General features: G+C 43.3%; 2 protein-coding genes, 1 long non-coding RNA gene and 2 pseudogenes across 6 annotated transcripts; 1 reads left to right on the top strand and 4 right to left on the bottom strand.

Annotated features, from left to right (window-relative positions):
* Positions 1-53116: 53116 nt before the first annotated feature.
* On the bottom strand, positions 53117-190419 carry LOC147634028 (glutathione S-transferase 2-like). The gene is made up of 9 exons (XM_086805122.1): positions 190155-190419; positions 189745-189817; positions 151297-151353; positions 151118-151203; positions 136205-136276; positions 70031-70084; positions 69789-69926; positions 69612-69668; positions 53117-53602 (listed from the first exon to the last, which is right to left on the bottom strand). The coding sequence occupies exons 1-9, from the start codon at positions 190167-190169 to the stop codon at positions 53504-53506; spliced, it is 651 nt and encodes a 216-aa protein (XP_086661248.1). The 5' UTR covers positions 190170-190419; the 3' UTR covers positions 53117-53503.
* On the bottom strand, positions 70216-109432 carry LOC147634029 (uncharacterized). The gene is made up of 2 exons (XR_015266965.1): positions 109177-109432; positions 70216-70731 (listed from the first exon to the last, which is right to left on the bottom strand). It is a non-coding gene; the product is annotated as an uncharacterized LOC147634029 (long non-coding RNA).
* Positions 71143-79082, top strand: LOC147634031 (uncharacterized). Its single transcript, XM_086804593.1, has 2 exons — positions 71143-71347; positions 77056-79082. The coding sequence occupies exons 1-2, from the start codon at positions 71143-71145 to the stop codon at positions 77838-77840; spliced, it is 990 nt and encodes a 329-aa protein (XP_086660719.1). The 3' UTR covers positions 77841-79082.
* LOC147634030 (uncharacterized) lies at positions 93081-94023 on the bottom strand (annotated as a pseudogene).
* A 41476-nt stretch (positions 190420-231895) lies between the features above and the next one.
* LOC147634027 (transmembrane 9 superfamily member 12 pseudogene) lies at positions 231896-235326 on the bottom strand (annotated as a pseudogene). 3 transcript variants are annotated; one of them, XR_015266962.1, is made up of 2 exons: positions 235146-235326; positions 231896-234435 (listed from the first exon to the last, which is right to left on the bottom strand). The product of XR_015266962.1 is annotated as a transmembrane 9 superfamily member 12 pseudogene, transcript variant X1 (transcript). The 3 variants fall into 3 exon arrangements; XR_015266963.1 differs by having other exon boundaries at positions 231896-234440; positions 235146-235322; XR_015266964.1 differs by having other exon boundaries at positions 235137-235284.
* Positions 235327-286926: the final 51600 nt, after the last annotated feature.

The following is a 286926-nucleotide window of genomic DNA, read 5'->3' as shown; positions in this document are numbered from 1 at the left end:
CTTGAAAGTGCTCATACATTTACACCACTTGCAAGTGCTTGTTTCACTTGCAAGTGCTTAGAGGTCATCGAGTTCATAGACCACTCATAAGTATTGAGACCACTTACAAGTGCTGTGACCACTTACAAGTGTTGTGACCACTGTAAGTGCTTACATCACTAGCAAGTGCATAGATATCTTGCAAGTTCTTAGAAGTTTAACAAGTGCTTAGACAACTTGAAGGTGCTAAGACCACTTGCAAGTGGTCATACCTTTTGCAAGTGGTCATATCACTTGCAAGTGGTCATATCACTTGCAAGTGCTAAGGCCACTTGTAAGTGTTCATGCCTTTTACAAGTTCTAAGACCACTTGCAAGTGTTCATACCACTTGCAAGTGCCTAGGCCACTAGCGAAGTTCAAGACCACTTGCAAGTGTTCATACCGCTTTCAAGTGCTCATACCACTTGCAAGTGCTTAGACCACTTGCAAGTGCTTAGACCACTTGAAGGTGCTAAGACCACTTTTGCAAATGGTCATACCACTTGCAAGTGCTAAGGCCACTTGTAAGTGTTTATGCCTTTTGCAAGTTCTAAGACTACTTGTGCAAGTGTTCATACTACTTGCAAGTGCCTAGGCCACTAGCAAAGTGTTCATACCACTTGCAAGTGCCTAGGCCAAGCAAAGTTCAAGACCACTTGCAAGTGTTCATACCGCTTTCAAGTGCTCATACCACTTGCAAGTGCTTAGACCACTTGAAGGTGCTAAGACCACTTGCAAGTGGTCATACCACTTGCAAGTGCTAAGGCCACTTGTAAGTGTTCATGCCTTTTGCAAGTTCTAAGACCACTTGCAAGTGCGTAGACCACTAGCGAAGTTTAAGACCACCTGCAAAGTGTTCATACCACTTGCAAGTGCCTAGGCCACTTGCAAGTGTTCATACCGCTTTCAAGTGCTCATACCACTTGCAAGTGCTTAGACCACTTGAAGGTGCTAAGACCACTTTTGCAAGTGGTCATAGTGGTCATACCACTTGCAAGTGCTAAGGCCACTTGTAAGTATTTATGCCTTTTGCAAGTTCTAAGACCACTTGCAAGTATTCATACCACTTGCAAGTGCCTAGGCCACTAGCAAAGTTCAAGACCACTTGCAAGTGTTCATACCGCTTTCAAGTGCTCATACCACTTGTAAGTGCTTAGACCACTTGAAGGTGCTAAGACCACTTGTAAGTGGTCATACCACTTGCAAGTGCTAAGGCCACTTGTAAGTGTTCATGGCTTTTGCAAGTTCTAAGACCACTTGCAAGTGTTCATACCACTTGCAAGTGCGTAGACCACTAGCGAAGTTCAAGACCACTTACAAGTGTTCATACCGCTTTCAAGTGCTCATACCACTTGCAAGTGCTTAAAACACTAGCAAAAGCACAAAGCACATACAATTTTTAAGACCTTTAATAACAGGTGCTTAGAACACTTGGAAGAGCCACTTGCAAGTGGTTGCATCATTTGCAAGTGCTTAGACCACTCACTAGTGCTTAGATCTTAGGGCACTACACAAACCACTAGACAAGTGCTCAAACCACTTACACATGCTTGAAAGTTCTGATGGCTGGTTGTTTTTCATTATGTGTAGGCTTCAGTTGAGGAAATGGAGCATGTGTTATGTGAGCTGAGGAGACAGGCCTCCTTCGTGAAGGAGGCATGCACTTTCTTGAAGACAGAGGGGAGAGCCCTTCTAGTGCCTATCCTGCCTGCCAAGTCCGTCCTAGGTGCTGACACTGTCCTCATTGGTGGATCTTGTGTGGCCTGTGGCCAGCTGCTATCAAGCAAACATGCGGTTGGCATTGATTATGTGCCCACAAGTACCACCCCTTTTGCTTTTCCATTGTCTGTGCGACTGAGCCCAAGTGCATTATTCCGGACTGTTCGTGGGAGATATCATAGCATAGCGGAGGCTACACTCCAACCCACACACTTTGTCAATCCGTGAATGCAACCCGGTTAGCGCATAGAGGCTATCCCGAATGGGAGAAGATTAGTTAACCACACACTAATGACTTCTAGTCCTACTCAATCCTTCTTCAACACTCAAGCAATCAATCTAACATAATCAAAGCGTCAAGATTAGGCTACACTTAAGCATAAAAATGCAACTTATGCAAAGAATCTAACATGCAAAGAGCTATCACACAAGCCTCAACTACACATCATTTCATGCACAAGCTTCATCACATGCATTTTACAATTCACAAATCAGATTTTAGCAAACATCATTAAGAAATCTAGATTAGCAAGTGTGTAGACCATAACCTCATATCATTGAAAATGTAGAGAATAGAGAGTACAAGATTAAAGTAAGAATGGAGATGGAGAGCCTTGGGAGAGCACATGAGAAGGAGCTATAGAGCAAGCTCTCTCTATGAGCCTCTCAACCAAATGACCAAAGAGTGTTCTCTAGCTCTCAAATGAGCCACTTTTTATACAAAAACTCTAAAACTCCCAAAAGTTCCCATGTGGGATTATTGTCAAGCCCTCTCCCACATTCATCTACAACTTGGAACTCTTTACAAGAGCCCTAAGTGTCTTTTTTGTTGCATCCTTGCATTGATCTTCATTCATGCAACACTCTCCCCTTCCTATTTTGCGCACGTCCTCGAGCGCGGTAGGAGCACGAGCTGCAAAAAACAATGGATACAAGTAAAGCCTTTTATTGAAAAAAAGAAAAGAAAAAAACCAGCAATGATAATTTCACACGTGAGCATACAAGTGCAAGGCTGATTAAAGTTTTAAAGAGTACTAAAATAGGTGAGTAAAGACTAGTCAAAGTGAGACTAAGATAGTGCTATGCAAAGGCAAGTGTGCTTGTACACCGCCGGTTATGACCGCATTCTCAATGTCCTACAAGTATTTAAGTTATTCCTAAGTGGCAAACCTACTCCTAAATATGAGCAAAGGTGATTGGGATTTTTTTTTTTGATGTGTGTGTAGAAGTTGATAAAGATTAAGGTTCCATCCCAATGAGACCCAAGCAATGGCCAAGAGACCTCCGCCAAGAGAGTCTAAAAACCGCTAAGTATCTCAAGGGCGACAGACCCTTTTTCTTTCTTTTATGACATAAGGAGTACCCCATGAAGATGAGGGCATCGGTCTCGAGGGTCCATAATGTACCCCAGAGTCCTACCAACATCTATCAAGGCGATAGAATCCTTGAAGGTCTTTTTCTGAAGCTTTTAGACATCAGTGTTCACCCCATGGAAACCAAGGCATCGGCCCCAAGGTGCTAAGACAACCCCAGGTCCTACCAAGCATTCCTCATAGATGTAGACACATCATGTCTCAATTCACTTTGTATATATTTTTTTAGGGTATATTTTCATAGAATTTTTTATTAATCCTAGCACCTAGCTCATATCTAAGAGGTAGCTACCACTAGGGATAACTAATATACCTTGAAAGCATAAGAACTTATCATACTCCATTGGTATATATCCTACACTGTCTTTAAATAGAAATATCTTTTACTAAGTTCTCTAAGAATCTAGAATTCACTCACCATATTTTAACAACTAATCAAAAACTTAAACCAGCCAACATTGTGTGAACATGCAAACCATGTATCCAAAAGATAAAAGCACATAAAGAACAAAAGATTATGATTTGAATACACCTGTTGTAGTGCCCGTTGATGTTGTTCGTTTGCATTGATGCATTGCTGATTTTGTGCAGATTGCTCCTCCTTGATCTTTGTAGGCGTAGCATGTCTCCCCCCTTCCTAATTTGTGTGCACGGTAGGTGGACTATAGGGGCGTGTTTGATGCTCTTGTTAAGCTGAGATCTCTGCAAAATGGTTATTAACAAACAAGAAAAGAAAAGAAAAGAATAAAATTTGCTATTGGTGCCAATCACCGAATATAGCCGAGGGGAAAAACCCAATGGGAGAAAAGTGCCCTGGCTTGTCGATCTTATTGTGGAGTCACTGAGCTTACCTTTGCGCTGGTGGTGGATCCGTGTCCTCGTCTGCTGGAAAGATGGTATCGATTTCTTCAGGATGCAGCGACAACCCCTCACAAAAACCGGCCCTCTGGAGAAGGTGGTAGAGGAAGGAGTGCTTCCTCACTAAAATATGGCATTGGTTCTATGGGAAGGTTAAGGAGACAATTTCGATTTTGGAACTGCGCAATATAGGTACTCATATTGATCCAATATTGACATGTCGAGGCTTGGGAAAGGAGGGCTTGCAAGATCGGTGGTTGCAAGTCATTTAAGCTTGTATCCCTCCATTGTTGTGCTTGAATCTCCTCAGGTAATCTACGTTGATTTGGTCCTCTCTCTGGTATTCTCACATTAAGAAGATTATGGCGTTGGGGTGTAATTCCCACAATTTGCTTCATTAAGCCCGTGCCATATCGTCTAAAGTAAGAGCGGCATATCCAACAAATATGTGAAGCTTCTCCTAATACGAGTCGTGCACACTCTTGACAATGTGGAAATGGGTGATGCTGTTGATAGAATAACGTAACAAAGTGATGCCCACAGCAATTTTCACCTAAGGGAGCATAGAAGTACCTAGAATGAGTTTGAAACGGAGGAGCACTATATCCCCCGCGATGATCAGGTCGAGTATTATCAGGGTCAATGCATGGTGGACATGTATCTTGCCAAATATCCATCAGGAGTTATCTGGACGTAGAACAATGAAATTTAGAACACTCATATCCATCATTACAATTCCAATCAGAAACAAGATTATCTCAAAAAGAACACAATCCTCTAAAGGCATAAGGAACCACATTATTCAAACATTGATCTACCAAAGAGCTTCAATTGTAGTGTTAATGCCTTATCTTTGGTTTTAGGTATATCCTTTTTAAGAGGTGGAAATTTTAGCAATTGTCTTGGAATTTGAGCAAGATAAGAGGATTTAGGCATTGAAATGCTAGAATCTATGCTCAAATGAGACTCATTTGGACTTGTTTTAGGTACACAAGTTGATTGTGGGATGGTGTAACAAGGAGAAATTGGGACAACCGGTGTTTCAATACATGTTTTAAGAAGATTAACACAAGTAGATTTGTAGGTGCTATCACAGCCACCTATCCTTTCTTGAAGAGTTTGTGTTGATTTCTTTTGCACCCACTGATATGGAAAATCAAGGGTGGCTTTTGGAATCTTTCTGAAACACTCTTTTACCCCTAGCAAACCATGGTATTTTGGAAGCCAAATTGCTGTTGCCCCCTCATAATAGCCTTGTGCTTTAAGAACATGTTTTGGGACCCATCGAGTAACAATCCGAGGTTTAGGCTTGGAAATGATGTGCTTTTTAGGAGGCTTGGCAACTGGACTAGATGGTACAAGTTTGTACGCATCTTTGGGTAGCCAAATTGATAATTCCTTCTTGCCTGGCCTTCTTTGAGCAGCAACTAGAGTAGTTGGAACATGCCAGCCATGGCCCTCACTTGAGTACTCCACATCATTTGTTTTGGAGCTTCAAGAGCAGATTTTGAGAGTGGGTTGTGTAAGGTAGAAACATTACCCTTTTGACACGATACAGCTCGTGGAGTAGCAGATCCCAAGATGCAATCAGAATCAATTTGCAACTTGTATTGTCTATTCTTCCAATCTAATGAGCAATTGGTAGCACTTAACCACGATCTACCGAGAACAGCCTCTACTACTGCCTTGGACTTACGTGCCACATAAAAGGGCACTGACATCTGGTTATCCTGGATGGACATCATAATGACACATTTTCCCTCTATAGGGTTATCTTCACCTGAGAAGCTTCGTAAGTCAACAGGAATTTGCATGTGTTGGTTGACCCAAGGCTATCCATGTGTCAAACGAGAGAACATTATAATCTGCACCAGAGTCAATTAAGGCAGAGACAAAGTAGGTAGTCTCATGAAGATGGAGGCACACTTGAATATTGAATGGATCGACATATGGTTCATCAGTAGCCAACTGTATGGCCAACATAGAAGCTTTGCGACGCTCCTTGGCTTTTGCAACTCTAGCTTTAGCCTCTTCTTGAGCCTGACGTTTAAGTAGGTCAAGTGCTTCTTTCCGTGTTTGTGCAGCATGCATCTGTTGAAGCATGGCTTCAGTTAATGGTTCATTGTATTTCTTGAGACGACTTCCATTAATGAAGTTAGGCATTTGCTCACCTTCTAGTGTCTCTAAACGCACTGCACCACTTGGAGTAAGCTCATTAATCACAAACGGTCCTAGGCCACGTTTCTTGAGCTTTCTCTTATGCTTCTTAAGTGTATACAAGAGCACAAGGTCTCCTTTTTTGAATCGGCCAGTTGTTACATTTCTATCATACCATTGCTTTTGTCTCCTCTTCTCAGCATACATCCCCATTACCGCCAATAAGCGGGTCTCATCAAGCTTTTCCAATTCGTCAACGCGTTGTGAAAGCTCATGACCAGTCCAATCCAATTGTTTAGCTACTCGTAGAGTAGGTACAAGAAATTCAATGGGAAGAATTGCATCTAGCCCAAAAGCAAGTTCAAATGGGGTTGTGCCCACAGATGTTTTATATGCTGTCCTATATGCCCAAAGAACTGAGTGCAACTTTTGCTCCCAATCAGTCCTAGGTCCCTCAACAATCTTTGTGAGTGCTGTGCAGAGAATCTTGTTAGTACTCTCGGCTTGTCCATTGGTCTGGGGATGATAGGGTGCAGAACGCTTGTGAATTACCATGAATTCTTGAAGCAAAAACTCTATGACCTCATTCACAAAGTGCACACCTTGATCACTAACGATCTCAATAGGTAAGCCATAGCGTGTAAACACGTACTCATACGAGAACTTGGCTGTGGTTCTGGCATCATTTTTGACTGTAGTCTTTGCCTCAACCCATTTGGTCAAATAGTCTGTTGCGACTATAATATATTCCACATGCGTGTGACGAGCTGGAGGTTTAATGGGACCGACAAAATCAATACCCCATTTTGCAAAAGCACGTGTGCTTAACATAGGCCGCAATGGCATATTGTCCTTTGTGATGGGAGGTTTGGTCCTTTGACAATCCTCACAACGTTTTACATATTCTTCGGCATCCATTTGTAAGGTTGGCCACCAAAGCCCAGACCACCTAATCAACTTAGCTGTGGTATTGCCCGAAAAGTGTCCACCCCCGACACCTGCATGTGCATGAGTTAAGATTTTCAAATAGTCAGCTTCACATACACACATGCGTAAGTTGCCATCCTTGCCCCTCTTGTAGAGTTGGCCCTCTATCAGCATATAGTTTGCAGCTTCAACTTTAATAGCATACTTTCGATGTTTAGGAATTTTTTGATCCGTATGACCATGCTGAAGATAGTCCACAATATACTTACTCCAACTTGGTGTAGTTGAAATTTGGAATAATGTGACATTATGAATTGGCTGTTGAATTTGACATGAAGCACAGTTACGAACAAATTTTTCAGCATCCGCATGCATGGTAGGCCACCATTGCCCATCCTGAGATATACGTCGCACACAAGTAGTAGCTGATGCATGGATTCCATCGATACCTGCATGTGCCCATTCCAAGATCTCCTCATATTGGTCGGGGTTAGGTATAAGCCACAACACTCCATCATTACCCTGACGATATAATCTTCCTGAGATTAACTTGAATGGTCGCCATAGGTCCACATTAGGACCCGCTAGTTGTATCTGCCCACTTGTCAAAATTTCTAAAATGGATTCAGACCATTTAGGAGCTGTCTCTACAAGGAAAAGTGTTGAATCTAACATATCATCATCCACACCCACAGGAGCTTTGCCAGAGGTGATTCGAGACAAATGATCTGCCCTAAGATGAGTTGTTCCTTTTCGAACTGCCACTTCAAAATCAAACTCAAGAAGGATGATAAACCACCTCACAATCCTTCCAGTTGCACAAGGCTTATTTACCAAATATAGCAATGCTTGATGGTCCACAAAAAATATGAATTTGTTTGCCAAAAGGTAATGGCGAAACTTTTTCACTGCATATATCATGGACAAACCTTCTCTTTCTGTTGTGGTGTAATTCTTCTCAGCATTGTTCAACTGTCGACTAGCATATGAGATTGGGAAATCCTTATTATGTTCTCCTGATTGAGCCAAAATACATCCAATTGCAAAGTTTGAAGCATCAATATGGACATGAAAGATTTGGTTCCAATCTGGTGCCCGTAAGATGGGTGCCGTCACTAATGCTTGCTTCAACTTTTCAAAGGATTCCTCACACTCATCAGTCCAATTAAACTTTACAAGAAGAGCATATAATGGTCTGGCTAGGACAACGTACATGTAGATGAATCTACGGTAATAGCCACAATGTCCCATGAATGTTTGTACCCCTTTAGGGTTGATAGGCCGAGGTAATGAGACAATGACATCAATTTTATCCATATCTGTTGAAATCCCATTGCGAGACACAATATGGCCCAAAATTTTCCCTTGTCTTACCATGAATTTGCACTTGTCAGGATTCAAGCATATACGATAAAGTTGACACTTTTGAAACACAAGTCTGAGGTGTTCTATATGATTATCACGCTCTTGTGAATGAACACATAAATCATCCATGAAGATCTCAAGAAATTGCCGAAGGTACTCCTTGAATACATGACTCATTAACCGCTGAAAGGTTGCTGGTGCATTTGTTAGACCAAATGGCATAACACGATAGGCAAAGATGCCATCTTCAGTAGCAAAGGCTGTCTTGTGTTGATCCTTTGGATCAATTGACACTTGATTGTAACCGGAGAATCCATCCAAGAAACTATATGCCTTTTTCCCTGCAACTCGTTCCAGAACATGATCCGTGATTGGAAGTGGGTAATGATCACGTACAGTTGCTGCATTTACCTTCTTGAGGTTTACACATACTCGAAGTTTTCCATTTTTCTTGGGCACCACTATAATAGGGGAGACCCATTCAGTGTGTTCAATCTCATAGATAAATTCTACCTCTAAGAGCTTGTCTATTTCTTCCTTTATCTTCCGTGCGAAATTTTCATTGTAAGTATAAGGACGTTGCTTGGAGGGCTTTGCATCCTCTCGCAATGGAATTGTATGCTGACATATGCTTGGATCAACTCCTTTTAGGTCTTTATAACTCCAAGCAAAAACATCGCGATACTCCTTTATTGTTTGTATTAATAACTTCTCCACATCTAAGGACAAGTCTGTGGCAATCCACACATAGCGAGGCTCTTCTCCGGGCTTAGCAATATCAATCTTTTTTGCATCTTCTGGACCATCGTATGAAACCCCTGGCATGCTTGGTTTTTGTCGCATGGGCTGTTGAAGAACAATCTTCCGATCTTGAAGAGTGTACTGTGTGAAATTGGGAGGAACATTGAGACCTTGTTCTTGTCCACTTGAGTCTTCACTCATTGAAGACCATTTTAGACTTGAGTTTTGGTTTTTGTTTCTTCGTTTTTTTACGATTTTTGCTAACATTTTTTAGCTTTTCTCCTGCTTGGAATCCATCTGATCTTTTTACCTGGTCTTTGATACTATCTTGTGCTTGGACATAGTATAGAAATTCGTTCTTTCCTGAGAAGTGAGGTGGTGGTCGAGAGTGTTCACTCTTACACTCCTCCTTTTCTTTTTGTAGTCTCTCACGTTGTTCCCGCTCATCTTGTTTACGGATTCTTTTATGGCTCTTACAGCATTTACGTTTGGGTCGGCTTCGAGGGATCTCTACTTGAACCTCCCTTCCTCTCAAGAGTAAGCGTGCCTTTCCTAACTCATCCTTAGGGATTATCACATTATTATCAAAATCAGAGTCCCATTCATCTTCCTTATCAACATCATTAGCAGATTCGAGTGTTAAATCCTCCACTGAGACTTCCTCGACATGCATAGCTGTTGTGGATGTATCCCTATAGTACAAATCATCTAGAAGGGCACGTGGTTGTACCATTCGTATAGGAATAATATCATATCCATCTGAGTCACAAAATTGAATTGGCTTCGGTAAAGCACATGTTGATAATGTTGCAAGGACATGACTCCATTCTAGTGGATCAATTAAATGCTCAGGGAAGGGTTGTGGAATGTATGCCTCATCTGATACACTTCGATTACCCTTAAGTCTCTCAGTGTTGAAATCCCTACATGAGGCTCCACACATCCACAGATCTTCTCGCCCGTCTGACAATGTAACTCTTGAGCCCTCAGATGAAGCAAAATCAAACTCATCTATTGGAGACCTTGTTACATCACGATAAGAGTGATTCCTTAGGTTGACTCTTGTGATGACAGAATCATGTCGGAGGTACAAATAATTGTATCCCCAATCTTGAATCATTTGAAATTGTCGCATGAATGGTCTACCCAATATCACTTCATAGTTTGGATGTTTTCCAAAATCCACTACTGCAAAGGTGTGCTCATATTCAATCCCGCATGTGGTGACCAATATGTTCTCAAGCAGCCCAAGGGGATGTTCTAAGCTTCCATCTGCTAGCTGCAAGTGCATCCTGGTACTCCTAATAGCTGGTTTGCCCCACTTTTCCCAAATGGACCTTGTCACAATGCCCACTCCTGCACCACTATCAAGTATTGCAGTTGAAACTACTTTTCGCACTTCTAATGGGAGGGTAGCATTTCCCTGATCGTCCTCACAAAATTTTCCTACTTTGTTAATAGGAACTGGCATAACATGCTTTGTCTCAGGGTGTATAGTACACTCATGGTGACCCTTTTGTAGTAATACCTGCTCTGACAAACATGTGGCAATATCATTCCACAACTCAGGTCGAATTTTTATCAAATCAAGCAATGGTAAGGTACAAGCCACTGGTGTTGACAAAATAGCTTGCACGATACTCATATCCTTCTCCTTTGTCAACCTTTTATGCATGGAGGGTATCCTCAAGGTTTGAGAACAGTTCTCATATTCTCCCAGATATGATGGTAAGGTTTTCATTGTATGCTTACTTCTAGGAGAAACAATTGTTTGAACTTCCTCCTGGATGCTTGGACGTCCAAAGTTGTTTTCCGTGCCCCTGGTAAAATCCACCTTAGAGAATGGAGGCGAACTAATAGAAGACATGTTCTCATTAACTTTCTCATGAACTGCGGCCCACATCTCATTTGCCATGTCCTCATTAGTATCAATAACTTCATCATTGCATGGGAAGACAAGGCTAGGTGGGCAGAATACCTCCTTTCAATTGGGTGTCAATTGGTGCAGACCTTTCGCTATGAGCTTGTGAAATGAGCTCACTTTTCATTTCCCAACTTGATGACACTTCTGGTATGGTTTCTAATATTGGCTTAAGAGAGGTTGGGCCCCGAGGAATAGGTGGTGGTGGTCCCTCAAGTATTGACTGAGCTTCCCTAATGAGTTGCTGATGTACAGCTAGATTGATCTTCTCCTCACGAGGGTTTGGGTATTCTTGAAGCTTCTTGGGTAGCTCAGATAAAGCTGCAATGCGACTTCTATGAGCATCAATGATGGCATCTAGAGTCTCATTCACTTTATCCACAAAAACAGAACCCCCAGAACTATCCTTGGTCGTACTAGTCTCATCTTGTTTAGCACTAGGCCTAGGTTGAGGTTGATGTTCTTCATGCACTTCTTGGGATGTAAAAGTTTTATCCCTCATGTTTTGTTTAGAGGCTTCTTGAGAACTAGTGGATGCACTTTTAGTTCGCTTGTTTCGGTTCTTTTTCCTCCTAGTGGTCTTTTTTCTATTGTCCACTAGATTTGTCTTTGCATCCCTAGTTCGAGGTGTCTCATCAGTCTGTATTTCAGCATTTCGTGTCTGTGATCTAGTCATGACTCTAAGTGGCACGACATCCTCATTCTCAGATGAAGGTGGTGATGGAACTGCCCCTACAAGGTTGAGTGAGACCTTTGGTTGAGAGGTGCCTTCCTCATGTGGTTTCAGCAGACAATCCTTTGGAAAGTGTTCTACACAACACCCTAGACAATATCTTTCAATTGGTGGAAACTGTTGTACTGTTGTATTGGATCGAGATGCTTGCCTTGAGTGATGTGGACAATCACGAGCCCAATGGAGTTCTCCGCACTCATAACAGGGGCCCATTGGTTTGGCTTCTACTTTCCTTTGCTGCCATTGACCTGAGGGGCCTGGAGTCCTAGGTTGGTAGCCGCCTAGCAACATCAAAGAGCTTTGTTCCCCTGGTTGAGCCCAGTGCTTGGCTTGGGTATGCGGGACTTTCAAAGAGTTTTGTTCCCCAGTGCTTGGCTTGGGTATGCGGGACTTTCAAAGAGATTTTCTTTGGATGAATATGATGCGTAATCCTCTTCCACATAGCCTGGGTTTACCAAGTCTCTACACATATTTGAATTGTCGTAGTCAACAACCCTCACAGGAGCAGTCCCTGGAGCAGGAGGTTGAGCACCAAGAACAGGTCGTGCTTGCTCTTGTGCCATTGGTGGCTTACGTTCAAAATTAGTATACTGTTGATACATTTGTGGAGCCACTCTACCCCTTGGCTGCTCACGCTCCTGTCTCATTCTTGCAATGCGAGTACATTCCTGTGTGGTGTGGGTAAAGTTCCAAGCACAGGCTTGGCACCACTTCTTTGTGGGTTGGTTTGTGACTAGAGGAGAAAAGGTATTACATTCCTCTGTTTTATGGTTACCGCCACATGCTCCACAAAGATGAGGACCTGTATGGAGTACACTCCTCATTCGTTGCTGCTGTTGTTGTAGCTGCATGGGTGGATGATAGGTCTGTCCCAATCTCCTTAGTACTAGGTTAGCTATCTGGTCTGGATTTACTAGCGCGCTAGACCCTGAACTTTGGTCATCACCCCACTGATCTCTAGGTTTCACCTCTGGGCCAGAACCATCTTGGAATTTGAAGTTATCGGTGAAATCCATAGCATCATGGCAACACTCATTGAAATTTGTATGCTTCTTTGCATAGAGATGTGTATGCAGTGTTGAATTTTTGAGTCCTTTTAAGAAGAGAGAAATTAATCGACTTTGGGCGGGCTTCTCATCTTCTGGGCAACGATTAATGTACTGCTTCATTCTATTTACACAGTCTCTAACACTCTCATTCTCGCCTTGCTTGAAAGAGTAGATGTGTGCTACCGTGTCATGTTGAATTCCCATCAAGGAAAAAGCAGCAATGAATCTCTCTTCCAAAACTCGTAAAGAAGATTTGTCTGAAGCCTCTAGTGCCTGAAACCAAGCAAGGGCTTTTCCCTCAAGAGTGAGTCCAAATCCTTCAATTTGAGTATGCTTGTCAGCTTGCTCAGCTCGAACTGCTTGCCTAAATGTTGCTACATGGTCATATGGATCTCCCGACCCTTCATACTTCTTTACTAGTTTCTGAAGAGTTGATGGCCTTACTTGTCTTGAATACTCATCATAGGGCCTACGGCCTCTCACTCTCAGTGGGAATTGTTCCTCTCTTTGGTAAGATGGTCCACATGCATCCAAAATTGGTGTGGGTCCCCTATTACCAGCCTCACCAAATCCCTCCAAAGATCTTGTCACCCGCATTTTAGGGGGTGCATTTATGGGAGGCCGAGTTGGCTCTCCTACCCTCTGAGTTGGCTCTCCTACCCTCCGATTGTTATAGTGAGAAAGATGTTGTGGTGTGACCGGTGGTCGCACATTTGGTGTAGGACTATATCTTGGTGCTAGAGTTGGGCTACTAGCAGTGGTCCACTTAGATGTTGAAGGTCCCTCTCTAGTGAACTCTCGTAGGGGAGGGGCAATAGTTTCTCCAAGAAAGGATGTCTCTCCTGGTTTGGCTGTATTTGTTGAGAACACTTCCATGAATAATGGATGTCCCTTCCACGTGAGCTCCCGAATCTCTTTCCAATCTAACGTTCGGTATTCATTGGCCCATTTATCAATTATTCGGTTCATGTGTCCTGTAAGCTTCTCAACTACCACCACCAGTGCTAGAGGAAGATCTAGCTCCGGCAATTTAGTTGTGGCATAATATCCCTCTAACGAGTCCTTATAGACCTCTTGAAGTGGGTCATCCTGTAAGACCTTTGTTACTGGAATTTGTCGTACAAACTCCCATTGGTTCTCCGCCCCCTGATCCATTTTGCTCTTGCCTTTCCTATCCCTTTCCAAATTTAGATCTACAAGAAGTAAATCATCAATGGATGGCTTTGAGGATTGGGCATTGGAGGGTCCAGGCATGTCCGGCTCAATGAGCCAATCATCTCTAGACTCCCTTGCTCTGGAAAGTTTTGATAAGTCTAAGAACTTGGTTTTAGAGAGCTCCCCTAATTTGTCTACATTCTCTGGATGGTAGGTGACTTCGTAGCGAACACCATCTCCACCCATGTACATGTTACCCTGGTCATTGACTAGAGGTGCTCTATCAAGTTCTGAGAAAATGTCTGCGATCTTAACAAGATACCGTTGTTGTGGATCCCTAAAGATCTCAGCTCCTTGAGCATTCGTGTAGACATATTGGAGTCTCACATTGAGTGTTAACCCCATGGTGTCGGCTTCAAATGGATTAAAAGATCTTGTGGGTGTCCTATTTGGGGCTACGGAATGACTATTTGACGGCCCTAGATTGTCCATGGACAGTGAGCTAGTTGTTCTGGAGGAAAGGGTATCGAATTGGGATTCGAAAAGGGTTTCAGCAATATCTGCCAAATTTCCTACCGATTGGGTCCCACTTTCCTGCGTAGGTACTTTAGAAGGTGCCCTAGGCCCTATGGCAGAATCTATAAGACGTCCCGACCGCAAGTGCATAAGGTCAAATTTTTTTTGGTTTTTTATGTGTTTTTTTTGTTTTTTTGTTTTGTCTTTGTTTTTATTTTTTTGTTTTTGTTTTTGTTATATATATATATATATGTATATATATATATATATGTATATATATATATATATATTTTACCCTACCTAACCACTAAATGCAACTAAAATGAGTATGTGTGGTGTAACTATCTATCCTCTTTTTTTATTATTTTTTTAAAATGATTTTTTTAAATGATATTATGTTTTTACTTTTTTTTAATTACAAAAATTATGAATCACGCTAAAAAAATACTAATTATACACAAAGTTACAAAAATTTAAAAAAAATGCAAGTTACACTAATTATGCAAAAAATTTTAAAAAAAATAAAGAATTACAAAATATGCAAAAAAGTAGACTCCTAAAAAACACTTAATTTATAGAATTTTTTTTTATTTTTTTTATTTTTTTAAATCTCTATTTCTTTTCTTTTGTTTTCTTCTCCTTTTGTTGTTTTTTTAACTTTAATTATGCAAAATTTACAAAAAATTAAGAAATGAAAAATTAGACTCAAAATACGAAAATAAAAAATTGTTTTTCTTTTTTTTTAAAAATATTTTTTTAAATATTTTTTTTCCTTTCTTTCTATTCTCTCTTTTTTCGCTTTTCTCTTTTTTTTTCTCTTTTTTTTCTTCTTCTTTTTTTTCTTTTAAAAAAATTATATATATATTTTTTTATTGTTTTGTTATTTTTTATTCATTATTATTATTTTTTATTTTAAAAAATATAAAAACATGAAAAATTAATTAAAAAATAAAAAAAATAAAAAAAAAAGAAATGCACCAACCTTATCAGTTCGCTCTGGATTTCTCGCCGCCGCACCCACTCGCCTTCTGCAACGCTGGCCGCCTCACGACTTCAATGCTTCCACCGGCCCGATTCCTTCGCCTTCTTGCCCGCCAGCAGCCACTTCGCCGGCAGCCCCTCTACGTCCGTCGCTTCCCCTCGCCTCTGCTGCAGTAGACGTTGTTTGCTTGCACTGATTCGCCTTCGTTTGCTACTTCTTGCTTGCCAGCCGACGTCTTGTTCAAGCTCCTTGCCAGTCGTCTCCACACCGTCCACTTCTCCTGGACCTCCACGCTGCGCCTTCCCTCTTCACAGCTCGACGTCACACAGCCCTTCGCCGGCTTCTGCCGCCTATGGCCTCACTCCACGCTACGCTTCAGCTCTTCTCTTGCAGTTACCGGCGCTTCAGCCGCCTCCCACAGCTCTTCGTCTTCCGCCTCACACAGCTACACAGCCCGCCTTAGCTTTCAGCCGGCCACCCGACACCTTCGCCTTCACTTCCACTTCGCTTTCTGTCGACGCCTTCCACTGCGCTTTCTGCCGACGCCTAACACTCCGTGCTGCCGACGCCTTCCACTGCAGCGCTCGATGCAGACGACGCCCCCCACTGCAACTTTCTACAGGCTGCTGCCACGTCAGACGACGCCACCCACTGCGCTCGATGCAGGCTGCTGCCACGTCAGACGACGCCACCCACTGCGCTCGATGCAGGCTGCTGCCATGTCAATATATAAATATAAATATATATATATATATAAAGCCGCCTTCTCCTCGCTTTCAGCTGGCCGCCCAACAGCCACGCTTCAATGCTTATATAAATATATATATTTCCTTGCTACGCCTCCAACAGTGTATATATATATATATATATATATATATATAAAGTCGCCTCCAAAGATCTTGTCAGATGATGGAAGGAAAGATGAGGGCCGCGTCACAAAGCCCTCCCAACCGCAACACAAAAACACAAATGTTAGTGTTTTAGTTGATTAGTGACAAAAGGTATGCCAAAAAATACAAAAACAGAAAGCACTTAAACCTAATTAATGGCGGGATTTCTCTACCGTAATGGGGTTTTAATTTTTTTTTTAACTTCTAATCAAAAAACAGAAAACACACAAGGCGCCCTTGAGATCACACACTCAATGCCCTTGCAAACTCTACTCTAATCTACCCTAATCCATGATTTTGCAATCAATGGAGCACTTAGTAAGAAGTAATGGTTAACACCCTTCACTAACTTAGGTGTGCGTTCCCCGGCAGCAGCGGTGCCATTGTTTGGGACATCATAGCATAGCGGAGGCTACACTCCAACCCACACACTTTGTCAATCCGTGAATGCAACCAGGTTAGCGCATAGAGGCTATCTCGAATGGGAGAAGATTAGTTAACCACACACTAATGACTTCTAGTCCTACTCAATCCTTCTTCAACACTCAAGCAATCAATCTAACATAATCAAAGCATCAAGATTAGGCTACACTTAAGCATAAAAATGCAACTTATGCAAAGAATCTAACATGCAAAGAGCTATCACACAAGCCTCAACTACACATCATTTCATGCACAAGCTTCATCACATGCACTCTACAATTCACAAATCAGATTTTAGCAAACATCATTAAGAAATCTAGATTAGCAAGTGTGTAGACCATAACCTCATATCATTGAAAATGTAGAGAATAGAGAGTACAAGATTGAAGCAAGAATGGAGATGGAGAGCCTTGGGAGAGCACATGAGAAGGAGCTATGGAGTAAGCTCTCTCTATGAGCCTCTCAACCAAATGACCAAAGAGTGTTCTCTAGCTCTCAAATGAGCCACTTTTTATACAAAAACTCTAAAACTCCCAAAAGTTCCCATGTGGGATTATTGTCAAGCCCTCTCCCACATTCATCTACAACTTAGGGCTCTTTACAAGAGCCCTAAGTGTCTTTTTTGTTGCATCCTTGCATTGATCTTCATTCGTCATGCAACAATGCGGTTGGCATTGATTATGTGCCCACAAGTACCACCCCTTTTGCATTTCCATTGTCTGTGTGACTGAGCCCAAGTGCATTGTTCCGGACTGTTCGTGGGAGATACCACTTGTAGCAAGATGTTGGGCACTTGGATGCATATGAGGAGTCCATAGGTAAGGCATGCCTCTTTCATAGGACAGGATTCATGCTACTTTTGATATGTACAGTAATTGTCTGTTATGTCTCAAGTGAGCCAGAGGCTGGCGAGGGGGTGGACCCAGCCGCTTCCACCTCGTCCATGCATGATGTGGACGCCCCCTTCGACCTAGACGCCTTGATGATGAAATACAAAAACATGGTGGGTGGTTGTAGTCTGTCTGCTGAAAAAACTGATGTGCTTGGTGATGGAGGCATCCTGGAGGGAGGCACCTGGTTCTGAGATCACACAAGGTAATTTTGGTTGCTGTAACATGTTATCCTCAGACATGATTATCCATGATCATTGTGATCATATTAACTACCTGTTCTCCTAACTTGATTTCCTATTGCTATCCCAGGTACTGATGTCATTAAGACATTAAGTCATGTTAGTGCTCCAACTGGAGAGCCAAGCCGCGTCGACAAAGGTGTACATAATACTGAAGAGGAGTTGGACCCAGATATGGAAGAGACCCTCCAATTTGCTGCAGGAGAGTTGCGGAAGAAGAAGAAAAGGCAGGTGGAGGATGGGCCTCTTCGAGACCCCAAGAAAAGTACTAACCCAATTTTCCCCAAAGCCCGAGCATGCAAGAAGCTTAAGCTTCTTGCAACTTTGTAGCTTTTTGCTCATGCAAGCCGTGTTATTTTGCGGCAATATAATATATAAGTCCTTTGTCTCAGTGTCTATGCGTGTCCTGACCATCTTAATTGTTGTGCATGTAATTAAAATTCAAGTTGTTGGCTCGAAAACCCTACCACCCACTGATGAGGTAGAGCACATTGAGCACTGTCCTCCACGCTATCAGTTTCGATGCTTCAATGACTCTCGAGACCTGGCAGTCATTGTTGACTTCAACAAGGTTCTTTTGTGCGTGCACGATAAGCGTAGGACAGAGATTCCCCCAAATGTCTCACAACGCTGTACTTTTCCAAAGTCCGTGAGGATGAGAACATCACCTATTATGTACGGCAGGATGCAAAGGTGTTCTTACTTGCGTTGAGTCAGGTTGCAGAGGTATTTGTGTGGACCTCCCACAAAGGCACGGAATTGGAGACAACCATGGATAAGTGCCTGCCTCAAGTCAAGAAATGCATGAGTGGATGGCTGTCGCAAACCGCTTGCCATGTTTGCACTTGGCACTTTGATATTCCTCCTAGGCCAATGTTCTTGAAAAACCTGGATACCTTTTGGCATCTTTTCTCGAAATTCAATAAGACAAATACACTTGTGCTAGATGACTCATCGTATAAAATGTACTCTAATGATCCTGCATGCTATGTGATCCTTCCTGAAGTGGAGAAGCAGACTGAGGGGCATGGTTTGAAAGTGCTTGTCTAGGTACTGAGTGCTTGTCAAGTGGTTTTGAAAGTGCTTGTCAAGTGGTTTGAAAGTGCTTGTCTAGGTATTTAAGTGCTTGTCAAGTGGTTTGAAAGTGCTTGTCTAGATACTAAAAGTGCTTGTCCAGGTACTAAAGTGCTTGATAATAATTTCTCAAGTGGTCTGAAAGTACTAAACATGTGCTTGTCTAGGTACTAGAAAGTGCTGGGGTCAGGTAATCTGAAAGTGTTTGTCAAGGTGCTTAAAGCGCTTGTCAAGTGGTCTGGAATGCTTGTCTAGGTACTAAAAGTACCTGACAGGTGCTTACCATGTGGCCTCCAAGTGCTTGTCAAGTGCTTGTGTAGGAACTTCAATTGTTTGGGAAGTACTGGTCAAGTGGTCTGAAAGTGCTTGTCAAGTGCTTGTGTAGGAACTTCAATTGTTTGGGAAGAGTGGTCTGAAAGTGCTTGTCTAGTTACTTAAAGTGCTTGTCTAGTACTTAAAGTGCTTTTCAAGTAATCTGAAAGTGCTACGTACAGAAGCATATGGAATTTGGGTCACCATTATGGTGATACAATTTTTGGACATTTTAATGGCAAAATCACGACTTCTCCCTATGCTACTGCTCTCATTCAAGATTGGAAAACGTTGCTACACCACTTACATTGGTCGGGGACTGGCCCCCAAACTAGGGAAATTCTTTTACTATGAAGAACATTCATTGGAGTTGTTTGAAGTGCCTCTTACATTGTCTCAGCCAAGGAAGGCCTAAAACCTTTTCGTGCTGGTATTAATGAGCATGGTATTGTTTTTTTGTTTCCTCAAGAAGTTAGACATTGTCACTTGGGATTACGTCATAGGTCAATTTGGAGGGTTCATTGTGGAAATGATGCAACCATTACAACCAATGCCCATGCTTCAAGAACAAGGTAGACTTATAGACTAGCTTTTTGATAGGTGGCTTCCTAGATATACACCTCTTCCTTTTCATCAGCTCTCTTAGTTTCTAGGGCATACAAGTTCCTTTTGCCCCCCTTGGATTCATGAGTATGCGAATCATCTTTGGAGGATGTCTAAATACATTGGGAAGGATATGGATGAGCAAATCCCCTTGAAGTAACGATTGTTTCTATGGAGATGTATTATGGGTGTTTTTCTAGTGGGGATTCATTTGGCACATAGACACATCGCTTGTGCCTCATGCAGGTGATGCTCTCACCCATATGAGATAGTGCCCCATCTTCTATGGTACTACTCCCACTTTTGAGCACTCTTGGAAAGATTGTCAAGGGACCTAAGGACAATTTCTAGGTAGACTTTTTGGGAGGCACTTTTGGCTTTTTGGTCAGCTCTCTCCAACCATTGCTAGCTTATGTAGTCTTCTTGGATTGGAGGAGATTCTAGGCATTTTGGCCTATCTACCATGTCCAAAATCAGTTGCTTTTTCATCTGTCCATGTCAACCCTTTCTCCTTCTTCCATATATCACTTTACCAGTCTCTCAGAGATTCTTATGATCTTGGAGAGCTTGCTTTTCTGTAGCTTGAGGTGTTTTCCCACTATTTTTTATCTAGTCCTGGCTGTCCTACTCTAGGACAACTATGACAAAAAAAAAAGTGTGTGTATGTATGCATATCTATATCTATATCTACACAAACATCTATATATCTACATCTATGTATATAGATATAGATATGTATGTGCCTATGTACGTATGTGCGCACGCACGTGCGTGTGTGTGTGTGTGCATATGTGTATCTATATCTACACACACACATGCACACACACACATATTTATATCTATATCTTCACACACACACACACACACACACACACATGTGTGTGTGTGTGTGTATACATATATGTCAAAAATATGTTTTGATCGTGAGGATTCTTACTTTGTTTAATATTAGGTTGACACCCACATATGCATGTTCTTTGGTATACAATGGGTTGACACCCACATATGCATGTTCTTTGGTATACAATGGGTTTCACACATGGTTTCTCGACTAGATAACTTAAAATCCAAATGAGTGAATGCCCTATGACACTATAAGAATATTCTTTTGATCCTACACAAAGCATTAATAGACCAATTTAGACTATTTGGGACCCTTCCACAAATTATGCATGTAAACAAGAATAATGTTTTGTATGAATATCTTATGGATATGTACATTTGATTTGTATGGATATGTACATTTGATTTGAATTCATCCCAGATGTTTAGCCTCGAGACTCCTCAAAATTTCCTTTTGAATCCTTGCATGAATACTCAAGCTAATGACATTCAAATTAGCACCCAATCTACCCTTAGATGAGTTCATGCATGTAAGACTAGCCTCTAATATATATATACATACATACATACATACATGTATGTATGCATATACATACATACATACATACATACATACATACATACATACATATATGTATATGTATGTATGTATATGCATACATACATACATATATATATGTATATATACATACATACATATATACATACATACATACATACATACATACATATATACATACATACATACATACATACACACACACACATATATATATATGTATATATATACATACATACATACATACATACATATGTATGTATGTATGTATGTATGTATGTGTATGTATGTGTATGTATGTATGTATGTATATATACATATATATATATATATATATATATATATATATATGTATATATGTATGTATGTATGTATATATATATATATATATGTACGTATGTATGTATATATACATATATATATATGTGTGTGTATGTGTGTATGTATGTATGTATATATACATACATACACACACACACACACACATACATACATACATACATACATACATACATACATACATACATATATATATATATATATATATATATATATATATATATATATATATATATGTATGTATCTATGTACACACACACACATAATATAATTTCTTTTTGAGTAGTAGATGACACCATCATCCATCTAGGGTTTCACCTAGTGTATTTTCTCACTACTGCATTGGGAACGACTAGCTACCCAGATAATGGGGCAATTTCATCTTCTCATCTTAACCATGTGACTTCCCACATAACATGATTATCAAGAACCTCATATTTATCATTTGAGATATTCCGCATCATATTATATAGCAGTCTTGTGTCAATGTGTTTAGTTTTGACATGACAAGCGAGGTTCTTGGTTAATGCCTATGGTGATATGTCATCAAAAAATAGTGTTCACACTAGTCACTTGTATATACAAGTGACTAGTGTTCACACTAGGTTGACCAAACTTAAAAATGGTATGACCACTATTTTACTCTTAGGCAAGTATGTTTACAAAGTCCTTGGACTTTCCATATTTGACATCAAGATCATGTTAAGGCTGCTTTATATGTTCCAATGCTATCTTTACAAAAAATAGGTGTCCGTTCAAGTAGTAAGATAGCAAAGCACCTAATGGTAGGTTGTGCGGGTGAAACCATGTTAACCTACAAAGTGGCTTAACATACCCCCCCTTCATAATGGCGATGATTGCATCCTCACATCACACCTAGGTCGATGGTGAAGCTACTACCTGGTTGGAGAGGTGTGGAAGGTCCATTATAAAGATGGCATGTGAGGTTAAGTGGTAGATTCAAGACCAATCCGCAACCACATGTAGGACGTATTGGTGATTTGGGTATATTTGGTGGTAGGCAGCTTGCTAAGGCAGCATGAAAGGTATATATGATATGTAGAAATTCTTCATATGAGGTCCTTCTCTTGTTGACATGGCTTGGGCCCTTCAAACTCAAGCAGCTTGGTGGAAAGTAGCTTGCACTTTGTGATTAGCTAAATGAGCTCTAGGACCACCAATGAATGACTTACATGCGTAGATGGTGTTCCGACATGATATTATGCCTAGACCTCACAGTGTGAGTTTGGGATTCTTTATGGTTGATATGTCGGCAAGGGAGAGGTGTGGTTGAGTTGAATTCGAGTTACACAATGGAGGTTACATGCATTGAAGCTATTTGGAGGTACTTTTGTAAGATCAATGGTTATCCAAGTGATGGTGGTACCATGGGCCAGGCTTGCACCCACCGTGGTCTCATCCCCAGAGACTCCCATCTAGATATAGACCTAGAGGGTTGGCATTGATGAGGTGAGTTGCAAGTGCATATGTCTAAGGTGCAAGATGTGGAAAACATATGATCCCCATAGTGAAATAAGCAGGTGGCATGCATGGGCAATGGGTGAAATGTGTGCCCTATGTGTACTCCTCCAACCTCAAAGATTTCTCTAGCTTGAATTTTTTATTTAACTCTTTTTACTTCTTTCCTTGACATTTACTTAGCGTCCCTCTTCTCTTAGGGAGTCAAGATTGGGAGATGTTGATGTGTGGCAGTGGAATTTGGCCAATGGAGCTAGTAGGTGGGCTTTCTTACTCAGCGGATTTAGCATTATCGAGCATTGGGAATATAGACTTTTTGGAGTAATGATTGGTGTGGTTGAAGAAGAGGCCATAGAAAGTTCTTGCTAATGGTAGTATACTTTTCCCATAGACAAATCCCCCCATCTAGAAATGTACCTAGATGGTTGTAATAATGAGGCGAGAGGGGGGACATAGCAAAAAATAGGACTCAATGAATGGGCAGGGGCTAAGTGACAAGAATCAAATAATGGTTACAAGGTTAATGTGGGCTATATGTGAGTGCAAAATGGATTGTGCACTTTATACATGCTCGTGAATGGGTGGGTTAGATACGTTAAGATTGGGGATGGGTGTAGGCTTGGATGTAGGTTCTTAGACTTTTTGGTTAGAAGCTCTTGGAATTTTTGGGGTATGCTTTGGAATTTTTAGGGTATACTTTTGGACTATCTGAGCATGTGCCTGTAAAAGTTCATTGAAACCAACTTGACCCTTTGTGCGGGGAGTGCATCACCTAGTGAGGCATTGATATAAGCATAAAAAGGAGGGTTTAGAAATTTTTACTTCACTTATAAAGCATAGGGTTTACATCAATGTTGCTTCATGCTGTGTATGTTGAATCTGTTTACTTTACTGGTTGGTCTTATCATCTTCTCCTCAGGCTTGCTAATTGCAACTTAGGCTTTGTAGATGGATTGTCATTTCTTTTTTGGCTTGGTGAACTTTTCTGGTCTTCTTTTCCTTGTTACTTTTGGTATTCTTTCTGCTCGTCTAGCTTGCTTGGTGGTGGCTTCGTTGCTTTCTTGTTGTATGTGTGGGTTTCTTTTTGGCTTTGCCTTTGTGTGGGAGAGACTGTAGTAGTTGTAGAAGTGTGAGAATAAGGTTGATGCAAACCTTTAAATTGTGGAGAAGTGAGGTTCTTTTTGGTGATCCGATAATGCAATATCGAGCAGGAAGGGGGGTGTAAGATGCCTCTTTATTATCCTCAATATATAAATATAAAAATTATCAGTAGAAGGGTTAAATTTTAAGAATGTGTGTATAGAGAGAGAAATTGTCTCAAAGATGTGTACTCTAGAGAGAAAGTGTTTCAAAGCTAGGAAATATTGAGAAAAGTGAAGAAAATGGAATAAAACCAAAGATATAAAGAGAAATTACAATAGGAACCTTAGAAAAATATACTTGCCCCCCTCAGGGTGTGCACAAGTGCACATATGCACCCCTTGCACATCCTTAAATCATAAAAATAAGTTAGTGGGAGAAAACTAAATGTATGGCCTTAGCAAAATAAGAAAAAATAAATTAATAAAATATTACATTTGGAGTGAAAAATAATAAAGGATTATTTGTAAAATAATTACACATATATGTATATGTATACAAATCAATTAAATTAGGAAATCTTACGTATAATTGATTTGTGCGCATATATGCATATGTGCACAAATAAATTAAATTAGGAAACCTTACATATAAGGGATACATATTTAGAATTGCAAGGTTGAATGGTTTAAATACTTTTTAGACTAAGGGTTGGAAGGTTAAAAATGGTCCTTATATTAAAAAAGAGTGGTTTATATGAGAAAGGCTAAAAATATGTGGAGTTATGCATATCCAAGCCACTACTACAGGACAATAGATTATCGATGTTTTTTTCGACATAAAACCCTTGTACTTTAAAACCCACGATCGTCTATACTCACGTCATAAAAAACATCGCAAAGAAAGCGTTGGTATATGCATCGGAACCCACGTTTGTATCAAAGTCGGTACACATGTCCCAAAACACATTGAAATGAATGCCGGTATGTTGGGGTGGCTGTTAGCACCTGCACCATTAAAGATCCCTCTGAATTGGAAGCATACGGCCATACCATTTAAAGCATATTCCCGAACCATTTGGAGCATATGACCATTCCTTCCTTAAAGCCATGCACGTTCCATTCCCTTGTCGAGAAGTGTATGCCTGTGTCTTCTTTGCCACACTTGTTCCTTCATCCTTGCCACCCAACAGCTGAGCACACGCTCGTTCCTTCTACTCTACCATGGCCATGTCTTCCATTTTTGCAAGTGTATGGCCATACTGTTTGGAACGTACACCCGTTCCTTCATTTTCCACAAGTGCATGCTCATAACATTCCTGTAGCCATGCCCGTGTCTTCCTGGAAGTGTACGTCCGTGTTATCTTTGCCACACCCATTCCATTCCCTTACTGGGAAGAGTATGCATGTGTCCTCATCTGATTGTATGCCCATACCATCTTGAAGCATGCGATCGTACCATTTCAAAAAAAAAAAAGATAGAGAGACTATCCACCATAGGGGGGTCCAGCATTACTATTCCACACATTCATGCACTTACGCATAGGAAAATTGGTGTGAAAAAACCCTCTATTTGACAATATAAACTCTCCTAATGCTCCCTTGCTCATAAGATCAGACCCATTGGTCAACACAGCTTGGAGCCAAAACGGTGTTAGTCTTTGACACAGCACCAATGAGAGTGAGGATCATCCCAGCATAGGACGTGCTACTCCTGACCTAGAGATAGGAGGAACAGAGGCTCAATACATGGACATACCACTTGTCCTAGAGCAAGACCCTACATCCCTACCCATTCACAAAGAAGCCTTGCTTCGAGGCTCCAAAACTTTATCTTGGGAAAACACCGTCAAACGAGCCACATCCGAGGGATAGTGGTATAAAAAACCAACCTGAAAGAGAGCCCATGTCACCTCTAGATCTTAGAAGGGAGATAGGACAAAGTGAAAGTAACCAAACCCAAACTCATCACCGGTCTCTGGAGAGCCATGTCTGCACCACCATAGGAATGGTCGATTCATACCAAGCCTAGAGACTAGTCCTAAACCCAAGACAAGAACTAGCTCTCCAAGGGCTCGAGACATCCTACCAGAGAGAGAGGTCCTACCCCACCCTGTCATATCATCCTGGGACACCAATATATTAGTAGTACCCGCCTCAAGGAGCATATCCAAGATACCATATGGGGCCATATGAAGCACAACCCAATCCTCCCATGAGACAACGACCCCCAATGATCTATCTATTATCCACTCGACCCAGCTCCTCCACCTATTATTCCCCAACCACCACCCGCTCCAACCATGGTAGGGCTAACCCCTGAAATGTTAAGAATAGTGGCATCACACCCCCAGCACCAATTGAGCCTGTATAAGGGCCCAGAAAAGAGTGGAACAAATCCGCTAACATCTCTAAATTGATCACTAAGTTTGATGGGTCTGGAGACCCCATACCACACTTAGAGATGATTAATCAGATTTGCGAAGCATTCTGCCATGTGGATGACCAAGTTAAGGTGAGTGCCTTTGGCCTCACCCTAGATAGCAAAGCTGGCCAATGGTTTAGGTCCTTGAAGACATAAGATAAGGCCACCTTAGAAGCCTTGAAAGAGGCCTTCAAGGTTGGATACTCCCATCAAGGAACCAGATGGAGTCGCATTGATGAGCAACTACACAATGTCAAACAAAAGGATGGTGAAACCATTTGGGACTGCATCAGCAGGGTAAGATATCTCCACTCATGTTGTAGTGCCAGAGACAAGCTCTTTGATGAGAGGCTAATTGGGAGATTTTTGGAAGGCCTAGATGACATACCCTTACATAATTCTTTGTATGCCCTGGTGTATATCTCCTTCAAGCAATGCTACAAGAGTGCTATGGATTTTGAGGATAACTTTAAGGGAATGCGTTCTCGAGAACTTCACGAGGGTACATCTGAGGCCTCATTCAAAACAACCAGGAATCCTTAGGGTACCAGAGATGCCCTTACAGCCCCCAGTACTCCCACCTCAATCCCCATTACCATGAGTCACACATGTTCGTCAGCTAACCTTGATGGAAATTTTCGAAGAAGGGGATGAGGGGAAGTTGTGCTGAAGGACCCACTTACAAGCCTCTTGAACCAACTAGTCCACCCTCCCAGATTTAAAGCTACTATATGATGGAGGGTGACCAGATGTTCCCTGTATACTTAGCCACCCCAACTCCACGGGGACGGGACATGAATACCATGGCTAAACGACCACCCATGCAATGTTACCATTGTGCAAGACCTCATCGAGTAACTGAGTGTCCAATAAAAAATGGGATGACAAGTACTTCCGTAGGTGCTTTTGCATTAACCCCTTTATTTATCGGGTGAGGGATAGGCCACATGTATAAGGATTGTCCCCACTGAGCAGGCACAACATAAAAAGCTCATGAAGCTAATCCTAGCACCAACATTAACTTGTTGAGTGTAAGATATGGCTTCATGCATATGGTCCCTCTCAATGCAGTGACCAAATTACAGAACAAACAAAGGGCCACAACTCATGCCAAAGGGATCGACCTCGCAAAACGAGGGACACACAAAAGTTCTATCTCAAAAGAATGTCCTGGAACAAGAGCGCACTACTGCATGACTAGACGCTCACTAAAGAAGACCACAAAAATTAGCAAAGGGGATAGCCGGATAGTCATTAAAAGTGGTTCGAAAGATGGGACAACCACCCATGCATCAACCTCTTCATCAGAAGAGGAACAACTGCTACCTTTATCCACCCATGCTACTAAGGAGCCAATTGAACCCTAACTAGCTCCCCAGAAAGCTAGCTGAATACCCTAATCCCATTGAGGAAAAGGAAAGGCTAATGGCAGCCTAAGAATTGGTCTAGGACTGCCAAGCATAGCTAGAAGATGAGCCTCCAACAGCTTACCTAGAGCCATGCCCCTCAGTCTCCAACATGAGACCTACCGAGGAAGCTCAGGTATATAACATAGAGCTCCTAGAATAAACACCCCCTAATAGGCCAACAATAGTAGCGTCACCACCTTCTGCGAGATCTACCCCCCACTAAGGAAACTGGGTAGTTGAATATCTCAAAAACCTAGGGGATGACCACCTCAAAAGGATAGAAACAAAGGTCTGTTGAAATATACAAGTGAATAGGGTGTGTGCGGGAACAAGCCCTTGGTTAGAGGCTGTAAAAGAGAATGTGTAAATGTGAGAGAACCTATGAAAAGGTGAGAAGAATCTACTGGGAGAGAATAAAGGGTAGCATGAGAAGATTTAGGAAGTGTGGAGATATTCTGGGAAAAGTGAAGAGGTGGAGAGAATCAAGCAAAAGAGGTGGAGATATTCTAGGAGAGGTGGAGTGAATCAAGGAGAAATCAGTGGGATTTGATGCTTGGATGTAAACTCTATAAATTGAGGCATTGGCCTAATGAGAATTTGTTGGTTTTTGATTATCCATGCCTACATTAAGCTATTTGTTGATTACTCACTAATCACATCTTAATTATTTGCTAATCACTTATTTAATAATGTTGATTCTAGTATTTGATCCACCATAGCTCATCACATTGCTCTAATTTCAACATGGTATCAGAGCCATGCCTAGAATCCATCAGGTTTATGAGCCCATTATCTAATTAATTAGGATTAGTAGATAATTAAAAATTAATCAAAATTTTAGTTATTTTTCAACTCACCTCTGCACCCCCAGCTAGTGGAGGAGCTCCCTCTCCTTGCACACATCAAATTAGCCCAGACCCTTCTAGCCCTAGCTAGCTATCTCATTGCTACTCAAGCTCATCAAATCAGTGCAGCAAACTGCCAATGGGTTCAAGAGAAATCGCGAATTTAGCAGGTGCATGTTTCTGGGAGAAAAACTCAGATCTCTTCTTCATCAGTTCAAATGGGTCTAATTCCTCTTAGCCCCAAGTTTTTTCAAGCATGCTCTACAAGCTGGTGAAGTCAGAATTCAATTTGATAGTGAGATCCAAGCTCTTCATCAAATCTGGCAGGTGACTTTGGTAAAACAGAGACTAAGCATTCAATATTTGGTCAAATCTTGTGTTTCTTGGCTTAATCCTCTACTAGACTCATTGCTATTGATGTCTTTGAAAGCATTTGAGCTCATTTGAAGTCTAAGGCACCAGATCTAGACTCCTCGTATACTCTGTTTTTTGCACACAAGATTTGGCCAAATCTTGTGTTTCTTGGCTTAATCCTCTACTAGACTCATTGCTATTGATGTCTTTGAAAGCATTTGAGCTCATTTGAAGTCTAAGGCACCAGATCTGGACTCCCCCCGTATACTCTGTTTTCTGCACACAAAATAGTGGATTAATTTGCTAATCAATGATTAATCAGTACTAATCACTATATTTTGGTGCAATTGAGGGTTCAAATTAACCATTAGGTATCTGATATACAGATCCCTATAACTTCAGATTGCAATTCGGAGTTGGTTTGATACTCCAACCATTCCGTACAAATTGGTTACCCTTGATTTAATGTAATTTTTGGTAAAATTATGCTGATAAATTTGTGATAATCATCATTTTGTATTTAACCCTTGGTTAATGCCTATAAATCTCACTCAAATTCAAGATTATTCACAGCCAGAGTTGCATTTGGGAATGTGCATAAGAATGAATGCTATACGCATTATGTATTGGGCACATTACATCAGTGTAAAAATGGGATCAGACACTACCCTTGTCCAGAATAAGGCAAGAGGTAAGACCTCCCACATAAATTTGGGTTTGCATTGCATAATGACACAAGATAAACATCAAAAACCCAAAGGAACTATCAACAAAATGTTTAAACATGTTGCTCACATGGAGCAAGAAGACCTGACGGACAAGCTCATGGCCCCATCCATGAAAGAAGAAGAACATCTCCTTCCAAGAGGAAGATCCACACCAAGAAGATCTAGAAGAAAAGCTGAAGGAAGACATGGACACGAGAAGAGAAGCTGCCACAAGAAGACTGAAAGAAGAGGAAGACACGGACACCTGAAGAGAAGCTGCCACGACAAGAAGACTGAAGACAAGAGAAGATGTGAGGCTCCAAAGAGTGAGGAGCCATGTGAAAATCTCTGAGACCCCACAACCCAATGTAACTTGCCCCAACAAAGTAAAACCACCTCTGAGCCACCGATGATGTAGGCCACGTGGTAGATAGATGCATGTGTGAGCACTTTAGTCAAGGTCGCGGGCACTTGTAGTAAGCCTTGGACACATAGAGAGAGCGAGTGTCAAGGACTATGAGTTTAGGGACTTGAGGCACTGGTCGCGGACTATCAAGTAAGAGAGAAACTTGGTGTACAGGGTCCAGGTGTGCTAAGTTAACTTGAGGGGAGGAGTGTTAGACACTGGCGCGGACTATCAAGTAAGAGGGAAACTTGGTATAGGGTCCAGGTGTGCTAGGAGTATTCACTTGAGGGGAGGTGTTGAAATATACAAGTGAATAGGGTGTGTGTGGAAACAAGCCCTTGGTTAGAGGCTGTAAAAGAGAATGTGTAAATGTGAGAGAACCTGTGAAAAGGTGAGAAGAATCTACTGGGAGAGAATAAAGGGTAGCATAAGAAGATTTAGGAAGTGTGGAGATATTCTGGGAAAAGTGAAGAGGTGGAGAGAATCAAGCAAAAGAGGTGGAGATATTCTAGGAGAGGTGGAGTGAATCAAGGAGAAATCAATGGGATTTGATGCTTGGATGTAAACTCTATAAATTGAGGCATTGGCCTAATGAGAATTTACTGGTTTTTCCTACATTAAGCTATTTGTTAATTACTCACTAATCACATCTTAATTATTTGCTAATCACTTAGTTAATGATGTTGATTCTAGTATTTGATCCACCATAGCTCATCACATTGCTCTAATTTCAACAAGGTCCAAATCCCAATACCCCATACAAATAAGAGCTTGAGGACCAAGGTGACCTTCCTCAAGGAACCGCATCTGCTCCCAGAGACATTGCAGGTCTCTCTTCCTTCCTCTCTTCTCAGATCCAAATCCCCATTGGCGCCTTGCTTTAAGGTAGCCCAAGCTTATTGAAGGATATAAAAGATTGGATGGAGGGATGCCTCGGAGTAGGGATGCAGGAATCCGTACAGCTAGATAGCTCTAATGAGATCGAGGAGGATGAACTCATTGAACCAACATATGGGATCACTGGCACCCCCACGGTTTGAGTCAACAAATTTGGACAATATTTTGAAGGTGATGAACTCAATGCAGCATTACCAATAACCTTCAATGGCCTCTAGGTCACTGCAATCCTAGATGGGGGGGCAAGAGGAGTAAGCATTGTCACCAAACAATGCTGGGAGAAATGGGGGGTGCCAACCATGGATGACATGACCTTGTTGGTAAACTTGCTAATGGAGCCGCTGCTAGACCCATTGGTATTCAGAAGGATTTAAAAATCAGGATCTTTCGAACCTCGCCACACCTTTGTAGTGAGATAAACTTCGGCCATCGATAGCCAGTTTTGTATGATTGCATCCTTGGACAACCCTTTATGAGGGAGACAAAAATGATCCATGACTAGGATATTGACCACATCCATATTTAGAGAAAAGACCAAAAAGTCAAGATCATCCTACTCACTTTTGGAAGGTTCATCCCATGAGCGACGGACCCTTCATAGAGGACGTAGTAACTACCACTCAATTTAATGCAGTCCACATATGCCAAACCTTCCATAAAAAAATTGATGAGGAAAAGGATAGCGAGGAATGCGCACCCCTCCCACATCTGGAAGACTCTGAGAATTGTATGCATATCATTGCTACCTTGGACATACTTCCGAGGTGCACATGAACCACATTCATGAACCAGCCGATGGGTAGGAGATTACGTCTCTCTACATGCTTAGCACTGCATACTTGCTCGAAGTCGCCACTCATGAGCCTAAAAATTTTGATAATGCAGAACCATCGTGGGAAACACGCTCACGTAGAACTCAAAAACCCAATGGATTCCCTAGACAAGAACGTTATATCTTCCCTACCGATTCAGACACCCACTATCTTAAATACATAGGGGAAGTTGAAGCACATGAACACTTCAACCAAGTTTGGCAAAAGGAGTTCACCAATAACTTCCTCCTAGTCCACACGACCACCCCCAAACCAATAGAACCCATTGACCCCCAACTGGAATCGCAAAATCTTTTTCGCTATGTGCACAAAGCACGCAACAAGAAGTTGGCACTTGCAGAAAAAGAAGCCAAAAATTTGATAGAAGAGGAAAGCACTAAAGCAGAAGAGACTAAACAAGTTCCCAAATACCTCAGAACCTTTAAGATGGCTGATAGATTTGTACAATATGACTTGGCCCAAAGGTCTCACAATGGAGAGCCAGGGACTTCGTATGACAGTCTAGCCAATGTGAAGGAAGTTAACTTAGTAGGCCCGGGTGAAGACCCGAGGCCAATTTACATTGGGGATGACCTCTTGACCAAGGAAGAAACCAAATTCATCTCTCTCCTCACTGAATTCCATGATTACTTTGTGTGGAAGTACACAGATATGAAGGGTGTACCTCCCAAAGTGGTTAAACATACCATTCTTATGGTTGATGGAGCAAGACCGGTCAGTTACCCTATGAATCCAAAGTACTCTAAGATGGTTCAGGAAGAAATTGATCGACTTATAGAAGCCGGATTCATCTATGAAATTGAGCACACAGAATGGGTATCACCCATAGTGATAGTGCCCAAAAAGAATGGAAAGGTCCGAGTGTGCAGCATTGACCTCAAAAAGGTCAATGCCGCCACTATACGAGGATCACTATCCCTTACCCTTCATAGGGCACGTGCTCGAAAGAGTCACAAGAAAGGAATCATACAACTTCTTGGACGGATTGCTCGATACATCATTGCATCCACATGCTATTTCATGAAATGGATCAAAGCAAGGGCTACCCACAAGGCTAGTTCACAATCTATTGCAAAATTCTTGCATGAGCTAGTGATCACACGCTTTGGATGCCCTCTTGAAATCATGAATGACAATGGCACACACTTCATTCATGAGGTAATCCAATTACAAGAATTCCTCATCACTCATATAGGAAATCTTCCCCATAGTACCCCCAAGCCAATGGCTAAGTAGAGAGCACCAATTAAAGTTCTTTGTGCCATTTTAACAAAAATAGTTGAAGCCAACCATAATGATTGGGAGGAAAAGTTGCCTACAACATTCATGGCCTATCGAACATCCTACAAGGCTGCTACCATTGTGGCACCCCTTTAGTCTGACCTATGGTACTGAAGAGCGGTTATGTTTATGGAGTTCTTGGTCCCCAAGTTTGCGAATTACAGTAAAGGAAAAACTCACGGGTGCAACGTCCTTGGCTATCGCCTATTTGAGCTTGAAAAGCTTGACGAAACATGCCTCCTCGCTGTCTATAGTATGATTGTCAAAAAAATGAGGCGTAAACAGTGGTTTGATAATAAGCTTAAGGACAAACAAATGAACGAGGGTGACATGGTCCTCCTCTTTAGCACAAAAACCCATAAAAATAAACTTAAGCTCAGAGGCTTAGGACCTTTTCTAGTCACTGAGATAACCCTGCAAGGCGCAGTGCGCATAGAGACACTTGACGGCGTCGAGATGGTGAGATATTTCAATGGTAGCAAATTGAAACGCTACTATGGCCCACTAAAACTAAAACCACCCTTAGGGCCATTCATGATAAAAAAACAATGAAAAACCGAACATGAAGAGATGAAACAAGTAACCCAATAAGGGACTGAAGAGCGGCAAGCCAAACTTCAGGGGAAAAACATTGTGGTCAACATGGCCCAAGTCAGAGACCTTGAAGAAGAAGACTGGGAAGGAAAACCTGCTCGGTTATGGTTAGGAATGACTACCCTGACAAGCTTCACCCAAAAATTGGCACTTGTTGATACAAGGGTTAATTACAACTTGATGTCTTATCACACATGGCTTTCGCTCGAGAGGCCCCCATTAACAGAGACCCTTGCCATAGTCACAACAGTGGCCTCTCAAGCAGTTCAATGTTTAGGCACAATCACAACCTTATTCCACATTGGAAATAATCCCTTGGAAGGAAAGTTTTATGTGATGCCTATAGGAACTATGCGTGAGAAAATTCTTCTTGGACAAGGATGGATGGGACACAACTGCTGCAATAGTCTGGGATGCCAGGATTGCCACCCTACAATTGGCCTCCACCCAAGTCACAGTCCTAATGACAGATGAAGAACCTGTGCCCTCCGATCACTCATGCCAAGATGATAACCCCCATCCTACCTACCCTCACTATTGTTATTCCACCCTCTGATCAACACCGATCCATACTGTTCAAAAAGAGGCCTCTCCCAAATCTGGACACGTAATTGCCTTGCGTATCCTCCTCCCCACTACTCAGCTCTACAACCCAATATGACCTCCCCAACACTACCACTCACTGCTGACCCCCCCGCAAAACTAACCTCACTAACAACACTAACCCTACTAACAAATCTAACCGACGCACACAGGGCAAGCACTCTCGCTAGTGGATACCTAAGAAGCTTCTCACAACCCAAGTGTATTATGAAAGTACCACTACTCTGTGGATCCCTCACCGATCCACTCCTCATACTCATATACCGACAACATCAGCTCCTCGTCCCTCTTGAAGGCAACCCATTCGGTAACCCCAATCCCATAGGGTACAAGACAATCGCCAGACAAATGCTCCCCAAGGCCAAACCATTCTTGCCCACACCCTAAGCCTTTCCCAAAAACAAATTGTTGGTGGATCCCCAAATCTCTGCTTCAAGCTCAAAATTACTATCAAGGTAATCGCCAAATTTGGGTCCCCAAATCACCAAGGTACCAACTTCCTACTCTTGTCATTTCGCAGTTACCAAGCTTCCAATGGAAGGCCAAATTGGCCTCAGCCAATACTACTGCGTAGGAAAAAGGAAACTTCACGAACCCTTATCCCTCTCTTGAGCTCTTGCAAGCACACACACACTCACAAAACCCTAAAAGAGAACACACAAGGTGAGAGGCTGAAAATCTTCTTCTTCTTCATACAGCACTCAACACACCATATACAAAGATAAGAGTACACACAATATGAAAGGTACTCAACAAAATACATACTAGGGTTCTCTATAGTGTGAACCCAACTAAATGAGTTGGCGCTATAACTATGCCAGTCTCTAGAATAGCTGTAACACAGCCTGTCATCCGTCTGGCCGCATATCACCCATGATCTCACCAACCATGCCAGTGGTGTAAGTATGGGGCCTATCCCCCAGGCAGGTCATCATCAGTGTCCACCGCCTCACTAGATGAGCTCGATATCTCAACACTTCCTCTCGAGCTCAACTCCATCTCATGTACACCAAGCGAAGCCCTGAATCTGCGGAGCTTCTCTATACCCAATGCTTTGGTGAAGATGTCAGCGACCTGATCCTGTGTGTGCTGACATAAACAAGGTGAACGTCTCCTGCTGCCAAAACCTTCTCTCTGACAAAATGGTAGTGGACCTCTATATGCTTCGTGCGAGCATGAAAAATTGGGTTCCTGGCCAGCTGTATACTGCTAATGTTGTCACAGAAAATGACAACTTGTCTATCCACTGAAAGACCCAAATCTATAAGTAGCTTTCTCAACCAAGCTACCTCACATGCTGCCATAAAAACAGCACCTCTGTACTCGGCCTCTGTACTGGATAGAGCAACCGTAGGCTGCTTCTTGCTGCTCCAAGTCACAATAGCACTCCCCAAAGAAAACATGAAGCCACTAGTAGATCTTCTATCTGAGATACTACTAGCCCAATCAACATTTGTGTACCCATGTACACATATCTCTGTCCCTGTTTCATAAAATAGTCCACAATGCAAAGTAGACCTCACATACCTCAGTATGCATCTCAATGCATCCAAAAGCGGCTTTCAAGGAACCTGCATAAACTGACTCACCAACCCAACAGCATAGCTCAAATCTGGCCTGGTGATCGACATGTAGATCAAGCTTCACTTTCTACTATGCGCCTATACATAGTAGGATCCTCCAAAATCTCTCCTGAATCTGCACTCAACTTTCCATTATGATCCAATGGCACTGAGATAGGCTTACAACCTGTCATACCATACTTGGACATGTCCAAGCCATACCATACTATCTTTGCAGTAATCCAATACCATGTGGTGACCTAATCACCTCAATGCCCAAGAAATATCTGAGCTCCCCCAGATCCTTCATCTCAAACTTATGTCTAAGCAAGATCTTTACATCAAATATCTCTACATCATGGTCCCCCGTAATGATCAGGTCATCTACGTAGATGACAACAAGCACAACCCCTCTATCACCGTGTCTCACTTACAATGAGAAATCTGCATTGGCTACATGAAAGCCAATAGTGACAAGATATTCAGAAATCTTGTCAAACCATGCTCTTGGTGCTTGTTTTAAGCCATACAAGGCTTTCTTCAACCTGTAAACATGTTCGGGGTGACTCACATCCTCATAACCAGGTGGCTGTAACATATACACCTCTTTCTGCAAATCCCCATGCAAGAATGCATTCTTTACATCCATCTGATGTAAAGACCATTGTTTTGACGTAGCCACTGCTATCACAACTCTCACTGTTGCCATCTTGGCAACTGGGCTGAAAGTTTCCTCATAATCAATGCCATATGTCTGCGCATATCCTTTGGCTACCAATCTAGCCTTATATCTGCTTATGCTTCCATCACTATTATGTTTTACTTTGTACACCCACTTGCATCCAATGGCTTTCTTGCCTTCAGGCAATTGCACACTAAATCCCAAGTCTCATTTCCATATAGTGCATCCATCTCCTCATCCATAGCTTTCTCCCAACACACATTTCCAACAGCCTCATCAATGCATGTGGGCTCTACAACCTGCACAACTTTTGCCACGTATGCATAGTGATGTGCCACATAACCATCATAGGTAAACCTCTACATCAGGATTCTTCACTCTCCTCCCAGATCTTTGCAGCCTTGCATTCATGGCTTCCATAGCCTTCTTTACACTAGGTGTTCTCATAGCTGGTATCCGAAGGTTTTTCATCTCCTTGAACCACTCCCCATGACTTGTCATGTGGTTCGAAGCACTTGAATCAACGTACCATGCATCATCTTTATGTGCTGCTTCAATATTTTCAGACATGGCATTAACAACATGCTGCATAACAAACAACCTTTCATTATCCTCATTGTTTCTGCTCAAGGATGCATAGTTATTTTGCTACAATTTCCCATTTTGCATGTCAGCCTGCTTCTTATAACAATCTGCTTGCACATGTCCAGGCTTACCACAATAAAAGCATCCACGTGTATCATTATACTGTCTTTGCCAATTTCCACGACCTCTTTGACTCCCCCTGCCTCTGAATTGGCCTCTTCCACCTGCGTGTTGTTGTTGTTATTGTGAATTCTGGGACTGTTGTTGTTGCTGCTACTACTGGCCATAATTCTGATTACCTGTTCGGCCATCTCCTTGGCCGCGTCTATGGCCTCCTCTACCTTGTCCTCTTCCTGAACTTGTGTAGACAGCCTGTTGCTCTAAATTATTTTTGTTTTGTGAAGACTGTTGGTCTTTACCCAAGCTCTTCTCTTCTATAATTAACATAGACACCAAATCTGTGAAATTGGGAATATTTTCCCGAGTTTGAATAGACGTCTTGAACGCCTTGTATTGTGGCCCGAGACCACGTAGATAAACTTCCACCTTATCATGATCATCTACTGAAACACCAATAGATACAAGAGATTCCACAATACCCTTGATCTTCAATGCATAGTCATTCACAGACATACTCTTTTTCTCCATAGTATGAAGTTCATTCTTCAACTGTATCTTTTGTGCCTTGGTATTCATTTCATAGAGTTTTACCAAGGTGTCCCATGCCTCCTTGGGGGACTTGGCATCTTGTATGTGCCCAATCATGGTGTCCTGTATACTGATAGAGAGCCAATACATAACTTTTTTGGCTCTTTGGTTCCAATCCTTGAACTCTTTCACATCTGCAGTAGATTGATCTCCGGTATCTCCGCGATGCCTCTTCATGCTCACCTTCTATATAGTCCCAGTAACCCTTTCCCATCTCAGGAAATTTGTCAGCCTAAACCTCCAAGCATGGAAGTTGTTCTTATCAAGCTTCTCAGAGTAACAATCTGGTTTGTGCCATCATTTAACATCTTGCCAGACACACAAATTTACCAAAAACAGCAATTTGGTTTGTCCTGCACAAACTGCTGTATTTTCTGCAGCGGTTTGTAGTACACTCAAATGTCACAACCAGTGACCTCAATGTGCATACATACACTCAAATGTCACAACCAGTGACCTCAATGCGCATACATACACCCAATGGCAACTGTTGACCTCCTTGCAACACACACAATGTCTACACAACCAATCTATCTTCGTGCAGTTCTTAAAATAGAGTTCTGTAGAGAATCGATGACTTATCCGCAGTGCTCGAAATCACCTGCTTTCTGAAAAACAGAGGTCCTAACGCGCCCGAAACGCGTTTTTGGCCCGAAAAATTTTATCCGATAAGACCCTCTAGTTACCCTATAGCTTTACTGCTAACGAAGAAAGCTCCTCAATTAGAGATCGTTTGTCGGTGCCTCCCGTAGAGCTCCCGACAAGGATGTAGTCGCCCAACACAAATAGGGAAGAGTAGTTGAATCTCTTACCCTCGTACCGCTTCCTGTGCTTTTCTTGCTTGCAACTCAGCCCTTAGCATGAGCCAAGCTCTGATACCATGAAAAGATGCAGGGGAGAAGAGAGCTTGAGCTCTTGCAAGCACACACACACTCACAAAACCCTAAAAGAGAACACACAAGGTGAGAGGCTGAAAATCTTGTTCTTCTTCACACAACACTCAACACACCATATACAAAGATAAGAGTACACACAATATGAAAGGTACTCAACCAAATACATACTAGGGTTCTCTATAGTGTGAACCCAACTAAATGAGCTGGCGTTAAAACTATGCTAGTCTCTAGAATGGCTGTCCACAGTCTGTCATCCCTCTGGCCGCATATCACCCATGATCTCACCAACCATGCCAGTGGTATAAGTGTGGGGCCTATCCCCGAGGCGGGTCACCGCCTCACTAGATGAGCTCGATATCTCAACACTAATTGAAGCCCATGGTCCCTAACTATGATATATCCTCGACTTCGGCTACTCCCCCACCCCTCATTATCCGGCTATCTCTCGGAGTAATCCCACTCAGCCCTTGGCCTCTCCACCCTCACCTAGTCCCTCCTTGAAAGCCTCTGAACTCCCAAGGGATATACCAACCTCGCGTCACCCAATTGGAACCGTCTTCTCACTTTGGTGAATTGGGCATGCAGTCAGTAACCTGCAATGGGGTGCTGGCTACATAGCCCGGGGCTACAAAACATGTTTACAAGGTGCCTTAAAAAAACCCCAACTGCCATGATCGTACTACAAAGAAGCCATAGCCGTACCAATCCAAAGCCACAGCCGTACCATTCTTCATCCCACTGTGCCACCCCGCCATACCATTCTATAACTCAAAAGTCCTGGCCATACCATTATATATCTCAAATGCCATGGCCATACCAACTTCAAGCCACGAATGTACCATCCTCACCATCAAAAGTGTACGCCCATTCCATTCACTATGCCACGGCCGTACTAATTTAAAAGCATGGGCCCGTACCCTGGAGATGCCATGCCCATACCAAACTTTGCCACACGGCCGTGTCCTTCTTGCAAACCTATAAATAGGGGCCCACCACTTCATTTTCCTCACTCTTTGCTCTCTCCCTAACCAAACTCTTGCAAATTTTTTTCTTGCACTTGCACCTTCTTGCCTCTTATCCTCCACCCAATGGCCGAACACTTTGACTCCTCCCTAGAGGTCCTCCCCCACACTCCACAGAAGAAGAAACGCCCAGCTAGGGGATGCTTTGAGGAGTATGGCTAGCACCCAACATAGCTGTCCAACCTCGGGGAGAACTTGATGAAGCAGGTCAGTGAACAATCATAAGGTGGAGCACAAGCTCCTTTACTACACATGCCCTTGCTCTACAGAGCTGTTTTGTAGATCCAGCCATAGATGCCCGAGCCTGGAGTAGATTGGGCTCAATGGGGCTGCCCACCTTGGAACCTTGGGGCCCAGATCTCTTTAACTGCCTCTATTTCACCCAAGCCTATGATGTAAATGTCACAACTGGATAGGTGCTAAATGCTACAGCCCCGACCCATATCGTCCACCTAAGTCGTCCACCTAAGTCTTGACATAGTACGTGAAGCCTTGCACCTCCCAAGGATGGAATAGCCTTACGTGCACCTCAACAATGCCACACATCTGATTCACAAAACCTTCTAAGGCACCACCACCAACAAGGATGGGGTGGATTGGGCCAACATCACACAAGAGGAGCTTGTTATGCCGGCTAGGACCCTATGCTTTTTGCTCACAACCCGATGGATAGATAGATTCAGCCGATGTAGCCTCTCCACATTGGCCAGGGTCCACCAAGGCACACCCATTAAACTAGGCCGAGTACTTGTATAAAGAGTTGCACTCCATATGTGACAACCCCCAAGGAAAGCTTGCGGGTGTGTCCCTACTAACCAAGGTGCTGTACCACGCTACTGGATGGGACAGACTTCACTCCATATGTGCCAACCTCCACAAGGAAAGCTTGCAGTTGTGTCCCTACTAACTAAGGTGTTGTGCCACTCTACTGGATGGGACAAACTTCCCAGGGCCATTAAGTTGTAAGGGCCTGATGCCATGCTAGTTTCTGTCCATCCCCCTCAATCCTCTCCCACATCTCCACCCCAAAAACGCCATCACCTGGACCCAAAGCCGCAAGAGAGTAGGTTCCACCCCAATCCGGAAACATAGAGGAAGTTGCCGGCTGAAGCCCATCGTAAGGCTGCTAAGGAGGAAGCATAGTGAAAGGTCTTTTTTTATCAGAACTTATACAAAACCCCACCACTTGAGAGCTCCTCTCCATTCCCTCCTCCAGTACACTCAAAAACTAGCCCATCTTCTCCTACCTCCTCTCACATAAATACCTTGGAAACCCTTCGTTGGGTGTGTAGAAGGAGCTTTTGCTCACATGAGGCGTATTCTAAAGGTGTCCGTTAATCACATGGGGAAGTGTCGGACTTTGCCTAGGGCTTCTCCAATTTGGCTAGCAAGCTTATCAGCCAAATGACAAACTATATGTATCGGTAGCAGTAAGAGCTGGCAATGGTGACACAATAAATAGATGTTGCTTGCAAAAGGCCCAGGAGAAGCAAACCCAAAAAGCTCTATATAATGCCACCATCACCAATATCAACCTCCAACAAGTGCTAGAGGACAGAGAGTGAAAATTGGCCAACACCCTCTCCTCTCTTTTAGAGCTTCAAAGCTAGCTACAGGCGGCATCGGAAGCAGAGCACTGGGCCTAGCATGACCTCTCCCTTGCCTACACTGTAGCATAGGACCTCTGCCAAAGGGTAGCCCACGCCAAAGAAACCCTCACAAAGATAAACCCTCTTCCAGCAATATCGCAAGGTCGTAGAGGAGGCCCTCCATCAAAAAACCACCCAACTAGAAGCCCCTAAAGCTCACTGAGACCAATGCCCACCCACCCCAAAGGGCCCTCTTCCCAGCGCGGTCAAAAGAAAGGTCGATGGGTTGATGTACACACCTCCTATTCCTTATGCCTCGTCAAAGTCTCTCATCACTGTGCTTGCTTAGATAGAGAGGGAGGGGTGGAAGGAAATCCATGAGGCCTACAAAGCACTTCGTCGCTCGTTAGGCACCAGTCATCGTTAGGCATCAGATCCATACTCCCACCCCCATGGCTTATTAGTTTTGTATAGCCGTGTGTCCACCACTAGTTGGAAATCCTCACTACCACTATTATCATGCAAATAGACAACTATCATGTGGCATTTCCCCAGTAGTTCACAATTGAAGAGGGCTGTTAGGCTAAAGCCTTTTTCTTCTCCTCCACCACTATGGCTGTCACCCACAGAGGGTGAGGACAAAGAGGATGATAATGATGATGATGACGATGACAAAAAACCCTCCCAACCCTCAGGTGGTGGCACCTGAAACCTGACACCCTACTCTAGCTCTTAGAGTACACGACCAAAAGGCTCCATTGCACCATAAGCACAGAACCCACCAACCTCTATAACCTAGCAACATCCTCCTAAAACCCCCACAATCCATGCCAAACTTACTTTAGGGTCAACTTGCCATCCGAAGCCTTGTCCTCCCTGACCACCCTTCTTTTGTTTCCTCACCACATGCCACCCCTCCTCACTTATCCTTTCCACATCTTTCTTTGATGCCACCTTTACCACCTCTTTACATTTACACTCTAGCAAGACAAAACCTCATCATCAATGTGCCAACCCTTCTTACACTTAATTCCTCACTCTGTACACAACTCTCTACATTGACAACTCCTTCACTCCAGGAACCCTGAACCTAATAGGAACCCCTTGATATTACCCTCCTTGGAGGAAGGAGAAATCCCCTCACAGCCACCATAGGACTAAGAGGAAGTGGATCCCCCACTTAATCCCTTAACTGGCATGACCCCCTAGATCACACATAGTTTAAGAAATCCATGAGGATCTCGCTTGGTTGTCAACAACTGCAACATGAGCACCTTACTAGAGTAATGGGGATTGTACGGACATCAATGTCCTATGACTCTACATCGATGCCAAGTAGGATGCTTGAAAGAAGCAGCACCTCGGGCGGTAAAAGAAGCGTGGTGGATACAACAGGCTCAAGCCAGACACAACAAGGCCCATCACCTTTGATCTCATGGGAGAACAACCTCTGTGGAGACTCCCCTTGCTTTTGAAACCACACATCTAGTTGGAGTACTACAGGCCCCGTAGCATAGCCTCACACCAACCTAGCATACCTCCCCATATCCAGAGATGATCGGCATGGGACCTGTTTTTGATACAAGAGCAACAACAAAATCTGAAGATACAGTTCAACTTCCCATGGTTTAGTGCCACCCTTTTAGCAACCCTTACATAGAAGATATCATGATTTTTTAAGGATGAAATCCTTGAGTGCCAAATATGAGGGAGCAAGTCCCATATCTGGCCATAATCATCTCACAACCATCAAGTTCTTCAACCTCATCATCACGTTTTGGGCTGAGTTTTTAACTTGACATCTCACTATAATGAAGGTGACCGAGGGTTTGCTTTCGACATCAACAAGGGACCCACCTCAACAAGCAACTCTTTGGGTACTACAAAAGAATCCAAGGATGCTAGCTTGGCGACTCTAAACATTTGAAGATTTGGTGCAGACAATCTTCTGGACTAGCTCTACAAAACCTTCCATTGCTCTCCCTCGATACCCTAGATCATGGTATGACTTCGTCCACACCTACTCCCTATATTACTACTACTAAGAATCTTCATCCTGATTTTTAGGAGACGGAATCCAAATTAGGGAGGGGAGTATGCTAACCACAATTTGGTTAACATTATTCCTACCATTTTTTGATCCAGACTGCCGTTGCACTTCATGTAACACATTTTTATGTAAAACCATGCTAAGAACTTCATGTAAAAGATATGGGATGATCGAGCTTACAACATGTATAATGTTGACCCATGAGCTAGAAAGCCTAAGTGTACATGGAGCTAGATAATTAGTTTTGGGCTACTAATTATCAAATGGGTGCTCAGAAGTGAGCTCTTGTATATAAGTGACTTGAAGAAATATGAAAGGACACAATCCCATTATCACATTTGATTTTTCTCTTCTCTCTTGCTCTCTTGTGTGGTGATGGTTGTGAGCTTGTTTTCTTATGCATGCTTGCTTGCTTGATTATGTGTGTGCTTGTAGGTTATGCTCTCCATCTCCTCCCCATTCCCTTCTCCTCTATCTCTCTCTTTCACCCTTCTTGCACCCCCACGAAGGTATTGAGGTAGAGGTTGAGCTTTCCATAGCTCCTTCCCTCCTAAACCAGGTTTCATTTCCTCCACAATAAGCAAAGAGACCAACTCATCAAAATCTGGGGGATCATCACCTCTAACCTTGATAGAGGTTTTGAATGCCTTGTAGTCTTTGCCTAGACCATTTAATGTAATGGCAACCGAATCATCATCTTTCATACGGGCACCAAGAGATGCAAGTGCATCTGCGCATCCCGAATCATCATCTTTCATATGGGCACCAAGAGATGCAAGTGCATCTGTGCATCCCTTAATCTCCTGCACATAGCCATTTATGTTCCTGTTGTTTCGTATCACACTATGTATCTTTTGCTTTAAGTGCATTTTCTTTGGTTGAATAGTTGTATCATACAATTTTACCAACATATCCCATGCAACCTTAGGATTGTTTGTATCATGAATATAGCATAACATTCCATCTATCACACAAATCAAGAAATAATGTAGCACTTTAAATTCTCTTTCCATCTAGTTTCTATGTGTTCTAAGTTAAGTTGGTGTTGCATAATTGCTGGAACCCTTGGCTCCGTCTCCTCACCCATCACCAAATTCCAAAGTCCTTTGCCTTTCAAAAAGTTTGTTATGTGATACTTCTAAATCTTGAAGTTGTTTCTATTAGATTTTTCCCAACAATCTTATCTGGACCATCACACATCTTGCTGTGCACGATGTTCGCTGAGTATACCAATCAATCAACTCAAATACTCATACATACATGTGCTTGATCACAAATGCTATCCATACATTCCAAATTTTTATAGTGATTGAATGCGGGACTCAAAATCACTATATGCTCAAGTTGAAAACCACTTGGCGCCGCTCACAAGGTCTAAGAAATACATTCAAAATAGTCCTCCACTTTCCAAAACAATCCATAAGTGCATACATGCAACACTTACATCAATTTGTAGAGGCAAGACTCGGTTAATAGACTCACATGAGCTTCACAAATCTTGCTTTACACAACATTTATAGGCATAACTAGTTTCCAATTTGATTGTATCAGCTCTCAAATGCATCAATGCATCTCAAATCACATCCACCTTTGACCAATGAAGTCAAAACATGCTAATTTTAGCTAATCTTAGTTAATTATCATTAAACCTATTTTGCAAAGATTAAAGATAGCTTTGAATCCAAACATTTTTACTTGCTGTGGATGAATCTAGCTCATGGGAACCTTCTCCTTGCTTTGGGCACTGAGATTAGCTAGTATTCAAGTCAATTTGATGATCACATCAACTCATGTGAGCTTATTCACACTATATTGTACTCTATAGAATTTTATGCTAGCTATAAGTGCTTTAATCCCTAGCTTGTTTTTGTTTTTTATAGCCTCCACAAGTTTGCCACAGCTCAATGGGCTCTTTTAGGATTGATATTAAGTACCTAATGATGTTGTATAGTGCTTATATTTACCTCCCATTTGCCTTGTTACTCCACAATAGTCTTTGTAGAAAGTTGTGCTGCTTCTCTAGCTACTAATGGATGCTGTTGATTTGATGACATAGAGACCCCAATTGAATGCTAGCTTCAAAGGGTGTTGTTCGGGCTTCAAGACTTGCCAAAAATGGCTCAAATGTAACCCAACACTTCTAATTTCAACCATACATAGCAATGGTACAATTACCTTCTTGTTGAGCTTCAAAATCTTGATTTTCTTTCCCAAAGTTGATTAATTTGGTGCTAGAAACATAGATCTGAATCCTCAAGCAATTTCTAATGAGATATACATCCCAACATCAAGCTCACAATGCCATACATCCACTCTTGCATCCTCAAAGCTTCCATGAAAAGCTTTAAAAATATGATTTTCCCTTGTACGAGGTAGCCATTTCTTGGCTCCAAACTTGTTTAAATCACCTGCAATCTGCAAAGGAGAGATATTACCACTCACTAATAGGGCCAAGCTCTCAGATTTGATTGATTTGGTGTGCTCCATAGCATCTTGCTTCTCTCCACACAGCTTCTTGGTCCCTTGCAGCTTCTTCTTCCCTCTTTCTCAAAAACCCTAATGCGAGCTTACCTAGGCTCTGATACCATGAAAAGAGAGTAGAGGGGAACACAAGAGACACACCTAAACAATCATAGCTCTCATTTCATCAACACGCACCAAGTACAGAAGCTCTATATCTTTCCTTCATTGTTTACCACAAAATGTAGGACAGTGCATAATGATAAGTTCACATTGAAATAAACCTAATGCTAATGTCCACACACTGGCTAGTTGGGCACGACCATTATTATCCAAGCACGCATGCACGCATACGCGCGCGCGCGTGCACACACACACACTTCTAGGCTAGTGTCCACACACTAATACTATCTAACAATTCTCGATGAGATTGTCAACAAACAAAGGGCTTGTATCATGTTGCAAGGTGGGACACATTGCCTGACCCAATCCATTTTATAGGTGGAGGGAGGTCAGAGTCCCTTATCTAGTGCCCGAACCTCAAGCCTCCCTCAACACTCCCCCTCCCATCAAAACATAAGAAGAAGAAGACTAGTGCAGGGATGCGGAGGAGGAGGAGCTTTGAAAGACATCCCAGTTTCTTGAAGAAACTCTTTTATAGTCATCACCCACCAGCACTCCTAGACACTATCCTTGCCCTTGCTAGCTCGGCATGCGATGGAGGACCTTCTACATCATCCTCCCAAACCGCCACTAACAAGCATACTATGGACACGCTCCATTGGGTCCAGGCTGGATGTTTCCATTCCCAACATTCATACTTAGAAGAAGGCATCTGCACCTCACAAGGAGCCATACCAAACCTCACAAGGAGCCATACCAAACCTCGCACAACTGGTTTCTTGAATTTAGCAAAGGAGTTGATAGAGTATATGTAGAGGAAAAATGAGTAGGTCATGGCTTCTCAGTCTGTGAGCTAGCCTAGTAGAAGCCTTAAATGCAATTAATCAATCGTGAGCTAAATTATAGGAAGTTAAGTAAGAGTGCAAGTCAGAGCTAAGGAAGGATGCTTCATAGCTTCGAGGGAAGCCAATAAAATGCAGCACATTTCTATGTTCATAGCTTCGAGAGGCGGCGTATACAAGCAAGTCAAAGAAGAAACACTAGCAGCACGGAAGGAGGAGCAATTGTGGGCCTCAAAAGAGAGAGTAAGGCAAGAACAGCCAACAGCTCAGGGGTAGACACCAGCCCCAAGGGACTTTTGCTGCCAGTCAAATTTTCTATATTAAAGTATGTGTATTACTTATTTTCATGATAAATCATTAAACATCAAGTATTTCACCACATTCTTTATGATTCTTGACATTGGCACTTGAATCTTGATACAAATCTTCTAATCTTTTATGTCTTTTGTATTGAAATCGTTACTACAGAAATAGATTGAACCTTATACCATTATTCAAGGATAAATATTTATCCAAGTGTGAGAAAGTGTTGTAAGGTTGATGGAATAACTTTTGTCTTTGAAGGGTATCTAAACTTTTAAAGCGGGACAAAAACATCGAAAACAAAAAAAATTTACAAAAAGGATTAGGAATGAGTTATTATTGATGGGAAAATCATGTGGATGATATTTTGATGAGGATTCAATGGAAAAATAAGTATTTTAAAATTATTTGAAATAATTAAAAATACTAAGAAATAATGATGTGGTAAAAGTAATGTATAAGAGTATGTAATGGAAGGGATTTGAATATGTTTGGCTATTAAATAGGATGCAATAGATTGTAAAAATGTGTATTTAAGGGTTCGATATTTTTCCTCCACTTGGATGTGAAGCATCCTCGTGACCCTTGTGAACAACTTTATGAACAAAAATCCTATCATTTCCAAATCATGTACAATGTAGTAATCCACTAGGCTTGAAAGGCTAGAATTGACAAGGATAAATGTCCTAGCATATGACTTATAATTAGAGGAGAGAGTGGCAACAGTGGCACTCCAACTATGCCATATACAACGTATTTTCAATTTTCTTTAGTTTGGCATTGAAGTTGGAATAAGGTTTGGAAAGATTGGATTGTTTTAAAAGAGTGTTAGATGGTTTTTGCGAATTTGAACTATTTGAAGGATGAAGTGAGGTAATCACACTGCTATGATTGGAGGTAAGGAAGAAAATGGAATGGAATGGTATAAGTAGTGCAATCATGTATCGGAAAGGTAATACAAAGGCATGATAATTCTCATTCTATTCTTTAACTATTTATATTTTTGAAAGGTTGAGAGTTTGGAATTGACGAAGGGCTTTATTTAGAATTATATTTCTTTACTCTATCGTTTTACATACATCTCTCTCAATATCTCATTGCAAAATGTTCATTATCTTCCCTTCCTTTATCAACATTTCCTATGACATTGAACATAGACATCCATTAACCAAGTTTCATTATAATAACACCCTAGATTACCTTGTTATGATTTAGAGTTTGAATTGGATTAATTAGATTGTGTTGGATTAATTAGAATTTTCCATTAAGCAAATGAATTCTTGTGTTTGATGAGGATATATTATTTTGTTATCGTCATCCTCGTTCAAAACATTAAAAAGTCATCACAAACATCAACAATTCAATTCCATAACATGTTAAAGCTATGTAACTATAAAACCATGACCACAACTATTGTGAAACACAAAAATGAATGGATCAAAATGTGATAGCACTTCATAAGGCTTAAGTAATTCCGCCTCGCTTTACCTTGCAGTGAGAGGAGTGAGTCCACGGCTAAGGGGGTGGCCAGCCACCCACACATACATGCGCCACCCCCTATGTCCTCCTTTGTGGTTAGGGCCGCCATTGTTCCTCTTCGAGGCCTAAAAGTATACATAAAAATAAATATAAAAAGAGATTTCAAAAAATTTAAAAAAAGTATACATAAAAATAAATATAAAAAGAGATTTCAAAAATTAAAAAAAAATCCAAGAATAAAAATTAAGACTCCGAGAGAGAAGGGGAAAGACGCGAAGATTCTGTGCATGCGTAAGCCCGTCTGCATGAAAGTATGGGTACACGTGTACTTTTCGTACATGTGCAAGTTTGCATGCGTGAATGTGTGGGTGCACATGCGTGTATATTTTTTGCATGTGTACGTGCATTTAGGTGCATGTGCAAATGTGTACTATGCATGTACATGTGGAGGCACATCATATAAGTATGAGCATACATGAATGTGTAAAATGGATAATAATGCTTGGCTATTAAATGGGATGGAAATGAGATAGATTTTGTGCAAAAATGTGTGTAAAAAAAGTATATAAGGGTTCAATATATTTCTCACTTGGATGTAAACCCATTTTGGGGATAACAAGAGTTCACTATAATTCTACATCAAATAATAACAAAGATGGAGACACAGAGAGCATATATGATCAAACTATGAAGCAATGGTGTCCAAACCTCTACAACTTAGATATATACCCAAAAATAGTCTGACAAAGTACTTAATGAATTCCCACTCCAAGAGTATAGTAACAAGCTAGAATGGATTCCTTGTGAATGTACTTCACGCATATATTATGAGATTAAGCATTGTATAAGAAATAGGCCACTTATGAGCCTTGGATGCCTGATCTGCCATAGTTTAAGTGTGTGAATACTTATGACCTTATATATATGTCATTTTCTCTCATAATGTAATATACTCTCCCATTGTGCAATAAAGTCTTGCTCTTACTAATCCTCTTGCTAATTATATTCTATAATGCATGCTAGTGAGTGTGTGTGAGTCATTTGACATGAGAGAAAAGATACAGACAATGAGGCGGTGTGATGACGCTCTTGAGAACAGTGACGAAAATTGCTACCCACAAAGATGTGGAGCTCTTAGAGCAATGTACTTGAGCTCACCTATCGGAAAGATCCCCACAACAGTTGTAGCTTGTGGAGGTAAGCTCTCATGGATGTATTTCTCGAAATGACTAAAGGGCCATAATATATTTGGCACCACTATCAGAGATTGAGCTAACTCATCGGAAAAATCCCACAACGGTTGTAGCTTGCAAAGGTAAGCTCTTGTGGATGCATTTCTCAAAATGACCGAGGAGCCATAATATATTTTACACCGCTATTGGAAAACAATCCCTTTTGTTTTTTCTCTTAACCTATGTGTAACCCATTGTTCACTCTCTAGTAGTGGTTTTCCACAAAAAAAAAGAGAGTTAATTTGATGGAGATTTATGGTGCTCTTCCATGTTTTGAAAAGAAAGTGATTAATCTTAATTTGTTATTGTGCTTAAATTGATTTATTTAGTATCCACATAAGTCAATCTATGCTTAGAATATATCATTTACATCACATTATGCATTAGGAAGCAATTTAGTCAATGTTTAGCTCTCTTGTATTTTTCATAGAGTTTAGATGCTAATTTAATCTATGCTTAGAATACATCATTTGCATTACATTATGCATTAGGAAGCATTTTAATGAATGTTTAGCTCTTTTTTGCATTTTTCTCAAAGTTTAGATACTACTTTTTGTATATTCAATGTGTGTTCTTGTTTGCATAGATAAAAGGGTTAACATGCATTTTAGCTAGCTTAATCATCAATTAAAAAAAAAACCAAATATAAACTTAATTTTTCATTAAAAACACTAATTGGATTTTTTTGTATTAAGAGAGTGATTAGTGAAGATAGTGTAAAAAAACTCAAAATGTATATTTTAGTGGTTTTTGGACTAGTGTGAGCTTATAGTAAATGATTAGAAGTGCATAGAGTGCATTTTAATTCAACAATACACCAAATTAACAAAAAAAAAAAACCCCATGAAATTAAAGAATTTAGCTCTTTTGTATGATTTTGCATAAGAGGGTATTATGCAGTGTTTACTTTTTTGCTTTCTACTTTTCTTTTTGAAAAAACCTCATCTACACACACTAATTTGAAATTCAAAACCACCCCCTCTAGATAAACCCAATAACCACACACAAAACAAAGAACATAGATATTCATGCCATGAGAAAACATGTAAAATATAAAAGATAATCACAGCGCCGTAAAAACCAAAGTAATCATATTGCCCTCAAAAGACTATAATTAGGAGTCTAATTAATCTCTTAATTTAGATTAATTTACACAATTGTTGATGCACAAAGATTAGTGTAAATGAAAAAAAGATTAGTGAAAGAATTAATCTTGAATTAATTTTTAATCACCTTTTTACATAACTCATTAAGACTAATGAGCATTCAATGAGAAGATGTTCATGAGTTGTCAATTTGAAAAATTTCAGTTTTTCATGCTTGAAAAAGTTAACCATGCATGAAAGGCCTGGTAGGAAAAAGAAAAAAGAGAGAAAAAAAGAGAATCATGATATAAAAAAAAACTCACAGTAATGTATAAAAGGTCGGGGGTAGGGATAAAAAAGGATAATCATGCAATGAAAAACTCCAAGTTAGTCATGCCTTGAAGGTCGGGGATAAGAATAAAAAGACAATCATGCCATAAAAAACTCGAAGTTAACCATGCATGAAAGATTGAGGGTAGAAAAAAAGAGGGGAAAAAAGATAATCACGCCATAAAAAACTTCAAGTTCTACCTTTTGAGCTTGTTTTACCTATTATCCAAGTTGTTGGATCCCTTGAACCAAGGGCCTCAATAATGAATCTCTAGTCTCATGAGATTCCTTTGCAATGGTGACACCTGCACCTTCCCTTACTTAGGAGGAGGACTAGATCTTTCCTAGAAAGAATACTTACCAAATGGGTTTAGTGTTCTTACGCCATCTAATGTATCCTAAACCTTGTTCTCCTACAATTAACAAGCTTTCCCCACATGTAAGTTAACTAGGGTGTGTGAGATGGAAAATCAGGAAGCTTTACATTCTCATGTAAGGCTGGCTGAGTTTCAGAGAGAAATCCAAATTGTGCCGACTTTGGCGCATGTGGGATTTGCTTGGCCAAGTTTCTTTTAATGCTTGTTGGCCAAGTTAGTTAGTAGTCTAGTGGTAAGATGCTATAACCAAGGGGTTGTCTCCCCATGTAGGATCATCCGTAATAAACTATGGGGCTCTTGATAGAGCTTATCCTAAGCAAGGGCATGCTAGTTTCCATCTTCTTTCCCTTGTATGAAAGTTGTCTACATAAATTTTCAAATTGGGAAGAAAGCTTTCACAAAGGGTAGAATCCCATGTTCGCCCCTGATATGACTTTTACTTATTTTTAATTATAAAAAAGGATATTAATGTCAGGGGCTAATACATGTGATCCCTTCAGTCAACAGAAGCTTTCGCTCTTGTACGTGAGCCCCAAAATTATCAACCACCATTATCTCAAAACACTTCTAGATGACTCTTGTAGTCACACTTCTGCACATGGATCAAAAGCATGCAGCAGAATACGTGACTCGGAAACCAAAAGGTTGGAGAAGCAGAGTCTTGATGGTATATGCACGAACATCTGCATCACAAGTGTGGACTGTCTTGGAGACCAACCTTGATAGTGTTTTCTTAGAAACCTTTGGTGTTGTACGCAACTTGACTATGAGTAATAGCATTGAAAACAACCAAAAGCAAGGGGGAGACCAGAGAAATCAAGCTTGGACTCGTACCCACAGGACAACCAAAACATCTAATACATGCAAGGGTCATTTGCAGATTGCTTGATTCTTTGAGAGCTTTGCCAGGGAGATTCAAAAAAGGCATGCATCCAATACACATGATGCATGACCTAGAAGGGAAGGCCTACACAGGGATTTCATCACCCACAATCTAATGCAGTTTGTCTCTGCCACAAGATGAATGTGACACTTGTGACACATGGGATGGTTCATCCATATACTCCACAGGCAGTAGTTCCCACATTTTATGTCCTCTAGACACTTGGCTGAGAACAAGACTGCCCATGAACCATTTCCCATCAGGTGTGTGAATAACCTTAGTGTTGACGATGATGGTGTCTCTTACTTTTCACCCTAAAACAAATGTCATATACCAGTACACACGCATCAAAGACATAGAACACCCATTTCTGGAAATTATAAATTTCCAAGAGAGTGCACCAACTCTTACTCACGGTCTTTTTTGTAACACAGGAATCATATGGACCTATGACTCAAGACTTCTGACACAAACACACCATACCTAACAGTGTAACATGGCATATGCCATACAGGAATTCCATGTTACAATTAACACACTGCAACTATGCTGTAGTTCCTAAAGATAGCATTATGTTCTCAATTAATAGAAAGTGGTTAGGTATACAATGCTTGACCCTACAAATGTGTGGTGTGTATTATTATAGAGAGTCCCATATATTAAGGCATATTCACAAGCAGCAATGCCATATGACTAGACTGCAGCATCTGGTTGATTATTTGGTGAAGTTTCTTCCACACAAGGTAAAGCACTTGCAGCCTCGCCAATCCTTTTCAATAGTGGAAACTGGGCCTGCAAAAGGACAAGTGAGCACCCTACTCAAACTGGCAAAGGACCAACATAAATGATTAAAGCAACTCTTAAGCACTCTTTAGTGTTGAGAACGTAAGCTCAAATCCAGACATCAGACATATTTCCACATGAGTGTTAAAAATGATTTGATGATGCTAGACATGATGAGATGACAAGGCGAGACATCAAACTTCATGCTGTTAACCCCATTTTGGGCTTAACAATGGCACTCCTACAAATAGGAGTAGCTTAATAAGTGTTATGTAACGGCACTATAAAGCACTTCGTAAAGTTTCTTCCACACAAGGTAAAGCACTTGCAGCCTCGCCAATCCTTTTCAATAGTGGAAACTGGGTCTGCAAAAGGACAAGTGAGCACCCTACTCAAATTGCCGAAGGATTAAAACAACTCTTAACCACTCTGTAGTGTTGAGAACGTAAGCTCAAATCTAGACATATGCCACATGAGTGTTAAGAAATGATTTGATGATGCTTGACATGATGACATGACAAGGCGATCTTGGGAATCAAGGTCTTACCCGTGTGTGAACCCACTCTTATGAGTGTGGTAGTGTGTTTGTGTGTGAACCACCTCTAAGTGGGGTAAGAATATATCTAGATATTGTGTGCTTTGACATAAGCAATGATGTCAGAAGATGAACCTTTGTACTTGTTTGAAGAAATATAACAGTCACATCATTGAGTTGTGTACTTCACTCACTCTCTCTCTCTCTCTCTCTCGCTAAGAGATTTGTTCTCTCTTCTCTCTATCCTTTTGCGCACACAAAAGACATGAAGATCTTCGACCCTCCATAGCTGCAGCACTATTCTAACAGTTGGTATCAAAGCAAGACAGCCACAGGACAACTGGCGGGTGAGCCACCTGCAGCATTGCTTTGCCTCTCAAAGTTGCGCCTCGAATAGTTCCGCCTAGTGCCTCCCAATGTTGTTGCCACCGTGCGCTACTTAGTCTTCAAAATGAAGCGTATATAGCCCACAAATTGGGGCTTTTTTCCAATTTGATCTTTTTAGTCAGTTGAGGTCTCTAGCCCTACAGTTTTGAGAGTCATGGACTAATTGCCCTAAGCAATTGTTCCCATGGGCTACTTCACCGAAAACATTTAAGAGCAAGAGTGTGCACATGTGTGCAACAACTGTGTAAGGATTTTAATTTATTAAATGCCTATGTTTTTATGTGTTAGTGTTGATAAGGGTTCTCTACCCTGGGTAGTCCCCCAAAAACTTGATTGTACCTATGTTCTTCTATGTGCCTTGTTTTGTAGAAGGCTTCCTATTTACATTATCCCTGTTAGGAGCTAGGGAAATGACTAAGCAATAATCTCAGCTTTGGTCATAAGCTAATTCAGAAAATAGCGTGGCATGGGAGGTGCACATGCCTAGGTCGCCTTTTTGCAATGATATGATGGAGTTGGAGGTTGGTTGCTTCTTTTGCATTCAGGTCTCACTGCCTTCACTCCAAAGAGGGGTTTGTTGGGGTTTCGGAGCTCTCGTGTGTGTATTCACCGTGTATGTGAACAACTGTTTGTGTCCCCATGTAAACCGGCCTTGGTCTTCAGACGAAACCAAAGGGCGGTGCAAAAACAAACTTGCACACAAAACACTTCAACACCTTTGAGAACCAAGAAAAGGAAAACAAACAAGGGGAGCTAGAGTGCTCCTGCAAACAGTACATGGACACCGATTGGCCCCAAAACGCAGTGGCGCTTCTTGCGATATTTCTTTAATTGATTATAAGAGAGCTTCGATTAGAATAAGGTTGGGAATTCAGCCGTCACAGTAGAACTCCTGAAGTCTACAAAACCCTGCATCATGGCTTCTTGTTCACTCGGCATCCACAAACAATTCCAGCTTGCTCACATCAAAAGACTCTTGCACATTGAGTCCTGCATACAGAAGCTTTCTCCCATGATCAGGACTGCCACAACCATCCATAGCCTCTCACCCTATGAACAGCATCACACCCTGACACATCCAATGTTCCTGCATCACAACAACGACTCCAAACTGTTTCCCAAAAGAGAACTCACATCACAGCACAGCATACCATACAGTCGACACACCTGTACCAACCCTCTCTGCCTTCCATGGGTGCTATCCATCTCAGTCATGGATTCCCGAACCCCTGTCCAATCAGTAACAAGGCTGTAAAAAACATGTGTCAATCCTGTTCCCACTGCCTGAATGTCACCTATCTCCTGGAGAAACCAAAAACACATGTTTCCTTGAGAAACCTATGACCTGTTTCTGCATGAAACCCTTAGGCTTGTTTCACCTTGAAACATTTGTCCTGTTTCCACAAAGAACCATACACAACACCATTCAAAGACAATGCCAACAACGGCATACATCCAATGACCTGTTTCCTCATGAAACATCTGGAAACATAGATATGCCCACAACTGTATGTCCCTTTGTTCTTTTCAAGCAGGAAGAAAACATGCACCCATGCGAGCTTGTATCACTTTCATGCCAGGAAACACATCCAAATGACCTGTACTTGCAACCAACCAAAACATCTCATAAACAGTCTCAAAACAATCCTGGCTGTGCGCCTCCTCCAGCCCGCTCCTTCCCTTGGGAGAGAGAGATCAGCTGTGCGCTTCCTGCAGGCCGACCTGCTGGCGAAGAGAGAGAAGATAGGAACCTGCAGTCCTGTGCTTTCCCTCCTACAACCATCTGCAGCTCGACCAACCTGCTAGTCCTCCCAGGAGAAGAGCATGTATATCTGCTGCATCTGCCCAACCAGCCCTCCCTGCAGAGCTGCCCGCTTTTCACCAGAGAGAGAGAGAGAGAGAGAGAGAGAAAGAGCTGCAGCCTGGCTACTCCTTTGTTCAGCCCACCAGAAGTGAGGAGAGGGAGGGGGCTGTGCGCTTCCTGCAGCCCAACTGCTGCTGTGTTCAGCCCACCTCCATCCAGTCCTACCCACGACTGCCCTCCATGGGAGAGAGAGAGAGAGAGAGAGAGAGCAAGCGAAAAAGCACCCTCGGCAAGCAGCCGACCTTGCTTTTTTCCCAATAGAGCAGTGTATCTCTGCAGCCGTCCCCCCTCTATGAGAAAAAGCACGTGTATAGTTTTAGCCCTGCCCGCCAGGAAAAACACCCCCCCCCCCTTTTTTGCTGCAGCCGGACTTTTCCATAAAAAGGGGCTTCTCCCAGAATAGCTTATGAGCCACGATCCCTCCAGAAAGGGGATTGGTTTCTAAATCTTTAAATCCTTTGTCCCCCCCTTTTCACATGGGGTTAAGAAAAAGGTCCTTCAAAATTTTGACCCCAAGTGTGACTGTTTGGCAAAAGTCCTGCTTGCACTAAGGAATGTGAGTAAGCATACGATGAACTTAAGAAGGCCTTGGCAAGTATACCAATCTTAAGACCCCCAAATTGGAACCTGATCTTCCATGTGCATATTGATGCATCAAATTTTGCTATTGGGTGTGTGTTGGCATAACCAACCTACCAGGGGAGAACAAATTGGACTACCTTGTTTGTTTTGCAAGCACGCAACTCAATGAAGCTGAGATGAATCATACCACCATAGAAAGAGAAGCGCTGGCTGAGCTTTATATGGTAAAGAAATACAAACATTATCTTTTGGCCAACAAATTCACATTCTTTATGGACCTACCTCAATCACACCTGTGAGAGCTTTCTCTTCATTCCATCACTCCCGTGAGGACAAAGAATAGACCAAATTAATCAACATAAAATCCAAAATAGGTTAAGGTTAGAAGCAAGACTCCTAAACACCCATATAGCACATACAATCACTGAAAACAACTCAAATCTAACTCTAGAATACATTTCCTCAACATTCTATCACCAAGCATTGTTATATCTTGTTAATAAGCCTTGCATCACGGGTCGAATAACACGATGGTTGCTTCTACTCTTGGAGTTTGACTTCACCATCATTGTAAGAAAAGAAACACAACATGTTTTAGTTGATCATAAGTCACAAACTGTTACGTGTCTCGTGTTAATCCTCTAGATTAGTAGTCTAATCCGATAGGATTAAGAGAGCCCTGGGATTAGGAGATAGATGGCTAACGTTATTATTAATAAATCCATGTGTACTGGCTAGTGGCTATTTATAACACTGTAGTTATTTATAGCAACAGTGGACACTATATAAGTGAAACATGGGTTATTGTTGTCATAACCTCACTATTGGTCACAGTTCGACCGAGACTCCGGGTATGCATGTCCCAGAGCATAGATCGGCATGCTGAAGGACAAGCATGGATCTATGGGATTAGCCCCTGGTTTGGGGGTGGTTCGGAGGTGAGCTAGCCTACATCCCTCTCACGGAGTTTGTACTAGGCACCACCGATAAAGAAGAATTTATTGTAGAGACCATTGACCTATTTCTGCATGAAACCCTTAGGCTTGTTTCACCTTGAAACATTTGTCCTGTTTCCACACAGAACCATACACAACACCATTCAAAGACAATGCCAACAACGGCATACATCCAATGACTTGTTTCCTCATGAAACATCTGGAAACATAGATATGCCCACAACTGTATGTCCCTTTGTTCTTTTCAAGCAGGAAGAAAACAATCTGCTCTATGAACATGCACCCATGCGAGCTTGTATCACTTCCATGCCAGGAAACACATCCAAGTGACCTGTACTTGCAACCAACCAAAACATCCCATAAATAGTCTCAAAACAGTCCTGGCTGTGCGCCTCCTCCAGCCCGCTCCTTCCCTTGGGAGAGAGAGATCAGCTGTGCGCTTCCTGCAGCCCGACCTGGTGGCGAAGAGAGAGAAGATAGGAACCTGCAGTTCTGTGCTTTCCCTCCTACAACCATCTGCAGCTCGACCAACCTGCTAGTCCTCCCAGGAGAAGAGCATGTATATCTGCTGCATCTGCCCAACCAGCCCTCCCTGCAGAGCTGCCCGCTTTTCACGAGAGAGAGAGAGAGAGAGAGCTGCAGCTTGGCTACTCATCACTCCCGTGAGGACAAAGAATAGACCAAATTAATCAACATAAAATCCAAAATAGGTTAAGGTTAGAAGCAAGACTCCTAAACACCCATATAGCACATACAATCACTGAAAACAACTCAAATCTAACTCTAGAATACATTTCCTCAACATTCTATCACCAAGCATTGTTATATCTTGTTAATAAGCCTTGCATCACGGGTCGAATAACACGATGGTTGCTTCTACTCTTGGAGTTTGACTTCACCATCATTGTAAGAAAAGAAACACAACATGTTTTAGTTGATCATAAGTCACAAACTGTTACGTGTCTCGTGTTAATCCTCTAGATTAGTAGTCTAATCCGATAGGATTAAGAGAGCCCTGGGATTAGGAGATAGATGGCTAACGTTATTATTAATAAATCCATGTGTACTGGCTAGTGGCTATTTATAACACTGTAGTTATTTATAGCAACAGTGGACACTATATAAGTGAAACATGGGTTATTGTTGTCATCACCTCACTATTGGTCACAGTTCGACCGAGACTCCGGGTATGCATGTCCCAGAGCATAGATCGACATGCTGAAGGACAAGCATGGATCTATGGGATTAGCCCCTGGTTTGGGGGTGGTTCGGAGGTGAGCTAGCCTACATCCCTCTCACGGAGTTTGTACTAGGCACCACCGATAAAGAAGAATTTATTGTAGAGACCATTGACCAAAGAGAGCCTTCTTTGGCTGGTGTTGCCAAGGTAACCTTGAGTTTGTTTAGATAAACACTTGGATGCAGATGTACTTTAGTGACCAGATTTGTGACTACGTATAGTTACTTGTTACTTTCATGTACGATCATTGATCTTGCCTATTTTGAGTTAGGAATAGTAACCTTAGATCATATTATACGTGAGATGGGGTTCTTGTATAGAACTTGACTATCCAGGGATTTTATCTATTGGATGGGGCTTGAGTTTCTTTTTGGTGTGGTTGTTGCACTGTCTCCTAGAATGGAAGAGTTCTTAAGAGAGTAGAAATAGTCCATAACACATGCCAAGGATGCATTTCACATCCATTGACATATCGGCAGCTCATTAGTTCTAAGGTTCAATCCATTACTTTGGGCAAGTTAATTGGCAAGTTATTAAAGTATTACAAGAGAGAGTCTTAAGTGTGAAAGAGTCTGTGAAGGGAGCCTATGTTCATACCCACCAAACAAGTGCAAGAAGCTTCATGGGTACCATGTAGTGCCAAGGTGCGCCAAGAAGCCAATGCTTGTCATTTTCAAATCCTTTGGGAAATGGAGACTAGCAATAACATGCTAAGAAGCTTCATGGGTACCATGTAGTGCCAAGGCGCAACAAGAAGTCAATGCTTATCATTTTCAAATCCTTTGGGAAATGGAGACTAGCAATACCATGCTTCTTTTAGCAATTGGATAGCATGTGATGGAAACAGGCATTACCATCGTATAAGGGTGTGATTATCATCAAGTACATAAAATCCTTGCATTAGCTTGTAACTCACGAAAACATCCCCGCTAGTCTTGATTGTGGGAATGTCAAATGATAGCGGAGGTAGTTACGGCAATAGGGTACAAAATTTTCCCTCGAACCAGGATCCTTGTCTTAGTAAAAAGAAGAAAACATCTGGAAAGCCCATTACAACCCTCATATAAATGCAATAGCAGAGAAGAAGGGGAGGCATGCCGCACTCCCCCTCCATGCCTGGCTGTTCTCAGAAAGAGACTGAGAGAAGAGGGGAGGGGGATTGGGACCAGGTAGTGCCAAAAGATACCATCCTCACTGCTGGACACACAAATGTTTGGGGCTCCAAGTGTGAACAAAAACAAATCCACTCTCCTGCATGGCCCGGGAGCTTCCTTAAATATGATCCCACTGAGAGTATGGAGGAGCTCAGTTCAAGTGGCTCCAATGACCTCTGCCAGAGGTGTCATTGTGCCCTTGATGGTCTCATGCCAGAATCCTCTCTAGATCTTCCATGCTGCAGTGCAGTCGATCATCAACTCCCAGCTAGGTTGGGGGAGTCATTGGAAGCCAACGGTATGCTAGAACCTGGTGTGTTGCCATGATGGATATTTCCTCTTGCAATAAATGGCAGGACTCACACGCCATCGCACTTCAATTGATAAAGTGCTTGTCCAGGTGGTCCAGGGTGGTCCAGGGTGAGCATGAGTAGGATCCTGCACTAGACCTACTAGGCAACCTGGCAGTCTCATAAGCAATGGTGTTGGGACTCCCTAGGGACTCCAATGCAATGGCAGCCTTGTGGGAGAGGGGCGGGGAAAGGGCACTGGGATCAGGCACTGCTGAAAGATGTGCCCCTCACTGCTGGACACAGAAAGGTCCGGGGCTCCGAATGAAGAAAAACAAATTGCCTCTCCTGCATGGCCCAGGAGCTGCTTTTTTTAATTCACTCCCAGGCCACACAGAGAGTGGTGGAGTTCGGTCCAGATTGCTTGAATCCGCTAGAGGTGTCATTGTGCCCGCGATGGTCCCATACCAGGATCCTCTCCAGATCTGCTATGCTGCAATACTGTGAATCACCAAGTCCCAGCAGAGCAAATATCTGTCATGGTAGACCACCAAGTTCCGGCTTGCCCTTGGCTTCCGATGACAAGTGATAGATGAAGTGCTAGGATCCTGCACCAGACCTACTAGGCAGCCTGGCAGTCTCATAGGCAATGGTGCTGAGACTTCCTTGGGGCTACAGAGAGATGGCAGCAGCCAACCAGGCCATGGTTCGAGTTTCCCCTGCAAGACCCCTATAAGTGGTGAGCCATAGAAAATAGGAGATCATGCGGGGACAAGAACTGTTCCACAGCGTTTCCAGAAGGCCATCATGATAAAAGCATAACATGTGTCCACCAATGTTGCCGGCCCTCCAAACCAATGGTAGCCTTCATCTAGATCTCTACCTCATGCCCCACTGAGTAGCTAGAGAAAGTGTAGCCCATGTCCTGTCATAAAAATTGAACCCTCTGAAGTGGGGCTCCTAGCTCCCCTGTGGCCTCCTGCATGCTAGACATCGGAAGGAGTTCATTGTGAAAGCCTATGACCTATGGGGACATCATAGAGGTGAAGATCACCATCTAAGTCGGGGAAGGGGGGCTCCATGAAGGGATGGCAGAGTTGACGGTGTCTACAATTTCGTGTCCTCCATGCAGATGGGCAATCCTACCGTGCATCCACTTGCCAAAAATCTGGGAGAAAAAGGGCCACAAGCCTAGAGACTAGGCTGGGTTGGCATCCTAGCCTCCCCTAGTAGCCAGAGGAAAGGTGAGATGGCAGTCAAAGTCTCTCCCCCTTGACATTGGGAGGGAGCTAGAAGAGGGCTTTTTTGGACTTCTTATCCAAGCGTAGCAGGGTTGGTTGCCCGGCACACTAAGTAGTGGCTCTTCTCTGGACACTATGTCCGGAGACCTCAATGCTCACAGTGTAGCACACAGCACACGTACCGGTAGATAGGATGGGGCGGAACACAACACAAGTGACAAGATTGCAAGAGGAACAAGAAACTCGATGACACTTGCACTACTCCAAAATATTGTTACATGTCCTTCACTGTACCGTGCACACTCAGCAGAGGTCGTAGTGAAGAGGACGACATACAGCTCAAGGTGATGACAAGTGACTACAGCGCTAGGCTAAGGCTACAATGTAGTATCAAAGATGTAGCATGAAGGCGAAGCATGTGTCGAGGAACCATATAAGCATTCCTGCAAGATGTGGTGGAGTTAGTGGAGTAGGTGGAATCTCCTATCTTTGGAAGATTCCCTCGAAGTTGTAGCCTTTGGTAGAATCTCCTCTCTCTGGCAGATACCCGTTGGAGTGTCATAGCGGTGCATTCACTGCCGGTGTGTGCACCGCTCTTTGTATCCCTTGGTCGTGCGCCTCCGCTTCTGGAAGGTCCACTGAATGCTCCGGGATGGTGCCTCTGGTCTGACCCACTATGGCGGTGTGACGCTGTTACGGTGGTCCCTCCAGTGTGGGCACCCTTGGTGGCTAGAGGTCACCCACCACTAGAGTACTCACCGTCCTCGATGAGGAAAATAGGAAATATTTTGCAGTGAAGATTATTACATATAGAGAGATACATGAAAAGATGTATTATAGGGAGATGCATGAAAATATGCATTATGCACTGTTTACATTATGAAGATGCATTATGCGTTGTTTACATTATGAAAGATGGTGCAAAATTAAAGTGCTGACATCAAAAGATGGTATATACAATGAGAGCATAAAACTGAAAATGTTCCTCATGATAGTGTAATGTTCTAAGTGCTGCCCGATGAAGTACTAGGTGCTCGAGTAGATGAAGTCATCGGAGGACCAAAGAGAGAACTCAAGAGGGCGGAGAGACTCTCAGAGGGCATCCAGGTCGGTTGCTTGGGCCTGTAAAGAGACAAGCTCCCGAGTCTGCTACTCCACCAGATCAAGTAACGCTACCAGCTGTGGGAAGATGAGGAATGGAAGTGGGCAAGCTCTGACTCTACTTCCTGCAGGAGCTACTCCAATGTGGACACCTGAGTTTGAAGACATCAGATGGTATACTCAGCCTAACGAGTGCGATTCCTCTGTCAACGGCGATCACTGGAGAGATCAAAGATATAGTTGGTGAGGTAGGTGGAGTAGATATGGAGATCAACCGAGAGGTTGTCCAGATCCCTACCTATGCGACGAGCTCGACGGGGATGATGCAAAGATAACTCCTCTGGAGGGTTGGAAAACCGTAGGCAAGGAAGATCACTCATTGAGATGTCTGGAGCACTGTAGGAAAATGGGGAGTCTAGAAGCTTGATACACTCGGTGTCCTCCTCCTGATCAACACACTCGATGTGGTCCCTTAGAGCTTGGCTGCATGTAGACCCAAGCTCCAACCCTGAATCTTGTTGGAGCCCATATTACTAAAAAAATGAGATATTTTGGAATAATGATATTGTTGACACCTTGGTAAGGAGAGGGACTCTAGAGAACCCAGAGTAGGTGCAAACAAGGATGGCCCTCCAGGGGTGATTACGGGGATAGTGGTGGTCACCATGGTGGAAGGAGTGTCGGATGAGGATAGCAAGATGTCCCGCGAGCTCCCGATGGAGTGTTGGATGAGGATAGCGAGGATGTCCCACAAGCTCCCAATGGAAGGGGAGAACTGGAGAGGTTACTGCGAATGGTTGGTGAGGTGGAAAGGGGAAATACCGCTGCCATCGAGGAAGGTGGCGAGGTGGAAAGAGGAAATGCTATTGATGTTGAGGAAGGTGGCAAGGTGGAGAGAGGAAATGCTACTGATGTCGAGGATGGTGTGCGGCGGGATGACACGGCGCCGCTGATAGTGGGGGTAGGTGGAATGGCCGGGGAAATTGGGGGAGCAGTGCGTTGACGTGAGGAGGAGGGAAGTTCCCGTTGCACCCGAGGTCGGACGCGGGACGCCGATGGAGTGGACTGGCCAGGTTGGCAAGATGGTGGAGAGGTAAATGGGATAAGAGGCTCCTGTAGAAGATAGGTGAGGAAGCACATAGAGGGCCAAGTAAAGGAGGCAAATTCAGGCTTATTAAGTTGGGGCCGAAATCGGTGGCACAATTGAGGTGGAGGGATCATAGTCACAGGGGACGCCTGTCCCAGGCCTTTGGGATGGGGGAACGCCGTCCCGGCCTCTGTTTCACACGGGGATGCGTCCCTCTTCAAGGGGGACGTCCCATGTCCCGTCCCTCACCAAGGAACGGCCGTCCCTTGTCAAGGGACGTGTTAATCTTGTGGGACGGCTGGCAGCTCTGTTTGGGGACAGGAAGGAAAAAAAAAACAGGATATTTTATCTACGCCTCGTTTTATGTTTTTTTGTCAAAGAAAAGGCCCGTTGTGCGAGCGATCTCTGCTCTCCTCCGTCTCTGTTGTCGTGCGATCGATCTCTGTTGAGTGCTCTCCAGACTCCTCTGTCTCGGTTGTGACCTGCCACCTGTGCAGTGTGCACAGTTGCTCGCCTCCGTCTCTGCTCTCCTCCATCTGTGCTGTTGTGTGAGAAATCTCTGCTGAGTGCTTTCCTCCATCTCTGCTGTCACCTGTGCACACTTGCTCTCAGCCTCTCCTCCGTCTATGCTCCTTCATCTCTGCTCTGCAGTGTGCAGTGACTGCACAGCAGCACAAGTTCTTGAATATGAATCATGAATTGTGTCATTTTGTGTGCTTTCTTTCATAGTACTCAAATGTAATATAAGTACTTAACATTTGATGGATATATTGATGCATTTTTGTGTACCGTCCCACCCCGTCCCCGTTCCCTGCCTCTAGGCATTCCCCAACCCCAAAACCTTCCCCGTCCCCCGACCCATGTGACTATGGGAGGGATATGAGATGATGGAAGGGAAATGGGTGGCCTATGCACAAACAGTGGAATACCTCCATGTAGTAGGTGGAGACGAAGGGTAGTGGAGCAGTGCGGATCTCTCGGAGGAGGAGATAGTAATGGAAGAAGACAGTTGGATGTACAGAGCCCACATCACTTTCAACCATGAGTCATGTGTTTTCAAGTTGGGAGGCTAGCTCTTGGAATTCCAACAATGTAGTTGGTGGGGGCTGACTCTCTCGAATCTTCTTTTGGGTGGACCTGAGCAAGGCTTGTGTCACCCACTGACGCACCATGAAGTCGCCGGGGTAAGTCGGTGTAAGCGGGCCACTAGCACTGTGGTCCATGTCATAAGTTCCAACACTCTCTCCCTTGGTAGCAGTTGTAGCCTCTCTAGCTCCTGGAAAATGCGGTCCTCATAGTTACCAGGACAGAAGGTGCAGAGGAAGGTGTTCTTCAAGATGGTCCAGTTTGCAAGGTGGTCGGTTGGAAATCGACTAAACCACTTATCTGAAGAGCCTTGGAGAGTGGATGGAGAGAGTACCAAGAAGGTATCCTCCCGCTTAAGGCCACAACTCTTGCATATGGAGATGAATCATCGGATGTGGTCATCCATATCTTCGGTGGAGGAACCTTTGAAGATTGGGAGCTTGACATTGACTTGGCCCAGCACCATGGAAAGGGGTTCCTCGCTAGGAGGATTGGTTGGACTAGGAGGGTTGGCTTGGCCTCCAACGTATGCAATTGAACCTCTTTTGACTGTAGCAGCGTATTGAGACAGGACTTTTGGATGGGCTGACTAGACTACCACAGGAGCCTGTATTGGGTATACAAGATGCTTCTATCTTGGATGAAGCATGTTAGTGCTGTAAATAATGTGAGGAGGAAAGCTTGCACATGGAGGATCATGGCTTTCACCAAGATTTTGTAAGTTGTGCAAAGGAGGGTGATGGTGCACCATGCAATCCCATTGATACAAACTTGAATCTCGAGTTCTCTCTTGCTCTCTTGTGTTCACGCTTGCTTTCTCTCTAACGTGCATGGGAGTACGGATTGATGCCTCTAGGAAATACTTTGCCGAGTTGAGCTAGAGCCCCCCACCCCCCCGCGCATGCGCGTGCCCCCTTCTCTTTTTTCTTTCGACACTATTTGTTAGCCTTTCTTCGAGTTGGTGACGGTCCCCAAATATCACTATGGATCATGTCAATGATTCATTTTGCTCTATATGCATTACGCTTTGGAAAATAGAGCTCTTGTGCTTCCCCATCATGCATGGCTCACAAACACCCGAATTCATTTGTTCTCTTTGGGGAAGACCGGGAAGACCAAGAACCATATCTTTGTCATGAAGCAATTGAAGATTTCCATAACTCAAATGTCCGAACCTTTCATGCCACAATTGACTTTTTTCATCTTTTGAGGCTACCAAAGCACAATTGAAAGTAAATTTCTCGCTTAATTTGGAATCAGCAAAGCATCTTTGGCATGTCCTTTCTCACTGGAAAGAAGCTGAATTGGGATATCTCCATATCCCTCAATGCCTTTAGCACTATTATCTCCAAGAATAACACTATTCTTGCAATCCTATTCCACAAAACTTGAAAACCAATTCTTATGAAAAGTCATATGAGAAGATGCAAGAAACCACTCACCATCTTGAGTTGAATTGTTTGTTGCCATGAGTAACATTTCGTCTTTGTGCTCTCTTTGCTCAACAAAGTTTGAAATTAGCCTTCCTCAATTGGGAAAGTTTCTTCCACTTCCCTTTCCTCCATTCCCATTTCGTGCTTGTTGCTTGATGTGGCAATCCCTTTCAACATGCCCTTCTTTTCCACAATAATAACAAGGATCTTTGCTTTCAAGTGCATGATTATTAGATGATCTGAAACTTCCTCTTCCCTTAGAGGTGTAAGATGAATTGTACCTTTGTTGTTGACCTTGATGACCAAAAGAAGTGTTTTCACCTCGACTTTGCATAGGTTGACTAGAAAGAAATTTCAAATTATCTCTTCCACGGCCTCGACCTCCTCTTCTTCTTTGAAAGTTTAATCCCACATTGTATGTTTCTTCACTCCCCCTTGAACCCTTGGGATACATCTCCATAGAGCTCAATTCTTCTTGGAGTAAAATGCATGAAACTTCTTCAAAGGAGGGAGTGTGCTCACAAACCATTACAGCTCTATGCAAACTTTTATAACTGGGAGGTAGCGCATTAAGTGCAGTTGTTATCATGTCCACATCATAAACTTCTTTTGCAATTCCACACAAGTCATCACATACCTCTGTAGGGTTTGTCAAGAACGACGTCACCGTCTTGTGCTCTTTCATCTTCAAATTATGAAGCTTTTGCTTCAAGTAAAGCAACCAAATTATATTCGTTGCTTCATAAATGTATTGGAGGGTATTCCAAGCCTCCAATGGAAACTCGGCCAAATTTATTTGTGAAATGATATGGTCCTGCACAGACATGCTAATCATACATAATCCTCTTTGGGATTTTCGATCAAACTCCAATATCTTTTGTTGAAGCTCAACCTCAAAATTAGCTCGCTCTTCGGGTGTAGACTCATCACCTTCAAGTGAGATCCATTTTTTGATTTAAATCAACCCCTTCTTAGGTGTCTTCCAAATGGGTATCAAAGGTCTTTTCTCTGAACCTGTGGTGATCTCCCAAAGATCCCTCAAAACCAACACGTTTTTCTTTTTGAACTTCCATACTTGATAATTCTTACCATTCAACTTACTATTATCACAAGTAACACTGATGCATCCAATCTTTCACCCATCTTTTTTTCGACTCTCTTCACTAGAGCAAAGGTGCAAACGAAATCATCTTACCAGCAAAGGTCCAATCTTGCCCATCTTTTTTTCGACTCTCTTCACTAGAGCAAAGGTGCAAACTCATCCCACCAGCAAAATACTTCAGAATAGCCACGGTGCTAAACTTGGCACCAATATGGGCGGAATACATAACGATCCACATGTCGATCGAGGTGGGCTTGCTCTTGCAGGATTCTCTTCTCTCTGGTTCCCATCTCTGAGCTCCTCGATTGTACTCGACCAACTTGTAATTCAGGGAGAGCACTCTTGTCGTCACCTCAACTATCCCAGTGTTCAACACCGGGGAGAACTAAGGTAACCGATTACTCAAAAGTCCACATCCTGAGAAAATCCAAATCCGCAACCTTTGAGAAAGCCATTGAAATTTTTGCTAAACAACTAACTTCCATGATATGGCCTTGCTGAAAGATCTCATTTTGCCTTAATTGATTTTACCCAAAATTCGTGACAAACGACGACTATTATACATATGAACAACCCCTTTGCAAGCTTTGAAAGCTATTAAAGAAATAAGGTTAAAACTTAATATTAAAAGATTTAAACCTTTTTTATTTCTCTTTGATAGGTTTGTGCATTCGGGCTGCCTGTATTGCTTCTATGCTTCTCGGCCCATAGTTGTATGCTCATTTGTTCATGCATGCGTCTTTGTCCACAATGATGGCTTCTTTTTCAAGACCAAAATGACGAGCGGGTTCAATCTTGGGTGATTTATCTTCTACTTTGGGAGCTCTACACCGACTGCTAGTTGGAGGCCTTGGGCTTGATGCGCAGAGGGTCACTTTCTCCTTGCCATTGGTTATGCCCACTATGATGCCAGCAACAGGCTATGGATGATTTTGACTTGTTTGACGAGTTGACGAGTTGTTAAAGAGGAGTGATCTGTGCATGCTGGTTTCACAACACTCTTATGCACTCTTGCTCTCTTTGCACAGATGTTTTTATGCACCATTGTTGGTTGCACCACTCAGAGCTTAAGTCTATGCTTTTATGCACCATTGTTGGCTGCACACTGAGAGCTCAAGTCTATGCTTCATAGCCTAATTGTGTTGATCACCTTCTTCTACACCTCTTTGCCTCAAGGGGAATGCGCATGGAATTGCTTCTTTGCTGTTTACATGGCTGGCCAACCTGAGTGCCTACATGTGGCCTTTGTAATGACACTGGATTAAGCTTCTCGCTTGGATGATGCACATCTCGCTCTTGATAGCTGAGCATTGAACACTCCAACTGATGGAATAGTATCACCAAATATGCATCATCACAACAAGCATAGATCACAATTGAGAAGCATCAAACTAGAATGATTGTGTGTGCGTACAATGTACTAAATCAATGACTTGGACTTTGCTAAATAGCCCTCAAATGGAATGTCAAAGGTCTTCACCTTTGGACTAACCACCACAACTGTTCATATCCTTTATCCATTATTATAATCACCATATATGAACGTTAGTTTGCAACCGCACACGATGTATTAACATCTAACAAATGAGTTTGTGTCCTAGGTGCTAAATAAGTGAACATTATCCTTCAGAGGATAAGGGGAAGGGGGCGATGCGAGGAGGTCCTTGCATGATGTTGGATCACTCTTGATAAATATGTTTTTGTCCAAGAACAGATGTTTGGATTAAATTTCAATCTTGCGCTTATCATGGTTGGATTGACCAAATTTTGCAATCAAACTACTCTCTAGATAAGGAAGAAGACAGTCACCATCACTTTTATGAACAACGGTTAGAAAATACATAAACCAACCCTAGATGCGCTTTGATAGTCTTCTCATTCAAAATTACTGGACCAAAGAAAAACCGAATCATGCTCTTTTAGGTTTTAAATTATGCCAAAACAATACGGTCAAGCATACCATGTCCACTTGAATTCGGACCGCATTACCGAGTTGGGGTACCAAAACAACATCTGCCTGTAAGTCAACATCAATTTGAGTACAAAAGCTTTCACTTGAAACAACCACATGAATTGACATTGCCAACAACTTATGCCTCACAATTCCTTTTCTATGCTGAGACATTTTGCAACACACCATGGTAAAATCATCACCAAAGCAATATTTTCCAGCCTTCGCCACCAGTAATTTTTCCAAACCATTAAAACCACTTTCAATAAAATGTCGGGCCCAATTTAGCCTTTCATCTGATCCCATTTTTGCTTCTACTCTCTTCTGCAAAAAGAAGAAAGCTCACAGTCAGCTGACAACTGAGACCATGATTTTCATACAAGTTGATCACATACTTCATTATAGCCACCATTAGTTGGAACGCATACCAAAACTGCAAGATTTTGCAATGGTTGTATGGATGCCACAATATGGTTGACTACCTGTTGGCATGTCTTTTTCAATAATCTCTCTCTCTCTCTAGACATTGTATCAGATCCACCATGATGTAACTTTTGGTCTCATAGGTCATTATGGCCTTTTGAAGACGTTAATATAACATTTCATTTCATTCTCTCTCTCTCTCTCTCTCTCTCTCTCTCTCTCTCTCTCTCTCTTTGTTTTCTTTGTATCATGATGAGATTACATGGACACTATTGTATCACTTTTGGTCTCATAGGCCCACTAGGTCTTTTGAAGAAGTTTAATATAACTTTCTTTCTCTCTCTCTCTCTCTCTTGATCAACACATCATGTTCCTAGTAAAGGTTCTTATCAAGCAGAAATTTTCACACCAAAATTTACAATGATCAAGCGACAAAATTTCTTTAAAGACAAGAAAACACTTCTTTTATTTCTTCAAAGCTTATTATATTGCTTAGGGAAATCTCAATCCCTTGATCCAAGAAGTCAAAACTATCAATACTTGCCTACTATGCCAAATTTTCTATGTGAAAGATACATACCAAGATGGTCAAATCTAGAGGATCCATAGCTCTCTCACTGCGCCCCCACAAGCTCTTCGCTTCTCTCTGTTCGCCCGCTTCTCTCTCTTCGCTTCGCCTCTCTCACTGTTCGCTTCGCTTCTCTCACTGCACGCCAACAAGCTCTTCGCTTCTCTCTGCTCGCCTGCTTCTCTCTCTTCGCTTCGCTTCTCTCTGTTCGCCGCGCCCCCACAAACTCTTCTCTTCTCTCTGCTCGCCCCAAAAGGACTCGGCCATCTCTTCTCTCTGCTCGCCCCAAAAGGACTCGGCCATCTGTCTCTCTCTCTCCTCGTAGCCCCCACTCTCTCTCTCTCTCTCTCTCTCTCTCTCTCTCTCTCTCCCCCCCCCCCCCCCGCCTGCTTCCCGCTCCCGCCTGCTGCCTATCTTTCTCTCTCTTCGTAAACAGCCCCCTCTGGCCTCTCTCTCTCTGTGGGAAGCACTGCAGACACGCACGGAGCTCTTTCTATGGCCAAGGGATAATTTTTAACCCGACACCAGCCTGTTTCAGCCCAAGACAAGATGGAGAGGATCGACATTGAAGACCTGATCAAGGCAGCCATCCAACAACACAAGAAAGAGACGGACAATGCAATTAATATGGTCAACCGGAGCCTTGTTGACAAAGTCAAGAAGCTTGAAGCGCGGATAGCAGCCCAAGACGCAGAGATCGCAAATCTCAAGAAGGAGATAGAAGAAGCACGTGCTCAACATAAGCTCGAGGAAGGTGAAATTCAGCCCGTCATGATGGAGGAGCTGAACACCATCAAGGCCCAAGTGAAAACACTTCAAGAGGGAGAAGAAAAGAAGGCCCGGGAGACCTCCTCGTGGGTGGAGGTGCTCACGAAGACGCAAAAGCAAGTAGATGAAGGGGAGAAATGGATAGAAGTGGTCAAGAAAGGTAAGAACAAGGAGGCCGAAAGCACATCCACCTCGAAGATTATCAACCTAACCATTGAGGAGGAACAAAGAAGAAAGACAAGGGAACTTCATGTGCGGATCACGGGTCTTAAGGACGGTGACAATGTAGAGGAGGAAGCCAAAGATTTATACACACGCATGGGCATTTCGAGGCCTACACACATAGGGGCTTGGAGAGTGGGCAAGAAAGACAAAAATGGAGAAGAGAGCTCGAAGGAGAGAGCTCTCATTTTATGCTTTCCCACCTTGGAGGCCAAGAAGGATTTCTTGGCCAAGCGCTCCGCCCTTAAGAAAACGGGCATCCTTTTAGGAGATGACCTCACCTTGGCACAGCTAGCACATATGAGGGAGTGCATGCCGGAGATTAGGGCAGCCAGAGAAAAAGGGAAGCTAGCATTTTACAGAGGCGGCAGAGTGGTGATACTAGAGAGCGCACCACTTGACGGTGCGAGACCTATGGGACCAGTCTGAGACTTGCAGTATGGAACTGCAACGGAGCATTGAGACTGGATGTGGGGGCCTTTGAGGACAGCTTCAGAGATAGGGACATGATCTTCTACTCGTAGACACATCAGGCCCCAGGCAGCACATTACCAACAGTGGCGGGATACAGATGGGAGACGACTTGTAGACAGGAGGCCCGTTCGAAGCATGGTGGTCACAGATCTGGAGGAGTTGCAGTTCTTTTTAGAGAGGAGCTTCAGCCACTCATCCATGTTATGCGCCGTGATGAGAGCGCGAGGTACATGTGGGTCTGAGTGAGGGCAAATGAGGGTAGACCCCTATACATTGCTATATGTTACTTTCCACCCAGCACATCTCATTATGTAGCGCCCAAGGGGCAATCTCCATATATGATTCTAGATGAGGACATATGGGAGTTCTCCAGGGAGGGAGATGTTATCATACTTGGGGACTTTAATGCTCGAACGGCTCAGTACCAGACCTCCTTCTTTGACACTTCGGAGGAGATGTTGAGAGAGATAGATGTGGAGGAGATGTGTTTGACCCGGAGATCACAAGATAAGGTGGAGTGTACTGAGTATGGGAGATACCTCTTGGAGATGGGGACTGCACATGGGCTGGCCATTTTAAATGGCCTAGAGAGGTATCCACTTGCCAGTGGCTTTACTTGCTTTCCACACAGACATGGGGCCAGCACAGTGGATTATGTTTTAGCCTCGCCAACCTTCATCCCGAGTATCCACGATTTTGCGATTGGCCCCAAGCCTATCGGAGTTATGGTGGATCATGCACTTCTCTCCTTTACGGTGGATTTCCACTACAGTACCCGCTAGGTTGGGCAGTCCTCCTATCACCCGAGATATACCTTCTCAGATGGTCTCGAGATCAGTGCCTATTTTCACATACGGGCAGGAGACAGTGGAGTATGTTGACTCATACTCATATCTTGGAGTGGTGTTCACTGGGCCCACATTTTCCATGAGGGGGGCAGCAGAGGCCAGATTGACTAGAGGATATGCAGCACTAGGAGGTCTAGAGAGGATGTGCTCACAGGTATAGTTTCAGGAGCCACGTACTAAGCTGTGGCTTTTTGACACGCTGGTCACATCGGCTATGCTATATGGAGTACAGATTTGGGGGCCTAGCCTAGATCGTCACAGTCGATCAGGACACACATACGATGAATGGAGATCGATGGAGAGACCACTTGTGTCCATGATCTCCAGGATGATTCGGGCTAAGGCCTTGGTACCCCATGAGATTATCAGAGCCGAGATGGGAGCACCACCGATCGTAGTTGAGGCTCTTGCCAGATCAGTGTCCTTCATTCATAGCACCTGGAAGCTTCCCCGACACCGGTATGCACGACTTGCTTTAGAGTCCTCTCATCAGCTAGCCATGGAGGGAGACACTTCATGTTGGTATGCGCAGATAGCATCCTGGTTTGAGCTCCATGGGTTCAGTTTAAACAGACTTCCACCCTTCCAGTACTCTCTGGAGGCACCCTCTCTCACCTTGACACATTCTAAGATTAGTAGTCATCAGACACGACCTCATTCAGTTGGACACTAGGAGGACATGGCTAGAGCCCTGGGGACGAAGATGGCTTTCTATAGAGACCATCTTCTCCGCACCACTGAGGATGGCTTTATACTTAGACCGAGCTACATGGATACCCATGTGACTCATGGATTGAGGTGCGCCATTGGGCAGATCCGCACCTCTTCACATCAGTTAGAGATAGAGATAGGCACATTTAGAGGCATACCTCCAGGGGATAGGCAGATTTAGAGGCATACCTCCAGGGGACAGGATTTGTCAGATTTGTTGGATAGAGCCAAAGACGGAGGAGCACATCCTCTGTCGCTGCACAGCATATTATGAGATTCGAGGGGGCTACCATTGCCTTTTCAGAGAGGGATTTGGACCACTGGCTAGAGTCATGGACTATTGTGATCAGTGATGCTTGGGTTTTTATCTCCTGGAGATCCGCAGGCTCAGAGAGTCCATTATCACGAGCAGACGCCCGACTGGCAGGGAGTCTACACAGAGACAGATTACTAACTTCTTTAGAGGGACTACTTGGGAGGACACACAGCCGACAGCCCAGCAGTGGGCACCCCGTGGGACTAGTTGAGAGAGCTATCCAGTTGGGCAGATCTAGACGCCCGAGGGTTCGCGGATCCTCACATCGGAGATGTTGCCTACACCAGAGGATTCAGAGCATCATTGCGAGGCATCGAGCTCGTCCGACTAGGCATCTCACTATGGCAGATATCCAAGCCATCCGGCAGAGACCCATGCTAGAGCTCCTAGGATGATTACCACTCCAGCCATATACTGTTGTACTCACTGTCACTTTTGTACTCCCCCATATTCATGTATTCTTGTATCCATGTACTCATGTACCCCATTTTGTTGACTAGTAGCACTAGCTTCCCACTCTCCCTAGTTGCTGCTTCCGGATGCTCCCTACTGATGTATTGTAGGGCTAGATACTTACCTTCAGTTCTTTCTTTTCTTTTCCAGATAGTGTATCAGATGTCACATGGTTGTAACTTTGGTCTCATAGGTCACTTCGGCCTTTTGAAGACGTTAATATAACATTTCACTCTCTCTCTCTCTCTCTCTCTCTCTCTCTCTCTCTCTCTCTCTCTCTCTCTCATTGTTCTAATCTCAGACTCTCCGGAGGGATTACAGAGACACCTGGATGCATTACAGGCTTTCTGTGCGGATAGAGATCTGAGAGTGAACCTTGGGAAAACCAAAGTTATGGAATTTAAGACCACACAGGCATGGGTGACGAGATCAGAGCCTCAGCTCACTTTCTGAGGGGAGCCGGTAGAGTACGTTAGGTCATATGTCTACTTGGGAGTTACTTTCATAGGATCGCCTTTCTCCCTGAAGGAGGCAGCAGCAGCTAGATTAGCTCGAGGGCATGTAGCCTTGGGGGCACTTGAGAGGGAGTGTGCACACATACAGTTTCAGGAGCCACGCACCAAAGTGTGGCTATTTGATACGCTTGTCACACCGACCCTCCTGTACAGAGCTCCAATTTGGGGGCTCAGTATACATCACAGATCTCAAAGAGGGACAGATGACGGATGGAGACAAATGGAGAGACCACTGATTATGATGATTGCCCGCATGATTCGGAGCAAATCATCAGTACCACATGAGATTTTTCGCGCTGAGCTGGGTGCCCCACGAGTAGTAACTGAGGCCCTATTCCAGGCAGTTACCTTTTTACAGCGGCTATGGGAACTCCCTCGGCAGAGATACTCCCGGTTGGCATTGACCTCATCCATACAGTTGGCAGAGGATGGAGATACTCATTGTTGGTACGCTCAGATGAGATCATGGTTTGAACTACATGGTTTGCAGATAGAGGCACTACCACACCCTTTCAGTATAGTCTGGATTGTCCATTTTTGGATCTCACCCGCTTAGAGCAAAACCACGTGATCAGGATGGATATCATCAAAGTGGACACAGAGAGGACATGGACTAGCCCCCTTGAGCCCTTGGGCATGAAAATGGCTCATTACAACAGCCATTTTCTACACCTCTCACCGAATGATTTTATCACCCGCTCAGCGTACATGGATGTACACCTATCACATGGGATACGTAATGCCATTGCTATGCTACCAGGAGGTAGAGACAGAGGAACACTACATTTGCCGATGTACAATCTATTATGAGATCCCAGGGAGATATCACTGCCTGTTCCGACCGAGAGGGTTTTGGGCCGTTACGCAGGGTCATGGAGTTTGAGGCTCAAAGATGCCTAGGATTGTTTCTACTTGAGCTCAAGAGACACAGAGAGACCCTCTTGGCAGACAAGAGGCCGAGCCATGATGTACCTAGACAGAGGACCCTGATAGATTTCTTCGGCACCAGCACCAGCACCAGCAACCCAGCCCACACCCCTCCTGATACCTCCTCCATTGGGCCATCAGGGCACCGACCACTCCCAGGGAGTCACCAATGATAGAGCAGTTATCTTATGTCGTGCTCGTCGGCCACGCCCACTAGGATCCCAACCACGGCATCCTCACCATCACCACATCAGAGCCATTATTGCTCGGCATCGGAGGCGCCTACCTCACTTCTACGACCTCTCCATTCTAGATAGCCCCATGGCGGAGATACTTGATCTAAGGAGAGGGCAACACTTCAACTGATTAGCATACATGGATCTACTTGATATACATTTTTCAGTATTTTCCAGTATTTTCTACTCAGTATCATCTTGGAGTCTTACAGTTCTGTTCTTATATCTGTAGGACAATCAGTTTATTGTACTTTTTAGTCTCATTTAGTTGTTCTCTTTGATGAGACACCAACTTCAGATGTACTCTCAGTTTTGGTCTCATGGGCCACTATGGCCTCTCAGAGACGTTAATATATCATTTCATTTCTCTCTCTCTCTCTCTCTCTCTCTCTCTCTCTCCCACTCATTGTACTTATTGCACACCCAGATTCAGCTTTTTAGTTCAGTACTTTTTACATTTTGTTGGGATGACAGAGGACACCAACTTCAGATGTACTCTTAGTTTTGGTCTCATAGGGCACTATGGCCTCTTAGAGACGTTAATGTATCATTTCATTTCATTTCTCTCTCTCTCTCTCTCTCTCTCTCTCTCTCTCTCTCTCTCTCTCTAAGAACCTGTCGCCTGCTGACCTTTGTCGCCTCCCTCTCTCTCTTCGAACCTGTCGCCTCCCTCCCAACTTTCTCTCTCTTCGAACCTGTTGCCTCCCTCCCAACTTTCTCTCTCTTCGAACCTGTCGCCTGCTGACCTCTGTCGCCCCCCTCTCTCTCTCTTTGAACCTGTCGCCTCCCTCCCAACTTTCTCTCTCGTCCAACCTGTTGCCTCCCCCTCTCTCTCTTCGAACCTGTCGCCTCCCGCCTGCTGCCCTCTCCCCCGCCTGCAGCCACACAGTCAACCAACTTTCTCTCCCTCTCTCTCTCTGGGAAGCGCTGCAGAGAGCTCTTCCTATGGCCAAGGGTTAATTAATTTTTAACCCGAAACCGGCCTTTTTCAGCCCAAGACAAGATGGAGAGGATTGACATTGAAGACCTGATCAAGGCAGCCATCCAACAACACAAGAAAGAGACGGACAATGCAGTTAATATGGTCAACCGGAGCCTTCTTGACAAAGTCAAGAAACTTGAAGCGCGAATAGCAGCCCAAGATGCAGAGATCGCAAATCTCAGGATAGAGATAGAAGAAGCACGTGCTCAACATAAGCTCGAGGAAGGTGAAATTCAGCCCGTCATGATGGAGGAGCTGAACACCATCAAGGCCCAAGTGAGAACACTTCAAGAGGGAGAAGAAAAGAAGGCCCGGGAGACCTCCTCGTGGGTGGAGGTGCTCACGAAGACGCAAAAACAAGTAGATGAAACGGAGAAATGGATAGAAGTGGTCAAGAAAGGTAAGAACAAGGAGGCCGAAAGCACATCTACCACGAAGATTATCAACCTAACCATTGAGGAGGAACAAAGAAGAAAGACAAGGGAACTTCATGTGCGGATCACGGGGTTTAAGGACGATGACAATGTAGAGGAGGAAGCCACAGATTTATACACACGCATGGGCATTTCGAGGCCTACACACACGGGGGCTTGGAGAGTGGGCAAGAAAGACAAGAATGGAGGAGAGAGCTCGAAGGGGAGAGCTATCATTTTACGCTTTCCCACCTTGGAGGCCAAGAAGGATTTCTTGGCCAAGCGCTCCGCCCTTAAGAAAACGGGCATCTTTTTAGGAGATGACCTCGGTCCTCACCTTGGCACAGCTAGCACATATGAGCGAGTGCATGCCGGAGATTAGGGCAGCCAGAGAAAAAGGGAAGCTAGTATTTTACAGAGGAGGCAGAGTGGTGATACTAGAGAGACGCACCACCTCACGGTGCGAGACCTATGGGACCAGTCTGAGACTTGCAGTATGGAACTGCAACGGAGTATTCCATGAGGGGGGCAGCAGAGGCCAAATTGACTAGAGGATATGCAGCACTAGGAGGTCTAGAGAGGATGTGCTCACAGGTACAGTTTCAGGAGCCACACACTAAGCTGTGGCTTTTTGACACGCTGATCACATCGGCTATGCTATATGGAGTACAGATTTGGGGGCCTAGCCTAGATCGTCATAGTCGATCAGGACGCACATACGATGGATGGAGATCGATGGAGAGACCACTTGTGTCCATGATCTCCAAGATGATTCGGGCTAAGGCCTCCGTACCCCATGAGATTATTAGAGCCGAGATGGGAGCACCATCGATCGTAGTCAAGGCTCTTGCCAGATTAATGTCCTTCATTCATAGCACCTGGGAGCTTCCCCCACACTGGTATGCAAGACTTGCTTTAGAGTCCTCTCATCAGCTAGCCATGGAGGGAGACACTTCATGTTGGTATGCGCAGATAGCATCCTGGTTTGACCTCCACGGGTTCAGTTTAGACAGACTTCCACCCTTCCAGTACTCTTTGGAGGCACCCTCTCTCACCTTGACACATTCTGAGATTAGTAGAGTCATCAGACAGGACCTCATTCAATTGGACACTAGGAGGACATGGCTAGAGCCCTCACACGAGTTGGGGACGAGGATGGCTTTCTGAGATTAGTAGAGTCATCAGACAAGACCTCATTCAGTTGGACACTAGGAGGACATGGCTAGAGCCCTCACAGGAGTTGGGGACGAGGATGGCTTTCTATAGAGACCATCTTCTCCGCACCACTGAGGATGGCTTTATAGTTAGACCCAGCTACATGGATACCCATCTGTCTCATGGATTTAGGTGCGCCATTGGGCAGATCCGCACCTCTTCACATTAGTTAGAGATAGAGACAGGCAGATTTAGAGGCATACCTCCAGGGGACAGGATTTGTCAGATTTGTTGGATAGAGCCACAGACAGAGGAGCACTACATCTGTCACTGCACAGCATATTATGAGATTCGAGGGCGCTACCATTGCCTTTTCAGAGAGGGATTTCGACCACTGGCTAGAGTCATGGACTATTGTGATCAGCAATGCTTGGGTTTTTATCTCCTGGAGATCCGTAGGCTCAAAGAGTCCATTTCAGGAGCAGACGCCCGACTGGCAGGGAGTCCACACAGAGACGGATTACTGACTTCTTTAGAGGGACTACCCGGGAGGACACACAGCCGACAGTCCAGCAGTGGGCACCCCGTGGGACTCTAGTTGAGAGAGCTATCCAGTTGGGCAGATCTAGACACCCGAGGGTTCGCGGATCCTCACATCGGAGACGGTGCCACCGGAGGATTCAGAGCATCATTGCGAGGCATCCGGCTCGTCCGACCAGGCATCTCACTATGGCAGATATCCAGGCCATCCAGCAGAGACCCATGCTAGAGCTCCTAGGATGGTTACGACTCCAGCCATATACTGTTGTACTCATTGTCACTTTTGTACTCCCCCATATTCATGTATTCAGGTATCCATGTACTCATGTACCCCATCTTGACTAGTAGCATTAGCTTCCCCCCTACTGATATATTGTGGGGCTATCTCCTTTCTTTTCCAGACAGTGTATCAGATGTCACATGGTTGTAACTTTGGTCTCATAGGTCACTTTGGCCTTTTGAAGACGTTAATATAACATTTCATTTCATTTCTCTCTCTCTCTCTCTCTCTCTCTCTTTTTGATCCCACTCATTCCGCAGTTTACCATCTCTCCTCGCCCCATCGGTGTTGCAGCCAACCATGCTTACCTGGCCTTCTCCCTCACATGTCGATACACCATGCAATCACTTGCTTTGCCCCATCACCATCCGAGATACTACTTCACCAGAGATACCTCTTCCATCTATTTTGATCACGTCTACCGCATCCTCTCCGGCCTCGACCCCCACATCCCACTTACCACACCTCTCTCAGCCACCCTCCGTACGTCCGCTGCAGCCACCTTCCCGCACCCCAAAGCCACACCTGCATCACCAGGAGGGACTGTCCCACAGAATAGCTGGTACGACGAGGAGTGTTGTGATACCCGAGCCCGTCTACATCGGGGGATGGCACTAGGATCCACCACTCACCAGTAGGCGCGAGTGATCTTTTGACGTCTCACACGGAGAAAGAAGAGAGCCTACCTAGCCAAGCTTGTGCAGGAGCTATACCAGCTATTTCTTGGAAGGGACTATAAGGAGACCTGGAGGATCTTCTAGGATCATCGCCTTCTGACTCCCATTACTTCACCCAGCACCTGGCACACCTATGCCACCTCTCTCTACCATGTCCCCGAGCAGCCACCTCTCCCCCATCCACCCGAACCTCATCCCCCACACTCTTCCTTCTTTCACCTCAGCATGGTGAGAGATGCTATTGACAAGATGCAGACTGGGAGAGCACAGAATCATGATGGACTCCTCACCAAGCATTTCTCCCATGCTAGGGATACGCTAGCCCCTTTACTGGTTCACATGTTTAACAGGGTTTATGTGAGGCCTTCCCCGTCAGTTGGTCATCAAATACTATTGTACCTATCTTGAAAGCAGGTGACCCCATGGACCCCAACAACTATAGGACTATCATGATTGGTCACACCTTGGCCAAGATTTATGGTTCGATTTTGGAGCATGAGCTTAGTAGATGGTCAGAGGAGCAGAGACTCAGAGCACCGGGGCAGGCGGGCTTCAAGAGAGGGCACTCCACACTAGATCATATCACTACGGGGGATCATTGAGGAGGGGAGAGCTCACGGGCATCAGATATACTGCTGCTTTGTGGATTTCCGCAAAGCTTTTGATACTGTCCCACAGGTCAGACTGATGAGGAGTCTGCAGGATATGGAAGTGCTAGCAGAGATGCTGTGGGGGATCATTACACTCTCAGAGTTAGTCACAGGCAGAGTACGGGCTCCAGGAGGTGACACAGAGATCATACACAGCACTATCGGGGTGAAGCAAGGCTGCCCCTTGTCTCCTACTCTATTTGGTCTATAGATTGACGAGATTGCGAATTACATAAACAGACAGGGAGGACCAGGAGCACATTTGGCAGGAGTCCTGATACCGATCCTCTTGTATGCAGATGATATTGTTCTTATTTCTGATTCACCAGAGGGGCTGCAAAGGCATTTGGATGCATTACGGGCCTTTTGCGAGGACCGGGACCTCACTGTGAACCTTGGAAGGCTAAGATCATGATCTTTAACACCTCCTCACAGTGGATAAGTAGATCTGCAGTACAGTTTACATATAGTGGAGAGCCTATGGAGTATGTTACCTCATATGTATACCTTGGGATCACTTTTGTTGGACCTCAATTCTCGATGCGGAAGGTGGCCGACGCTAGATTGATGAGGGGATATGCAGCCCTTGGCTTGCTAGAGAGGCAATGCTCACAGATACAGTTTCAGGAGCCGAGGACAAAGCTTTGGCTATTTGATACTCTAGTTACACCTGCACTACTGTATGGTGCCCCCATCTAGGGTCCTAGCTTATACCACAGGAGGAGACAGGAGAGAGCCGGCCGAGATAGATACAGAGGAGGTATATGAGGGGTGGAAGCCGATGGAGAGGCCCCTAGTGGCGACGATCTCACACATGATTAGGAGTAAGCCATCAGTGCCACATGAGATTGTGCAGGCAGAGATGGGGCCTGCACCGATAGTGACAGAGGCTCTATTCCAGACAGTGACATACTGGCATAGGCTATGGGAGCTTCCACTTGATAGATACCCCCAGCTAGCCTTGGAGTCGTTGAGACAGTTGACACTTGAGGGAGATACCAAGTGCTGGTATGCACAGGTAGGCACTTGGTTTGGCATGCACGGTATGCAAATGGAGGCACTCTCCCCCTTCCAGTACAGCATAGAGGCCCCGTCATTGGTTCTCAGCCGCACACAGCGGAACAGGGTTATCAGGAAGGACATTGTCAGACTGGATACTTAGAGGACATGGAGTTCACCTAGTCGTCCACTAGGGACGAAGATGGCCTTCTACAGAGATCACCTCCTATGCGTGACAGAGGATGGGTTCATCATCCATCCACACTACATGGACATACACCTATCCTTTGGGGTGAGATGTGCGATCGACCAAATCCGCATCTCGTCCCACCAGCTGAGAGTGGAGACTGCTAGATATGGGCCTAGGGCGGCCGCACCAGAGGACATGATATGCTAGCTCTGTCACACAGAGCCCGAGACAAAGGAACATTACATATGCTGATGCACTGTATACTATGAGATCCGGGGGAGGTTCCACTGCCTCTTCCAAGCTGGGTTCGGACCACTTTTGTGAACCGGCCTCGGTCTTCAGACGAAAACAAAGGGCGGTGCAGAAACAAACTTGCACACAAAACACTTCAACACCTTTGAGGACCAAGTAAAGGAAAAAAATAAATAGGGGAAGCTAGAATGCTCCTGCAAACAGTACATGGACACTGATTGGCCCCAAAACGCAGTGGCGTCCCTTGCGGTATTTCTTTTATTGATTATAAGAGAGCTTTGATTACAATAAGGCTGGAAACTCAGCCACCGTCACAAAAGAACTCCTGAAGCCTGCAAAGACCTTGCATCAGCTTCATATCCACTCGGCATCCACAAACAAGTCCAGCCATTGTTCACATCAAAAGACTCACACATTGAGTCTGCATACAGAAGCTTTCTCCCATGATCAAGGCTGTCACAACCATCCATAGCCTCTCACCCTATGAACAGCATCACACCCTGACACATCCAGTGCTTCTGCATCACAACACAGACTCCCAAACTGTCTCCCAAAAGAGAACTCGCATAACAGCACATCATACCATACAGTCGACGCACCTGTACCAACCCCCTCTACCTTCCAAGGGTACTATCCATTTCTGTCATGGATTCCCTGTCCCTTGTCCAATCAATAGCAAGGCTGTACCATACATGTGTCGATTCTTGCACCTTATGCCTGCATGTGACCTATCTCCTGGAGAACCATAAACATGTTTCCTCGAGAAACCTACGACCTGTTTCCTGTGAAACCCTTAGGCCTGTTTCCCTTTGAAACCTTTGTCCTGTTTCCATACAGAACTATTCATAGCACCATTCAACAATAGTGCCAGCAACGGCATACATCTAGTTACCTGTTCCCTCATGAAACATCTGGAAACATAGAGATGCCCATAACTGTAGGTCCCTCTGTTCCTTTCTAGCAGGAAGAAAACAATCTGCCCCATGAGCATGCAGCCATGCGAGCTTGCATCACTCCCATGCCAAGAAACACATTCAAGTGACCTGTACTTGCAGCCAACCAAAACATCCCATAAACAATCTCAAAACAGTCCTGGCTGTGAGCCTCCTTCAGCCCGCTCCTTCAGAGAGAGAGAGAAAGATAGAGAGAGACCTGCTCAGCCTGTTCAGCCCAGCACCTCCCCTCCTGAAATGGCCTGCAGTCCTGGCCGCCTTCTATGGGTGGGAGAGAGGGAGATAAAGAAAAGTCCTGTGCCTACAGTCCTTGCCTGCTGCTGTCCAGCTGGACACAACGCTCCCTGCTCCCCACCGTTATTCTGCAGCCAGCCGCCTGTAAACTCCCCGACCAGCCTTCCAAAGGCGTGTGGAGGCCCCCAGCGTACAGCCGACTCTGGCCAGAGAAGAAAGCCCCATGTGCTGTTCAGAAGGAGGCCTGTCTTTTCAGCCACCAGCCCCTCCATAATCATGTGTGCCCCCTCAGCATGCAGTCCAATACTCCGTGTGCCAAGCGAAAGAGGAAGAGAGAGAGAACATGTGCTGTCGCTTCAGCCCGCCAGCCTTTCCAATAGAGAAAAAGCACACCCTTCAGATTCAGCAGGCGCCTACCAAAAAGCATGAGATAGAAAGCGGTGTGTCTCCCAAATTAGCTTTTGGCCCTTGGGCCACCAAAGGTTATAAAACCTTTTAAATTAAAATCTCTCTGTCCCCTTCACACTTGGGGTTGTCCACACATGGGTTTCCTTTGCAACTCCAAACTGATGCCATTCACACTGTCCACCATGCCCCCGTGCACACCTGCATACTGTCCAGAGAAAAACACAGGGTCGTGACAACTTTCTAGGATCATGGACTTCCCGGATCAGAGATGCCTGGGACTTTTTCTTCTAGAGCTCCGTAGACACAGGGAGTCCTTAGTGAGATCCAGATCAGCTGTACTTGCTCGAGGACCAGCACAGAGAGCTCTCACCGACTTCTTCCATACCAGCACTCCGAGGGCCGATCCACCCAACATACCGAGACCACAGGCTAGTGCAGCAGCTCGGCCGAGAGGTGTGACACTTGACAGAGCCACTGAGTTATGCAAAGCTCGACGCCCGAGACCCCATGGTCCTCGCCCACGGCCACGCCACCACAGGAGGATCCGGGCCATCATCTCCCATCATCGCAGGACCTTCTCGCGCCAACTCTGTTTTACCACATTGAGCACCATGTCACAGCAGCCCATAAGGGATGTATTAGGGTGATATGAGAGCTCTCTAATCATGTACCTAGAGCAGATTTTAAAGAACTAGATTTTTGTTATCTTTCTTTAATACTATTTTGTACCCAGGATGATGTACCTCATGGATATGTTGTAACCTTTTGGTCTGGCCTTTTGAAGACGTTAATACAACTTTCTCTCTCTCTCTCTCTCTCTCTCTCTCTCTCACATTTCTTCTCTTTCTCTCCCACATATTTACCTGCTCCTTTCAAACATTCCCTCCCTCTACAGTGGGAGGGTCTGTAGATGACAAAATCAGCCAGCTTGATCATATCCTTAGGGATCTTATCAAGGACCAGAAGAAGACATTGGACAGCACCATCACCGCCATCAAGAAGGACTTATTGATGCGCATGGGGAAGTTGGAGGCCGAAGCGGAAATATGGAAGGAAGAGAAGCTTACCATGCAAGAGGAGTGGGAGAAGGAAAAGCTCGCCATGCAGGAGGAAATCAACCTTTTGAAGGGCGAAGTGGCATCCTTACGCGATCGTCCACGGGAGGAAGGAGAGACTCTTGAGGTGGACAAAGAGGCAATCAAAGAAGAGATCACCAAAACCCTCACCCACACAATCGAGGGGAAAATGGAGGCGGCCCGCGAAGGATGGGTAGAAGTGATGAAGAAGAACATCAAAAAGGAGGTGCAAGAAGATGTACAAGTGATGAAGAAGAACATCAAGAAGGAGGTACAAGAAGATGTACACATGATGCAGTCTACTCTTGATGAAGAGAAGATGCGACGGATCCGGCGCCTAAACATCCGAGTCACAGGGATACCAGAGAGCACTACCTCCACACCCGAGATTGACGGGCGGAACCTATGTACCAAGCTATGACTAAAGGAGGATGAGCCGCTCCCATTCACTAGAGTATGGAGGACAACCCCAAAGGACTCCACCAAAGTCAAGGCCTTAGTGCTACAGTTCCCGGACGAGGAGAGTAGGATGAGCTTTATGAGAAGACGGGCTATCTTGAGGAGCTTGCCAGGGGACCCCATCTACTTCGATGATGATCTCACATGGATGCAACTGGAGCACAGAAGCTTATGCATGCCGAAGATCAAGGCGGCACGCAAAGAAGGGAAGAAGGCACATTATAGGGATGGTCACATCTACATTGATGGGAAGAGGGTCGAATAGCGCCATCTGGTCTATGAGACACGGAGGAAACAACGTGAAGGGTTGAGGGCTATCAGTGGGAGTCAGCTCACTGACAGGGGATGAGACAGGCCACCTCCCAAGGTTCAGGAGGTATTGCAGTGCTTTTCAGGCATGGGTTACATGAGCATGTTCGAGTCGTAGTACGAGACTTGGAGGCGAGATACATGTGGATTAGCTTACGTCTCTCGGAGACCAGATGGATTTATATCGCCCTTTGCTACTTTCCTCCGAAGGGGTCACGGTTTGCCACCACCGAGGAGCCGGGTGGAGGAGAGGCTAGTGAGTCTCCATACTCTGTCTTATCTGAGGAGATCTTACACTATTCGACACTGGGAGAAGTCTTCTTGATGGGGGACTTCAATGCACGGACTCAAAGCAGACAGTGCGAGATCTATGACTTTGAGGATCCCTTGAGACTAGAGCCGCTAGCTACAGAGGATACAGGGACCACTCGGATCTCCGCTGATGGAGGAGCTGACAGCACTGGATATGGGCAACATTTGCTGGAGCTTGGGGCCCGACACCATTTGTTATTTATAACGGGATGACTCAGTGGCCAGATTCAGGTGGGTTGACTTGCTTTCCAGTGGGAGGCGGCAGTAGTACAGTGGATTATGTGATGGGATCCCGGGAGGCAGCAGATATGGTGTCCCACTTCATTGTACCACCATGCCCCATTGGGGCGGATCATACATACCTATCCCTCACTTTCAGGAGCTTATTGGAGACCCACCCACCCATCATACAGCCACCACGCACTATTTTTCACTTCACTCAGGACCTAGCCGAGGTGTACGACTATCATGTTCATGATCAGCTATTTGCCTTAGATCCATCGGCACCCATGGCCATGCTCACCTCCCAGCTCTCACATGTACTGCACTCCGCAGCCGCGAGGAGTTTCCCATACCACATACAGACAGGACGGCCACCTACATCTGGGAGCATGCCCCAGAACCGATGGTATGATGATGAGTGCAGAAACCTTTACCGCAGTCTCCGAGTGCAGAGGGCTCGCGGGCGCCGGGGAGATCACCCAGAGGCAGGCAGGCAGGAGGATGCATACTCTCACCCGCCGTAAGCGGCGAGCTTATGAGGAGGCTCAGTACTGGGACACATATCACATGCTCATGAGCAGAGATGCTGCTGCTGCTTTGAGGAGACTCAGAGAGCCCCGTCCTCCCACACCTATTGCCGATCCTCAGACCTGGCAGACATATGCAGAGAGACTTTATGATGTGCCTGCATAGCCCCATATACCACAGCCCACAGAGCCATGCTCCACAGTCTCCACCTTCTTCACCCCACCTATGGTTAGGAGGGCCATATGCTGACTCCAACATGGACGGGCGACAGATCATACAGGATTACAGGGAGAGCATCTCATCTATGCTATTGATACATTGGCACCATTTCTTGCTCATCTCTTCAACAGAGCTCGGTCAGAGGGGTTTCCGGCTGAGTGGACGATGCACACTATTGTGCCGATCCATAAAGCGGGAGATGTACTAGACCCCGATTTTTTTTGGGACAAACTTGCAAAATTATATCTCAGCCAGCCTTCATAAATTACATGTAAATGAGACAGGACATATGGCAGCACTACATACAGGAGACATGGACAGCACCAGAGAGCCCACTACCACCGAAGATGCTGTATTACAGAGACCACTTTATGAGCATCTCAGGGGATGGGTTTATACATCGACCGCGGTACATGGATGTATACATGCCACACACCTCTCGCGTTGCTATTGGACAGCTACGAGTCTCATCAAGAGATAGAGGCTGGGAGAGCGGCACGGGTTCCCAGAGCTGAGCGGATATGCAGATTGTGCCGCGAGGAGGTGGAGACTGAGGATCATTTTGTATGTAGATGTAGAGCCCACCAGGGGGTCAGAGATAGATATGCGGGATTGTTTGAGGAGCACTCTTCACTACATCAGTTGATGGAGGCCTCGGACCAGCGACAGCTTGGCAGACTACTACTAGAGCTTCATAGTTCTCGAGAGAGACTCCTCCAGACACCCGCTCCCACTAGGGGTGGGAGACAGTCCCAGCTCACAGATTTCTTCCAGAGAGCTATGCCAGTGCGCCAGCTGATGTACCACGTGGGGTGACCGCACAGAGAGCAGAGGAATTGATAGCCACGAGGAGACCTAGACAGACTGGACATAGAGCACCCCGACTTCGTCACCGAGAGATAGCAGCTATCCGAATGAGACACCAGATGGAGACACAGGAGAGGCTAGCTCGCTTTCATTCAGACTCAGGGTACATGTTCATGCCATTCACAGCCTCAGCATCGGCGATGTATGATATCTTATATCCCTCTTATGGCACTGGATGGAGTTAGACATAGATCTGCATAGCATGCTTGTACTACCCCTTCAGCATATAGAGATGCATCTTGCCTTAGCACTCCATCCACATCCCCACCCCCCTTATATTGTTTGTATATGGGCTCCACCAATTCATGATGATTCACAGTTGTATCCAGACACATGCACACTTTTTCTTTTGTTTCTTTTCTTCCGATGACCGGAAGAACACAGTTGTATTATTTTTTGTCTCATAGGCCGACTTTGGCCTCTCATAGACGTTAATATATCTATCTTTATTTTGTCTCATAGGCTGACTTTGGCCTCTCGTAGACGTTAATATCTCTCTCTCTCTCTCTCTCTCTCTCTCTCTCTCTCTCTCTCTCTCTCTCTCTCTCTCTCTCTCTCTCTCTCTCTCGCGCTACTGTTCACCGTTGTTCGCGCCCCTGCTCACCGCCGCCTTCTGTTCACTCTGTTTGCGCCTCTGTGCGTAGCCGCCACCTTCGCCCTTGCTCACCGCCCCCTCTCCCACCTAGGCTCGCTCTGTTCTGTTTGGACCCGCTATGCTATTATGTTCGCCTCGCTGCCCTACTCACGCTATGCTGGCCCGTCTCCCTGTCCGCTAATCCCTTCCTTAGGTCACCAAGGCACCAAGAGTACTCACCATGGAGGACATTGAGGATATCCGCCATCGACCGATGAGAGACATCTTTGGATAGTGATGTATATGATGCTTACCTTTGTTGCTAGAGTTTTCCTCCCACATGTTATCCATTAGGAGCTCCTAGTACCTTACTTTTCATCAGTTGTTGTTTCAGTTTCAGTTAGTTGTTTAGTTGTTTTAGCTTTTCTTACACAGACATTGTATCAGATCCACCAATTGTTGTAACCTTTTTGGTCTCATAGGTCATTTTGGCCTTTTGAAGACGTTAATATATCATTTCATTTCTCTGATACCTCAGAGGAGATGTTGAGGGAGCTTGATGTTAGGGATATGGGCCTATCTAGACTCTCACAGGATGAGGAACATACAGTGTATGGGTGGTATTTGATAGACATGGGGACTGCACATGGATTGGCCATCCTGAATGGTCTACAGAGATTCCCGACAGCGGGCGGTTTCACTAGCTTTCCACATCGGCATGGTGCTAGTACAGTGGACTATGTTATGGCTCAGCTCAGTCTCATTCCCTCTTTTTAGGATTTTATGGTAGGTACTAGGCCGGTTGGAATAGCAATGGATCATGCTATCTTGTCCTTCACTCTCACATTTCAATTCAGCACCGCTCCATTGGGACAGGTCTCCACACACACTCGTTATACCTTTACGAGGGAGACTGACACCGTGTACACGGATGAGATATACAGACGCTTATGTGCCGAGGAGCCGCGACGACCATTAGATGAGCTCACTCAGATATTGATAGAGACGCTTCATGCTGCAACATCAGAGGCATATCCCCATAGTCAGCCTACACGGAGACGATCTGGGAGCATGCCCCAGAACAACTGGTATGATGAGGAGTGCAGAGAGATGAGGATTAGATTAGAGAGAGAGGTGCTCATGGATGTTACCACTCACAGACAGTCACGGATTACCTTCCGGCACCTAGTGCGACGGAAGAAGAGGGCTTATCTTGCTCAGTTAGAGAGCGATTTGTATCAGCAGTTATTTATGAGTCACGACTCAGGCGAGGCATGGAGACTATTCCATCAGCATTCACCATCACTAGCCATTACCTCCACAGAGATTTGGGGTGAGTATGCAACATCCCTGTACACAACACCAGGACAGCCGCCCCTGCCAGACCCATCGGAGCCATGCCCAGAGACATGTGTTTTCTTTACTGCTGAGATGGTAAGGAAAGCTATTGACAGGATGAGGACTGGGAGAGCATATGATCATGATGGTTTGGTAGCAGAGCACTTTATTCATGCCAGAGATATGCTTGCAGAGCTTATTGCTATGATGTTTAACCGAGCCATGTGTGAGGGTTTTCCTGAGACTTGGAATATGTCCACGATTGTGCCTATCTTCAAGTCAGGGGATCCCATGCTTCCTAGGAATTATCGTACCATCATGATTGGTCACACATTGGCTAGATTATATGCATCTATTCTTGAGCAGGAGTTGAGTAGATGGGCAGAGAGAGAGGGCATACGTGCATCAGGGCAGGCAGGGTTCAGGAGAGGTTTCTCCACTCTTGACCATATCTTGACACTGAGAGCTATTATTGAGGAGGGCAGATTATATGGCAAGAGGATTTATTGTTGCTTTGTGGATTTCCGCAAAGCTTTTGACACAGTACCGAGAGCCAGACTGATGCGCAAACTACAGGAGATGGGAGTGCCCACAGAGCTGATTTGGGGAATCATGGCTTTATACAGGACAGTTGTGGGGCAGGTACGTACTACTCAGGGTATATATGAGATGGTTCACTCCACTATTGAGGTGAAACAGGGCTGCCCCCTTTCTCCCACCTTATTTGGGATGTATGTGGATGAGGTTTCAGACTATGTAGAGCGGGAGGGTGACTGAGGAGCACAGCAAGCAGGGACATGGATTCCGCTGTTATTGTATGCTGATGATATTGTGCTGATCTTAGATTCTCCAGAGGGGATGCAGCGTCATTTATTTGCATTGCACACGTTTGCACAGGACAGTGGATTGTCTGTTAACCTTGGTAAAACCAAGGTGATGGTGTTTAACACCACAACACAGTGGGTTAGGAGGTCAGTACCCACCTTTACATATGGTCAGGAGACAATGGAGTATCCAGATGCATAAACTTACCTTGGTGTGGTTTTTAGTGGCCCACTATTTTCCTTGAGGAGAGCAGTGGAGACCAGATTGACCAGAGCTTATGCAGCATTGGGGAGACTAGAGAGGATGTGTTCGCAGGTTCAGTTTCACGAACCTCGAACAAAGCTCAGGCTCTTTGACACTTTGGTCACTTCAGCCATGCTGTATGAGGTGGAGATATGGGGACCCTCAGTGGATCACCACAGCTGAGCTGGTAGCACTGATGGATGGAGATGTATGGAGAGGCCCTTGGTTTCTATGATTTCCTGGATGATTAGGACCAAGGCCTCCGTACCACATGATATTATCCGTGCAGAGATGGCTGCCCCCCCATTGGTAGTAGAGGCACTCACTCGATCAGTCTCCTTTATACATAGCACTTGGGCTCTCCCTAGAGATGGATATGCTCGCTTAGCCCTAGAGTCTTCAGGACAGTTGGCATCACAGGGAGACGGATCATGTTGATATGCATAAATGACAGCTTGGTTCCAACTGCATAGCTTTAGTATGGACAGGCTACCTCCATTTCAGTACTCCCTGAATGCACCCTCCCTTCACTGATGTATACCATTTTATACCCCCAGTATGGTACAGGATGGAGCTAGCTAGGTTGCATATCATGATTGTATACTCCATGCATATAGCTTTGCATTCTCCTAGTAATAGAGCTCCATCCCCTGCACACCCAGATTCAGCTTTTTTATTCAGTACTTTTTCATTTTGTTGGGATGACAGAGGATACCCCATACAGGTACTCCGATTTGTCTCATAGGCCGAGTTCGGTCTTTTGGAAGACGTTAATAAAATCTTTCTTTCTTTCTTTCTCACACGGGCAGAGATTAACAGACTTATCAGGGAGGACTTGACTCAGCTGGACACTAGGAGGACATGGATACAGCTGACACACGAGCTTGGTACGAAGATGGCTTTCTATAGAGATCATCTTCTCCAGCTCACGGAGGATGGGTTTGTGATTAGACCCAGCTACACGGATACTCATCTTTCTCATGTGCTATTGGTCAGATGCGCACATCCTCACACCAGCTAGAGATTAAGACTGGCAGATTCAGAGGAGTACCAGCTGAGGCCAGGATTTGTCAGCTGTGCCAGATGGAGCCAGAGACAGAGTTACATTACATATGTCACTGTCCAATATATTATGAGATACGAGGCCATTTTCATGCCTGTTCAGAGAGGGTTTCGGACCACTTTCTAGAGTCATGAGATACCAATATCAGAGATGCCTTGGATTATACTTGCTGGAGCTGCGTAGACATAGAGAGGGTCTCTTGAGAGGGAGGGGATCAGAGAGGGAGAGACACCTACAAAGGCAGATTACAGACTTCTTTCGACCAGAGATTGAGCAGTCAGGCCAGCAGGCATTGCAGCTAGCCCCAGAGTATAGCCGCACCAGAGGTACACTGATTGATCGGGCTATAGAGCTGGGGCGGTCCACATACCCCAAGATGAGAGGCCCATCCCAACACCGACGGAGACTACAACAGAGGATTAGGACCATACTAGCACGGCATGGGAGACGTCCACTCAGAGTACTCACCATGGAGGACATTGAGGATATCCGCCATCGACCGATGAGAGACATCTTTGGATAGTGATGTATATGATGCTTACCTTTGTTGCTGGAGTTTTCCTTCCCAGGAGCTCCTAGTACCTTACTTTTCCTTATAGTTGTTGTTTCAGTTTCAGTTAGTTGTTTAGTTGCGTTAGCTTTTCTTACACAGACATTGTATCAGATCCACCAATTGTTGTAACCTTTTTGGTCTCATAGGTCATTTTGGCCTTTTGAGGACGTTAATATATCATTTCATTTTATTTCTCTCTCCTCCCTGCCTGTTGGAGTAATCTCGAGGAATGGCTCCGAGTCTCCGAGAGAAGCTCGAGGCCCTCGAGATGGCAATGAAGGCACTAATCAAGGAGAACAAAAAGACATCCGATTCCAACCTCAATGAGGTGGAGAACAAACTACACCGGCACATCATGGCCCTCAAAGCACAGGTCACGGACCTTGAACAAGAGAACACGGCACTCAAGGAGGAGGTGAGTGCATTGAAAGTGGAACTGGTAGCCGTCAAGAACACCGAGAAGGAAGAAGGGGAGATCAATGACAACACTCTCACAGCCATCAAAGAAGAGATCTCCAGGGAGATCACAAAGGACATGGAGGGAAAACTCGAAGCCAAGCAGTCAGGGATGGGTTTAGGTGGTGAAGAAGAACATCCATAAAGAAGTAAGGGAGGAGACTCAAAGGGAAGAACACCAAATCATTCACACCACCATTGAGGAGGACAAGAATCCATTGCAGTTCTAGGCTGCCAGCTTTAATTTGGTCCCATAGGTCTCGCACCGTCATGTAGAGCGTCGCTCCACGACGACACCCTCCCTTCTCTATAAAATGCTATCTTTTCCTTTTCTCTTGCCGCCCTAATCTCTGGCATAACTTCCTTCATATATGCAAGCTGTGAAAGAGTAAGATCGTCACCAAGAAAAATGCCTGTATTCTTTAAAGTGGGTCACCTCTTCAAGAACTCCTTCGCCTCAATAGAGGGGAAGCGAAGTATGAGAGCTCTTTCCTTTGATGTTTCCCTGTTGCCTCCGCTTTTTTTGCCCACTCTCCAGGCTTTTGCGTGTGCCGGACTGTCAATCCCCATCAACACCATAAGCTCTTTCACCTCCTCTTCAACTTTATCCCCGTCTTTAAGGCCGGTAATCCTCACATGCAAAGCACGTGTACGTCTTCGTTGTTCCTCTTCCAAAGTCATGTTAATGATTGTAGGTGTAGGGGTTGTTATCTCCTTACCTTTACCCTTCTTGGCGACCTCTATCCACTTCTCCGCTTCATCCATCTTCCTTTGAGTCTTGGTGATGACTTCTACCCATGAGGAAGTCTTTGCTTCGTGTTGCTTCTCTTCTTCCTTAATTGCCCGTACTTGTTCCTTGATAACCTTGAGCTCTTCTATCATGTATGGCTGAATTTCACCTTCTTCAAGTCCACCATTTGCCTTAGCCTCTGCAAGCTCCCTCTGAAGAGCTGAAATTACGCCTTTGAGCGTGTTGACTTCCCCGTGAAGGTCCTTGACTTCTATTTGAGGTCCTTCTTCTTTCCACCACTTACCCTCATTGAATACCATTTGGAGAAAGTTGGCTTTCTCCTTCCACCATCCCTCCATCTCCGCCTTCCATTCCTTCATCTCCTTTTCCACATTTGTTATCCTCTTGTTTGTGACCATAAAGGTCGCCTTCGTTGGGTTGCGCAAGGGGGAAGCCATGGAAGAAGTGCGAGAGAGAGAGTTATGTTGCTGCCTTGGGGGCCTGAGCAAGGGTGGGTGGGGAAAGGGGGGCAGCCAGCGCGGCGAGCAGAGAGAGAGAGAGGGCGAACAGTCAAGCGACGTGCGGACAGCGAACAGAGAGAGAGAGAGGGGGCGATGAACAGTGAAGCGAAGAGAGAGAGAGAGAGAGAGAGGCGGGCGAACAGTGAAGCGAAGTGAGCAGCGCGGCGAACAGAAGCCGCAGTGGGCGGCGAAGAGAGAGAGAGAGGGCGAACAGTCAAGCGACGGGCGGAGAGAGAGAGAGAGGGCGGACAGCGAACAGAGAGAGAGAGGGCGGCGAACAGTGAAGTGAAGAGAGAGAGTGAAGCGAAGTGTGAGAGAGAGAGAGAGAGAGAGAGAGAGAGAGAGAGAGAGAGAGAGAGAGAGAGAGAGAGAGAGAGAGAGAGATGAAATGAAATGAAATGATATATTAACATCTTCATAAGGCCAAAATGACCTATGAGACCAAAAAGGTTACAACAATTGGTGGATCTGATACAATGTCTGTGTAAGAAAAGCTAAAAACAACTAACTGAAACTGAAATAACTATGAGAGAGAGAGAGAGAGAGAGTGGCGGGAGGGGGCTACGAGGAGAAATGAAATGATATATTAACGTCTTCAGAAGGCCAAAATGACCTATGAGACCAAAAAGGTTACGGGGAGAGAGAGAGATGGCCAAGTCCTTTTGGGGCGAGCAGAAAGGAGCGAAGAGCATGTGGGGGCGGAGTGAGAGAAGCGAAGCGAAGAGAGAGAGAGAGCTATCTGCCGGTTACACCTCTTTAATAGGGCACTAGTGGAGGGCCTACCAGCTGAGTGGACTATGCACACAATCGTGCCTCTCCACAAAGCGGGAGACATGCTAGACCCCAGCATTTACAGGACTATCATGATTGGTCATACATTGGCCAAACTTTATGGCGCAGTGCTCGAGGCAGAGTTGAGCTCATATGCAGAGAAGAAGGGACTGCGAGCACCAGGGCAGGCTGGATTCCAACGGGCTTTCTCCACTATTGACCATATATTCACTCTGAGATGTCTGATTGACCAGGCTAGGGCACGGCAGAAGAGATTATATTGCTGCTTTGTGGATTTCCGCAAAGCATTTGACACGGTGACACCAGAGAGACTCTTCCAACGCCTATAGTCATTGGGGATCCCATCAGAGATGATTTGGGACATCTATGCTTTATATGAGCAGGTCTTCGGGCGCATTCGATGCCCCGGGGGGCTATCCGGGGGGCTATCTGATGTTATTGCTAGCACCATGGATGTGAAGCAAGGATGCCCACTCTCCTACACTATTTGGGCTATACATCGATGAGGTGGCTGACCTCATTGGTCACGGTGGTGGGGACGGGGTAGACATCTCAGGTACCACAATCCACATTATGCTATATAAAGATGATATTATTACAGTCTCTCAGTCGCGGATGGGACTACAGCGCCATCTCCATGCACTCGATGACTTCTGCACACAGAGGGGGCTTACAATGAACCTTGGGAAAACCAAGGCCATGATTTTCCACACCTCAGGGCCGGTTCGACGACGACAGGCCATCTTCACACTAGCAGGAGGACAAGTAAAGGTGGTAGACTCATATGTGTACCTGGGGATTACATTTACGACTCCGCTAGGAAGATTTACTATGGCACTGGCAGCCAGGGATAGACTCACACGAGGGTATGTAGCTCTGGCCATGCTAGAGAGACAGTGTCACCAGGCACACTTCCAGGAGCCCCCCACGAAGGCGTGGTTGTTTGACACACTAGTCACCCCTGCTTTGATGTATGCTGCAGCAGCAGTATGGGCACCTGGGCTCGCCACCTCCACATGGTCTCAGATAGAGAGGCCTTAGATTCTCATGCTCTGACGGATGATCCGCAACAAACCCTCCGTCCCACATAACATTGTCCGGACGGAGTTTGCTGCACCTCCTATGCTAGTAGAGGCCCTCTTCCAGACGATCTGCTTCATACAGAGGATCAGAGATGCCATCAGATCGACTCTCACATAGAGCTTTTGAGGCGTCCAGGCAGCTCGCAGAGAGCGGAGATAGGAGATCATGGTATTCATAGATGATACAGTGGCTCACTCAGCATGGTCTTGACATCGATCACCTGCCACCTTTCCAGTATGATATACATGCACCACACATCCAACTCTCTCACAATGAGAGGAACAGAGTCCTTCGGCAGGATTTATGGCAGCGATACACTCAAGAGACTTGGATTACAGCCAGTCAGCCTCTACTGCCGAAGATGCTATACTACTACAGAGATCAGTTTATGCGTATCTCAGCGGATGGATTCATATAGAGACCTGGTTAAATGGATGTGTACATGCCTCACAGTGCCCGAGTTGTGTTTGGCCAGCTCAGAGTGTCATCACACCAGCTTGAGATTGAGGCAGGTAGGGCAGCACGGATCGCGAGAGCAGAGAGGATATGCAGACTATGCCATGAGGAGGTTGAGAGTGAGGAACATTATGTATGCAGATGCAGAGCATATATGCAGACTATGCCATGAGGAGGTTGAGAGTGAGGAACATTATGTATGCAGGTGGAGAGCATATAGTGTCATTAGAGAGAGATACACCCTCACTCCGCCAGATCATGGAGTCCGCAGACTAGCGCAAATTTGGCTAGTTCTTGCTAGAGACACTACTACGGATTCATACCACAGGGAGAGGTGGGCAACAGCTCCAGCTCATTTATTTCTTCCAGAGATCTATCCCAATGCCTACCCTGACATAGGAGGGGGTTACACTTCAGCGCGCTGTGGACCTCCGAGCCAGATGGAGACCAAGAGCACCAGGCTACCAGACTCCCAGACTACATCAGAGGGAGATGACAGAGATACGGGCTCGACATCAGCACCATATCCAGGAGCGGCTAGCTCACTTACACTCACACCCAAAGATCATGCTCTGAGGTATTTTTGCCTCGCCATTGCCTATGTATCACATATTACACCCCCATTACGGTTCTGGTTGGAGCTAGATAGATCTGCATTGCATTCTTCTATACCCTGCGCATATAGGTTGCATACTAAGCCTCTAGCAGTAGTGCTCCATCCATCACACCCCCCCACTAGCTTAGTACTTTCATAGTTTATTTCATGTTCATTTTGTCGTTTTCTTTTTCTAGACATCCAGAAGACATTGACAGTTGTACATTGATTTGTCTCATAGGTCGAGTTTGGCCTCTAGTAGACGTTAATACAGCTTTTTTCTTTCTTTCTTTCTCTCAATCTCCTCATGAGAAAAAAATGCATGCCGAGAGTCCTACATGCCTGGAAAGAGGGCAAGAGAGCATTCTATCGCGATCGCCATGTCATCATCGATGGCAAGGCCACCGATTAGCGCCAAGCGGCCTATCGGACATCAACTATGGAGGATCCAGATTCACAGATACACACAGCAGTTTGGAACTGCAATGGAGCACTTTGGACACATCCTAGCAGGATGGAGGAGGTCATGGAGGGATGAGACATCATACTACTTACAGAGATGCACCGGAGCCCAGAGAGGGGGCTGCCCAAAGTAGAGGGCTATCAGTGGGAGTTTACATACAGGGGGACCACACAGCAGAGCACATCGAGAGGATCTCGAGATATAGCGGAACTCTTTAAGCGAGAGCTACAGGAGCGCCTACAGGTGGTAGCACGTGACCAGGAGGCTAGATACATGTGGATCACACTAGAGCTCTCGGCAGACAGGGTGTTATACATTGCTCTATGCTACTTCTCTCCTAGAGGATCGAGATATGCCATGACAGTAGACGAGAAGAGTAGAGGGGAGGAGGAGGACACAGGGACATTGGGAGAGTAAGCATATGCAACCCTTTCAGATGAGATCATACACTACTCCAACCTGGGGGAAGTCCTCCTTATGGGGGACTTCAATGCACGGACACAAAGCTGACAGTGCGACATTTATGATTTCCAGCACCCCGAGATGATGCACACAGTAGATGTGGAGGACACGGGAGCTTGCAGGGTGTCAGAGGACATGGGGCCGGATAACACCAGATATGGTAATCACTTACTTGAGCTGGGAGCGCGACACCATCTCGTTATTTATAACGGGATGTGATAGTGGCAAGATTCAGGGGCACTGACATGCTTTCCACAATCAGGGGGGGGGTAGGGGGGGGTAGCACAGTGGACTACATCATGGGGTCCATGGAGACCACACAGGTAGTGACATCTTTCACCATCCCCCCCTGTCCTATTGGTGCGGATCACACGTACCTCTTACTGTCACTGGCGAGCTCCACACCAGCACCCACACACCCCATACAACTTTCTACTTCACCCATGACTTGGCAGACATATATGAGCATCATGTATATGACGGGCTACTCCAGATGGATCCCCTATCACCTCTAGACACACTCACCACCCAACTCTCATCTCTACTACATACAACCGCCACCCGCAGCTTCCCCCATCATACACACATTGCACACACAAATAGATCTGGGAGCATGCCCCAGAATCGATGGTATGATGATGAGTACATAGAGCTATATAGACACCTCTGTGCCCAGAGAGCACTGGGGACCCTTACACAGAGACAGGCGAGCCCACAGATGACGACCCTCACACGCCGTAAGAGGCGTGCATATGGGGAGGCACAGTACTAGGATATATATCACCTACTCATGAGCAGAGATGCAGCCACTGCATGGCGTAGGACGAGAGAGCCTCACTCTCGTACCCCAATTGAGGATCCACACACATGGCACACATATGCAAAGAGCCTCTACCATATCCCTCAGCAGCCGCCCATACCACAGCCACAGGAGTCCCGCCCTACCACCTCTACTTTCTTTACCGCCTCGATGGTACAGAGAGCTATCGGTCGGTTACAGCATGGGAGATCGACTGACCACACATGTATACAAAGTGAGCATGTTATTTATGCAGCTGACACACTGGGACCCTTTGTTGCTCACCTCTTTGTTTGATAGGGCACTAGTGGAAGGCCTACCAGCTGAGTGGACTATGCACACCATCATGCCTCTCCACAAAGTGGGAGACATGCTGGACCCCAGCAACTACAGGACTATCATGATTGGTCATACATTGGCCAAACTTTATGGTGCAGTGCTCGAGGCATAGTTTAGCTCATATGCAGAGAAGGAGGGACTGCGAGCACCAGGGTAGGTTGAATTCTGACGAGCTTTCTCCACTATTGACCATATATTAACTCTGAGATGTCTGATTGACCAGGCTAGGGCACGAGAGAAGAGATTATACTGCTGCTTTGTGTATTTCCGCAAAGCATTTGACACGGTGCCACGAGAGAGACTCTTCCAGCGCCTACAGTCGTTGGGGATCCCATCAGAGATGATTTGGGGCATCTATGCTTTATATGAGCAGGTCCTCGGGCGCGTACGCTGTCCCAGGGGGCTATCTAATATTATTGCTAGCACCATAGGTGTGAAGCAAGGATGCCCACTCTCTCCTACACTATTTGGGCTGTACATCAATGAGGTGGCTGACTTCATTGGTCACGGTGGTGGGGACGGGGTAGACATCTCACGTACCACAATCCACACTATGCTATATGCAGATGATATTATTCTGGTCTCTGAGTCGCAGATGGGACTACAGCACCATCTCCATGCACTGGATGACTTCTGCACACAGAGGGGGCTTACAGTAAACATTGGGAAAACCAAGGCCATGATTTTCCACACCTCAGGGCCGGTTCGACGACAGGCCATCTTCACACCAGCAGGAGGACAGGTAGAGGTGGTAGACTCATATGTGTACCTGGGGATTACATTTACGACTCCGCCAGGAAGATTTACTATGGCACAGGCAGCCAGGGATAGACTCACACGAGGGTATGCAACTCTGGCCATGCTAGAGAGACTGTCACTAGGCACACTTCCAAGAGACCCGCACGAAGGGCTGGTTGTTTGTCATACTAGTCACCCTTGCTTTGATGTATGCTGCAGCAATATGGGCACTTGGGCTCGCCACCTCCACATGGTCTCAAACAGAGAGGCCTCAGATTCTCATGCGCTCACGGATGATCTGCAGCAAACCCTCTGTCCGGACGGAGTTTGCTGCACCTCCTATGCTAGTAGAGGCCCTCTTCCGACGATCTGCTTCATATAGAGGATTAGAGATATGCCATCAAATCGACTCTCACATAGAGCTTTTGAAGCATCCAGGCAGCTCACAAAGAGTGGAGATACGAGATCATGGTATTCACAGATGATACAGTAGCTCAGTCAGCATGGTTTTGACTTCATTCCTATGGCTAATTCTTTAGAAAAAGAATGCTTCTCATTGATAAATTCTTAATTCAAAACCAAACTCTAAGCTTATTAAGCTAGAGGTTAAGAAAATAGTATTTTTATGCTTTTATGTTAATAAAATTATGGTAAATTTATGATTTAATTCCATAATTTGGATTTAAGTTTAAGGATAGTTCTTCTATCATAATTGTATTACAAAGTCTTATTCTTTTTCGAAAAATTAAAAATTATCAGTAATAGCAGAGCGAAGCTATGGCAAAATTTTTAGAAAATAATACATATCTTATTTTTATGCATAATGCTAAAAGAGGACTTCCTACCATATTCTAGGATTGGACATCCTATGCTAAAACAATGATTTTCATCAAATTCATTCACCTGCCACCTTTCCAGTATGATATACATGCACCACACATCTAGCTATCTCACAGTGAGAGGAACAGAGTCCTTCGGCAGCAAGATTTATGGCAACGATACACTCAAGAGACTTGGATTACACCCAAGCAACCTCTACGCCGAAGATGCTATACTACAGAGATCAGTTTATACGTATCTCAACGGATGGATTCATACAGAGACCTGGATACATGGATGTGTACATGCCTCACAGTGCCCGAGAGCTTAGAGTGTCATCACACCAGCTTGACATTGAGGCAGGTAGGGTAGCACGGATCCCCAAAGCAGAGAGGATATGCAGACTATGCCAGGAGGAGGTTGAGAGTGAGGAACATTATGTATGTAGATGCAGAGCATATAGTGTCATTACAGAGAGATACACCACCATCTTCAGTGGACATCCCTCACTCCACCAGATCATGGAGTCCGCAGACCAGCGCAGATTTGGCCACTTCTTGCCAGAGAGACAGCGCCACAGAGAGACACTGCTACGGACTCATACCATAGGGAGAGGTGGGCGACAGCTCCAGCTCACTCATTTCTTCCAGAGATCTATCCCAATGCCTACCCTGACACAGGAGAGGGTTACACTTCAGCGCGCTGCGGACCTCCAAGCCAGACGGAGACCGAGACCGAGAGCACCAGGCTACCAGACTACATCAGAGGGAGATGACAGAGATACGGGCTCGACATCAGCACCATATCCAGGAGCGGCTAGCTCACTTACACTCACACCCAGAGATCATGCTCCGAGGTATTTTTGACTCGCCATCGCATATGTATCACATATTACACCCCCATTATGGTATTGGTTGGAGCTAGACAGATCTGCCTTGCATTCTTGTATACCCTACACACATAGGTTGCATACTGAGCCTCTAGCAATAGTGCTCCATCCATCACACCCCCCCTACTAGCTTAAAACTTTCATAGTTTATTTCATGTTCATTTTGTCCTTTTTTTTTTGTGGACATCCAGAAGACATTGACAGTTGTACATTGATTTGTCTCATACGTCGAGTTCGGCCTCTAGTAGACGTTAATACAACTTTCTTTTTCTCTCTCTCTCTCTTGGTGACACTAGAGAGACGCACCACCTGACAGTGCGAGACCTATGGGACCAGTCTGAGACTCGCAGTATGGAACTGCAACGGAGCATTGAGACTGGATGTGGGGGCCTTTGAGGACAGCTTCAGAGATAGGGACATCATCTTCTACTCGGAGACACATCAGGCCCCAGGCAGCACATTACCGAGAGTGGCGGGATACAGATGGGAGATGACTTGTAGACAGGAGGCCCGTTCGAAGCATGGTGGTCGCGGATCTGGAGGAGTTGCAGTTCTTTTTAGAGAGGAGCTTCAGCCACTCATCCATGTTATGCGCCGTGATCAGAGCGCGAGGCACATGTGGGTCAGAGTGAGAGCAGATGAGGGTAGACCCCTATACATTGCTATATGTTACTTTCCACCCAGCACCTCTCATTATGCAGCACCCAAGGAGCAATCTCCATATATGATTCTAGATGAGGACATATGGGAGTTCTCCAGGTAGGGATATGTTATCATACTTGGGGACTTTAATGCTCGAACGGCTCAGTACCAGACCTCCTTCTTTGACACTTCGGAGGAGATGTTGAGAGAGAGAGATGTGGAGGAGATGTGTTTGACTCCGAGATCACAGGATGAGGTGGAGTGTACTGAGTATGGGAGATACCTCTTGGAGATGGGGACTGGGCATTTTAAATGGCCTAGAGAGGTATCCACTTGCCAGTGGCTTTACTTGCTTTCCACATAGACGCTCTAGCCTCGCCAAACTTCATCCCGAGTATCTTGGATTTTGCGATTGGCCCCAGGCCCATCGGAGTGACGGTGGATCATGCACTTCTCTCCTTTACGGTGGATTTCCACTACAGTACCCGCCAGGTTGGGCAGTCCTCCTGTCACCCGAGATATACCTTTTGTAGAGAGACTGATGGAGTATACACCGCAGAGATCTACAGCTTGTTGAGTGCAGAGGATCCACAGAGGCCACTAGCAGAGCTCACACAAATCCTGACAGAGGCTTTACATACAGCTACAGCGACGGCCTTCCCCACACACAGCCCACAGTACGACCACGTCCTGGGAGCATGACTGTAGGGAGCTCAGAGACTTGCTAGCTCTCATGTTTAATAGAGCCATGTGTGAGGGGTTTCCTGGGATTTGGAGTACTTCCACGATTGTGCCGGTACTCAAGTCTGGAGATCCGAGCCTGCCGACTAACTACCGCACCATTATGATTGGTCACTCGCTGGCCAAGCTATATCCCTCTATTCTTGAGCAGGAGTTGAGCAGATGGGCAGAGAGACAAGGGGTCCCAGCTCAGGGACAGGCCGGTTTCAGGAGGCGATTCTCTACTTTGGATCATATCTTTACCCTCAGGGCTATCATTGAGGAGGGCAGAGCACATGGGAGGAGGATCTACTGTGGCTTTGTGGATTTCCGCAAGGTCTTTGACACAGTGCCCAGAGCTAGACTGATGCGCAGGCTGCAAGACTTGGGGGTTCCATGTAAGCTCATTTGGGGTATTATGGCACTTTATGAGACAGTAGTTGGGGAGGTGCGGACTTCAGAGGGTCTCTCCCAGTCAGTACACTCCACTATAGGGCTGAAACAGGGCTGCCCGCTCTCTCCGACTCTATTTGGACTATACATTGATGAGATCTCTGATTATATTGGGACACGAGGGGGCAGAGGAGCCCAGTTGGCTGGCACTTGGATACCCCTGCTCTTATATGCTGATGATATTGTGCTTATAGCAGACTCACCAGAGGGTATGCAGAGGCACTTGGATACTTTACATGCTTATGCACAGGACAGTGGGCTCTCAGTTAACCTTGGTAAGACCAAGGTTATGGTGTTTAACACTACAGCTCAGTGGGTTTGGAGATCAGCGCCTATTTTCACATATGGGCAGGAGACAGTGGAGTAGGTTGACTCATACACATATCTTGGAGTGGTGTTCACTGGGCCCACGTTTTCCATGAGGGGGGCAGCAGAGGCCAGATTGACTAGAGGATATGCAGCACTAGGAGGTCTAGAGAGGATGTGCTCACAGGTACAGTTTCAGGAGCCACGCACTAAGCTGTGGCTTTTTGACACGCTGGTCACATCGGCTATGCTATATGGAGTACAGATCTGGGGCCCTACCCTAGATCGTCATAGTCGATCAGGACGCACATACGATGGATGGAGATCAATGGAGAGACCACTTGTGTCCATGATCTCCAGGATGATTCGGGCTAAGGCCTCGGTACCCCATGAGATTATTAGAGCCGAGATGGGAGCACCACCGATCGTAGTCAAGGCTCTTGCCAGATCAGTGTCCTTCATTCATAGCACCTGGGAGCTTCCCCCACACCGGTATGCAAGACTTGCTTTAGAGTCCTCTCATCAGCTAGCCATGGAGGGAGACACTTCATGTTGGTATGCGTAGATAGCATCCTGGTTTGACCTCCACGGGATCAGTTTAGACAGACTTCCACCCTTCCAGTACTCTCTGGAGGCACCTCTCTCACCTTGACACATTCTGAGATTAGTAGAGTCATCAGACAGGACCTCATCCAGTTGGACACTAGGAGGACATGGCTAGAGCCCTCACAGGAGTTGGGGATGAAGATGGCTTTCTATAAAGACCATCTTCTCCATCTTCTCCGCACCACTGAAGATGGCTTTATACTTAGACCGATACCCATCTGTCTTATGGATTGAGGTGCGCCATTGGGCAGATCCGCACCTCTTCACATCAATTAGAAATAGAGACAGGCAGATTTAGAGGCATACCTCTAGGGGACAGGATTTGTCAGATTTGTTGGATAGAGCCAGAGACGGAGGAGCACTACATCTGTCGCTGCACAACATATTATGAGATTCGAGGGCGCTACCATTGCCTTTTCAAAGAGGGATTTGGACCACTGGCTAGAGTCATGGACTATTGTGATCAGCGATGCTTGGGTTTTTATCTCCTGGAGATCCGCAGGCTCAGAGAGTCCATTATCAGGAGCAGACGCCCGAGTGGCAGGGAGTCCACACAGAGACAGATTACTGACTTCTTTAGAGGGACTACCCGGGAGGACACACAGCCGACAGCCCAGCAGTGGGCACCCCGTGGGACTCTAGTTGAGAGAGCTATCCAGTTGGGCAGATCTAGACGCCCGAGGGTTCGCGGATCCTCACATCGGAGACCGTGCCTACACCGGAGGATTCAAAGCATCATTGTGAGGCATCGGGCTCGTCCGACCACACATCTCACTATGGGAGATATCCAAGCCATCCGCCGGCAGAGACCCATGCTAGAGCTCCTAGGATGATTACGACTCCAGCCATATACTGTTGTACTCATTGTCACTTTTGTACTCCCCCATATTCATGTATTCAGGTATCCATGTACTCATGTACCCCATTTTTGACTAGTAGCATTAGCTTCCCCCCCTACTGATGTTTTGTGGGGCTATCTCTTTTCTTTTCCAGACAGTGTATCAGATGTCACATGGTTGTAACTTTGGTCTCATAGGTCACTTTGGCCTTTTGAAGACGTTAATATAACATTTCATTTCTCTCTCTCTCTCTCTCTCTCTCTCTCTCTCTCTCTCTCTCTCTCTCTCTCATAGCTCTAGTGTTTGTTTTCTTTTGTACCATGATGAGATTACATGACCCACTAGGTCTTATGGAGACGTTTAATATAGCTTCCTTTCTTCTTTCTCTCTCGAATTTGGGAGACATCCTCCTCCTTGGGGACTTCATGCACATTCTAGGAGCAATGAGGTCAGGCTCTTTGACTTTGACAGGATCCCATCATCTTGCATCACTTGGATCTTGAGGACATGGGCATTCAGAGGATATCACAAAACTCCGGTAATACTACTTTCTTTGGTAGGTCTTTCTTGGAGATGGATGTCGCACATGGGCTCATCATATATAATGGCAAGAGCAGTTGGCCCACCTCAGGAGGTCTCACATGCTTTCCCCATTAAGGGGGCTCTAGTACAATTGACTATTTGATCATTGATGGGCTCCCCAGCCTTAACCCGACACATCCATGACTTTTCTGATTCCTCTCCACCTATGAATGTAGATCACACTTACTTGTCCATCAGTATCTCAGGCATCTTTCCCAAACAGCCCTCACAGACCCATTTCCACCTTCACAAAGATCCACTTCCACCATGACCTAGATGTTTTCAACATCATCTCAAGCCTCAACTCTCCACTCTTCATCTTTCTGCTCCATTATCCACCATCACGGCCCAGATCACCAACTTTCTACACGATATAGGCCGCATTTCTTTTCCCACACACCACTCTACCACTAAGACTCCTTGTGGATCCCTACCTCAACATAGTTGGTATGATGACGAGTGAAAGACCCACACTTACACATCTTACGCGATAAAGCAACGGAAAAAATTGCAGAGCGTCAAGTGCAAAGGATGTTCCAACACCTCACCCAGCGTAAGAAGGCGATGTTTCTGGTCAAAAGCGAGGATGACTTCACTCGATCCTTTTTGAGAGACAGTAGTAGTGAGACTTGGCCGAAACTTCTTGAGCACAGGCCACCCTAGATCCGGCCATTCGGCACACTTATGCCCGAAAGCTCTACCACTTTCCTAACCTCACCCCCATGGATTTGTTACCCCTCCCCCGACCCACCTTTGCCACCCTCTTTAGCATACATATTGTTACTAAAGACATATATAAACTCTAGCATGGGAAGGCCAAGGACCACGAGGACTTACCAGCTGAGCATTTCGCTCACGCCTGTGACACTCTGGCCCCCTTCCTAGCTCATATGTTTAACATAGCCCTTTGCCAAAATTTTCCACCCTCATGGTCTAGTAACACCATTCTGCCTAGCCATAAGGCCGGGGACCATTAGATCCAAATAACTACCACACCATCATGATTGGCCACACATTGACCAAACTTTACCGGTCAGTACCGAGGTTCAATCTTAGCACCTTTGCAGAGAGACATGAGCACAAAGCTAGGAGGGAATCAGGTATATCCAGAGGACCTATTCCACCTTGGATCATATTTTTACATTGATAGACGTCATCCCGATCGAAGGGATGGAAGGTCTATTGTTGCTTTGTGGACTTCCAAAAGGCCTTTGATAGTATACCCCAAGCACCTCTTCTTAGACACCTTGAGGTGTTGGCACTTCTAGTGGAGATGATATGGGGAGTCATGGCATTGTATGAGTTGGTGATAGGGAGAGTCCGAGCACCAAGAAGCATGTCAGATGTGACCACTAGCACCATAGTAATGAAGTACCTCTTCTTAGACACCTTGAGGTGTTGGCACTTTCAAATCAAGCCAAAGCTGCAAGGGTCAGCAGCATACCTCTCAGTCATCCATCGCTGACTTCTTTAGACCTCATTGAGTGGAGGTAACAAATTCTCAACACCATTGACATCTGTTGGGATTGGGAGACCAAGGAGGAGTGCCCCCCGGACCCGAGAACAGAATTCAGATACCACCTCGTACACATGGAGTTATTCGAGATTGGGCGCAGACCCTTTAGAGAGCCAAACATCTCCATCCTCTGAGATCCAGGCCCTCTTCCCATCAGTCCAGATCTGAGAGATCCTCCAGTGACATAGTGGCTCAGCCTCGGGTAGTGGACATTGCCTCCCATGTACAGAGTCATAGAGGAGGAGGACACACGATGAGCACCACAAGTAATATTGACCTTTTCATTGTACATGTAAGGATACATGTAGTACGCAGGTTTATTTTCCTTTGGCACTTAAAGATGTATAGAGTCATAGAGGAGGATGACACCGAAGAGCACCACTAGTCATATCGACCTTTTCATTGTACACGTAAGGATCCACGTAGTACGTGGGTTTTTTTTCCTTTGGCACTTAAGAGAGACCTTACCATCAATTTGGGAAAAACCAAGGTTATGTTCTTCAAGACATCTTATGTGGTCACCTCATGACATAGTCACCAGGAACGTTTCGGGGTTTTTGGGGTTTCGGGGCAAAATGTTTCGGCCTTCAGCTAAGAAACGCCAAGGTTTCGGTTTTTTTTCTATATAATTTTGCATTGCTAAAGTTCCAAACAATAGGAACTTTTAACATTTTGAGAAACTTTTTTTTTTTGAGAAACCAAAAAAATTAGGAGTTTTCGAAACGTTTCTTGCGTTTCGGGGTTTCGGGGTTTCTCACTCCAGAAACGCGTTTTCATGTGACTAAGCCTCACGATTATCTTTCTTACACAGAGAGGCCCCAATGGAAATTGTGGAGAAGTACATATACCTTGGAGTCACTTTTGCAGGCCCCAATTTTGCATGACCACAACTTCCACTGACCAAAGGGGGCACACCTCTCTAGCCCGGGTGGAGAAACAGTGCTTTGAGGCACATTTCCAAGAGCCTTGTCACTAGGTGTCCACTTTAGTACCGCCAGTAACTATGTATGGTACAGCCTTTTGGGGGCCAAGCCTAGGGAAGGATCAGTGGGTTGAAAGTGATGGCATTTTCACGCATGATCAAGAGTAAGCCATTTGTACCACATGACAATATACATGCACCCTCTTTTGGACCACCACTAACATTTAGCATGGATACACTCTTGACAGACATCGTCTCCTCCCCAAGCTAGAGTGCTACAAGACACCGAACGAACATAACCGAGCAAGCCCCAAACTTGAGCGAGTGCAAAAACCATATAGTGCTCTAGGTGATGTTGATGGATCTCCACATCCAAACCAAGGTTTTTTTATAGCTTCTGAATGTATTGACACGTATTGTCATTTTAGAGTTCTCAATTCAACATGTAATCATAAAAGGTGAATCATGCAACATGCTCACAGCATTGAAATGATTATGAAACAACCAAGGTTTCCAACTTTTGTGCTTTCATGTTGGAATTCTCTTCCAAGTGTAGATCACATGGTTAGGACTTTTACGAGTTTATGTAGTGCATTATATAAAGTGGGTCCATTTAGATATATCAATTAATGAAACAAGTCTTCTTGGATCTTTACATAAAGTGGATCCATTTGGGTATCTTCATGGAATTTTCTTGCTTCTTTTAGAGAAATCTTGTGGAAAGATGTCGGAGCAATGACAAACTCCGTTTTGATTCCAATCTGGCTTTACTTTTGGTAACTTTCCAAAATAGGTTAGCTCATTGCCAAACTCCTTAATCAACTTTATTAAACACAAGTTACTCCCTCTCCACGCAGCCAAACAAGAGGTAGAAAAGGGGCTAGGGAGAAAGGAAGATTTTTGGATTTTTGAAATTCGAAATGAAGGTATAATTTTTGATGTTTGGGTCACGTTTGGGAAAAGTATTTTTTGTTGTATGGCCCGGCTACAGCAATGCATGGGTCACCTACTTACATACTGAATATGTACACTTCTCTATGATATCTATGACCACTTCTTCCCACCATGTCCCAATCAGAAACATTCGTAGTATCTCCAACAGTTTAGGAGGTGGGGTCCAAAAGGCACATTCTTGTTGTTTTCTCTGTGCCTACCCAAAAAGCATGCCCATATTCAAAGAGTCGAATCAACTGCAATAGTTTGCATCAAAAAGAAATCAACAAGTTAATTACATGCCTAAGTTCAAATGTTAATGTGTAAGAATATACAAAATAGAAACCTACAATCAAAGGATGAGTTGTTCTCTGTATGCACCATTAATATGAGTATTTCAAAGAGCAAGCTGATTTGCAACCAGAATAATGGATCTGTGTGTGTGTGTGTGTGTGTGTGTTTTTGTGTGGTGGGCAGGAAATGCCTTTTGAAAGGTGTGCCTGCTACAAATGTCACCTTGGTGCATTTTTTTAAGCATCATTGTTAGCATTCTTTATTCAAAAATAATAATAATTCTTTTTTTTAAAGATATTTGACGAGGGGGGTGGGTAGGAAGGGGAGGGGGTGTTGAGAACCCAGCCCCTCCCCCTCCCCTTCCTGCCAAAAGCTTCATTCGATTTCAGGCCAACCAACAAGCGGGAGCATCTCCTTTCACGCCCCCTACCTGCAATAATGCATATAGACCATAAAGTTTACTTTCACGGAGGAATAAAAGAAGCATATCCGTAACTAATGCGGTAATGCACTATAACTAATAGGGTGGAAAACAAAATGCGATCATGCGAGAGAGAATAACAAATCACGCCACTGCATCAAATAACATCAGTGAAAAGTAGTGAGCCACCATGGCTTCATATAGATAGGGCTTCGATATTGCTTCATCTCGAGGAGCTCAGTCTACTTAATTTCCATGGGTTCTGTCGCCTCACTTGCATCAAAGAGTGTCGCCTCACTTGCAGCATCAAAGGGTTCAGTCGCGTCACTTCCCTCCATCTTCACAGCCGGTGGCATCCACAATACGGTGCCCAAGGACCGCATCTTTCACAGCTTCAGTCTTTAGAAAATGTCCTACGCAACACAACCCAATTTACGGTTGGATGCGTCGACGTCTGACCGGCAATCAGACTTCTTAGATCCACCATGGGGTTCTTGGATCACAGTCAGACGAGGAGGCAGGCTGCTTGGATCGCCATATGCTCATTCTGGAGGTGGGGAACGGGCACATGCAACAATACATTCTAGCTGAGAAAGTGGACGCTCCATGCTCATTCTGGAGGTGGGGAACGGGCACGTGCAACGATACATTCTGGCTGAGAAAGTGGGCGCTCCACGGGAAGAGGTGGGCGTTTGGATTTCATGGTTGATGGAGGATGAAGTTGTGGAATCTTTACGAATCCCTGTCACTGCTTCCAGGGAGATGATCACTCGGTGCGATGGTAGGATATTGGGCTTGCGGCGAACAGAGGAGATTCTGCATGATTTTGAGCCATCAATGCCAACTTTTGTTGGCATTGACAGCACAGAATCATGCAACATGCTCAGAGCTCATCACCACCAGAGACATGGCAGCCTTTAGCAACCATGAGCCAAGCTGCAGAAATATCCGCCATGCTATGTAATCGTCTCCTTTGCTATACTGTGAAGAGATGCCGCAGATACGAAGCAGCCCGATAGAGAAACCAGGATGTCTGCATCAAGCTTCTCGAGATTGCAAGAAAGCACTGGATGCTTTGAAAACTAGCTGATTTCCTTTGCGATTGTATGATGTGGGTTTCCAATAGAATTTGCCAGCTCTGTAGACATTTATAGATGTGGTCGCGTTGATGAAGGCAGAGGTGCTCTAAAGTTGCTAGAAGAGCCACAACTGCTGTGAACTTTGTTGGAGGTGCAAGTGAAAAAAAACGGGGGCTGCTTCCCATTTTTTTTTTTCACTTGCAGCTCCAACTTCATGGCCATGGCATGATACATACTCTTACATTAATGTGCTCCTTCCTGTATCTTTCCTCATGCCCCCTTCCTCTTTACCACACTCACAACACCAATTGTGAGCTCTAGCTTGAAATGGAGCCTCTTTATATTCAACTGCTGCGTAATTCCACTTCTGTCTAGCTGCTTGCTTCTCCATTGCATTGATTCATCAAAGCCAGTGCCATACACAGCTAGTTCCATTAATCTCATTGTCCTCTCACAGCTTCACCTACCCACACTTGTGGCAAAACCTAGCAAATCTGGTCTTGGGAAGCCCTGACATGGGCACCCATCTCTCTTGCATCTATGTAACTACGAGCTCAGCTGCTCTGGAGATAATGGCAGCAACCCCTCGAACGCCATCGAAATCATCCTAGCTTCCGATGGCCGCACGTGCGAGCTAATGAAGCCAATGAAGGTGGCCAACCACTTTGTATAGCAGAATATGATCATGAATCTCATCACCCATCATCATGCAGGAAGCGCATCTCCCCCTTGCCTGCCAACCATGACACCAAGATTTGCCACGTGTACATCCTCCTTCCCATGCACAGACTGAACACTCGACTGTCTGCTTGGCCATGGCCATGAAGTGAAAAAAAAACTGGGAAGTAGCCCGCGTCACACAGGCTGCTTCCCAAATTTTGTTCACTCCATGGCCATGTGTGGTCATGCCATGCCCTTGCCCAAGAGACATAACCATGCCCATGGCGAAGAAACATACCCATTCCCACATTGAAGAATGCATCCATGACCATGACCATGCCTATGTCAACGGCCATGTATGTATGCTTGGCCATAACCATAATATGTATGTATGTATATGTATATATGTATGTATATATGTATGTATATATATATATATACATATGTATATATTACATGTATATATACATATACATATGTATATGTATATAGAGATATACATAAACATATGTATATATACACATATGCATATATACACATATATATATATCATATGTATATACACATGTGTGTATATGTATATATACACATGTATATAATACATATTATGTATATATACATATACATACATATATACATATATACATATGTACATATATACATATGTACATATATATACATATATATACACATATATATATACATATATCTTGTAATGATACACACACACACACACACACACACACATATATATATATGTGTGTGTGTGTATTTATGTATGTATGTATGTATGTATGTATATATCTTCTAATGATATATATATCATTAGAAGATACACACACACACACACACACACACATAGATATATATATATATATATATATATATATATATATATATCATTAGAAAATCCGATATGTTTCCTGCTCGGTTTCGGGCGTGTTTACCATGCATGTGTTTACCAACACATGCATCCAACACATGCATGGTATTTGGAGGTACTTGAGTGGTTTCATGCACATGGCATTCAGACAGACCATCTCTCCCCATTTTTTGCACTCGCTCGGATATGTTCCCTGCTCGGTTTCGGGTGTGTTTACCATGCATGTGTTTACCAACACATGCATCCAACACATGCATGGTATTTGGAGGTACTTGAGTGGTTTCATGCACATGGCATTCAGACAGACCATCTCTCCCCATTTCAGTTCAGCCTAGATTTCCCCTACCTCGACCTCTCACGACATGAGATCAACCAGATCATCCGGTTAGATCTACTCGGACTACACATCCATCAGACATGGGTGTCACCGTTAGAGATTGGCAAGAAGTGAGAGTTCTATAGAGATCACTTCTTGAGTTTCTTGGAAGATGGATTCATAGAGATCCCGGGATACATCAAAATACACATGTCACATGCTATGCGTATCGTGATTGGCCACCCACCGACTCAGAGTAGAGACTAGCAGAGCCAAGAATATGCCATAGGAGGAGAGGAGATGTAGTGTATGCAACACAAGCGGTACTAGGTAGAGGATAATGCCCATGTTTAGTTGTCCAGCTTACTACAAGATATGGACGAGATTCCACTACCTTTTCCGAGAGGGATTCAGGCCGCTCGCATGGGTGATATAGTATGAGGATCAGAGATGCCTAGGCATACACTTGATGGATCTCAGACGATTCACAGATGCAATATTGAGGCAGCATGCTGAGAGACAGGCCCAGCCTCGATAGGATACCTCCCAGAAAGCCATCATAGATTTCTTGTGGTAAACGCATCCACATTAGAGTCCACCACACGAGTGCCTCTGCTCCAACTTCAAAGCCCACCACCCAAACCTGTGCTCTGTGCCCAGGAGGAGTTCTTAGTGAGAAAGCTCGGTCCATTCTATGAGCTGGACACCCTTCACCCAGAGCATCAAGACCCTCCACCATATGGAGACACATCTGGGAGGCTCTCCGCCAACATGACATGCTCCCATCACAGAGGCCTAACCCTCTTTCCGCACTGAGATTGGCACTGCTAAGAAGGGATCATAGGAAAATCATCTGGATGTATACAGAATTGGTGTTTTTTTCCATTTTTCATTTTCTTTTTAGTTCTTCCATGGCTCAGTATATTCATGGTTCCATACTATTACTTATGCTCTCATAGACCCTTGGGGTCCTCCGTAGACATTTATGTGTGTGTGTGTGTGTGTGTGTGTGTGTACCTAGATGAATCCAGGAACATGCCCAAATTCACCTTTTAGGAACGTGCATGTTGTAGTCAACCCACAAGACTATATAACCATCAACTCCATTATGCATAGTATGGACTAGATACTACGACATCCCCACTAACGTCATCAGTGCCCAATAGTGGGTGTAGAACTCTGCATCAAGATATGCTCTCACACATGCACTCCACACACACACACACATAAGGGCATATGTTCACACAAAGGCCTTCGTATTGAGTTTCTGTCAAACCTCCGGAGATGCAGGGCAGACTCAGATATATATACACACACACACACACATGCTGACAAAGAAGGATGTCATGGTACTTTAGGGTTCACCTATAACATCAGTAAGATTTCTATGGAGCTGCTCCATGTTTCATTGCGTGAGGTAGTTTTAGAGACAAGCCAAGATCTAAATCTTAAAAGATAGAGTAGGAAGCTCCAATCATGCATGGTATGCAGTACACAAAAGCTGGGGAAGGGGAGACAGAGGAACATGACTTACTCCTTTCTTCAGCATACTAAGAAAATCAAGGGCAAGATCAATATTTGTTCAGGGAGCAGTTCAGCCATCTCTGCAGTCATATGAGGACCTGAGCCTCAGCAGGGAACATAGCCTGTTTTGCGAAAGGAAAGAGCGAGGCTGCTTTCGGCCCTCACTTTTCGACCATGTCTCCAAAGGACAATTGAATGGGTTACTCATGAGTTCGAGGATGGACGAGCCAATGACTCGAACGCACTCGTCCAGGTTATTGAGCAATCGATCATGTCACAATGTTATCTCCACCATAGTATGGACTCCAAGCATTTATGGCAGGGCGGGGAGTTTCCAACTTTGAACGGAGCCGATGCTAAAAGCACAACTGGGTTTTCCACTCGGACTGACACTACTAGTTCCGAATCTTACGTTAGTAACGTAAGCATCAAAGTTTTTGCTAGTACTGGCCAACTAGATAACCGTGGATTCGGAATCTAGGACGGGGGACTCGTTGTATCTCTATAGATCCAGCAAAAGCCAAACACCTTACCGTGCGCCCGTAGGCTTGTCCGCGCCATTAGTCCTGGAGCCCCCCAACCCCCCCCCCCCCCAGCCCCTTGGGCGGCCCCCCCACTCCCCATAGTACCATTCCTCATTAGGGGGGAAGGGAGGAATCCCGGCACTTAGGATTCAGAGCACCAAGCTCCAGCCCCTGAGGATCCCACCGCACAGGAGAGTGGCAGGTTGCCGATTCGAGGCGGAACCGTCGTTGGACTTCCAAGGCAACACAGCGCTGTTAGGGGCACCAGTCTGGAGGATATGGTTATGTTAGAGAACCATCATGAGCACTTATCACAGCAGTCCCCCGACCGTGATGCCCATCCCTGTGCCCATGTCACAACACAAAACCCACCGCCCGCCCCCCATTCTGGAGATCATTACCTCGCCATGATCCCTCTCCAGGCTTCCACGCCACGAGGCCCTGTCCCATAAGAGTCTCCGACCGACCTGGCCTCTTAGCCTCAGCCCCCCCTCCCTCGTAAGTAAACCTTTCTTCCTCCGATCTCCCCCCCTATTCCTCTTCCCCCCCAAGTTCTAGGGCAGTAGCCAATAGACTACAGCTACTTTCAATGCCTCCTCGTCGAGGGAGCCGGCATCTTCGAGGAGATGGTGGCCCCAATCCGTATCTACATGGTTTTGCATCACTCTAGGCTTCCACCCCAGAGAGTGGCACGATGATCTCCTCCTTTCCTTTGAGTGTGGCGTCGGGGTGGAATGGAGCACAAAGTCTGTGCACGCCGCGCCATTCACGTGTAGGCAATAGAGCTCCCACATCATTTGCAGGATCTCTGAATCACTTACATGCTCACTCACTTCTAGCCATTGGTATGGATGAGATGGGTGGCTCTGGCCACAAGGACCTGATAGGGGAGCTGGAATCCTCTGGTCTGGAGGTGCTTCTCTTTATATTTCTGCATGTTTCGGTGGCTGTGCCTCTCTTCCTCTTATAGAAACCTACATTGTGACTAGGGTCACTGCGAAACGCCCTTCACTTCCCCTGAAACACAAAACGCGAAATGTTGGTGAAACGTTTCATGCATGGAGTGAAACATGGAACGTTTCAGGGCGGGCAATTTTTATAAAAAATGTGAATAAAAAATGCGAGAAATGCTGCGATTTCTTCAGGGGCGCCAACAATCTTCTCTCTCGTCTACGTCTGCAGGAGCAAGGTAGCCCCCCCCCCCCCCCCCCCCTCTCTCTCTCTCTCTCTCTCTCTCTCTCTCGCCAGCAAGGAGTACCAGCTAAGGCCAGGATTTGTCAGCTGTGCCAGATGGAGCCAGATACAGAGTTACATTACATATGTCACTGTCCAGTATATTATGAGATACGAGGCCGTTTTCACTGCCTGTTTAGAGAGGGCTTTGGACCACTTTCTAGAGTCATGAGATACCAGGATCAGAGATGCCTCAGATTGTACTTGCTGGAGCTGCGTAGACATAGAGAGGGTCTCCTGAGAGGGAGGGGATCAGAGAGGGACCTACAGAGGCAGATTACAGACTTCTTTCGACCAGAGATTGAGCAGTCAGGCCAGCAGGCATTGCAGCTAGCCCCAGAGTACAGCCACACGAGAGGTACACTAATTGATTGAGCTATAGAGCTGGGGCGGTCCAGGCGCCCCAAGATGAGAGGCCCATCTCGACACCGGCGGAGACTACAACAGAGGATCAGGACCATACTAGCACGACATGGGAGACGTCTAGTTAGAGTACTCACCATGGAGGACATTGAGGATATCCGCCATCGACCGATGAGAGACATCTTTGGATAGTGATGTGTATGATGCTTACCTTTGTTGCTGGAGTTTTCCTCCCAGATGTTATCCATTAGGAGCTCCTAGTACCGTACTTTTCCTCATAGTTGTTTCAGTTTCAGCAGACAAGCAGATTTAGAGGCATACCTCCAAGGGACAGGATTTGTCAAATTTGTTGGATAGAGCCAGAGACGGAGGAGCACTACATCTGTCGCTGCACAGCATATTATGAGATTCGAGGACGCTACCATTGCCTTTTGAGAGAGGGATTTGGACCACTGGCTAGAGTCATGGACTATTGTGATCAGCGATGCTTGGGTTTTTATCTCCTGGAGATCTGCATGCTCTGAGATTCCATTATCAGGAGCAGACGCCAAACTGGCTCGGAATCCACACAGAGACAGATTAGTGACTTCTTTAGAGGGACTACCCGGGAGGGGACATAGCCGACGGGCACCCCGTGGGACTCTAGTTGAGAGAGCTATCTAGTCTAGTTGAGAGAGCTATCTAGTTGGGCAGATCCAGATGCCCGAGGGCTCGCGGATCCTCACATCGGAGACGGTGCCTACACCGAAGGATTCAGAGCATCATTGCGAGGCATCGGGCTCGTCCGACCAGCCATCTCACTATGGCAGATATCCAGGCCATCCGGCAGAGACCCATGCTAGAGCTCCTAGGATGATTACCACTCTAGCCATATACTGTAGTCTGTTGTACTCACTGTCACTTTTGTACTCCCCCATATTCATGTATTCATGTACTCATGTACCCCATTTTGACTAGTATTAGCTTCCCACTCTCCCTAGTTGCTACTTCCGGATGCTCCCTACTGATGTATTGTAGGGCTAGATACTGACCTTCAGTTCTTTCTTTTCTTTTCCAGACAGTGTATGAGATGTCACATGGTTGTAACTTTGGTCTCATAGGTCACTTTGGCCTCTCTTTTTTTTTCCAGAAAGTGACTTCTATTAAGTATGAGAAAAACATACAACAATCACAGCTATAAGCCGGAAGAGAATAGAATCACCCCAATATGTAAGGTGATTTGAACCACTGAGGAGCATCATGATGCCATGTAAGACCTGTGGTACTAGAGCAAAAGAAGATGCCATGGTCCCATTCCCACATAAATATCACATGCTTCGCCTGCGCAGAACGAGAGGGCCCCTGAATGCGAGCCCAAGTAGCCATAAGAGTGGATGATATCACCCCATATAGTACTAATGCACTGAGACCCAAAAATCTGGACACCCTCAATAGCCTCCGTGCATCTAGCTCTCCAGATCTGCCATGCTGTAATACTGGCAATAATCTCCCAACTGGTGTCAATCCTCTGTCTAGGGGGTGTATAATCAGAGTGAGGAACATCCTGCAATAAACCATGCTAGGCAATACCTCTACGAATGAAAAAAACAAAAATTTGTACCACTGCCCTCATAAAAAAGTTGCGGACCGGACTGGGAGAGCCAAGCAACTGCCCCCCAAGTCACATGCATGGCTCGGCCACTCAATTTGCCCATAAGTTGGGCTACAGGACCCCAAATCTGATGTGCAATGCTGCATCCCCATAGACAATGTTGTACGGACTCAGAGTTTGCTGCACATCTAGGACAGGAAGGTGCTACACCGAAAAGTGATGCTATACTACAGAGATCAGTTTATGCGTATCTCAGCGGATGGATTCATACAGAGACCTGGATACATGGATGTGTACATGCCTCACAGTGCCTGAGCGGTGATTGGCCAGCTCAAAGTGTCATCACACCAGCTTGAGATTGAGGTAAGTAGGGCAACATGGATCCCTAGAGCAGAGAGGATATGCAGACTATGCCAGGAAGAGGTTGAGAGTGAGGAACATTCTGTATGCAGATGCAGAGAATATAGTGTCATTAGAGAGAGATACACCACCATCTTCAGTGGACATCCCTCACTCCCCCGGATCATGGAGTCCGCAGACCAGTGCACATTTGGCCAGTTCTTGCTAGAGAGACAACGCCATAGAGAGACACTGCTATGGACTCATACCACAGGGAGAGGTGCGCGACAGCTCCAGCTCACTAATTTCTTCCAAAGATCTATCCCAGTGTCTACCCTGACACAGGAGGGGGTTACACTTCAGCACGCTGCGGACCTCCGAGCCAGACAAAGACCGAGAGCACCAGGCTACCAGACTCCTAGACTACATCAGAGGGAGATGACAGAGATACGGGCACCATATCCAAGAGCGGCTAGCTCACTTACACTCACACCCGGAGATCATGCTCCGAGGTATTTTTGCCTCACCATCGCCTATGTATCACATATTACACCCTCATTATGGTACTGGTTGGAGCTAGACAGATCTGCATTGCATTCTTGTATACCCTACGCATATAGGTTGCATACTGAGCTAGGTAGTGGAAAGCGCTCGCTGAAGCTCCCGCTATCCCCCCCCTGCTTGCGCTACCTGCACACCCCTTCCCCCCTTCCCTCCCTCGCGTCTTCTCCCTCCCGCCTGCCCCCGCCTATGCGCCCCCCCCTTCGCCTGGCCATCTTGCGCTGAAGCGCCCCCTTCTCCTCGCCTTTGCGCCCCCCCTCCCCTCTTCAGCGCCCTGTCCCCCCCTTCGCCAGCCCTCTCATTCCCCCCGCCCCTCCTTCGCGCTGCTTCCGCCCTCCCCCCTAGGGGTTTTTTCTTCGCCGCCTTACCCCTCACTCCCCATTTTGTGGTTTTTCCGCCCCCTTGGGGTTTTTTCCAATTTTTTACCTTCTGCCTTCCCCCTCCACCCTTCGTGTGCAGCTCGGTTCTTGTAGGTCTCTCCGCATTCGCTCCGCCTTCGCCATAGCTTCAGACTCTGATGGAGGCTCCTCCTGCCCCACCTCAGAGGGACTCTTCCGCAGCCCCCTCGCCCGCCCTTGAGGATACCCCCATCAGGCTTTCTCTTTCGCCAGAAGAGGAAGCAAGCCTCGCCGTAGAGGTGGAACGCCTCCAGGCACATTCCACCATCTGCCGTATAGTCGGCACTCGCCCCAGCAGAGGGGAGATCCAGGATCTTCTCCAGGCTCGCCTGCCTGCAGATGTGGGCAAGATCCTGGACGTTCAGCTACTGGGCCGTGGACACTTTCAGATCGAGTTCGAGAGAGCCCAAAGCGTGGCCCAGGTCCTTGCCATGAGTCCCCTTGACATCAGGGGCGCTCGGGCATTCTTTAGACCTTGGCAGCATGGCTTTGACCCAGCAGCGGTCGAGTAGGGAGAGCGCCTTTTCCATGTTACAGTTTGCTTCCCTGGACTCCGTCGCGAGTACCTTCCGCTCCTTTCGAGGCTAGGAGCACTGGTGGGCTTGGTGCTCGAGATTGGCCCCACAGCAGCTTCAGTGGTGGCTAGAGCAGCTGGGCTACCTTCGGTCAGAGTTTTGGTTCCTGACATCTCCTCCCTTCCGAAGGTCATTCAGTTACCTAGGATGGGGGGGGGATGGATTGATCAGAGAGTGGAGTTCTCGGGGCTCCCGAACCAGTGCTTTATTTGCAGGCAGGTCGGCCACCTGGCCAAGGCCTGCCCTCGCAGTAGAACCCGACCTTCACCGCAGCAGCAGGCCCCTGATGGCCCGCCCACCACAGATGCGGCTCGGCAAGCAGCCTCCGGGACACCTGCTCAGCCCACAGAGACCTCGAAGTGGTAGCCTGGACAGGGGCGCTGTCGAGGGAGACAGCCGCAGCAGCACGCCCAGAGACCGATGCAGCAGCAGCCACAATCTCAGCATCACTGGGTTCTCGTGAGGAACAGCTTTGCTCCCCTCCAGGAGGAGACCCTAGCGCCGACTGAGGACCAGGAGATGCCAGCACCCCCTCCCCACCCCCCACCCCCCCCTTCCCCGTCCCCCCCTCCCGCCTAGCTTCCAACTTCGCCTCCTCCCGTCCCCGCTCTGGTTTCGGCAGCGGCTCCTTCTCCACCCCCTCCTCCCCCCCCCCTGCCCGCCTCAGCTCCCCGGGAGGCCCTGGCAGTCCCCTGGCGCTCACCTGCAGTCCGGAGGGCCCTGAGCACCGACCTTGCTCGAGCACCGCAGAGGAGACTTACCATGCCGATTCGGGCTTCACGGATATCATCTATCCGCAGTCGGCTGAGTCGTCTCGGCACTAGACAGCGCTCGGAGGCTTTTGATTACTCCTTCACACGACTTTTTGGAGCAGAGGGCCCCCATGAGCCAGCACCCATCAGAGTGCACGTAGTGATACCTCCGGTCCGCAGGGAGGAGGCACTTGATTCAGCAGTGGCCTTCTCGTTCCCTCTCTGTGGCCCATGCGACCGGGAGTGGACTCTGGAGCTCGCTCTTAGCACTTTGAAGACTCAGGCAGTTGAGTTTTCTCACCATGTGAGCGATCTGGAGGTGACAGATGTGATAGGCCGACTATGGGAGTTGGCTCATTTTTTCTTGGATCACGGGAGTGTGGATGCCTCAGGGATTCGTCATTTGGTTGTTCGCATAGTGGCAGACTTAGCACGCGACCCTGGATATGTATGCATACACGAGGTTGCTCTGTCTGAGCGGGAGGCAGTCGCCATGGGACACAGCCACTGGCGCCTGATCCGTGATTCTTGCAGCACACCGGGTGGGCAGATTCATAGCCGCTCGGATGGGAACTATTCTCCATCCAAGCCGCTAGCGAAGGGCCGCCGTACGGCTGAGACAGCATCACTCTCAGCAGGTCACCCATGAGGATCATCTCATGGAATGTACAGGGCCTTGGCGGAGCACATTATATACGTTATCGTGGTTGCTTGAGGCAGGAGCTTCAGAGATGCCTGGTTGGGGACAGTATTGATATTTTGATGATGCAGGAGCACCACTTGGGTGAGAGCAGGATCCAGAGATATGGGTTGGTGATGCCTGGTAGATGGGACACCTTTTGGTCTGCAGGGTTTGGCCCTTTGGGTGGGCAGGGAGGAGTATGCATGGTCATTGCGGATGTATGGCAGCAGGCCATTGTGGATCGCGGGATCATTGTGCTTGGTAGAGCACAGTATGTCATTCTGAGGACGCATGATGAGCTCTTTGGCGTGCTCAATGTCTATGCGCCCAACCATGCTAGTGCCAAAGCAGAGTTCTGGACCCAGGTTACGGATGCATTGCCAGAGGCCGCACATTGGTGTGTCGGGGGAGACTTCAACATGCTTGAGGACCCGGCCGATAGGGTGGCAGGCAGTCATGTTACAGTGCACGGCACGGAGCTTGCAGCTTCAGAGCGATTTTGCATGTCACTGAGGATCACTGATGCATGGCAGCATGGGGCCTTCTCCCGCTCTCAGGACAGTCTTAGTTTCCAGCAGGGAGGGACTAATCTATCACGGATTGATCGCTTCTATGTGGGCGACAGGTTAGGGGAGCGAGGGGGCTCCGTTGGCATTCTTGCTGACACCTCTTTTTCAGACCATGCGCCAGTTATTTTGACACTTGAGGAGAGGACACGGGAGACCAGCTTGCAGTTGAGGATCCCAGAGAGGGTTCTTACAGATCCCAGTCTCGCTGAGGACATTGAGAGGATATGGCATGATAGTCAGAGCTCCGACCAGGATGCAGCAGGCCAGTGTGCCCAGGGACTCATCGAGCTTAGCTCTTTTCTGCACGCTGCAGCCTTGACACGGCTGGGAAAGACTCGCGAGCGGGAGCATCGGCTGAGACGCAGCCTTGCTTCGCTTCAGCGCCTTCAGGAGCAGCAGCCTGCATGTGAGTGGGTGGCTTCCCAGCTGAGCCAGGCACGCCAGGAGGTTAGAGAGGCAGAGGAGCAGAGACATGAGTTTTACTATCGTCGCCACGCCTCTCAGTGGACGCAGCTAGGTGATAGAGTGACTGGGGAGTTTTTTGAGATTTTTGGACCCCACCATGCTCGAGCAAGAGTCCGCCAGCTTGGGAGGCTGGACAGATCGGTAGCTACTGAGCCCGAGGAGATCAGAGCCATTGCCACTGGGTTCTATAGAGACCTGCTTTCAGCGGAGCCAGCCACCGAGGCTCGGGATGCTTGCAGACAGACTGTGTGGGCCCATGTGCAGAGGAGGGTCATAGATCGTATGCGTACAGTTCTGGGTGAGCCTCTTTCAGAGGTTGAGCTTGCTGAGGCCTTGAGGGTCCTCCCGTGCCATAGTTGCCCAGGGGAGGACGGATTGACGCCTGCCTTTTTTATGTGCTATCGGGACCTTTTGGGGCCAGGCCTCCGCAGGGGCTTTCAGTATGTTTTAGACACTGGGGTGATGCCACAGAGCTTTTCAGAGGGCTTGATCTTTCTTATCCCCAAGGGGGAGGGAGTATCAGATGATATTCGGCATTGGAGACCTATTACGATCCTCAATACTGTCTACAAGGTCTTACCAAAGGCCTTGAGTTTGAGGATCCAGCCCTTCCTAGGGGAGTTGATTCATGCTACCCAGACAAGATTCGTCAAGGAGCGTAGTATCCTTGACAACATTTTCACCTTCTGGGAGGCGACGGCCTGAGCTAGATTTCTTGGTGAGGACTTGGTCGTGATGCTTCTCGATTTTGAGAAGGCATACGATAGAGTCGATTGGGGTTTCTTAGAGGGCACTATGCTTCGCCTGGGCTTTGAGCCAGGTTGGATTCGAGGGGTGGCGGCTTTGTATTCCACAGCTCGTAGCCAGGTGCTGATTGCAGGAGGACGGGGGCTGAGTTTTGAGCTGACCAGATCAGTCCATCAAGAGTGTCCTCTCGCCCCGTTTCTTTTTCTCTTCTTTGCTGAGGCTATGAGCATGTATCTGACGCATGGTTGTCACGGTACGAACATACGATACCGTACGGGAATTTTTGGTACGATATGAAATTTTTGGATACCGTATGATAAAATACGGTTTTTATTTTTTACACTTACAAGCTATGGAGCTTCAAGCTTGAATGTGAGGGAAGGTTGGGAGGGGAGGAGTCTACAATGCTTGAGAAACCAATACATGGATATGTGTCTCTCTCGGTTGGATCTCCCGATTGTCTCCAAAAAAGAACCTAGATGGGTAATGCAATACCAAAGGTCTCCTAGTGTAGCGTTTATGACTAAGAGACCGTCCTTGCACAAATACGAGGAGTGCATCTAGGGTGATAAGTTTAGGGACTCCTCTCTCGATCAAAATGGCCATGTCCAAATGTTCTCCCTCGTGCATAGCTTGAGAATCTAATTGTCTAGCCTACCTATACCAGGGATCCCCAAGTGATGTAGCACGATTCTCTCATCCTACCAATCAAGTGTACACTACCAGTCTACCTCGCCAGATTTTTTACGTCTCTCCACAACCCCATATGGAATACTGAGTGGACACGAAAGTTGTGAAGTATTGCGAGCATTTGGGATCTTCGTAAAGTAGGGTTTCTATTTTTTTTTAGCATTTGGAATTTTTTTTTCAGGGAAAAAAAATTTTTGAAAAAAAAACCCAACTCGTACCGTACGATATCGTACGAATTCGTACGGTATCGTACCGTACGACTCGTACGTACGAACCTGTTCGTACGCGTATGAGAAACAACTATGATCTGACGGCAGAGGAGGTTGGTTAAAGAGGACTCCAGCTCCCAGTCCGGGGGGAGGACCTGCTCGATGCTGAGTTTGCTGATGACACGGGCTTATTTTTGCATGGCCAGGAGGCCAATCTTCATCGGGCAGAGCAGTCGCTCCAGGTTTTTAGTGCAGCTTCGGGAGCATTGATCAATTGGTGCAAGACAGAGGCCTTTTGGATCAGTAGGGCTCCCACTCCGACATGGAGCCCAGACCCGGGTTTTAGATGGATTCCTCCTGGCACAGCAGTGCGATATTTGGGATGCCAGATTGGACTAGATTTGTCACCTGAGCAGCAGATTGCCCCGCTTTTTCTGAGCATTCGGAAGAAGCTTTTGTATTGGAGTACAACTCGGCTATCCTTGGCTGGGAGGGTGGTGGTGGCAAATCAGGTGCTTTTAGCGACCATGTGGTACATTACGTCTTGCTGGATCTTCTCGAGCTCTTGCATCAGCCAGGTACAGAGGCTGATCAGGAACTTTCTTTGGTCTGGGCGGGATGGTCAGCCAGCCCGGGCAAAGGTTGCTTGGGCAGTTATTACACTTCCGCTGGCCCAGGGAGGCTTGGGCATTATAGATCCAGTTGATTAGAGTAGAGCCTTATTGGGGAAGCTTATTGTTCGGGGGCTACTTCCAGGCGCTGAGCCTTGGAAAGAGCAGCTTTTGCAGCGGCTGCAGGCTCGGGCTCCCCCAGCAAGGGGCACTTGGGCACCAGAGATACGATGGATCTTCATAGAGATGAGGAGGACAGGCCTCACTAGAGGATGGGAGGACAGATTTGCCTTGAGCATCCTGAGAGCTTGGGAGTTGCTGAGACCGGGGCTCTCTCAGAGACCTCCTTGTGTTGAGGAGCGGGCCAGACAGCCGCTCATCTGGAGCCCAGCGGTTCGCACAGAGCACGGTCATATGCTGGGTTCTCGGCCTCGTCTAGCCTGGGGACCATTTGCGGCAGGCCCAGCACGTAGTTTTGGAGATTGGCAGGCCTTCTGCAGCCTCCCAGAGGAGATCCAAGTGGAGAGGCTGAGTCACTTCAGAGGGGGGTTGATTATGAGGCATGACATTCAGGAGGCACTCACAGAGGAGTGGTTCACGCCTCTCGAGCTAGTGGCCCCACGGTGGATGGGAGCCTTTACATAGTTGGAGATCCTGATTGCTGTCAGAGCTTGCACTGAGGATGGCAGATGCCTCTACTATGAGATCCAGGATGAGGGCAGACTTCAGAGAGCGGAGGTGGAGTCGCCTTTGGTTGCAAAGTGCATCTTTCAAAGGATACGGGTAGTGGCCGCCGCTTCTCGGAAGTGGCATATTGACCATGACCCTGCAGATGTGCTCCCTGATTGGCGCATATGGGCATATGCAGCGCGCCCCTTGGCCCGGCTCCAGTGGGACCCTGGTGAGTATGAGTGGCATGATCCTTATGCATCCCTTGAGGCCACAGAGATCACCTTTTTCCAGTATACTGTTCGGTTGGGGCGACATATTTTGACGGCGAGGAGGATGGTTTCCAGGTTTGATTCCGGTTTGGGCAAAACCCCCAAATTGGTTGCCCAATTCTTCCACCAATTTGAGGGTTATGATTGATTGATTATTGAACTGTTGGTGTGTATAGCTCTTTTGGCACCATGCCCAACCTTCAGATTTTATGTATATAATCATTTCGGTCCATCGTTTCACTCGCCACCTCCTGGTGGTGAAACGTTTCATTCCAAAATGGATCGTTTCAAGAACGTTTTGTTTCAGCAGTGAAACGTTTCGCGGTGACCTTGATTGTGACAGATGACGCGCAAATGGCATATTCCAAGGCCTAGTTAGAGTGGCTCCACATGAAGAGCAAGATTCTTCCAAGAAGACTGGTGTGCAGAGGAGGCAGCCTCAAAAGTGCTTAAGGGCAGCCCCTTCCCTTTGGGCCCAAGGAAGATTTTTTTCCTACCGTACACTAGCTACTTCAACCCTATCGAAGAAGACCGGAACCGTTACCCTATCACAGTCATATTCCCAAGTCTTAGTCATGCTTATTGGCCAATGTTAGAGGCCATTGGGGCAGCCTTTGGGCTGGTCCTTCAGGTGCCCACCATCCCAGGTTTTCCCACTTCCATTACTCAGGCGGTCACTGCCTCGGCCGATGTTGTTCCTAGGGTTATGCTGTTGGCTTGCGACAGTGAGCTCTTTGAGGATTTTGTGCTACTTCTAGGACCTAATGGTCCCTTGAAGCAATGCATGGAGACGTTTGGCATACCTGACTAGTGCCGGGTCTGTCACCAGGTGGGGCACTTTGTGCGGGATTACCCTAGGGCTAGGGGTCGTAGGAGGCGGCGCAAACGCGTTCCCTGAGCAACCCAGTCTATTGCTTCGCCTCGGCCAGCCTTTTGCCGGTAGTGGCGGGTCGTCTCTCATGGCCGCCCTCCAGGTGGGATTGCTTGGGTGCAAGATGAGGCCCTTCCCGAAGACAATGTACACAATGATGATGTATTGCGTCACAATGATGAGTTTACGGAGTCATCCTCACAGAAGGATATTGCATCAAGGCAGAATGACTATGTTGAGTCCTCCTTGCTTGGGATGGACAATATGCAGGATGCACTTGATATGTGGATACACAAGACATGTTGCCATCTTATGAGGCCTTGCACGATGTGCAAGATTTAGGTCACGGTGTCCCGCAGAGCACCCGTGCATTGCGCACGTATGCAGAGACTCTTCAAAGTCCAAGATAGAGTGAACATGCTGGATGTGTTGCTTCTACACGAGCACAAATTGCATATGTTTCAGTGTGGTAAAACTCGTAAGATCCTTGTAGACACACTTTTTGGTCCAGTGCACATGAGAAGCATCCTGCGTCCTCTGGGATCCCAAACCTTTTGTCCACTGTTAGAGCTGAGTTACAGGTGGCCAAGGATAGGCGGGCTGAGTTTGCATTTCATGCTAATAAAGAATTTTGGTCACAGATGGGTGGCAGATGAAACAAACCATTTTTCTCAGCACATGGACCTATGCACAATAGGGACAATTTGAGATGCTTGCAATATTCTCAAGGAGAATTTCATACTAATCCAAATAAAGTGAAGAGTATTGCCTCAGATTTTTATCAAACCTTGCTCTCTACAGAGGCCCACTCTTTGGACAGAGATGCTGCCCAACAACTAGTTTGGGAGAGTATGCCCAGGCTGATCACAGATGATATGTGTGCCTCTTTGGATGCTCCCTTTTCGAAGGATGAACTGAGACATGCTTTGCACGCCCTCTCGAAAGGTAAATGCCCAGAGGATGATGGCCTCTCTCCTTTCTTCTTCTTGCAGTTTTGGGACTACATTGGTGATGATATTACTACTGCTCTCTGCAGGAGATGTGTTGTGGTATGATGCCCCTTTTTATCATGGAGGGTCTTATCCACCTTGTCCCGAAAGGTGGGGATAAGACCAATATTAGACAATGGAGGCCCATTACTTTGCTTGGTTCTGCTTACAAAATTTTAGCAGAGGTAGTTAGCATGAGGCTTCAACCTGTTCGTCAACGAGTTATTCATGATACAGAGAATGGTTTCCTCCAAGGAAGGTGTATCTTTAATAACATCTTTTCATTCTGGAAGTTGTCGAGTGGGCTAAATCCAGCCAACAACCCCTTGCCGTTCTTTTGCTAGACTTTGAAAAAGCTTATGACAGAGTGGATTGGTACTTCTTGGAAGGCACGATGGCACGGATGGGTTTCTTCCAGGATGGATCAGAGGGGTCTCATGTATGTATAGGGAGGAAGTTTTAGCCTGCTCAGGCCATGGTGAGCGCTTTCAGATCTCCCGTTCCGTGAGGCAGGGACGCCCCTTAGCTCCGCTACTCTACCTTTTAGTAGTGGAGACCGTGAGCACGCGTTTCTGAGAGCTACCCCAGGGGTCTCTTGCCTCTTCGCACAAAGGAGTTACTGGACTCTGAGTTAGCAGATGATACTGCTATGTTTTTGGAGGCTTCGGAGTCTTGCCTCTATGCTTTCCATAGTGCTTTGCAGATGTTTTGTCTGGCAGCACACGCCTCCATTAATTGGCACAAATCAGCAAGATTTTGGATTAGTGACTCTCCACAGACAGATTGGGGTTTGGATGTGGGATTTACCTAGATTGAGAGAGGATGCACTACCAGATATCTTGGCTGTCAGGTTGGCATTGACATCTCGCCTGGACAAGAATTCACCCCTGTGCTCATGAGCATTAAAAGCAAACTTCAGCATTGTAGTAGTAGGAAGCTTGATTTGGCCTCTAGAGCCTTGGTAGCTAACCAAGTGTTGCTGGCGAGGTTTGTCACCTCGTGCTGGGTTTTTCATAAGGGATGCATTGGTCAGGATCATCGACTTATTCGGAACTTCCTTTGGTCAAGATTAGATGGGCACTTTACACACCAGGGCAAGAGTGGCTTCGGATACCAATGCCTAAGCAAGAGGGAGGATTGAACATCATTGACCCGGAGGTGCAGTGTAAGGCTCTACTTTGCAAGATGGTAGTCAGAGGATTTCTTCCCGGCATTGAGCCTTGGAAGAACTTTCTTATGCAATAGATTACGAGGTGCATTCCGCTTAGGGGAGGTGATTGGATTTACAGCCAACGCTTTATCTTCTCGGATGCACAGCAACACCGACCTCCTTCTTCGCCCTTGGTGAGATCTCTTCTACAAGCCTGGGATTGCACGAGGAGTTTCCTGTTCATATTCCTCCATAGTCAGTTGAGGAGGCCAACAGGCAGCCCATTGTGTGGAATGACTTGATCTTGGATGAATTTGGTAGACCTCTTGGAGCAGCCATGTATATCCAGTGGGCTGCCTGGGTGACTCTTCTCCCCTCAATGTTGGATTGGAAAAGACTCATGAGTCTCATGGAGGATGAAAAAATGCTTCGCACCCAGCACTTGAGAGGCATTAGTCAAAGGATTATGCAGGTGAATGCAACCATACCTAACCATTGGATCACAGAGAACTTCGTGGATAGGAACAAGGGTACATATTCATGTCATGTGCCTCCCCACTTTGGTTGAGGATGATGTACCGGTCTTCTACTCCATTCAGGATAGATGGCTCTTGGAGCGAAGTGTTGAGCAAGATATCATTGAGGGTCTAGTGGTCCGGCCAGTGAGAGTGGTGGGCAAGGCAAGAAAGCACTTTATATTGATCCATCTCAAGGGATGATTATGGACTCTTGGAGCCTCTCGGTTCATAGTGGTTGAGTACTTTAGGTACGGTTCGGTATGGTACGTGTACGTAAAGTACGCATCAAGATAAGTACTTTAAGTATGTTCACATATGTATGTATAGACGAATCCAGGAACATGCCCGAATTCACCTTTTAGGAACGCTCATGTTATATTCTCATGGTAGTCAACCCACAAGACTAAATAACTATCAACTCCATTATGCATAGTATGGACTAGATACTACAACATCCCCACTAACGTCATCAGTGCCCAATAGTTGGTGTAGAACTCTGTATCAAGATATGCTCTCACAAACACACTCCACACACAAACTTTTTTTTTTTTTTGTAATATCCAGTGCAGTATATTTATATGCTCATAAATTTACATGATGGGAGGTCTCCGAAACGGAGAGTATCCCAAAGATCAGAAACATAAAAAGAAAAGCTCTATGCAAGAAGCATCCATATCACCCTCATGGCAGGCATCATATAAGGATTGCCGCAATGAGGCTCGGAAAGATTCATATGACTTGTGAATCTGCCGACCCAGGTATGCCAAATTATGCTCACTCCAGATTGTCCAAAGAGCCCAATATCTCACCCAAGAGAGAAATAGTGAGTATTGAGACAAAGACCTCATAAATCTGCCAAAGAGCCAGAAATGTTTCCCAAATCTGTGACTCGGGAAACGGAGCCGAAGATAATCTGAAATTCTCCTGAGGAGGATCCTAGAACACGGGCAGTGCCAAAGCAAATGAAGAACAGTCTCTGAAGGAGCCTGACATCTTATACTCCACACACAAACACACACACATAAGAGCGTATATTCACACAAAGGCCTTTGTACTGAGTTTCTGTCAAACCTCCACAGATGCAGGGCAGACTTAGCCATAATGAAGCCTAGCACTAAGGAAAGTAGCAAATAGAAAGAATTAGTACAACAAATAAGTAGTGGATAGGGCAAATCCACCGCTAAACATAGAAAGAATAAAAACAATATCAATTGGCCACAACTCGGACGAAAAATTCACAATGTGAAATCTACATGTCCGCTAATACGGCTGAATTATACACCTAGATGAATCCAGGAACATGCCCAAATTCACCTTTTAGGAACGTGCATGTGTGTATGTGTATGTATATAAAATAAGAAACATCTAGCATCCATACTGAGCAATGACCACTGACTAAAATAATTAAAAAATGGGCCAAATAAGTGTTGTACATTGAACCTCATATTAGGTACAAAGATCTTATCCGTACGAGGTGTGGTACGTATGGAGTGGTACGGAAAGTACTGAAGGTACTCATCGGATGAGTACGGGTACGGAATGCAACTATGCTCTGGTTATATAATGGGTGTTCTATCAGATACTTGCACTGGGGCCCGATGAGTGGGAGTGGAGGGATGCTTTTAACCCCATGAAAAGCATTCCCTTCTTCAACTACACTGTGTGCGGAACGCCAAACACTTGGTTTTGCAACAAATCTAGAGAGTCCCTACTTCTAGACCACATTGAGAGATTTATGGGATCCCCCTTGACATTCAGGGAGCTTTTGGCGGAGGAGGTGACACTCATACTGGGAAACAAAGATTTCCTCTTTTATTTGGCTTTCTCTACATGGTGGACCAGTGGCAATCGGTCATTGGCGCTAGCCCAACCTCTCCCATATGTGCAGGAGCTTCAGAGACAGTTTACCATTGCTTATGGGAATGCAAGGAGGTACAGAGGATCTGGACTGCAATAGCACACCTTTTTGGAAGGATGAGGAGAGACGCCTACATTTTCTTTGGTGCTATTGTTTGGTTGAAATAGTCAGGCCCGCAACTCAGGTTTGAAGGGAATGAAAGAGATATGATTATACAAGTTATCCAGGGAGTGGGTCGGCGGTGTCTTCTTTAGGACATGCCAGAGTCAGGCTACGTACCCCCAGCACAGAGGCTGGACATTGCATGGGAGATTATTGCTAGCATCATAGCGTGGCACATCTAGAAGCCTAGATGCACTGAAGTTTGAGGCCATGGAGGGCACTTTGGTTTATGATACCCAGAGCATTTGCAGGATCTGCTGTGATATTATCCACACGCTCATGGCCACTTGGGCCAGGATTCAAAGACCTTCAAGGGCTGCAGAGAGGAAACGTGGCCAATTTATGAGAGAATAGGATCATGGCATTTTTTTCACACAATCTCATATGATGCCTTGCTAGTAACACAAGGCACCCGATTGATTGAGATTTCCCCCTTGCTTGGTCTGAAATCTCCCTTTTTGTAAATTTTTTCAAACTTAATATAAGTCTCTTTTCCGAAAAAAAAAACATGCCTCCCAATGTGGGACCAGCCCCGCCTAATCTGTCAATGAAGCTCGAGATCTGGCCAATGTAGAGGCCAAAAGAGTGGGTGATAGAGCACAGCCCTGTTTCACTCCAATAGTGCTAGAAATCTCCTGCGATGTACCTCCTCGCGCTCTTATTCATCTGATGACGGACTCATAGAGAGCAATGATGCTCCAAACCATGTCAAACAAGACTCCTATCTCCTATAGTCAGTGTAGGAGACGGGCTCGGGTTATAGTATCAAAAGCTTTGCAAAAATCCGCAAAGCAGTAGTAAATCCTTTGATGTCGTGCTCTACCCTCCTTGATGATGGCACGGAGGGTGAAGATGTGGTCAAGGGTAGAGTACCTCCTCCAAAAGCATGCCTATCTTGAGGCTTTGCATCCTTGTCTCTTTGCAAATGAACTGAGCTCCGCCTTTAGCACAGATCCATAGAGTTTGGCCAATGTGTGGCCAATCATGATCATCTTGTAATTATTAGGATCAAGTGGATCTCCAGCTTTGAGGATGGGGGTGATGGTGTTAGCGGACCAAGAGGGTGACCTCTTCACGGTCCTGTGATGATCTCTGCAGCCCCATGTCAGTGATGTCCGGTTCTTGTAGTCTAATAGGGTGATCCAGACTGAGTAGTCAGACCTGCTAACTCCCTGTACTGGCGTTGAAGTCCTGGAGTAGGACTTCCCCCCAGTTGTAAGAACTCCATAATATCCACATACAATGGTAGGTGAGGCACGTATGACTATTGTTCAGCTAAGCTTCTTTGTGACACTCAGATTGCATGCCAAAGGGGGATCTGTGATTCGATTGCTTTCGAGCAGGGGGATAAAAGTACACTACAGCAACTCCTGGTGCAATTGAATTTGTTGCATTGCTGATTAGGTGATGATCTCAAGGTCAGACAAGCCAAATATTCAACTCCAAGCTATGTTACTCTACTATTCCTATACAACCAAGTGAAGATGGATACAGGGCACATCAACAATCCTATTTGGAAAGAGTTTTGGTTCACAATTTGTATCTCAGGTGTGTTCACATGGTTGCAATTATGTAACTATGTTCATGTGTGTGAAGTTTTGCTGGCTGTATGGATGGAATTCATTCCAAAGTCAAAACATTTGTGAATGAGAAGTAGGAGCCATGTGGGGCATGGTGCATTAGCTTAAAAGCCAAGAGGATGGAGCGTTAGACCCGCCCTTGGTGTAGTAAGGAGAAGATGGCTTTGTAACACGATTACTCAAGCATGACTCCACCTTCTCTTGCTCACATGGTTGATGATGGTTATTTTCTGTTTCTTAGATTGTGGTAGTTCATGGTTATACACATGTATGGGAGTTACGTACTAGTTTTCATGTTTGTTCACCGAGATGGTGAACTCTTAACACCCGTGGCACCTATAGAGGGGTAGGTTGCCCGTGGTATGAACATGTGAAATCACGATGTGTGTGTGAGTTATCCCACATGAAGGGATTGTAATGTCTATGGGCTTTGAGGGGATTTTCCCAACATTGAAGGCAATCGATGGAATTCAATCTCTCATTTCTTCATCTTGTTCATGAGCATTTAACTTAGCTACAATTCAGACTTCCAAGTAGCGAGCCTTGGAAGGACTTCCTCCTAGCCAGGATCTTCGCCTACACCCCGGTTTTGGGAGGTCCCTGGCCCCAGAGTACGAGATGGATTTTCACGGAGAAGCGGGCTCATGGCTTTAGCCCTGCATTTGAGGACAGATTTTCAGTCAGCCTATCGCACGCTTGGGATCACTCAAGCCAGCACTTCAGCAGTCCAGTCCAATTGCATCAGAGGAGCATCTCCGTCAGTCCTTGATATTGTTGGAAAACAAAGAGAGAATGGTAGAGAAGAGGAGAGAGAAACACTGGATTACCCCCCCATTGTATGAGGTAGCCTTCTCCTCCCAGAGCGGCCAGCCAAGGGAGAAGAGCCCCCTCTCCCTTTTCTCGCTCCCCTCTATGCAGCTAAGTTTGTACTTAGCCCATATGGCTGCTGTGTTCGGTAACTAATACTTTCCTAGGGGAAAAAAAAGGCATTGCTTTGTAAGATGATTGTCAGAGGATTTCTGCTTGGCCTTGAGCCATGGAAGGACTTTCTCACGGAGGAGGTTACGAGGTGTACTCTGGTTAGGAGATGTGACTGGATATACAACCAATGCTCTATCTTTTTTGAGGTAAGCATCGCCTCGCATCTTCCCTTTTGGTTAGATCCCTTCTACAAGCTTAGGATTGCATGAGGAGGTTCAATGGATGGATACAACAAGAGGGGGCAGGGACCTTTATATAGGGCAGCCATAAAGCATCACGATCTACATGAAGCCTCACAACTAGCATTAAATAAAGGACAACTTAATGACACAGCATCTGAAAGGCACTAGTCAAAGGAGTGCACATTGATGATGCAATACCCAACTACTAGATCACAAGGACCTTCTTGGAAGGGTTTCATTACTCATGGTTGGAAGTCTTAGTGTACCTTTACAAGTTATGGGCCTCCCTACGTTGGGGGAGGATGATGCACCAATCTTTTTCTCTTTATAGGATGGATGGTATTTGGAGAGGTGTGACATGCAAGATATCGTCGAGGGCCCAATGGTGCGTCTTGGAAGAAAGCAAGGAAGCACTTTGATATTGATAACTCCTAGGGATGATCACAGATGCATAGTTGTTAGGTACGATACCGTACGGGAAAATACAGTATGATATTAAAAAAATTCTTATCATACGATAAAATACGGTGTTTTAAAAAAATACTTTTAAACTTAGATATTTCCAATTCGAGATATAGAGTATTTTAAAAAGGAGGGGAACATCATAGTACAGAGGAAGCTCAAACAGCCATAGACAAGCAAAAACAAGACCATTTCCCCCCCAACAAATTTTTTTTTGGGGGGGGGGGGATTTTTTGAAAAGAAAAATTTTCAGAAAAAAAAAATTCTAGCAAAATTTGTACGAGTCCGTACTGTACGGTATTACGTACGATATGGTGTTGTGCGCCGTACGGAAACAACTATGCGTGACATGCTTGGAGCCTTTGGTTGTACGACAGATGCCCTGTCAGCTATTAGCGTTGGGACTCTGGTGAGTATGAGTGGAGGGATGCTACCAACCCAATGAAAAGCATACCTTTCTTTAGTTATATTGTGAGGAATGCCAGGCATCTTGTCTTGGGACACATTCAAAGAGTCCCTACTCTTGGACCTCATTGGGATGCTCATGGTATCCACCCTTGATGTTCAGAGGACTTTTTGGCGGAGGCTGTGGCACTCTTACAAGAGGACACAGATTTCCTCCTTTATTTGGCTTTCTCTACTTGTGATCTCGCCACCATCCACTGGAGATCAGTCACTATGAGCCATGCAGGCCGAGATGTGCACGAGCTTCAAAGACAGTCTACCATTGATCATGGGCATGCAAGGAAGCACAGAGGATTTGAACTGCAATAGCACATCTCCTTGGCAGGATGAGGAGGGATGCTTACATTTCTTTTGGTGCTATCATTTGGTTGACCCAGTCAGGCCCACAGCCTAGGAATGCAGGGAATGACAAGGATCTAGTCATTATAATCATTGCTCCATGGTGCCATCTTTACTACCTGTCGGAGTCAGGATATGTCTCACCTCCATAGAGGTTGGACAGTGCATGGAAGATTATTGCTAGCATTGCATCTTGGCACACGTGGTGCCATCTTCACGACCTGCCATAGTAAGAATATGTCTCACCTCCACAGAGGTTGGACAGTGCATGGGAGATTATTTTGGCACATTTGGAAGGCTAGATGCACTGAGGCCATTGAGGGCACTTTGGTTTATGATATGTAGTGCATTTGCAGTATTTGGAGTCATATCATCCACACCCTCATGGCCACTTGGGCTAGAATCCAAGGATCTTCAAAGGCTGCAGCGAGAAAGTGTGGCCAGTTTATGAGACAGTGCGATCATGGCCTCTTTTTCAGTCCCCCTTGTTTGGTTTGGAATCTCCAAATTGTATATTTTTTTCATACTTAATAGAAGTCTCTTTTCGGTCGCACGGGGGGGTGGAGGGGGGAAGAGATTATGAAGCCCTGTAATAGAAGAAGCATGCACCAAGAGACTCACAACTAAATTGGCTTTCTTCTCCTTTAATGATGAGTTTAAGGACATCTCTTTTTGTTTTTCCAACTAGCCTTAGGGCCAAGATCCTCCCATGGTTATCATTTTACACCGCCTGTAGGCGCTTTTTTTATCCGCCCATAGAAGGCGATGCTATCAAGGAAGCACCTTGTGGGGTTTTGAACCTAGGACCTCTTGGTCCTAGACAACCACCTTTACCACTTGGAGCTATCACCTCACTGGCTATTAAGGGCATCTCTTTGAGCTATCATACATAACAAAAGGTGATGAATGCATAAAATACTAGAATTTCAATCAGAAGGTTGGCAGAGGAGAACAAGGCCTTGCCAAATACTTGATTCATAGTTTCAATAACTTCATAGACATGTCTAAAATGAGTAGCTACAGCTTCCAAGCAATTCAGTGACTGAAAACAGTGCTAAATAGATCCATTTTCTCTTTACTTTGCATCACAGAATCGCTGCATCAGTAAAGAGCTGTGTTTCAACTTTCAAAGAAAGAAAACATTGCATTTTCCTATTTCCTGAGCATGATCACACCTGGCGAACTAGTGCTTTCTTTTTTATGTCAGCTGGAAATAAGGATGGCTCTGGATACTTCTCTTCGAGATACTGCAACAAGAAACAGCCAATCCACTTCAAGTATACACAAGATGAAGGAAAGGTTTTTTATTATCTTCTATATAGAATTTAACACTTGCTAAATACAAGCCTCTTTTGTTATTTGACATAAACTTCACACTAAACATTCAAATGAACACTTTAAACATCAAATAGGAATAATGCACACGTGCACACCCACAACACAGTGCAGCACTGCACATTTGGTCTTGTAAATTGACATTTTGCTAAAAAACTAGCACAAGCGCAAGGCTTTCTTTTCCTTCTATGAGTAAAAAAGAAAATTTCATCAGACAAGGTTGATTACCCTTTATTGAGGAGAGTACCGACTCCTGAGATGAAAGAGGAGCTCCTTCCATGAGTGGCCACTCTTAGAGGGAGACTACATGGCAGGGAAAGTGGGGAAGACCTGCACTGGGGCCTAAAGGACCATGTAGGATCTCCTAAAACTAATGGTCCAGACTCAAAATATGCTAAACTGCCTTGCATTACTTGCCTGAAGGCCTCTCAGCAGCTTCCGCAGGGAAGTTTGTGAATAAGTTCTGCAGTGACAGGGGTGCATGTGAGGCCTATCCATCCAAGTGCAAAACAGTAACAGGGGAAATTATGCTATGGTACACAAACTAAGAGTAACTAAGAAAATAGCCCAGCAGTAGACTTAAATTAACTCTGAAGCACTCGAAGATTCCTAAAATACTACATTCGCTAACATTTGAGCCCAAACTGCTCAGTGTACAAGCATGCCAAATGGCTGTAGGCTGAAAACTAAAAGAAGAACTAATAAAAATCACCTACAAAGAAGCCAATGAGGTGATAGCTCAAGTGGTGAAAGTGTTTGCCTTGGACCAAGAGGTCTTGGGTTCAAAACCCCGCTTGGTGCTTCCTCAATGGCATGGCCTGCGCGGGGGGGTAATTAAGCACCTACGGGTGGTGAAAAATCGGTAACTACGGGAGGATCTTGGGCCAAAGGCCAGTCGAAAAAAAAAATCACCTACAAAGTAACTCGGGAACAACACAAGTCAAAGTGAACCTCTATCTCTACTGCATGCTCACTGTTTCTGACGTTTTAGGGCTGCACTGCTGTTTCCCCATTGTTGAAGGATGCTCAAAAATTCTGGAGAGGGGATTAAGGCAACATGCCTGAAGATGGAGAACGGGAGGAGTGGAGAGCCCCTAAATAGGGCCCCTCACTGCTGGCCAGCAGGTTAGCCTGCTTTCAACCTGTAAAAGGGCTGCCTGACCTCCATATGGGCGCCCACACCTGTCTACCTCGGCCGCACACTGCCCAGCCCACCTGTTGATCTGTTTGCTGCCAATTCAGACCTGCTCTCTGCACACAAGAGCCCACCATGATGTGTTATGGCCCCATGGAACAGCGTCAGGCAATAGAGGCAGTATCAAAATAGCAAACAGGTCGGGCGGAGCACACATAGTAGTTGGGTGGAGCACACGTGTAGTTGGCTGGTGATTTGCACTGGTCGTGGACCTCTTCTACAGGCCAAGAGCCTACAGGAGGGCTGGCTGACTGGGTTAGATGGGCCTACATAAGCATGCATGAAATATCAAGTTCCATATCTCACAAGTGTCTGAGGGATTGAAGTCGCTGCAACGGTGCTGCATATGTCTTGGACCCTAAGTGTCAACACAAGGGAAGACAACATGCAAATGGCAAGGTAACTCACAATTCAGAGGTTAAACACTTCTCCTAAACAACGTCAAATTGTGAAGGACCAACTTGTAAGCTATCCAGGAAAGGAGGGCATGGCTCCGTTTTTGCAAAAGGCATATCTTTAGGGCCCGGTCCTTTAGTTGGCTCCATTTTTTACGGACCACGTACTCTATCCGAGGGGGCAGGTCTTTAGGATTTGTATCTGTTAGTTTCTGACGAACCTAATGGTGGCTTATCTTTAGGGCACATTCGGGTAAAATTGTATAATACAATGAACATGTCACATGCACCCTGCACTGTGGTCCTATGTGACACACTGGCTCAGCATTTAATGTAACATCATACATCAAATTTTTTTTTCAACTGGCCTTTGGTCCAAGATCCTCCCATAGTTACCAAATTTCATCGTCCGTAGACAGCCACCCGTAGGCGCTTATTTATCCACCCGTGGGCGATGCCGCTGAGGAAGCACCAAGGGGGGTTTGAACCCAAGACCTCTTGGTCCTAGGCAAACACCTTCACCACTTAAGCTCTCACCTCATTGGCAACATCATACATCATTAATATCCTTTTAGGAATATTTGTCGTATGCCATGGCCCCATTGTGAGCCCCCAGTCCAAGACATGCCAAGCACGAGCTACGTAGGTTAGTCTCTCAACCTTAGTTGTGAGGGTCAGTCCCTTAACCGACTTGGAGAACAAGTATATAAGTCATCGAGGCTAGACATGGTTAAGTTAGTGCATTAGTTGCATTACACACAGCATATTAAAGCACGTAAAATGGGCCAGCCCATGGGACAGCCAAGGCATGTCTTATGCCTTGGGTAAGGGGGCCAAACATCATGGACAAGCCCTAAATCCCAGTGGGCCAGCATAAGCATCATCTAAATAGCAGTCGACCAGCATAAGCATATAGATCATCTGAGGCTAAGCATGGTTAAGTTAGTCCATTCGTTGCATTACACAAAGCATATTAAAGCATGTAAAATGAACCAGCCCATGGGACAGCCAAGGCATGTCTTATGCCTTGGGTAGGGAGCCAAATATCATGGGCAAGCCCTAAATTCCAATGGGCCAGCATAAGAATCATCTAAATGGCAGTTGGCCAGCATAAGCATCACCTAACAGCAGTCGGCCAGCAATAGTAGAAGCGCACCGCTATTAGGTCAGCATATAGTTCAACCTATGTTCGGTCTTCCTCACCCTTGCATTTGGCAGTCCAGAGTCTTCATTCACATCATTGTACAAAGTTTTCCAAAGTAATACAAGCAAATACCCTTGCTTGCAAGGGGGGGCCTTCAATGGGTAATTACCCAATTTAGTGTCGATTCTCAACTCTTCTCTCTTAAGTAAAATGGATTTCATAAACTCACGAGTTTAAAGAAGGCTTTGTTGCGTGTTTGTCACATGCACTCTGCACTGTAGTGCATGGTGACAAGATGGCTCATCATTAGTGCAACACGGTGCAGCAGTAGAGTCCTTTAGGATTTGATATTTGTCGTACGCCATGACCCCATTGTAATCCTCAATCCAAGATATGCCAGGCACGAGCTACGTAGGTCATTCCTCAACCTTAGAGTGTTAGTCAATTAGTCAAGTCCCTTAACCCACTTGGAGAGAATCATTCATGCATATAGAGTCAATAGAAGCCTTAGGGTTTGCATCAGATCGTGGTTGCATATTGCATATAATTCATCTCATTTGCACATAGACTACTTCAGAAGCCTTGGAATATCATCTACTATTTTTACCATATTTTATTAGCATTTATATGGCATTTTTACCATATTATTCCAACATTATCCATTTATGCAAGTCGTATAGCAGTCGGCCAACTTTCAGCCAGCCGACTAGCACATGAGAGCATATAAATAGCATAGCCTTGCAATCATTCATTTCATCTCATCATCATTGGAGTCGAGCGTTTCAGTCCTTCAACACAAGGAGCATCAACGCTTGAGCATTCAACCATACATCATCAAAACACAGCATCATCAGCATTCAGCCAGAAGAAGCACTTCAGTACCTTGCATTTTCAGCATACATACAGTTTTCGGCACTCATACACCTCATCGTTTTGCTACATCCCTATCGGTGAAGGTAAAATGCATTCATTCATTCATTTACAGCACATAAACACAGCCTAGAACAGTCCCAATCAGCCCCTTCTCTCAGCCTCAAATTTGCAGCCTTCCTACATTCCATGGGAAGAGTGCATAGGCATTGAGATCGGTCATCATTGGTGCTTCTACAGCCATGTACAGTTCAGCCCGACTCTTGGTCTTTCAAAGGTCTTGCGTTTGGCTTATCTACAGTCCCAAGTCAGTCATAAAGTCATTCTCTTCAAAGATAAAGCAAATACGCCTAGAACAGTCCCAATCAGCCCCTTCTCTCAGCCTCAAATTTGCAGCCTTCCTACATTCCATGGGAAGAGTGCATAGGCATTGAGATCGGTCATCATTGGTGCTTCTACAGCCCGTGTACAGTTCAGCCCGACTCTTGGTCTTTCAAAGGTCTTGCGTTTGGCTTATCTACAGTCCCAAGTCAGTCATAAAGTCATTCTCTTCAAAGATAAAGCAATTACTCCTAGCAATCCCTTCAGTGGGTAATTTGGGACCCAATAAGGTGTATAGATCTCTCTCTCTCTCTCTCTCTCTCTCTCTTTCTCATCTCTTAATGTTTGAAGTGATGAAGTGGATTGCTAAAGACTCGCAAAACTCAGGATAAAGAAGGCAGTGTTAGACTTTGTGTGATAGGATCCTGCATGTTACATGCACTAAGGTTGATTGTGATAACACACAATACGGCCTTCTTTATACCTTTATCTGGTGAGAATCTGTAGCATCAACTTTAGAGAGTAGGGATTCTTTGGAGAAATGTTGTACAGTGCTGAGTACAAATAATATGAATGCCCTACCCAAGGACGAGGAGGCTCAAATGTCGGCGGAGTATCCAGCTATCCCGAGGCTCTACTGAAGACTCTCCTTGACCATTAATGCAAATCCAAATGACTGTAGGACTGCACCTATGCTGGCTGAGATAGAGGAGTATCTTCCTTGTTGCCTGGAGATGAGCAGGACTGTTGAACTGTTGTTCACTACTGAATACCTGAATCTCTTGTATGGGACTGAGGCACTTGCTTAAATATACCCCCTATTGTTGGTCGGCCGCCAGTAAAGGCTGTCGGCCTGTAGCAACTTTCCCATGACTGCAATAATCATAGTCAGCTGTTGAACATGCCTGGTCGGGTACTATACCTGCATGTTGGCTGCTGCTGTAGAGCCCACGACTGGCATCCATGCCCAGTCGGCTGCAAGAAATGTCCATATACACAATCGGCTGCCCCAACATATGCTGGTCAGGCTGTAGCAGCCGATACTGGTCAGGCTGTAGCACACCTATCGGCTGCTGGCCGACTGCAAGCAGCCGACTACATGGAAAAAGGCCTTGGAAGCCTTTGCAAGGCTAGCCCACCAAGCTGGGGCTGGCCCCCCTTCTATGTGAAAGCACTTACAATGCTTTACATGCATCTAATGCTAAGGTTGACACACACATGCTCTTGAATGATGCTTTCTCCAAGTGGGTTAAGAGGACTGACAATTGACTAACCTCTAAAGCTCACAGACTGACCTACGTAGCTCGTGCCTGACTGTCCCTAGACTATGGGCTCACAATTGGGTCACGGCGTACGACAAATAATCCTAAAAAGGTTCTACTTCTGTACAAATGCTGCACTGATGATCATGCCAGTGTGTCCTCTTGTACCCCAGTGCAAGGTGCACGTGACACTGCATTACGCATAATTCCGCTGCATGTTATAGTGTTACAAAGGTCTACCTATTCAATGTTACATTGGTATCAGAGCTACAGGTTGTGACCCAACTTAGCTACCCAAAGTGAGAGCATCCCATGGATGGAAGAACTAATCTCAAGAAAAACCACCCAAGCCTCCACAATGTCAAGAGAGACTTCTTCAGAAAGCTACAAAGAAGACATGGAAGAAGAGATCAATGAAGAAGATACCACCAAAGAAATGCTTTCGCACTTCAGTGACAACTTCATCCAAGCAATTTTGGAGCAAAACAGATTGCTCAAGCTCCAAAATGAGGCTAAAGAAGAAGAAGCAGAAACATCCAAGGAACAAGGAAAACAAGCCAAAGAGGAAGCTGAAATAGCCAAGAAAGGAGTCAGAAAAGTAAAGAACTTTCAGAGCTTGAAAGATTGTTCCTCATCATGGAGCAACAAAGACTATAAGAAGAAGCCAAACAAGCTAAAGAACGAAGGGCCAAAGAAGCCCGACATGATGATGAATGAAGGACCGAGGACGCCAAATGCAGGACTGATGAAGACCAACGATAGGCAGACCAAGCAACCCAAGAACACTAACAAAGTCTTGAACGAGACGATATGCAACTCCAGCACTAGCATTTGATAGTAACTATGCACAAAAATATGTTGTCAATTCTTCCTTTAATGGCACAACAAGGCCCAAGTTCCTCCACCACCACCGTCATATAAGCTCAACCAAATTTGAATAAGTATGATGGTAAGTGTGATAATGCCATAGTTATGCAGTTTATTCATCAATTTGTGGTGTATTTTCTTTTGGCTATGCTTTCAGATCCTCGAGACAAAGTCCACCTTGCAACACCTCACCTCTCAGGCGAAGCAGTTACCTAGTGGCAACATTGGTCCAGTCTACATGTAGACCCAACCACAACGGCTCCTCACTGTGTATAGGACTCCTTCATGTCTAACGTCAAAAGAAGGTTTCTTCCTCCCCAATACATGACCAACCTTGAGGATGAGTTTTACAGACTCTCCTAGAATGGGTCTCCAGTACTGACATACTCTAACAGAGTTATCACGTCAATGCAACAGTCGGGGATATCCAAGGAGGATATGTTGAAGTGTAACACGCAGCGGAATTATGCGTAGATGTAGAATCCTCTCACACAGTCTCACAAGTCACACCGCCTTCTTTATCCTGAGTTTCACAAGTCTTTAGCAATCCACTTTATCACTTCACACTTTAAGAGATGAGAGAGAGAGATGGAGATCCGTACACCTTATAGGATCCCAAATTACCCACTGAAGGGCCCCCTCCTATTGCTAGGAGTATTTGCTTTATTACTTTGTAGAGAATGACTGACTTGGGACTATAGATAAGCCAAACACAAGACCTTTGGTAGACCAAGGGTCGGACTGAACTGTACACGGCTGTAGAAGCACCAATGATGACCAATCTCAAGGCCAATGCACTCTTCGAAGGGGCTGCAGGGAGGCTGTAGAAGCACCAATGATGACCAATCTCAAGGCCAATGCACTCTTCGAAGGGGCTGCAGGGAGGCTGCAAACTCTGGCTGAGAGATGGGCTTTTTTGGGACTGTTCTAGGCTGTGAATATGCAAGATGAATGAATGAACATGCTGCGTTTAAATTCACCCGGGAGGATGATGATGAATGTGAATGCTGAAATCTACTGTAGGCTGAGAAACGCAAGGGCTGAAGCGCTTCTGCCTTGAGCTGATTGTTGATGATGTGTTTGATGATGATGATAATGTATGCTTATATGCTCCAAGCGATGAAGATCCAAGAGGCTGAATACTGAATCGCTTATGCTTGAATGCTGAGATGGTGGAATGAGATGCAATCGATGCTATTTATATGAGCATGTGGCTGGTCGGTTGGCTACAAAGCTGGCCGACTGCACAAATAATGCTACACGACTTGTATAATGTGATAAATGCTGCATAATATGAAAATAATGCTAATAAATATGGTAAAAATGCTGAATAAAGTTCTAAGGCTTTTGCAATGGTTTACATGGACATGGGGATTAATGCTATGCAAATGGAGACTGTGCTCTGACGCAAACCCTAAGGCTTCTACTGACTCTGCATGCATGAATGATTCTCTCCAAGTGGGTTAAGGGACTTTAACTAACTGACTGACACTCTAAGGTTGAGGAATGACCTACGTAGCTCGTGCCTGACATATCCTCGACCGAGGATTACAATGGGGCCACGGCATACGACATTTTCATATCCTAAAGGGTCCGGGTCCTACTACTGTACAATGATGCACTAATGATGAGCCAGTCACCATGCACTACAGTGCACAGTGCATGTGACAGCAAGAGTATACCCGGGATTTATACATCAGCTTTCATAAGTCCGATGAAGGTGCCGGTACACTTCAGGAGGTGAAGGCGCCAGAGGATGTTGACAAAGAGCCTAATAAGGCCCAAGAAGATGTTCCAACCAATCATGATGAGTCAAAAGACTTTGAAGAACAAGAAATGTTTGTTCTTGAGGGTCAAGTTGTAGAATCTAGGTCTTAGATTTAAAAGTGAAGAGTCTACACTCTTGTATCTTTTTGTTGTGTGTAAAGTCTACACTCTTGTATCTTTTTGTTTTGTGTATAGACTCAAGAGTCTAGAGTAGAGAACCTACAAGAGTGTAGAGTCTCCACTCTTGTATCTTTTTGTTTTGTATGTGGATTTTGAAATGCAAGGTTGATTTTATGGCATGTTTTAAATTATTGTTATATAACCCCCCCCCCCCCCCACCCCCCCCCTTGCTAATGCGGCATTTTTGTTTCCCTCTCCTAGAAAACCCATTTTCATTTCCGTTTGCATTTCCATTTCCATTTCCCACAATTCTGGTAGAAAGGTTGGTTGGCCAGCACACTAAAGTGGTGGTTCTTCTCTCTACGGTGTGTTCGAGTTCTCGACACTCACGACACAATGTAACACTTAAAATGGACTTGAATCTAAGCATAGAACAATGCACAAGAATATTGTCAACATCACTTGTATTACTTCCAAGAAGCTGTTACATGCCCCTCACTGCACCGTGCACACCCAACAATGGTCACAGTGAAATGGAAAACACATACGACGGAATGACACAGTGACTACAGGACTCAATGAACAAGATGAGATGACAATGACCATGTAGACTTCAAGCAGGCTGAGCTGAAAAACGTGTATGTAGAATAGGATGCCCCAACGGTTCGATTGGTCTATCTTTGAACACTCTGGAGAGTCACACCATATCCAAGGATGCCGGTGAGTATCTACTATCTTTGGAAGATACCAATCGGCGTGACAGTGCGGTGCCTGTTGGCGCGAGCACCTCCCATATATCTATTGGTGCGCTTCTTGGAGATTCTTTGGAGATCCATTGTTGCGGCCACTCGGTGGTCCAACTATGATGGCCCAAGATAACCCTGCTGGATGGTCCAGGATGATCCAGGTAAGATGGTCCAGCTAGACTAGACTAGAACACTGCACACCCTGGGCACCCTTGGTGGCTACAACAGAGTACCACGGAGCATTGTTAAAGATCCTAATATGAATGAGCTTGGTACGAGCAGATTGACACACATCTTGTGAATATTGGTCTTTCTAAAAGCCTATCAAGTCAAGTACACGATCATAGTCCTTTACATGGACGACTTTATTTTGACAAGAAACTATGAGGAGAAGATCCAACAAATGAAAGGAGATGCTCGATTCACAGTCTGCAATGACACGCCTTGGCCTTATGCATTTTGTTTGGGAATTGAAGTACGGATTGCATCTTCATTTCTCAAAAGAAGCATGCAGGAGAAATAGTTAAGGCATTTAGTATGACAGACTCCAAGTCAGTTGGGACCCCTATGGAGGTTAAAGTGCAGTTGTCTAGGGAGGACACTTCTCAACTGGTGAATGTGAAGGAGTATAGGAAGCTTGCTCCTGTATAATGATTTCTCTAAGAGGACTGACAATTACATAGCTCGTGCCCAACTATCCCTAGACTGAGGGCTCACAATGGGGTCATGGCTTACGACAAACATTTCTAAAAAAGGTGCTACTTCTGTACAAATGCTGCACTAATGATCATGCCATTGTGTCACTGTGTACCCCAGTGTAGGGTGCATGTGACATTCCCTCCTGATAGACTAAGGGCTCACAATGGGGTCACAACTTACGACAAATATTCTTAAAAAAGGTGCTACTTCTGTATAAATGTTGCACTGATGATCATGCCAGTGTGTCAGTGTGTACCCTAGTGCAGGGTGCACATGACATTCCCTCCTGCTTAACTTGGCGGGTTCACGGCTTCCAAGAAGTTCGCCAACAACTGGGGGTACTCCTGAAAGAACTCTTCATCCAGCCAAACTGCTTCATGTGTAGGCATGTTTAGGAACATTGCATTTAGAAGGGGCAGCCCCAGGACAGCCCAACATGGGCTAGCCTTGCACAGGGCATCCAAGCCCTTGCCATGCAGTCTGCCAGCCCTTGTGGCTTAGGGGACCAGTCGGCCAACACCCGACCAGCCCTACAACAGCCGACACGGCATGTTTGCCAGTCATGAGCATCTACAGCAACTGACTGGGGAATAACAGCAGCCGATGTACGGTCTTCTTCGTCCTTGCGTTGGGCATTCACATCGCTTGTTTTCTCAAGCATTGTCCAGCATTCTCCAAAGAATAATATAAGCAAATACTCTTGCTTGCGGCGGGGGGCTTTTAGTGCGTATTTGGGACCCAATACTGTGTCCTCTTCTACATTCTCATTCTCTTCTCTCTCTCTACTCTCTAAATTGGATGCTAAAGATTCTCACCGCATAAAGGTATAAAGAAGGCCCTGTTGTGTGTTATCACGGTCGAGCTCAGTGCATGTAACATTGGTATCAGAGCATTCAGGCTCAGACCACTAAGCTATGTTCCAAGGAAGGTGCACAGTTCCAAGAGAAAGGATGCAGCAAGGTAGCAAATGGAGTAGTCTGCAAACAGGCGAAGCTAGAAGAAACATTCCCTGAGAGTAAGTACGCACACCCAATACCTCTTTAAGCCCTCAGATCATTTCCAAAGGCCTAGCAACAGGCATGATCAGTTCCGGTAGGTGACCCAATGCTGTGTCAAGGTTAAGAGAAAGCAAGCATGGGGACAACGGTGAACAGATGCTCAGTTCTTCATCAAAGACTTGGAAGTGGAGATCAGGTGTGAAGGTGTTCATACCAAAAATATTAGTCAATTAAAGTCAAAGTCAATAAGCAGCAGCAGTTCAAGGTCAATAGTAGCCCATGGAGGGATGATAGAGTGTCCACCCCATCATCAAGTTTAGCAGAAGGGAATGTCACATGCATGCCCATGCCATGGCTAATCTTCAGCATGAACTAGCTTAATCCCTGATTAGTGCAGCAATTAGGACAGCATCATCATCAGTATAGCAAAGCATCATCTTCATCATCAGCATGAGAACCATCATCTTCATCAGCATTAGAACCATCAGCAACATCACATTGCCAATAGCATCAGCATATAAGGCACAGGAGGCCTGTCGACTAGCATCAGCAGCATGTCGCACTGGCAGCATTCCTGTGTGCAGCAATCGGGGAGGTGTCCAGTTGAAGGCCAGCAGGTGTTGGGCATCATACAGATCAAAACGCAGCATTAAAGCGATTTAAATCATGATTATTTGTCCAGACAAACAGGCCGACAGCTTCATAGCTGGCCGACTGTTGTTCCACCCACATATATAAGCATAAATCAGTATTCAGCAGAGTCATTCAGTCATTAGGTCATCATCATTCGTTTATAGCATCAGTAGAGCATAGGGGCCTAGGTCACCCCTATGGGGCTGACCATAGCCCTACCTCATGTACAAGCATCAAGTTACCTTTTTGTACCATAGTAATACAAGAAAACCTGACACCTCACCTCTCTCCTCTATCTTAATCGCGTGTTAATTAGCATCAATGTTCCTAATCATGATTAGGGCTGTGGATCAGTACAGCAGTCGGGGAGGTGTCCAGTTGAAGGCTAGCAGGTGTTGGGCATCATACAGATCAAAATGCAGCATTAAAGCATTTAAATCATGACTATTTGTCCAAACAAGCTGGCCGACTTGTTGTTCCACCCACATATATAAGCATAAATCAGTATTCAGCAGAATCATCCGCGCGGAAGCCTTGTGTACTGATCCACAGCCCTAAGCATGATTAAGAACATTGATGCTGATTAACACGAGACTAAGACAGAGGAGAGAGATTAGGTGTCAGGTTTTCTTGTATTACTATGGTACAGAAAGGTAACTTGATGCTTGTATATGATGTAGGGCTATGGTCAGCCCCATAGGAGTGACCTAGGGCCCTTCTACATATGCTCTACTGATGCTATAAATCAATGACGATGATCTAATGACTGAATGACTGAATGATTCTGCTGAATACTGATTTATGCTTATATATGTGGGTGGAACAGCTGTCGGCCTGTTTGTCTGGACAAATAATCATGATTTAAAAGTTTTAATGTTGCGTTTTGATCTGTATGATGCCCAACACCTGCTGGCCTTCAACTGGACACCTCCTCGACTGCTGCACACAGGAATGCTGCCAGCCAACATACTGCTGATGCCAGTCGACAGGCCCCCTGTGCCTTATGTGCTGATGATATTGGCAATGTGATGATGCTGATGGTTCTAATGCTGATAAAGATGATGGTTCTGATGCATTGCTACTGATGATGATGCTGTCCTAATTGCTGCACTAATCAGAGATTAAGCCAATTCATGCTGAAGATTAGCCATGGCACAGGCGTGCACGCAACAGTCATCTAGTTTGCAAACAATAATTCATTATTGCTCTCCATCTCTCTTACATTAAGTTCTTTGTCTTGTGGAAGATTCTATTGTTTGTGTGAAAGCACGAGTCGTACTTTCTTACACAAGGTGTATAAGTCATAGTTGTGGGAAACGGAAATAGAAATGGAAATATTTAGGGGCTCGAAACGGGGAAACGCCGCATCAGAAGGGGGAGGGGAAAGTAGAAGAGGGAGAGCAAAAATACATGAAGATGCAAGAAATAGGAGAGTATATGACTCAAAACTAGGGAAAAGGAGATCGGTGAGAAGAAAGAACCAAAAAGCAGCTAATATCACCTTGAAATTGGCTGAAACGCATTTCGGATCTTGGACACCCTAAAACAACTAAAACAGCCAAAAAAACCGGTGTTTCAAGAGTTTTCCCGCAACTATGGCATAAGTTCATCAGCCACCCTTGCATTCGCTCATAATTCAAGGCACTCAACTATGCACAAACACTGAGGCTACATCATCTAGAAGCTTGTCATTAGCTACATCATCACAATCAGCTACAGCAGGTAGGGCTGGGACCCTGTTGGCAGCCAGTAGAGCTGCTGTCAGCCTGCTGTCGGCAGCCATCAAGGGTCCCAAAGCATGCGGCCAGAGCATCAGAGAGCAGCAGGTGTGGGCAGCAGAAGTATTCAGCAAAAGGCTTTAAAAAAACATGAAATATGTCCACATGAACAGGCCAACACAGGGGCAGCTGGCCAGCTAGCATCCTAGCATAATATATAAGCATAACTCAGATGTTCAGTCTTTCAGTCTTTGCTTAGTGATAGCATTAATAGAAGACATGTAGAAAGGGCCAAGTCACCCCTACGGGGCTGACCATTGGCCTACATCATGTACAAGCAGTAAGCAACCTTTTTGTACCATAGTAATACAAGAAAAGCTGAACACTTATCTCTCTCTTCTTCTCTCTCCTCTCTGTCTTAATCATAAGTAATTAGCATCAATGTTCTTGTGGCTGCAACCGCTGATTTTCATAAGGATTCATGGCAAACATCTATAGAATCAACTCAAAGATAAGCCCACAAAAACCACAAACATCCATTGCACAGATATGAAACAAATCTACGCAAGGCTATGTAAGATTTATGAAGAAAACATCAGTTCAGGCAAACAGAGGAAAGTTGATGGAAGCATATGTGAGTACTAGACCTGGCAAGTTTAGAAAAGTGTCTCTTGCTTAATTGCTTGGCTATGAATGTATACACACCTAGTCATCACCATTGCTCCACATTGGCTTGACTATAAGTGGTGTACTTTGCAAAACACACACACACGCTTTATTCTTGCAAATAAACACCGTACTTGGGTAAGTTGCCAAAAAAAAACAACTTTTACTTGCAAATCAGGGTGCCCATGGCCAGCCCTTCTTTAGTCTTTTTTCCTTCAACCAAAAACAGCCTCCCATTCACCTCATTCCCTTATCACCTACCCACCCATGTACGCCCACCTCTACAGATGTCCATACGGCCATACAGTAGATGTCCCTACCGCGAGGATCACTCATAATAATTATAAGTGAGCCCAAAGTATTAGTCCTTGATATTATTAGCATCCATGTTTTTAGCCACTAGTATGCCTCTAAACGACCCAAGGCCAATCCACACTTCATCCTTGCTATTAGCTTCTTGTGCGTGTCTTCTCAGCCCAAAAGCTCGACTAAGCCAAGCCCTAATTCTCGGTTAGTTTTTTAACCCTAATCCTTAGCCTTTATTGATCTTGGGTTAGTCCACCCCCTTACCCTACGTCATTGACCCCTAGTTAATATTGGTCTCAGCGCACCTAGGGCATCATAGATGGACAGAAGTAGAAAGACAGAACAGACAGAGACTCTTCAACAAGTTCCCGGTTCGATAGTGAGTGAAAGCATAGTGAGATATTACACACAATGTGCAGCCATTGTACTTTCCATTTTCATCTAAAGTAAAGTAAACACATTGCAAGAAGAAAGGAAGGGGAGGGGGATGGTTTTTGATTCTTGCCATTGGGATCCAGACTTCCAGTGGTGTGTCTCGTGCATAGTCACCAGAAACGAGAAACAGGAACCGAAACATTCGAGGAATGGAAACAGGGAAACGAGTTTTTAGGGGTGCAAACGGCCGTTTCATGTGACAATATCACTTGGAAAACAAGAAACGGCCATGGAAACGGATGGGGTCTTGAAACGGAGAAACGTGTTTCTAGGGACTAAAACGGCCGTTTCCTGTGACTATGGTCTCATGTGCCTACAAAGGTTTGTATTTCATTCCCTTGTTTACAATTCCTTGCAAGGAGAGCTCTAAAATCCAAATCTATGATCAACCTGAATGAGAGTATTGAATCTCAATGTTCAAAAGCTGAGACCAACTAGCAAAAGCTTCTAAAGCTGAAAGCTACAAAACAGGCATTCCAACTCTGTGTTTTTGAAAATATTTTCGTTCATATTACATTCTTGAATCACACCAAATGTGCCCTACCAACAGTGCCATCAGCTCATAAGATGATATGGCACTTACATACACACAAAGGTGCAGAAAGGCATACCTCTAAGATAGCATATGAATCTGAAATAACATGACCATCATCCACCAAAACTGGAACTGTGCAAAATGGATTTAATTTCTTGAAATCTGCAAAGTACAAGGCATTTAGTCAATCACAAAAAGTGGCCTGACAAGATATAAGTAGAAAGTTGCAGCTACTGCTAAGAGAACATGTATAACCTTCACTAAATTGTTCTCCTTTCCATAAATCAATAGCCTTGTATTCATAGGGTATTCCTGCAGACAATAAAGCTTTAGCAAACTATTAGCAAAACTTTCATGAAGACTCCCATGCTCTTGCCTGAGTAATTAGACCTTCAGCCTGCCAAAGTGTTTTTCCCATAGTTTCCCCCAGTTGCTTTTAATTTTTCTGTGTCCACACCCTTTGTCATTCTATGTTCCATCAAGACTACAAGCTCTGACTCAAACTCCCTTCATTTCTATGGCATGTTGATGAATCAATAAAAGCAAGGTAAGAACTCAAGGCAGTTTTGCCATCTTCGTTGAAGCGTGGAGATCATCTTCTCCATCATCATCTACTTATCATGAACCAAATCGTGGAATTTTTCATCGATGCCCGCTGATTCAAAGTGCCTCCATCAACTGTTGTGCCATGTCATCACCTGTCTGTACGATTGTATGGATCCATATAGCCGTACGAAATTGTATGGACATGTACGGATTTGTATAGCCGTGTGGAACTGTACGGATAGGAAATTCCAAAAACCCTAAAACTGCTCCAAAAACTGCTTTTTGGAGGTTTTTATCTCCCGAAAACCATTAATACAGATTTGATCAGTTTTCTAGCCAGAAAGAGCTTTTCCATGGTTTTCTTCATCGACAAGGCTGCAGGAGTTCTGGAGATTACTCATAGGATGAGTGAGTGATTCTTGGACATGAAGCTTGGGCATCGAACTTGAATTTGGATTGGAACTAGAACCTAGATCTGGACTTGCACTAAAACTTGGATTGGAATTTGGACTTGGATTTAATCTAGACTTGGATTTGGATCTGGACTTAAACTTTGACTTGGATTTGGATTTGGACTTGGAACTTGGACTTGAACTTAGACTTGGACTTGGACTTGGATTTGGACTTGGATTCATTGGATTTGGTACTAGCCCAGTGAAGATACTTCTAGGTCATCCTCGTGGTGTGCTCGGCATCAGAGATCTCGCGCCTAGACGTCGACATCGACTTCGAGTACAACTGCAGCTACAACACCTTTCCTTAGGAACATAGAGATGCAAACACAAAGCAAAGATGGAGAGAGGAGAGAGATATAGCTCTATTTTCAGTATATTCATAATGCACAAAAAGGTACAACATTCTTGGCAGCCCTAGGCTTGCCCATAGAAGGTGGTCTTGACTCCGTGAAGTCCTAATCTAATGATCCAACCCATGAAGGACTAAATGATCTAATGGTTTTGTGGCTAAGCCTTTTTACAAAAAACATGGGACACCTCCATATGCTCGCCGCGACTGCTATCGGCCAGCAAAAAAAACATCAAATATTCTAAATGCTCCCAACCAGCCATGTGGCTCCCAGTACCCTACCGACCAAGTCCTAATCAAAAGAGATTCTTTCTGGTGTCCTCCAGTGCCCTGTTCAAACCCCTAAAAGATATGTTTATCTGCTGCCCTTCAGGGATTACCACTAGGATTTGCATGTCCATGTGCATGCACATGACAAGAAGCGTACTTGATTATGCCTAAATTAAACATTAATCACAAGGCTAACTAATGCTAATTATACAAGCACATGACAAGAAGCGTACTTGATTATGCCTAAATTAAACATTAATCACAAGGCTAACTAATGCTAATTATACAAGCACAATCTAAAAATGCACAGCAGAAGAAAGCCTTGCGTTTCAACATAATTTACCGTATATATTACCGAATATATATAATTATTACAATGCTGAAACATCAGTGCTTTGCATGCATAAGAGAATACAGCGTGCGCAGTGTATACAAGAGAACACTCACAAGAAGAAGGATCTTTCACAGCACAAAACTTTAAAACTCAAATTGCACAATAACACAGAGAAGAATATTGTATTACTAAAGTGATACAATAGATGAAAAATCCCCACACCCATGTGCTCCTGTGAAGGGAGCTTCGATGGCTGATCTGGCATTGCTAAGACGGAGGCTGTATGCTAGTAGAAGCTAGGGAGTAAACTCACACTGATGACTGATGAGATGTGTGCTAGTAGAAGCTAGGGAGTAAACTCACAGTGATGACTGATGAGCTGTGTGAAGGGACTGGCCGTGTATCTATATAGACCTATATACGCGAGGCAGCCCTAACTTAACCAGTGTGTCCACGGTCATAGTCAGTGCCACCGACCACGGTGTATACTTGGCCCATAAAGATGTACAGCCATCCGGGCCCATCTTGGGCTCTGCAATGTCAAGACAGGGTGTCCAAGAGTAAAGTCTACCTACTCCAAGTATGAACCGTTTTGAGATAATGCTCAAGTGTAGCATTTAGCCTATTTGGCAAAGTGCCAAATCTAATCCATGCCGTCTTTAAACCATCTAGCCTCATAGGCCACCTTCCCATGTGAATACGGGGACGTCGATCGCCCGAGCTGCTCAACCATGGCTACTCCTCATAATGGGGACCGTACAAACACGAGCTAGCCAGTGTATCACATGCATCCTGCACTGGGGTACACAGTGACACACTGGCATCATCATCAACCAACATTTCTACAAAAGTAATACTTTTTTTGGAATATTTGTCGTACGTTGTCACCCCATTGTGAGCCCTCAATCCACGGACAGTCCGACACGAGCTACGTAGGTCAATCTACGAGCCATAGAGGACAGTCTAGATTAATCCACTTGGAGAATTCATCAGATAGGTACATGTAGTAGTTAGCCTTAGCTGTAGGGTTGCATTAGGAGCATACAACAGCATATATGTCAAGATGGAATGCCCATGGCTGGTGGACCAGTCGGCAGCTTGGCTAAGGGCTGTTTACATCCCTAAACCCCTATTAGAGGCAGCCGACGGCAAAAGGGAACTCTATGTCCCTATCGGCCAGGAGAAGGGGCTGCCTTAGGGGCTACAGTAGCAAGTCATGGGCCTATGTGCGCATAAATTCAGCATAAACCATTTAATCATCAGCAAGTCTCAACTAGATTTCAGGCAGTAAAATCAACAGATAGTCTTCATCCTTTCCGAGCTAACATTGAAGCTCCTCTTCCATTCTCAACCAGCATATGTGCAGTCCTACAGCTATTATGGACTTGCATAAGTGGCCCCGAAGAGTCTTCTGCAGAGCCCTTGGATTGGTGGATACTCGACGTACGGTCTTCCTCGTCCTTGCATTGGGCAATCATATCGTTTGTTCTCAAGCATTGTACAACAGTTCTCCAAAGAATCAATATAATCAAATACTCTTGCTTGCAAGGGGGGGGGGGGGGATGGGGGGCGGGGGCGGGCGCTGGGCTTTAGTGGGTTATTGGGACCCAATACTGTGTCATCTACTTCTCTTCTCTCTCTCTACTCTATGAATTGGATGCTAAAGATCTCACCACATAAACATATAAAGGCCATGTTGTGCGTTACCACAATCAACCTCAGTGCATGTAACATTGGTATCAGAGCATCAGGTTGATGACCCGACTCGGCTACCTAATGAAGTGAGAGCATCCGGTGGATGGTAACACTACGGTCTCCGCCACTGCGGTCCAGAAAAAACATTGAGGCCTCCACCATGTCGGGAGAGACCTCGCATCAAGAAGAAAGCCAACAAGAAGTTATGGAGGCATAAAGCTTCCGAAGTGACAAACCAAAAGAAAGTACGCTACCACCAAGCACAGAAGAGCTCCTGAGAACGACGATGGAGCAAATAAATTCATTGAAGCTGCAGCTTGCCACCGAAAAAGAGAAGCCTAAAGAAGGCCTCTCAGATCTGGCAAAAATGTTCTTCGGTCTAGAGGAATAAAGAAGAAAAGACGACGAAAGACGTGAAGAAGCAAGAAGAAAAGCTGAAGAAGAAAAAAATAAAGCAAAACAGAGACGTGCTGAGAAACAAAGGGATAAGGAAGCCACACGCAAGTATGAGGAAGACCAACGCTGTCAAGAAGCCGCCGATCAAGAGTTTCAGCAAAGACTCAACTTGGAGGCTATGACAAGCCCGCATCAGCAAGCAGACGATGGCACAGATTCTAGCATCCCTCCCCAAGATGGCTCCAAATACCTCATCCTCCACCGCTCCTACCACCACCGTCATACGAACTTCTCTAAACTTCAACAAGTATGATGGTAAGTGTGATCATGCTGCTATTACTCAATTCATTCATCAATTTGAAGCACATTTTCAATTAGCTAAGGTTACAGATCCACAAGACAAAGTCCATGTGCCAACACCCCAACTCATTGGGGAAACTATTACTTGGTGGAAGCATTGGTCACAACTTCACACAAACCCCCCACAGGCCAATTCCAATTTGATTGGACTACTTTCATGGTTGACCTCAAGGCCCGTTTTCTTCCACCACAGTATATAAACAATCTTGAGGACGAGGTTTACAAACTCACTCAGAATGGTTCCCCTGTTTTAACCTATTCCAAAAAGGTCATTACCATAGCCCAGCAGTTGGGTATATTCAAAGAAGATAAGCTAAAACAATTCATTAGAGGTTTAGACACAAACATTAGGTACCCATTTGGGAATTTTGAGCCTCAAACTTATACAGGGTAAGGGGACTCAAAACAAAAAAGACCAAAAGGACCAAAAGAAAAATTCTCAAGGTCAATCAAGCAATAAGAAAGATTCTACACCCTAGAAGACTCCTGAGGAAAAAGCTAAGGAGGGCATCACTAGAGGTCACCTCCAACTGGATGAACATACACAATACAAGGCAGAGAATAGCTGTTTCTTCTGCCACGCTATGGGCCACGGGAAGGAAGATTGCACTAAGTTTCAGGCTAAAAAGTCTGCAAAGGCATCCCGCCGACCATAGCATCCCCGTCCACATCTCCGCCATCAATCTCTAATATCGTTCAACTATTGCCCACTGGTATTTCATCAATGGTATCTCATCAGCATCTTTATCATCAACATCAACATCATATTCAACAGCATCCACACATGGGAGGTCACAGGTGCCTGTCGGCTGGCAGTAGGACCCTGTAGAGCAAGCGACTAAGGGCTAGAAGGTGGGCAGCAAGTGTGGTAGGACACGCAGACAAAAGCGCAGCTTTTTATCAATATTTAATTCAAGGTTCATGTCCTCAACAGGCTGACAGCAATATGCTACTAGCCGATTGCATCCTTCACTAATATATAAGCAGCAATCATATCAAGTCATTTTCATCAAGTGATCATTCATTCAGTCATCATTAGTCAACAGTAGAAGCTATGTAAAAGGGGCCAAGGTCACCCTTATGGGGCTAACCAAGGCCTAGGGCATGTCCAAGCATTTATGCAACCTTTTTGTACCATATGAATAAAAGAAAACCCTGACACCAAGATAACAATGCAACAAATGCTCAGTTCTTCAATAAGACTTGGAAGTGGAGATCACGAGTAAAGATGTTCACACAAAAAGATCAATCAAAGTCAAAATCAATAAAGTAGAAGTCAAAGTCAGTAGTAGTAAGTCAAAGTCAGTAGCAGTCCAAGAAGGAAGGATGACAGAGTGTCCACCCCATCATCAAGTTTAGCATAAGGAAATGTCACGTGCACGCCCGTGCCATGACTAATGCCTAGCATGAACAGTCTTAATCCCTCACTAATCATCAATTAAGTCAGTTATAGCAGCATTACCATCATTAGCAGTAGCAACAACATAATTGTCATCAGGGCAGTAGCATCAGCATCTTTATCATCATCATCAACATCATATTCAGTTGCATGCACACATGGGAGGTCACAAGGGCCTATCGACTGGCAGCAAATAGCATGTTGGCTGGTAGCAAGACCTTGTAGAGCAGGCGGCTAAGGGATAGAAGGTGGGCAACAAGTGTGGCAGGACCAACAGACAAAAGCACAGCTTTTTATCAATATTTAAATCAGGGCAAGCCGACAGCAGTATGCTACTGGCCGACTGCATCCCTCACTATATATATAAGCACCAATCATATCAAGTCATTTTCATCAAGTGATCATTCATTCAGTCATCATTAGTTATCAGTAGAAGCTATGTCGAAGGGACCAAGGTCACCCCTATGGGACTAACCAAGGCCTAAGGCATGTACAAGCATTTATGCAACCTTTTTGTACCATATGAATAAAAGAAAACCTGACACCAATCTCTTTCTTCTTCTCTCTCCTCTATCTTAATCATGTATAAATCAGCATCTTGTTCTTAATCAAGCTTAGAGCTATGGATCAATACAGCAAGGCTTCCACGCATGCAATAGACAACCACAGTCGAGGACATAGCTCGCTTGTTCATTCGGTTTTGGTATCCCATTGGTGGTTTGCCACAGACAATAACATCACACAAAGATCCTAAGTTCATATACCATTTTTCGAGAGCATTGTTTAACAATTTTGGGATTAAGTTGCAACTGTCCAATGCATTCCATCCACAAACACATGGCCAAAAAGAAATATGTAATGAATCGGTCTTTGAAGTTCTCAAATTATACTGCCATGACCAGCAGTCAAAATGGGAATAATATCTTCCATCGGTTCAGGCAATCCTGAATGATACTCACTCATCGAGTATTAGCCGGGGCCCAAATTCTATATGAGGCAGCATTTGGTCACCGATTCTCATCTCTTTTAACGAGACAGGTATCATCGTCTCAAGAGGCCAACAAGACAACCAAAACATTTTTAGAGATCATTGAGTCAGTTAAGGAGCACCTTGCCAAAGCTTAAGAAGCTTATACCTGGCAAGCCGACAAATTCAAGCGACATGTCAACTTTAAGGAAGGGGATTGGGTATATCTCCGCATCATGAAGCAACAGCTAAAGCAAGTGGGCAAGCGTTGTCCCAAGCTTTCATTCCGAAGTTTCGGCCCATTTCCCGTCATTCAAAAGTTAAGTGATGTCTCTTTAGAGTTAAAGTTGCCGACAAGTTGAACTATACACTGTCTTTCATGTTTCTTAGTGGAAGCAATATGTAGGTCCAATACTTCAGGATGTATCAGAAGAGCAATAACCAAATATGATCGACAAGACAGAAGTCATAGAGCCAGAACAAATTCTCCTCCACATATGGAAGCATGGTTCCGATCGAAGAATAAGACAGTTTTATACGAAGTTCAAGGACCAAGGAACCCATGAAGCAGTATGAGAGGAATCCATGAAGCAGTATGAGAGGAACCCATGAAGCAGTATGACTGGATGAAGAGTTCTTTCAAGAGTACCCCCAATTATTGGCGGACTACTTGGAAGCCCTGAACCTACCACCAATCTAAGGACGAGGGAATGTCATGTGCACCTTGCACTGGGGTACATAGTGACACACTAGCATCATCATCAGTGCAACATTTGTACAACAGTAATACCTTTTTTAGGAATATTTGCCGTACACCATGACCCCATTGTGAGTCCTCAGTCCAGGGACAGTCAAGCACGAGCTATGTAGGTCAGTCTCTGAGCCATAGAGGTCAGCTCGAGTCAGTCCTCTTAACCCACTTGGAGAATTCATCAAATAGGTGCATGTCGCAGTCAGCCTTAGCAATAGGGTTGCATTAGGAGCATACCACAACATATTTGTCAAGATGGCATGCCCATGAGCTAGCCAAAGGCCAGCCCATGGATGGTGGACCAGTCGGCAGCCTGGTTAAAAGCTACTTCCAGCCCTGAACCCCTATTAGAGGCAGCCGACAACAAAAGGGAACTCTGTGTCCCTGTCAGCCAGCAAAAGGGGCTGCCTTAGGGGCTACAGTAGCAAATCGTGGGCCTTTGTGCAGTCGGCCAGCAGGCTGGCAGCAGCAAACATTATGCTCCAGCATTAAATGCTGGCTTAAAGCATTTTTTTTGTCCAATCAAGAACTGGCCGACCAGCTCCTCCTAGGAATTCAGCATAAATCATTCAATCATCAGCAAGTCTCAACCAGATTTCAAGCAGTATAGTCTTCATCCTTTCCAGGCTAACATTGAAGCTCCTCTTCCATTCTCAGCCAGCATATGTGCAGTCCTACAGCTATTCTGGACTTGCATAAGTGGCCCCAAGAAGTCTTCTGCAGAGCCCTTGGATTGGTGGATACTCAGCCAATGTACGGTCTTCCTCGTCCTTGCATTGCGCAATCATATCGCTTGTTCTCAAGCATTGTATAGCAGTTCTCCAAAGAATTAATATAAGCAAATACTCTTGCTTGCAGGTGGGCCCTTCAATGGGTGATTGGGACCCAATACTTTGTCGTCTACTTCTCTTCTATTCTCTTCTCTCTCTCTACTCTGTGAATTGCATGCTAAAGCTCTCACCACATAAGGGTATAAAGAAGGCCCTATTGTACGTTACCACGATCAACCTCAGTGCATGTAACACAGTGCCTGGACAATACAATATGAGGGTGGAGCATGATATCCAATACCCCCCTCAATGTCCACCCAAAGGTGAACTACCTCTTTGGTCCGAGGTGAACTACCTCTTTGGTCCGATGGCGAGTCGATGAAGATGCCGCTCCATCTGATCCATGCCAAGAGCCTTTGTGAATATGTCTGCACAGTTCTCTGTTGTCCGGCAGTAGACCATCTCCACCTCCCTGAACATGATGAGCTCACGCACAAAGTGATAATGAATCTCAATGTGTTTGTGTAAACACGAAACAAAGGATTCCGAGTAATGGCCATGCAGCTCTAGTTGTCACATTGCAGCATTGTAGGCTGCTTTTGTACCACTCCCAGATCTTGTAGCCTAAGCCACAATGCCTCACATCTTCATTTGTACCTGTTCAAGCCCTATTTAACAAGGCCTTGCGTCTCAATGCAAACAACACACAGCTTTCCCCTCTCTAATTGTCTTAGTTATTGTATTCAATCTTAGTTATGTCTCTTAAAGTATTAATAGACTAGGAAGTCCTCACACTAGATCCTCCTGTAATGGTGACTTCTTTGGTCTGAAGATAGGCTTTAGCAGCTTCGGTGGCTCGATCCTTGATGAAATCTTCAAACATTTGAGACCTTTGGTCCTGCTTTTCCACGCAAGGAATTCTTTGTCTCTGAGAAATTGTTTGAACTGCTGAAAGTCATGGTACTCTTCTGATGACATGGCTGCGATATCATGAGTAATGAATCAATGACCCTAGTTTTTATCTTGAAGTCGTGGATCGGCCTGATAGTTGTTCCCTTTATTAGACCCTTGGTTTCCCTCTTCTCTCGACATGGCTCTGTCACCCCCCAAGAAAGTTTCTTCAAGAGAAATCCCGCTCTGATACCATTGTAAGCCCAACGGGGCGTTCCGTGATAGACTCAACCACGTGTCCAAGAGATAGAGATATAGAGAGAGGGGAGAGAGAGGAGGGAATAGGGATCTTGCACAGTACACCACATTGAGCGGGGAACATGCCCCGCTCTCTTTCAAGAATTTATTCAGGAACAATCCACGGGCACGTTGGCCAAGATCAATACAATCAATGAATACAAAACATACAGATATGCCGATGTAGGATATCCAAGTCGATGTCAATGTCGAGGCACAAGATCTCTCATGCCGAGCACCAATGGTGCCCTTGACTCGCGGTCAACCCTATTTGACTTTTTGCTTTTTCTTGCTTTTTAACCAAGAATAGTGCTTTTTCTTAATCAAACCTTATGGACCCTGCTCCCATGTCTTCTTCCACCTGTCTGGTGTCTGGACATGGATTGGATTTTATCATGTGAAATAGAGCTACGAGGGCCAAATAGTTATAGGATACGTATTTCGGATACCATATTAAAGAAAAATAAAATGTGTAATTTGGATAAGGCATCTGGAAAAGCGTTGTGGATCACGGTTGTGATGTCAAAATCCACGACTTTCGTAGCCGAATCTTAAGCAATTCCACGCGTCCTTAAGATAAGAGGTTCCCATCAAGCAAGTAAAATCCAAGGAGGAGGTTCATGGTCGATGAGCTTCTTCACCAAGAGATGAATGTGAGGTCTTGATGTGTCTCTAAGGGCCGAAAGAAGTGACTGGATCAAAGACGTATTAACCATTATTGATATAAAGTCCAAGCCCAAGTAAGAGAAATTTCGCCTCAAGGTCCTGGCAAATTAGCTTATGAACAAAAAGTATCTTGTCGAAAAATCGAGGTAATGTTCTCAAAAATGTTTCAATCATATAAACTAGAAAAATTTAAAAAGATTGAATATGCAGCTTGAGTAAATAAGAAACATAAATTTAAGTTAAACTCTTTGTTTATGCTATGCTTTAAGCTCTAACTAATTTGGCTTGAATTGGTCAAAATTTAAGAGGGGTTGAAAAACACCCAAAGATGATAAAAGAAAGGATAAAAGTTGATATTGGCCTTGCCAATTTTTAAAACTTAAAACAAGACTTGGTTTTTAAGATTTTAATCTAAAACCTCCGAATGACAAAGACCCGATTAAGGTTATTTAATTATGAATTCTTCTAAACCTAACTAAGGCCATATTAAACTATGATCTTAAAAGAGATAAAAACCTACACTAATATGGTCTGAAATTCTATGTATAAATATGTGCATGTATCTAAAAGAAACTATGGTCTCTAAATATATATAATATGAGTCTATGCACACTTCTACTAATTTTGTATAAGGACAAAAGAAATTTGAAAGACTGAGAATGCTTTGAAGCTTGAGTAAATATAAGCTTTTTAAAGCTTATATAGTAGATAAATTATAAGCTTTTTAAAGCTTACAATATATTGAACTTGTCTAAAGCTTATTAAAGCTTTGTAAAAGCTTCAATAGACCGCACGTTCAACCTATGAGGAGCGCATACTAAAGCCTTAAATTTAAAGGTTTTTCTTCTTCTTTTTTTGTTTAAACTCTAAAATTTAAAGCTTATAGCCAAACTCTCTCTTTTTAAAAAAACAAGAGTATCCATGGCCTGCAAACTGCAACAATTGAAGAAATCCGCCCAACAAAGACCATCGCTTAAAATAAAAGCAACATGAGGCTACATACATACATACATACATACATACATACATATATATATATTTATTTATTTATTTATATTTATATTTATATATATAATTAGCATTAAGCTTTAGCTAAAGCTTAACATAACTTTCAAACAACCATCTCCACGGGTTTAACAATGCCCAACCCCCCTGAGAGAAAAAAATGAAAGGAGAAAATTCATGCCCACGCCATCGCCGTGGCCGTGGCCACAGAGGGGTGGAGAGAGAAGAAGAAGAAAAAATATAATCCCAATCCTTAATTTCCCCCTTTGATTCACTTTTTTTTTCTTTTCTTTTTCCTACAATATGCACTTTTTTCCTCCATGGATTTATGGATAATTTTTCACTATTGATTATGGAATTTGAGCTCACCATTTGCTTAGCAATTCTGAGAATAGGATTTTCATCTCCTCATCTTGCTGATTCCATTCATACAGATGGATTAGAGAGAGGATTAAGATTCTTGAAGGTGGTTTTGGGAAGAAGAAGAGTGGTTTTGGTTTCATAGAGGTGGTTTTGATTAAAAAGGTGACATTCAACCATACCCCTTGATCTCAGTTCTCATCTAAGGGCTCAGAAAACTCCCATGCTTTTGTCCATGGGTTCTTCACTCTTTCACTACTCTACTCTTTGGATTTTAGTGAGCTTCTCCCTTTTCTATTCCAAGAATCCTAAGCTCTGATACCACTGTCACAGGATCTTTAAATACTGGATGAAGAATAATATAAAACTCAAATAACACAAAAATACAACCATAGAATTGAATTCAAATAGACTTGATTGTGTATAAAATAAAATAGCAACAAGAGATAGAGTAGAAAGTACTTCACCACTGATACACTATCTGGAAAAGAAAAGAGATAGCCCCACAATACATTAGTAGGGGGAAAGCTAATGCTACTAGTCAAAATGGGGTACATGAGTACATGGATACCTGAATACATGAATATGGGGGAGTACAAAAGTGAATGAGTACAACAATATATGGCTGGAGTCGTAATCTTCCTAGGAGCTCTAGCATGGGTCTCTGCCGGATGGCCTGGATATCTACCATAGTGAGATGCCTGGTCGGACGAGCCCGATGCCTCGCAATGATGCTCTGAATCCTCCAGTGCAGGCACAGTCTCCAATGTGAGATCCGCGAACCCTCAGGTGTCTAGATCTGCCCAACTGGATAGCTCTCTCAACTAGAGTCCCACGAGGTGCCCACTGCTGTGTGTCCTCCCGGGTAGTCCCTCTAAAGAAGTCAGTAATCTGTCTCTGTGTGGACTCCCTTCCAGTCGGGCGTCTGCTCCTGATAATGAACTCTCTGAGCCTACGGATCTCCACGAGATAAAAACCCAAGCATCGCTGATCACAATAGTCCATGACTCTAGCCAGTGGTCCAAATCCCTCTCTGAAAAGGCAATGGTAGCGCCCTCAAATCTCATACTATGCTGTGCAGCGACAGATGTAGTACTCCTCCGTCTCTGGCTCTATCCAACAAATCTGACAAATCCTGTCCCCTAGAGGTATGCCTCTAAATCTGTCTGTCTCTATCTCTAACTGATGTGAAGAGGTGCGGATCTGCCCAATGGCGGACCTCAATCCATGAGACAGATGGGTATCCATGTAGCTCGGTCTAAGTATAAAGCCATCCTCAGTGGTGCGGAGAAGATGGTCTCTATAGAAAGCCATCTTCGTCCCCAACTCCTGTGAGGGCTCTAGCCATGTCCTCCTAGTGTCCAACTGAATGAGGTCTTGTCTGATGACTCTACTAATCTCAGAATGTGTCAATGTGAGAGAGGGTGCCTCCAGAGAGTACTGGAAGGGTGGAAGTCTGTCTAAACTGAACCCGTCGAGGTGAAAACCAGGATGCTACCTGCGCACACCAACATGAAAAGTCTCCCTCCATGGCTAGCTGATGAGAGGACTCTAAAGCAAGTCATGCCTTGAGATGTCTCTGCTGGTTGCTTCCACACATGCAACCTGCCTGCATCCGCCTGGCTCCTGTTGCTAGCTGCAGCCCATATGCGCAGCCACTTGGTCTTCCACACGTGCAGCCTCTACCTGAAACCTGCCTGGCTACCCGACTAGCAGCAGATAAACTCCTGCCTAACGCCTGCCTGGCTGCCCGTTGCTGGTTGCCCACTTGGCTGCCCGATGCTGCCCATTGCTGCCCGGCTGTAGTCCATACGCAGCAGCAGTAACACCTAGCGGCAACAACAGTAGCACCTGGCGGCAGCAACAGTAACACCACCGCCTGTAGCCCTTGCGCCTCAGCCTGGTAGCCACCTGGTCACTCGAACAGCTGCCTAGTACCACACGTACGCAGCAGCAGCCTGGTAGCACAGCCGCCTGTGGTACGCACAAGCAGCACCCGTACATACCACGTGCCACTTCTCGCTCAAGGAGATGCACGCGTAAACCATCCGGCCACCCCTGCTCTCGAATCTGCCACCCTTCGATTTATAAGGAGGCGATGCGCTTTCTCAAAAACGCCAAAAGCAAGGTTAAAAACGCATGTTCAAAAAAATATATATATATATATTTTAAGCATCAAAGGTTATTAAACCTTATAAACTTAAAAATCTCTTTTGTCCCCTTTCACACTTGGGCTGGCCACACTTACGAGTTTTCCTTTTCATATTAACTGATGCCTGACCACACTGTCCATCCCATGCCCACCTGCTTGTTGTCCACAGGGAAAAACACAAGGTCGTAACATACCCCCCTCTGAAAAATAGCAAGCGTCCTCGATTGCACTCAATAACACAGTAAGCATCCAATGAAGAAGGATTCCCCATATGACCAAAGCAATGCTCCTCCAATGCATCTGGGTGATGAAACAATCATCCTGAATAATAAGGCCAAACCGTCACGTCAGAGTGACAAACAACTCTAACCTGCAGCAAAAGTCTAAAACCAAGTGGAAACACGTAACCTGTGTTAGCCAAAAACAAAACCATGCATCATACTACATATGACAAACATATGCATGACACATATATGCATTCGCAAACAATATGCTCCTCAAGATGCTCTACCTACTCCAAAATAACAGTCTCAGGGTCGCTCGCAAGCCTTCGCCCATGGGTATCCCTGCAGGACCCACGACTCATGGTACAACATGAGCATATGAAAGCACTCGATGCATCTAAACTATACATCCACGAAGTACTTCCCACATGTGTCCCTCTTGATGCTTTACACACTCTGTACATGGCCATCCCGCAGGAGCCACACTCAGTGATACACCATGAAAATGGTAAAGTACCTGATGTAACATACCAACATACATGCATCTCATCTTGACACATCCAAAGTATTACCCAATGTATTCTCAAGGGTACCAGGATCCAATGGCACCAGAATACCATAATACCTCGGAAAGTGTATCAATACATGCACAAATAAAGTTCAATCCATATATGAACCAAACCAACTCTAGGACTGCTCACAAGACTTATGCCCTCCATAGAGTCTCGAAGTGTTAACTCAGGTTGCTGCAGACTTGGAGATAAACCAAACCATGCCATTCCAAAGAAGACCAACTCCAGAAATAGCATCATCTCATGTGACTAGTACACAATATCATAGAAGTAAAAAGAGCAAAAGCAAAGGCAAAAAGAGATAATCAAAGCATAAAAAGGCAAAGCAAAAGCATGAAGGCTTTTTGGCAAAAAGCAGGGTCTCTTACAAGTATAAAAAGGATTGGACTTCTCTTTTAGTACCACGAACAAGATCATTAAAGATTGAAGGAGATCGTGGAGTGTGTGTGGGCATCATTATGATCATGGAGAGCTTCTTCTTCGCCATCAACACCTTCTCCAACTTGCTTTTCAAATGTACGTTCAGTCCTAGACTTGTATGGGCATATGCATGGGCGATATGGACGCGTGTACAGAGCTGTACTAACAGAAATTTCAGAAACCCTAAAAATTTTAGAAATCCTAAAACTGCTCCAAAAATCCTAAAAATTGCTTTTTGAAGGTTTTTATTGCCCAAAAACCATTAAAACAGATTTTATATTGGTTTTCTTGCCAGAAATAGCTTTTCCATGGTTTTCTTCATCGACAAGGTTGTAGGAGTCATGGAGATTACTCATGGGAACTTGGACTACTTGAACTTAGATTTGAACTTGGATATGAACTTGGACTTGGATATGAACTTGGACATAGAGCTTGGACATGGAACATAGAACTTGGACATAGAGCTTGGGCATGGAACTTGGACACGAACATGGAATTTGGACTAGGATCTGGACTTGGATCTGGATTTGAATCTAGACTTAGACTTGGACTTGGATATGGACTTGGACTTGGATTTGCTTTCATTGGACTAGGATTCATTGGATTTGCATTTGGATATTAGATTTGATACTACCCAGTGAGAGATACTTGTGGGTCATCCCCGTGGTGTTCTCGGCATCAGAGATCTCGTGCCTCGACATCGACATCGACTTGGATATCCTACATCAGCATATCTGTTTGTTTTGTATTCATTGATTGTATTGATCCTGGCCAACGTGCCCGTGGATTGTTCCTAAATAAATTCCTGAAAGGGGGCAAGACCTATTCCCCGCTCGATGTGGTGTACTGTACAAGATTCCTATTCTCTCCTTTCTCCCCCCTCTCTATATGTCTATCTCTTGGACACGTGGCTGAGTCTGCCACACGAAACGTCCCGCTGGGCTTACACATCCATATCTCCAATTACTTAGCAGCATTCCCGATAATAGCCTTTACCAATCTTATGAACACGTTTCCTCGTCACCTCTTGAGATTGTATGAACAGGGCTCTTCGCACCCTTGATCCTAGCCGACAAATGTGTATAAGTTTATTTTGTTTAACCTAGTATGTGTCACCATTTGGCCACCCGAATGGTTCACTCTTGCTTTCACACTATGTTCATATTGGATTGGTGTCCATGGCTTATGAATGTGCCTATGCATGTGATTGACACGTGTCATGCTGTATAGTTGGATATGATATTCCGCTGGGACTTGACGTTATCATGCCCGGAATATCTGGAGGACTTGGCTTTCCGCTGGGACTTGTGCCTTTGTGTACATGCCCGGAAACGCCTGGAGGATTGGCTTTCCACTGGGTCTGGTATCGCATATACTTGCCTGGAAACGCCTGGTCTTATATGGTTTCATGAACGGAAATTGCTCATGCCAATGCTGCATTACATAGCATCTTTATGTGCTTGCCTGCAAATGAAATTGCATGCTGTTTTCATGCCTGCATGACCTATGTGTAGTTCCGGGCTAGGGGACGCCGCCCGTGAACCGTGCGTGTAAAACTGTCTGCTGACATGGTTGTGTGGCATGTGAACAGGTGGTAAGTATTACGCAATCTAGGCTCAAATAGCCTTTAGGACTTAGCCAATATTTATAAGTGAGTGCGTTCCCACTTCATTAAAGTTTGGGCGTCCAAAAGTCACTTATAAATTATGACCACTTCCAAGTTCACACTCACTGAAGTCCCGAGGCGGACAAGACTCAATGTCCAGGACCTGATCTTCCTTTTTACTCATAAATGGGCATCTCCCCATGTCCTCTCACCTGATTGAACCCCAATTCACTTACTTATTAAGAGAAAATTCGTGTTTTCTCTTCATGAGGATTTTTGGAGGCTGAAAACTCTGTTTTTCCACCATTTCTCTCCATTTCCAAGCTCTCCATAGCCATACCCAACTTGCTAGGGTGTTCTCCAAGCTTCCAAGAGTGTTTCTAAGTGCTAATCACTCGCCTACTCACTCCCAATGACTGAAATTCAGCAAAACAGCTCTCATTTTTGCTGCAATTTCTGGTCTTTTTGCTGAAAACCCTAATTTCAGCCTTCCTTTCTCAAATTGAACCATAGGGGAAGCTTTCCCAGGGTTCCCTTCATCCTCTTGAAGACTTTTTTCGCGAAGGATTGCGGCAAATCGAAGATATCAACACTTCTAAAGCTTCCAACGCGAATACTTCTGCTTGCAACAACTTCTATGAAGACTGGTAAGCTAATTGGACAATGTGTTGTCATTACTTATTCAGTAGAAGGGCAGGACTCCTTGTTTAGCCGCCCTGTGTAGTATTTCTCTTGTCCTATGTGCTCTTGAAGATGTTGCTACCTTGCTTGGTAGAACATAGAGCCAATGGTAGAGAATATGGGCACTGAAGTCGGGCCGGGCATCAAGGCAGCTCCTTGGTGATCTACATCGACATACCATTGTTTTCTAAATGCTGAATTTCATATGCATTGGCATGGAGGATTTGGCAATGGATGCCCGTGAAGCTATGTATTGAATTTCTCCAATAGTAATACAATTTACTCAAGGAAGGGGTCGGCCGTTCCGGCTCATTGTGTGTCTTGTCAATTCAACAATTTACTTCTTGTATTTGAGCAAGTGTCCTTCAAATCTTAGTGTATTTAAGTGTATTGATTAGCATTGTGTTCAACCAAGTCACATTGGTATCAGAGCATACGGTTCTCTTTCACTTCTATCGTGAGAGACGATCACCGTGAACACTAGCTATCTCTACACTTAGAACATTATGGACAGCCATACAATGAATGTTGGAGATGCTAATACAAGAGGCAGGGACAATGAAATGCATGCCTCCAATGCTTTACAGGATGAGCAAACTCATGTGGTGCACAATAGGGAACATGAATATGTGGGACAGCCGTCCCATGGCAAAGAGAAGATGCAAGAAGAAGAGTCCATAGTCTTGAGGGTTAAACTTACTCGTATGCAGGCTCTTCTCCATGCACAACAAGAAGAATTGAATCTCTATCACCGCGAGGATCCATTGGTACATGATCGTTTGAAGGCCAAGAAAGCTGAATCTTATATGGATCATGCAATGGCAATGATTGCTCAAGAGTTGCACATGCAACCGAGGGAGCACGTGCATACTTGGCTCGTACCGAGGATGCCTATGCAGGAAAGGCAACCATCCCACATGTCTTGGAATCCCCACTGGTGCCCGAACAAGAACTTATGTCTAAGAGGATAAATCTCCATGCTATGGGAGAGGAACAATCAGTGACTTCACGCCATGCAGGAATACCTTATGTAGCCCGTGAAGGATACAATGTTTATGGCAGTGGTCAAAATGTATGTCAAATGCCATTGCCGGCTGAAAATGCGCATGCACAACACATGCAACATGGGCTGCAATTTTCTGTTGGTGCAGGTATTCCGCGTATCTCTCATGCCACTCATGCCTTCGAGTGTGCTCGTGAGGGAGAAGCTATGGCTGAAAATGTATCAATGCATGTTGAGGGGCCAGCCATGCCTCATGCTTACAGGGCACATGTATCTATGCCTTATGCATCACCTTTTGGTCCAAAAATGATGCTAATCACAGGGGCTGTCCCAATGGACAAACATGGGGGAAAACATGTTGAGATGCACACACATGCATCAAAGTCTCATGACTTCAAAGCCGGAGACAAATCTGTGAAGTTTGACACATATCATGGGGAATATGATGCATCAAAGGCACTTGCTTTTATTGCCCAGTTTGATATTGCTTTCAGTGATGAGGATTTCACTCAGAAATCCATGATCCGGCATGTAAGCATGTTCATGAAAGGCACTGCTGCCCATTGGTGGCTCACGGAGAAGCTCTCACCGAATCCTGTTAGATCATGGGAAAAGTTCAAGGAGAGGTTTTATGCTCAATTCTTGCCTCCCAATGCATTGAATGAGATAACAATGAAGTGGGATTGGGTAAAGCAAAATGAGGGGGAATCGGTAAATGCATATGTACAAAAGTTTTGGAAAGTGCTGTTGGAGGTGTCTCCATTTATGCATGTCACCGAGGCGGAAAGGAAGAGAAGGTTTCAATCGGGATTGCCGTGTACAAAGCGGGATTACAAATGTATCCTGGTCATACCTTACACCAATTAATCGCAGCCGCCACCGCCACCGAGCAATTGGAACTCAAATTGAGTCGATCCAATAAGGCTAAACCCTCATTTCAAGGCAAAGAGAGGGCTGTCCAAAACCTGCAAAATAATGGACAGCCACCTAAAAGGGACCAAAACCAAGCCAAATCAGGTCCAAAAGCTGAAAATAAGTTTGCTAAAAAGCGCCCTTATAAGCCGGCAAACTTTGGTCTTAGTGCTGAGAAGAAGAAGCAATATATGCGTGAAGGCAAATGTTGTACTTGTGGCAGCACTGAGCACATGGCAAGAGCATGCCCAAATAAGAAGAACAAAGCTGAAAATGCTAATGTACCGAAGCCTAATGTGCATATGGTTCTGGATGTGCAGGGCAACACTTCACATGATAGCAAAGATAGGGTTGTATGCAAAGCTTGGGGACAACTCAAGAATCAGCCCGCTCTGTTTATGTTTGATGATTGTGCAACGGAGAATTTCATATCCACTCAGATGGCAGCTACTTTGGGTATTGAAGTGGAGGACATGGGTCCTCAAATTGAAGCAGGGGCTGCCTTTGTTGGTAGAGAAGTGCAGGTCATGCCTATTTTTGGCAAGTTGCGCATACACATTCAAGGCTATGTGGATCATGAGGATTTTCTTGTGGCGCCTTTGAATGGCTGTGATGTATTGCTTGAAAAGCCTTGGCATACACGTATTGATCCGTGCAAGGCTTACAAGACTAACAGGATCACCTTCATGCATAAAGGCCGAGAACATGTAATTGATGCTAGTGAAGAGGGTGATACCATTCCCCTTGTATCTCATGTACAAATTAAGAAAGTAATGAAAAAGAGTATTTTTGCGTACTTAATTTTTGTACGAGATCCTGTTGAGGAAAATAATGTACATGTAAACACTCTTTGTAATGATAGGCTAAATTTTTGCAAGAGCACGATGATTGTTTTGCTGATGAGTTACCAAATGAGTTACCACCTATACGACCGAAAGATCATCGCATTGATCTTGTGCCGGGTAGCTCACCACCTAATAGGCCAGCCTATCGTGTAAGTGCATCCCAAAAAGAGGAGATCATGAAGCAAGTAAATGAGCTTCTTGAGAAGGGTTTGGTTCAGCCAAGCTCTTCCCCATATTGTTCACCCGTCCTCTTAGTTCAAAAGAAGGATGGATCCTTTCGTATGTGTGTGGATTATAGAGCTTTGAATAAGCTTACCATCAAGAATCGGTTTCCGATTCCACGCATAGACGACATCCTTGACAAAGTTGCATGGATCGGCATGCTTTAGCCGAATTGATCTCAAGAGTGGATATCATCAAGTGCGTGTAGTGCCTGAGGATGTACACAAAACTGCTTTCAGGACAGCATTTGGGCTTTATGAGTATCTTGTTATGCCTTTTGGTCTTACAAATGCCCCGGCTACATTCAATAGAATGATGGATCGCATATTCCGTGGGTACAAGAAATTTACAGGTGTCTTCTTTGATGACATCCTAGTCTTCTCGAAGACCGAAGAAGAGCATAAAGCTCATTTGGCTATTGTTTTTGAAGAGCTCCATAAGCATAAACTCTTCATAAATGCAAAGAAGAGTGAGTTCTTCTTGTCAGAGATACATTATCTTGGGCATATTGTGTCCAAAGATGGAGTGCGGATGGATCCTGCAAAGATTGATGCAATTCGGAATTGGCCCGAATTGAGTTCGGTGCATGAGATCCGTAGTTTTCTTGGATTATGCTCTTACTACCGCAGGTTCATTCGGCACGACAAAGAACAAGGCCGTGTTCAAATGGACTAATGTAGAGAGAGATGCATTCCTCCAATTGAAAGATGCAACTACTCATAGTCCAGTGTTGATCGTTCCGGATTTGCAAAAGCCTTTTTGTGTGGAATGTGATGCATCTGGAAATTGCATAGGGGCTGTCCTTAATCAAGAGGGACATGCCGTGGCTAATGAGAGTCGTAGATTGCATGATGCAGAGTTATCTCTTGGCATTTATGAGAAAGAGCTCTTGGCTATAATTCATGCACTTACTATATGGAAACATTACCTTCTTGGGACTTATTTCACTGTGAAGACAGATCACCAGAGTTTGAGGTATTTTCTTACTCAAACTAAGTTATCAGAGAAGCATATAAGGATGGCCAATTTCCTCTCTATGTTTCATTTTCAGATCTTGCACACCCCGGGAAAAAAGAATGTAGTGGCCGATGCATTGTCACGAAAGCCGTATGTAGCAGCTATCTCGGTTGCCTCTCATCGGGACTTGTCTACCATGCATGATTTGTATCATACGGATGCTGATTTTGCCACTATTTGGGCTGATTTGATGGCTGGTCATGCACATGCCTCATATGTGATCAAAGAGAGTTATCTCATGAAAGATAATTGCCTATGTGTGGTGTCTGACATGAGGCAATAGGTTTTGGATGAGTGCCATGCTCCTCCATATGCTGGTCATAGAGACATAATGCCTACTACGCACATGATTGAGCGGTATTTCTTTTGGCCAGGTATGCGGAAGGACATAGAGGCACATGTACGTGCATGTATCACCTGTCAAAAGGTCAAATTTGATAGGCAAAAGGCACCAGGTTTGCTTCAGCCATTGCCTATTCCCACGCAGCCATGGAAAAGTATTACATTCAATTTCATTATGGACTTGCCACCACGTACTCAACAGGGTAATGATGCAATTTGGACAATTGTGGACAGGTTTAGCAAGCAAGCTCATTTCTTGCCGGTCAAAAAGACCATCAAAGCTGAGCATATGGTTAAAATATATCTTGCCCAAGTGTTCAAACATCATGGAATGCCGAAGTCCATTGTGGGGGATAGAGATCCCAGGACTACAAGTCTCTTTTGGCGGGCCTTATTTGATAATATGGGCACCAAATTGAACTTCTCATCACCTTATCACCCTCAAAGGGATGGGCAAAGTGAGGCTGCAAATTCAGCCGTGTTGGATCTCTTGAAATGTTATGTGGCGGATCAGAAGTCTTCTTGGGAGAAGTTTTTACTGCTTGTGGAATTTACATACAACAACACAGTACATGCATCTACGGGAAAAGGCCCCGTTTGAGATTGTTTATGGTAAGGTGGTTTTGCCACCCATTCTTCACACAAAGGATGAGATATTTGCAGCAGCTGATGAGTATGTAAGAGACTTGGATATTGCTTTTGCTCAGGTGCGGACAGCCATTGCAAGGTCACAAGACAAGCATAAAAAGACTGCCGACAAGCATAGAAGGCAATTGGATGTTAAAGAGAATGATTGGGTATTGCTGAAATTTGAGAAAGCAAGACTTGCAAAGAGGCCTGGCAAAGAGGATGCATATCCTAAGCTTGCAACCAGGTACTATGGGCCTTTTCGAGTGATCGAGAAGATCAATGAAGTGGCTTTCAGATTGGCATTACCTAGTCATTGACACATACACAATGCTTTTCATGTGAGTCTCCTTCGCAAGTATGTGGGGCCGGAGCCCAGTGAAATGGTCATTGAGGATCCACCAAAAGTGGATGACCTTGAGGAGATCTTGCAGCCAGAGCAGATTGTGTATCACAAGGAACGCAAGCTTGCTGTAGCAGGCAAGGTTGTGAGGCGTTACCTTGTGAAGTTTAAGAACTATCTTCCCATTGATGCTAAATGGGTAGATGAAGAGTTCTTTGGAGATTGCCCGCAGTTCCTACAGGCATATTTGGATGCATTTCAGTTGCGGACAACTGTTTAGAAGCGGGGGGAAATGTCACCATTTGGCCACCCGAATGGTTCACTCTTGCTTTCACACTATGTATATATTGGATTGGTGTCCATGGCTTATGGAATGTGCCTATGCATGTGATTGACACGTGTCATGCTGTATAGTTGGATATGATATTCTGTTGGGACTGACGTTATCATGCCCGGAATATCTGGAGGACTTGGCTTTCCGCTGGGACTTATGCCTTTGTGTACATGCCCGGAAACGCCTGGAGGATTGGCTTTCCACTGGGTCTGGTATCGCATATACTTGCCTGGAAACGCCTGGTCTTATATGGTTTCATGAACGGAAATTGCTCATGCCAATGCTGCATTGCATAGCATCTTTATGTGCTTGCCTGCAAATGAAATTGCATGCTGTTTTCATGCCTGCATGACCTATGTGTAGTTCCGGGCTAGGGGACGCCCACCCGTGAACCGTGCGTGTGAAACTGTCTGCTGACATGGTTGTGTGGCATGTGAACAGGTGGTAAGTATTACCCAATCTAGGCTCAAATAGCCTTTAGGACTTAGCCAATATTTATAAGTGAGTGCGTTCCCACTTCATTGAAGTTTGGGTGCCCAAAAGTCACTTATAAATTATGACCACTTCCAAGTTCACACTCACTGAAGTCCCGAGGCGGACAAGACTCAATGTCCAAGACCTGATCTTCCTTTTTACTCATAAATGGGCATCTCCCCATGTCCTCTCACCTGATTGAACCCCAATTCACTTACTTATTAAGAGAAAATTCGTGTTTTCTCTTCATGAGGATTTTTGGAGGCTGAAAACTCTGTTTTTCCACCATTTCTCTCCATTTCCAAGCTCTCCATAGCCATACCCAACTTGCTAGGGTGTTTTCCAAGCTTCCAAGAGTGTTTCTATGTGCTAATCACTCGCCTACTCACTCCCAATGACTGAAATTCAGCAAAACAGCTCTCATTTTTGCTGCAATTTCTGGTCTTTTTGCTGAAAACCCTAATTTCAGCCTTCCTTTCTCAAATTGAACCATAAGGGAAGCTTTCCCAAGGTTCCCTTCATCCTCTTGAAGACTTTTGTCGCGAAGGATTGCGGAAAATCGAAGATATCAACACTTCTAAAGCTTCCAACGCGAAGACTTCCGCTTGCAACAACTTCTATGAAGACTGGTAAGCTAATTGGACAATGTGTTGTCATTACTTATTCAGTAGAAGGGCAGGACTCCTTGTTTAGCCGCCCTGTGTAGTATTTCTCGTCCTATGTGCTCTTGAAGATGTTGCTACCTTGCTTGGTAGAACATAGAGCCAATGGTAGAGAATATGGGCACTGAAGTCGGGCCGGGCATCAAGGCAGCTCCTTGGTGATCTACATCGACATACCATTGTTTTCTAAATGCTGAATTTCATATGCATTGGCATGGAGGATTTGGCAATGGATGCCCGTGAAGCTATGTATTGAATTTCTCCAATAGTAATACAATTTACTCAAGGGAGGGGTCGGCCGTTCCGGCTCATTGTGTGTCTCTTGTCAATTCAGCAATTGACTTCTTGTATTTGAGCAAGTGTCCTTCAAATCTTAGTGTATTTAAGTGTATTGATTAGCATTGTGTTCAACCAAGTCACAGTATGACTCTAGAAGATATGTTTCATTCTTTATCAATCAAGATTGTTAAAAATTGCTACTAGTTTTTCATGATATTCATATTTATATTTGTGCTTGAATTTTGGATATATCGAAAACTCAATTCTGTATATTGTTTATTTACAATCTCATACCCACTCAAAAACCTTCCGAATGAGACCAAAAATAATTGTAAAACACTACACCAACCAAAATGTAGATCCCCATAGATTATCTATTCTAAAAATTGAGAAGTTCAAACTGCCAAAAATTTTGTGTCTATAGCATTATAACTCGGCCATCACCTCACGACCCTTATCCACCTTCGGAACTCCTACAACTCATGGCAAAGTATAACCGTTTAGCCTATCTATCCGAACGGAATGGCATTCTATTTCAATATTTATTGCGGATCTTCGACAATCAACAACATGACGAATGATCGAAGATTTGGGTACGTGATCATAAAGAATGTTTGGTCTTGAAACCCATTGGCAATACCAAGGTTTTTGCTCCAACATCCGTTTTTGTCACATCATGGAACAAATAAACATCATTCGTGGATATAGCATAGAGGATGACTCATCAATATCTGATGAAGAATTTAATACTCGACTTCATTACCTTAAAACTAAGTTACCACCCGAGAAAATAATTGTACCTGATCACATCCACATTATTAGAGGATTGTAAAGTTATTATTGAACTTGTTATAGGCACTGTTTTTATCCATTTCAAATTCAATTTTTCTTTAATAACAAACAACTTCTCAACTCAAGATAGCTTTCTCCATCTTTGATATCAATAACCAGTTTATAGTTTATTTTTATGATGTCAAGTATTACTTCAATTGTTGTTTCTAGTATTAGTACAATAGCAAGTCTTTAGTTCTAACTTTAATTACTATTTTTACTCTTTCTTTATAAATTTATTTTGAATTCAGAAGTTTATATTTCCTATGCATAGAAAAGCAAGACTCACATGTCTTTGGAGTGTTAAAATTGTTTTTGCCAAATAATTTCACCAATACTACAACAATAAGATATGTATTCCTTACCAATTTTTCTCATCAAAAATATCTGTTATTTATTTAGTTCCAGCTATGGCAAATTTACTGCAACGTCCCACAATTCAAGAACATATTAACTCTCTTCGCGCCTTCTTATATAAAGAACGGGAACTTCGAGAGAAATTCCAAAAGAAGTTTCTAAGACGACTAAGCAAGAACAATAAAAGAGAAATAACAAAAGTTAACGAAATCAAGAAAATAGGCACCTATAGCTCCATTAATAACAAAAAGTGCAAGAAGTCTATCATTATATATTATAGATATCGTCAAAAAGGACATTATGCTAAAGACTGTACGATGAAAAACAAGAACAAGCTTTTATCTACACCCATAGCTAACGACAAACATCTCAAGTAAGAGAGTATCACCATCAAAATTCTATCAAACAATAGAGGCATGTACATATTCACTTCTTTTTGTAAACTTTTCACATTTGTTCTATATCTCTTTAAGCATTACTATAATATTATTACAACCTAAGAATCTAATTAGTAAACCATACATTAAACATTAAGATTAGTCAATTTCCGTAACTTCAGTAAATTTTTAAGATAAAGAAAATTTGTGTCGGAATTTAAGTTTCAAAGGGAACTGGTCACTCCATCTCAAACTTTTATTCTGAAGGAGTGATATGTAGTATTAATCTGGTGATATGGAACATCAGATTTATTTCATGTACTTACTCCAGATACATTTATCTCTTCTATCTTTTACCATCCTATGTGTGTATGTGAAATGCATCTTTGTGGTACGAGACACTTAGACTCGTTTCACATATGTTCATTTGATTAGTTCATTGCATATTTGCATTATGTGTTGATCTACTTTTCCACACCAATCATGAAGCCATCTTCTCATGGATTTACGCAACCGAGGACAGTTACAATCTCTACAAGAGAGAATGTTATGAGAATTACTCTTGTTTATTGGGAATTATATTTCTGATTTTATATCAAGGACGCCCGTGTGTGCCGTGCATGTTGGTACTTGTAATTTGATGTTATAGTTGCCTATGTTCTCATGATGACGACGTTGGGATTAATTGATGTGTTCAATTAATTGTTTAACTAACGTGGATAGTGTCTATAAGTATAGGTACCGATATGTAGGAGGATACCGATTGAGGTGTCGTATGAATGGTGGATTGAGTGGTGACGTGAAGATGGAGATCATTTACTAATCATATATTAGAATTTCATTAATTATTTATAGCCTTTCATGTGGCTAGGATGTTTTATGTCATCTATAGCCTTTCATGTGGCTAGGTTATTTTATGTGCAAGTATGCACAAGGTTATTTTATGTATAAAGATCCATTAGTATTTATATTGGACAAAGGTTTTGACATGTACAACCCTTAGAAACCTTAATATGGTTATTAATATGGAAAGCAAAGCCCAAAAGTGAAAAAAGCAAGTCCAAATTGTATGCACAACTATTATTAGCTCCTTGGACTATTTTTATTGAATACAATTCTCTAAATACTCAAGTCGTGGAAGTGGGAGCTATATGCTTGAGGAGGGAGATTGCACCCAGTATTAGTCTCTTATGTGGTGAAGTACTTTCTGTAACTCGCGGCGGGTGCCCGGGGAACTAGGGCCTTTGACACACTTGTTGATACCATCAAAACATTTAAACATAGCCACAGCCTTAACACATATCCATCATCACTTTGCATAAAACATAAAAGCAATAAAACGTCCACAAATGCTGAAAATGGAGCTTGCACACGTGACACCACATAGAGGCCGGAATGGGCCTCTATGTGTGGGTACTGATTCTTCCCCAAAAACCACGGGCCTTCATGCAATAGAGCTGGTACAGCAAGTACAACTCTCCATTTAGCCGGTATAGCTGGTACAATGGCTGGTACAGCTGGTACAATGGCTGGTACAGCATGTACAATGGCTGGTACAGCCGGTACAGTGGCTGGTACAAGTACAACAAGTACAAATGCTGGTACAGCATGTACATTGACTAGTACAATAGATACAGTGGCTGGTACAACAAGTACAAAAGCTGGTACAGCCGGTACAATGGGTGGTACAACAAGTACAATGGCTAGAAATCATAATAAATGATTAAATACCCTTGCCTTCAGTATTTCTTCGCGATGGAAGCCTCCAAAACACCCCCAACAGCCGGTATTCTTCATGGGCAGCCTTCAAGTGAGAAAGAAAGAGAGTAGCCATCATTAGGGCAGCTTGTAACGGTGGTAGAGGCTAGTGTGCAGCAAGAGAGCCTCTATTAATAAAGAGAGAGGGCTCCAATTTATAGATTTGGGCCTCCCATGAGCTAAAATGGCAAGAGAAGGCTACAATGACAAGTGGAGAGCCACACAATAGCTGAAGTGACAACTGTGAAGCCACTTGTCTCACTTTGATCCACTTTATAACAAGTGTCAGGCCACTTGTCTCACTTTGGTCCACTTTCTTGCCACATGTCCCAATCTAAGAGATGGGTCCTTCCATAAACTTTCTCTCTAAAAATATCCCAACTGGTAGGCATTCTGTCATAGGCACTTTGCCAACTCTTGGTATCTCCTCAATTCCAGATGTAATGACGCGAACAGAATTTCCATTGGAGTCGGCGGGCCAAAAATAGCAACTCTTCTAAATTTTAGGAGTGTGGTCCTTTGTATTCTAGGATAATCCCCCATTCCCAAAGCTTGTACTTTCCAAATATTTAGACATCCTGGAGTCCACCAGACCCCTTTCATACTGGGAAATGTCCAGGCTGGTGACATCCTCCCCAGCTTCTTAAAAGTTGTCTGCAACTTTAAGCTTCAAGCAATATATTCAAGATATAATCATGTCCCATCAAGTGGGCGAGACGACACAGTCTCAAAAATCTAATATAATTAAAGAGTCCATGTCCCAAAGAAATGGGTGAGACTAAATAAGTCTCCATAATACCAATATCAAAATCATGTCCCAAAATAAATGGGCGAGAATTCCATGGAAGATATGCTAGACACAGGCACAAGAGCCAATTGTGTCTCAATCACCAATATCAATGAGATAATCATATGCCAATGAAAATCACCAACCAAGTGCTAAGACACTTAAATAAGTGCCATGCACAAGAAACTAGTGCCTTGCACAGAAACATGTGCTATGCACACAAACTGGTGCCATTCAAGAGCACAAACCATGGTGACAGAAAAGCTGGTTCTCCATAGTTTTGGCAATCCTTTCTCCCAATCCCAACAGTTCCCATGTTCTCCCATACAATCCCAACTCTAATCAACAAGCATGGTGTGGAAACAATGAAACACTCACTCCACAATCGCAACACGAATCCACGTGTATGGTGGAGTGTTCATTGAATTGCCCTCTCACAATCCCAACATGAATCCACATGCATGGTGAGATGAACAATGAACCTCTTGGCCTCTGTATGGGGAGATAGTGATTCTAATATGGCTTTAAACAATAAATAAATCCATGTCCCAAATAAATGGGCAAGACAAAACAATCCCATAAGTCCAGATATCATAATCATGTCCGAAGTAAATGGGTGAGACAAATCAGTTCCATAAGTCCAGATATCATAATCCATGTCCCAAGTAAATGGGTGAGACAAATCAAGATATCATAATCCATGTCCCAAGTAAATGGGCAAGACAAAATAAGTCTCCTGCCAACAAGGCATCAATCCACATGACCCTTGGCATAGACATAAGTCCCGTGCCAACCAGGCGTCATGTCCACTTTACCACTTGCACTCCGGGTACTCTAACCACACACCTTGGATGAGAGGTGGGCTCAAGTAACAAGATAAAATAATCACTCGCAGGCATAGATAGCCTGGTGTTCCATAAGCATTTCTGCTACACATAGTTTATAGGCATTTCGGCCACCAACTCACACTACCCTCTCAAGTGCCCATGTTCCCTTCCATCTGCTCTCTATTGTTCCACCCACACATGGTAGAAACAATCTTCAAGAGAGCACATAGGACAAGAGAACACTACACAGGGTATGTTGTGCTCGACACTACCCTCTGAAGTGCCCATGTTCCCTTCCATCTCCTCTCTATTGTTCCACCCACACATGGTAGACTTCAAGAGAGCACGTAGGACAAGAGAACACTACACAGGGTATGTGAACAATGAGTTTCATAAGTCCAATGCATCCCAAATAAAGGGAGCCAAAAAGAATAAACCATAAACCTGAGGATAGATCCAAATCCCTAGAAAAGAAGTCCAGGAATCCATAGACCTGTATACCATACCTCTTACCACATACTCCGTGCTAACCACACACCTTGGAGTAGAGGTGGACTTTATCCATAAAAGCATCATATCCATGAGATATCCAAAGATTTCTTCTCTATAAACTCGGACAGATTCGTCCATAGAAATTGCTTGTGAAGCCCAATATCTATATAAATCTCGTCCAAGAAAGAAATCTCCATAGATATAATCCATCCCAATAAAGGGAGCCATAAACAATGTTTCCCTGAAACCATCTCAAGGCAAACACCACCACCTTTCTCCTTGCATGGCTATACAAGGATTAGTGAACATCAAAAACACTTTATAGTAAATAGCCAAAGCACCAACTTTGCAAACTCAAAGTATACTTAGCTTTTCTTTGCCAGGTTGGTCATGAAGCCAAAAGAAATATCTCCTCACCATATCCTTAAGATATCCTGAGATATATCTTCATACAGCTTGCTTGTAAGCTTGATAATATAATCCACAATATCCATATGGAAAGAGTGCTAAACGTGTGCACATAAAGCCAACTCCATACTTCCAAGATAAAATTTTGTGAATTCATAAATCCTTAGATCAACAAGCTGTCTACTGTTCATGCTCTTGCTTCATAAGCTATGAAGCGGCTGGCCATGCTTAACAGCAATGATGGTAAGTGTGGTCCCCACTTGAGATCTTTTCTCTTCCTTATTGATAGAAGAAAGCCTCCGCTTCCAAGAAAGCCTATGCTCTGATACCAATGTAACTCGCGGCGGGTGCCCAGGAGACTAGGGCCTTTGACACACTTGTTGATACCATCAAAACATTTAAACATAGCCACAGCCTTAACACATATCCATCATCACTTTGCATAAAACATAAAAGCGATAAAACATCCACAAATGCTGAAAATGGAGCTTGCACACGTGACACCACATAGAGGCCGGAATGGGCCGACCCCCCCTTGGAGTATTTTATTACGCAAGGAGAATAATTATCATGTACAAGCTTTGAGGGCCTTACTCTCCCCACAGGAGATGCCGGATTATCCATATACAAATGCCATAACACAGCCCAACACGAGGCAACCAAGCCGGAACATAGGCTGTAGAAATGCCGAGCCAACAACATAATCCATATACCTCCATGTGGGTACTGATTCTTCCCCAAAAACCACGGGTCTTCATGCAATAGAGCTGGTACAGCAAGTACAACTCTCCATTTAGCCGGTACAACAGGTACAATGGCTGGTACAGCTGGTATAATGGCTGGTACAGTATGTACAGCAAGTACAAATGTTGGTACATCATGTAAAGTGACTAGTACAATAGATACAGTGGCTGGTACAGCAAGTACAGAAGCTGGTACAACCGATACAATGGGAGGTACAGTAAGTACAACAAGTACAAGGACTGGTACAACCAATACAATGGCTGGTACAGCAGATACAAAGGCTGGTACCACAAGTACAATGGCTAGAAATCATAATAAATGATTAAATACCCTTGCCTTCAGTATTTCTTCGCGATGGAAGCCTCCAAAACACCCCCAACAGCCGGTATTCTTCATGGGCAGCCTTCAAGTGAGAGAAATGAAATGAAATGAAATGATATATTAACGTCTTCAAAAGGCCAAAATGACCTATGAGACCAAAAAGGTTACAACAATTGGTGGATCTGATACAATTTCTGTGTAAGAAAAGCTAAAAACAACTAACTGAAACTGAAATAACTATGAGGAAAAGTACGGTACTAGGAGCTCCTAATGGATAACATCTGGGAGGAAAACTCCAGCAACAAAGGTAAGCATCATACACATCACTATCCAAAGAAGTCTCTCATCGGTCGATGGCGGATATCCTCAATGTCCTCCATGGTGAGAGAGAGAGAGTAGCCATCATTAGGGCAGCCTATACCGGTGGTAGAGGCTAGTGTGCAGCAAGAGAGCCTCTATTAATGAAGAGAGAGGGCTCCAATTTATAGATTTGGGCCTCCCATGAGCTAAAATGGCAAGAGAAGGCTACAATGACAAGTGGAGAGCCACACAATAGCTGTGAAGCCACTTGTCTCACTTTGATCCACTTTATAACAAGTGTCAGGCCACTTGTCTCACTTTGGTCCACTTTCTTGCCACATGTCCCAATCTAAGAGATGGGTCCCTCCATAAACTTTATCTCTAGAAATATCCCAACTGGTAGGCATTCTATCATAGGCACTTTGCCAACTCTTGGTATCTACTCAATTCCAGATGTAATGATGCGAACAGAATTTCCATCGGAGTCGGCGGGCCAAAAATAGCAACTCTCCTAAATTTTAGGAGTGTGGTCCTTTGTATTCTAGGATAATCCCCCATTCCCAAAGCTTGTACTTTCCAAATATTTAGACATCCTGGATTCCACCAGACCCCTTTCATACTGGGAAATGTCCAGGCTGGTGACACTTCTACTCTATCTATTGTTGCCATTTTATGCACAATCAAGTCTATTTGAATTCAATTCTATGGTTATATTTTTGTGTTATTTGAGTTTTATATTATTCTTCATCAAGTATTTAAAGATCCCGTGACAAGTTGGCACTTCCAACTGACCAAGTGTCCAACTGTTCAACTTGGACCCTTTGTCTTAGCTCTTTTGAGCGGTGCTTGATAAATTCCAATCGTGCCTCCAAATCTTCCCGTAAGATTCCATGTCTATGTAACACTTACCTATCTAATGCACACTATGGACGAAGACACAAAACTTTAGAGTTGACAAGAGGCTGAAGCTTAGCATGATGGAGTTTCCGTGGATATCGGAGAGTTTCCACAACTGGAAGTGGCTTAGGAGACAACAATTTCCTCGAGTATAGAGTGTAAATTAGCGGAGGATCCAGAGGATGATGAGACACGTCTACGAGTATGCAAGGCAGAGCCAGACATCAGATAGCAGCCGACAGGCAGAGTCAGACAGCGCAGTGACATGTGGCCCTACCACATGGCACTGATGACATGACGGTGGGGACGTGTCATTGATGATATAACGTTGTTGATGTGGCAATCGGATACAACTGGCCAACAACAATACTACTAGCCAACTAGGAGCATTGGTGGATATATATACGTGGCTAAATCATCGTATTCATCTACTTTCCTCACTGTTGGACTTTACAAAGCGTTTCTCTATATAGGCGAAGTGCTAGCCAGGAGTGTGCAGTAGGTCGGGCTTTGATTTGACATCTTCATTCTCAGCCACATCTTGTACTTGAATTTCAATTGTAATACTTCTTTCTTGTACATGATACAAAGAAGTAGTTTAGGACTCTTATGTGTGTTGTAAGTGTGATTCCGTTGTACTCTTCTTTCTATCACATCAAACCCATATCTCATCCCACAGGGCTGAAATCCCTCACCCAGTCCTTGATCACTTGATATTTGTCATAGATTCACAACTCACAGATTTGCTTCTCAGCATGAAGGCATCCATGGATGCGCAGATGGCTAAAATGGAGGCTATATCTATCCGTCTCGACCAGATGGAGCCGGCACCTCCAACACCTAGTATCCCGAATTTGGAATCTACAAGGGCCTGTACTTCAGAGCAAGTGTTGGATGATTCCGAGAACAAAGTGGCAAAACTCTCTAGAGGAGGATTTTTCACTCCTTTGGATGTAGGCAAGGATGTACTAGGGATGAGCTTCGTTCCCACTCTGGCAGTCATCATTCTACACCTGCGCGTAGTCGGCAGGAGAGACGTCGTTCGCATCACCGACAGTCTCCTTCGCTGAGTCCCTCTCCATCGGATTATCCAGACAATTTCCACTCGCCTTCACCGGCTCGTTGTCGGGGGACTACTAGTTTGCCAAGTTCTTCCTCCATGCCTTGTGAGGAACAAGCTCAATTAATGAAGCTTTTGAAGCCTCCCAAGTTCAATAGGAAGATGGATGGAGAAGTCGTCAAAAATTATACCCGCGAGATGGGTGCCACGTTGGCAACAACAAGTGGTTCAGATATTTTTCAGCTCCATTTGGTGCATACGGCTTTGACAGGTGCCGCTCTCTTGTGGTGGGAAGATCACCTTAGACACCACTTCATGACTAGTTGGGATGCCACAAGACGGTCTTGAAGCAATTTATTCCCATAGTGTGAATTGAAGAAACAATCAGGGTGTGTTTTACACATGACAAATTGATAACCAACTATCTTGCTCCTTTCTAGAAGCTTTTGCTCATGCTCCCAAGGACCGTCTAGCGGTCAAAGCAGGTTGAGCGATTTGTGGAGGGTTTAAAACCGTCTTTGCACGCAAATGTTCGTGCACATCGGCCCCGTGGTATTTCGAATGTGGTTCGTCTTGCTACAACTTTCCAGACACGGGAGAGTTCCAAGTCTGGGACTCAACAACAAGGGCAACAAAAAGGCAAAGACAAGGTAGCCAGTCCAAGGCCACGAATGGTAAGAACAAGGCAAGTGGGGGAGCCTCCGTGACTCGCCTCACCACCGAAGAGCATCGCGCCAAGAAGGCTGATGGATAGTGCTTTTATTGAACTCCATCGAGCACATTGCGAAGCATTGTCACGAGATCTTGGAGGAGCAATCCGAGTAGGAGACTTCTTGAGAACTAGAGAAGCAGTCAGAAGAGGAGGCTTCCTTAGAACCAGAGGATGAGTGTGACAGGAGTGCGCATCTCAACTTTTTTCCATTTCTCAGGTCTAGCAATGGCCGTTTGCACTCAGTAAAGAGTCTTTGGTTATAGTGGCGATCACTTCAATTTTTGGGGTCGTTTAGGAGGACTCTTCTCACCTATCATTTGCACTGGGTGGAGTATCTTCAACGTCTAATGTCATGGAGGCACCACAAGAGGACAAGTCATCAGATTGTGACTACACCGTAGCCAGGTCTCCGAGGGAGAGTCTTCACAGTTGCCTTTTGCACTCAATAAAGAATCTCGTTGAGGTCGTTCAGGGGGACTCTTGATAGTTTGCAATGGGCGGAGTATCTTCAATGTCTAATGTCATGGGCACCACAAGAGGACAAGTCATCAGATTTGTGTTCGTCCTAGGAGGATAGGGCGATTGGTGTATCTTCACAATACACAAATTGCTTGGAGACTTTACCGACAACAACCAGGGTTTTTGACTTCAATGTGTCAACGGATGTATTACTTGGAGCATGTTCCATAGGACATGGGTGGTTTAGACATACAAGTGCTAAGTTGTATTGATAGATACAGATTTGGTGTAGCGTTTTCAAGGAGTATTGTTCTTGGTTTTGCTTTCTTCCTTCAGGGTGCGGTCTGAGACAATGCATTAGTAGCTAGAGATTGGATAGTAGAGTTTTGCTTGGTCATTCTCTCTTCTCATGAGCTACAAAGGATAATCAGTGGTTTGTAGTGTTTTTTCGTGGACGGTTGGAGAGACGGATAGTGCTCAATGCGGTGGAAGTTGGTCACCCACAAGTTTCTTTGCAAGTCTTTGTGTTGACACGGCAAGGACAGAATGTGAGCCTTGACTCTAGATGCAAAGTGGTCTCACAATGTTTGGAATCTTGGGTATCTTCGATGAGCTTTGCTTGGATTTATTCCTTTTATGGACACCGTGCAGCCAAGGACAACTGCAATGGAAGTAGGAGAGAATATGACACACCTACAAGTATGCAAGGCAGAGCCAGACATCAAATAGCAACTGACGCGCACAATCAGACAATGCAGGTGACACATGGTGGCAGTGATGACATGGCGGTGGTGATGTGGCATTGATGATGTGGCAATTGGTACAGCTAGCTATCAACAATACTATTTGCCAACTAGGAGCATTGGTGCATCTATATACGTGGATACCCAAATCGTCATATCCATCTTCTTTCCTTACCATGGAGATCAACATAAGCAACATTGCACTCGAAAAAATCAACAAAACTAACTAACCTACCTAGCAAACAAAGATTTAGCTTCTCCCGGATGTGGAGCCTAGAATGTAGTCAAGCGCATGGACAAGGAACCTACAGAAGACCAAGGTGCCAAAATGATTCAAGCCTGGCAAGACAAGAACGACAAAGCCCTTACACCCTTGGCCTTGCAGACAGTCTTATTCATAATGTGGAGTTTGACAAATCACGCAAGGAGAGAGTCTGTTTGGTAACAATATTTCAAATCTAAGGGATTTCTCAAGCAAAAATTCTTTAATTTGAAAATGAATCAGAGTAATAGCCTGTGAGAATATCTGAGCAACTTACGCTCCATCCCTCAATAACTTACTAACCTGAAAGCAATGTTGATGAAGATTACATGAAGGCAGTTCTTCTATTTAGTATAGAAGGGGTTTCATAATACTCTAAAACCTTAAACGTACTAAGATAGCCCAAGAAATATCTTATGATGAGATGATTGGAGTCCTCATAGATGTGATTGTGTCTCCTTGTGCAGTAGACTTAAGGGAGGAAAATAAATCATGCTAAAAAGTAATATACTTATTGCTAGCACCACTATCAAAATATGAGAAACATGCACACATCATGGACATAAGTGTCATAACTATAGTACACAATAAATGCCCAATCATCCTATGTATAGTTCGTTGAGTCCTTTTTTTTAGCACTTGGTGCTAATGTAGCCATGCCTAACTCTTTCTTCTTCTCCTTCTCCAATCTTTTCCTACATTCATTAATATAATGACCTGGCTTCTGACAATAGTTACATTTGCCTTTCTTCTTAAGCTTATCACCCCTATTCTTACGGCATCCTTGTCAGAAGACTAGGTCGATTGTGTCTTGGCTTATAGCCACCTTAAGAAAAGGCTTTGCCTTTACCTTTTTGTCTAGCAATGGATGCCTAATCGCCCGCATACATAACTAGTTCGGTTTTGTTGAGATTGCTCTTCTTCCATAACTAACTCATCAAACATAAGGGCATTGCAGTTACCCTTCATCATGTGTTCAAGTGTGGATGTAAAAGCCTACTATGAATCCAATAAATCTATGAGAATAGTAGACACACCAATAAACTGTTCAGATAAGCCTCATGAATATATGCAAGCTTCTCCCTGAGATCTTTAATCCTTCTAAGAAACTTATCCATTAAATCTCCTCATTCTAACTACATGCAAGTAGGCCAATCGTACCTTATAACACACCTGGTAAAGTGCAACAAGCCTTCTTGGTAGTTTTACATGAAAAGATTATGAGAAATAATGCTCCTTTTCACAAAAAGCACCAACAATGCATGTACATGTGTATCCTCGCCATCCCACCTAGCTTGTTTCGCTATGGAAGCTATGGAGGCAGATGCCACACTTACATTTGGACTAGTATTAGCATCCAAAGTACCTATACTATCCTATGCTGGCAAGATAGACCATGCTTCAATGCAAAATAACAACATTCTAAAGCCCTTTGGTAACCAATATATAACACATCATATAGGACTATAACGAGTAGTTGATCACGCCAAGCTTATCCTTAGCACAAGGCATCCCAAATACATTATTCCTCATCATTTCAATTTGTAAATAATAATCCTTTGACACAAAATGTAAATATCCCAACTACCTAGTCAATGCCCACAATAAATGTAACTGAGAAAGATTATTATTGGGTCTTCTAATTTATTCTACGTATGTGAGTCAAGGATTCTCTACCGAGAAGTCTCCCAAAAACTGGATTAAAAAATCCTTGTGTGTGTTCCACTTTGTAATACCTTATTATTATAAAAGGCTCTGCTATTCTCTTCATAACCTTGCTTAGAGCAAGGAAATTGTTTTTGGGTAAACTGACATGGCCGTCATGAGTGGTCAAGATCTTATATCAAGCCTAACATGAGAGTTTAGGTGTTGGTGTCATTGTGTCTCTTTTGAGCACATGAAGTCTAGAGTCCAAATCAACATGGCTATTAAAGGTTTCTGGGACAACACCTCCTTCACTCCAAGGAAGGGTTTGTTGGGATTCAGAACTCAATAGATATGAACACCCCCTATGTGTGTAGATAGGATAAGTGTGACATGTGTCATCAATTCAGTGTGTATGAGTGATCTCTATGGGTCAAAAGATAAGGCTTCAAGCGCTTCAAGCCGACAAAAGCATGTACTTGGTGAAGGTTCAATACATCAATCAAAATCATTTTTGAGTCGTGCACACTTCTCTCACTAGTCCTCCATTTCTCTCTCTCTCTCTCTCTCTCTCTCTCTCTCTCTCTCTCTCTCTCTCTCTCTCTCTCTGCCAGCTCTCTTGTTGCCATATGATCCAACAATCAAGACTATACTAGAAAAGTTGAACTAACTCTATCCGTATGAATGCCTATGTAGAGAAGATATCTATGAATCCTGTAGTACCATCCAATTCCATTATTTGCCTAGAGAGAGAATTCCATTATTCGCACAGAGAAACCACCACAGCAAGAGGTGGTACTCCTGACAAATAGGCTTTGAAATGTCCTAAAGGTTGCAAGTAGAAAGTTCAAGATGTATGGACAGCTCTAAAAGTGGCTATTTGTTGTGCAGACAACGGGCATGCAACAAAGCATGGAAAGTGCTTTAGAGTGGACTTGGCATGTAGAAGGCATGTTGCTCTTCCATAGGACGAGAGCTGAAGACAAGTTTGGACTTCATCAGCATTTAAAGAAGCCCCTACCAAAACAGTAGTTTCACATGCTTCCAAAAAACATTGTGTCAAAGTTTGACAATAAATGCAATGAGGGACCGGCTCATCTTCAGTCCCTGTAGAGTTTACAAAAGCGCAAACAAAGCATAGCTTCCGCGTGTATTACCTTATGCAGGCATCCTGTTTGCAGGGTTGTTATTTTAATCAAGTGAAGTATGAAGATGTAAGGGCCAATCCCGAACATGCACACATCAATACACATGTATGTCTCTGTATGCATGATGTATATATCTATGTATGTGTAGACTTTTGGCGTACATATTCTCAGCACATTTAAAAAATTGTATATATTTGCTTAGCATGTCTAGAAAAGTGTGTGTGTGTATATATGTATATATGCATGTCTAGAAAAGTATATGTATGTATGTCTATATGGATATATGTGCATTGAATTCTCAACACATCTATGCAAATATGAGACTTTGATGAATATTTAGAGAACCCAACCTTTGTATGCGAGTGCAATCCTAACCCGCCAGGAGCATGAGCTCCGCCAATTACTATAAAGCGTGATTTTCTCCTGTAGAGCAATCTCTGTGTTAGCTAATGCTGGTCAAGGTAACTCTAACAAATAAGATCCGCAGAACAGGCTTTAAGACTCCATCTAGATGCATTATCATCATCAAGCCATCTGACTGCATCCAATAAGTGCACATCCGACTCCAAATTTCTTGTGCTTGAATTAGAAACAACTTCAACAGGTTTGCATAGCTTTGTTTTGTAATTAAAACTGAAAATTCTCAATCTAATATATCATTTCTGACTGAAATAAGATCGGAAAAACAGACTGTTTGCATTTCTATTTCAACCGTTTCACAAGACAGGGCTAGACAGATGCAGTTGTGCAGTTTAATTACCTCGAAAGCGGCCATGTTGTCTGATAAGGGGGACCTCGGATTTGCTCAGCTTAAAAGAGAAACAGAAACAAAAAGAAACTTAAGACTTAGTCTTAAGGTGGGGTCAGACGGGTGAGTTGCATTTTAGTGTGCGGTCCCTCTAGAAGTTTGGTAAAGGAGAAAGAAACTCTTAAAGTATCTATGGGGCAAATCACAAATCTACGGGATCAAATGGCCCCCTGCCGGTGGGGATTACAAAGACAAGTGAGGAACTAGCTAGGAGGTGAATCCGAATTCTTTCACAAAAGTATGATGGCTTGGTTACGGCGTACTTGTCGTTCAACATCACTCTATTTCCCCCTCAAAGTCCATGTTAAATCCATGGAAATACAATATTAGAGCATTTATTTTCACATATTTTCAACGGATATAATAAGCCACCACATCTCAAAAGCTAGCTTTATTGACTTGGCATTGTGGAACCTCTTAGTTCTTCCAGATATGTGCTTCTTACACTATTTTTTTCACTTGATCCCTTCTACAATTCCTCCCACACTCGATGGGCTTCTTTTTTGTCCTCTTGGAGTTTTATTGATTATGGTTGATAGGCCCCATGGACCTTGTGATAGCCAACGTCTCTAGCATTTTCGCTTGCTCTTTGGTAAGTTTGTAATTTATACCATGTTCATTATTTTGCACATTTACTTGTCCTTGTTGCATTTCCTGATGATGCCTTTGTCGTATGGGTTTCCGTGCCCTAATTGCCTACATTAGTAACATTGGTATCCTCATTCTGGTGGTCTAGCATTTCCTCTTCCTCCTTCCCAACTGTAACGTTACCTTTGCTGGTACCAAGACTCTGGGGGGACTACAGATTGAAGGGAACTTTTTTGTGAGCTTTCCTTGCGAGCTTCCAAGAATATCTCGCAAGCTTTTGAATTTGTAGTTATTTTTTCAAGACATTGTCATTAGGTTATGGTGGAGTTTATAATTGATTATTCTCTGTTCTCCTCTCTCTCTCTCTCTCTCTCTCTCTCTCTCTCTCTAATCACACACCATAGTGCATGTTGTCTTGCAATAATGCAATAAAGCTTTGCATGGTGGGAGCTTTCATCTATCTTTTATTGTTCAAATCTCGCATTACACAAAGTCTTAATCACACACCATAGTGCATGTTGTCTTGCAATAATGCAATAAAGCTTTGCATGGTGGGAGCTTTCATCTATCTTTTATTGTTCAAATCTCGCATCACACAAAGTCTTAGACAAACCCAACATGCTCAAAAGATGCCTAAGGAGGTCCACAACATTCCATCCTCTCACTAAGCATACATGAGTCTACACTAAGACTAGCTTGTGCCATCACACACAAATATGGTTAAAAAACGATTATAAAAATAATTATGTTTCAATAAGTTTTGTGATCTCAAATATTAAAGAAACAAGTTTGGGAAGCCCATAGGCCTTTTTTTTAAAGGAAAACTTAGACAACACACACTTACACACAAGTCATCATTATATTACAAACTTTCTTTCAAGTGTAGAATTTCAAACTTTTGACATTAAAAATGGGCTCATAAAACCCAAACATGATAAAACCAACTCTAAAGATGGGTATATTTCAATAACTTTATGGATTTCAAATATTAGAAAAAAAAGTTTGGAAAGCCCTCATAAGCCAGCACATGGCTTCTGAGGGCTTTCTAGACTACTCATTTGAAAGATACCCAAGTTTATAGTCATTTTTACTATATTTGAGTCCAATAAGTATATCAAAAGCCTAAAATTTTACACTTAAAAAAATATTTATAATATATCGATGACTTATATGTGTATGTATGTTTTAAAAAAAGTATGGGAAGCCCTCAAAAGAAGTTGTATATTAAGTGCTCTTGATACTCATGCGCTTATAATCGATTTTACCATATTTAGGTCTTCTAAGTCCAGTTTTAAAGTTTGAGTCATGAAATTTTACAATAGATATATTATTGTAATGTAATGGTGACTGGTGTGTGTGTGTGTGTGTGTGTGTGTGAGAGAGAGAGAGAGAGAGAGAGAGAGAGAGAGAGAGAGAGAGAATGAAGAGTTTATAGAGGAGAGTGTTAATCATAACCTCTATGGAATGCCCATTATTTTATTTTGGGATTTTTTTTTGATGTACCTTTTATTTATATCATTTATCAGGATAAATGTGTTTAATTAACTATGTGCGCTAGTATGATATGGTCTCGATTAATATGTTTAATCGGCTATGTGTATTGACTAATATTATTTTGGATGTAGGCGATGATTCAGTGGGGTAAATTACGTGTTAATCGTCGCAGGTGGAACATGTGTTGGACCACTATGAGGTATTTTGGAAGACATGTGAACACCTATTATGGTTTCATATTTTGGCATTAATATTTTTGTAAGGCTAAGGTCTCAAACCTTTGTATATACCAATTAGTATTTTGTACTTTTAGTAGACCCAATACTTTATATTTATAGCTTACTATATTTTTATGAACTTTTTTTACGCTCAAAAACTCAAAAGAACTTGATCTTTTGTTTTTGAAGTTATCTTTTTTAAAAGCAAGCCCTAATACATATGGGTGAGTGGTACAATGGGCCACACTCATCTAGGGGAGATTCAACCCAATCTTGTGTTAATAGTGATCTCTTTCTATTTTCAAGTTCGCTTGTTTATTTTCTTTATATAAGTTTTATGCTTTTAATTTATCAAAGTCTATGGCTTGCTCTAATTTTTGTGCTTAAGAATTATAATTCTTAATTGTTATGGCTAACCCTAACCCCCATTGAAACACATCCAACAAGAGATTATTTGGTGAACCACAATTGTCATAAGGATCTTTCCAATGGCCGAGCTCATAACCCTTGAGGTCTCCAAGCTCTACAACTCTTTGAGAAGCAATTCCACCGCGTCTCCCATGAGGGTTGTCACACCGCCACATTGCAGTGCACGTACTCATCCCTCCTCTCACCTCATATCACTCACACACACTCACTAGCATACATTAGAGAGAGAGATTAGCAAGAGGACTAGCAAAAGCAAGACTCTATTGCACAATGGGAGAGTCCTCTATATTATGAGAGATATTCACTTATATACATGGCCATTAGTTTTCACACTCACTTAAACTATGGCCGACCGAGCACTTTAAACTCATAAGAGGCCTAATGCTATTACAATGACTACTCTCATAATATATCCATGTTAATCCAATTCTAGGATTAACAAGAGCTACCGCCATTATCTTACATCAAGGAGTCACGATAGATACACAAAGGGTCATACATTCAAGATATCAAGCAATAGTGTCCAAAGCTACAACTTGGACGGGCGCCCGTAATGGTGTGACGGAGTATTTATGGCAATTCCCACTTCAAGAGCGTGTGGTATCAAGATAGGATGAAGTCCTAAGTGATGTACTTCATGGAAATATTATGAGAGTAGTCATTGTAATAGCATTAGGCCTCTTATGAGCCTAAAGTGCCCGACTTATGGCCATGTATATAAGTGAATTTCTCTCATAATACAGGGGACTCTCCCATTGTGCAATTGAGTCTTGCTCTTGCTAATCTCTCTCCCTAATGCATGCTAGTGAGTGTGTGTGAGTGAAGTGAGGTGAGAGGAGGGACGAGGACCCGTAGTGCAACGCGGCAGTGTGAACGCTCGTGGGAGACGCGGTGGAATTGCTTCTCCAGGAGTTGTAGAGCTTGGAAACCTTGAGGGTTACGAGCTTGGCCATTGGAAAGATCCTCACGATAGTTGCGGTTCACTAGCTAAGCTCTTTTTGTATGTGTTTCAACAAGGAGGGTTAGGGTGAGCCTTAACATTTTTGGCACCGCTCTGTCGGGGAGCCATCCCTTGGCTTTTTCCATCGTTTTGTCTATAATCTACGCATAACCCATTGCCCATTATCTTGATTAGTGGTTTCGCATAAAAAAGATATGGATTTGATGGTGATTTGTGTAAGATTTGGTGTAGAATAGCTCTCTTTTTTGTTTTTGAAAAGAATGCTTTTTGCTTAATCTTTAGATTAATTGTTATTTTTGTTGTTGTTTTTATCGTTTATCATGTGCTTAGGGCTTGCAAAGAGTGTGTACTAGGGTTAGTTTGCATCCATTGCATCAAACAATGCAAGAGAATGCACGTTAACTTTCTTTAGTTTAAAACATAGAATCTAAGATCATTAATTCTAGTTTAATTGTGTGTTTTTGGTTAAAATTGTTTGGATTAGAGTGTTAGCATGCATTAGGAGTAGCTTAATCTCTCAAAAAATTTCTTGAAACCATAAAAAAACTCTTGATTTTGATTAATTTCTCTTAATGGACTGGTTTTTGTCATTAAGAGTGATTAATCTTTATCAAGAGGCTAAAAATTTAGAAAATATGTTAATTGGGGTCTAAATTGATCATATAAGTAGTTGAAATTGAGGTTTTTGAGTGTTTTGAAAGCATTTAGATGCATCAAAACACCTAATCACATCAATTTTTTGATTAATTGGAGAAATTTGACTCTCTTTGCTTAATTTTGCCTTAAAAAGTAGACTATAATTAAGAGTCTAATTAATCTCTTAATTTAGACTAATTTATACAATTGTTGATGCACATAGATTAGTTTTTTCTTACTCTATCCAATGGTGTGCTCAATTGTGTGAATTAATTAGGGATTAGTGTGGTTAATTAGAGTCTTTGATTAGTGTAAAAGAGGAAAAGATTAGTAAAAGGATTAATCTTGGATTAATCTTTGATCACCTTTTTATCATTAAGGCTAATGAGCATTCAATGAAAAGATGCTCATGAGGTGTCAATTTGTGCATTTTGGGGGTCATTTATGAAGGGTGTGTCATTAAAGGGTTGACTTTTTTTATTCCACTTACCTTTTTTGGAAAAATGCCCATATCCCTTTCATTCTAAATTCAAAAAAATATTCCCCCCAAAAAGGGAAACTCGTATTTCCCACTAGACTCCAAAAAAAAAAATCGAAATTTAATCCTCACATGAAGTCCGGTTCACGCGTGAAGAGTTCTTCTTCTTCATGGCGTGAAACAGAAGTTCACGCGGGCAAAAATAAAAATAAAAATAAATCGAAATTTAATCTTCACGTGAACTTTCACGCATGAAGAGTTCTTCACAGCGTGAAACAGAAGTTCACGTGGGCCAAAAAAGAAGAAGAAGAAAAAAGAAAGAAAGAAAAAAAAGTTGAAATTTAATCCTCACCTGAAGTTTGCCGGTTCACGCGTAAAGAGTTCTTCACGGCGTGAAACAGAAGTTCACGCGGACCAAAAATTAAAAATAAAAATTAATCTTCATATGAAGTCCGGTTCACACGTGAAGAGTTCTTCACCGCGTGAAAGTTCACGCGAGTCCAAAAATAAAAAATAAAAATTAATCTTCATGTGAAGTCCGGTTCATGCATGAAGAGTTCTTCATGGCATGAAACAGAAGTTCACGCGCATCGGCGGTAAAAAAAATAAAAAAATAAAAAATAAAATTTAAAATTTAATCCTCACGTGAAGTCCAGTTCACGCGTGAATAGTTCTTCACAGCGTGAAACAGAAGTTCACGCGGGCTAAAAAATAATAATAAATCAAAAATAAAATTTGAAATTTAATCCTCACGTGAAGTCCAGTTCACGCATAAATAGTTCTTCACAGCGTGAAACAGAAGTTCACGCGGGCTAAAAAATAATAATAAATAAAAACATAAAATCAAAATTTTATCCTCACGTGAAGTCCGTCCGGTTCACGCGTGACGAGTTCTTCACGGCGTGAAACAGAAGTTCAAGCGGGCACAAAAAAAAACGAAATTTAATCTTCACATAAAGTTCGGTTCACGCGTGAAGAGTTCTTCACGGTGTGAAACAGAAGTTCATGCGAGAAAAAAAAAATCAAAATTTAATCCTCACGTGAAGTTCGATTCACGCGTGAAGAGTTCTTCACGGTGTGAAACAGAAGTTCACGCAGGTAAAAAAATAAAAAATAAAAAAAAAATTTAATCTTCACGTGAAGTCCGGTTCACGCGTGAAGAGTTCTTCATGGCGTGAAATAGAAGTTCACGCGGGCAAAATAAAAATAAATAAATAAATAACAAAATTTAATCTTCACGTGAAGTCTGGTTCACGCGTGAAGAGTTCTTCACGGCGTGAAACAGAAGTTCACGCAGGCCAAAATAATAATAATAATAATAAAAAGACTCTGGAAACCACCCCTGTTTGGAGGCCCGTATCTTCTAAACCGTGTATCCGATGAATGCACTCTAGGGCTCGTAAAAAAGATAACATCTAGCTCTTTGACTTTGGACTTATTCCTCCGAAGTCAAAATTGATCATTTTGGCCTTCGACCAGCAGCCTCAAAATTCGACCTGGAAATTGAGGTAAAAAACAGCCCAAAAACCACGAAAAATCGTAAAAAATAGCGCGAAAACGATGACGCGCCATATTTGGGCTACTTTTTGAGGGTCTAAACGAAAAAATCACGGACGGCTCAGGGAAACAAAGTTGTAGTACTCCAAAAATACTACAACTCCCTCATACAGAGTTTTTCAAAATTCCTTTTGTGGAACACCCTCAAAAACGTGCTGCGAAACAGGGAAAAAATTCTCAAATTTTTTTTGTCGTCTTGAGACAGTGATAGAAAATAGGTTTTAGGACCTCCTCTTCCATCTGGGAAGTTTCTAGCATACGCTTTTTTTGGAAAAATATCTTTAAGAGGTTATTCACGTGCGTATAGCGCGTAAGCTAATTAGGACAAATGGACACCCGTTTGATCCAACGAAGAGTACGCTAAGCCTCTGGAGACTGTAACGGGCTGTGGGAAAGTATAAAGAGCAAAAAAAAAAACCGTGATTGCTCATTAAGGAGCATTCAGGCACTCTAACATGCCCATAATAGAGGGATTGCCTGCAATTACACAAGGACTGAACCCAATGGCTGACATCTTCGAGCCATTGAGATCCATGCTGCCAATTCACCTCCCCATGCCTATAAAGAGGGATTGTTTGCAATTACACAAGGACTGAACCCAATGGTTGACATCTTCGAGCCATTGAGATCCATGCCGCCAATTCACCTCCCCATGCCATTGACCATGCCTATAACAAGCGTGTCATCCGGTTTTACACCCCCTGTCACTTCGATTCCACCAGGCTTTGATTCTTTGCCTAACATTCCTGCAAATCCTATAAGTACCAACCCTTTCCTGGATGCCCACACCTTGGACATACTGACTAGTCTAGGAAGGGGGTGGCCCAAGGACTCAGTGAGTCTCTTCCAACAAGAGCACTCACATATGGCCTCAATGCCTCATACAGAAATACGGTTGTGCAAATTTCTAAAATTATGAGCAAATACGACGGAACAACAAACCCTGTTCAATTCATTCAAATGTTTGAACAGAGATGTGAAGCCTTTGGAAATCCCAACTGCCCCAATAAGGTACATGCGTTGAAATTATGCTTAGAAAGAAAAGCTAGTCGATGGTTCATCGCACTAATGCCAGCAATCAAGACCAACTTCAAAACCTTGAAATCAGCCTTTATACATGGCTTTTCCAGACAAGGTGATCGGTGGAGAGCAACAACACAACTTTATTCAATTGAATGTCAAAACCACATGAATCCATTAGAGATTTTATCCTTCGGATAAAACTCTTGGACTCACGTTGTGAGTCATGGGTAAAATTAAACGATGTTCAATTGAGGAGATGTTTCATGATGGGCTTAAAGAATAACAGCTTCCATAACTTCATCATTGTATCCAATCTTGTATCCAATCCGGAAACATTCAATCAATGTTGCAAAGAAGCAATACGTTTAGATGACAACATGCTAGAAGATGATCATGCTACGAGATGTTCCTCATCTAAACCAAGTGAAGCAATGGCAAAAGAAAGACCGATCTCGGAATTGACATTCCCCGAATTCTATGCAGCCTTGCTTAAAACCTTATGGCCAACATCTCTAAGAGAGGATGAAAACCTTCCAAATCCGAATTCCGTAATGCCTATAAAAATGACGAGCAAAATGCCTTGTGTTGAATGCAATCACTATGACCATCCTAATCCTCATTGTGCATACAAGGCACCTATTTTTCTATACTGCATGTATTGTAAAACCTTTGACCATGATAGTAAAAAGTGTTCCATTTCATCCACAATGGACTCAAAACCTCCATCTCTCGTGCACCAAACAGAAACAGTCCAAAGGGTAGAAACTGCTCAAGAGGCAGTTAATCGGACACTTCAGTGTTTCTATTGTCATGGACCTCACAAGGTGGCAGACTGTACAGTTTGGAATACTTTCATGCCCATAGTCACTGATACTTTGCGACCAATGTGTGAACAGTGTGGCATTGATCATATGTTCCAAGATTGCCCAAGACGAGTTGCTTCAATGCAACTTGTCTCACAAAATTCAACTCTTGACATCTTAAGTATACAAAACAGGCAATCGGGGCTACGGTGCCATTGAATGTGCTTACACACTTACAAGCCAACGCACGACAAACAGTCCAAAAGAGTGTAAAAGACAATACCTCAACATGGGTAAAAGAACATGCTTTAAAACATAACCCAAAAAAGAAAACGAAACTTTCTAAACCCAAGAAAAACAAAGGACAACAAACTATCGAAACCAAGGTCGAATTAAAAGACAGGGAAAAGGAGTCTGTAGAGGACATAAACCCAAAAGGGGACATAAACCCCAAAAGGGGACATAAACCCAAAAGGGGACATAAACATAGAAGAGCCAAAAGCTATACATAATGTAGAAGCATCCACATCAAAGACCACCACACAAACTTCAACACCCATATGTGCGACACAAGATACAAAAACCCAAAAGAAAATTCGATCTCATCGCATGGGTAAACATAGTGAAAAACCGACAAACCAAAGGAAGTCAGAGAATGAAACAAGTTCTAGTACATCACTAAGTGTACATCACTAAGTGAAGATGAGACAAGTTCTAACTCTTCGCCCAGTGCATCACATAGACCAATCAAGAAACTAGATCCCACCCAACCACCCCAAATGGATAATAATGATCACATGACATATGTAGAACACAAAAAACGAGCTCAAGAGTGTATGCTTAGTATGGTTGAATGTCTTACAGAGTCATCGGTTGTGATTAAGCCTCATAATGCCAAAAGTAAAACAGCAACCAAGATACAAAACCTAGAGGAGTACCGCTTTCCCTTTCAAGAGGAAGACATACTCCCTACACGGAAGAGTCATTTAAAATAGACTATACAAACTATAGAGGCTTAAGAAAGCACGTATGGAATTCGATAATTCCCTTACAAGATTAAAACAGTCTTTAAATTCCTCATACAGAGGAATGCTCCTCTCATGGATAAAGCCAGAATCATATCAACACTTGCACCTTTAATGGCTCAACCTGAGTTATACAAGGACATAACAAACTACATAAAATAGGACTATTAGGATTTGCAAGTTTCCAAACAGCCCTCATTAAGAATTGTCAGAGGGCCAAGTGTGCCATTGTACGCATTGGGTACTTTTGAAAAAGCTGAGACTCAAACAGAGGATGAATGCTCTTCTCTCATGATATAAAGCCAGAATCATATCAACACTTGCACCTTTAATGGCTCAACCTAAGTTATACAAGGACATAACAAACTACATAAAACAGGACTGTTTTAGGATTTGCAAGTTTCCAAACAGCCCTCATTAAGAATTGTCAGCAGAGGGCCAAGTGTGCCATTGTACGCATTGGGTACTTTTGAAAAAGCTGGGACCCAAACAAAGGATGAAAGTGAATGGGAATATGAAATAGACACAGGATCTGAAGAGCTAAAACACTAACTGAAACAACCATGGTTCCTTTGGAAGATTCTATCATGATATGGTTAGATTTCCTTACAGGCAATGATGTTCAGTGCAAGCGCGCATTGATTAGCCCTCGAGCAAGTCATAACATCATGTCAATAGACACTTTGGTGTCATTGGGATAACCTAAACTCACCTCGACAAGCAATAGTCTTGCAAAAGGAACCAATGAACAAAACATTAAAGTTCTAGGTTACTTTAGATACAATGCTCGAACAATCGATAGCAATATGGAATTTACATTTCATGTCACCCTAGATTCCCTTGAGTATGATGTCATCATTGGTGGACCTTGGATAAGTGAATCGTTGTATTCACTAGATGAATCCATGAAAATAGTCACCTTGAGAACACTCCTGCAAGCACTGTACAATTGCTATTATGGGAGGAAGGAACCTCGTAGGAGCTGGAACTTCCAACATATCTCACTAAAAAGACCCCTAGGATTTTAGTTGGATTGGATATTTCAAATGAAATCACCACATAGCTTTATCCAAAACGAGAACACAATCTCATGACCCTCGAGCTATGGGATTTGTTAGGTCAACTAACACTCACAGCACATCGTGAAAGGATTACCTTTACACAAGAATTGACCATGCCATGTCTGGGGTACTTTGAACATACAATGTATATTGAAACTAACCCCCTCACTTGCAAGTTTTTTGTGGTGGTTGAGTATGTGTTGGAAGCAGATTTGATCTTGGGGCATAAATGGACTGTTGCTGCCCAAGCACCACTGTGCTTTACTAGCGATAGAGTCATCATGATGGTCAACAACAAGAAGCTGACAATACCATACTACTGCGAGGAAGAGGATCCAACTTTAATGGATATCTATGATGCTGAACGCAAAAGGATACAAGCCTCTTCCACAAAAGCCCCTTTACACAATGACCATCTGCATCAACAACCAACTCAGATAAAGCCTCTACTCCATCAACCCCATCCTCACCTACGAAGTTCGATGCTAAAACCTTGCAATCAGAAGCAGCTATTCCTGAAGAATTTCCCAGAGCCCAACCATCTAACTCTAACAAGGAACTCAAAGGAAAGGCCCCGGTTGCTATGCATCTTCATCGACAAAACCTCACCAAAGGAGACAACCACATGCTCAAAGGCCTCGTTCTTGATAACCACTAAACAAGAGACTCTAACCTCATCATCATCAACAATGCCCATGAGTCTCACAAACCTGCAGCCTAAGCGCCAAGCCTAAGCGCCAACCAAAGTCAACGAGGGCCCCAAACCTTCCACATCACCCCAAAAGAAAACTCCACCACGACGACAACCACGATCAAGATATCTTAATAGTATCAAAATGTGGGTGGAAAAGTAGCTATTTGTAGCTCAAGGCTACTATGAAGGTGCCAATCAAATTTGGGTGCCTCGACCGTCAAAACCTCTTCCTCAACGTAGCACTCGAAAGCCAAGGAAGAAGAATAGTACTCCACAACACAGTCCACAAAAGCCTATGCGAATTCCTCAAAGAACTCCACCAATGCAACAAGTGTGGGTACCAAACACATTGCTGTAAGCACAAGGGTACTACCAAAGAAATACCAAAGCTTGGGTCCCCAAATGCATCACAAAGTCCCCTAAGCTTGCACAAAGAAGGAAGCCTCAACACCAAGCACATCGGCCAACAAATTATAGTGTTCATCAAAGATGGGTACCTGTGCATGTGCTTCAACAACAAAAATACTATGATGGTAATTCTATCATATGGTTGCAATAGTGTCCAAAACTACAACTTGGACGGGCGCCCGTAATGGTGTGACAGAGTATTTATGGCAATTCCCGCTTCAAGAGCGTGTGGTAGCAAGATAGGATGAAGTCCTAAGTGATGTACTTCATGGATATATTATGAGAGTAGTCATTGTAATAGCATTAGGCCTCTTATGAGCTTAAAGTGCCCAGTCGACCACAGTTTAAGTGAGTGTGAACACTTATGGCCATGTATATAAGTGAATTTCTCTCATAATACAGGGGACTCTCCCAATTGTGCAATTGAGTCTTGCTCGTGCTAATCTCTCTCCCCTAATGCATGCTAGTGAGTGTGTGTGAGTGAAGTGAGGTGAGAGGAGGGACGAGGACCCGTAGTGCAACGCGACGGTGTGACAACGCTCGTGGGAGACACGGTGGAATTGCTTCTCAAGGAGTTGTAGAGCTTGGAGACCTTGAGGGTTACGAGCTCGGCCATTGGAAAGATCCTCATGACATTTGCAGTTCAACAGGTAAGCTCTTTTTGGATGTGTTTCAAGGAGGGTTAGGGTGAGCCTTAACAATCCATGAAGTACATCACTTGGGACTTCATCCTAACTTACTACCACATGCTCTTGAAATGGAAATCGCCATAAGTATTACATAGGACCATTACGAGCGCCCGTCATCCAAGTTGTAGATTTGGACACCATTGTTTCATATCTTGAATGTACGACCTTTTGGTGTATCTACCTTAACTCCTTGATATAAGATAATGGTAGTAGCTCTTATTAACCCTAGGAATGAGTTAACATTCCCCCCTTCTTAATGTCGATCATGTCCTCGTGATCGTATTCAAGACCTTTGTGTGGGGTAAGGATATCCGGGTTATAACAGGTCTTGTTAGGATGCATATTGTTGTTATCATGGTTTATTTGTTAGGAATATCACGAAAATGAACGCTCTTGTTAGTTCAATGTATTTTTATGGTGGCTTACTGATTGAACTCTTTTTGCTCCCAGAATATCTGATTCAGATGCTGTGAAATGTTTTAGGTTACGGAGGTATTCAATTTTGCACAGGATGACCTGTTGAGTGAGGATGTGATTGCAAGCTTTGTTGATGGCCTTTGATGTTGAGTGACGTTTAACGCTCTTTATTCCTCCAAAAGAAATAAGAAAGGCTAGTTAGTAAATAAAAAGGTTAGAAATTAACAGAAATTCCTATTGGGGTGGGTGGGTGGAGGTATTTGCAAATGATTGCATTTTTATATTTTTGTGAGCCTTTTTTTATGGTTAATAGTTTTTGCTCACTTTGTTTTTTGGCAATCATAAGCAGAGTTGCATGTGATTTGTGCTAGTGGGAGAACTAAGAGATGTTAATAATGGTTGATAAGAGAAGGAAGGATCCAGAGGAACGTAGGCAAAATCATCAGAACGAGATTGTGATTCTCAGTTCCTTATTTGATTCATTGAAGAGACATTAACATTTGAATAAATTGACCTTCGATGAAGTCCCTTTTTGTGGTAGGATTCTTGCCAAATGTTGTTGAGTAGGACATGTTCCTGCATGCTCCTTTCCATGTGCTTTTTATGCTCTTATGTATTTTTAAGTGCTCTTATGAAGCAAATATACATGACGTACAAGAATTGAGCCACATAGACTCTTATTGAGCTGCTACTCTTGTTGAAGTAGCCACTTATTGGCAAGGCATGAAAGAATTACGTCGACTTGCGAGGCTTAGATAGATATCTTCACGAAGGATTAGATATCATTGCGGTGTTAAGATTCTAGCTTTGTTTGGAGAGGTTTGCAATTTTATGAAAAATTCCAAGCGATGGGTTATACCATGGACCAGGCTTTCGCCCACCATGGCCCCCCCATCCAAAGATGTACCTGGGAAGTTGTTGATGGTGGTGAGGCTTTCATGTAAATGTCCTCCAGTGCATGAGTATGGATATGTATTCATGGAGTAACTGCTACATTAACTTAGCCAAAAGAATAGTAAGCCATAAGTTTAACAAAAATGTAATGGCTATTAAAGATCATTGGGAGTCGCTTGGGATATTATATCATTGGGAGTCGCTTGGGATATTATACCATTTTTAGGTAGGCCATATGTGTGACTCCCTTGTGTTTGTGTGTGTGTGTGTGTTTTTTTTTTTTGCTACCACTTGGCGAGTAATAGGTTCTTGTGTCTACTCTCCTTTTTGAGAGAATAGGTTCTTATGTTTTCCGCGTAGCTTCTACACTCATGCTTCTCATCCAGAGGGGTGAAAAGAGCATTGTTAGTTTGTCTTTGATGCGCTCATAAGTCTCCGTTGTAGACATGGGTATTGATTCTTGAATTTATGCTCAATTGTTGTCAAGACGGTAGGTAATGCTTCTGGTTGGTTGCCATTGGGATTGACTGAATACACAAACTCTTGTGTAGGTGTTGTTTGCATGAGATGGGTTGAGTGGCTTGCTTTGTGTTGCTTGGGTCTCCATTCTTTAGGTGAAGCTGTTGGGGTTGAAGTTGGTGGTGAGGCTGTCTTCACTTTGTTCTATTTTGGCAACCATATGGAGGTATTACCATCATAATACCCTTGTTGTTGAAGCACGTTCACAGGCACCCATCTTTGATGAACATTATAAATTAGCAATTGATGCTTTTGGTGCTGAGGTTTCTTTCTTTGTGCAGACTTAGGGGACTATTTGATGCGCTTGGGAATCTAAGATTTGGTATTTCCTTGTTATTAGTACCCTTGTGCTTGCAGTAATCTTTCTGGTACCCACACTTGTTGAGTTGCCGGAGTTCTTTGAGGAACTCGCTTAGTCTTTTGTGGACAATGTTGTAAAGTACTTTTATTCTTCCTTGGCCTCTGAGAGTTGCGTTGAGGAAGAGGCTTTGATGATCGAGGCACCAAAATTGGATTGGTGCCTTCGTAGTAGCCTTGGGCTACAAGTAGTTGCTTCTCCACCCACATTTTGATACCATTAAGATACCTTGATCTTGACTGTCTTGGTGGAGCTTTCTTTTTGGTTGAAGTGGAAGGTTTTGGGTCCTCCTTCACATTGGTTGGCACTGAGATTGCAAGTTTGAGACTCATGGGGGTTATTGTTGATGAGGCTTGAGTCTCTTTTGGAGTGGTTGATGATGATAAGGCTTTTGAGCATGCAGTCGTCTCCTTTGGTGAGGTTGGTCAATGAAGAGGCATTGGCTCTAGACCTTTTTCCTTGAGTCCTTGTTTAGAGGTAAATGGTTGCGCTTGGGGATCTTCTTTAGGAATAGATGTGGATTACAAGGTTGTGGCATTGGACTTTGTTGGTGAGGATGGAGTTGAGGGGGTAGATGCTTTATCAGAGTCAGTCATTGATGCAGATGGTAGGTCATTGTGTAGAGGGGCTTCCGAGAAAGAGGCTTGTAACTTTTTGCATTCGCTATCATAGAAATCCATTAGGGTTGGATCCTCTTCTTGGCAGTATGGTATTGTCAACTTTGTGTCATTGACCATCATGATGATCCTATCGCTAGCAAAGCATAGTGGTGCTTGAGCAATAATAGTCCATTTATGCCCCAAGATCAAATCTTCTTCCAACACATACTCAACCACAAAAAACTTGCAAGTAAGGGGGTTAGTTTCGTATGTTCAAAGTACCCCAGACATGGCATATTCAAGTCTTTTGTGAATGGAATTCTATCAGGATGAGCCGTGAATGTTGGTTGACCTAACAAATCCCATAACTCGAGGGTCATGAGATTGTGCTCTCGTGTTGGATAAAGCTATGCTTGAAATGTGGTGAGTTTAGTGGAAAGTTCTAATCTAACCATAATTCTTGGAATATTCTCAATAGGATATGTTGGAAGTTACAGGTCCTCTAAGGTCTCTTCCTCCCGTAATAATTACACAATGCCTGCATGAGTGTTCAAGGTGACTGTTTGCATGGATTCATTAATTGAATACAATAAGTCACTTACCCAAGTTCAACTAAGGATGACATCATACTAAAGGAAATATGGGGTAACATGGAATCCAAATTCCACATTTCCACCAATTGTTTGACTAGCATAGCTATAGTACCCTGGAACTTCAATGTTTTGTCCATTGGCACCTCTTATAAGACCATTGGCACCTCTTGTAAGACCATTGTCTTTAGGGATGATTTGAGGTTGTCCCAATGACACCCAAGTGTCTATTGTCATGATGTTATAGCTAGCTTGAGGGCTAATCAATGCACGTTTGCGCTTCACATCATTGCCCGTAGGGAAATCAAACTATACAATGATAGAATCTTCAAGTGGAACCATGGATGTTTCAGATTTTGGTTTAGCTTCAGATCCCGTTTCGGTCTCATATTCCAATTCACTTTCATCCTCTTTTTGGCTCTCAACTTTTTCAATAGTACCCAGTGTACAATGGCACACTCGGTCCTCTGACAGTCTCCTTTCACGACGTGAAAGGAGACTGTCAGAGGACCCAATGTGTACAATGGCACACTCGGTCCTCTGGCAGTCTCCTTTCTCGACGTGAACCAGTAGGATGCGGTTCACGACGTGAAGTGGACTTCATGAATTTTATAAAATTTGATTTTTTTAAGGCATGAGACCACCTTAAGGCGTGAATCGCTTAAGGTGTGAAACCTTAACGTGTGAAACATCTGATTTTTTTTTTCCCAGGCATGAGAGCTTAAGGTGTGAAATCTTAACGCGTGAAATGTTTGAATTTTTTTTCGAGTGTGAGACCTTAAGGCGTGAACAGTTTAAGGTGTGAAACCTTAACGCGTGAAATGTTTGATTTTATTTTTTTTGGCCGTGAAACCTTAAGGTGTGAGCCGCTTAAGGCATGAAACCTTAACGCATCAAACGTCTGATTTTTTTTTTTTTGGCGTGAAACCTTAAGCATGAATCGCTTAAGGCATGAAACCTTAACGCGTGAAACGTCCGATTTTTATTTTTATTTTGGACGCGGGACTGTTTCATGATGTGAAACAGTATGTACAGTTCACGGCATAAACTAGGTGGTTCCACTATCCTCTCTCTCACCTATGGTAGCTACATAATGATAGAGTAGAGAGGCAAGAGCAAGACTTAATTACATAATGGAAAAGTATACTTGCATTATTATGAGAAAAGTTCACTTATATACAAGGCCTTAGGCATTTACACACACTTAAAGTATGGTCATGGTTTGGTGCCCATAGCTCTAAATGGCCTATTGCTTCAGAGCTTGATCATAGTTCTAAATGGCCTATTGCTTTCATAACTTCTTAGGCGCCCATTACTCTAAATGGCCTATTGCTTTCATAGCTTGATCATACATCTTTTAGGGGTTGAGGAGGGTCAAACCAGGAAAGTTGGAGCTTGGGGTTCTTCTCAAGCTAATACATTTAATAAATACATGAGTAATTTAAGAGATTAGCTTGGGGTTGGCGACAATGAAACGAAAAGGCTATAAATTTTATTGGAATTAGCCTTGCAAATTTCCTGGTACACCACATCAACTTCCAATCAACGTCTAAGGAAATCTGGAACAAGCTAGAAGCTATATTCGGTAATCGTATCACTAACTCAAGAGTCTTTCTCAAGCTCAAATTCTATGATCTAAAGATGCGAAGAGCTAAGTGATCATTTGGCCAAGTTTGGATTATTAATATAATAGCTAACTAGCTTGAAATGTGAGCTCCAACAAGGATAAAATGGCCATGCTTTTTAAAAGCATGCAGGGAATGACACGATTCCAACAAACTTTAGAGGTTTTACATCTTGCAGAGCAGCAGCAGCGAGACAACGTATGATGTTTTGGTATCTCTTTTGATTGAGAAAGATAAGGGAGGAATAAAGATGAGCCAATAATCATGGGTCTTGATTAAGCCTTTATTAGCATAGAGAAAAAATGGAAGTCTCGTGAAGATTATATGTAGATTCTGTAAGCGACTAGGACACAAAGAAGCAAACTGTTTCAAAAAGAAAGAGCAAGAAAAGCAAAACACCACACCAATCTTATTGAAGACGATGTGGTGCAATCTTTTGTTCTCTTGAGTTCCACTACATCTCTCTCTCTCTCTCCTTCACCCTTTTATGTCTATGCACTCACCCACTATGCTTTCCATCACACTATGCACAAGAGGTATGTGCATGTCCATGCTGACTATCTTTCCATAATTCCAAATGGAGAACCCCTTCTAGGGGTGGAAGGTGATCTTCCCAATGCTCCACTATTCCACATTGACCGCATATCAAAATGAACTGAAGACATCGCCCACTTCATGTTGGCTAATGAATTTTCGATTAACCGCCCCTTCAAAAAGGATAAAACTAGATGTCTCATTAGGAAGGTGCCCCCCTATGAATTAATAGTGGGAATGCTTTACAAGAATCGTCATTAGAAAGGTGGCATGTATGTAAGGTTCTCCAGGCCAAACTTTGGTTGCCTACACTCTGGAGACATCGCTAAGCTTGTCAAAGCACTACAATGAATGCCAAAGTTTTACCATAGCCCACAAGAAGGACCAAATGTCCTTAACTCTAGTAGTTTCAGATCAACCCTTTGAAAAATGGGGTTTGGATTTTGTGGGTCCCATTAGCCCTACTGCTAAGGGATCCTGTGCACATTTTATCATTGTTACCACCATAGACTATTTCAAAAAATGGGCCTAGGCCAAAGCAATGCAAAAAGCTAACACGAGAGCTACCACCAAGTTCCTCTATGAAAATATGATTACCCGATTTCCAACAAATAGTGAGCAATCGTAGTACACATTTTATCAATGAAGTGGTGAAGTTCTTACTCAAGTAATTCCTTGTGATGCTGCAAAGAAAGTCGACACCTTACTACCCACAAGCGAACGACCGGGCCAAAATTATAAACAAGACTTTGTGCACTATTTTCACCAAGATGATAGAAGCATTGAGGAGCAATTAGGAGCACAAGCCGCACTAAGCTCTAAATACTAGGTGGCTATCAACATTGTTGAGAGATATAATCGCGGTGATGTGTGTATGTGGGAAAGCACCCTAGAGGTGCAAGATATTGTGGCAAGATTGGAATGCCACGTGTAATATTGAATGGTGTGAGTGTTGACCAAAAGAGTGGAAAAGGAGTTGCCACATGGATGATGATGATGTGTAAAGTGGGATAAGGCTAGAAAGCCTATATCATTGTATAGTTCATTGTTGTGAGTGCAATAGTGCAATAGAATTGAGTGTTGAGTGTGCAATCTCTCTCTCTCTCTCTCTCTCTCTCTCTCTCTCTCTCTTATGGAGTTCTTAGTGTGGTTTAATCCACCCTAATTATGTTTCTTAATCTATGTCTATCACCATGATCAATCCCATTTTAGGATTGTTTAACATGGTATCAAAGCTTGGGTGGGCTCTTGGTCATGGTGGTGAATATTTATGTATAGTTTTTTCTTGGTTATGAGTTCTTTGATTAAGCATTATTTTTGGTTTATTATGGAAAAAATTAAGCACACTCATATTATCATTTGGATTTGCGTTTGTGCGGATTTGAGAGAGATTTGGAGCTACCATTCTCAAGTTTGAGAGGAGATTTACAACAAGGAGGTTGCATAAAAGCTGCCCAAGAGAGTTGCAAAAAAATGGGAGTTTTGCAACATGGAGAGCTTGCTCATCATCAAAGAAGCAGAAATAAATATTTTCAGCAAGTATATGGAGTCTACATTGTCAACAAGGAAGCTACCAAGGGGATAATGGTGTCTCAAGATATGGTATGGTTGTTGCAAGTTCCATTTCAATTTATTGGTTTTGCAAATGCTGTTTTGGTGCTCTTCTTGGTTGGGCACATGGAGAGTGCTTCACGGGAGGCACTATTGCTGCAAGAAATTTGATGGAATATGCTCAAGGTGGTTGAGCATTCATTTGGGTGCTTTCATGTGAAAGAAAGCACATTTCGGTGCACAAATGGGTGTGCATTGGAAGCTTGGACAACAAGCTTGTAAAAAGAGAGTGGAGACTCTCTAATTAGTAATGGTGAAGGCCATAGTGGCCTTAAGAGCCTTGACACAAAGGCTATTGGAGCTTGACTCTCAACTAAGGAGAAGATCAAGAAGTTTGTAACCAGATTTCGAGCAGAAACAGTTCTCTACTAGAACTTCCAGAAAACTACCAAAAATACCCTGCAGTGATAAAACGGGACTCGTAACACGCTCAAAACGTGAATCTGTTTGAAAAAATGACGTCCAATATAAAACAAAATACTTGCCTTGTAGCTTCGCTCCCGCAAAGATAGCTCCTCAATCGGAGATGTGTAGCTCCCAAAGCTACTGAGGAGACTGCCACTCCTGCAGATATAAAGGCATTCAAGGATTGGAATTAAGGTGCAAGAAAAGTCATGTACTAGCTTTCAATAATTAGTGTCACAGACACTATGATAGGACACATACAGGAGGCAAACACTCTAGTAGTTGCATGGCAGAATCTGGTTCAGATGTTCCATACTAACTTAAAGGCAAGGAAGTTGCAGTTAAAGCAAGAGTTGCATACTTTGGGAAAAGAAAAGCATGTCCATCAATGAATATGCCTTAAAGATCAAGGGAATTGTTGAATCCCTTGGGTCTATCAATGTATCAGTGGAGGATGATGATTTGGTGAGTGTATGTCTGAATGGGCTTGGCAAAGAGTACAAGCTGTTCAAGACCTCCATTTCAGTTAGGGAGAATATTCCCAACTTTAGGGACTTGATATCTATGCTGATCATAGAAGAAAAGGTTTTAGGTAAGGATTCTTCTTCACAAACCAAGAACACATCAGAACATGCCTTTTACTCTAATTCAGGTAGAGGTAGAGGCTGTGGTCGAGGCCAAGGTGGTGTGGCCGATAAGGAAATGAGAATTCTGGACAACAACAGTCTAATGATTCACAGTAGCAATCATACACAGGTGGAAGAGGCTAGTCTAGAGGCATGGGGAGTCCTCGAGCAATGGATCCAATGTTAGCCCATGGCCACGTAGGTTGAGGGAATGATGCAGGTACACATGTATCATGGAAAGGAAAGGAAAAGGTAGATCAATCTTTTGTGCCTGATATGTCAGCAGGTCACTCATATGTGGATGGTGACTCTAGTGGCTCTCTGAGAGGAGAGCCTTGATGAGGAGCTTGGCATTCTGTCTATGGTTACTCCCGGTGTAAGGAGAACCAGGGCTGTTTTGAGGACACTTGGCAGTGATGCACGTGTATGCAGGTCTACGAGGGCTAGATACCCTATTAACAGGTTGAGATATGATGGATATACAGCCCATCATTATGCTTACATGGTAAAAGCAATACAGGAGGTTGAGCCCACTTGCTTTGAGCATGCAATTGGAAATAAGAAATGGGAAGATGCCATGGATGAGTAGATGGCAGCATTGGATGCAAATGCAACATGGGAGTTAGTGTCTTTGCCTAAGGACAAGAAGGCAATTGGATGTAAGCGGGTGTATAAAATCAAGTACATTGCTGATGGGGAAGAGCGCTCTAGACGCCGTGAATTTGATCGCAGAGGTGGCTCAGGACACGGAAGTGAGTTCTAGCGTGATGGTGCAGGTCGCAAAAACTGGATGCTGAGCTGGACCAGAATGCTATGCAAGAGATTGTGGAAGCAAGTGCGACCTTGGAGGAGGAAGCTCACAGCTACTCGGAGTGCACGAGAGAAGAAGCTCGAACTAGAGAAGAAAAATACAGCTATTTATAGAGATGAACTGCTCAGTTGGAAGACAGAGAGCACGATCAGACCTACGAGAGATCCACGAACAGGATGAGCTCACAGCCCGTGACTTGTGGAGATTGTGAAGAAGGAGACGACGACGGATTACTCCTTATTTTGTGGCTCAAATCCATAAGGGTCACAACCTTAGCCTCTATTTTTGTGGTGCATATTCTTCTTGCATTTTCTGCCCATAGTATGGTTAAACATGCAAAATATAATTGTATCTCCCTTAGGCCCTGAAACATTGAGCAAATATTGGCTTCAGCCATGGATGATTTTTTGCATTAGGTCCGCTGCCTGGCTTTGGCCAAAAGACTTTGTAATTTTTTATTCTCACCCAAAATTGATGATGGGTAACCATACTCGGGCATGCATGCTCAAAATGAGAAATTTTGGTAATCACCCACATTGGTATGAGGGTTGCCCTACCAAAGCTCACCGGGAAGCTCAAAATGGTTGCTATGATGTATGCATGAGTGATGCATGTGTGAGGTGCATGCGCATGGGTTGGTTCCCACCCAAACTTCTATGTTCAAAAAATTGGACTCAGTGGTTCCGCTGTGAGTGCGAGTCGTCTCAAAATTGGACTCAGCGGTCCCGCTGTGAGCGAGTCGTCTCAAAATGGACTTGGTGTCTAAGATGGTAGACACGCGCACACATGTTTGTTTGATGGGCACTCCAATGTATCATTGAGGGAGTGTTGAGAGGTAGTGATTGCAGTTGTGCAATGCTACATTGATATGGGTGATGGGTGAGTTGTGGAACACCCCAATTAAGAGGGGGTGTTAAGAGATGTAATCGCGGTGATGTGTGTATGTGGAAAAACACCCTAGAGGTGCAAGAATGCCGCATGTAATATTGAATGGTGTGTGAGTGTTGACCAAAAGAGTGGAAAAGGAGTTGCCACACATGGATGATGATGTGTAAAGTGGGATAAGGCTAGAAAGCCTATATCATTGTATGGTTCATTGTGAATGCAATAGTGCAATAGAATTGCGTGTTGAGTGTGCAATCTCTCTCTCTCTCTCTCTCTCTCTCTCTTATGGAGTTCTTAGTGTGGTTTAATCCACCTTAATTATGTTGCTTAATCTATGTCTATCACCATGATCAATCCCATTTTAGGATTGTTAAACAAACATCACACCTTTCTAGCTTGCATTCGGGCTTGACAAAGTCATGCCAATGGAACACTTGGTTCCAAGTCTTTGAATTGCAGCTAGACATAACCTCTCACAGAGAGGTTAGTTGCCTTAGAGTAGCTTAGTGAGTAAAGACTGTGATCAACTTACAAAATCTGCTTATGGATTGATAGTTGAAAAACTAAGGTGCAAGCAATTGTTTGATGACTAACTCAAGGATAAGATGGAGGTAGGACACATGGTGCTAATGTACATTGTCACTCAATAACACCAAATGAAAACCTAAGTACAAAGGCTAAGGTCCATACCAAGTGACAAAGATTGCTCCTCAAGGCATAGTAAAGATAGATAAGCTGGATGAGATGGAATGTAACTTCAATGGTAGCAAGTTGAAACACCACTATGGATCTCTCACCTAGCAAATGCTCTTCAAAATTCACAAGTAAAAAGAGGAGAAGTGAGAGGCTCTGCCAACAAAAAAATGGAGGGCATGCATCAAGGCAATGGGTGGCTACGCTGCCCGACAAAAAAAGGCTTAAAGAGGTTGTAGACCCCCAAACATATAGATCTTTGTACATGTAATTGATCTCCATGATGTGGTTGAGAGAGAAACATCCATGGAACTTGCTCGCCCTTAAGCTAGAGTTCCCCCCCGCCCCCCCAAGAAGACCATCTAATGGCAATGTGGCCAGTCTTGATTGACACTAGGGCTACACAAAATGTTTTATCTTGGGAGACTTGGACCTTGTTAGGCCATCCACCCCTCATACCTTCCACCTACGAACTCTCTCTTACTGTAATAAATAACTCCCAACTTTTGAAGACATGAATATAATTCTCTCTCTCTCTCTCTCTCTCTCTCTCTCTCTCTCAAATTTGTTCTTGTATTAAATTCCTCTTTCTTACTATGTGTGCAAAGTTAAACAATATAATCTACCTCGTTTGTGCATACTAAAGACAACTCTCTATTTTTCTATCATAGGGCTTCTCTATTTCAAAAATGACGACGACAAAAACCTTAGAAGCTCGCAAGCAAGAAATTTCAAGTTTGGAGATCTCTCTGTTTGTTGATTCAAAGCAAGATCTTTCAATTTCTTAAACATTAGGTTTTTGCCAACTTGAAAATTGACCACCTCTTACACAATGCTAGTGGAGAAAATCAACTACGTGGAAGAGCTAGGAATTTTCCCTCTAGCCTCTTCAAGTTTTCCCCAAGCTTTTAACTAATTAGGAAGCCAAAAGCTAGGAATTTATCCCCTGGACCCTTGTTACACAAGATTTAAACTCTTAAACAACATCATTAAATTGATGATTTGAGTGGAAATTGATTTCTTAGAGTCTATACTTTAATACCATGCTTGATAGAGCCTATACTTCAATATTGTGGTTGATAGAGCCTATGATTCTATGCTTTGATATACTATGTTTGAAATTTAGAAAATTTAAACATTAAGTATTTGATTTTTCTTAATACCACCATGAAAAGAACACACATATATCATTTAAGCATGGAAACCATACTCAAATAAAACCTTTGTATTGATGCTTACATGCTTTATAGACTTAGAAATGCATTCTCACCTTTTCAATTATATACTGAAATATAATGTTTGTGCATTGATGCTTACAGAAAGAACATACATATATCATTTAAGCATGGAAACGATACTCAAATAAAACCTTTTTATTGATGTTTACATGCTTTTTCAAAATTAGAAATTTATCTCACGTTTCCACAACATCTCCATCTCTCTATGATTTCTCGTATTGACTCCATATGACTAGTATCTTCTACCTAATTAACCATAAATTATATCCTTAAACATCTCAATCAGCCCATGGGGTCAAGACCTTATGGTGCTTACATCATTGCTGACATGTTAATCCCATTTTGGATTAACAAATATGCTCTTCCAGTTGAGGACATTAATAAGTGTCATGCAAAGGCACTATAAAAGTTGTACATTATGAGATGTTGGCCACTCAAGGCCTTAGGTAGTAAGTTTTGGGCGCCTAAGTGTGAATAAGGGCCAATTGTATATAAGGCATTTTCTCAAATGAATGGACACAATCCCCCTTTATGCTATGAGAGTTCTTGCTTTTGTATTGAAAGAGAGATTGAGAGAGAATACTCTAGCAGATGTGCCTTCTCTATACTTGTATGCTTGTATGGAGAAGTGAGAGAGAGTGATTGCCTTGTGTGGTGGTGTGAGTGACTACGGTGATAGCGTGGAGGTGAAGCTTGGAGGATTGGAGCTTCTCAAGTGAGCTTGGAGACCTCAAGAAGGGACATGAGCTCGAAGCATTAGTAAGTGCCCTACAACCGTTGTGTCCTATTACTTCTTCAAAAGGTGAATGCATTGAGTTCCTTCTTGGAGGTGTGGTAACCCATAACAATTTTGGTGCCGCTGTTGCGGAAACACCTTTGTTTCTTCCATTCTCTTTGAGTTTTAGCTCCCATTACATAAGTTTCATCATTGCCTTTGCATTCTGGTAGTGCATTGTGTATGGAATGATCGAATAAGGTTTGAGTGGAAGTGAAAGTTTGTGAGAAATTGGCTGCTTTTATTGTGTGGGTGTGTATTGGAGTGACCTTAGAGGAAAGCTCCACTGTTTTTTCCTTCAATTTTGATGTCTGTATCACTAAATCGTGAACGAGAAGGGTGATACTCTATTTTTGTTTCTTTGAAAAAAATCCACAAAAATCATCAAAATAAGGAGCCATTGGTTGTGTTTTGAACTGACATTACATTCTTTATGCCTAGCACAATCATTTTGGAAGCATTTGAATAGGTAATTTGCACCCAAACTCCTCTCTGTCGATGCAAAAATTTTCCACGTGAAACTGCAGGAAAATAGTTCACGACATGAACTACTTTTTGCAATCTCACGGTGTGAACCACCCCCGAAATCAGCGTCGCAATTCACGGGATTACCTTGCTAAAAATAGGTCGTCTTATCCTGACATCTCTGACACCATGGGTCTGACAAAATTGTAATCCGTGAACTAACAGAAAATGATTCATGATGTGAAACACTAAATAGTTCACGACGTGAACGATTTACATTTCATGACGTGAACTGTTTTAGTGTATCTCATGGCGTGAACTACTTACATCTCATGGTGTGAATTACATAGGAACTCATGATGTGAACGGTTTCCATTTCACGATGTGAACTGTTTCTATAGTTTCATGACTTAACCAGATCTAGTTCATGAACCCGGTACTAGTGAGTGTTTTTGCACACTTACTCACCTACACACATAAGTGAGTGTTTTCACACTTACTCACCTACACACATAAGTGAGTGTTTTCACATACACATACAAGAACAATAACCCTTTATGTGGTTGTTCATACATAGACACAAGTGGATACATAAACAAGAGTACATCTACACAATAGATACACACACAGAGATGGATATACACATACAAGACTCTGAATCCCAACACCCTCGTAGTAGATGGAGGGTCAGTAGTGAATATAATAATAGATGAGTTCTCAGTATCTACATTATGCTAACTAGCACTCAGCATGCTTACTAGCATTTACATGCTAACTAGCATGTAGAGTGTGCTAATCAGCACATAGAGTATGCTAACTAGCATTTACAGTGTGCCTCCAGGTATGGCTTGTATACTAACTAGCATGTAGAGTGTGCTAATTAGCACATAGAGTATGCTAACTAGCATACACAGTCTGCTAACTAGCATTTACAGTGTATGAAATATTTAGGCTTGAAAGGATTTCAACCAATCCATTGGCTTATTTGCATGGCCAATGAAAGAATAGTAAAACCTCTGGGTATCCTACCCAATGTGAAGACCACCATGGCAAGAGAAAGGACTAATGGCTCACGTACTTGGTCGACTAATATCATATGGTAGTCCTTACCCCCTCTTTTTAGGAAGACTATGGCTATATTCTAAGCTAATGCAAAGATAGATTGACACTCATATTACCCTATTGGGAAAGGAGTAAAAAGAGGGGTCTTAAAACTCTATAGAGGATATAGAGGAAAATTCTTCACAACCTTGGAGGATGTTGACCAAGTCATTACCCCAAGTGTAACACTTTGAAGATCAAAGAGTGAAGTGGATGCTACCCAAAGGCCATTCCCAAGTAAGATATGGACTCTTATTGGATTCACGGATTCAAATCAACTCCACCTTCCTAGGTGTGTACCTTGCCCCTACAAGAGGACACAATGAAGACTTTAAAGTAGCATTAGACCACGACATCAAGGAGTGGATGAATTCCAAAGCTTCTTATATCATATCCACAGAAGGTGATTCTTCCTCCTCTCTTACCATAAGTGAACAAGATTTAATATCAATAATTTCCCCCAAGTTGAAGTTTAAGTTGAAGTTTAAAGAACCAAATGGCAAAGGGCAGACAAAGAAGAACAAGAGGAAGGTCAAGAAGAAGAATAAGACTCAATGGAAGGCAGGCCTTCCCAAGGAGTACGAGCTAAATTCATCATCAATTAAAGGTACCATCATCAAACAAAGTGGAAGGTCAAGAAGAAGAATAAGACTCAATGGAAGGTAGGCCTTCCCAAGGAGTACGAGCTAAATTCATCATCAATTAAAGGTACCATCATCAAACAAAGTGGAAGGACATCAAGAGTTGACTTTGAAGACCAAAGACGACGAGCTAGAAAGATTTCTCAAGGTGGGAAAGTCTCTAAGTGAAGAAAAAACACAAGGGTTCAAGGATCTCTTATTAGATATAGGAACCTAGATGTGTTTGCTTGGTCTTATGGAGACTCCAAAGGAATATCCCTGGACACTACCAACACTAGATTGACTTAGAGCCTAATACTAAGCTAGTAAAGTAGGAACAAAGGAGGATGAACCCTAATTACTCAACCATAGTCAAAGCTAAACTCTTTAAGCTCCTAGAGGTAGGTTTCATATATTTAGTGGCTAACCAACAATGAGTGGGTTTCACCTATAGTGGTAGTACCAAAGAAGAATGAGAAGCTAAGAATAATATGTGTAGATTTTTTGAAGCTCAATGCCAAGACAAAGAAAATTCACTTCCCAAAACCCTTCACTAGCCAACTTCTAGATACTAAAATGTATTCCTTTCTAGATGGGTTTATCGATACACAACAAAGTCCCCATAGCTAAAGAAGATAGATCCAAGGCACATTTACCCTGAATGGGGGACTTATAATTAGAATGTGATGCATTTTGGATTATGTAATTCCCCATAAACAACCTTCCAAAGATTGGTGATGGCTACTTTCCACCATGATTTTATTGAAGTTTACTTATTAAATCATTTTCCCCAAGTGTGAGCTCTTTTGGGTGATCCTTTGTATTCCATTGCTATATTGCATATGAAAAGGACCATGGATACATCTTTTCTAGTCCCCTTTCACACTAGCCTCTCTGACCCTTTTTGTAACTAGCTCATCATCACTATGAAGACCAGTATTATTGATCTCGTGGCTGTGGTTGAAAATCTAACTAGGGAGCTCTAAGGTTAAAGATTCCCTCATCTCATCGAGGGACATACATTATTGATTTATGCTAAGGATGAGGAGGTAGCTCGTTTCAAAGTGGAGTTGGGGAAGTGTAGAGAAAGGAGTTGACTAGATCCCAGGAGGAGGTAGCAAATAAGTCTCACAAGTTAGAGAGGGAGAAGCTTTGTGAGGCTCATGAGGCTAAGCTTACTCGCCTCAAGGAGAAGTTTCACACACCTGTTATACCCCCTACCCCTACTTTTATATCATCATGTGACACCTAGGAGGTGGTAGCTTTGCTTGCTAAGGTGTGCCTCCTTTCTATGTGTTAATGGAGATCACAAAAACTTTGCAAAAGCAGATTCAGTCCATTTTCGCTCGTTACCCCAATATTTGGGTCAACTATCATCATGAGAAACTTTCATTATACATGTGTTTATATTTCTATGATATCATACCTCCTAAGGGTTCCTTAGATAACCTCTAGAGTGAGGAACATGTACGCTGAGTGTTTCAAGTGCTAGGATCTTATGTGAATGATGACACTATGCTTTTGAGATTTATGTTTATGCAAGGTGATTTGGTGATCCCAAATAAAGTGGATTTCTCTTGGCATGTGGGGGGTGGGTGTAGTTATCCAAGACATTCTTTATTAGGATCATTTAGAGAGGAGTAAACTTTTGCATGATTACCATCAGGCTATCTTGAAGTATCTTCAAACAACTTGGGCTCTATTTAGAGAGGAGTAAACTTTTGCATGATTACCATCAGGCTATCTTGAAGTATCTTCAGACAACTTGGGCTCATTTTGAGAGGAGTAAACTTTTGCATGATTACCATCAGGCTATCTTGAAGTATCTTCAGACTACTTGTCACCTACCCATTGAGAATTTCTTTATCCCATCTTGGTTATCTCTTGCAAAAGAGTATACACCATGACACAATAATACGTGATAATATTATTAGGGGAATATTTGAGCAAGTGACCTCACACCCTCCAATGTTGATTTTTATCATGATGGTGGGTGGAGGCATAATCTTTCCTATGGTTCTTAAAAAGAGTTATGAGTATCTTTCCTTGCTTTGGATTCATCCTTTGACATCTGCATGTTTGCATGAGTCTGGTCCCATTGTTACTATTTTTACTTCCACTCCATTCATTATAGATATTCCTTTGTCTTCTATTGTCAAGATCATTCCTCCTTCCTCTCCACCTTGTGTTCCATTCTATTACCTTCCTCTTCTGTTTCAATTATGTTAGGTCATTCCTTCCTCTCCACCTTCGTGTTCCATTCCCTTACATCCCTCTTTTGTTTTAATTATTTTAGGCCATTCCTAGCTCCTCACATATGGCCCACACTACCCACCCACATTGCGACCACTTCTCACGTAGCATTGGCCATTCATTACATCCTACTTTTGATTCTTTTTCTTTGTCTAACCCTCTTTCATGTTGAGATATCGAGCTTAACTACTAGTGCTGCGGACATTGATGACCTGCATGGGCAATAGATTTTGCACTTATGCCATTGGCTACGTTGGTGAGACTATGGGTGATATGTTGTTTATAGGCTGTGTGATAGCCACTTTGGTCTACTGGAGTTATGGCATAGTTATATTGCCAGCTCAGGTAGTCAGTAGGTTCTCACTATAGATTGAGTTTTGTATATTATAGTAGGAGAGTATTTTCCCTTGTAGTATGTACTCTTATCTCTTTATGTTATGATTATAGAGAAGAGAAGAGAATAGAAGAAAATTCATCCATCTCTCTTGTGTCCTTGTCTACTCTTATGAGTGTGTTTTCTTGCAAGGAGCTCAAGCTCATCCTCTCCCTTGCATTCTTCTCATGGTATATCAGAGCACTAGTTTATGTCAAGAGCTCAAGAGGTAAGCAAGAGGCAAGAAAAGGAAGTAGTACATGAATAAAGGTAAGGGTAAACTTCATCTCTTTTTCTTTGATTTGGAAGTAAATCTCCACCGAGGTCAGTAGACAAGCACAATAGTAAGATACAATGTCACAGTTTAAGGTTATAAGATTCCTCCCTCCAACTTTTGAGGTGTAAATGTGTAAGAACCTCCCCTTATATTCTTGTAATTATTCCCCTCTCTGAAATAGAAGAAAGATCTTGTTTTGCCCTGTTTTGGCCTAGAGAGAGAAAATGTCTAGAGAGAGATAATCCAAAATTGAGATATCTTTGGATATAAAAATCCTCCTAGTGTCTAAAATGGTTTCCCCTGAAATAGAAGTTCAAAATGAACTTTCTAATGTGCATTAGGAATCAATTAAAAATGATATAAGGGACCTTAGCCTAAGGGTCTAGATTTTCAAAAAAATTTGGATTATGGTCCAATTAAGGTTCCTATATAAATGCTCACATAAGATGAAGAGTTGACTAAGTACAAGGTTTATAGTTAAAAACTATGAGATATTACTAAAAAAATGAGATATTTTAGAATAATGATACATTTTTTACACCTTGGTAAGGAGAGGGGGACTCTTGAGTAGGCGCCTAATTCACACATGTGGATGAGTTTTTAATTCAAAAAAATTGAGATATTTTTATCTCTCCTCTCTCCTAGATCAAACTAGATCAAAATGGGAGCTAAATTGGTGTAAATCTTGTCCAAATTTAGCCAAACTGAAGCTGAAAAATTCTAGAACTTAGTTGGACTCAGTTAGTGACCTCCCTCACCTATAAATAGACCCTCATTCTTTTGTATTCTCATCTGTGAACTATACCATACTAGTATTATATTAAAATAATGATATTTTCTATTATCCCTTAAAAATCCTCTACTTTTGGAGAACTTGGAGCTTCTCTCTCTCTTCAACAATCCTTGGAGCTTTCTTCTCAACATACTAAACCAATTGATTGGTTTGGGGCTTCCTTCTAAGATAAAGAAGCAAGCCAAATCAAGAGGTAAGAAGTAATTTCATGGTTTTCATTAATATTCTCAAAAGATTTCACTTCTCAACCCCTCTCAAGCTTGAGAAGTTTCAAATTAATTGTTTTCAATGCAAATCAAGCTTTCTATAAGAATTCTAATGATTAATCACAAAAAATTTAGTTTTTATACTTAATTAGGATGCTTTTTATGTATATCTCTCTTTCCCAAAAGAATAGTCATTCCTATAACTAATTCTTTAGCAAATGAATGCTTCTCATTGATAAATTCTTAATTCAAAATCAATCTCTAAGGTTGTTAAGCTAGAGGTTAAGAAAATGGCTTTTTATGCTTTTATGCTAATAAAATTATGATAAACTTATGATTTAATTCCATAAATTGGATTTAAGTCAAAGGATAGTTATTCTATCATAATTGTATTACAAAGTCTTATTGTTTCCAGAAATATTAAAAATTATCAGTAATAGCAAAAGCTATGGCAAAATTTTTAGAAATTAATACATAACTCATTTTTATGCATAATGCTAAAAGAGGACTTCCTACCATATTCTAGGATTGGACATCCTATGCTAAAAGAATGATTTTCATCAAATTCATAGAAAACTAATTTTTAGTATTTATGCATAAATAATTAATTAAAGAAAAGAGGAATTTTTGGTATTTTTATTTTTATGCAAAAAGAGAAATTACCATGATAATGGAGATCCATGTAATTAAATGAAAAAAGAGAAATTTTGGTATATTGAAATAATGAATATTTAATTTAAGTTTAGATAAATTTATTTTATGTACGAGAAAATTTAAATGATAAAAGAGGAATTCCCATGACAATTGGAATTCAAACATTTAAATTTTAAAAGTGGAATTATTGGCATATTTGAAATAATGGATAATTTTAGATAAATTTATTTTATGATAAAAGAGGAATTCCCATGACATTTGGAATTCAATCATTTAAATGCAAAAAGAGGAATTCCCATGATATTTGAGATCCAAGAAATTAAATGAAAAAAGAGAAATTTTTAGCATAATTCAAATTATGAGTATTTATCAAAAGTGGAATTTTGAGCATTATTGGGAAATATGGGTAGAATTGATTTTTGTAAATCCCATGAATCTTTTACTCAAAGAAGAATCTTGAATATATTTCACTTGAGAAATTTGAGAAAGAATATGAAAATATCCATCGAGAAAGAGTACCTTTAACTAGGCCAAGCAATTGGCATAAATTTAGAAAAAGTCCCATCGGTATTGAAAGTAGAAAATGTTACTAAATGTGAATAGATGTGAATACAATGTGAATAAGATGAGAATACGATGTGATAGGATGTGAATGCAATGTGATAGGATGTGAGTGGATGTGAATACGATGTGATAAGATGTGATAGGATGTGAATGCAATGTGATAGGATGTGAGTGGATGTGATAAGATGTGAGTGGATGTGATAAGATGTGAATGTGATGTAACTGGATGTGGATGTGAAGAGATGTAGATGGGATGTGATGTGATGTAAATAAATGTGGATGTGAAGAGATGTGGAAGGGATGTGATGTGATGTAAATGAATGTGGATGGGATGTGATGTGATGTGATGCAAATGGATGTGGATGTGATGAGATGTGGATGGGATGTGATGTGATGTAAATGGATGTGGATGTGGATGTGAAGAGATGTGGATGGGATGTGATGTGATGTAAATGGATGTGGATGTGAATGTGAATGTGATGAGATAAGATTGAGATGTGATGATATGTGAAAGGAAGTGATAGGATGCATGTGACGTGATGTGGATGTAATGAATGAGATGGATGTGAATGGATGCAATGAGATGTGAATGGATGACATGTGATGTGATGTAAATAGATGTGAATGAATGTGAATGTGATAAGATGTAAATAGATGTGAATGGATGAGATGTGATGTGAATGGATGTGATGTGAAATAGATGTGATGTGATGTGAGGTGAATCGGGATAGATGTGAATGGATGAGATGCAATGTGAATGGATGCGATGTGATGTGATATGGATATGGATAGATGTGAATGGATGAGATGTGATGTGATGTGATGTGAAATGGATGTGATGTGAATCGGGATAGATGTGAATGAATGAGATGTGATGTGATGTGAATCGAGATAGATGTGAATAGATGAGATGTGATGTGAAATGGATGTGATGTGAATCGGAATAGATATGAATGGATGAGATGCAATGTGAATGGATGTGATGTGATGTGATATGGATATGGGTAGATGTGAATAGATGAGATGATAGATGTGATATGTAATATGATGTGACTAGATGAGAATAGATGAAGGACGATGAGAATACATATGATTGGATGTGGATTAAGCAATGTGAATTGATGTAGAAGAATGTGGAATAACGAGAAATAATGTGGAACGTGGAAAGATGACATGTTTTTAAATGACTGTTTTATGTCAAGAATGCTGGGGAAGCATTTTGACCATCTTGTGAATGAGGTCATGGAGACCTAAGTGATAAAATTGCAACAGCTGACGGAGATTCAACGGAGGACGTCTCGCGTAGCAAGGTCAACCGAGGTCTTGACCAGCCCCGGTTCGATTTAAATGGTGAGCTTCCGGTACGGTGGATGAGGGACCAAGGAAGCAGCCTATGAGTGAAGCGCTAGGTGACCTGCAAAAAGGAGCCTAGAGGGTGCTGACCATACGGTGCTTGGGCTCTGGGTCGTCGAAGATACACACATGCGTCGAGGAAGAAAATGGAACAAGGAGTTAGAGTTGTTTTCTGAACTCGGGCATGGATCTGGTTGATTGTCCTTGCTGGTCCTCAACGGATGAGTCCATGGCTCTTTTATATGCTGTTGGTTGATCTTGCTGATCTTCAACAGAGAGTCCATTTGGATTTTTATAAGTGAATATATTTTCGGGTACTATGAGCTAGGAACTATTGAAAAGGCCCCTGAGTGAACATGTGGTGAGCGTTCTGGTTGCCAATGATGCCATAGGTACACCGATGAAGGAATGATTGGAAATTAGAATTCAAGCTAGATATTTTGGAGGATTATGATCAGTGATACTATGGTTTCATTAAAAGATTGTTTTAAAGACAGCTGAATCTGTGAAAAAGGCAATTTCATATTGGGTGTGTAAGTGGTGTGACTATCTTGAACTTTGCTTGAAGCGCCGGCTAGGGGGCCTGGGAACTCTTTTCCCTGGTACCCGGGGCAAAACGTAACCAAATTCCTAAATGGATCCTATCACTACAGTGGTTGGGCGGTTGGCCTAACCCATGGGACTGGATGGGTAGGCTGGACTGAAGGATCCCTAAAATGAGACTCAATTCTGTTAAGTTACGATAGATGAAGTAAATCCCGAATAGTCTTTGTTCTATGGAAAAGAATCAACGGCTGTGCCTCTCGATGAGGAAAAAAGCGTTGGTCTCTATAATCCAAGTGCAAATCTTTTCCTTGATCTGATCATGTGACTTACAGGTTCGGTCGGATTAGTTTGGTTAGTTAAGGCTCTTGACTACGTTAGAATAAAAATATCTTGGAGGAATTTCTGTGGGTGAGGCCCCGACGAGTGAGAGGCTCTGCCCTGATGCGTAAGAAATGCTACTTCCGCTGCTAGCACCCCCGATTTCATTGTGCGGAGGGGGCAGGGATCTTTTAAAGGTGCCCTTCATGGCAAAGGGGAATTATATTGTGCATGAGAAGTCCAAAGGATCGTAGTGATTTTAGAATTTAGATTCGAGGCCATTTTAGGGTAGAGTGGATTTCTCTTAGCATGTGGGGATGTAGGTCTCCAAACCATTCTTTATTGGACTCATTTAGAGAGGAGTAAACTTTTGCATGATTACCTTACGCTTTTGAGCTTTATGTTTATGTAGGGTGATCTGGTGATCCTAGACAAAGCGGATTTCTCTTGGCATGTGGGGGATGTAGTCCTCCAAGAAATTATTTATCAGGTTCATTTAGAGTGGAGTAAACTTTTGCATGATTACCTGCAGGCTATCTTGAAGTATCTTCATACTACTTGGCACTTACCCATTGAGAATTCCTTTGTCCAGTCTTAATTCTCTCTTTCAAAAGAGTATGTATCATGACACGATAATATGTGATAATATTCTTAGCTTCAATGTATCTAGTAATGTGGGGTCTAGCTGGATTAGTCCAAAGGTAGAGATTCTCGAACTGGCTCTTTTTGTGGCCACTTGTGAATGGTTCTGGGTTTGGTTAAGGCCCTGGGCAAGCTATTTTCGGACACTTGAGAATGGTTCTAGGTTTGGTTCAGGCCCTTGGGAAAGCTCTGAGGTTCCCTCCTTGGTTCTATGATTGGCTCTAGTACACTATCAAGGATGCACTTAGGCGGGGTCATTAGTTTGTACTCAACTACTTGCTCAAGTGTTGGCTCTAGTTTCGCTAACACCTTCCTTACAAGTTCTTGGGCTTTGTTTCATTCTCCCTTTGTGTAACATGGGGTTGGGGTACTCCTTGATTTTCTTCAAAAGGTTTTCATTCAATGGGATTTGTTTCTTTGTGGGAAGAATGGGTTTGAGTGGGAGATCGCTTGTTATCTTCACAAGGGAGGTAGCTTTGAAGTCGTTTCGTGTCAAAACCACTTTTCCTGGTTACGACATCATTGTCCTTGACAACTATTCGTGCATTATGTTTATGCATGCTCTTTGAGATCATCTTTTATATCTTAGGTTCTAGTTCATTATATTTTCTAGGGGCTACTATAGCCTTTGGGACTTGTGCCATTTCACCATTGTTTGGTGCCCTAAAGAGCATAAAATAATGGTGGTGGAAATGTTTTTAACAGGTCATGTCTTCATGTGTAAACTCGCGGCTCCTAGGACCTAGGATAACTTCAAGATTGTATTCTTAGATACTTTCATTAGAGAGCCGGATGAGACTCTGGATTTTCATCAACTACACAAAATATAGTTGGCAAGGAGGCCTTTTGTTGTGACTTTCATTCAGGAGTTTCGAGAGCATATAGCTAAGTTCTCGGATCTCCCAAATCTTTGTGTCCATTTGGTTTTCCTCCAAGAATTACCTCATGATTATCACAATTAGGTAAGGTGGGAATGTAATTGCATTCACTGTGCACCTATTGATGATAATATGGTGGCAATTGTGTGAAGAAGGATGTTGCAGGTCCTTTTGACCAGAAGAGTGTAATGAAGAAGATGAGGAAAGGGAAAAGAGACCACAAACCAACCACCGTCAACAAGGTGGAATCATGTTAACGTGCTACGCTTTTTTGTGTCCGGGATAGGTGCTAGTTAGCATGACTTTTATAATGATTTCTGGATCCAAAGATGACCCACAATGCAAAAATTCCTATCATGCTATACATCATTGGAAAGCTCTTGAAGAAGAGAATATTTATGTATAATCTCTAAAAATTTCTAATTTTATTTGCAAAAAATTTATCGCATGCCCATTTTTTATGTTAGCACTACTAAAAAGCACTGCTAAAAACCTAAAAAAATGTAGCACGTTAACATGATTCCACCCAACAACAGGGTGAAAGCAATCTCTTTAAGGCCTAGCAGCTCTCTGGGCAGGTCTCATCTTTTAAGAAATCGAAATCGAAGTCTCTTGGTAAGAGGCCAACAAGATTCTACTATCTACTATATCCCCTGATGCTCGTAAGGGAGCATGTTTCAAAGGCCACCCACTATGCTTTCAATTATCCATTCAACAAGAAGTCTTTGGGTGGTGGAGGTGGTGGCAAAGCAATGCAAACACACCGCGCTCACATGATGCAAACTAATACTGTTCCAAGTAATCATCTCATTTATTCTATTAATGTCTATTCTTTCAATGTGGCAGTTGTGAGAATTGCCGTTTTAATATGGGGTGTTTGGTCCACATGACCTTATCCGGATGACGGATGAAGTTATGGGATCCCTTGTACATGCTTTATTTGATGATGGTAGTACTCACAACTTTATTGATGCTTCTCTTATCCAGAGATTATGTATCCCAATGGTGTTGTGTGACCTCTATTATGTGGTCAATCTGGCGCAAGCTGTGTCCCAATGTTAGCAAAGGAAGGTTCCTTCGGTCACATTGAAGATCCAAGATTTTGAAAAGAATTTTCTTTCCTTGTTATGTGCCTTGACAATATTGATGTATTACTAGGCAAAGAATGGTTTTTCACAAAATCCCCATTGTAAATATTGACTAAGTATTACTTTTGAACATAATATGAAGAAGTTTTCTTTGGTTGGTGTTTTATCTAGTCCAATGAGTAAAAATTCTTCTAGTATTGATGTATCAAATGTGATGATAGTCATATGTGTTCTACTTTGGAAACGAAAGAAATGCTTAACAATAATGAATGTGATTTTCTTTATTGTGTCCTTAAGAATGAAGTACAGTGCAATGATGTAATTTTTTCGTATTCTCTTAAGAATAAATTTGAAGTGTTTCTAGGCTCTAAGAGTTCTTTCTATGCTAGTTATTTTTCTCAATGTGGAGTTGATGCTTCGCACATTGAGATTACATTCTTCCTAAGAGATTGGTTGTGGGAGACCAGCAAGCTAGTTTGAGCTTTGGTGCCATTGATATGGTAGGCTCAAAGAGAGTTGACCTTTGAAGTGTGGAAGACTTTTTCAAGAGATTATGTTTGAATTTTTAGATGTGGTTCTAAAAAGAACTACATCTTGGTTTACTAATTCTTGGGGCTCATTCATTATTTAGGTAGCCTTAAGCCAGAATGAGGAGGATGAAGGAGCTAGACAGCTTCAAGAGTACCTTTGTATGGGGCATGTAAGACGTAGTAAGTCACCATGGGGTGTACATGTTCTTTTAGTGTACAAGAAAGATTAGACCAAAAGAATGTGTGTTGATTACAAGGGTCTTAACAAATTAATTGTTGAGAATAAATGTCCTTTGCCAAGGATGGATGCTTATTGATCTACTTTGTGGAGTGTGATACTTCATGAAGATTGATCCAAGGGTAGGTTATCATCAAATTAGGATATTTTAGGATGATGTCTTTAAGACTAGATTTAGGACTAGATATGGGCATTATGACTTCTTGGTTTTGCTATTCGGACTCATGAATGCACCAACAACTTTCTAGCAGATCATGAATGATTTATAATGTCACTAATTTTTTATTGTCTTCTTAGATGGCATCCTCATGTACAAGTAGGACCCTTAAGAAACATGTTCACCATCTAAGAATTGTGTTAGATATTCTCATAAAAGAATTCATGTTTGCTAAAGAAAAAAAATATAATTTCTTTAAGCAAAGAGCTGACATACCTTGAACATGTTATTACCATTAATGGTGTCCACATTGATAATGAGAAAATCAAGAAGGTCTCTGAATGGCCAATCCTAAAGACCATTACATAATTCAAGTCCTTTTTAGGATTTGTCAACTTCTTCCACACATGTATATGGAATTATATAAAGGTTGTATATCTTTTTGGATCTTTCCAAAGGGGTGGACAAGTACAATAAGTAGAAGCCTATTGAGTGGTATGAGGAGTTGGATGGGTGCTTTAATAAATTAAAACATCAAGCAACCACTGCTTCTATGTTACAGATTATGGATCCAAGTAAACCATTCATTGGTTGAAACGGATGCCAATGATTATGCTATCGGCGCTACATTGTTCGAGGACGGCACACTAGTTGATTTTGAGAGTAGAAAGTTGACTAACCCTAAGATTAAGTGGCCTATGCATGAGAAAGATCTTTTTATTGTTATTCATGCTTTGAAAAAGTGGAGACATTATCTCTATGGCTCTACTTTTGTGGTGTTTGTGGATAACTCATCTCTGAAATAATTTTGCAATTCTCTATAGTTGAGGGGGAAAAGGCTCATTGGTCCAAGCTTATGCAAGAGTTTGATTTTGAGATCCGTTATCGAAAAGGATCTACTAACAAGGTGGCGATGCTTTGAGTAGAATTAGCCATGTGAATAAACTTTCATTTGTTGAGATTCGGTCTTACCTATTGGACTCTCTCAAGGGCTTGTCCCTATGATGGATTCTTTTATAGAATCTGAGATATTGTCCACACTTGCAAGCAGCCAGCAAGATGTGTTGCAGAGCATAAAGAGTGTGTAGGATAGAGCGCAATTTATGCCAACCAAAGGTGATCAACTAGAGGCCCAAAAGAAGGTCAATGGGTTTACTTGAGAATCCTAAAAGACTCTTTGATAATGAGGACTGGAAAAGTCTATAAGTTGTGTCTGAGACATTTTATGATCTTCAAACAGATTAATGAGGTTGCTTATAGGTTCATCTCCCAAATGGAGTCGTGCACATCATGTTAGTAGATTGAAATAAGAGGTATTAGGTACATGAGATAACTTGGTTTCTGATCAAGAGCTCACAAGACTTGAGGATCTATCTGTCAATGTTCCCCACGGGCCAATGGCTATTATGGATCCTAGGGATCGTACCCTTAAGAATCGAATTATTCTTGAGTGGTTGATTAGATGGAGGGATCGTACTGACGAAGAGAGCACTTGGAAAAATGTTGCTTCACTTTGATGCTAATATCCAGACTTTGTCCCCCAATCTTCCTCTTATTAGGAGGCGGGGAATGTTTATGTGGACATAATGTGGCTAGTGTTAGAGGCCAGCCAGACAAATCTTATAGCAGTGTGGACTAGTCTCGAAATTGGCCCATTTGTAAGTACTTCCTGCTGAGCTGAGGGTCCCAGCTAGAGGTTATTTGCCAATGATAGCCATGATACCTTGTGGATCTACTTCTATCTTCATCGTAAAGCTCCTTGAAGGAGATAAGTATGGCTATGGACTTTTTGATCATCTTAGCATTTTACTATGTAAAGGTGATGGTTGCTTTGTCTCCCTCTTTTTCCCTTGCCTTCGCTTCATCCAATTTTATATACAGGGCAGCAAGCTCAATTGCATGGTTCTTGTCTGCATGTTATGAGCTTCAAATACACAACTAGCTTGGTCTCAAGCTTCTTTGTTTCTGCTTTGACAACAACCAAGTCTTCCTCTAGATGGACACAAGCTTTTAAGCCCCAAGGTAGTCCCCTTTAAGAAATGCTGCATCAACTATATAAAAACCACCTTTATATATTTTTTATAGGAACTAAGACCCGTTAATATATAAAATATCCTTTTAAATAAAGGGTCTAATGTATGTGTACATTCATCCTCCCATATGCTCTAAGTGAGGCCTATAAATACACCCTTTGTGTATAAACTATATATTACATGATTTTATAATATCCTATCGATAAACTCACACGAGATATTTATATAGAGTGCCACCAACCCCCCAAACACAACACGCACTCCTTGATGGTGATGAAGTCGAACATGACTCCATTAGTGTTGAAATTATATCAGCCAAGCTTCTTAGCAAAGTAAGTTCGAGTATTTGAGAAATCTCATGGGTGTATTAAAGAGGAGATTTAATAGAATTAATCTTCACTTATTTATGGGCTACGGTGATGATAACTCTCATTAAGACAATTCGATTGGTTATAAAGAAATGAGCAATTTGCCAAACCTTTAAGTTAGTTATTAGACAACTAATTTGGACTATATAGTTGATTGATTACAGGTTTCATTATTCAGCTATGAACAAGGACATCCTTTATGTCTGTAAATGTACCTTTCATGAGAAAGGTAATCATTGAATTAAAAAGGAGCTGAGGTTTTCTCTGTGTCGCCAATGTCTGTGTTCTCTTTCTAATTTTGGTGGATTAAATGTTTGTAACTATGAAAAAAATCAAGAGTCGATGCTGTGAATTTTAAGCCCAATCCATCAACCCTCATAAGTCCCCCTCATACCACTCATGCCCTGTGAGTTTCCATGCCAAATTTTTTCAATTCTATTGCAAGGACCACGGAAAAAAATTTGAAGACAACTACCAAAGTGAAGATATAAAACTGCATGAAGAATGCAATTTTAGGAGTCAAATCCAACATTTTTGGGTTAGGGTTTGGATATCCGACTCCAAGTTTCATATTGAACTTGACAAGAACCTTTTTCTTTCTCATTATGTAGATGTTTATTAAGACCATCGAGCTTACTCTCTAAAATGGATATAATACACATGATATCCATACGTTTACTTAACCAGATGATGTCTATAAAGATGGATGAATATATTAATCAAATGCTCTAAAGGTGAACTGATGAGCTAAAAGGAAACATTGTGGGCATATTCAATGAAAAAGCAAAGTCACCTAGTATAGGCAAAGCAAGAAATACAACGGATAACGCCGTTAAACTGCTCTTTAATCCAGTACCTAGACGGTCTAGAAATTAGTGATGTGTTTATGATACAAATGGAAATCTTAGAGCACAAAATTTTGCCAAAGTCAAAACAGGTTGATAAGAATGTAGACATGGAAGATGTTGCAAAGAGGCTAAAGATTGAAAGAATCTTGCAGAAAGCAGTTTGACTCAAGTTTGAGTGAATATGCACATACCAAGGAGAAATATAAAATGTCAGATGTTTGAATGAATATTGTGTGTAATGAGTGGACAACCTAAAATTTATCAATTGCAACATAATCACTTCCTAACTTGCAGCTTCCTGGAGACTAACGGACAAGATAGACTTTAACATGATACCCCTCTCTTATCAGTCCCTAATACCAACCCAAACTACATCTTATAAGGTAGACAAACTTCAAGGACTTTAAAAACAAAAACCACAATGTAATATTGATAAATGAGAGTCTAGTCACAAAGCTTCAAATCATCAACTCCATCCTGCACAGCATAGACTACTCCCTATGAGATTCCCACTCATCTCATCAGCACCCAAGAGTACAAACACAACAAGTGTGTAAAGACCCTTACTTGGTCCTTACAGAAATAACCCCAGAAACGAAAAGGGGAGATCTCATCTGCACACTCATGATCTCCCCCGTCCAAGTCATGGTTCGGGGATCTCTGTAAAGGCCCTGAAATAAATGCTGCTGTTACATGAGCGCCTTAACTGTGTTACAATACCCATGCACACCATAGATAACAAGATTAAAAAATCCAAAACTCTGCTTGTTCAAGTTAACTGCATACATGTGCAGTATAATACAAAAAACAAAAACCGAAATACTACAGACTGCAAAAATAGATCAGTGCCTGGTTGAAACACATAAATTCAAATGTGCTTTGAGCAGTCAACTAAATCCAGATCTGTAAAGCTCTTGCAAAAGTAAGGACCTTCATAATCTCACAAGCCCTTTCTATATTAACAATGCTTAATCCAGTACAACTAGCTTTTACTTCCTTTTCTGATTTGAAAGAAAAAGGCCTTTCCTCATCTTACTGGAATCTACTATTGAAAGCACAGCCAATCTCAAGGTGAGAGAAAGCCACCTGCTAAACTCAAGCTTGCTGGAGAAAAATGGTGGCACCATACTACTGTGCTAGAAACTGTCTCACTGTTCCCAAGACTCTTGATCCCCTTACTCCACCATCAGTCTATTTTCACAGATGAAAAAAGATAGTGAACAAACCAGAATGATGTCAGGAACCCGATAGTGCCGGTCGCCAGCATGATTGCCAAGACCATCAAGATTGAGTATCCCAGGTACAGTGCAGTTGAAATGGAGCCACTGAGACTACGCAGATCGAACACCAAATAGTTGACAGCGTATAGAAAAACATAAAGAGCAACTGAGCCCGATGCAAAGAAGGATTTCCACCACCAGCGCCAATCCTCCACACACAGATGCATGTAAGTGAGCACCACAGATACCTCAGCACAGACTATCACAAGTAGCACCAGCACCACAAAGAGGAACCCAAATACATAGTAAACCCTGCCAAGCCAGATGCTGGACATGATAAAAAAGAGTTCAATGAAAAGTGTTCCAAATGGTAGTGTCCCTGCCCCAAGTATGAGCAGCCAAGAGGGGTACTTCTGTTTTGGAATCTCCCTTGGAATCTGATTGGTACGCACAGGATACTGGATATGTTCTGCCCTGGCCCCCAAAAAGCCTCCCAGCAGCGTCAAAGGTACAGAAATGCAGAACCAGAGAGCGAGAAGGATGAAAAAGAGAGAGATTGGAATGGCACCGGTGCTCTTACTGGCCCAAAGAAGGAAGTTCAGAACCATCAGAATGCCAAAGGCAATGCCAGGGAAGAAGCAAGCTACACGCCATGCAATTGATCTCCAGCCAGTAGAATCACCTTTCATAGTTCTCCACAGCCTCACTGCAACATATCCAGCAGATATCCCAAGGATAAGATAGAGTATAATCATTCCAGAAAGAAGCATACCACGTGAAGCAGGTGACATGAACCCAAAAGCAGCAAATAGGATTGTCACAACTGCCATCCCAGTAATCTGCATCCCACTTCCAACCATAACACTGAGCAGCTTGGCGTGTGGTGGAGCTCTGAAAACATCCCCCACCACCAACTTCCATCCAGAGAGTTCTTCTGTCATTTGAGCTTGGGCCTCCTTGTCTAATTCCTCATACTTTGTCAGATCCCGACGTACAGTGCGAAGAAAGATAACAAACACAATACCCGCAAGGAAAGTGATGACCATCAGTGAGTTCAAGATTGAAAACCAATGCACTCGAGCACCTTCCATTTTGAGATATGCATCCCAACGTGAAGGCCAGCGGATATCACTCTTTACAAAATTCACTTCGTAGGAGAAGGTGATTTGCTCACCTTCCTCAACAAACTGCTGAGCACTTCCATCACAATCAACTGTCGGAGAGATCTTGTCATACATATTGAGCTTAGAAATAGCCTCCTTATCAGCATGGCGAATACTACAAGGGTTAACTTCAAAGCCCACTACCTGAAAAGCTGATGAATTTTTACCACCACCAGTGACAATGACATCCAAACCATCTCCAGTGCCCATCACACTACCTGAGTCTTCATACTCGTGAATGAAAACAGTAAACCTCAGATGGTTGATAATGCAGTGCTGTTTAGTTTGGGTATCATCAAAGTAACCCACTGGGAATCCTGTCCACGGCAGCAAAACATCTCCTGCCTTAATATACCTGATGGCAGGCAGATTATCGAGCATTATGTTGACTTGATAGAGATCATTAATCCTCTGCTTCAAAATCTTGACATTGTCAGCATTAAGCTTATGAGTGGAGCAAAGATAGATGCTGGACTCATTGACATTCATGTGAAATTTGTAGGGTGAATTCTCAATGCGATCCCCCATAAGAAGTTCCCCCAGATTCTCTGGACTGTGCTGTTCACCTTCCTGCGGCTTGCAGTAAGGAAGGCTGTAGTAGCTAAAAGGAAGCTCTGTTTCAATGGACGTGAGAGAATTTACCATCACCGTAAGATTATCATTATAAGAAAACTTCCTCATGTAACTGCCGGGCAAGTAGAAAGCATTGGCATTGGGCACACAAATCAATATGATTGACAAAATGGAGAGGCCACAGAGCCATGCAGGCTGAAAAGTTGTTCTGGAGGCGCTCATTTTCAGATCTCAAGGTTCCCAAGTCTCAGATCTGGCTTATTCTCTGCAGATCTGAGTAACTAAGGCAAGCACTAGAAGCTTTCTTGCACAATCATTGTATCTATCCCTGTGCTTCAACAGAAAAGAAGACATACAACTAAAAGACTGAGAAAGAATAATTTATGAAGCAATAGAATGGAAACAGTTCATACATAGATTACAGTTTCACAAATTTGAGCAGTACAGTGTGAGTCATTCCAAGAGGGTGGAGTCAATCAGTAATCCAAGCGATTCAGTCATTCAGCAAAGTAACCGATTTGAAGATCCGACTAAGAGATTTCATGAAAGCCAATTTTCCATACTAATGTGTCTGTAAATCCTGCAAATATGACTGAATTTGGCGTTGAAAGGATCAAGATTGTGCAATAACAAAGCGCTACCATAGCTTCTCACTCATAAATGGTATAATCTCCTGTGTCCTGATCTATGTCTGATCTACCCTAACACCTTGCCACAAACCCTAAGTGCCCAAACAGATGGCTTCGAGGGGATAGCTATGGTGGCCGTTTCCGCCCTGTGTTTTGCACCCTATCTTTTCAGAACCTCTAACTATTACAAGAAAAATCTCTAAATCTGCATGTGGTTTCAAAGGCCCCTTGTATCAGATCAAGCGGTCCTGTGCATCAGATCAGGCTACGGAGGGTCCTTTTCACAGATCAAAGAACGGAATCCCTAAAGCTAAACCTCCCTTTCCCACAACAACAGCCAGACTAAGCAGAAAATACTCAACAGAAACTCAGAAATGGTAACAGGGAATGAGAAACGTACAAAACCTACCTGCAGAAAGAGCTGGTCTCTGCGATGGCGAGAGAGGCACGATGCACACACTGCGGCTGCTGCTCTGCTTCCTCGTCGTCTTCGTCACGGCGGCAGAAATACGAACGATTCTTCTACCTCTTCTTTCTCTTAAAGTACCAGGTCCTACGTCATAAGCTCACATATAAAAAAATCCCCTTCGTTCACACCACACGCACGCATATACTTGACTCTTGAGGCTGGCCTCGGAGCGTGTGAGTGCATGTTTGAATGGGTTGGGGGGGTGACGGCACGGCTCCGGGGTGATGGCTGCCGGAGGGCAGGCTCTGGGGGTGTGCGGGCATGGCGTCGGGTGGTGGGGGGGGAGGGGGGGGCTAGTGTGTGAGGGTACAGCTCGAGGGGGCACGGCATTCAGGGGACCGGGGGGTCGGGGGCGTGTGAGGGAACGGCTCCGGGGGGTGTGAGGGCACGACACCGCAGGGGGGACGACCGGGGGGTGTGAGGGCATTGCACCGGCGAGGTGACGGGGGACCGGGGGGTTGTGAGGGTACAGCACAGGGTGGTGGACAAGGATTGCTGCTGGCTGATTTGTATATAAAAAAAGTGGTGTTGAGCACTTTTCAACTTCATGTGGCCATCCTTTAAGACCCACCATCAGCAGTCCAGAATGCCAGACTCACTCGGACATCCAAAACTTTTTAAGAAAGTCGGCCCTACTAGGATTCGAGCTCTTAACATCAACCACTAATTTTCACCATTTAAACCACTTGGCCTGGTGTCTAAAACAAAAACAATGCATGCTTGTGAAAGGCCAATAAGTGGACACTAGTACGAGGCATTTTAGGGCAAAAATGTTTGCGAACGTTTGTGAAGACTCCCTAAGAGCCTAACCCCTTGGATATCTCGTGCTTACTATGAGATCTATCTCTCAAAGAAGCTAATGGCGAAGACTAATGGCGAAGACTAATGGGAAAGACCAAATCAGCCCTTGCTCACAAACTAAGGCATGTTGTGTAACAAATGACATAAAGACCCTTAGCTTAACAAAGCGGTGGAGCATCCTTAACATGGCAAGTATTTTCTACACATGCTCACGTACCTTATAAGCTGAATTCTAAGGCCAACACATGTTGTGTATGCTGTGTAATCGCACTTAAAAGTTATCACCCTTCATATAGATCAAGGGGGGAGTATATGTCAAAGGAGTTTCATGTGTATATGGCTAAAAGAGGCATAAAACATCAATGCATGGTGCATTACAAGCCTCAGTAAAAATGGTGGAGAAAATGAATGCTCAACAAGGTGTTGCAAATCAGCCCATACTGGCTAAAAATCTAAATCTCATATAGCTATAATCTTATGTATTATTACATTGGCAGTGCATCATGGATAGTATATATATTAGTTAGATATCAAGATTGCCTTCTTAAATGGTGATTTTCATGAGGAGGTTTATGTACCTTAGCCTCATGGTTTTGTTTAGAAGAACATGAGTCTAAAGTATGTAGCTTAAGAAAATCTTTATAGGGCCTTTAGCACACTCCCAGAGCATGGTATGAAAAGATAAATGCATACTTGGTTATAAATTATTTTATAACATTTCACTAAGAGTACCCTCTATGTAAAGAGGAGTAAGAATTATTTTTTGGTCATCATTTTATATGTTGATGACATGCTTCTCACAAGCCCTGACGAGGACAATATTTCAACAAGGCTAAATTATGTGTGTCATTTGAGATGAGAGATTGGGCTCGTTGCATTATGTAACCAATTTATGTAGCATGATGATGGTAGAGTGATGATGATAATGTGATCTTACAATCAAAGTGTACATATAGAGAGACTGCTTACACAATTTGGTCTTGAAGATTGTAACACCAGTAGAGACAAGCGTTAATTCTCAATCTCTAGGATGCATATAAACCATTTGATGCATTACTTTATCAACAAGGGTGCCTCATCTATCTATACACAATATGAGGCCATACATTCAATTTGGGGTCTCCTAGTGGAGTAGTAGGTGCATGCACATTCCTAGAAGCGAGCATTTGCAGGTTGCCAAGTGAGTATTTCGATACTTATAGAGCACTCAGTATCTTGGTCTATTCTATGGCACAGTCTCGGAAGTAAGCATTGGCACAAGGTTATGGCAAGAGAGTATTTCAATATTTATAGGACACTCAGTCCCTTGGGCTATTCTATGCTAAGGGGAGTGATATCAGTTGCATGCTTTCAGTAACTCTAATTGGGTTGGATATTATGGCATGCGAGTGTGGCTTTTACTTTCATCTTGGTGATTTATGTATACGATGGCTTAGTAAGACAATGGCCACTTCAAGTTGTGCAGCTAGATTTTACAATGATTATAGAGTGTGTATGGCTCAGATGCCTTTGGCAAATCTTGGTATTGGACAGCAATCCCCCACCTCCATCTTCGTTGACAACCAGAGTGCATTAGCCCCTAGTGTTTCATTCTCACACAAAGTACATTAAGATGCATTATCATTATGTCAAAGAGAGTATTAGCTTGGCTTCTGTCTCTACACACGACAGTGTGGTAGTAGATATGTTCACAAAGTCTCTCACAAGAGAAGTTTGAAGCTTTTCATAGAGCTTTGGGCTTATTTGGGGATTGATCAGTCGCATGATCTCTAATGTTCACATCATCATTAGAGCGAGATTTTCTGTAGCCATATTTATATGGTAGTGATGTGTGGATAGGCTAATAAATGGCCAAGGTCCTTTTTCCCTCCTTAGGAGGCTTTTTTCCCCAAGTGTGTGTGCACACTCTTATGAGTGAGTTTGTAGGTGACCTTATTATGTCACTTCACTTGTTTTTCACTCATTCTCACATCAATACTTTGAGTGGTGTGCTTCTCCACATCTTTGATTACTTTTGCATTTGTGTCATCCACTATGTCATCCACTGTACTCGCTTGGCTGAGTATTTGGTGAAGAGTTGGACCCTTGTTAATGTCAAAGGCCATGCCCTAGTGGAGACCTTCATCAAAAGTATGCCACTCTGAAAATTCCACAAGGAGGACAATGATGAGCCAAAAAAAGTGAATATTGATGACGTTGTAGGGCTCCATCATAATCCAGGATAAACTTACACATTGTGCGAAGCATCCTATCTTCATGGAGGTAGAGGGGTGGCTGAGGTGGAAGCATCTAAGGAAAGTTAAATTGTTGTAGCTTTAGGTTATACTTCAGCTCTTACTCGAATGGGTCCCAGGCCCATCTTCTTTCGATTGGGAAATAAATTGGGTTAACTCTGAGGTACCTATGGGAGCGTAGCAATAATCTTTCCAATACTTGGCCTGGAGAAGGTAGGGTCACTGCCACCCCATGAGTTTGTGTGTGATTAGGAAAGCTCTGGTGTGTGGTCTCTTGTCTCTCGCTTGGTCCCTCTTGTGATGAGCTCTTAACCACCATTGGTTGAACTTTCTTCTAGATAAACTTTGATTAGGAAAATGCCAAGGAAATCTAGGGTGGGGTCTGGGTGCTGCCTCTCTTCCAAGATCCTGATGGTTCTATTAATATGTCATCAAGAGAATCATGCCAGTTGAATGGGAATTTAGAGGGATTCATATGTTGCTACTCTTTGGGGGGGTGTTGGGAATTCACCTTCTTCTAAGACTGTCAAAGATGAGACTGTTTCATGTGGGGTCAACGAGGGTGGTCGTCTTACAAAGTTGAGGTCTTGGTGAGTCCATTTAGGACATCCCCCAAAGATGTAAGTGGGAGGGGTGGTTTGGGAGATGAAAGGGGTGATTGCATTGTTAGAGAGGTAGGGGTGTATTTCTAGGCAGAGTGGCAAATGGCAAGGTGGAGGTAACAAGTGGGGGAGCTGATGTTAGGGTTGTTCTTTGGCCTTGCCTTTGACGGAAGCATCTGGAGCAAGTGCAACTGAAGAGGGGCCTAATGGGGAAGGGCCCTTGGGAGCGTCACTTGGGCCACCAAGCAGGTCACTAATCTAGCTAGGTGGTCCTCCTCTAACTAGTCCTTGTTGTTGCTTGATGCATCGTCATCGTCCTTGTCCTTGGCAGTGTCACTTGTGGCTTCCTCCTCTTCCTTCATCGTGTTGCCTAGTTTCATGGATATATAAAATTCATGAGACTCTCTTTATTCATCATCCGAAATGTCTTGGGGGTAGACCACATGAATAGTGTCGAAAAGGTGGTGTTGGTTGGTCCTCTCACAAGTTGTGTAGTTGCTTCCAAATCATGTGATACAGAACTAGGATGCCAATGGGCTTGTAAATAATTATGCCCTCCATAGTGAGATGGTTGTATGCTTCATCCACTATGTGTCAGTAGCCATGAGTTGCACCCAGTGGATGGCTCTGCTGAGATAAGGTCTATGGAGGCTGGGTCTGGGTATGGGCAGAGCTCTTTGAGAACAAAAAGCTCAATGTACTCTCCCTCATCTAGGCAGTCAGAGAAGTTGAGGACTCTGCACTAGGATTGAAGGTTGAGGCAGCGGAGGACGTGGTGAGGGAATCAAAAGATGGTGGAGGGATTTATGAAGAAGATGGTGTTTTGGAAGAATAACATGGGTATGGTGGATTGGTAAGCCCATGGCACCTTGGAGAGGAAGGTAGAAAAGGTGATGTTTTTGTCGATGCAGATATTGTGCTATAGAAGATTAAGTCGCAAACTTTCATGCTGTAGCTCAAGGCAAGGTTTGGAAGGTTTGTAGCTACACACCCATCAGGATGTCGACTTCTTCTACGTGCTGAGTGCTTGGCTCTTAGCTTTGTAATATGTGGTTCCAGCTAAGCAATGGTTCTATCTTTGGCATCTATAGTTCTCTTGAAGTCCTTGCACTACTCGAACATCTTATCTTGGTACTCATTCATGAGCTTTAGCATGTCGTGTGCCAACACCTCATCCTTTTGCAATGCAAAACGGTAGTAGCATGTCTGAGCTCCTCCTTAGTTTTCACCCTCACTGTTTAGGGTCCTTTGACTTCCGTGTGTATCACATTTAGCTCATGTTGCAGTTGATCCTAGAGTCGGTAAGAGCCTACACCTATAGCCTATCGTTCAATGCAATCATAGTGTCCTTTTGAGTTTCTGTCTGGGCAATGTTCGCATGTGCAAGGAGGAGTGCTTGTCGCACCACATCCGTTTGCTAATTATGTGTAGCCATGAATTTTGTGATGTGGCCAGTGAGGTTATGTACCATGGATGTAAAGGCTACAGGGAAGTCACGAAGGTGGCCCTAAGAATTGAAGATGGCCCTAGAGAAGCTTTTGGCGGAGGTGAGATGTCCTTCCTAGATCCACCAGTGTGTCTCAGTAATGTTCTATATGGCTTTATGCAAACTTGAGAATCTACTGCCTTGAAAATGAAACGCATGTCGGACACCTCCAGGCACTTCTTTGACTAGTAGGGAATGATCTTGTGGAGGGGCTTCCCTGACAAGGCATGCTCTTTAGGGGACCAGCTGCTACCATTTAAGTTTGTTTCCAAAAATTCTCAAAAGGAATCAATGTTGTTTCCAAATCCATCTTTTGCTTATTGGGTTAAGGGGAGTCTACAGGGGAGGGGAGCCAGTGGGACATGCTATAGAGGAGGCTTGCTTGAGGTTGCCACACCCTAGTAGTTGTACAATTTGGGGAGCTCTCTTCCCATCCTACAACATAATAGAGGACCTTGGTGAGGATTATGGCCGCTCCAAACTTGTTGACAAGGTTTGTGCAAATGCTATGGAGCTCGTGGTGGAAGTGGTGAGCCGAGTTTACTGGTAGTCCTTGCTTGAGATAGATGAGTAGAGAGAGAGAGGTTACAGTGGGGTTGTACTTGTCAGTCCACCTGAGGTTGGTTATCATGGTAAGAACTCTGGCTAAGGTAATCAGAAAGTCAGGCTGAGAGATATCGAGGAGATATCTTTCCAGTTCACACCATCTTTGTTGATAGAGCCCTCTAACCCTTAGTTTGATATGGTTTTGTGGCTCTAGGCAGGTGCAAGGCTTCATGAACAACATCCAAGGATAGGGCCGATGTCTAAGTCAGCATCTCTAACAGAATTGCCGATACTAAGATTTGTGTAAGAAGAGATGAAACAAAAGCATGTTACTAAGGTTCGGTCCTCAAGTTGAAAGAGCGGGTAGCCTAGTGAGTCCAAGTCTATCCATATGCTCCATGAACTCAGGCCTTTTGGTGGCGACCTAGCAGCATTCTTGTGTGTGATAGGTGAGCTTGTGCTCCATCCTCTTCTTGGATTGGACCCTGTTTTTGTGGATCATGTGCCCTTTGACTTTCTGAAGCAGCTCCATGCCAACCAAGAGAAGTCAAGGCTGCCACCTGATACTCCAAGAGTTTGTGGACCTTTGTGGCATTCCTCTTCTTGGCGGGTGTGAACACTGTCTTTGATGAGGTTTTTGATGCCCCTCCTACTGCTACCATGATGGTGGGGGAGATGAATGGGCAGAGCACTATAGAGGGTTGTGAGGGTGGGAGGATTTCTTGATGAAATTTACAAGAGTTTGGCTAGCTAGAGAGTATGGGAAGCTAAAGTTTATCCAAATCATGAGCGGAAATGCTCTTCCAATTTTGCATTCTATCCATGGCATTGAGAGGAACTATTTGTATTAACCATCCCTAATGCTTAGCAAGTTAATGCTTGTAATTAGTTTATGATCTTGGCCTAGCCCTAGGATGGACGCTCTTAATGGGCAATCCTTGTGGTCAATACCACAACCCGTGTAGCAAAGTGGTACTAGTGGGACTATGGGTTGGTTCGTTGGTGTGGCTAGACTTCTTGATGATGGGACATTATGCCACTTGGTGAGATCCCTTATAGTGATAGCATTATAGCAACCTAAGGGATCCTAAGGCATTGATGTATCTCTCCCTATTGGATTAGATTGTGGCTATATAGATAGGGTAGACACTATCACGATCTTGAACGTAGTGACTTAGGATCTGACTTGGGGACTTTGAGCCACCAGGGATTCTAGGTAGATAGTGTCCCCTCCTATTCCCTCTTTCTCCCCTTTAGGTATTTCTATTAGGGTCAATTGGTTCATGGAGTTACCCTAGGAAAAGGTGGTTATTGTGCCACACTGGAGGTGGTAAAGGTAACTCAGGAACTCTGGCACTCCTCTTAAAGGTGCGTACTAACTTGGATGAGGTGAATTTGTAAGCATGGGCCTTGCCAATAGAGTAGGCTGTTGAGATGTCAAGCTCAACATGAACTGACACTCACGAGGCGCATGCATGACCGTCCGACATTTATATCACTGGCGAGTTTGGTAGCTGGCACTGACATATCTTCACTAGAGATTCTACAGCTGGGGACTACACCGACTAGTCCACATCTACCCACTCCTCTTAGCGTGTTCACATTATGGACTGCTTGTATATGCTCTATTATATGTGTTAGTCACTTTATCTTCTTTGTAGACCTCTTGTTGTGTGAAGAAGAAGAAGAATTTTCAGCCTCTCAGCTTGTGTGATCTCTTCTAGGGTTTGTGTGCTCTCTTCTAGGGTTTGTGTTAGATAACCGTAACGCCGCTACGGGCGTTACCACGAGAGGGGACGGCCTCTGGCTCACCACCCAGCCATAGAGGAAGAATGAGGATTGCCCCTCATCCCCCAGGCTATATAGTGTGTGGCCTGCCGTCCACACTAGCCTGGCCGCCCATGACTCCGCATGGGCGTCCTCTCCCACTGAACCCCGGATATGGCCATCCGATCTGCCGTCGGTCTCACAGGCATTACAGCCTACGTGACATTACCCCCCCCTTAAGAAGAGTTTTCGTCCTCGAAAACAAACTGGGGAAACCTTTTGAAAATTGCACTACGGCGTTCCCAGGTTGATACCTCCTCATCCCTATCTGTCCATTTAACAAGTACTTCCTGGTACACTTTATGTCGGGTTTGTCTATCACGATACTGTAGAATCTTTTCAGGTTCATGTGGTATCTTTGGTGGCTCTATCAAGTCCACCAAAATCTCTGGAGAAACTGCGTTCTCTAACCCGTGAACTGATTTCTTCAGTTTACTGACATGGAAGACAGGATGGACTTGAGAACTCTCCGGTAACTCAAGTTTATATGCTACGTCCCCAATCTTCTTAAGGATTTTAAAAGGACCACAATATCTCGGAGAAAGTTTATCACACTTTCCCGTTTTCATGGTTTCTGACTGTGCAGGAACCTTGAGGAATACAAAGTCACCTTCTGCAAAGGTCACCTTTCTTTGTCCTTTATCCGCATAAGTTTTAGCGCGATCCTGAGCGCTACGAATGCTCTCACGTGCGGCTCTGAGCATATCATTCATATCTTCAAGGAAATCCTTGACAGATTGAATCTTCTCCTTTTCTAGGCCTACAGCCATCGGAGATCTCGGCTGGAATCCATACATTAACATAAATGGTGTAAATCCAGTCGTCGCTGAGTGTTTGGAGCTGTTATAGGCAAACTCCAATAAGGGCAAGTACTCTTCCCAATTAGATTGCTTCTTACTAACATAAGAACGCAACATATCCTCTAGAATTTGGTTAACTCTTTCAGTTTGACCATCAGACTCCGGATGATTTGCCGTACTCATACTCAGAGTAGTATCCAGCTTTTTGAAGACTTCCCTCCAAAAATGACTGTTGAACTTTCTATCTCTATCCGACACTATATCTGCGGGCAGGCCATATAGCTTGTAGAGATGTTCAATAAAGAGTTTTGCCAACTCTGGCGTTTTAACAGTTTTCTTCGTGGCAATAAACTTTGCCATTTTAGTTAACCTGTCCACTACCACCCACAACGAGTCATTCCCTCGACTCGTCTTGGGTAAACCAGTAATGAAATCCATGGAAATGCTTTCCCATTTCCCTTGAGGAATCTCCAGCGGATGGAGTAGTCCTCCAACCTTAAGACGTTCATGTTTATTGACCTGGCACTTATTGCATTTCAGCACATAAGTCTGGACGTCCTTAAACAAACTAGGCCAATAAAACTGTCTTTTTACTAGTGCATAGGTCTTCTGAATCCCGAGATGACCCGCACTTGGACTATCATGACTTTCTTTAAGAATTTGGGCCCGAAAGTCACCAATAGTTGGTACACATATTCTACCCTTGTAGAGTAAGTACCCGTCGTCAATGGAGTAATTAGCATATTTCTCCCCCCAACGAAGTTTATCACTCCCCTTTGAAGCCGTGGCAGTCAAAGGTGATGAAGGGCCTACGTCAGAACTCTCCGGTTCCAAACTATACCCAGAAGACACGGCTAGTCTCTCCGGACTAACTCTCGCTTCCCTTCCCGTTGCACCTTCGGCCAGTCTCTCCGGACTAGCAATACGTGCCAACGAGGGAGGTGGTCGCGTCTGTGAAGAAGTGCGTACGCGTACAGCGCGCCAGACCTCTGTAAAAGATGGATCGTGCTCACATAAACCACGTAGGGACTCCAAGAAATCATTCTTGAAGACTGTGAAACTAAGTTCATTAATCTGTGGCATGCGACTAAGTGCATCTGCCACCACGTTATACTTACCTTTCTGGTAACGTATTTGAAGGTCAAACTCCTGTAGAATCTCTGCCCACCGAGCTTTTCTACCCCTCAGTTCATTTTGACTTAAAAGCCATTTCAGACTTTCATGGTCCGTCCGGACCTCAAAAGTGGCACCATATAAATAGTGTCTCCACTTTTTCAGTGCATGAACTATCGCTAGTAACTCTCGCTCGTAAGCCGAGTAGTTACGCTGCGCACGATCAAACTTTTTACTTTCAAATGCAATTGGGCGTCCCCTTTGCATAAGTACGGCCCCAATGGCCTCATTACTAGCGTCTGTTTCCAAAACAAACGGCTCATTCGGATCGACAATTGTCAAAACAGGTGCAGCTGCTACGGTCACCTTGAGCTTGTCAAAGCTCTTCTGTTGGGCGTCCCCCCAACTAATGTTTTTTGTTTTTGACCGTAAACTGGTCAGTCAACGGGACTGCGATCTTCGCGTAGTCCTTCACATACTGTCGGTAGAACCCCGACATGCCAAGAAAAATCTGCAGTTCCTCGAGATTCTTCGGCGCCGGCCATTTAAGAATAGCCTCTACTTTTTTTGGCTCCATCCGCATACCATCGGCGGATATAATATGGCCAAGGTAGTGAATTTTTGTTTCAAAAAATTCACATTTGCTTTTCTTCGCAAATAATTTGTGCTCTCGCAACAACTCGAACACTAGACGCAAATGCTCTATGTGTTCTTTCTGTGTCTTACTGTACACAAGAATATCATCTAGGAAAACTACTACGAATTTTCCCAGATATGGACGTAAAATACTGTCCATCAGCGTCATAAACGTTGCTGGAGCATTGGTTAGCCCAAATGGCATAACCAAAAACTCAAAATGCCCGAAACGGGTCCTAAATGCTATCTTCGCAACATCTTCTGCTTTTATTCTAACCTGATGATACCCAGATCTCAGGTCTATTTTTGTGAAGTATCTCGATCCATAGAGTTGATCAAACAACTCATCCATGCGTGGCATCGGATACTTGTTCTTAATCGTTATCTGATTAAGAGCCCTATAGTCTATGCACATCCGCATAGATCTGTCTTTCTTCTTTACCAGAAGAATAGGCGATGCCCCCGGACTTGAACTAGGCCGAATAAAGCCTTTGTTCAAATATTCCGTTAATTGTTTTTCCACCTCCTGTGCCTCGGAGTGGCTTAATCTATAAGCAGGTTTGCTTATAGGTTTTGATCCTGGCATAACTTCGATGCCATGGTCTACTTCCCTAGATGGTGGTAAACCATCTGGTAAATCATCAGGAAAAACATCCTGAAATTCCTCTAATAAATTCGTTAAAGTATCTACGTACTTTTTCTTTAATGTCTCATTCACCTTGGATTTTTTCTTGTTTGAATCACATGCATGCCAAAAGGGTTTTCAAACAGTGGGTCTCGTCCAAGGTTATTTTGTTTTTCTTGTTTGTCTACGCAAACATCATTTATCGTTTCATCTACGGAAACAGAATTCAAAAGAGGGTAACAAGCATATATCTCTGCTATCTAGTCTCTGTGGACCGCTGTACACAACTCCATGGAGGAAATAAGTGGTGTGGCAGGGACAGTACGGTCGCCCTACGTGACAGTTTGTGTTTTCTCCCCTGCATCTTTTCATGATATCAGAGCCTGGTTCATGCTAAGGGCTGATCGGCAAGCAAGAGAAGCATAGGAAGCGGTACGAGGGTAAGAGCTTCATCTACTCTTCCCCCTTTGTGTTGGCTACTACACCCTTGTCAGGAGCTCTTCGGGAGGCACCAGGCAAATGAACTTTAATTGAGGAGCTTTCAGAAGAAAAGCAACAGGGCAACTATATTGTTTGTTGGACGACATTTTTTAGGCCGAAAATGCGTTTTGGGCACATCTAGACCTCTGTTTTTCAGTTCGCAGGCGTTCACGGGCACTATGGGTAAGTCTCGATTCTCTGTAGAACTCTGTTTTTGGAATTACATGAAAGGCGATTGGTTGTGCAGACACTGTGTGTGTTGCAAAGAGGTCTCAAAGTTTCCATTGGATGTATGTATGCAAAGTAAGGTCACTGGTTGTGACAGTTTAGGTGTAGTATAGTACCGCTGAAGAGAATACAGCAGTTTGTGTAGGTCAAGCAAGAGTGTTGTTGTTGGTAAATTTGTGTTACAGCAGAAAAGATGTCAAATGATGGAATACACTAGATTGTTTTGCAGAGAAGCTTGACAAGAACAACTTCCATGCTTGGAGATTTAGATTGACAAATTTCCTGATGGGAAAAGGTTACTGGGACTACATTGAAGTTGTTTAACATGAAGAGGCACCGGAGATACCAGAGATTAATCCAACTGCTACAGATATAAAAGAGTTTAAGGATTGGAATCAAGGAGCAAGTAAAGTCATGTATTGGCTTTCTATCAGCATACATGACACTATGATTGGGCATATACAAGATGCCAAGTCACCTAAAGAGGCATGGGACACCTTGGTGAAGCTGTATGAAACCAACACCAAGGTACAAAAAATTCAGTTGAAGAATGAGCTTCATACTATGGAAAAGAAGCATATGTCTGTGAATGATTATGCTTTGAAGATCAAGGGCATTGTGGAATCCCTTGCATCAATTGGTGTTTCTGTTGATGATGATGATAAGGTGGAAGTGTGTCTGCATGGTCTCGGGCCATAATACAAGGTATTCAAGATGTCTATTCAAACTCGGGAGAACATTCCCAACTTCACAGATTTGGTGTCAATGTTGATCATTGAAGAGAAGAACTTGGGTGAAGATCAACAGTCTTCACAAAACAGAAACAGTTCAGAGCAGCAGGCTTTCTACACAAGTGCAGGTAGAGGACAAGGGAGAGGTTGTGGACGTAGCCAAGGTGGTGGCCGAATAGGTAATCAGAATATGGTTAGCAGCAGCAACAGTCCCAAGATTCACAACAACATACAAGTGAAAGAGTCTAGTTTAGAGGAAGGGGGAGTCAACGAGGTCATGGTAATTGGCAAAGGCAACATAATGATACACGAGGGTGTTTTTATTGTGGTAAGCCTGGGCATGTGTAGGCAGATTGCTATAAGAAGTAGAGTGACATGCAAAATGGAAAAGTGCAACAAAACAACTATGCATCCTCTAGCATAAATAATGAGGATAATGAGAGGTTTTTTGTTATGCAACATGTGGTTAATGCTGTGTCTAGAAATGATGTAGCAGCATGTAAGGATGATATATGGTATGTTGATTCAGGTGCTTCAAACTACATGACAAGTCATGGTGAGTGGTTCAAGGAAATGAAGAGTCTTGAAAGACCAGGTTTTGTTGAAATAGGGGATGACACTGCTCATCCGATTGCCCATGTTGGGGATGTGCCATTGTCTATGCAGGGTGGTAAGGTGAAGTACCTTGCAGATGTACTTCATGTTCCGAACATTACAAAGAATCTGGTTTTTGTTGGCCAGATGATTGAGTAGGGTTTGCAGGTTCGGTTCCTGATGTGGCTGTTATGTAGAAGACTTTAAAGATAAGTGCAGGTTGGTTGCAAAAGGCAATAGAGTGGCCAAAATGTTTACATTGAATGTAAATATGCCTAAAGTGAGTGCTGCAATGTTTTCAAATGGTTCAGGAGTTGTTGCAGATATAGACATTTGGCATAAGAGAATCGAGCATGTCAATGTGTAAAGAATGAAGTCTATGTAGACTAAACAAATTGTGACAGGGCTGCCTAAGTTTAAAGTTGAAGGTATGCAAAAAGTTTGTGAAGTATGTCAATTTGGAAAGCAAACAAAACATGTATTTCCACATGACATAAATGTGAGCAGGAATGTACTAGATGTTATGCATTCAGATGTATGGGGTCCTGCGAAGACTATGTCTATGGGTGGCTGCAGGTACTACGTAACATTCATTGATGACCACATGAGGAAAGTGTGGGCATACTTCATGAAGGAGAAGAGTGAAGTGTTCACTCATTTTTAGATTTTGAGAGTTATGGCTGAAAAATAGACAGGAAAGCATGTGAAGTGCCTAAGGTCAGATGGAGGGGGAGAATACTTCTCCAATGAGTTCTCTGAATTCTTGTGAAAGAATGGCATTTAAAAATAATTTACATGTAGATACACTCCGCAGCAAAATGAAGTTGCTGAGCGAAAAATAGGCACATTGCAGAGATAGCACGAGCATTGATGGCTGAGAAGAATATGCCACATAGCTATTGGGATGAGGTTGTGTCTACAACAGTTTATATTATGAACAAGACTCCTAGTGCAGCCATACATAATGTAACACCGGAGGAGAAGTTTACTGGCAAGAAACCTGGTTTGTCTCACTTGAAAGTTTTTGGATGTATTGCATATGTGCATGTGCCAAATGAGTTACGTACCAAGCTGGATCCAAAAGCAAAAAAGTGTGTGTTTATTGGGTATTCCCTTGAGCAAAAGGGATATAGATGTTATAATCCTGCTACACGTGAATTGAGGGTAAGCAGGGATGTTGTATTTGATGAGATGAGTAGCTGGTATGCTACTGAAAAGGATGTTGTTGGGGCTGATGAAAGTGGAAATGTGGTTGCACAGAATGCAAGTCAGCAATCACAGTCATTGAGTGAACCGGGAGAGTCCTCATCCAACGGTTCTGTTGATAGACCATGGAGTGGTAGGCTGTGTCATAATACCATTCCTGAAAATGTATTTGGTACATAATATAAAGGTAAAGAGAAAGTGGTTGAGCCCCTTGGTATGCCTGACATTTCTGCCGGGCATTCTCTTGTTGATGGGAGATTCTAATGGCTCGGAGATGAGCCTTGATGAGGAGCTTGGGATTCCAACAATGAGGACACCTTGTGTGAAGAAGGCTATGGAATCCATGAATGCAAAGTTATGAAGATCTGGAAGAGTCAAAAATCCTGTGTAGAGGTTGACTTATGGTGGTTATGTGGCACATCACTATGTGATATGGCAAAAGTTGTGTAGGTTATAGAACCCACATGCTTTGATGAGGCTATTGGAAATGTGTGTTGGGAGAAAGCTATGGATGAGGAGATGGATGCATTGTATGGAAATGAGACTTGGGATTTGGTGCCATTGCCTGAAGGCAAGAAATCTATTGGCTGTAAGTGGGTGTATAAGGTGAAACATAACAGTGATGGTAGCATAAGCAAGTATAAGGCTAGATTGGTAGCCAAAGGATACGTGCAGACACATGGGATTGATTGCCCCAGTTGCAAAGATGGCAACTGTGAGAGTTGTGATTGCGGTGGCTACAACTAAAGGCTAGTTTTTACATCAGATGGATGTCAAAAATGTGTTCTTGCATGGTGACTTACAAGAAGAGCTGTATATGGTTTAGCCACCACGTTTTGAGGATACAGGTCACCCAGAGTATGTGTGTAAGCTTTGTAAGGCCGTGTATGGGCTGAAGCAAGCTCCATGAGCATGGCATGACAAGATTGTTGAGTATCTTATCACTATTAGTTTTCATATGGCATATGCAGATCACTCTTTATATGTGCGTAAGAGTGATAAGGGTATTGTGATCATCACCATATATGTAGATGATCTTATTATTGGGGGTGACAACTTGGATGAGATTGAGCATGTGAAAAGGCTTCTCAAACGGAAGTTTGAGATGAAGGATTTAGGAGATCTTTGCTATTTTTTGGGAATTGAGGACATTCACACACCTGAGGGTATTTAGTTGTCACAGAGACAGTATGCATTGGACATGTCCAAATATGGGATGGCTAATTGTAAGGCAGTCTCGGTGCCATTAGATCAAATGGCAAGCTTAGTGCGGATGCAGGTTATGTGTTGGAGGATCCCACTATGTACAAGAAGATTGTGGGGAGTTTGATCTATGTCACGATCAGTAGGCCAGATTTGAGCTACGCTGTTGGCTTAGAGAGCCAATTTATATGCAGGTTCTACACAAACCACATCTTGATAGTGTGCGACACACACTTCGGTACTTGAGGGCCACTGTTGATTATGCATTGTTTTATGCAGCAGGTGTACCATTGGAGCTATATGGGTACACATATGTAGATTGGGCAGGTAGCATCTCAGCCCCAGGAGATCCACCAATGGATTTATGTTTTCATTGGGTAGTGCTGCTATGACATGGAGCAGAAAGAAGCAGCCCACAGTTGCCTTGTCGCGTACAAAGCAGAGGAGCTGCGGTGGCAGCATGTGAGGTATCTTGGTTACGCAAGCTACTTGCTGATTTGGGGTTGCATGTGGAGAGAAAGATTGTCATATATTGTGACAATATTAGCAGTATACAGTTGGCTAGGAACCCAGTTTTTCATGCATGGACGAAACACATTGAGGTACATTACCACTTCATAAGGGAGAGAGTCTTGGTAGGCGACATCGACTTGGCCTATGCCAGCACATAGGATTAGGTTGCTGACATCTTCATGAAGGCCTTGGGAGCTGAGAAGCTCCACATATTTTGAGATATGCTTAGAGTTCATGAGCTAGAGTTGGGCTTGAGGGGGAGCGTTGAGATGTCAAGCTCAACATGAGCTGACACACTCACGAGCCTGCATGACCGTTCGACATTTATATCACTGGCAAGTTTGGTAGCTGGCAGCACGGACATATCTTCGCCAGAGATTCTATAGTTGGACTACACCGACTAGTCCACATGTACCCACTCCTCTTAGCGTGTTCACATTATGGACCGCTTGTGTATACTCTATTATGTGTGTTAGTCACTTTATCTTCTTTGTAGACCTCTTTTGTTGTATGAAGAAGAAGAAGAATTTTCAGCCTCCCACCTTGTGTGCTCTCTTCTAGGGTTTGTGTGAGTGTGTATGTGCTTGCAAGAGCTCAAGCTCTCTTCTCCCCTACATCTTTTCATAGGAAAATCCAAGTGATGTGTGGGTGGAGCTAGTGTGACTAGTGATTACTACCTTGGAGGGTTGATTCTTGTAGCAATGGGTAATGTCATGGTTTCCTACCCTCATGTAGTATGCATACCAAATCTCTCCTTGTTTGGGTCTTAGGTGGGGGCATTCCATGCTTGTGTGGTTAGTATGGCATATCAAACACTAGACCAAATCACGTCTAGGATGTAGATATGGCTGTCCTATGTTATTCTTTCTTGACCCAACTTTCCATTGCTCAGTCATTTGTTGCATAAGTGCAGCCCACCACTAGGTCTTCTATAGCATGGCGGATCCTCAAAGGCACTGTGCCAAAAGATGCTTCTGATGGGGTCCCTTCGGGAGATCCCTTAGAGAAGTTCGTAATTATCATCAAAATCTATGGCACTCCGATAGTATGGCTCAAAGTTTTTATACTTTTTTTGAGTATAAGGAATTATGCAAGGTTGATTCAAGGATTCCCTCAAGGAATCTCATAGTTAGCTATTCATCAAAGAATTTTTCATTGTCAGAATATTGAGAGTAGAGGTATCTCACTTTGATGTAGTCTTTGATCAATTATCTTGCTGCTTTGATATGGTAAAGCTGATCAACTGGGTTCCATTGGGTTCCTTAATGAGAATACCATTGTGAAAGCAATCTTCAGGGTGTCAAAGTTAGCCTTGTATTCCCTTCTATAGTAATACCAATGGCACTTACCCTTACTAAGTTGTCGGGTTGACCACATGTATTGCACATTTGATCAAACACTTCCAAGTGTGTGATAGGATCTCTAATCCCATTAAACTTTGGCATTAAACACTTCCAAGTGTGTGATAGGATCTCTAATCCCATTAAACTTTGGCATCAACTTTGATATTTTCATTGGTTTGATCGTATTTTGTTGTCTTGGGTGTGGTGCCATCGCTGGTGGTGGGGTTTTTGTTAGCCCTATTGCTCCCCCCTCCCTATTTGGGATGCTATCCTCAAGATATCTTCAGTGGTCAGTGCAACAGGTAGTGGTGTTGGTGGTGTTGGTGGAGGTTGGGGAAATGGTTGTGTTGGTGGAGGTTGGGGAAATGGTTGTGAGGGATAGTAAGGGTGTTGGTGGAGGTTGGGGAAATGGTTGTGAGGGATAGTAAGGGTATTGGTATGTAGATGGTGGCATGGCATATGTTGGATTCTGCCCTTGCCCCATGAGGCAAGTTAGGGTATTGTGAAAGGAAGATGTGTAGGGTTGGGTCATACTCTACGGTGTTTTCTCCTCCAAATTCTGAATCTATTCTAGAGCTTCCTGCTCCTTGGCTATGAGGTTCCCATTATACTCTGGGGTGTTTATTCCTCCCCATTATACTCTGGGGTGTTTGTTCCTCCCCATTATACTCTGGGGTGTTTATTCCTCCCCATTATACTCTGGGGTGTTTGTTCCTCCCAATTATACTTTGGGGTTACCCTTGTACTCTAGGGTGTTTGCTCCTCCCAATGCTAAATCTATTCTAAAGCTTCCTGCTCCTTGCTTATGAGGTTCCCATTATAGTGTACCCAACAACTTGGGTTGGCCTGGGTTATTTTGCAGCAACTTTAGTGGTCATATTAAACCTAAATCCCCCATAGCAATGCTTTTACCAGGGTCTAATGTTGCGAAAACTAAAGATACGGCGAGCATCCATGCTATTCCAAACACTCCAAGGTTCATGTTTTGAGAGATCATTGAGTCAAAAGCAATTGATGTAACTATAGTCTCTACAACCATGCCAGTTGCATTTCTAGGAAGGATTGAGGAAGGATTACTCCTTCCTCTATAGGGTTAGCTCTTCTCTTTCTTGAACTAGAATGGTTAGGGTCCATATTGGAAATGGCGAATGCCTCCATGTTTGGTCTTTCTAGCCAGTGGTCTCTTACTTACTAGGGTGGTTTGGTGATTCTTTGACTCCCACTCGTCATTGGACATCCTGCAATAATGTCTCTAATCATGTCTACAAAATTCCTTTGAGTGGTTGTAGGGGATCCGGGGGAATTCTAGCCTCTTGGTCCATATGAGGCTTTGAAGTGATAGGATCCCAGTAATAGGTCTCACTCAAGCTAGTCTATTTGCTCGAATACTATGTGACTCAAGCTACTTGACTTAGAATATGAGGTCCTAGGGACTGTGAATCATGTAGTGATTCCTCTTGAGAAGGTTCTCTTGACTCTGCAGCATTCGAGGCACTCTCTTATAGTGGGGAATTAAGTCTAAAAATCCTTCCTGATCTTGTGTACATGTAAGGGTGATCAGCTTAGAACACACCTTGCACTGACACAAGTCTTGTGGTGGTCCTAGAAATTCTAGATTCACCTAGATTCTAGATTCAGTAGAAGCAGACTCAAATCTGATTATATTGAGACTGAATTCTCTTAGCTAAATCAAACTTCCTCTCCTCTGCGTCCTCTGACACTTTTAGACCCTCAAAAGACTCAAACCATGTAAGGATCCAACACTATAGACTCTCAATTGATTACAAATGACTCACAACTAACTCTGAATCACCATTTAGTCCACTAACCAGTCTATCTGACTACTGACAGTCCCCTAACTATTAGACCTGACTCAAAACCACTTCCCTTCAACCCAGATAAACCAATCCTAGTCCTCTACACCTTTAACTAATTACATTTGATGCTCAATCAACCTTATCTGGCTCTATATCTTTTCATATGATGTTGATTGAGTCAACTATGACTCAACATCAGCTCCCTAGACATTAGATTAACACTCATAGCTGTTCCATTTCCATGAACTCAATCAAAGCAACACATTCACCACAACTAAAACATCAAATCAAAAAACCTTGCATCCATTCATAAATAACAAATTCAATCCAAACTCTCTTACTTCTTCAAATAGATAAAAAACACATCTGTGTCTCAACATCCCTGAGAAATGGGCTCAAACATTCGAGAAGAAAACACTAAAAACCTTAGGGAGCCTCCACAAGTAGACCCCAACAACTCTTCATTAAACCATCTTCATACCCACGACTTCTAACCTCATTGAATCCACTGCCACAAACGTCTTTCTCAAACACATACAAATTGGCCTTCAGCAACTATAGTTGAGCGAGAATTAGACCGAGCCAAGTCTCTAAGAGAGATGTCACACAGAGATCCTAGGGAAACCACATCCTAGCTAATTCTCTGGTCCTCAGCACACCCTCTGCTTTGACTCAAACAAATCTACTCACATTGTACTAGTCTTCTCTGTGCCACCTTTTTAATATGTAAAACCTTCATCAGTTTGCATGCAACCCCTCCTCTATAGCCCTCTGCCTAAATTCACTGCCACAAACAACGTTCATTCTCAAACACATGCAAACCGGCCTTCATCTGACAGACAACATCTATAGTTGAGAAAATATTAGATTGAGCCAAGTCTCTAACAGAGATGCCACACAGAGATGCTAGGGCAACCACATCCTACCTAATTCTCTGGTCCTCAGCACACCCTCTGCTCTGACTCAAACAAATCTACTCACATTGTACACTGATCTTCTCTCTGCCACCTTTTTTATATGTAAAACCTTCAGCTTGTAGGCAACCCCTCCTCTATAGTCCCCCTGCTCACTCCTCCTTCGAAAACTTCTAAAACTCTCCCTCCTCTTCAACCCGTCTCGCCGCGCCTTGTTTCTTCTAGAATGTTGTGCCACCCGACTCTCTTGATGGTCCATACTCTTTCCTTTCTCTTTCACACTTGTGCATACCACTAGGTTGCCACGTGTTGTTTTTGCTACCAAGGATCCACTTCACACTATCTTATATACATTATATCTATCTTTATAGCATGTTTGAACTAAGCTCTAGATTCCTCTCACAATGTATTTTTCACATTCATTGGCCTAGGCACTAGAGAATTCATATTTCTCTTGTAATGGATTATTTTACATATGCGATCGCTACTTGTATATGAAAGGCATGCCATGGGATACTAAGGTTAGAGTTACTAGCTAGGATAAGGTGTTGCATTAGTGTAGGCAGTCTTGGATGCAAGACCTCATTTTTAACATTGGCTAGCCAAGTGTGAACACTATGAGCCAACTACAAAGGTCAAATTGTAACTCTAAATCCTCATTCTTGTATGCACTCTTGTATGCTCTCAAGTGAAGATAGTGCTCTATTCTTCTCTCAAACATTGCCTATCTCTTGCCTTCATCTCTTGCCTTCAATGCTTGTGTGAGTGTGTATGTGAGGGGGGAAGTGAGAGAGAGCAGTGGCTACACTTGAGGTATGGTGGTGGTAGCCTTGTTGAGCTACGTTGGCATGCTTCCATTGATGTAGCTACCATGAGGAGTCCCTAAATCAAGCAAACGAAATAGAGGTAAGTGAGAGTTGCCTCACTAATGCATTGCGTGTTTCCCATGGAATATTGTGTTCCGGTTGGAGTTTAGGCTCCTTGAGGCATGAGAGAAGAGTCCCATTGAGTGGCCGAAAGGCCGGTGGTTCCGTTGCTTGGACACCAATCTCTTGTCAAGCATCTTTCATAACTTGCTTATTTGAAGTGGGTTTCACTAATAATGAGGAAAGGAATGATCCAATTAACAAAAATCCCCCAAAATCATGTGTTTTTGTTGTTCTTTGCATCAATTTCATGTTTTTCATGTTTCTAATCACTTCTTGTTACTCTTAATCCTTACAATTTCAAGTTTGTTTGGTCAATTTTGTTTAATTTTGCACCCTTTTTTCAAGAAAATTGAAAAACAAATCGCTCAATTGAGCACAAAATCATGGGATTTTGATGAAACAAACACTGTCATCGCATCGTAGCATGCTAATTAATCTATTTGGCTATGTGTGTGCACGATTTGGCAAGATCTGTGCTTGATTTTGGAGCTTGGTTTGTTGAGGAGGGTTATGCATCATTGAAATTTTTGGTTTTTCATATTAAAAGACTACTCCAATCGCTCAATTGAGCACAAAATAATGGGATTTTAGTAAAACCAACATTGCCATCGCATATTCGAAACGTACCAATTAGTCTATTTGCACTTGTGAGCACATGATTTGGCACCATTTGTGCTTGAATTTGAGTGCATGGATTGAAGAGGAGGTTATGCTTGGTTTTTGCATTAAAAAGAGAATAAACCTGCTAATTTGAGCCTCAAATGGGGGAGATTTGTTGAAAATGACATCGTCATCAAGTTTGGAATGTTCATATTTGTTCAATTTGGATGTGTGCTATGAGTTTTGGCCATGATTTGGTTTGGAGGATGCATCAAAGAGGTCTTTGAGCTTTGCAAAAGCCTTTTTTTGGGGAGGGGGGGGCTTTACCAAAGTGATTAATGCTAATCACTGGAAAAAAATCATGCTATGTAATTCCTTCCCAAGTTCAAATTAAACAAGTCTAGTTCTGAGCATTTTCGTCGTACTTCCAATGTTTTTGCTTTCCAAAATAGATTCCAACTTGATGTGTGTTGGCTAAATGCCAAGTCGCCAGCACTAAATGCTAAGTGGCATGCTTCTTGGCGGCGCCGCCAACACCGCCATGATGCGCCACCCTGCGCCGCTGCCATCGCTGGGCGTCACACCATATATTGCCCCGCGCTGCTGCACCCTATGCAGCCCGCCAGCGCTGCTGCTGCCGCCAGCTACGCCAACTCCACGAGGCAGTAGGTTTGCTTCTGCTCTTCGAACTTCTATCATGCCACCACCACGTTTTCCTGAAAAACAAGCTCCAAATATGCCTCCACATGAGGGGGATGGCAACAAGATGCTCACTAACAATGTGGCTATGGTTGCCAAGGAGAGTGAGTTTCCTAGCTCAAGCTCACAAGCTATGAAAATGAATGATATTCCTACCTCAACTTATAACTCCACCACGATGAACCCACAAGGAGGACCAATTGCTACTACTCTAGTAGGTGCTCAAATGCTAGTTCTATTGGCTCTTTGGACTCTTTAGTGGGACATAAGAAAATAGCCCAAAAAGTCCTCAATCACCTACTTCAAGCTCTAGGGTTATTAAAAAATAAACAATTGGTACCATAGAAATGAACCCTGAGTAGACTTCTCAAAGACCCTTCAGCACATGGATGGAAGGAATTCTAAAGGGACAAGATTGGGAGTATAACATAGCAACAAACATGCTTATGGATCTTGTCACACCGAGAAATGCTATCCTTTGGTTTGGCAAGCACTTGTGCAAGTAGCCATTGAAGACCTTGGGATTGAACCGAGTCTTCATTTGATGATATTGGGATTCGATCACTCCGTGGAAAAAATGAGAAAACAACAAAACATTGTTACTCAATCCAAGAAATCTCAAGAGCTATCAAAGGCAGATGCAACTATAGTTGCTCAAGCCTCTAAGCAAGGGGACAAGCCATGTGTTAATTCACAAATTATATCTAGCATGACATCCCTGAAATTTTTGACAAAGCCATCAACTGCACCACAAAAGCAAGAAAAGGTCCAAGAATCATCTAGCACAAGCATGAATAGAGCTCTAGATGAAATCCTAGCTAGTGACCCATATGTTCTTCTAGCTAATGAAACCATTGTCATGACCACATCTTTGGAAAACAAATGCAATGTTGCCTCATCTCGGCACTCTAGTCACACAGGTGAGATTATTCCAAAAGATGCTACTTCATGTGTTGAAGCACTTGTGGTTTCAGTAGCCTTGCTGGAACCAAAAAGAAAATGCATTGAACTGGCTAGCCCTTATGGGAAAGTTATATTTAGTGCTTTGATTGATGGGGAAGCCATACACAACTTAATTTCTTTTGCTGCTTGGTGCAAACTAGGAAAACCCGAGCTTGAACTAAGTGAAGCTAGAGTGAGAGGTAGCATGCAGAAAAATACATAAGTGCTTGGTTTGTTAAAAATTGACACCTATTGCGATAATGAGCACCTTGTTGGTGACTTTCTAGTCTTGCCTAAAGGTAACTTCAAGGAGCCAATCACCCTTGGTTACAATTGGTTGACAAGTACAAAAGGTAAAAGTGACTTTGCAAAAGAGATTGAACATATGGTAGAACATCCTAGCTACAAAACTCTAGTCTTTATGCAACCTTCAGTGAAGTTACTAGCTCTCAAGGATGATCACAAGGAGGGAGCATTGCCCATCAAATGGATTTGAAGCTAGTTACTCAAACCCCTCTACACCATTGTCAATGGAAGACTCTTCAACCTCAACTTCTCATTGACTACTCCATTGGCATGTTTATTTCCTCTTGAGGGGGTGTTGCACTGAAGAGTTGGAGTTCAATAGCATGAGTTGATGCTTTGATGGTTGAAGAAGCCTCTCGACACAAAGGTCTATGGATTTTTTAAGTTGATGCATGGTTTGACTCCCCCCTTCTTAAGCTATGTTGTACGCTTAAAATCTTTTTAGGTAGCCAAGTTTGGAGAGGTGGGGATGTTGTAGACACATCCATAAGTGCCTTGCCCTTGTCTACTCTCAGATTTGTTGCTAGTGGTGGAGTTGTCACGGTCTCTGTTTGAATATGTCTCCTCTTCCAAGTGTGATTTGGACATTGGGGCACATTGGTTATGGTCATTGATGAAGAAACCTTGATGTGGGCTGGGGTAAGATGGTAGTTTACTTTTGCTTAGGGACCCAAATCAAAGAATTTCCTTTATAAAGTCTTGTGCTTGTAAAAGCTCCTTTTGGATCCACAGAGGAGTAGTTTGTAACCTTGACCTCCTCTATTTGCTAATGTTGTTTCTCCTACTTCTTGTAAGCTTTGATTTTGGTGGAGAGGAGTCAATGGTTAGAAAAACTATTGGAACTTCTTGGGAAGTCTGTTCCCTAGTAGATTCGTATGTGGACTCTACAGTACGTTTTGGTTTTTGTTTATGAGCACTTTGATTCTTCTTTTTACATCATGAAGAGTGCCTAAGCCAAATTCACTCTTATGTAAGCACTTTTTAAACCATGCTTCAACATCAACAATCCATAGACCTTCATGCCAAGAGGCTTCTTCACCCATAAAAGTATCAACTCATGCTATTGAACTCCAACTCTTCAGTGCAACACCTCCTCAAGAGGAAATAGACATGCCAATACATCATGAAGAGTGCCTAAGCCAAATTCACTCTTATTGTAAGCACATTGCCACCTCTTCAGTTGGATGTAAGCACTTTTCAAGCCCTCACCTCTTTAGTTGGATGTAAGCACTTTTCAAGCACCTACATGTGTACCATCACCTAGGCCTTCTTAACATAACATTTGGAAAGGATGGTTTCATCAATCTTACACCAAAGTGAGTAAAGGAAAAACTTGAGGTGGTGACCCAAGGAGATAGTCTCATCTTCCTTCAAACCCTCTCAAACACCTTGCTCCCAGACATTTCACCATGTTCACATCGAGAGGGAGCTTGTTGGAAAATTTAATATCATAAAAATCGGTATTAACCCAACATGTATAGCATTAATACTTTGTACACAACCTAAAACTTTATTTTTTTTCTTTCATAATCACAAAAATACAAAAAAAAGTTTTTTAAAAAAAGTAAGAGAAGAGAGCACTAATCAACTGATAAGTAGGCATATACTTCATAGTCTTGGCTAGTCAACATGTGTAGAGCTTTTCTTGAGGATTTTTACAGGTTTATCATGATGCTACCAACAACAAAGTCTTCTATAACTACAGACACCTACACAAAAATGTTCATTCTTGACAAGTAGGTACAAAGTCTTTCAATAAGATCAAGAACAAAAGCATAAGCAATGACTTCACGAGCTTCAAATAGGTTATAACATATAGCTTTAGATGGTTTGTATGTGCGTCATTGTGTTTGAGACTATGGTAATAACCTAGGCATATTTTTTGAACTGAGTTCATGAATCGTAGACTTGTACCTATTTCCAAGCTAGATCGGCATTAACCTTTATCTTTGTAGCATCTTTGGGAAGCTTAATCAATCTTATCTCGGATTTCATGTGACTGTTTGTTCAGCTATTTCCTTGATAACTTTTTCTTGTTGCTCCAAGAACATATTACCTATTATTACTATTGCCATGCAGATCATCCCAAGCCTTGCATTGGTTTCATCTTGTGGTCTCAAATCTTCTTCAACAATATCTTATGAGGATGGAATCTGCATCAAGAAGGGGGGCATGCTAAGTGTTGTTAAAGACTTCTATGGCACCATGGTTGGTCACCACGTATTTTTCACATTCATTGGCCTAGGCACTAGAGAATTCATATTTCTCTTGTAATGGATTATTTTACATGTGCGATCGCTGCTTGTATATGAAATGCATGCCATGGAATACTAAGGTTAGAGTTACTAGCTAAGACAAGGTGTTGCACTAATGTAGGCAGTCTTGGATGCCCTAGGACCTCATTTTTAACATTGGCCGGCCAAGTTGAACACTATGAGGTCAAATTGTAACTCTAAATTCTCATTCTTGTATGCACTCTTGTATGCTCTCAAGTGAAGATAGTGCTCTATTCTTCTCACAAACCTTGTCTATCTCTTGCCTTCAATGTTTGTGTGAGCGTGTGTGAGAGGGAGGGAGGGAGTGAGAGAGAGCAATGCCTACACTTGAGGCGTGGTGGTGGCGGCCTTGTTGAGCTACTTCGGCATGCTTCCATTGACGTAGCTACCACAAGGAGTCCCCAATTCAAGCAAGTAAGATAGAGGTACATGAGAGTTGCCTCACTAATGCATTGTATGTTTCCCATGAAATATTGGGTTTGGGTTGGAGTTTAGGCTCCTTGAGGCATGAGAGAAGAGCCCCATTAAGTGCTTGAAAGGCCCGACATCCAACTAGACCTCTCATGAGTGATATGTGAATACAACACTTAAAGGTCCTATTTATAGTGATTGGGGTGGCCAACCCTAGTCAACTACATGGATTTGATTTAGCATGACCAGTAGGACCATTTCCATACATGGATTTGATTTAGCATGACCACTAAAACTAGTTCCACACACATATATAAGCTCCCATGCGCCCAACCTATACTAGTGTACATACAAGGCCAAAACCCACCTATCTAGTAAAAATATTATACATGGATCATCTCTGGACCATCTCCTAAAGAAGCTTACAACATGGAGATGCCCGTCAATACATCTGTACACACTAAATCTCATATATTTAAAGTGGTGTTAATAATATGAAACTAGTGGGAAAAATGACATAGATATAAAAATTAACCATGAAAGAATGACATAAATATAAAATTTAACAATGAAAACTTTATCAAGTACATGAAATATTGAAAAGGCTAACTTAATATCCTTAACCACCATTGGTTTAAGCATGTTAAATTACATGTGTGCATTTATGCCATCCCACACACACACATTTAAGAATGCACATGAGAGAGAGAGAGAGAGAGAGAGAGAGAGAGAGAGAGAGAGAGATTGGGGGGTGCACTACTAAGAAAACTTATGTATCATATGCATTCAAGGGGTATTAAAACAACCCCTTACCTATGATTTTTTAATGAATAAAATGACCCCTTTTTCTTTATGGATACGGGATTTCTTTCAAAATCGATTTAAAAAAATATCTTCTGTAAATATATTTATGTAAACTTTTGAATTAAAAACTCCTTCATTTGAACTTACATGGTATACTTACATATTTTTAGGTGAACCCCCTAAGAGAGAGAGAGAGAGAGAGAGAGAGAGAGAGAGAGAGAGAGAGAGAGATGCTTTGAGCAAAGCTTAGAAAACACTTTGTTGTTTTGCAAGGACCTTACGAATAATTTGTGTAGAGTCTTAATATAGCTTTATGCCTTACACATGTCCAAGTTTTTTTCTAATGGAATTGATTTCTCTAGCATAATATATAACTCATTGGTTTTGTCAACAACAATAATATTCTATCCTTGATCATTTATCATGTATTGGTGCATTTCTAATGCTAGATGTGAGAATTATTTTGATGAAAAAATAATCTACTCATTGTAGATTCTTACCACTACATACAAAAAAATATGATAATAGCTTACATTAGAAAAGTACCAAGATTACTCTCTTTACCACATAGTTAGTTACAAATTATTTTGTAACTTCAAAAATTGGAAGGCAAAGGCCATGATGACCTATAATATATATTGTTTACTCATGCTTGCCTTACATAATGCTTTTATATATGAATATAAGTAAGCTAGTTATGCAAAATTAGCCAAGTACAATGGTTAAAAAAATTAAATATTGTGACTGATATAGGTGTCCTGTGAGCCTATATTGTGACCGATATAGGTGTCCTGTGAGCCTATGTGCATATAAGAATATGTGAAGAAGCACCTTGTAAATGATAAAATTTAAGAAAAATAACCTTGTATTTGAAATTAGAAGGTGTTTTTTATGCTAGGGCTTGCAGCATGGGCAAAGATGTTGATAGCACTTGGCAAAAATATATTAAAATTGACTTAGCTTTGGTGTGCACCTTTAGATAACTGAATTAATTAGGTGTGGCGCGAGGAGATTTTTTGGATATATGTGACATTGTTTTATAGCTAATGGTATTCCAAAGTTTCAGTATGATTTTTAGTATGTATGTTTTTTAGTATATTTTGATGTATAAAGATTTATGTTTAAATGTCAGTTTTTAAAAGACTTGTATGACGTGGAGAGCGCGCATGAACTAGTTTTCATTGTTTCAGTTGAAGGTGTGAGTAATGAACCAAGAATATCAACTTTGGGTGTGTGAGTTCACATTGGCTCCATAGGCCTAGTGGTAGGGTGGCAATCTAAATCCAAGGGATTGGATGGGGTCTAAGCTATGCCTATTAATCTAGTCAAAGTAGAAAATGGATACACCACTAGAAAAAGGGTGGCATTGTGGACTTAAATAAGTAGAAGAAACCAAAATTTATTTTAAAAACTTAGAAAAATGGGTAAACTGGGAAATTAGACTCTAGGAAACGATGGAGCCAGTCCAAAGGTGTAGAGGCTATCTACTTCATGATCAAGGAGTAAGACGTTGGTTTATGTTGTACGTAGCCACTAATCACCTCTTACTTGTGAGAATCATGAAAAGACTATGATTGAGGAGTAAGACATTGATGTGTAGCTAGTTAGCTAAACACTAGGCCATTGTGTATGATAGATACCCCCAAGTGGGACTTTCCACTCATTTGTAGACAATATTACCATACTTTAAGAAGATGTATTTTATTATATATAGGGGTGGGGGTCCTCAACTGGTATTAGAGCCTAGTTTTTTTTTTGAGAGATCAGAGTGTAGAGTAGAGCATAGCTCAACAAATTTCCACCATTCAAATTATTAGAGTACCTCAGATCCTCAAAGAGTTGGATTAGATTGCTGACTTGAGCACATTCTCTCCTGAGATCCAAAGTCACAACCTACATTGATCTTCCATTGCATGGTCCTTTGTCACTCAGGAGAACCAATACTACTTATGTACTATGGCAAGGGCGCTGTGTTTATCATAAGGCTTATGCTAATCTGATGTGGTTTATTCCTCCATTTCAACAAATTTATCAGAAAGCTTGATCCACATGTAGGTAAGCTAGTTAAAAATGCTAAGCTAGACTATATAGCTAAAGCAGTCCGCATGGCAAAAGACTTTGCTAAAGTTTTCCCAAAGAGGAATCCTCAATGTAGAAGGTTTCCCCCAGTTCCTCCAAAGAGATCATCAGCTTTAGCCTGCTGCGAATAAAAATTTTCCCTGGTCAAAGAAGAACATGACTCAAAATCTAAGCCAAGATTTTTAAAATATGGGGCCAAGAAGAGAAAGTTCCCAAGTGTTCGGTAGATCTCTATAGCTCATAATTAAGGGAACAAAAATGCTACCGATATGTCAACACTGTTGAAATATACAAGTGAATAGGGTGTGTGCGGGAACAAGCCCTTGGTTAGAGGCTGTAAAAGAGAATGTGTAAATGTGAAAGAACCTGTAAAAAGGTGAGAAGAATCTACTGGGAGAGAATAAAGGGTAGCATGAGAAGATTTAGGAAGTGTGGAGATATTCTGGGAAAAGTGAAGAGGTGGAGAGAATCAGGGAAAAGAGGTGGAGTGAATCATGGAGAAATCAGTGGGATTAGATGCTTGATGTAAACTCTATAAATTGAGGCATTGCCCTAATGAGAATTTGCTGGTTTTTTAGTATCCATGCTTACATTAATCTATTTGTTAATTACCCACTAATTACGTCTTAATTATTGCCCTAATGAGAATTTGCTAGTTTTTGAGTATCCACGCCTACATTAATCTATTTGTTAATTACCCACTAATTACATCTTAATTATTTGCTAATCACTTTATTAATGATGTTGATTCTAGTGTTTGATCCACCATAGCTCATCACATTCCTCTAATTTCAACATGGTATCAGAGCCATGCTAATTTGTGAGCCCATTATCTTGCTAATTATTTTGCTAATTAGGATTAGTAGAAAATTATAATTTTCCCTCTTTTTTTCAACTAGCTTCTGTACCCCTAGCCAGTGGAGGAGCTCTCTCTCCTTGCACACATAAAATTAGGCCAAACCCTTCTAGCACATGATAGGTATCTCATAGCTCTTCAAGCTCATCCAAACAACATAGCAAACCGCCGTTGGATGAAGGAGAAATCGCTGTTTTAGCAGGCTCCATTTTTCAGCAGAAGATCTCAGATCTACACTCACTCAGGGTGAATCACTCTAATTCCTTTTAGCCCAAGGTGTTTTCAAGCATGCTCTACAAGCTGGTGAAGACAGAATTCAGTTTCATCAAGTCTACAGTGAGATCCAAGCTCTTCATCAAATCTGCAGGTGACTTTGATAAAACAAAGATTAAGCTTTCAATATTTGGTCAAATCTTGTGTTTATTGGCTTAATCCTCTACTAGACTCATTGCTATTGATGCCTTTGAAAGCATTTGAGCTCATTTGAAGTCTAAGGCACCAGATCTGGACTCCCTGCATACTCTGTTTTTTGCACATAAAACAGTGGATTAATTTGCTAATCAGTGATTAATCAATGCTAATCACTATATTTTGGTGCAATTGAGGGTTCAAATTAACCATTAGGTATTTGATACAGATCCCTATAACTTCATATTGCAATTCGGAGTTGGTTTGATACTCCAACCATTCCGTACAAATTGGTTACCCTTGATTTAATGTAATTTCTGGTAAAATTGTGCTGATAAATTTGTTAATCATCATTTTGCATTTAACCCTTGGTTAATGCCTATAAATCTCACTCAAATTCAAGATTATTCACAGCCAGAGTTGCATTTGAAATGTGCATAAGAATGAATGCTATACGCATTATGTATTGGGCACATTACATCAGTGTAAATATGGGATCAGACACTGCCCTTGTCCAGAATAAGGCAAGAGGTAAGACCTCCCGCATGAATTTGGGTTTGCATTGCATAATGACACAAGATGAACATCAAAAGCCCAAAGGAACTGTGAACAAAACATTGAAACATGTTGCTCACATGGAGCAAGAAGACCTAACGGACAAGCTCATGGCCCCAGCCATGAAAGAAGAAGATCCACACCAAGAAAATCTAAAGGAAGCATTGAAGGAAGACATGGACATGAGAAGAGAAGCTGCCCCAAGAAGACTGAAAGAAGAGAAAGACATGGACGCGTGGAGAGAAGCTGCCACGACAAGAAGACTGAAGACAAGAGAAGATGTGAGGCTCTAAAGAGTGAGGAGCCATGTGAAAATCTCTGAGAGAGAGAGAGAGAGAGAGAGAGAGAGACCCCACAACCCAATGTAACCTGCCCCAACAAAGTAAAACCACCTCCCAGCCACCGATGATGTAGGCCACGTGGTAGATGAATGTGTGAGCACTTTAGTCAAGGTCGCGGCCAACTATAGTAAGCCTTGGACACATAGAGAGAGAGAGTGTCAAGGACCATGAGTTTAGGGACTCGAGGCACTGGTCGCAGGCTATCAAGTAAGAGAGAAACTTGATATAGGGTCCAGGTGTGCTAAGATAACTTGAGGGGAGGTGTAGACACTAGTCGCGGGGACTATCAAGTAAGGGGAGACAAGCTTGGTATAGGGTCTAGGTGTACTAGGAGCATTCACTTGAGGGGAGGTGTTGAAATATACAAGTGAATAGGGTGTGTGCGGGAACAAGCCCTTGGTTAGAGGCTGTAAAAGAGAATGTGTAAATGTGAAAGAACCTGTGAAAAGGTGAGAAGAATCTACTGGGAGAGAATAAAGGGTAGCATGAGAAGATTTAGGAAGTGTGGAGATATTCTGGGAAGTGTGGAGATATTCTGGGAGATATTGTGGGAAAAGTGAAGAGGTGGAGAGAATTAGGGAAAAGAGGTGGAGTGAATCATGGAGAAATCAGTGGGATTAGATGCTTGATGTAAACTTTATAAATTGAGGCATTGTCCTAATGAGAATTTGCTGGTTTTTGAGTATCCATGCCTACATTAATCTATTTGTTAATTATTACGTCTTAATTATTTGCTAATCACTTTGTTAATGATGTTGATTCTAGTGTTTGATCCACCATAGCTCATCACATTCCTCTAATTTCAACAAAAACCCAAGGTAAATTATGAGTGAATGTCCCAATGCACTAGTCATAACTTATTCGATAATACAAATCATTGCGGAACCATGCTTTTAAAGGCTAGCAACATCTATACAAAGCAACCATATGCCTACTACATCTACCCAAAGTTACCAACAAGGGCCTCTATCCCACAATTGTGAAAATCATAGAAGGAATTTCCTAGCTCATCCAACTACTTCTAAACCTATCATAGTTGTCGATTTAGAAGAGGACAATAAAGGTAAAGTTCATGTGGCGGTTGAGAATCAAGGACAAAATCAATATTTCTCTATCATTCAAGCTGCTAACTACCAAGGTAAGTAGTTTGAGTTTTTGATTGATTCTAGAAGACTCATTCTTTCATTTTTCCTGCTTGCCTATGAAAGTTAGAACTAGACCACAAGCAAGGTAACCTAATGTAAGTCAAGTTGGCTAATGGAAAACGTTTGCTTGTATGCCATGAGACAAACAATCTCGAATTTTATCTAGATGGAAACTTCATTGAATGAAATTTTAATGTCTTGCCTTTAGGAGTTTATGATGGAATTCTTAAAATGTATTGGCTTACTCAAAACTAGGTAGATATTCACCACAAGGAGACCATCTCTTTTCTGGATCTCCATGGAAATAAGATTCAAGGAATTGGAGTAACATGATCTCCAAAATTGCAATTGGTAAAGCCATCTAGAATGTTGAAAGACCTTAGAAATAAAGAAGCAATCTATCTTGTTAAGCTCAACACTATTGGCAAAGAATCAAGTTTATTTAAACCTGAATGGTTGAGTGAGTATGTAGATGTATTTCTCAAGGAGTTTGTAGACATGCCCCCAACTTGGGGAGTTGAACTTGTTGCAAGGAGGCTTATGAAATGGCTATCCTAGAAGCAATTGGAGCTCAAGGAAAAGCAACTCTTGGAATAAAATTTTATCAAACCCAATATATCTCCAACGTATCCTCGTGGGGTGCAACAATTCTCTTTTAGAGGAAGAAGGATGGAACTCTAAGGTTGTGCATTAACTATAGGGGATTAAACTGGCTTACAGCCAATAATAAATACCCAATATCCAAGATTCATGAACTTTTAGATCAATTGCATGGTGTGAAACATTCACCAAGTTGACTTGAAATCTAGATATTACCCGATCCGAATCAAGGAATAGGATATACCGAAGATAAATATGGACACTATGAGTTCTCAGTAAAGCTTCTTGGTCCAACAAATATACCTGTAATTTTCAATCATCTTATCATCAAGAAATCTTCAAAGTATTTGGATGATTTTGTTCTGGTATTCTTTGATGATATCTTGGTTTATTAAAAAGATGTCTGATCATTAAAAACATGTTTGCAAAGTCTTGGATATCCTAAGGAAGCACACTCTTTGCAAGCTCAAGCCTCATGAGTGGAATTATGTAATCCATGACTTGGAGTTTTGGCAGTCACTCATGCATTAAAAGTATGGAGACATTATCTTCTTGGATTAAGATTTACTTTGGTAATGGACCACAAAAGTTTAAAGTAGATATTTACCCAGAGTGATCTCAATATATGCATCAGAGGACATGGATCCAGATATTGCAAGAGTGATATCAATATGCGTCAAAGAAGATGGATGTAGATATTGTAAGAGTTTGACTTTGAGATCAAATAAAAGAAAAAAAATGCACTGCCCTAAGTCAAAAAATATCCTTGCTTGCTATAATAGTTATATCAAATTTACTTCCTATAGAAATTAAGCAGGGGATTAGGATGAATGTATTCTTTGCTCCAATTACCTTGTTAATGCAAGAAAGCAAATTTGCTTAGGAAATAGACAAGGTACAAGGGTATAAACTTGAAAATGGATGGTCAAGATTACCTTATGCCTTTGAATTGGTTTAATCCTCTGAGATTAGGGTAGAATTTTTGAGGTAAATTCTTGATGAAATGGAAAACTAGATGTAATCCATAAGAAAAGATATCAAAGCTACTCAAGATAGCAAAAGCATTATGCAAACCCAAAGAGGTTGAGTCGAGAATTCGAGGAAGAAAATATGGTTTTTCTTCACATATGACCCAAGAGGAGTTCTTTATCCTTGGGAAAGTATAGGAAGTTATTACCAGGTACTATGGGTCTTATGTTATCATAAGGAAGATTGGAGATAAGGCTTATGAATTTCTCTTCCTCCACATCTTAAGGTTCATAATGTCTTCCATGTTAGTTTGAAGAAGTATCACCTAACCACATCTTAGATGATAATCATAGCATTATGCCAGTACAAGAACAAATGGAGCTAGAGCCTAAAGAAGTCCTAGATGTTAGACAAAAGCCTTTGTGAAATAGGATTCCAAGAGAATACTTGGTTAAGTAGAAATTTTTCTTATTGAGGATGCAACTTGGAAAAAAGAGGAGGATCTAGACTCTCCCTATTTCAAGAGATGAGGACATCTCAATACTTAAGTGGGAGAATGTAGATCCCTCCTATCCTTATAAAAAGAAATTATTAAATAAAGGATTTTTGGCTTTTTAAAAAATGACAAAACTATGTACTTTTGAAGTGAGATAAAATGTGAAATAAATTGAATGGATATATGGGAAATTGACTGAATTGAGTAATAATCATGGAAAATTTAACATTTACATAAGAACATTAATTTTGACCTAAAGATCTAATGTGCACATGTGGTTAAAAATTTTAAAGAAGGTTAAAGAGTGATAGTAGTTCACACAGCATTACCCTAAGGATGTGAAAAGATGGGTCAAATGGAAACATTAGAAGAACGATGCCAAGCTAAATATAAATTAGCCAAGTACAACGCTTAGAAAAATTAAATATTGTGACCGATATAGGTGTCCTGTGAGCCTATATTGTGGCCGATATAGGTGTCCTGTGAGCCTATGTGCATATAAGAATATGTGAAGAAGCACCTTGTAAATGATAAAATTTAAGAAAAATAACCTTGTATTTGAAATTAGAAGGTGTTTTTTATGCTAGGGCTGGCAGCATGGGCAAAGATGTTGATAGCACTTGGCAAAAATAAATTAAAATTGACTTAGCTTTGGTGTGCACCTTTAGATAACTGAATTAATTAGACTATGGTTTAAGGGGAAAAGGTCGCAAAACCATGGGTTTGAGCAATACAAGTGGAATTGGGTAAGTGGTGGTATGTAGAATGTGGTAAGTGGTCTTTTTATAGTGTTAAAGGGGCAAAGGTTGGAAAACCATGGGTTTGAGCAATACAAGTGGAATTGGGTAAGTGGTATGTAGAATGTGGTAAGTGGTCTTTTTATAGTGTCAAAGGATGGAATATAAGATTGAATGTGCTAAGTGGTCTTTTCATAGTGTTAAAGGATGGAGTATCAGATTCAATGTTGTAAGTGGTCTTTTTATAGTGTTAAAGGATGGAATATCAAATTAAATTTTGGCTTCTTGGGTCGTAGCCTAGACTAGTACAATAGTATCAAATTCCCCTTCTTAAACTCATGTTCCTTAATGTACTTATCATTCCATTCTTTTCTTTGGTTTTGTGTTACCTATCGAAGGCCACTCTATTCAGATCCTCATTTCATCAAGCTTGGTGACATGGTCTAGTCATTCTTGGAGATTGGAAACATTGTCTAACTGGTGTTTGATGGCTAGTTTTAGACTCAAGATAAAAATATTCCAAGGGAACTACTGATTCAAGACCATATACTAGACTAAAGGGTGCGTGGCCTGTTGTGACTTTCTAGGATGTTCTATAGGCCCAAAGTGCAGTTACTAAAGTTCTATCCCAAACTCCATGACTTCTTGCCATTCTAGTTCTATTGCCAAGGTCGAGAATAGTTTCACATCTAGAAACAGATCCCTTGTTTGTCCTTCCTCAGTGTCTCTGCTCCAAATGATCTTAGTGCCACAATGCATTTTCCTAGGTTTATATATGATGTTGAAGTTAAACTCTTGTAAGAGGAACATCCATCTTAGTAGCCTTCCTCTGCTCCAAATGATCTTAGTGCCACAATGCATTTTCCTAGGTTTATATATGATGTTGAAGTTAAACTCTTGTAAGAGGAACATCCATCTTAGTAGCCTTCCTTGGATCGGCACCTTGTTGATTATGTATAATAATGCCTAGTGAAAATTTAAAAAAAAAACCAACAAGTAGTGCCTGAACTTTTGGAAACTCTATACCATCCCCAAATCTTCTCACTCTATGGTGGTATATGCTTTCTCACTGTTTGAGAACTTACTACTTGAAAAGTACTGGGAAATCTACCTTCCCCTTAGGTTGAGCTAGTATTGTTCCTATGGCCAACCTTGATGCATTTACATGGAATATTATATCCCATCTAAGTTGCCTAAGGATAGGTGGCCATTGCCTTGAGTATTTGGAATGCAAATTCCTCACACTCCCCCCAAGTAAACTTGATATGAGCTCATACAAAGGTGTAAGTTTTGAATGATCCTCCTATAAAAGCTCACATAACCCACAAATGACCCAACCTAGGTGACACTTTCTCTATGACCTGAATCTTCCTCGAGGATGTAAGAAAACTATAATATGACTAAGTAATTCCCCCTTATACACACAAAACACATATTTGAAAGGATTTAGGGATATTCTTTTTTCCCAACATCTAATAAATATCTTCCCCAGATACATCAATGCTCCCCATGTTTGAGTATGTAGTGAAGGCACCCACAAAGATTTGCATGAATTTATGTAAGAAGTCCAAGAAACATTCTATTATACATCATTGGAAAGTGGTTAGGGCACTACATAGGGTAAATGTGTTACAGGTATATATTTTAAACATATTTTTGTACGATTATTAATTCATAAAAAATATGATAAATAACAAAATGGCATCACTCAATACACATATGCCCCCCATTCATGAATGTAGTTTTCTCTCAATATTTTGGGGCTATCAATGGTTAATTATATCCACTATATTCATCTATGAAACTGTACATTTTGTGCCCATCTACTTTGTTCAGCATAGTAGTATCAGTGAATGGTAATGGAAATGGATCTTTAATCATTTGGGCATTCAGTTTCCTATAGTCAACACATACCACGAGTTTCCCATTTTTCTTGGGCACTACAACTATAGGAAACATTCATTCACTATACTAGTGGGGATACTTTTGAAATGAACCTTTCTTTGAGGAGATTATCTTCCTCCACCCTCTTAGCATAGTTGGGATTCATTTGATAGTGTTGCATTCTCAACGGTCTAGCATCTACTTTTAAGGAATCCGGTGTTGACATACCTCAGGGTACACACTTAAGTTTTGTGTGTTAACAAGCAAAGATATCTTTGAACTCCTAAAACAAAGTTGTCATCTCCTTCTCAAAGTCTTTAACAAGTCTTTGTTCACAATCACAATTTTGGCTTTTTCTCGAAACCCAAACTTAGTTCTTGAGTTTCTTGGTCAATTGGTAATGCCCATGCTTTTTGTTCTCATATTTCTTTCTCAATCATTTTCTTCACTTCTCTTCTCCCTTCAATTGACTCGTGAAATCTCTTGGGGTACATTTTCTTCACTTCTCTTTCCCCTTCTTGAAATTTCTCAGGATACATTTTCTTTTGTTCTTGCTGCTGCTATTTTAAGTTTGATGCTACCATGTATAAATCAATTTCTCCCACATGGTAAATTTCCATCACCATTAGCTTTTCTTCAATATCTTACCTTGGCTCTTATCTTCCTTCTACTAATAATTTAATAGAAGTTATAATTGAGAATCCTTATCGTTGTATCATTTAGTTGATTTTTATCCTAGCTATGCAACACTTGCTATTTTGAGCCATGGTCTTCCTAGTAGCATCACATAAGACATACACATATCTAACCCTATAAAGGTTATGTTGAACTCCACGCCTTCAATGCTTACTACTACTTCTTCTATCATACCCAAGGGTTCTACCATTCTAAGATCAACCATTCTAATTTTGAGGATCAACCATTATAAACCAGTCTAAATGGTGCTTTCTTCATTTTTTAAATTTTCAACTATTCTACATAGTTCTTTGTTTTTTTAGGATCAACCATTCTAAACAGTGCTTTCTTCATTTTTGTTATTTTTAGCAGCCTATAAGTCTATTCACATTGATGATGTTTACTTCTGTTTCTCCATCTATTATAACACCTGCCACCTCTTTTCCTCTACATCCCTCACTTTAATTTTGTTGGCTACATCATCTTGTATTGGTGTGTAGTGTTGTCCCATTGAAAAAAAATTAGGATCACTTGATAGATCCCATTCTTTTATTATTGATTCCTTCTCTTTATCTCAATATTTCTTGCTTACCTTTCTTGGTTTGGTTTCCTTGCCCTTGAGAGCCCCTTGTTCTTGTAAGTAGTCTAACTTGGAGCCGTTTTGACTAGTTTCTTGAGAGTGATGGTGAGCTTGAGCTTTTTGACTAGTTTCTTGAGAGTGATGGTGAGCTTGAGCTTTTTGAATTGCTCCCATACTCTCTCGTTTTTGCTTGGCCCTCCTCCCTCTTGTTTTTGTGTTGGTGGTTCCACCTCCATTTGTTGCATCTCTGCTCCCCTTGTGTCCATCTCTTCTCATTTTCCCTCATCTGGAGAACTTGCTTTTTTTAATGAGATTTCGTTCATTGCTTATTCTTGTTATTTTAATTGCTCTAAGTTTTGGGTCCCTTTCTTTAGTTGTAGTGTCCTTGGACTCAGATTGCTTGGTTTAATGGGGCTCTCTCATTACTTGTGACCCTCTATTCTCTATATTTCTATTGAGGTAACTCGAGAGCTAGTGTTGACTTCCCAATGATTTCTTCGGGTGTCTCTGGATGTGAGATTTAGACTTCCCCGTTTCCCTTCCTTGTGCTTTCCTCTAGGAACTTTCCTCCCTCTTTTGTTTTCTATTGTTCTATTTATTTGGCTTTTAAATTTCTTTCTTTTTTACTCCTTAGAGTTGGTTGTCTGGCTTCCTTTTGTTATCTTTAATATTTTCTTGATTTCTACTCTTCTTCCTTGATCTGTTTCTCCCAAATTTTTCTTCCCTAGGTTGATCATCCTCTTTCTTTCCATTTTTGCTTCTTTGTTTCTTGTGATCATTGTTGGTCTCATTGTTTCTAATACCCCAATAACTATTCCTTCAAGCTTAGGTTTGTGTGCAGCAACAAATGACATTGTCGACAAGGGGAAAATCAATGATTTCTAATCTTGCAATTTTATGTTTATGAAGAAAAGATTTAAAAACATGAAAAGAAGGAAAACGCAAAGAAAAGGCACAGCTCCCACCTAAAACCCATATATGTCGATTTCGCACTCGATGAAGGAAGGAGGAAACCGATGAGAGCAAGGCTCGATGGTTGCATTGCGCACACGATGAATGACGAATGCAAAATGACCACAAAAGGAAGGAATTTTGATTTTATGGCGTAGTCATTGGAATGGGCGGCTGCCATAATGAAGAATGCCACGTGTCATCCTACGATTGGTCGCTCGAGAAAAAGTAACTGTTTCATGGCATGAACCTTTTAGGACCAGTTGTTCACGATGTGAACAACTTAGAATGTTTCATGGTGTGAACTGCTTTGTACCAGTTCACGGTGTCAATTGCTTTGTACCAGTTCACGGTGTTAATTGCTTTATACCAGGTCACGGCATGAACCATTTTGGACCATGTAAGACTCCTCCCTCCATCTTTTGAGGTGTAAAGGAGTAAGAACCTCCCCTTCTGTTCTTGAAATTATTCTCCTCTCTAGAATAAAAGAAAGATCTTGCCACACTGAGCTCCTTACCCTAACTATTAACAACTTTGGTTAACATCATTTTTTAAGCATGGTTACGCTTCTTGTAATCTACCATTTTATAACTGCAGTAAGCACTTATTGATAAAAGATATATGGAATGACCGAGCTTATGGCTTGTGTAATGCCGGTCGTAGGAATGAGCTAGATGTACATATAGCTAGGAACCTAAATTTGGGCCCCCGATTGCAAATGGACGGCCCGCCATTGTAAAAAGTGAGCTCACGTATATAAATGCTTTATGGAATATAAAAGGGGACAATCCCATTTGTCACAAAGTCTTGCTCTCTCTCTCTCTCTCTCTCTCTCTCTCTCTCTCTCTCTCTCTCTCTCTCTCTCGTGCTTATGGTTGCATGCTTGTGTTTGTGAATGCTTGCTTGCTTGATTGTTGTGTATGCATGGAGTGGATGGTGTTAGTCTAGCTTCTCTTATCCTCTCCCTTCTCTTATCTTCCTCTCAAGATCCCTCTTGCATGCACATTGGCATTGGGTGGAGGTAGAGCTCTCCATAGCTCCCTTCTTCTTTGCTCATTACCTAGCTTGTGGATCTCCACTTGGGTGGCACAAATGCTGGTGGAGTGAGCCCCTAGTGGCCTCACATCGGAGCATTAACCCTCATTAGGGTTGGCTAAATGCAAGTCTCCGAATCAACCCTTGCATGGCATCATTATCTTGTTCTCTCCCTCTCTTGTGCAAGGTAGTATGTTTTGGTTAATATCTTTGGCACCGCTGCCAGGATAAGCATTTAGCTTAGGGTCCTCCATACATTTCACTTGTTGCTAGAGCCATGACATTGCCCGATTGGAGTGCAAATCCATCGGTTGTTGCATGTTGCATGTGTTTATTTGCTTGTCATTTGATTTTGTTTACTCTTACCATGATGCAATTGAGATCAATGGAGCATGGAAGTCTTCAATGGATGCGGGAGACACAAGTAGGTGCTTGAACTTTTCTCTTAAAATTCATGCAATTTTTTGTTTTGTTCAACATTTGTTAAGTTTTGCACAATTAGCTTAATTCTCTAATTAATCTGAGGTAATTAGGTTTTCTTGGGTATTCTAGGCATTATTGGGTAGCAAGAGACTAGCTCTAGCCTCATACAAAAAGAAAAACTTTAAAAAACATATGGGAAGTACCTGAATCATTAGAAATTTGAGGAGGAGAAGAGGCAAAATTTTCACTTTGGTCTGGTTTCTGAGAAGTGTACGGCCGTACCCTTCTGAGTGCCATGGTTGTGGCAACTTTGCCATGCCCTTTCCATTCTCTAGAGCATATCTTCTGGTATCTCTAGAATTATGTAGAGGGAAGTTAAAAAGGAATAAACTACATTAATTATGCATAAAGAGCATTAAACAAGGGGTACGACTGTACTACCAGGGAATTTTAGTGGGGTGGCTGTTAGCACCTGCACCATTAAAGATCCCTCTGAATTGGAAGCATATGGCCATACCATTTAAAGCATATTCCCGTACCATCTGGAGCATATGACCGTTCCTTCCTTAAAGCCATGCATGTTCCATTCCCTTGTCGAGAAGTGTATGCCCGTGTCTTCTTTGCCACACTTGTTCCTTCATCCCTGCCAATAGCTGAGCACATGCCCGTTCCTTCTGCTCTACCATGGCCATGTCTTCCATTTTTGCAAGTGTATGGCCATACCGTTTGGAGCGTACACCCGTTCCTTCATTTTCCACAAGTGCATGCTCGTAACATTCCTGTAGCCATGCCCGTGTCTTCCTGGAAGTGTACGTCCGTGTTATCTTTGCCACACCCATTCCATTCCCTTGTTTGGGAAGAGTATGCATGTGTCCTCATCTGATTGTATGCTGTACCATCTTGAAGCATACGACCGTACCATTTCAAAAAAAAGAAAAAGAAAGAAAGATAGAGAGACTATCCATAGGGGGGTCCAGCACTACTATTCCACAAAAAAAAAAAAAACAGATAGAGAGACTATCCATAGGGGGGTCCAGCACTACTATTCCACACATTCATGCACTTACACATAGGAAAATTGGTGTGAAAAAACCCTCTATTTGACAATATAAACTCTCCTAATGCTCCCTTGCTCATAAGATCAGACCCATTGGTCAACACAGCTTGGAGCCAAAACGGTGTTAGTCTTTGACAGCACCAATTAGAGTGAGGATCATCCCAGCACAGGACGTGCTACTCCTGACCTAGAGATAGGAGGAACACAGGCTCAATACATGGACATACCACTTGTCCTAGAGCAAGACCCTACATCCCTACCCATTCACAAAGAAGCCTTGCTTCGAGGCTCCAAAACTTTATCTTGGGAAAACACCGTCAGACGAGCCACATCCGAGGGATAGTGGTATGGAAAACCAACCTGAAAGAGAGCCCACGTCACCTCTAGATCTTAGAATAGAGATAGGACAAAGTGAAAGTAACCAAACTGAAACTCATCCTAGGTATAGTGGTATGGAAAACCAACCTGAAAGAGAGCCCACGTCACCTCTAGAACTTAAAACAGAGATAGGACAAAGTGAAAGTAACCAAACCCAAACTCATCATCGGTCTCTGGAGAGCCATGTCGCACCACCATAGGAATGGTCGATTCATACCAAGCCTAGAGACATCCTACTAGAGAGAGAGGTCCTACCCCACCCTGTCATATCATCCTGGGACACCAATATATTAGTAGTACCCGCCTCAAGGAGCATATCCAAGATACCATATGGGGCCATATGAAGCACAACCCAATCCTCCCATGAGACAAGGGCCCCCAATGATCTATTATATCCACCCGCCCCAGCTCCTCCACCTATTATTCCCCAACCACCACTCGCTCCAACCATGGTAGGGCTAACCCCTAAAATGTTAAGAATAGCGGGCATCACACCCCCAACACCAACTGAGCCTGTATAAGGGCCCAAAAAAGAGTGGATCAAATCCGCTAACATATCTAAATTGATCACTAAGTTTGATGGGTCTAGAGACACCATACCACACTTAGAGATGTTTAATCAGATTTGCAAAACATTCTGCCATGTGGATGACCAAGTCAAGGTGAGTGCCTTTGGCCTCACCCTAGATAGCAAAGCTGGCCAATGGTTTAGGTCCTTGAAGACATAAGATAAGGCCACCTTAGAAGCCTTGAAAGAGGCCTTCAAGGTTGGATACTCCCATCAAGGAACTTGATGGAGTCCCATTGTGAGCAGCTACACAATGTCAAACAAAAGGATGGTGAAACCATCTGGGACTGCATCAGTAGGGTAAGATATCTCCACTCATGTTGTAGTGCAGAGATAAGCTCTTTGATGAGAGGCTAATTGGGAGATTTCTGGAAGGCCTAGATGACGTACCCTTACATAATTCTTTGTATGCCTTGGTGTATATCTCCTTCGAGCAATGCTACAAGTGTGCTATGGACTTTGAGGATAACTTCAAGGGAATGCGTTCTCGAGAACTTCACGAGGGTACATGTTGCTTGCAAATGAAGATCAATACCAGGATGCAACAAAAACGATACTTAGGGCTCTTGAAAAGAGTTCCACTTTGTAGATGAATGTGGGAGAGGGTTTGATAATAATCCCACATGGGGACTTATGGGAGTCCTAGAATTTTTGTATAAAAGGTGGCTCATTTGAGAGCTTAGACACACTTTGGGCTTAGTTCATGCAAGAGCTCCTTTGAGAGACCTACTCTCCCTCTTCTCCATAGAGGTGAAGACTCTTCTCTCACCCCATCTACATTATTGTATGAGGTAAATCTCTTCATTGAATCATTAGCAATGTCATGAGTCTTTCTCATCCTCTTCTCTAATCATTTTACTCTTATGCATGCTTTTAGTATTTCATTTTTGAGTACATGGATTGATTTGAAGCTTTCATGGAAGCTTGATGCTTGAATGTGTGCATGCTTGTAGGAAGATAGGAGTGGAGTGAGGTCTTTCTCTTTGCTTGAGTGCATAGTGATTGTATTCCTCTTGCTTGTATTTGTGAATGAAGGGGTGTGTAGGAATGAGGACAAGTTGAGCTTGTGTGTATGCTTAGTCTAGTGTCAAGTGGTGGTAGCCATGAGCATTCTCTCCATTTGTGGATAAGCTCTTGTGCACCGGTACGGGTCGAATCCCTAGCTCCGACAGGGATGCAAATCCCATTGGATTGAGCTACACGTGGATCGTGCTACTCTTACTAGGAATCCTTAGGGTACCAGAGATGCCCTTACTGCCCCCAGTACTCCCAACTCAATCCCCATTACCATGAGCCACACATGTTCGTCAGCTAACCTTGATGGAAATTTTTGAAGAAGGGGATGAGGGGAAGTTGTGCTGAAGGACCCACTTACAAGGCTCTTGAACCAAATAGCCCACCCTCCTAGATTTAAAGCCACTATATGATGGTGGAGGGTGATCAAATATTCCCTGTATACTTAGCCACCCCAACTCCATGGGGACGGGACATGAATACTATGGCTAAACGACCACCCATGCAATGTTACCATTGTGTAAGACCTCACCGAGTAACTGAGTGTCCAATCAAAAATGGGATGACAAGTACTTCCGTAGGTGCTTTTGCATTAACCCCTTTATGTATCGGGTGTGGGATAGGCCACATGTATAAGGATTGTCCCCACTGAGTAGGCACAACATAAAAAGCTCATGAAGCTAATCCCAGCACCAACATTAACTTGTTGAGTGTAAGATATGGCTTCATCCATATGGTCCCTCTCAATGCAGTGACCAAATTACAGAACAAACAAAGGGCCACAACTCATGCCAAAGGTATCGACCTTACAAAACCAAGGACACACAAAAGTTCTATCTCAAAAGAATGTCTTGGAACAAGAGCGCACCTGCACAACTAGACCGCTCACTAAAGAAGACCACAAAAATTGGCAAAGGGGATAGCCGGATAGTCATTAAAAGTGGTTCAAAAGATGGCACAACCACCCACGCATCAACCTCTTCATTAGAAGAGGAACAACTGCTACCTTTAGCCACCCATGCTGCCAAGGAGACAATTGAACCCTAACTAGCTAGCTAAATACCCTAATCCCATTGAGGAAAAGGAAAGGCTAATGGCAGCCCAAGAATTGGTCCAAGACTGCCAAGCATAGCTAGAAGATGAGCCTCCAACAGCTTACCTAGAGCCATGCCCCTCAGTCTCCAATAGCTTACCTAGAGCCATGCCCCTCAGTCTCCAACATGAGACCTACCGATCGAGGAAGCTTAGGTATATAACATAGAGCTCCTAGAATAAACACCCCCTAATAGGCCAACAATAAGAGCGTCACCACCTTCTGTGAGATCTACCCCCCACTAAGGAAACTGGGTAGTTGAATATCTCAAAAACCTAGGGGATGACCACCTCAAAAGGATAGACACAAAGGTCCAAATCCCAATACCCCATACTAATTTGAGCTTGAGGACCAAGGTGACCTTCCTCAAGGAACCGCATCTGCTCCCAGAGACATTGCAGGTCTCTCTTCCTTCCTCTCTTCTCAGATCCAAATCCCCATTGGCACCTTGCTTTAAGGTAGCCCAAGCTTATGGAAGGATATAAAAGATTGGATGGAGGGATGCCTTGGAGCAGGGATGTAGGAATCCGTAGAGCTAGATAGCTCTAATGAGATCGAGGAGGATGAACTCATTGAGCCACCCTATGGGATCACTGGCACCCCCACGGTTCGAGTCAACAAATTTGGACAATATTTTGAAGGTGATGAACTCAATGCAGCATTACCAATAACCTTCAATGGCATCTAGGTCACTGCAATCCTAGATGGGGGGCCAAGAGGAGTAAGCATTGTCACCAAACAATGCTGGGAGAAATGGGGGGTGCCAACCATGGATGACATGACCTTGTTGGTAAACTTGCTAAGCTACCGCTAGACCCAGTGGTATTCAAAAGGATTTAAAAATTAGGATCTTTGGAACCTCGCCACACCTTTGTGGTGTGGTGAGATGATGAACTTCGGCCATCACCACATCTTTGTGGTGAGATGAACTTCGGCCACCATCGACAGCCAGTTTTGTATGATTGCATCCTTGGACAACCCTTTATGAGGGAGACAAAAATAATCCATGACTAGGATATTGACCACATCCATATTCAGAGAAAAGACCAAAAAGTCAAGATCATCCTACTCACTTGGAAGGTTCATCCCATGAGCGACTGACCCTTCATAGAGGACGTAGTAACAACCACTCAATCTAATGCAGTCCACGTATGCCAAACCTTCAATAAAAAAATTGATGAGGAAAAGGATAGCGAGGAATGCGCACCCCTCCCAGATCTGGAAGACTCTGAGAATTGTATGCATATCATTGCTTCCGAGGTGCACATGAACCACATTCATGACCAGCCGATGGGCAGGAGATTACCTCTCTCTACATGCTTAGCACCGCATACTTCGCCAGCCTAAAAATTTTGATAATGCGGAACCATCGTGGGAAACACGCTCACATAGAACTCAAAAACCCAATGGATTCCCTGGACAAGAACGATATGTCTTCCCTACTAATTTAGACACCCACTATCTTAAATACATAGGGGAAGTTGAAGCACATGAACACTTCAACCAAAAGGAGTTCACCCAATAACTCCCTCCTAGTCCACACGACCACCCCCAAACCAATAGAACCCGTTGACCCCCAACCGGAATTGCAAAATCTTTTCCACTCTGTGCACAAAGCACGCAACAAGAAGTTGGCACTTGCAGAAAAAGAAGCCAAAAATTTGATAGAAGAGGAAAGCACTAAAGCAGAAGAGACTAAACAAATTCCCAACAAATACTTTAGAACCTTTAAGATGGCCGATAGATTTGTACAATATGACTTGACCCAAAGGTCTCACAATGGAGAGCCAGGGACTTTGTATGACAGTCTAGCAAATGTGAAGGAAGTTAACTTAGTAGGCCCGGGTGAAGACCCGAGGCCAATTTACATTGGGGATGACCTCTTGACCAAGGAAGAAACCAAATTCATCTCTCTCCTCACTGAATTCCATGATTGCTTTGTGTGGAAGTACACAAATATGAAGGGTGTACCTCCAAAAAGTGGTCAAACATACCATTCTTATGGTTGATGGAGCAAGACCGGTCAATTACCCCTATGAATCCAAAGTACTCTAAGATGGTCCAGGAAGAAATTGATCGACTTATAGAAGCTGGATTCATCTATGAAATTGAGCACACAGAATGGGTATCACCCATAGTGATAGTGCCCAAAAAGAATGGAAAGGTCCGAGTGTGCATTGACCTCAAAAAGGTCAATGCCGCCACTATACGAGGATCACTATCCCTTACCCTTCATAGGGCACGTGCTCAAAAGAGTCGCAAGAAAGGAAGCATACAACTTCTTGGATGGATTCTCTGGATACAATCAGGTACTGATCGATCCCAAAGATCAACACAAAACGGCCTTTGCTACCGAATGGGGAACTTATGTATATTGTGTCATGCCTTTTGGGTGGACCAATGCCCCCCTAGCACCTTCTAGCGTCTGATGTGCACGGCCTACAAGGAGTATCTCTGAAAATTCATTGAGGTCTTTATGGACAACCTCTGTGTCAATTCCATGTGGAAAGCACACCTCGAATGTTTACGAAAGGTGCTAGAAAGATGCAGGCTCTACCATATTTCCTTGAACCTCTCAAATGCCAGTTCTATTTTATGCATGGAGTTATTCGAGGACATATTGTCTCCAAACAAGGAATCTCCACTGATGATAGCAAGGTGTGGCTCATCCTTGAGCTGCCACCACCACCAACTTTAAGGGATTCCAGTGCTTCATGGGACACATTGGCTATTATCAACGTGTGATTTTTATGTATGCTAATATAGCTCGCCCCCTTTACGGACTCCTCATCCTCTTTGAGTGGACAGAGGAACGCCAACAATCGTATAACACCCTATAGAAAGCCTTGGCAAGTGCTCCTATTCTAAGGTTCCCCAATTGGGACATCATATTTCATGTCCACATTTGATGCCTCCGCCTTTGCAGTTGGGTGTGTGCTGGCCCACAACCTGGTGAACATAAGATGGACTTCCCAATCAGCTTTGCTAGCTGCCAACTCAATGAGGCAAAAAAAAATTATACCACCACTAAGAGGGAAGGGTTAGCTATGGTTTTTACATGATCAAGAAGTTTTGCCATTATCATCTGGCAACCAAATTTATCGTCTTTGTAGACCATCAAGCTCTTCTCTACCTGGTAAACAAACACTGGACAACCGAAAGAATCACCTGATGGTTGCTAATCTTGCTTGAGTTTGACTTCAATCACAATGCGGAAGGGCTCACAATGCGGAAGGGCTCACAAAAATGGGGAGCCACCGGTGGGAGTTGATGACAATTTAATAGACATGGACTTGTTCTAATTATGCTTAGTTCCGGAATGGGGAGAGGAGGTTTCACACTTCCTAGCCAATGGCCTACCGGTTGACCCACTCCTCAACAAAGACCATGCATGGCGCCTCATTCAACATGTGGCTCCCTACCAATTGATTGCAGGCCAACTCTATACGCAAGGGAAGGATAAAATTATAAGGTGTTGTGTCCGAGAAGCTCACTCCGCCTCTGCTGAGGGGCACTTTGCAACACAGCAGGTATCATTGCACGCAAAGTCCTCATAGCATTATAGTCCTTTACAGGACTATGGTGGCCCACCTTAATGGTCGACACAGTGGAATATGTAAAGTGGTGTAATGAATGCCAACGAATGGCAATTCCACACTTTAAGGATAGTATGCCACTGAACCCTGTTGTGTCCTTGCAACCATTTGAAAAATGGGGCATTGATTTCATTGGACCCATTAGTCTCGCGGACCCATTAGTCTCGCGGCTCACGAACGGCAATTCCACACTTTAAGGATAGTATGCCATTGAACCCTGTTGTGTCCTTGCAACCATTTGAAAAATGGGGCATTGATTTCATTGGACCCATTGGACCCATTAGTCTCGCAGCTCACTACGCTCAAGCTCAATACATCATTGCATCCACATGCTATTTCATGAAATGGATCAAAGCAAGGGCTACCCACAAGGCTAGTGCACAATCTATTGCAAAATTCTTGTATGAGCCAGTGATCACACGCTTTGGATGCCCTCTTGAAATCATGAGCGACAATGGCACGCACTTTATTAATGAGGTAATCCAATTACAAGAATTCCTCATCACTCATAGGAAATCTTCCCCATACTACCCCCAAGCCAATGCACGCCTATCGAACATCCTACAAGGCTGCTACCATTGTGACACCCCTTTAGTCTGACCTATGGTACTGAAGAGCGGTTATGTTTATGGAGTTCTTGGTCCCAAGTTTGCGAATTACAGTAAAGGAAAAACTCACGGGCACAACGTCCTTGGCTATCGCCTATTTGAGCTTGAAAAGCTTGACGAAACATGCCTCCTCGCTGTCTATAGTATGATTGTCAAAAAAATGAGGTGTAAACAATGGTTTGATGACAAGCTTAAGGACAAACAAATGAACGAGGGCGACATGGTCCTCCTCTTTAGCACAAAAACCCATAAAAATAAACTTAAGCTCAGAGGCTTAGGACCTTTTCTAGTCACTGAGATAACCCTGCAAGGCGCAGTGCGCATAGAGACACTTGACGGTGTTGAGATGGTGAGATATTTCAATGGTAGCAAATTGAAATGCTACTATGGCCCACTAACTAAAACCACCCTTAGGCCCATTCATGATAAAAAACAATGAAAAACCGAACATGAAGAGATGAAACAAGTAACCCAATAAGGGACTGAAGAGCGGCAAGCCAAACTTCGGGGGAAAAACATTGTGGTCAACATGGCCCAAGTCGTAGACCTTGAAGAAGAAGACTGGGAAGGAAAACCTGCTCGGTTATGGTTAGGAATGACCACCCTAACAAGCTTCACCCAAAAATTGGCACTTGATGATACAAGGGTTAATTACAACTTGATGTCTTATCACACATGGCCTTCCCTCGCGGGAGGCCCCCATTAACAGAGACCCTTGCCATAGTCACAACAGTGGCCTCTCAAGCAGTTCAATGTTGTTTAGGCACAATCACAACCTTATTCCACATTAGAAATAATCCCTTGGAAGGGAAGTTTTAGGTGATGCCTACAGGAACTATGCGTGAGAAAATTCTTCTTAGACAAGGATGGATGGGACACAACTGCTGCAACATTGTCTGGGATGCAAGGACTGCCACCCTACAATTGGCCTCCAGCCAAGTCACGGTCCTAATGACAGATGAAGAACCCGTGCCCTCCGATCACTCATGCCAAGATGATAACCCCCATCCTACCTACCCTCACTATTATTATTCCACCCTCTCTGATCAACACCGATCCATACTGTTCAAAAAGAGGCCTCTCCCAAATCTGGACACGTAATTGCCTTGCGTATTCTCCTCCCCACTACTCAGCTCTATAGCCCAATCTAACCTCCCCAACACTATCACTCACTCTGCTGACCCCCTCACAAAACTAACCTCACTAACAACACTAACCCTACTAACAAATCTAACCGACGCACACATGGCAAGCACTCTTGCTAGTGGATACCTAAGAAGCTTCTCACAGCCCAAGTGTATTATGAAAGTACCACTACTTTGTGGATTCCTCATCGATCCACTCCTCATACTCATATACCAACAACATCAGCTCCTCGTCCCTCTTAAAGGCAACCCATTCGGTAACCCCAAGCCCAGACAATCGCCAAACAAATGCTCCCCAAGGCCAAACCATCCTTGCCCACACCCTAAGCCTTGCCCAAAAACAAATTGTTGGTGGATCCCCAAACCTCTGCTTCAAGCTCAAAATTACTATCAAGGTAATCGCCAAATTTGGGTCCCCAAATCACCAAGGTACCAACTTCCTACTCTTGTCATTTTGCAGTTACCAACCTTCCAATGGAAGGCCAAATTGGCCTCGGCCAATACTACGACATAGGAAAAAGGGAACTTCACGAACTCTTACCCCTCTAACTGAAAAGATGCAGGGGAGAAGAGAGCTTGAGCTCTTGCAAGCACACACACACACTCACAAAACCCTAAAAGAGAACACACAAGGTGAGAGGCTGAAAATCTTCTTCTTCTTCATACAGCACTCAACACACCATATACAAAGATAAGAGTACACACAATATGAAAGGTACTCAACCAAATACATACTAGGGTTCTCTATAGTGTGAACCCAACTAAATGAGCTGGCGCTATAACTATGCCAGTCTCTAGAATGGCTATCACACAGCCTGTCATCCCTCTGGCCGCATATCATCCATGATCTCACCAACCATGCCAGTGGTGTAAGTGGGGCCTATCCCCCCCAGGCGAGTCATCAGTGTCCACCGCCTCACTAGATGAGCTCGATATCTCAACACTCCCCCTCGAGCTCAACTCCATCTCATGTACACCAAGTGAAGCCCTGAATCTGCAGAGCTTCTCTGTACCCAATGCTTTGGTGAAGATGTCAGCGACCTGATCCTGTGTGTGCTGACATAAACAAGGTCAACGTCTCCTGCCAAAACCTTCTCTCTAACAAAATGGTAGTGGAACTCTATATGCTTCATGCGAGCATGAAAAACTGGGTTCCTGGCCAGCTGTATACTGCTAATGTTGTCACAAAAAATGCCAACTTGTCTATCCACTGATAGACCCAAATCTGCGAGTAGCTTTCTCAACCAAGCTACCTCACATGCTGCCATAGCATCTAAAAGCGGCTTCCGAGGAACCTACATAAACTGACTCACCAACCCAATAGCATAGCTCAAATCTGGCCTGGTGATCGTCATGTAGATCAAGCTTCCTACTATGCGCCTATACATAGTAGGATCCTCCAAAATCTCTCCTGAATCTGCACTCAACTTTCCATTATGATCCAATGGCACATTGAGATAGGCTTACAGCCTATCATACCATACTTGGACAACATGTCCAAGCCATACTGTCTCTGCAGTAATCCAATACCATGTGGTGACCTAATCACCTCAATGCCCAAGAAATATCTGAGCTCCCCTAGATCCTTCATCTCAAACTTCTGTCTAAGCAAGATCTTTACATCATCAAAGATCTTTGCATCATGGTCCCCCCGTAATGATCAGGTCATCTACATAGATGACAACAAGCACAACCCCTCTATCACTGTATCTCACTTACAGCGAGAAATCTGCATTGGCTACATGAAAGCCAATAGTGACAAGATATTCAGAAATCTTGTTAGACCATGTTCTTGGTGCTTGTTTTAAGCCATACAAGGCTTTCTTCAACCTGCAAACATGTTCGGGGTGACTCACATCCTC

Source organism: Cibotium barometz, chromosome 11 (genome assembly GCF_041138505.1).
Source record: "Cibotium barometz isolate CiBa-2024 chromosome 11, ASM4113850v1, whole genome shotgun sequence".
NCBI classification, from domain to species: domain Eukaryota; kingdom Viridiplantae; phylum Streptophyta; class Polypodiopsida; order Cyatheales; family Cibotiaceae; genus Cibotium; species Cibotium barometz.
Note: the sequence above shows the minus strand (reverse complement) of the source record. Positions and strands in the feature narration are given on the sequence as shown.

Excerpts from the sequence above, each read along its gene's own strand:
- LOC147634031 (XM_086804593.1), top strand. The coding sequence starts at position 71,143 with ATGGAGAGGATCGACATTGAAGACCTGATCAAGGCAGCCATCCAACAA. Across the intron at positions 71,348-77,055 it reads TCAACATAAGCTCGAGGAAG|CCCAAGACAAGATGGAGAGG; the intron begins GTGAAATTCAGC and ends GGCCTTTTTCAG.
- LOC147634028 (XM_086805122.1), bottom strand. Across the intron at positions 70,085-136,204 it reads AGAAAGCACTAGTTCGCCAG|GTAGTCAACCATATTGTGGC; the intron begins GTGTGATCATGC and ends ACATGCCAACAG. Across the intron at positions 69,669-69,788 it reads TTGGTGATGATTTTACCATG|GCAGATGTTGTTTTGGTACC; the intron begins GTGTGTTGCAAA and ends GTTGACTTACAG.